At 42.2% G+C, this 243,263-nt stretch overlaps 4 protein-coding genes, 3 long non-coding RNA genes and 3 pseudogenes across 14 annotated transcripts; 5 read left to right on the forward strand and 5 right to left on the reverse strand.

Annotated features, from left to right (window-relative positions):
* Nucleotides 1–28,923: 28,923 nt before the first annotated feature.
* On the reverse strand, nt 28,924–45,542 carry LOC102557016 (uncharacterized). 2 transcript variants are annotated; one of them, XR_015649448.1, is made up of 4 exons: nt 45,199–45,381; nt 31,352–31,445; nt 30,628–30,683; nt 28,924–29,084 (listed from the first exon to the last, which is right to left on the reverse strand). It is a non-coding gene; the product is annotated as an uncharacterized LOC102557016 (long non-coding RNA). The 2 variants fall into 2 exon arrangements; XR_015649449.1 differs by lacking the exon at nt 30,628–30,683 and having other exon boundaries at nt 45,199–45,542.
* Nucleotides 45,543–50,937: 5,395 nt separating this feature from the next.
* On the reverse strand, nt 50,938–70,417 carry Psmb1 (proteasome 20S subunit beta 1). 2 transcript variants are annotated; one of them, XM_087596100.1, is made up of 6 exons: nt 70,334–70,417; nt 65,221–65,328; nt 64,374–64,455; nt 61,542–61,671; nt 52,320–52,426; nt 50,938–51,182 (listed from the first exon to the last, which is right to left on the reverse strand). In XM_087596100.1, exons 1-6 carry the CDS (start codon nt 70,390–70,392, stop codon nt 50,997–50,999), a joined length of 672 nt encoding a protein of 223 aa, XP_087452226.1. In that variant the 5' UTR covers nt 70,393–70,417; the 3' UTR covers nt 50,938–50,996.
* Nucleotides 70,394–98,899, forward strand: Tbp (TATA box binding protein). Of its 4 annotated transcripts, none has more exon segments than NM_001439800.1 (8): nt 70,394–70,501; nt 73,450–73,610; nt 74,725–75,101; nt 77,679–77,766; nt 83,812–83,903; nt 84,471–84,638; nt 85,771–85,865; nt 97,120–98,899. In NM_001439800.1, coding segments are annotated over 7 exon segments (1,200 nt in total). In that variant the 5' UTR covers nt 70,394–70,501; nt 73,450–73,556; the 3' UTR covers nt 97,446–98,899.
* Pdcd2 (programmed cell death 2) lies at nt 92,024–97,514 on the reverse strand. The gene is given in 6 exon segments (NM_031638.1): nt 92,024–92,234; nt 92,336–92,449; nt 93,249–93,352; nt 95,933–96,064; nt 96,565–96,804; nt 97,182–97,514. Coding segments are annotated over 6 exon segments (1,032 nt in total). The 5' UTR covers nt 97,465–97,514; the 3' UTR covers nt 92,024–92,075.
* Nucleotides 98,900–112,645: 13,746 nt separating the features above from the next.
* Nucleotides 112,646–132,919, reverse strand: Prdm9 (PR/SET domain 9). Its single transcript, NM_001108903.2, is given in 11 exon segments — nt 112,646–114,126; nt 124,868–125,061; nt 126,178–126,245; nt 126,608–126,879; nt 127,086–127,187; nt 128,226–128,382; nt 130,158–130,207; nt 130,985–131,092; nt 131,411–131,534; nt 131,831–131,941; nt 132,815–132,919. Coding segments are annotated over 10 exon segments (2,475 nt in total). The 5' UTR covers nt 131,912–131,941; nt 132,815–132,919; the 3' UTR covers nt 112,646–112,807.
* On the forward strand, nt 116,383–119,507 carry Bard1-ps1 (BRCA1 associated RING domain 1, pseudogene 1; annotated as a pseudogene).
* A 194-nt stretch (nt 132,920–133,113) lies between the features above and the next one.
* LOC102551889 (uncharacterized) lies at nt 133,114–150,002 on the forward strand. Of its 3 annotated transcripts, XR_015649451.1 has the most exons (4): nt 133,114–133,234; nt 137,764–137,915; nt 139,064–139,279; nt 142,731–143,091. It is a non-coding gene; the product is annotated as an uncharacterized LOC102551889 (long non-coding RNA). The 3 variants fall into 3 exon arrangements; XR_015649452.1 differs by lacking the exons at nt 139,064–139,279; nt 142,731–143,091 and adding an exon at nt 149,747–150,002; XR_015649450.1 differs by lacking the exon at nt 139,064–139,279.
* An 18,393-nt stretch (nt 150,003–168,395) lies between these two features.
* Nucleotides 168,396–168,824, forward strand: LOC108349835 (60S ribosomal protein L35a pseudogene; annotated as a pseudogene).
* An 11,899-nt stretch (nt 168,825–180,723) lies between these two features.
* Nucleotides 180,724–181,504, forward strand: LOC134484160 (UPF0488 protein C8orf33 homolog; annotated as a pseudogene).
* Nucleotides 181,505–212,090: 30,586 nt separating this feature from the next.
* LOC148007179 (uncharacterized) lies at nt 212,091–236,337 on the reverse strand. The gene is made up of 2 exons (XR_015649453.1): nt 236,211–236,337; nt 212,091–212,267 (listed from the first exon to the last, which is right to left on the reverse strand). It is a non-coding gene; the product is annotated as an uncharacterized LOC148007179 (long non-coding RNA).
* Nucleotides 236,338–243,263: the final 6,926 nt, after the last annotated feature.

The raw sequence follows: 243,263 nt of genomic DNA on the forward strand, positions 1-243,263 counted from the left end.
GTATTTTTGTAATCTTTGGCCAGAGGCCAATCAAATTCAAGGTACTCTTTTCTCGGCCTCCTAATAGGATTACAGGGCTGCAATACCATGTCCAGTAAAGTGAGTCCTTTCTTAGTAAAGATTAATTTATATTTGTGCTGTGCTTGTCTACGTCTGAACTGCTTGGATACCTGATCTGGGGGACAGAAGAGGGCATCAGCTCCCCTAGGACTGGAGGAAAAGACAGGGTTTTTTTCTGTTGTTTTTATTTATTCTGTATTTATTTATTTTATGTATGTGAATACACTGTCGCTGTCTTCAGACATACCAAAAGAGGGCATCCAATCCCATTATGGATGGTTGTGAGCCAACATGTGGTTGCTGGGAATCGAACTCAGGACCTCTAGAAGAGCAGTCAGTGCTCTTAACCACTGAGCCATCTCTCCAGCCTTAAAAGACAGTTCTAAACAGCCATGTGGGGGTTGGAAATTGAACCCATATATATGGTACAGGCCTGTAATTGTAATCAGTTAGAGGGCTGAAACAGAAGAATTACAAATTCAAGGTCTGCCTGGGCTCTAAAGGGAGTTCGAGACCAGCCTGGGGAACTTTTGAAACCATTTCTCAAACAGTAGACAGAGTGCTTGCTTAGCTTACACAAAGCTCTAAATTCAATCCCCAATACTGGCGATGGGGGAGGGGTGCAGGGAGGTGTATCTCGACTGACACAGAAAGTTTGTCCCTGCCTAGTAACTAAGTTTGTCCCTCTGACCCTTTCTCCACGTGATCTTCATAGAAAGAACTATCGAGTGTTCTCCTGTCTACCTCCTAATAACACCTTCGTGCAGGATTTTTCCACTGAGAAGCAGAAATCTGAAGGCATATTAACAGCTTATCAGGCCCTTCTTGAGCACCAGTCTAGCAGGCTGGAGAGATGGCTCATTGGTTAAGAGCACTGACTGCTCTTCCAGAGGTCATGAGTTCAATTCCCAGCAACCTCATGGTGGCTCACAACCATCTGTAATGGGATCTGATGCCCTCTTCTGGTGTGTCTGAAGACAGCTACTGTGTACAGTATACAGATAAATAAGTTTGTTTAAAAAAGAATCTTTAAAAAAAAAAAAAACAGCAGGAATCTACTGTTGACATTCCTACAGCGGGCAAGAGATAGTGGATATTACCTAAGGGGCCTGGCCAGTTTTTTCTGTTAACTTAACACAAGTTAGAGTCAACTGAGAGGAGGGAAGCTCAATTGAGAGAATACCTCTATAAGATCAGACTGCGGGCAAGCCTGTAATTAGCGATCAGTGTGGGCAGTGCCATCCTCAGGCTGACGGTCCTGGGTTCTATAAGAAAGCAGGCTGAACAAGCCAGGAGGAGCACCCCGGGAATAGCACTCCTCCCCAGCCTCTGCAGCAGCTCCGGCTTTCAAGTACCCACACAGTTTGCATTCTGCTTCGGCTTCCCTCAGTGGACTGTGAACTCGGGACATGTAAGCTGAATAAACCCTTTCCTCCCCAAGCTGCTTCTGATCATGAGGTTTCATCACAGCTATAGAAACCAAACTAATGTACCAAGGTCACTAGACAACAAACTATGCGGGTACTGGTTTCAAATGAGCAGGATATTCATGAATCCAGTCAATATTATAATAGACCTGAGAGTAGAGACCAGGGACAGAATGAAGTCGTAGGGACACTCTCCACTGAGCTTTGTTAGGTCTGAGGTCCAGCAGACACTGCAGTAATGAACCTGAGGAGAAACAGTGCCACCTTTAGTGGCTACTGGGCCTCATGTCCCATCCTTCACCTACCCTGGTGGATACATAGAGACTCTCGGCCCAGTGTCTATCAGGCCTGGGCCTTGGAGCTGGCTAGATGGTGCCGGTGGGAATCTACAAATAGATCCTTGTAGGCTTGGCGGAGCAGTCAGTATGAAATAGGCACACCATGGTACCTGTATTATTGATTCTTTCCTAAGCCCCCCTTGAACAAATCCCACACCCAAGATGACGGAGAGAAATATTTGACATCCCATTTGGCCATCGCAAAGGTCAGTCAAATACAGAGAGTACCTGAGCCACAGGAAGCTGAGGTCACTGTGTCATACTAGCCAGTATTCAACTATCACGAGAGCGTATTTCCAACTTCTCAGCTCTTGCCACCTCTCAGGACACCATGGATTCTCCCTTGATCTTATTCACAAAAGAAAAGTGTGATTTCGGCTGTAAACAGCCACATAAACTAGAAGCTGAAAATGCAGGCCGGCCAAGCGACAGCTGCTAAATGAGGCTGGGTGGCTGCCGCGGCTACTGATGTGGCCTCTGGTTAAGCAGGGCTGACGCTGCACTGCAGTGTTGGGAGCCGTACAGCAGCCCCCAGAACGCTAATTTCAGGCAGTGCCCTCTGACAATGCACCCCAATGAGAAGGGAGACAAGGAAATGTCAGGTTATGTCCCAGGCCCACCTCCTGCCCACCCTCCATCTGTGCCTGTGTCAGGGCTCACAGGAACATATGCTGCCTGTTGCTCACTGACCATCTGTTCACAGAGCTGTGAAGTGTGCCCGTTACCTTGGTGATGGGACCCTTGATTGGCGCAACACCACAAACATTTGCTACTCAGGTTCCACTTTTATCTGTGCTCTGGAATGGAGTTAGGGGAGGCAGAGGGGAAGGGGGCAAGCTGGAGGGAAGTGTGAGCTGAGAGGCCAGGCAAAGGGGAACAGCCTGGAGGAGGGGCGGGATCCACAGTGGCCTTCTTTCCTAGGCATTCCTGTTTGTTCTCCCTCTCACCCCACCCACTGTCCCCGGGCCCCACTCAGGCACAGCTGGGGGTGGGGCTGAGGAATCTGAAAGCAAGGTCTGCCTCTCTTTCCCAGGGCTCACTGGGCCTGACTCCAGCACTGGCCTATTTCTGTGGAGCCTCAGCCTTCCATCCCAGCTCTGCCCCATGATCGGACATCTGTCTTCCCCCACCCTGTTGGATCTGGCGTGAGGGGGGACAAACAAGCTGTCATTAACAACAGTCGGTCCTGGGAAACATCTCTTGCCTAGTTTGAGTGGTGGAGGGGAGCTCTGCTGTGGTCCTAGGAGTTCCAGGCCTCTGTCAAGGGTCAGGAAATTGGAACCACATCTTATAACAAGCCACCCCGTTCATGTTGCAGTCCTCCCAGCATAGGACGGTCACCTGAGCACAAGGTCAGGGTCAGAATGGGCTCTGTTCTTTTCATATTAGAAATTTGGGGATCAAGGGTCACAAAGTCCCGTCTACTTTCTTCTGCCAATGCACAGTCTGATAGCAAACTGATCCACATGGAGGGTACATTTAAGCACATAAAGGCCATTTGGAAGGGGAGTTATGACCCTGGGGACCACTTTGGTGTTTCATCTCAGTGGGCAAAGTGTGCTGGCGTCTCCAGCAGAACGAAAGGCTAGACAGCTGTGGTCTAGTTGCCCAGCTTCCCACACAACTGGGGCCAGATTGGACCAAGCTCTGCTTGGGGTCTCTGGAGCCTCTTTGTCCAGTGTCTTCCATATGTCCCCAGGAAGACAGCATCCCTGTAAGTATCTGTTTAGGATGGAGAGAAGCCATGTCTCAGAACGCCATCATTCCTTCCCTGCCCGAAGCCACACACCCTTGAGGTCCTTCCGATGTGCTTATTGTGATCACAACTTCCAGAATCTTCCTATGTCTATAAAAGCTTCTTTGTGGCATTAGAAAGTGCCCAGACCTCAATCAGGGCCTGGATCTCACAGGCCATATTACCAGCTTGTCCTTCCCAGTTTAGCAGGGGCCTGCTCTCTCTCCTACCTCCTGAGTCCTCCAAGGCCAAAGGACGTCTTCTGACCTTAGCACCACCCTCTGTGTCCTCAATACCCCCTCATCCACAGCCAGACATCTACTGAATGCCTAGCTATGCCTGTAAGAACCAGCTTCCTCAAAGACTGTGCATATCCAGTCAAGTCCCTATCACTGCAACTGTTGGGCCTAAATAGTATCATTTAAATAAAATTAAAATATGATCTTTAAACAACTTCCAAAAAGCAAATGTGTTGGGCACCAGATGGATGTGAGAAGTTAAGAATTTTTACCAACTCCTAGTTTACACATTATCACAACTAGACTGGGACAAATTTCTCCACGTCATTTACACTTTAATTTCTGTAGATGTTCACAAAAGACCCATCTCCAAGGCAGAGGTGGGAGAATAAGTAAAAGATCATTTTTGGCTATACAGTAAGGTGGAAGCCGGCTGAGGTGCCGGGGTGCCATGATACCCTGTGTTTTCAAACAAACAAACAATACTCACTCTCAGATCCTCAGTATAAGGAACGAGAATTCTCAGTTTTCGTGTTATCTCCTCGGAATCCACTCTTGGTGTTCCTGACACAGACAAAAACGTCTCAAGTTTCCTTACGGAGCTAGCATAGCATTTCTATCCAAGAGATGAGTTAGAGACAGCTTCTAAAAGCTGTTGTCTAAACAGCCATGTAAAATCCTGCACGAGGCCTGGGCAAACTGCATCTCTGAGAGCCCACTCAGCCTACAGGTAAAGGCTTGTAGACTCGCCATTTAATAGACCAAGCAAGAACAACAGCGTGATCGTTCAGAGTTAGACACTGACCGACAAGATGAAGTCAGGGTCTGCCCAGTCTCTCTTAGGCTGCTGCTGCTGAAGAGGAAGTGCTGTGGGACACTGGTGTACGCTCTCAGGTGAAGGGGACACTGGTGTGTGCTCTCGTTGAGGAAAAAACCCAAGTTACAGATGAAGAAAATGCAAAGGTGGAAAACGAGAAAAGTGAGGTTCTTTGAAGATTATTTTACTATACATCTGGATAATTCCAGGGAGGCAACTGTTAAAAAAATGAGAGAATTGGTCAGGTGTAAAATTAGAATAAAAAAGTCATGGGGTTGGGGATTTAGCTCAGTGGTAGAGCGCTTGCCTAGCAAGCGCAAGGCCCTGGGTTCGGTCCCCAGCTCCGAAAAAAAAAAAAGAAAAGAAAAGAAAAGTCAGGAGTCTCCTGGTTCCCGAATGGAATACCCACTGATCTTTAAAAGACAAGACTATGACTAAGAAGTGTTGGAGACCCACAAGACAGATTTGAAGTATTTCTAAGGGACACACACCGGATACATGACAACTTAGCCATTTTTGCAACATCCTTTAGCATATCTGGTGCAACCCCTGTTAAGGGATTATTTGGGTGTTTTTTTTTTTTCTTAAGCAGCCAGACTAAATCTAAGTGTCTGAGAAGAAATATCCAAGAAAAAAATATGACAACCCTATAAACAGGAGAGGAAGTAATAGACAAATTTGTTTCATCAGATATTAACTTTCTCTGATGTGCTCTTTAAAGCGATATGCTACTAGCAAAACGAGTAACTGGAAAATACAGAATTTTCAAAAAATGTGAGAAAGATATTTAAATTATCGCAGGATTTTTCCTTGCTGTAGTGTTGAGCTGATAATTTTCTAAAAAAAAAAATTAGGACAAAGCTTGTCTGAACTCAATAAGAATTGATTCTAGGAAGATCAGAGGTTTAAATTCTATGGGTACAGTGGAGATTCTGAGTTCAATTTCCAGCAACCACATGGTGGCTCAGAACCATCTGTAATGGGATCCGATACCCTCTGTAATGTGTCTGAAGACAGCAATAGTGTGTACTCACATACATAAAATAAATAAAATCTTTAAAAAAAAGAAAAAAGAAAAGAACATGGGGGAAGTTTTTGTTGTGCAGAATCATAGTGCCCTAAATATAATATGACTAGAACCTACATAATAATAAATAGTATTCTACATGTTGAAAACATTTGTACCTAGTGCAACTGTTAATGGAAGGCATTCAAGCTGCTCAGAACATGTGAAAAGCCCAATTGTCACACACAGCCACTGTTTGCCCCACACAGGTTACATTTGTGGAGCACTGATTCAAGCTGGTTCTCTCCAACACTTCCTTCCTTTCCAGAGGAATTGTTCGTATCCATCAGAATTAGAGAGACACACAGAATTTTCCCAGAGGTTCTATCTCTCTAAATTGATTCTGACAGAACCCTTGAACCTGTGAAAGAAAGTTTGTGTGTGGTTGTTCAGGAAGGCATTGCTATAAAAGTTTAGAAATAGAAACTCTGCCCCTAGTGGACCAGCCTAGCGTCCAGGCACAGGCACCTGTGGTCTTGCATACCACTGTTAACTGGGCACCACTCCTGGGGCATCTACCTACAGATGTTCCTGGTTGACAGGCACATGTACTGCCCTACTGAGCTTGGTCAGCTCTGACACTCAGATTCTGACTACAGGGTTTATTACTGTAAAGAGCTGATAGGCTGCTAGTCAGGGGGAAGCAGCGGGATAAATACAGAGAACATAGCCTCCAGAACCATCAATCAGCACTTGAGAACTCGGTATGAAGCCCCAGCCATAAGTCTTGGTGTTCTTACTCCCCTCCCAGAGAAAGGAGTTATTGGGAGAAATTCCAATTCTTGCTTCCAAGGCATCCTGACAGGTAGGAAGCCCCTGGGAGTACCTGACGCCACACTAAAGACTTGCATAAACGTGTGTCCCCCAATCTTTAGCATGGCTTAGTTGAAGGCAGGGTAGGGTTAGTACTAGGTCTGGGCCATAGAAGGAAAGCCCTGGACCCATTTAGTCTGGTATGAACTAGGTGATGTCACTGGACAGGCGGCCTTCAACTCTAAGGCTTTTCCTGAGGCTCATTGGACCCCCAGCTGTGTGCTTATGAACAGTTGACCTAATTACTAGAAATTCTGTGTACTTGACCCCTCCAAGCATCTGTGCTTCTCCATCAGAAATACATTATGCTTATGACTGTCACCTTGGATTTTCTGGACTCAAGGGGTTGTGGCCTGGAGATAAGAGAGTTCCCGTAAGATGAGGTTGGTACCAAGAACAGAAGCTGCCTCCTGAATCAAACAACTACTTCCACAGAGCCTGAGATAGTGAGGTACAAAAGGGAAGTGGGGAGCAAGTGCCAGTGTCACGAGGCTACACGTTGTAAGGCTGGAAAGATAGGCCAGCGGTTAATAGTGTTTCCTTCTCCTGGAGGACCCAAGTTCAGTTCCCAGCACCAGCATCAGGTGGCTCTCCATTGACTGTAATTTCAACTCTGGGAGATGTGATGCTCTCTTCTGACCTTCGCAGGCACATCTACACAGGTCACACACACACACACACACACACACACACACACACATGCACGTACACACACAAATCTTACTTCAAAAGGCTACATGTTGGAGTCTTTGAGTGCCATTAGGATACCCCAGGGGTGTTTTTTTATGCTGTAAGTGGCCTAATATGGCTAAATATGAGCCTATGGAATCCTCAAAGCTGGCCCAAGCGCAGGGTAAAAGACCAGCATTACTTGAAGCCAGTCACTGTGTGTCACTACGGGAAGTTTACTCAAGCCTCGATGAAGACTCTGAAGGATGGGATGCATAGAGCTCTAGGCCAGATCTACCTTCCTCTTCCAAACTGGCTGGAGACTGTGGTGGGGATACAAGTTTCGAGGCTCCAGGTGAGTGTCCACTCTGTACCCACCGCCTTGTGCTTCTTGAAAGGGTTAGACTGGGCCTCTGGGGTGGTAGCTACTGCTGTGCAGAAAAAGAAGAGACTCTTGGAAGGTCTTCGGGAGCCCATTAATAAAGAGGGTGGTGTGCCCAGTACCCAGGGGGGTGTGCTGTAACCAGAAGTGAAGCATAAAACAGCGGTGGTTGTTTTAATTCATCAAGGCTGTCTGTCTCCAGACACTGCCTTCCTGGTTCCATCATTTCTCATGGCCCCACCGGGTCCCAGCATACCCCTCTACCTCCTAGTGCTATTCCACCTGAATACATCTTTTCCCATAGCCATGGGTAAAAGCACACCTCTTGGTATTCCAGTGTCCAACACCTATTCCTGAGGTGATCCCAAGCTGGTCCAGTCCTACACTGGTGGGAAGCTATATTGTCCCCCAAGAACCTCCATTTGGATCCAGCCCTCTCCTGAGCACCTGACCAGGATGTTAGTCAGGGACTTCCACTGAGGAACATGTGTCCCAAGAGGCTTAACTGTGGCCTTGAGCTCTCTCCACTCCTCTGCCCCATACTCTAAGAAGGTTCACCTGTTGTGGCAAACTACATGCCTGTCAGGGTGGACTGTGGACTATGGCGGAAGCAGGCAAGTTGTAGACACCAAAGGAAGCCACATTTCTTTTGAGAAGTCACAATCTGGGATGAAGTTGCCCCTGTATTAGTCACTTGTAATTGTTCATTGCTGTGAGCAAATGCCTGAAGAGTCCACTTAAGGGGAAAAAGTTTTCTGGTCAGTTTGAGGGATACAGTCCACGGTCAGGAAGCTGAACGCTGGTGTTGAGCTTGTTTTCTGATTTTCTTCCCTTTCTTCAGTTCAGGCCATGAAATGGTGCTACCAATATTCAGGGTGTATCCTCCTTCATTAGTTAAAAGCTCTCTGTAAACACTGTCACAGACACACCCATCAGTGTCCCAGACTCAGTCACAAAGATGCCACTTTCTGCTGATAGCAGGGTCTGAATGACACATGGCCCTGGGACTTTTGCTAGCACCCATAGGACAGCTCCAGTCCCAGAGGATAGCTGATCTCCTTGGATACCAGCCATGCATGGTGAACATACATGGGCAGGAAAACACTCATACACAAAAAATACTCTTTTTTTGGGGGGGGTCTTTTTTTTTTTTTTTTGGAGCTGGGGACCGAACCCAGGGCCTTGTGCTTCCTAGGTAAGCGCTCTACCACTGAGCTAAATCCCCAGCCCACTTTTTTAAGAGCTAAAGAAACACGGATGCTACGTTCCTCTTTGATATTTAGAAATAACTTGCCTGGCTCCCCTGAAAGTGTTGTTGAAGGGCAAGCACAGCACAGTCTCCTGGGACCTAACCAGACCCATAGGGCTATATGACTCTAGATACTTCTCTGCCCCAACCCCGAGCAGCTTCCCTGTAGCAATAGCTGGCCTGGATGCCTTTTAGTAATCTGCTTCATATAGTCCAAGCCACTATTAAAGAACCAGGGTTAGGCAAGACAGAAGACCTGGAGGTCACCAACAAGACCCCAACATGGGAGGAGTTGAAAGACCCCGAACAAGAGTCACGGATCTAAAATTATGACCTGCAAGTCTGCAAGCTATATATGTTGTATGCTGGAGAGACAACATGCTCCTATTCCCATAGACTGCACAAGGCAGACAAGGTCCCAACCAGAAGCAGGGCTTCTCTCAAGGCACAGCCAGGGACTGATTCTGGTGAGAATTTGACTTGATGGATCAGAGTCAAGACATGGAGTTTACAATCACACTGGCAGATGTACAGAAATCCAATTCTACCTCCAAAGCCATGCACAAGTTTCAAAAATTAAGAAACAAAAGTTTTATAAATAGAGACAAGGTGTTGTCTAGAACATTTTCAACATGCCAGCAAGAAGCAGTGTGTGTGTGTGTGTGTGTGTGTGTGTGTGTGTGTGTGTGTGTGTGTGTGTGTGCTTATTAATAGAAGGAGTAATAGTAGCAGCAGCAGGGGAAGAGAGGGAGGGAGAGATGAAGGAAGGAAGGGAGGGAGGGAGTGAACAAGAAGAAAGAAGGAGGAGGAGGAGGAAGGAGAAGAAGAAGGAGAAGGAGAAGGAGACGAAGGAGAAAAAAAGAGAGGTCTGTCTCTTCCAACCCAAGCACATTATTGGAGGGGTGGAGATCAAGGATTTTGTCAAAGACAGATGCTGTAGCCCTTGCTGTCTGCAGCAGGCAGGCTCACATTAGACTCAGTTTATGAGCAAACAAGCCAGGCTAGGGTGCTAATTCTTGCTGGAGCTGGCCATAGCCACCCTTAACCTTTGGTACTCAGAAAAATCCAGCAAGGCTGTGAGGCCAGCCCAGTTTTAGTACTCAGAGATCAGCATTCTACATTAGCTACCTGTGATTATGATTTAAAAACATTTTACATTTTTTTCTTAGCTAAATGAAACAGTTGCTCCCTGGTCCATAGTAATAAATGGCCTGGTCTATAGCTGGGGTAGGAGGAGGGATGTCCATGGCTGTGTGTCCTTGGAAGGACTGCATTCTCTGGAACTTGAGAAGGTATGGCCTCAGCCGTGTCCAGTTCTCTGGTCCCTCTGTGTTCCCTCTCCTCACCAGTTCTAGCCTTTCTCATTTCCTTCCTATTCTTTGCCAAGATCAAGCCCCTAACCAGCCTTCCTGAAACCTGTGTTCTGCCCTCACTGTCCTGCTCTCTGGTGACTCACATCACAGGAGGAGTGCAAGCAGCGCTTACATAGCTCCTGTGCAGCAAGGGGACTCCCCCTTTACTCCCCAGCACCCAGTAGCTTCAATAGACTCTCAATAGCTTCACAGAGGCTTCTCTGAAGAGCCAAGATACATCTCCTGCCTGAATGTTAAACGCCATTTTCTCATCTATTCTGTTTCTTAACCTCTGTGTTAAGCGCTCATCACACAGTGTTCAAAGGTCCTCCCTGCTGTGCTCTGACATTCAAGAGAACAAACTGTGAGGTGGGAGCACCCCACCCCCGCCAAGGCTAACTTCAGCCAGCCCTTCATACTTCATACGTGAAAAGGGAAGCCATGTTATACAGATACATGAACAGCTATAAGCACACGTCACACATCTGTACCTCATGCCACGTGTCCACACGCCATGCATAAAAACATTTAATACATATGTATTCATGCTCGCCACATGGTCTACACACACATACCCCACATAGTTGACATGCAGTTGACACATGTTTTTCACACATGTCATACAGGCACAAATACACACTGATATCAGGTGCTTCAAGGAGCCTATCCTCCTCCACCTCCATTCCTTTGGTACCACCATGGGTTCCTAGTCAGTTGACTAACTCCTGCTGCTGCTTCTTCCCTCCCATCTCCTGACCTCATTTCTCCCCACCTCAGATCTAATATCCAAGCTTTAATGGGAGTTATGAGTCGTGATAGTAGACACTGATCTCCTACTCACCAACATAGACACAACCACCTGAAGGATCCCGGGATGAACACAGCATGACCAGTGCTCTGCTTACCCATTCTCCACCCGCTGGGAGTGGAATCAGGGGTCAGAGGCCAGTGGGTTCTTTCCACTGGACTTCTCCAGGCCCAAACCGCTGCTCTGCTCCTGTTGATTGCGCCTTTTGCACTGAATCCCACACATCTAAAGTCAGGACATCTACTGTGGCTGTGAGCCTGCTTCCTGTGGCAGAGGGACACAGGAATCCACACATATCAACGTAGAGGGCCCTCCTATACCTACCTGACAGTGCCTGATGCAAGGATAGCAGAGAAGGCTGCAGCTTCGGTGTAGTTCTGAGGAACTGCCTACAATCTGTCTTCTATACATGCTGCATGTGCAGCCCAGGCAACTTGTTGCATAATGAGGATCAAGACAGAATGGGGTATGCATGACACATGAAAGGATGCTGGCCTAATGGTTCATGCACATGAAAGGATGCTGGCCTAATGGCTCATGACTGAGTGCAGGCAGAGTGCTAATGAGCGGGGAGAGGTAGTTGATTGAATCTACTCAGACGACAGACAGCAGGCCACTTGACCTGTCCTTTGGCATCTCCTATGTGGAGTGTTGGGACAGGGACACATTTCTTCACCCTTGATTTTTCTACAAGCTCACATAGCTTTTATAGGTAAAAGACAAGCTTAGGTATAAGTTGAACAGAGAGGGACCATAGGTCCATTTCTCCCTAGTTTCACCTATGTTCTGGTCCCTATCCCTTGGCAAAAATACTGTTTCCCCATGAAAATTCCAAAGATTAAGAAGATGCTGAGAAAGGAGGGCGTCCTGGTTTTACAGAGGGCAGAGATTAGAGTGTCCTCTGGTGGGTGTTGCAGCCTGCCTTTGTGCAACAGAAACAACTCTAAGGCTCTGGAAGCAGTGGCCTTGTGGTGAAGGGGTGTGGGGGGAGGAAGTGCAAAGACTTGCAGTATCTTGGTGCTGCTGGTGGCTTTGAAGTGTATTTGCTCTTTCACAGCACCTCCACTGAGTTTTCTCACACTTAGCTCTGAGAAGCAGGGATCATCTCTTCCCTGACCTCATGTCCTCTGGCCATGTGCTTGATTCTCACAGGCTGGATGGTGCTACTCACTGAGCCCAAGTGACAGAATCTATACAAACAGCATAGACGCTGTGAAGGACCAGGGAGAGGACAGTTAAGATGGGCTGGTTATAAAAAGGAGAAATGGTTCAGCGGTTAAAAGCACTGGCTGCTCTTTCCGAGGTCCTGAGTTCAATTCCCAGCAACCATATGGTGGCCCACAACCATCTCTAATGGGATGCAATGCCCTCTTCTGGAGGGTCTGAAGGGAGCAATAGTGTACTCATATACATTAAGTAAATAAATCTTTAAAAAAAAAAAAAAAGGAGAAACCAGCCAGGTGGTAGTAGTGCATGCCTTTTAATCCCAGCACTTGGGAGGAAGAGGCAGGCAGATTCTTGAGTCTGAGGCCAGCCTGATCTACAGGGTGAGTTCTATGACAGCCAGAAATACACAGAGAAACCTTGTCTTAAAATAAAAAACAAAACAAACAAGCAAACAAAAAGGAGAAACCGCTCTAGAGAGAAGGCAGGATGTGCTTGGCTGGGATTCTCTGTATAAAGAACATCGACATTCTTTCTCCCTGCCTATGTGGCTCAGGATTTCAGATCCAAGCTAACACAGGTTTTCTGAGCCAAGACCCAAGCAGGGAGCAGGTAGAAGGCATCCAGTTTGTCAGGGATAGGGTAGTTTGGAGGCTTACTTAAGTTCTAAGAGTTCTCTTTAGTAACTTTCTAGGCTTCTCCAAGACTCGGTTTCCTTTGCCAACAGTGGATAACAAGAAATAACAATGGAATTGTGGTGGAGATCAACAAAATATGGAGAATATTCACATCATGCCTAGCATAAAACCCGCTCCTTTTTAATAGAACATCCATTGCCTCTTAAGCACAAGACCAGTAGGAGTCAGTGAGATTCACAGACACAGACACACAGACATGCACACATGCACACACAGTCACACACAGAGAGACACATAGTCACACAGTCTCTCTCTCTCTCTCTCTCTCTCTCTCTCTCTCTCTCTCTCTCTCTGTGTGTGTGTGTGTGTGTGTGTGTGTGTGTGTGAGAGAGAGAGAGAGAGAGAGAGAGAGAGAGAGAGAGAGAGAGAGAGCAAAACAAAATGTGTCAGCAGAGTATCTTGAAGTGCACCGATGAAGTGTGGGATTGACAGCTCCCAGTGCCTATCTGTCCAAGCCACTGTCCCCACCACTGAACAGTCAGGCCTGTAAAGAACCACAACCCCTACAATTTCCCTCCCTGAGGTTTGCTTAACAGATAACACAGTGATCATGACATTACATCATCTGGTCAGCTATGTGTTTGTGTATTAAAACCCTTGATAGCTGCTGTGGTGTAAAACCAGTCAGTATATGGTCCTCTTGCTCCCTCCCTTGGGAGATGTGAGATTTCTGCCACTAAGAGGCTCCCTCATCATCTTACAGAGATCTGTTCATGTCCAGCAGCAGCCAACAGACAGGTTCGTAGGCAGATGTTGGGAGTGCTCCTCTGGCCCCTGCATAACTACCAACGCCTGGGATGTCTTCTTCCAGCTCTGGGCAGAAGCTGGTAAGAACTTTCTAGAACACTTCTACTTCTGCCAAACTTGGATGTTTCCCCTAGGGAAGCCCTGGGTTCCCTCAGGAACCAAACGCCTAACTGTTCTGGTTGTGGATCTCTGTGACAGTTACTGGTCCTAGAGCTATCAACCCATAGTAGTCAGCAGCTCTTCCTGCACAGGGCAAAGGTCATGCATCTGTCCTTACCACATATGGATTCTGATGTCTAGCAGCAGCCACTGACCTGGTTTGCAGATGAAATGCTGCCCTGGTCAGCCTTACACAGCCCAAAGAGTCACCACTTGTACATGGGCCATCGAGCTTGACTGAAATAGCACAGGGTTTGCCTCAGCTCCATTGTGCTGACTACTATGACTGTGTAGGACTACCATGGGGAGTTTTGTTATAGACCTTCGTTGTGGGTTTTTTTTTTTTTTTGGTTCTTTTTTTTTTGGAGCTGGGGACCGAACCCAGGGCCTTGCGCTTCCTAGGTAAGCGCTCTACCACTGAGCTAAATCCCCAGCCCCTGGGTTTTTTTTTTAAAGCCAAAGGTGGGCTTTGTAGAGCCAGGTAGGGTGTGGTGGGTGGGGGTACCTCAGCAGGACCATGCTCAGGCATCCCTCCTCCCCAAGGTACCAGCTATGTGACAGGTTGAATATAAAATAGAGTTTATTTCAGGGCATGGGAAGGGGAGTTGAAAAGGGAGTAGAAGCAGAAAAAGAGAAGGGACAGAGAAGGACAGAGAGAGAGAGAAAGGGAAGAGGCTGGCCAAGAACATGTGGAGAGAGAGGGGGGAGAAGGAAGGGAAAAGAGGGGAAAGGGGGTCAGAGAAGGGAAGGGGGCAGAGCCAGAGAGAGCAAGAGGGAGAGGGAGAGGCCAACAGCCTCCTTTGGAACAAGCCAGGCCTGCCTGGCTTTTGCCAGGTAACTGGTGGGTGGAGCCTAGAAGAAGTGCTAACAATGACGCCCATATAAATCCCTAGCAGCGAGGCTACCAAGTGATGTGGGAGAGAGGGGGAAGGAGTGAGGATAGAAAGAGGGAAGGGGAGTCAGTGTATATGTGTGTGTGCACCCTGTGACGAGCCAAGGCTCAGTTAACAGAGAGACCCTCACTGTCCCACACATTGCTTCAGAGTGGAGCATGGCCACTTCAGCACTCCCTCTTCCGTGGCAGTTCGAGACCTGCCCAACATGCTTCAGCAAGCCTTGTTAGACCTGCGTTCTCTGCACCTCCACTGGCCTGTGGAGCTATCTGAAGACAGCTTTTGCATGAGAGACAGCAGGTCTCCATTCTAGATTTCTATGCAGTCTGAGCATTCTGTGGGCATCATTCCCTTTGAAATGTACAGTACAGAGAACTTCCCAGAACTCTCAGCTTCGTGAAAAATGACATAAAAATATTTGCTCGGGTTTCAGACCACAGCAAAAGGAGGGGACAAACAGCTCCTTTGCAGACACTGTGGGTGTACATTGTTCCTGAAGAGGCAGCGCTTGTGTCCCTCATAGATGAGAAAAGCATCAGGACACCGGCCACTCTGTCCAACCCCTACCCCCAGAAAAGCCACCAAGGGATGGAATATGTCTGGTTTGACTGCCTGTGGAGCTCTAACATCTATACACCACATTTTCTCTAAGCACAGAAACAGTTTTGTGTTCCCCAGATGCTAAAAGTCTGAAATGGATGTAACCTGGACCACACAGGCTCAAAGCTCCACTCTGGGCTGCCTCCAGGGTCATGCTGCCCTGTTATAAGTTTGCACAGCCCCTTTGGAGGGTCACCCAATAAACCAGTTTGCTCAGGGGCTTGGCATGTTGTGGACATGCACTGTCTGCCCACATTCTAAAGACCATCCTACCATTGTACTGCCTGTTCCCCGTATAATAGGACGGAACAGATCAATGTCTCCATGACATATTTCATATTAGTGCAGACCCGGCATCCATTGGGATCTCCATCTCTGAGTGTCACACTCTTTTGAGATGACACTGAGCCTTGTGTGTGTGCATGAATGAGAGTCAATTTTCACACAGGTAAAGACTCTGGCATCCATAACATATTTAGTGTCCAGATTCTTGGTCCTGTTTGAAGCAAAGCACTGAAATACAGAGGCCAAGATACCGTTCTGCCATGTGCAAAGTGCTCATTGGAGAATGAGGGTTGCAGGCTTCAGGAAGTCAGGCATGTCTGTCCTTAAATTCAGGCTATACCAGGGTTCACTCCTAACGTATCCTGTGCTCCTGGATTTTGGCTCGGGGCTAGGTGGAGAATAGCAGCTGCTGTCGAAGCCTGGTGATTACAAGTTAAGGGAAAAGCCCAGGAAAGGCCTCTATCTGCCCATCTGAGTGCCCGGGCATCAGTACAGTAGAAGGATCTGCTGTGATAAATACCGTCCCTGGTGAGCCTCCATGTAGTTGATAGCCCAGCTTTTCTGTGCAGCCCTCGGACAGAACAAAGATCAAGGAGAAATCTGTGTTTCCTGACATTTTTTCAGTTTTCCCATCTCTTGTTGCCTTGCTTGTTGCCAGGAACAGAAGAGGATTGGTTCCGTTGTGCTTGGGAACCGTCCTCCTCAGGTGGTAGAGGAAGGTAGATCAACCTGCTTCCTCCAAAACCCTGACTGCAGTTACAGGTCACCTCCAGGGGCTGCGGAGGTCAGAACTGCTGCACTGGCCACCCCTCCTGCCTGGCTCAGAGTCCGTCTCGGCATACACAGCTGTGCTGTTGCATTTCTGAACCATCCTTGTAGATCCTGAGCCCAGGGAGTCCTCCGTTCTGAAGGTCATGAGCCCCCTCAGAAGCAAAACTTGGAAATAATTGTCACTTCTAGACTCCACCCCACAGTTATCTGACAACAGCCAGGTATGCCTGACTCGATATAAAGGGGGCTGTCCGCCCCCTCCTCACTCTATTACTTTTTTACTCTCTTACTCTCTTCCCTCGCTGTCCCTTCTCTCCCCATTCTCCTACCCCCTCTCTCCCCAAATGTTCGTGGCAGGCCTCTCCTCTCTCCTCTCCCCTCCCCTCCCCTCCTCTCTTCTCTTCTCTTCTCTCTTTCTCTCTCTCTATCTCTATCTCTGATTTTCTCTGTCTCTACTCCCCCATCAACTCCCCTTCTCATGCCCTAAATAAACTCTATTTCATACTATATCTGTCTTATGGCTGGTACCACAGTGGGAAGGGACGCCCCAGCATGGGCCTGCAGAGGTATCCCCTTCCTTTCCCTCCCCCAACACCACATACATACCAAACATACTCCTGGTTCTTCCTTTTTTATAAAGCACAACAATGGGATCTCCCAAGAATACTGTGGAAAGCTTCTTCAAATGAGAGCCCCACACAGCATCCTGCAAACGTACAGGCTGCCACCCACCATACCCTGTCGAGGGTCACTGTGTAGTCTGGATCCTCACTGAGGTATAAGGAAGGCTGCTAGGAATTCAGCAGTGCAAACAAAAACAAAGAAGGGGGAGGTAGGATGTCTAGCAGTTAAGTTTTAAAATTCAGTTAAAGAAAAAAATTCATCTTCACTGTACATATCTGAATACAATATCTGAGACAGGCTTATCCTTAAAAAAAAAAATGGTTGCTCATCTAAAAGTCAAGCTTAGCAGGACACTGGGGTGTTTTACCTGGTCCTGCCCTTCCCAGAGCTTGTGGCTAGCCCTCCGGGATCAGAGATCCTCTCTAACCCAGACCACAGAGCTCTCGCTGTTTACCCCTTCCTCTCCCTCAGCCTTCTTACTCTACTGAAACTCTCATCATTTCACAGTAACCCACTAACTTCTCTTGTTCCTTCACACTGTATGGAGAGCTCTCATGATAGAATTTAAGGCAGGAGTCAGGGCTCAGATTGGGTATGCAGCTGGGTCTGCATAATAAAGGTATCTGGAACTTCTCAAGGCTTTTTCAGAAGAGAAGTGGGTTGAGGAAGGGTCTTCAGGGCCAGGAAGTAATGTTAGCCCATCAGCAGCTTTGAGTGGCCAAAAGCTCTGGCAGCGGTAAGCATACAGAGACAGACTAAAACCCTGCACAGCTGTGACATCGTCCCTTCCCGTCCATGCTCTGTCCTGGAGGTGAAGGCCACCAGGGAACACTTTTTGTTTCTTGAAGCAAGTGGCAATGGTAAGCATGAAGGCACAGCTCCATGATTGCCACAGCAGCCTGAGGTGTTCATGTGATCCTTTGGTGACTTTGACTCAGATGAAACCAGATCTGATGTTTCTCTTCAGGAAAGAATTTCAGACAAGCACCGCAAAGCAATAAGTTCTAATTATAGTGAACACAGTCATGCATATACTGTCTTACGTTTCATCCTTCATAATTTTTTTTGTAATTTCCTTAGATATTCTGTAACATGGCTTTGCTTTCTAGTTTTGCCCCCACATCTTTTTGTTTCCATTTTGAAACAATCTTTAGATGGCAAAATTGTCATCTAAAATCTTTTTAAATCTAAAAGCATTCTTTTTAACCTTCCTTACTAAAATAACTCGCTTTTGTAACTTTTAATATTTCTTTTTTCATATTTGATAGCTATCTTATAACATTTAAACATTTATTTTCTTTAATTATTTTATTACTTTTAAATTTTGCTGTGTGTGTTTGTGTGAGTGTGAATATTACTTGCCTGCCACCGTGTGCATGTGGAGATCGGAGGATGATTTTGGACGTTGGTTCTCTCCTTCCCTTGTGGATTCTGGGAATTGAACTTAAGTCATCAGGCTTGGTGTCATGTGTGATGTGTTTATAAAAAGATAAAGAGATGGGGATATGTTTGTTCTATGGAGGTGTGGTGAGGTATGGGGAAGGGGGTGCCTTGGTGGGCCCATGCTGAGGCAGCCCTTCCCCCTGAGGGACCAGCCACAGGAAGGTATGGCATAGAATAGAGTTTATTCAGGGCATGGGGAGGGGAGTTAAGGGGGTAATAGAGGGGGAGAAAGGCAGAGAGAGAGAGAGAGAGAGAGAGGAGCAAGAGAAAGAGAGGAGGGGGCAAGCAGCCCCTTCTACAGTGAGTCAGGCCTCTCGGGGCTTAGAATGCTAACAATGTGACTTATCTGTACTCAGCCCTCTTACTACCCAAAATAAATCCAATCATAATAAAAATGATATTGCACTAGATACAGAGGTTCTTCCTTTTGCCATAACTTAGACAAAAAATCCTAACCGAAATTCTTTGCTCAGGGTGTCTTTGCCACCGTCTGAGGTGTGGTCATCTGAGTTTCCTGTGATTTCTAACACTAAGGAACACTGGGCAATGAGACGCATGGCTGTTTAAGCTGTTACTTCCGGATCTTACCTACTCTAAAAGCCTCCTACCAATACTCCAGGATCCCCATGACCATCTGAAGCTCCTTTACATTTACAGGCATAGGGCCATTGTAGAATATTTTCAGTAACTTTGTAAGTTATCATACATGTCTTATCAGACCACAATACTTCCAAGAATTTTACAGCTCTGTTGGGCTCTTGAACCTTGTGTGGGTTGAACCCCCATCACTATTCCTTTAGGCATGTTGTATGTCTTTTACATGCTTTTCCACATGAGCGAAGGCATGCAGAAGTTAATATTATGTTACCCGTGTAATGAAACCTTCCCACAGAGGGTGGTCAGGATAGGAAGCAAGATCTCAGGCCACTGTACCATGGCAAATAGTGGGACTCTGAAGATCCACTGTTGACTATTTCAAGTGTCTGAAAATTGGTTGTGAGGTCCACCAGCCCAAGGAATACTAAAAAATGTCCTACCAGAGTCTAAGGGAGCATGGAAAGCCTTCCATTACTTGGATCTGTGGTTCAGTCAAAAGCACATCATTGGGCACAGCGGTATAAATGATAGATCGGCCTGAATGAGCTCTCTGTAATCCATGGTTGTTCTCCAAAAGCCACCTGGCTTCTTCACAAACCATACTGGGATTGAAAGGGACCTTTGGCTGGGTGAATAATCTCTACCTTTCCTAGCTCTTCTGTGGTTCCACCATAGCTTCTGTACGGTTTGATATTTCACCACCTACTCAGGCAATTTTACAGGCTGCCATTTTGTTCAACTATTACCTTTACAGTTCAAGCCCTCAGGGGGGAAAAAAGCCTCTCCTTCAGGTATAGTCTATCAATATATCCACTTCCAGAATGCGCTTTACAATAGAGAAATGTACACTGTGTGTTTTATGGTTGATATGTTTTGTAATGTGACGGCAAGAGGTGGCAGGAGGAGGTGCCTTAGCAGACCCATGCTGAGGCACACCCCCCCCCCAACCCCAGGTACCAACCATATGATAGGTCTAGTATAAAATGAAGTTTATTTTGGGACATGAGAAGGGTAGTTGAGAAGGGAGTAGGGGCAGAGAAAGAAAAGAGACAGAGAGGGACAGAAAGAGAGAAGATGGGGTTGGGGATTTAGCTCAGCGGTAGAGCGCTTGCCTAGGAAGCGCAAGGCCCTGGGTTCGGTCCCCAGCTCCGAAAAAAAAAAAAGAAAGAAAAGAAAGAGAGAAGACAGAGGAAGAGCGAACAGGAGAGAGAGAGAGAGAGAGAGAGAGAGAGAGAGAGAGAGGGAGGGAGAGAGAGAGGCCAAACTCCTTTTATAGCAAGCTAGGTAACTGTTGGGTGGAGCCTAGAAGAAATGCTAAGAATGGTAGAAGTGTCCTCCTATAAGACAAGCTTGGTCATTTTTGCCTTTACTGTTTATCCCCATATGCATCGCAGCTGCCCATTGTCCCAGGTACTCTCTGGGCTGCTTGCATTATGAAAAACTTGGCTCCAGTATCCACCAGACCCAAATAATTTGAACATAAATAGCAGACTAATGTTTTTATAATTTTAACTGAGGGTTGATGGGACAAGGAGAAGGAATCTGGCTCTACTAAGGGTCTTTAGCATTTTGTCTAGGCTCTGCCCCACAGTTACCTGGCAACAGCCAGGTGTGCCTGACTCACTATAAAAGGTGTGCCTCACTGCGGAGGAACCCCCTTCCCTAACACCTTACTCCACCTCCATAGAACATAATCCTTCTCTCCCTTACCTTTTTATAAAACACAACACTGTGGATTTGGGGAGTGGGAGGCACCTGGGACCCTTTTAAACAAGATTTTATGAAGGTGTGGGTCAGTCGTGATGCTTGGTCAGCAGCCCAAAGCCTAGGTATCTGCAAGGCAGGGTACGTGGGCAATTGAGTAGCCAACCAGGTCTAGAGGGCAGAGGCTTTTCCCCCATCATCTCATGCTGAAGTAAATTCTGGATCAGCTGAAACTTCCTTAAGCAGCCATGACTCTGGGTCATTTGTGGTGGCCTTTGGAGCCAAGGCTCCCTTTGAGATGGGATCATGTATATTTGAGAAAGAAATATATGCTGTAAATGGAAAGAGCTATGTGTGATCTATGTCCTAGATAAGCCTCATAGCCTACAGTCTAAACAGACAGCATCCACTGTCTAACCCTAGGGCCTCTTCTGAGACCTTGTAGTCTGGAGAAGGTCTTTCCTGACTCAGCCCAGCAGGCTGTGAAGGGCAGGGCTAGATGGCTGCACGTACTACCAAATCTACTCTTCAGACTAGAAAGTATGTTGCCCAGAGAGAGGCCTGTACTTGTAATGGGCAGACCTATTTGGAGTGTAAGTGTCGGGGAGTGGCATTAAGAGGAGCCCATGGAGCAAGTGCTTGGCCTGGAATATTCTGTGCAGACACTGTATTGATCTGGTAGAAGAGCACACTTCTCAATTCAGGAGGCAGGATACATTCTGCTCCTCCTGTCAGAACCAGTGTTGGGGTTTAAATCTCAGCCTGCTCCTGAACAGAACACACCAAACCAGGATGGTTCCACATGGAGAGATTTAATGAGAGAAGGAGAGGAGAGGAGAAGAAAGGCTGGCCATGAGCACGTGGAGGGGAGGAGGGGGTGTAGAGAGAAGGGACAGGGAAGAGGGGACAGCAAAGAAGAGAAGAACAAAGAGAAAGCAAGAGAGGGAGGAGTGGGCAAGCAGCCCCCTTTATAGTCAGGCATAGCTGGCTTTTGCTAGGCAACTGTGGGGCGGAGCATACCTGGCTGTTGCCAGGTAGCTGTGGGGTGGAGCTTAGACAGAATTCCAACACCCCCTTCCCAGGCTCCCCTGTACTTCAAACGTTGCCTGCAGAAGGACCAAAACCAGCAACTGCCACATGGGTTCTAAGAGGACTCCCTAACTTCCAGGATGCTCAGCCTCAGGGAAATGTCTAACAGCCCAATGCCTAGTTCGCATACTGCAAAGAAAGTCAGAAATCCATGTCTCCAGGCCTGTCAGATAGGATAGGAAGTCATAGTAAACACCGAAATTTCTTAGACATTCTGCATTCTTACATAAGCCTGTAAGGAGGAAGCCGTTCCTACAGGAAGCAGTTCATTTTTAACTCTTTCTCATGCCTATTCTCTCCTGGACAGAGCTGTTAGGTTTCCCTGCCCAATTCTTACTTCCAAGAACAGCCCCAGGGACCCACCTGAATTTCAAGCCCCTTTGTGAATTCAAGGGTCTGATAAAATTCAACCATTCACGCTTGCCCGAGAAATAGAGCTGCCTCACCTCCTTCCTTTTTCTCTGCTTCCAAACAGCCCTGTGGATGAGATCAAAAGCTAGCCCTATTCTCACAACAGCCCTAAGGAACTCACAACTGCCCAGGTGTGGAGGGCCGCATGGCTGAGGCAGCCCTGAAAGGCGGTGAGGAAGGGAGAGATGCTGGGTAGCCACCACTAGGCAGGGAGCACGATGAAAGAACTTCTCCCCTGCTTTAGATGATGGTTTGGGGAACACTGTCTTCCAGGAATCCTGTTGTCCTCACAGTGGCCCTTGTGGGGGGTGGGAGTCTTAGAGGTCCCGCAGTGCTCCCCACTTGACATTTTCCAGCCACAGCCCTCACAGACCTTGCTACTGGGACTGGTGTGCAGGACTGTCTTACTAGAAAAAGTCAGGACAATAAATAAATAAAAATAGAGGAGAATGTGGTGGGAAGTCTGTGTGTGAGAAACCTAAATCAGGAGCTGGGGTGGAAAACACGGAATTCCTCAGACAGCCAATCCCCCCGGTCTTTTCTCACAGAGTTGTCTCCGTTTTGGCAAGAGCTGGTAGAGCAGCTACTTGAACAACTAGCCAGCCATGAGGTACAAGTGTGATCACTCTGGTTAGTCTCTGAAATGGCCCAGAGGCCAGGGGGAGGTACCTGGCTCCCCAGCCTCTGCCTCTGCACCCTCTGATAACTTTTCTTACCGAGTAAATGACCCGATTCATGACAGACTGAATCCTGTGGCTTCTTTACTGACAACTAATAACTTACCTGAAACTTTTCAAATGATGCATTTTATTGCTCGCTACTTCTATTAATTTGTTATAGATACCAATTTAAAGTAGTAGTTCCAAGTAACTTAGCCTTTGTTGTGTCCACAACTCTTTGGCTTGGTTGGGGGAATTTCTGCTTTGGCTTCTAAATTGCTTTTCTTAAACAAGTAGCTTTCAGGTAATTTTAGGCTACAGAAGCCTGAAACCCACATCCAAAAAGCAATGTGGCTAAGAGTTAGATTTTCTGATAGTCAGACAGATAGGGAGAGGGACCACAACTAGATAACGAAGATGGTGCGTGTTCAAAATGGCAGCTGCTTCTTCACCCTCCTGACCTGAGAGCAAGCATGGAGAGTCCCCTGCCTGTGGCTTGTAGGAGGGAAAATGACCTCTTGGCATAAATATACACCAAGGGAACGTAAAAGCAACCTAAGCAGCTGAAAGAGATCTTCAGCCCCACTCAGGCTGACATGATGTCCTCATCTTAGACCTCCAGCCTCTGTGTCTGGGAGGGAATAAATTCCTGTGCTTTAAGCTGTCCAGATGTGTTAACTTGCTATGGCAGCTTCACGTCTCCTACTAGACCCCGAGACTCAGGGTAACTACGGAGATCCCATATAAAAGATGCTGTCTCTGAGTGAAGGCAAAACAGAGCCAATAGTGGTACATAATCCACCCATTGGTTCCCTCTCAGAGCTATACGGACAAGAAACATTCATATAATAGTACACAGCACAGACTCCCTGCAGTTGCTGCTGTCTCCTGGCTCACGGGTATGCGCTTCGGTGGCTTATTACTTCAGAGGTATGTAGACAGACCGAGGAACTCGAGCCTGACAGAATCTGCTCTGGTCTACTCTAGTCCAACCCTCTGGTGTTTAGAAAACAGGAGGCCTACTTGAGTCTGACCCAGGCTCCTACTTAGAATTGTCATCTGAGCTGCTATGGCTCTCAGCTGTCTTTGATGTCATTTGACTGCTGTTGATCATAGAGTGGGAGAACCCCCTCCTCAGGGATGCTTTTGTTGGGTCAAAGGTGAGGCAAGTGACCTCACTCATCCGTTCCAGACAAGACCCACTGTGTACCTGAATAGCCTTGATCTTGTTCTTTCTACCTATAGGGCCTGGGATTCTTGCTGGTGTGGGAGGCCACGCGTTCCTCCTGCTCAGAGCAGTTGTGTGTTCCACCGTGGACAGCAGCGAATGTCTAGTGCAGGAGTCTAAAAGCAAGATCTGAAAAAATGAGTTTCAGGCCCCTCTGACTTCATTTAAAGAGTCATAAATGACAAACTTACCTCAAAAGAGCGCTGTGAAATCTTTGTCAGAGATCGTGGGCACAGAGCAGACTTCCCAACATGTAATTCCACCATGTTGGGCCCAGGAGCACCACAGTCATGCGGTAGTCATCACTGTCCTCCAACAACAAAGAGATGCAGGTTCTGGAGAAAGTCTTGTGCTCCTTTCCTATTTTCTAAAGGAGACATAGGCTGCCCTTCAGCTTGGTGCTGTTGGAACCTCGCTTCAGCTGTGGTCTCTTCTTCCAATAGAATCATTACATCTACTGAGTGATCAATCAAAACCACCAAGTTCCTATCTCTGCTTTGCACTTGCAATGTCTGTCAGCTTCCTGACCCTTAGGATACTCCTTCCCTTTCCCCAAGCATCCTATAGAAAGTAGACTTCAACTGCCCACACATAAGGCCCATGCACTGTTGGAAGGTGTGGTGGTTTGAATAAGAATGACCCCCATAGGCTCATATGTTTGAATGCTTAGGTATAAGGGAGTTGCACCATTTTAAAGGATTAGGAGGCATGGCCTTGCTGAAGGAACTGTATCACTGGGGGCGGGTTTTAAGGTTTCAAAAGCTCAAACCAGGCCTACAGTCTATCTCTTCCTGCTATCTGCAGATCTGGATGTAGAACCCTCCGCTATTTCTACAGCACCAGGTCTGCCTGCATGTGGCCATGTTTCCTGACATGATAGTGATCTAAACCTCTGAAACTGTAATCCAGACACACACACACACACACACACACACACACACACACACAATTTTTTTAATATAAGAATTGCACATTGCAAGGGCAAAGTAGAGATAGGAGGTTTGTGGTTTTGATTGATCACTCAATAGATATGATTCTATTGGAAGAAGAGATCATAGCTTAAGCTAGGTTGGAACAGCACCAAGCTGAAGGGCAACCCATGTCTCCATCAGGAAAGAGGGAAGGGGCACAAGACTTTCTCCAGAACCTAGACTCCTTTGTTCTTATATTAAATGGTGTCTCTTCACAGGAATAGAACACTGACTAAGATAGAAGTTGGTACCTGAGAGCGGAGTGTTGCTGTGACAGGCCTGGAGAGGCTGCTTGTTGGCAGAATGTGGACTTTGGAATTTTGGGTTAGGAAAGGAGTTGAATGTTTATGGAGGGCTTAATGAGCCAGACTTGTAAGAAGACTGGAAGACAGTGGTACTGAGAGGAATGTAGATAAAAACATTGAGGTTTGAAACTTCAAAGCCCACCCTCAGTGACACACTTCCTCCTACAAGGCCACGCCTCCTAATCACTTTCAAGTAGAGCCACTCCTTAAGGACCAAGCCTTCAAATATTTGAATTAGTGAGGGCCATTCCTATTTGAACTACCACATTCTACCTCCTGGCCCCCCACGGACTTGGCATTATAATGAAAAAGTGCACTCAGACTGTCTTAGTTAGGGTTTTAGTGCTGTGAACAGACACCATGACCAAGGACAACATTTAATTGGGGCTGGCTTACCGGTTCAGAGGTTCAGTCCATTATCATCAAGGTGGATGCATGGCAGCGTTCAGGCAGGCATGGTGCAGGAGAAGCTGGGAGCTCTACATCTTCATCTGAAGACTGCTAGCAGAATATTGGCTTCCAGACAGCTAGGATGAAGTCTTAAAGCCCACACCCACAGTGATATACCTACTCCAACAGGGTCACACCTTCTAATAGTGCTATTCCCTGGACCAAGCATATACAAACCATCACACAGGCCAACTACAAAAGTCCTCTTAACAATCCCCTGCTCAAGAGCTTTCAGGGAAGAGGAATATTAGTAAGTGGTCTAGTGATCACTCTTGTTATAGTTTGGTGAAGAATCTACTTTCTGCCCTTGCCTCAAAAAAATCTGCCTGAGGCTATATTGAAGAGGTTGGCAGGGGAGATTTCTTTTTTTTTTTTTTTTTTTTTAAGATTTATTTATTTATTATATATAAGTACACTGTAGCTGTCTTCAGATACACCAGAAGAGGGCATCGGATCTCTTTACAGATGGTTGTGAGCCACCATGTGGTTGCTGGGAGTTGAACTCAGGACCTCTGGAAGAACAGTCGGGTGCTCTTAACCGCTGAGCCATCTCTCCAGCCCAGCAGGGGAGATTTCAAGACAGCCTAATGTTGACTCTGTCATGAGGTTTCTAGTGGTCACTCTTTTGCATGTCTATCTGAAAAGGGGGAAACTGAGTCAGAAAAAATTTAAAATGCACAGTTTGCAGAGAACAGGGGCACTAGGAAGTATAGTGGAGCTAAGTCCTGTATTCAAGAAGATAATCAGATTAAAGAAAAGCCTGACACTAAAGGCAATAAAAGAAGTGGTGACCTCGAGCCAAATCCCCACCTAGCTAAGATTCCAACTTGTGGAAAGGAATTAAAGAAAACTTTTAAGGAGTAAAGGAAACCATGAAAAACAGAAGGCTGGATAAGGGGTCCAAGATCCAACCCCACCAAGCAGAACTTGGCAGCTTTGTCCACGCGGTTCTTGCTTTAGAGTCAAGGATACAAGAAAGGGAATCCCTTGGCTAAGGAATGCCACTGCAGCTGGGCATGCATCAGGGGTATCCCTGAACGGAGGGGTCACTGTATGAAGCTATAAAGATGAAGCCTGGATTGTGTTGGAGCCCCCAAGATGTCGGAGATGTCAGGGCCATGGTATATCTGCAGAGGAAATCTGCTAATAGGATATAGAATCAGCCCAAGAGAAAGAATAGTATTTTAGTCAACAAACCTGAAGGGAATTGAGGATCTGAAAAGCTCAGACATGGAGATGCAGAATTTGGAGATTTCCCTACTGGTTTTTTGGTCTTGCTTTAGTCTAGTATTTCCTCATATGCTCTGTTTCCTCCATTTTAGAATGGTAAGGTATATTCTGTGCTATTGTGTGTTGAAAGTATGTGATTTGGTTTTGGGTTTTGTGTGTGTGTGTGCGTGTGTTTGTTTTTGTTTTTGTTTTCAGGGGATTATAGTTAAGAGACTGCCATAAGTCTCAGAAGAGACTTTAGACTTTTGTACAATGTTGGGATTGTTAAGAGGACTTTTGTAGTTGGCCTGTGTGATGGTTTGTATATGCTTGGTCCAGGGAATAGCACTATTAGAAGGTGTGACCCTGTTGGAGTAGGTATATCACTGTGGGTGTGGGCTTTAAGACTTCATCCTAGCTGTCTGGAAGCCAATATTCTGCTAGCAGCCTTCAGATGAAGATGTAGAGCTCCCAGCTTCTCCTGCACCATGCCTGCCTGAACGCTGCCATGCATCCACCTTGATGATAATGGACTGAACCTCTGAACCGGTAAGCCAGCCCCAATTAAATGTTGTCCTTGGTCATGGTGTCTGCTCACAGCACTAAAACCCTAACTAAGACAGTCTGAGTGCACTTTTTCATTATAATGCCAAGTCCGTGGGGGGCCAGGAGGTAGAATGTGGTAGTTCAAATAGGAATGGCCCTCACTAATTCAAATATTTGAAGGCTTGGTCCTTAAGGAGTGGCTCTACTTGAAAGTGATTAGGAGGCGTGGCCTTGTAGGAGGAAGTGTGTCACTGAGGGTGGGCTTTGAAGTTTCAAACCTCAAATCAGATCCAGTGTCCCTTCTTCCTGCCGCCTGCAGACCTGGAAGGAGAACTCTCAGCTTCTTCTCCAGTACCTGGTCTGCCTGTGTGTGGTCATGCTTCCTATCACAATGGTAGCGCACTAAGCTTCTGAAACTGTCAGCAAACCCCAATTAAATGGTTTCTTTCATGAGAGTTGCCTTGGTCATGGTGTCTCTGCAATAATGGAACACTGATTAGGACAGAGGTGCAGGCATAAATTTTTTGCAGCCTATTTTAATAAACATTCATCCTCTACTCTTGCCCACCACCCACCAGAGACAGTGTAAGAGAAAAGTTATTAGGATATGGGGGAAGTGGACCTGTTTATTAATAGTCCGTTGGGGACAAGCTCTCTCTTCTTTGTCAGCAGTTCAGTCCCATAGCGAACACCAAATATGAACCAGCAACTTCAACCTAGTTCTGAAGAAACCACAAGGCTCTCCAACCAGCTGAAAGTGAGGTCACAAGGCCATGGGGAGCAGCAAGAAGCCGCAGGAACTTCATGAGAAGTTCTCTGGCAAGGTTCTTTCAATGGTGGTGTTACCGCTAAGGGAGCTTAGCAATGTACAGCAAACCAATGACACATGTGTGCTGTTAGCAAAGAATAGTGAGGTGGAACAAACCAAACCAATGCTCCCTTCCCCCTGTCTATGGAGCCAGTTATACTGCATCATGAGCCTTTTCATGTGTTTGCTATAGCAAAACATCCTTTCACCTATGTCTGTTTCAGAAAAACATTCTTTTATGTGTCTGTTTTAGCAAGACATCCTTTCACCTGTGTGTCCCAGCCTAACCTCATTTAACATAACTGACTTTCCAAGCAAACCAAAAGGTTCCACTTCACAGAGTGGATAGCACAGGATAGGTTCCATGTTCCCATTCCAGATCTTTTCCTCTGCAGTCTCCCCCAGGGTCTTTTCTATTCATCTCTTCCTTGGAGTACACTTAGACCCATGCTTTAAATTCCATACCTACTATGGCTATTTTCCACCTATTAGTCTGCTAGTCATATCTTCATTCATTTATTAAATAAAAAACAGACATAAAGAGTTCCTTGCACACTGGGGAAGGAATCTTGTGGTGTATCCCAGAGAAGACCACTCAGACACAGTGTCAAGCCAATAGGAAGTCTTTATTAGCCCGTCAGCAACTACCCCGGATGTTCAGGGCCCAAATGCAGTCCTGAGCCTTTCTCACGGTGAGCTTTTAAGCACAAAAGTCACATCCCAGGTTGTCACATCTCAGTCAGCATAAACAGTTAGCCAGAAACGTAACTATGGGAGCCAAAAAAGCAAGTTATTGCATTTAGAGACTTTCCCAGAACTATGGACTTCGATGGATTAGGTCTAGGTCTTGTTCTAGTGTTTTAGCAGGTTTTGCTGCTTATGTGCTAGGTTCTAAGGTCTGGATGATACGTAAGTCACAGTGTCAGCTGTGCTAAGGTCTAGAAGCCTATAACATTTCCCACCAGATCTATAGGCATGAGTCAAATCATGGACTCATCTAAAGGCAAGAGGTTATATTATCTCATTAGCACTAGTAGTTGTACAGAATTTCTTCTTGGTTTTACATAGCTAAGTAGATAGTTGGAGCAAAAGAATCAGTAACCCAGCCATGACCACAAGTAGAGTAGTTAACTAGAGAGATTAGGAAGGAGAACAAAGATTTGTACCAGTTGTTAGATTCTTGATCTCTCTCTCTCTCTCTCTCTCTCTCTCTCTCTCTCTCTCTCTCTCTCTCTCTCTCTCTCTCTTTCTCGTTGTTTTTTCTTAACATGGCTAAACTTTTTTTTTTTAAAAAGGCCCTGGGTTCAGTCCTCAACTCAAAAAAAAAAAAAAAAAGACAAAATACATTACAAGATAATTTAAAAATAAAATTAACCCTGACTGACATAGAAGCAACAAGTTTTTCCTGACGCTGTACAAAGACTTCTTTCTCCCACAGAGGAGAATCCTCTTCAATCTGAAGAGCCACCTCGGCTAAGAGATCTAACTGCGCTTCCAGATGGGAAGCACGGTTTTCTAAGGGCCCCAGTCTGTGTCTACTAGAACACTGAGCTCACTAAAGTTTTTATTCCCCCACAGTGAAGTCTTCACTTTAAGTTCCAACTGCAGCACAACACCCCTAAACCTGCCCCCACCAATGGGGACAGAAAATGGAAGTGCTTGCAGCTCACACGGCAGCCCAGAATCTCAGTTCCGGTTGCCCCTGCTCTCTCCTTCATTATAGATGATGTAACATGCTCAAAGCCACAAAGGATCGGGTCCTCCTCCGGTGTACACAATTTTAGGATTATGAAAAGATCAGTGAGCTCCCCAAATCATATGGTATTCACCTGGCTTCTGGCAGCTTTGGGGACGGTCAACTAGGCAGATAGATCAGAACTCCCTTCCCTTCGCTAGTGGGTCTACAGCCCCAGGGGCGTGCTCCTCCTCAAGCAAACTATCTCCCAGAAGCCTCTGAATGTTTTACAGAAACCTACCTGGAAGGTGAGTTGGGTCACGATTGGCTTCAAGCTCCCCAGTTTCTATCTTTCTTTTTTTTCTTCTTCTTCTTTTTTCTTTTTTTCGGAGCTGGGGACCGAACCCAGGGCCTTGCGCTTGCTAGGCAAGCACTCTACCACTGAGCTAAATCCCCAACCCCTAGTTTCTATCTTTCTTAAATTTTATGCTCAAGGTCCTGGCTTATGGGGGTTTGGGGGCCTTTCCTATGGTGAAACAAAAAAGGCTAAATGGAGCAACCATAATTATAGAGCCCATGTCAGTTTTTCCCATGTCAGGGGATTAGAGGTGCTGATGACAACCCACTTGTCCTTACCTTTTGTAGTCTCTTTGTGTTGCTATTACACAGGATGACACTGACAACCTTCATGGCTGTAGGGGTAAGGACCACAAAGTGTGGGCCATGGTGCCTCTAGGCTCTGGGTTAGGGTCCTCTTTAACCATACAAGGTGGCTAGGCTGGAACTTGTGGGCAGGCTCAGACACAGGCCAGGGCATGGCCTCTCAAACCATCTGACGAATAGAGCTCTGGAACTGCTGCAGTAAGGACTTGAGGAGGGGGATTGGGGATTTAGCTCAGCGGTAGAGCGCTTGCCTAGCAAGCGCAAGGTCCTGGGTTCGGTCCCCAGCTCCAAAAAAAAAAAAAAAAAAAAAAAAAAAAAAGGACTCCAAGAGGGATACACCTGGCTCTTATGAGGATAAAAATTAGAAGGATGACCCAATTTTGCTAGCCTCAAGGACATATTTATTTTACCTGTCTTGAGCTTTGTGGCCTCTAGGCACAATGTAGTTTCTAATCAACATTTAGGATCTTTGTCAGGTTTAGGGAAACTTTAGCCGTGAAGCACAGGCCATTGTCAGACCTCATAAGAATCAACCCAAATCTAGGATTTTAAAAAAAAATCTGGACTATCAGAGCCTGAGTAACTCAGCAGTACTAGTTGCCTCCAGGTGGGGAACCTGGTGGAGTTTGGTTATCATTTGTCTTCCAATAATGACAGAGAGTAAGGGTCTCTTGTCCAGCAAGAACCACCCACTTGCCTCCTGTTTGGCACCTCCTCTTTTTGACAGCTTGGGTTCTTTGTGTATATGTTGGGCTCTGGCGCAGTTCAGGTTCAGGCAGGGTAACCGGGATCTGGAAAGGAAAGGCCCCATTGGTTCTAAGGCTTCTTTCTAGGTGGCCAAGCCTGTTGTCCTGTTCCCTTGGGCCTCTGAGGACTTCCTGTTTGATGCCTTTGCAACAGGCAATGGTTTCCTCTCTTGGCAGCCATAAGGGATACAATGGACAGGTGCTATGGCAAATGCACACTTCCATGTACACAGTGATGTCTTTGTCCTTCCCTCAGCAAAGTGCCTCAGTTAACCCCAGAAGTTCAACCCTTTGTGCTGAAGTCCCTTGGCTGAAGGACTGGGCCCACACCATCCTGTCCAAGCTGACAACTGTGGCCCCAGCATACCTAATGTGTACAAAGCCACTCTCCTACAGACCCTCTTCAAATCTGACAGACTGGACCATTTCAGTCACTTTCAGGAATTTTGGAGGCCAGAGGCTCTTGGCTCACCAGTCCCAGAGAGGAGTGGATGGTGTGGTAGCCACAGCAACAAGGGGAACAGCAAGAAGGGCTGGAGCCAGAGAGGCCCAGCCAAGACAGCATCTGGACCTGGACCAAATAAACCTTCATGGGGTCAGTACCAGGGGACCTTACCTGCATCCACTACAGCATCATGAACTCATACCCTGCCATGCTCCCATCTGGTCAGTGGAATCTGCTGACCCTAACTTGGCTGCTATCTTGGGAAAGCTCTACTAGGCTATCGTCTGGCAGAAGGTTGGTTAAACTGATGGCTAAATTTTTACAGAATTGGATATGGGGCTGGTCCAGAAGTATCTGATAAAGCATTATTTGGTGATTGTATGTCCACCCCTGGGGTCCACTGGAGAGAGGCATGTACAGATTAGGAACAGTTCCTCGCCCTTCTTTGTTAGATTTTCCACTGCTGTGATGAAATACTATGACCAAAGCAACTTGGGAGGAAAGGATTTATTTGGTTTACACTTCCATATCGCTGTTCATCATGGAAGGAAGTCAGGACAGGAACACAAACAGAGCAGGAACCTGGAAGCAGGAACCATAGGGGCCATAAACAGGTGCTGCTTACTGACTTGCTCAGCCTAGTTTTTTGTTGTTTTTTTTTTTTTTTTTTATAGAACCCAGTCCAGGCACTTGGCTGAGCCTTTCTCTATTGATCACTGATTAAGAAAATGCCTTATAGGCTTGTCTACAGCCCAGTCTTATGGAGGTATTTTCTTAACAGTTTTCCTTCAATGACTTCAGCCTGTGCAAATTGATATAAAACTTGCCAACACACTGTCTAAAGTCAGTTTGTTCAACTCAGCCCTGTAATATATTAAAAAGGCTTTTCCCACAAAGAAAGCACTCTTCAAGAATCAGACATTTTATAATGATCAGTCTTAGTTTGTCGTCCACAAATTTAAATTAATTAGTATTATTTTATTACTAATACAGCAGCTTGCAATAGCCCAGGCTGGCCTCAGATTCAAGGGGATACTTTTGCTTCAGTTTCCTGAGTACTGGGATTATGGGTATGAGCCATCATGTCCAACTTAATTAGTTAAAGAAATAATTAAGCCAAGAGAGTAGGCCTGGAGTTGACGCCAGGGCAAAGTGCTTGCAACCCTGGCATTCTAAGGACAGTATTATAGAGTAGACATGGAGTTTGGGGGTCAGCACAGAAGCAGAAGGAAGAGATGGGGAGATGTCAAGACTTCATAAAGAAGGGCTGGAGAGATGGCTCAGCGGTTAAGAGCACCCGACTGCTCTTCCAGAGGTTATGAGTTCAATTCCCAGCAACCACATGGTGGCTCACAACCATCTGTAAAGAGATCCGATGCCCTCTTCTGGTGTATCTGAAGACAGCTACAGTGTGTACTTATATATAATAAAAATAAATAAATCTTTAAAAAAAAAAAAGACTTCATAAAGAAGCACAGTGACACCAGTATTTGAAAGTGACTCTGAGTTCCAGGCAGATGGGACGTGGGCTGTAGTCTCTTCAGAGGACTGAAATAGTGCGTGAGACTTCATAGGAACAACTGATTCACACAAGAACTACTAAAACTTTGGCCCCAAGAAGATGTCTCCCAAAGACCCCTTTGGGTCCTTCACTGTTTATCGCACAGGCAGGTAGCTCAGGTAGGAGAAGATGAACACCCAGTTATGTGTGCGTTAGATTCTAGATCCTGCAGTCATACACTCTAAGTATATTTGGTCAGTGATAAGTAAGAAGAGGAGGAAAGTGACCAGTCCTGGGTCACATGATCCAAGTTTCACAGTATCCATGACCTGGAGAAACACAGTATTCTAACGGTCAGCAAAGGGGACATCAGGGCCACTTCTGCCCCTGGCCATGGTGATCCCAAGTCTAAAGAGAAGGTACTAGCCAAGACCACCAGCCACATGGCTGAATGTGCTTCCCTAGGTGTTGCCTTTCCTTGCTGTGTCCCAGCCTGATATCGACACCTGTGGCTCTTCCAGACTCCTAAGCCCACCTGGCTGTGTTTCCTTGGCTTCATGTTCCAGGACAAGCTGCTGGCTCCTGCTGCATGCTGACTCAGAGGGATATCTCTTCCGGGGACCTGAGCCACAGGCAGGGAGCTAGCCAGGCAAGTAGTGTGCAAGTCACCACCACACACAGCCTGAACCTTGAGTTCCTAAAAAGGAAGCTAGGCCACCTGAGCCTCGCAGAGATGATGCCCAAGACACTTTGACCCTGCTGCTGCCACTGTGTACCAGGGAAGACCGTGTGCATGGAGTGAACTTTGTGAACCTCAGCTGTGTGAGTTAAATCTAGCCTACAGCTGTTGTGGCTCAATCCAGAAATAGTCCACAGTAATAACGATAATGGCAGAGGTGGTAAAGAGACTGTGGGCAGGGCACATGACTGCTGTCCCTCAGAATAAAATGTGTGACTCAGAGCTCACCAGCAGAAAGCACAGAAAACAGAATGCTAGACTGGAAATGGAACCACAGCACTGAGGAAAGTTATTAGACCAAAGGGTCTAGCTTCGTTTCTGTTGCTGAGATAAAATGTTCTGACAAAAGGTAACTTACAAGAGAAAGGATTTATTTTGACTCACAGTTCTGGGGTATAGTCCATTATGGAAGAGAACCCAATGTGGCAGGACATTAAAGCAGATGGTTCTATCACTCCCATAGTCAAGAGCTGAGAGATAACTAAGCAGGGAAAAGCACTTGCTAACAGGTCGGACGATCCTAATTCCACCCCAGGACCCCACATGGTAGGAGAGAACCTATTCCTATTAAGTTCTCTGACTTCCACACAAGCCCCCAGACCCACAAAACAAACATATAAATCTAAAAAATAATTTTTAAAAAGAGCAGGGAGAAATGATTGCATCCCTGCAGAAGGTACAGCTAGTTTCCTCTGTACTTACACAGACCAAGCACCCCAAGCCAAGATATGGTGCCGCCTACACTCAAAATAGGTCTTCTCAGATCAACTGAGGAATCAAGACAGACCGAACTGAGCCACAATCCCTCATTAAGACGCTCTTCTCCAGGGGCTTCATCTTGCTTCAAGTCCACAAAAGTAACAACCATCATGACCATCAAGAAATGGATTAGTCAAAGATTAAAACAGAGGCAGAAGGAACACCCATTCAGAGCCTGCCTCCCATGTGGCCCATACATATACAGCCATCCACTTAGACAAGATGGATGAAGCAAAGAAGTGCAGGCTGACAGGAACTGGATGTAGATCTCTCCTGAGAGACACAGCCAGAATACAGCAAACACAGAGGCGAATGCCAGCAGCAAACCACTGAACTGAGAACGGGATCCCCGTTGAAGGAATCAGAGAAAGAACTGGAAGAGCTTGAAGGGACTCGAGACCCCATATGTACAACAATGCCAAGCAACCAGAGCTTCCAGGGACTAAGCCACTACCTAAAGACTATACATGGACTGACCCTGGGCTCCAACCTCATAGGTAGCAATGAATATCCTAGTAAGAGCACCAGTGGAAGGGGAAGCCCTGGGTCCTGCTAAGACTGAACCCCCAGTGAACGTGATTGTTGGGGGGAGGGTGGGGAGGGGAACACCCATAACGAAGGGGAGGGGGAGGGACTAGGGGGATGTTGGCCTGGAAACCGGGAAAGGGAATAACACTCGAAATGTAAATAAGAAATACTCAAGTTAATTAAAAAAAAAATTAAAAAAAAAAAGAAAAAGAAATGGCTTAGTCAAAAGGGCACAAACTTCTCTTGCAGAGTCTGTTCCCAGCACCTTTGTTCAGAAGTTGTCGACTGCCTATGGCTAAGTTCCAGGTAATCCAACACTCTTCTGGCATGCTTGGGCACATAAAAACATAACTAAAAAAAAAAAAAACAAAAAAGCAAAAATAGGGCTAATGGGATGGCTCAGTGGGCAAAACAGCTGTCTACAGGGAGCTTAAGAAATGGCTCAGTGGTTAAGAACTCCGACTGTTCTTCCAGAGGTCCTGAGTTCAATTCCCAGCAACCACATGGTGGCTCACAGCCATCTGTAATGAAATCTGATGCCCTCTTCTGATGTCTGAAGATAGCTACAGTGTACTCATATGAATAATATAAATAATCTTTAAAAAAAAAACCCAGCTGCCTACAAGCTTGACAACCTGAGTCTGATGGCCAGGACACACCTGATGCCCAAGACATACATGGTTCGAGAGAGGACCAGCTCCTACACGCTGTCTGCTGATCTCCACACGTGTGTTGTGTCACACTCACCCTTCATCAAAGAAATAAAAATATGAGCAAAAAAACCCTAAAATAACAAAAATAAATCTTTAAAAAATCCTAACTATCATAACCAATAAGTGTGGAAAACTTGTTACTAGAGAATATGAGCGATATTTATATTAACACAGACTGAGTTAAGATGCCAAGGTAGAAAAATAGGAGAAAAATGAATTTCCTTGTAGAAGCCGAGATGAGATAACATGACTCCCTGCAAACTATACCCAGTGCTGCCTGAGTGGGTGCAAGGGGCTCTCAAGCCAAAAGTGCTTCTTAGAGGTCGGGGGCTACTCTCCAGATGGGCAGGAAGACCCTGTGAGAGAACAGGCCAAGTGCTTAGAAACTGCAGTTTATGTCATATTTACCAAAACAAAACAAAATCATACTCTGATATTAAAAAAAGTCTGGTCTGGTAGTGGTAGTGGTGCACACCTTTAATCCTGGCAGAGGCAGAGGCAGAGGCAGAGGCAGAGGCAGAGGCAGAGGCAGAGGCAGAGGCAGAGGCAGAGGCAGAGGCAGAGGCAGAGGCAGAGGCAGAGGCAGAGGCAGAGGCAGAGAGGCAGAGGCAGAGGCAGAGACAGAGAGGCAGAGGCAGAGGCAGAGGCAGAGGCAGAGGCAGAGGCAGAGGCAGAGAGGCAGAGAGGCAGAGGCAGAGAGGCAGAGGCAGAGAGGCAGAGGCAGAGGCAGAGGCAGAGAGGCAGAGGCAGAGGCAGAGAAAGAGGCAGAGGCAGAGGCAGAGAGGAAGAGAGGCAGAGGCAGAGGCAGAGGCAGAGGCAGAGGCAGAGAGGCAGAGAGGCAGAGGCAGAGGCAGAGGCAGAGGCAGAGGCAGAGGCAGAGAGGCAGAGAGGCAGAGGCAGAGGCAGAGGCAGAGGCAGAGAGAGGCAGAGGCAGAGGCAGAGGCAGAGGCAGAGGCAGAGGCAGAGGCAGAGGCAGAGAGGCAGAGAGGCAGAGGCAGAGGCAGAGGCAGAGGCAGGGGCAGGAGCAGGGGCAGGGGCAGGGGCAGGGGCAGGGGCAGGGGCAGGGGCAGGGGCAGGGGCAGAGGCAGAGGCAGAGGCAGAGGCAGGCAGATCTCTGAGCGCCTGAGTTAAGTTCTTAGCACCCACTTAGTGGGACACAACCATACAACCATTTATGACTCCAGTTCCAGGGGGTCTGATGCCCTCTTCTGACTTCTGTGGGCAACAGGCACACATGTGGTACAAACGCATTTAGGCAAAAGCGCTCATACACATAGAATAGATAAATCTAATTTCATTTTTAAAGACTTCCACCCCATTACATTACTACTTAACTATAGAAATGAGTCTAAACTGCTTCTCTAAGCAGTAAGGCTTACATGAATTTAAATTGTTCAGTTGGTGAAAAGAAAAACCGAACAGATGTAATCAAGGCTCCAAGTCTACACATTTACATGAAAAGAGGAACAAAAACTACAAGAGTGAAAATGGGAACCTTGCAAGAAAACCACCCTGTTTCTTTAGTAGGTAAATTTCAAGTGAGTGAATGACTTGGGGGTTGGGAGGTAGGGGAATGACTTGGGGGGAGCTTCAGATCTGAACAAACTGTTACAAACACTTATGTCAAGGGAATTTTAACAGATGGGACATTAAATACTAAGGAATTATAGTTAGTTTTGGAGGTGTGTTTATGATACTGTGATGTTATTATAAAAACATAGTCATGATCTTTTGAAGCACTAAAATGCTTACACGATAAAATCGTAGGCATTCTGAGATTTGTTTCAAAATAATCTGGTTGGGGATGTAGTGGATAATGACCCAAGGTTAGCTATGAGTAGTCAATGACTTGTGAGAGGTACCTGGGGGGGGGTTGCTGTGCTGGTCTATGTCATTTGTATGTATCTTATATGTTTCACATAAAAGACAGAGGTAAGCACATAAGGATTTAGAGAAATTCAGAGGAAAAGTTGCTTGTGCTTAGTGATGATCTAAATCAAGTACACTGGCAGTTTAAAGACAGATGAGATAGTATCGCTCATTCTTAAGTGTCTCAGTTTAGGCCAGATATGGCCTATCTAATGAAGGTCATATACTGGCTATGTAAGTGGAATAGTTGCTCTCTGAGATGCATCTTCTGTTAATTCTGGCCAAGGGCCAGCTGTATTCTTCAGGCTGATTAATCGACAATAGCCACAATGATTGTAAATATTTTATAAAATTTGGTTGATTTTTTTGGAATCTTGTAAAGTTTGAACTTTTAAATATGGAATTCTAAACTTATGAACTTCCATACTAAAATTTAAAAATAAGTGACAAAGACCCATGATACAATGCCTATAAAATAGAATTCATCTAGGATTAGGGCACTCTGTGCATTTAGGTGGTCTTTTACCTGTACATTTACATCTGTATTGATGCGTCCATACACCTGTGAGCACTCTTTACAGTTTTGAATATCTTTTTTTCAGAGCTGAGGACCGAACCCAGGACCTTGTGCTTGCTAGGCAAGCGCTCTACCACTGAGCTAAATCCCCAGCCCCGGTTTTGAATATTTTTATTCCTCTTGTGCCTTAATATTCTGTCACGTTGCATTAAGGCCCTCAGAGCCTCTACCCCGAATGGCTGGCTGCACAATAGTCCGTGTAGTGAATATTAGTTACTCCACCATTTCTATGTTACTCTATTATTCAGAGTTCTCTAAGGGAACAGAACTGATAAAAAGAATGAATATATATATTAGTAAACATACTCTTACATTTACGAACTGTTCTAAAATTTAAAGACAAATGATACATGGATTATAAGATTGAAAATTTATCCAACATTTGTTCAGTCGATCGGGCCTGTGTGTGTGTGAGTGTGTGTGTGTGTGTGTGTGTGTGTGTGTGTGTAATCAGTTGTTGTTCTACATATCTTGGTAGTCCTAATCTGGTAGTTTTAACCTAGTCCCTGAGGATTCCAGGAGAGCTTCTGGTTTTCAGTCAACATTGGAATCAGGAAGAAGTAGGTCCTAACTCTAGTGAAGAAATGCCTGAGGATTGGCGGAGTTGACAGTGGGAGCAAGGGCAACCCTGGGAAAAGCCAAAGCTTTTGTCTTGAGCGGCCTTTCATGTGCACTGGCACCAGAAGGTATCGGCCGGATTTACGGTAGGTGTTCCCACCCCAAATGATCCAACCAAGAAAACCTCTCACGGGTGTGCCCGGGTGCTTGGGTTTTAGTTGATTTTAAATGCAGTTAGCAACCCAAGATCAGTGTACCCCTTGACACACAAATCACATATCCTTCTGTTACGCTTAATTTCCAAAAGAAAACAATAGTCAGGTCATAATTCTACCTAATATGATATAACTATCACAAACACAACTGAAAATGCATTAAGCATTTTGGAGAAAGGTGGTGATGCCCCTTGAGTAACACTTAAGTCTCTTGGTGACTCATAAGTTACATATGATAATTACCTTTGATACCATCTCAACTTATGTTACACTACATGATAAAGGAAGGAACAGAGGAACGAAAACACACATGTGCTCTGTGTACCAATGCACAGACACATCCATAACAGAACAAAACAGGAGCATCGTGTCTACAGCTTTGCTCTTCCCATGCTTTCCGCAACCACTGCTCAGAACCAGATCCAAGTCTCTTTCCAGATCACATGGGTTCCTTGAGAGTCTCTGTAAACAGAGCGTTCTTACTGAGAAGTTTTACAAAGAAAGTACAATTTCCAGGGAATGTTATACTAAGTCTAAAACGTTTGAGCGCCCCCCTCTGGAATCCAGGTGCGAAACGCGACGCAAGTCCTGCGTAGGCTTCGCTATGCTGGGAGAACACTTTAGATTACGAAAGCTTCGCTCCCAAGGGCAGAGACAGGCTGGTGGACATGCCACGTGGAGCTGCCCATGCTTGGGCTCTGTAGATGCATGTTCCTAATATTCTAAATGAGGTGAAAATTTGGTAAGACTACCACAGAGCATCGTTGTCCTTATCTTCTAGGCTTTACAACTGAATCTCAACCATCTAGTCTAAAAAGTGGGTACGAGACAATAGGAGGAGAATTGAGAAGGTAGAGAAAAGTCGGATCTGTCTATTGCCTTTGAAATAATAAAAATAAGTCACCAGGCATGATGATACATGTCTTTAATGCCAGAACTTGGGAAGCAGAGGCAGGAAGATCTCTCAGAACTTGAAATTGGCATATATAGACAGTTCTAGGTCAGTAGGGGCTCTACACATAGGGAGACCCATTTTAAAAAGAACACAGCTCCAGTGTTCTGATCTTTGTCTTTTTGTGTTCGTGTCAGTTCCCTTTCTCCTCCTCCTCCTGTCTTTTCTCTCCCCTCCAGATCAAACACACACATTCAGTATAGTTATGACTAGTCTGAGTTTATCTTCTTCTGTCCTTTGCATTTTAATAAGTACAGGAATTGAGATTATAAGTAGCCACAAAATGTCCTTTTGCCAAATTCAGAAAGAACAATATTCACTACTGGGCTCAAGTTCTATTTCCTGCCTACAGCAGAAACTAAACTCAATCCTAGGGAAATGCTTGCCGCTAAGTTGGGCCACCAGAGGTAAATCCACAGTGCCACCTGGTGGCCTCCAGGAGAGTGACACAGAGCCTGCCATTCATCCTTTGACAGCTTTCAGCCACCTTTGTAGCTTGTCTCAAAGCAGGGTCAGGTCATGGGTCTGCTTGAGGTCACAATGGAGCCCCCAGTTCAAAACAGTGGTGTTTGCCAGACACCCAGCCTTACGGACATCAGCCCACACTCCACGTCAAGTTCTAAATACTTCCCTGTTACGGAAGAAAAATTTTCTAAATATGATTCACAAGGTCTAGGGAGCCACCCAAGAGCAAATAGCAGTCCTGATAGGAAAGCATTTGTCTCTAAGTACCCGCATGTTTAAAAGCAAGAAAACAAAGAAAACTCAAATAACTTAATGATGCACCTTAAAGCCTTAGGAAAGTCAGAACAAACCAAACCCCAATAGGAGATGAGGAGAAATACTTAAGGGCAGAAATTCATGAAATAGAAACAGTGAATACAAAAAAGAATCAGTGAAATGAAGGTATTTCTTTCAAAAGACTGACAAACCCTTACCTAAATGAACTAAAAGAGAAGACCTAACCTTGGAAGACATTGCAATAGATTTCACCAAGATACAGAAAATCGTTAAGAACATACCTTCTAGTTTTAGTTGTGAGCCTAGCCTTTAACAGCTGAGCCATCTCTCCAGCCCAGGAACATACCTTATGAACCTATATTCCACTAAAATTTAAAAATCTAAAAGAAACAAATGAAATCGGTAGTCATATGACCTATCAAAATCAAATCAAGATTAAAAAAAAAAAACCAACTTAAATAGTCCTATATAGAGCAGCAAGACTGGCACAGTCATAAAAACCTCCCAAGTGAAGAAAAACCCCAGGTTCAGATGCATTTACTACACAGTTCTATCTATCCTTCACAGAAGAACTCAGACTAATATATTGCAAAACACCCTATAAAGTAGAAAAGGAAGGGAAACTTCCAAATCTTTTTTTTGGGGGGGGGTTCATGCTGATACCAAAATCAGGCTGAGACAACATTAAGAAAATTATAGACTGATCTCTCTGATCAACACAGATGCAAAAGTTCTCAATGGAATACTAGCAAACTAATTCAAGATCATATCAAAAAATACCATTCACTGCCATCAAATTGACTTCATTAAAGAGAAGATTCAACATGTAAGTGGACTCAAGGATACAGGCTAAATAGATTCAGGAAAGATCTTTGACTAAATCCAGTATCTCTTCATGAAATATTTGCTAGATGGATACAGGGGACATAATACACAACATAATAAAATCAACACACAACAAACCCACGAACAATGTTATTCTAAAGGTAGAAAAAGTTGAAGCATTTTTACTAAAATGAAAAACTTTCTCCATTCCTATTCAACATAGTGCTTGAAGTCTTAGAGCAGTAAGACAAGAGAAAAAAATAGGTATAAATAGGAAAGAAGTGAAAATATTCCTGTTTGCAGATGAAATGCTTTTAATATAAAAGATACTATCCACTCCAATAGAAAAACCCCTAGAACTTTCAAAGTGTTAGGTTACAAAATTAGCATGTGAAAAAGCAGAAGCTCTTACACACCAATGCCAAGCATGCTGAGAAGTCAATAACCTCATTCACAACAAACACACACTCACACATGCATTCACTCATTCATACTACCTTGGTTGGAATAAATTTAACCAAGTGTCTTAGGCTCTTATTGCTATGAGCAGACACCAAGACCAAGGCAACTCTTTTAAGGACAACATTTAATTGGGGCTGCCTTAATGCCTTAGTGGACAGAGGTTCAGTCCAGTATCATCGAGGGGAGAACGTGGCAGCATCCAGTCAGGCATGGTGCAGGAGGTGCTGAGAGAGTTCATCTGAAGGCTGCTAGCAGAATACTGACTTACAGGTTGCTAGGACTAGGATATTAGAGCCCACACCCAGTGACACACCTACTCCAACAAGGCACACTTTTTAATAGTACCACTTACTTGCCCAAGCATATTGGAACCATCACACCAAGTAAACAAAAAAACTTTCTACAAGAAAACCTTTAAATAAGGACACTGAAGAAAGAAACTAAGGAAGAAATGAGGAGATGGAAAGATGTTCTATGTGTATGTATTAGAATTTAATATTGTCCAAATGGCCATCTTACAAACAGCAACAGATGTTTGCTGGCTAGTCTTTATGTCAACGTGACACAGAAACTAGGGTTATCTGAAAGGAGGGAAACTTAGCTGAGGAAATGCTTCCATAAGATCCTGCTGTAAGACATTTATTTTCTTCTATTTTTAAAAAAAAAAAAACTTTTTTATTTATGTATGTGAGTACACTTACCTGTCTTCATGCACACCAGAAGAGGGCATCAGATCCTATACAAATGGTTGTGAGCCACCATGTGGTTGCTGGGAATTGAACTCAGGACCTCTGGAAGAATAGTCAGTGCTCTTAACCGCTGAGCCACCTCCCTAGCCCAGGCATTTTCTTAACTGGTGATTGATGTAGGAAAGCCCAACTCCTTGTGGGTGGTTCCATCCCTGGGTCAGTGGTCCTGGCTTCTATAAGAAAGCAGGCTAAACAAGTCTTTTTTTTTTTTTCCGGAGCTGAGGACCGAACCCAGGGCCTTGTGCTTGCTAGGCAAGCGCTCTACCACTAAGCAAGTCTTGAGAAGCAAGTCAGCACCAGCTCCTGCCTTTAGAACCTTGCCCTGTTTCAGTTCCTGTCCTGACTTCCTTCAATAGAGAACAGTTCTGTAGGAGTACAAACCAAATCAACTCTTTCCTCCCCAACTTCCTTTTTGGTCATGGTGTTTCAAGACAGTAATAAAAACTCTAACCTAGGGGTTGGGGATTTAGCTCAGTGTTAGAGCGATTGCTTAGGAAGCGCAAGGCCCTGGGTTCGGTCTCCAGCTCCGAAAAAAAGAACCAAAAAAAAAAAAAAAAAAAAAAAAAAAAAAAAAAAAAAAACTCTAACCTAAACTTAAAACACAGATGCAGTACAATTTCAGTGAAAATTCTAGAACCATTATTCAGAGATGAAGAGAACAACAACAAAATTCTTAAAACGAATCTGGAAGCACAAAAGATTTCCAAAACAACCCTGAACAGAAAGAACACTGTCAATGGCATCACTGTACCTGACTTCAAGTTATGCCATAGTAATAAAAACAGCATGATACAGGCTCAAAACCAGACATCTAGATGAATAGAATAGATCTAAGTCTATGCATCTTCAGCCACCTGGTTTCAACAATGTTGCCAAAAATATACATTAGAGAAAAGACAGCAGGTGCTGCTGGGAAAAGTATATAGAATGAAACGATTCTCTCTCATTCTGCACAAAAATTAACACCTCAACACAGAACCTGAAACATTTAGAGGAGAAAGTAGGGACTCTGGAGCTAGAGCAATGACTGCTCTCCCTGAAGCTCTGTGTTCGATTCCCAGTATCCAGAAAGTGTCTCCCAATCTGTTCTAGAGGGCCTGATGCCTTCTGGCTTCCATGGTGCACAGACATACATGCAGGCAAAATACCCATAAACATAAAATAAAGATAAACTTTTTTTTTGGTTCTTTTTTTCGGAGCTGGGGACCGAACCCAGGGCCTTGTGCTTCCTAGGCAAGCGCTCTACCGCTGAGCTAAATCCCCAACCCCAAGATAAACATTTTTAAAGAGTACATGTCACCACATAGGCATAGATAAGAACTTTATGAATAGGATTGCAGTTGCATGGGAAATTAACAATTAACAAATGAGAGCTTGAGAAAAATAAAGTTTCTGTACAATAAAGAAAAGTCAACCAAGAGAAGAGCAGCTCACAGAATAGAAGAAAATCTCTGACTGCTATGTGTTTGATAGAATATATATTGTCTAGAATATACAAAGAACTATGACAACAACAAAAACACACCAAGAAAACAATGGGTAAAAATGCTGACCATGGGGCTGGGGATTTAGCTCAGTGGTAGAGCGCTTACCTAGGAAGCGCAAGGCCCTGGGTTCGGTCCCCAGCTCCGAAAAAAAGAACCAAAAAAAAAAAAAAAAAAAAAAATGCTGACCACTGTATGTGGCAGACTTTCCCTAGGGAGGGGCAACATACTCACCCTCCAGAGGGAGCCCAGAATAGACTGATGTATGGACCCTACCAAAGTCCAACTTGGTGCACCAATGAGTTTTATTGAGGATATATACAACATGAGTGAGGAGTGACAGGAGGAGAAATGACCCAAAGATGGCTGCATAACCAAAGCCCACTCCAGTGCAGATGACAGCTCACAAAAGCTGGAAACTTGGATCACACGTTAGAGCCTGCAGGCAGCTCAACAGGTTGGAGTGTCCTATCTGGGTGCCTTGGTTGGTCTAAACCTCTTCCAGGAACATCTGCTGGTTTCTGCTTCCAGGTAACTGGTCTAGTCTCAAAGCCTTTGTAGCTTGGTTTGTCTGAGAGTAACTCTCAACGGTCTGTATTCTTTAATCCTGGAGGGAGGATTCTCATCAGGGACTCCCTTCAGGTAGTTTAAATTGTTTACCTTCTGTCTCAAAGCACTTACCTGTAGGGTGGAATGTTTCAATGTTGTGGTTTACCTTGGAGTTCTCTCTGAATTTGTAAAATAAAGGCAAGAGCGTGAGATTTGGGCAGAGGGAGGAGTTGGGAGCGAGAGGGGAGGATAGCAAAACTCAGGAGAGGTTCCTGAGAGGGGGATTAGAATCAGAGAATAGGGTTAGAGAAGACAGTTGGCGACAGTTGAGCCAGTAGAACCTGAGCAGGGAGGGAAAGCATTGAACAGTTGATATAGTTGGGAGAGTTAGTAATGAAAAAAGTGGGAAAGGGACTGTTTAAACACACGTTGGGGAACTGAGAGAGGAGGAGACAGGAGATGGAGAGAGGGGAGAAGCCATGGCAGGTGATGTTAAGATTCTGTTCTGTGTATTTATAGGTTGTTATTAATGTTCTCAAGGGATGGATGGTACCAAGCATTGTATGTTTAAGTGGGCAATTATATCTTACCAATTGGGTCAAAGGTTATTGTGTTGTGTGTTTTGTGAGGGTTTGAGTGTAGGAAAGTGTGCGGCTGGGATGTGTTTCCACCAAGATATCTAGCAGATATCTTGGGGCACTGTGGTGCAGGACCTAGCGGGTAAAAGACCAACATTACCGTTTTATTTTTATAATATTACAACAACATTTCAATACGGAAATTGCTACACAACACTACCCAAGTTCCGTCCCCAGGGTCCATATAGTAGGAGAATTGATATATTGTCCTCTGACCGCAACATTTGCACTATGGCTTGTGAGAATGTGAGAGAGAGAGAGAGAGAGAGAGAGAGAGAGAGAGAGAGAGAGAGTGTGTGTGTGTGTGTGTGTGTGTGTGTGTATACACAAACCCATTAATTTTAAAAATAACCCATTTTTTGTTTACTTTTATTTATGTGTACAGATGTTTTGCCCACGTATACCACATGCCTTCCTGTTGTCCACATTTCCTAAAAGAAGGTGGTAGATCCCCTGGGTCTGGAGTTAGAGATAGTCAAGAGTTGTCATGCGGGTGCTGAGAACTAAACTTTGGTCTTCTGAAAAAGCAGACAAGTGTTAACTATTGTTAAGTGTTCTTAACATCTCTCCAAGCCCCATATCCTAACTCTAAAACGTTGGTTATGGAACTGTTTTAGTTTCATTCTGTAGCTTTTATAAACACCATGACCAAAAGCTTGGAGGAAAGGATTTATTTGGCTTGTACTTCCAGGTCATCATCTCTTGGAAGAAGGTAGGGCAGGAACTCAAGGAAGGAGCCTGAAGGTAGGAATCATGGAGGGGTGCTGCTTACTATGTTCTATGCCATGTTCTGGGACTTGTAATCAGCTATTTCCCATATTGCTCAGGCCTACATACCAAGGGATACTGCTGCACGTAGTAAGCTGGGCCCTCACACTCAGTCTCTTACAGACATGGCCACAGCCCAGTCTGATCAAGGCAATTCTTCAGTAGTGATTCCCTCTTCCCAGATGACAGTCAGGACGCCTCACTCCTTGCCAACTTAGCACTGCAAACAAACCACTGTAAGCCATAACCTTTTACTTCTTGTTCGCCACCATTTTCTCATGTTAACATAATGTAAAATACAATTTTAAAAAAGCTGTCTTTAAAATGTTCAACTGTGATGCTTCAGCAGGTAAGAGCATTTCTAGAGGAACTGAGTTCAATCCCTAGCAACCATGTCAGATGTAACTCCAGATTCAGGGATATCAGATGACAGATACAGATGTTTTATAGATCCTCCGCTCTCCAAGATGCACACGCACACACACACACATACACCCTCTCCCTCTTAAAAATAAAACTAAAGTTTAAATATTCCAGTGCTTTAAAAGTACAATGAGTCAGGCTGGAGAGATGCTCAGCAGATGAGAGCACTGGCTACTCTTCAGAGGTCCTGAGTTTAATTCTCAGCAACCACATGGTGGCTCACAGCTATCTGTAGTGGGATCCGATGCCCTCTTCCAGTAAGCCAGTGACAATGTACTCATATACATTAAATAAACAACTCTTTTAAAAGCACAAGGTTTCTTTTAAAATCTAGTCTTGCTGGGCATGGTGACACATGCCTTTAATCTCAACACTCAAGAGGCAGAGGCAGTGGCAGTCGGATCTCTGTGAGTTTGAGTGTGAGTTTGTGGTCTACATAGTGAATTACAGGTCAACTGAGGCTTCATAGAGAGATCTTATCTCAAAAATTAATTAATTAATTAATTCATTCATAAACAAACCCAAAGACCCTTAAATATGGGCTCCTGTGGAAAGACAAATGATTTTCTTATTCCAAAAGGGAAGAAACAAGACATAAACAAACACACTTAAGCAAAACCAAAGTCTAGCTGTGTAGAACGTCCAACATCTGGTCCTCTTACACTATAGTCTGTGCTCTAATGGGCTCTCCAACTCTGCTATCCCCAGCATGCACAGGCCAGATTCAATCCACACTTGCCACTGTTCTTAGCAGATGCCTTAGCTTCTCCAATATCCCAGGTTTTCTGCTGTAAGTCATGTTTTGCTCTTGGGCCTCTGCAGGCACCCCAACCCTGCCACTGGGTGCCAGGCCTCATCTTCTTTTTATGATCCCTTCAATCAAGAGCTTTCCTGCCTTTAAAACCAGTAGCGGGTGGGTGACTCTTACACACTGCCAAATTCAGCTAACAGGTTGACATACAGATTTGACCCCATTAGACCAGTTTCTGTGTTTATCCCTAGTAAGTACTTTCCAGATTTTATTTCAATGATAACAATCTATTAATCACAGCTGATATTTTAGCCCCAGATGACCAGAATCCGTGTCCTGGTTATGGATGTTGTTATCTTGTTAATCATAGCTGATTCTTCAGCTCTAAAAAGCAACCACAGATTCTTAATCCAAATGGCCTGATAGTCTTTCTTCCTTCGAAGGCGCCACAATCCAGGTCTCCATAGACTCCATATTTTTTACAGCACTATCTTCCAACCTCCCACAGAACAATCCATTAAGTTCTGAGCACTCAATGGTTTTCCCAGCTCAAAGTCCCAAACACTTCCCCACTCCTTTTACAAATCAACACAGGTTCACTGAAACAACAACCCCACTCCTGGTACCAGTTTCTGTTCTACTTCACGATTACCAAAAGCATCACAGGAGAGCAAAGAGCCCTTTGGCTTACACTCCAAGGTTATAATGCCTCACCGAGGGAAGTTCAGGTGGCCACTCCGGGCAGGAAACTGGGATGAGAATCCTGGAAAAATCCCAGTTACTGTCTTGCTCACTGGCGCATGCTCAGCTAGCTTTCTTCTCCTTTCTTTGCTGCAAGCACGTTTCAAAACTATTTTTTTAAACTGTGTATGCATGTATGTCTGTGTGCCATGTGTGTGCAGATCCCCATGGAAGCCAGAAGAGTGTTGGATCCATTGGAACTGGAGTTATAGACTATTGTAAGTCACCTAATGCAGGTTCTGGAAATCAAATGTTAGTCCTCTAGAAACACTCTTAACTAGTCAAGACATTTCTCCAGCCCAAACTAGCTTTCTTATACAGAGCAAGCCCCACCTGCCTACGGACAGTGCTGCCCACTGGCTAGGTCCTCCTCTACCATCAATCAAGATTTCTTACAGCTCTGGCCATCCAGACACATCTGGTTGCAGACATCTGTGATAATGGTTTCTTCTTCCCGTGTTACTCCAGGTTGTCAATTTGACAATAATAAAAGAACAAACAAAACCAACCAGGACAGGAACAACGAGCAGAGTTTCTCAAAAGAAATATAAATAGCTAGTAAACACTTTAAAAACGATTTAGTATCCTTAGCTTCCAGATTAAAACCACTTTGAGATTCCACCTCCCACCAGTCAGAATGAACATCAAGAATATAAAAGGGCAGTGGTGGCTCAGGCCTCTAACCCCAGCACTCAGGAGGCAGAGGCAAGCAGATCTGAGTGTGAGGTTCAGTCTACTGAACAAAGTTCCAAGACAGTCAGAGGCTGTTACACAGAGGAATCCTGTCTCGAAAACCCAAACAAATGATCAAGAATACAAATGACAAGTACTGACATTGATTTGGGTAAAGGGGACCCTTCCACATTATGTTGGTGTGAGTGTAAACTAGTACGGCCACTATGAAGTCAGAATGGAAATTTATTAAAAAAAAAAAAAAAAAGCAAAAAAGCCAAAAACATCCTTTTTATAGGACCCAGCTATACCATTCCTAAAGAAATTTATATCCCAGTAGAGATACTTGCATGTCCACATTTATCCACAATTTTTGAGGAAATGATGTCAGGCAGATGTTCACCAATTGAAATTGATGATGAAAATATAGGACATGTACAAAGTAGAATTTTATTCAACTGTAAATAAAAATTAAATTGTGAAATTTGCAGGGCTTAAACATGGATAGGGACATAGTGACAAAGTAGTAGAAGGCTTGATTAAAACGGAGGGTATGGGGCTGGAGAGATGGCTCAGTGGTTAAGGGCACTGACTGCTCTTCCAGAGGTCCTGAGTTCAATTCCCAGCAACCACATGGTGGCTCACAACCATCTGTAATGGGATCTGATGCCCTCTTCTAGTGGGTTTGAGAACAGATACAGTGTACTCACATACATAAGATAAATACATCTTTATAAAACAAAACAAAACAACTGAATAAGCCATGTAGAATCCAACCACTTGATAAATAGAATTAAACAAAAGTTTGAATGGAGATACCCTGCATGGACGGAAAGATGATCCCAGAAGCCATGGGTTATTAAACAAAACAAATCCCAGGGTCCAGTATGGGATGCCTTCCTATGAGTTATTTAGGAAGGCCCCAGAGCACCCCTCTGCCCCCAAACAATACATGATGTTGCCATTGGTCTTAATGCTCCCAGAACCAAATGGTAAAACCCTGATGAAGACAAGCATACAGTTGCCTCACAACTGTCTATGACTCAATCTAGGAGCATGACACTGTGCTCTGGCTTCTGTGGGCACCTGTGTGCGTGCAAACAGGCAGACAGACAGGCAGACACACGCACACGTTAAAAAAGGAAAACAACGGGGCTGGGGATTTAGCTCAGTGGTAGAGCGCTTGCCTAGCAAGCACAAGGCCCTGGGTTCGGTCCCCAGCTCCGAAAAAAAGAAAAAAGAAAAAAAAAAAAAAAAAAGGAAAACAAGATGTGTGTATTATTAGCCCTAGAGCAAATTACATAATTCAGTTCTTTCCACCACACAGGTCCAAGGGATAGAACTCAGGTTGTCTGGCTTGGTGGCAAGTACCTTCACCCACTTAGTCCTACTTTCCTTATTCTTAAAATATAAAAATACAGAGCTGGAGAGACGGCTCAATAGTTAAGTGTGTGGCTCTTCTAGATGACCCATTTGACATCTCATAGCCACCTGTAATTCCAGCCCCAGGGGAACTGACGTCTGCTTCTGGCTTCCCTGGGCACCTGCATATATGTGGCACATGTTCACATAAACACACACATAATGAAAAGTTAATTTCAAAATAAATTAATATATCCAGACAAAGAAAGAGAAATTATTAATGGTTTTATTTTTCATTATACATATACTTGTATGTGGGCATGTGCACGTGCCTGTTGAGGCCAGAAGAGGACACTGTATCCCCTGGAACTCGGTTACAGGTGAGTGCTGGGAATCAAACTTAGATCCTCCACAAGAGCCGTACTTTCTTAATTGATGAGTTAACTCTCCAACCCCCAAGGGAGAAATTCTTCACAATCTGTCATGCTTAGAGAAGACACGGTGTAAGAAAACGAGTCCTTTACATTTCTTTTTAATAAAACAAACGTGCCACAGCTCCAAACCCTGGCCCCACATCAGTCTTTCCGAAGGGGAACAGTCTCCTCCCTGATGCCCTCTTTGGTCACGATGCAGATCCTGAGGGCGTCTCCAGTGTACACATCCCTCTCGGCTGCAGAAATGAAGACGTCTTTCACCAGCCTCATGGCTCTGTCCAGAGTCAGGGGGACATGCTCCACATTCTGCATATTTTTGAAGCCAACCTGGAGAGACAGAATCTCATATGAAGCATCATGTGACCCTACGACCTAAGAGGCCCCAACCTCCCACAGCATACATCTCCATATCCCAGGATTTGAACTGGATGTATCAGGATGTCTTCCAGATTCAGGATATTCTAGACCCAGCTCAAACACAACAGAAATGGGGCAAAGCTCCCAATTTCTCAAAAGCACAAAAACATGGAGGCAGATATACTGTAAAAAATAGCAAGGAGGGAAAGGGGGCCAAGACAACCCATTAGTACACAGCTGCATCAGAAAAATTTGGGCAGGGTTATGTAGGAAGAGGGGGCTTCAGCTAAGAAAATGTCTCCATCAATGTGGCCTGCAGGCAAGTCTATGGGATATTTTCCAGATTAATGTTTGATGCTGGAGGACCCAGCCCACTGTGGGCAGGTGGTCACAGCCTGTACAAGGAGCAGGTTGAGCCATCGACAGGTAACAAGCCAGTAAGCAGCATTCCATCCCTCCATGGTCTCTACTTCAGTTCCTGCCTCAACTTTCCTCCATCACAGAGTACAAGCTGTCAAACTGAAGTAAACCCTTTCCTCCCTAAGTTGCTTTTGGTCATGGTACTTTTATAACGGCAGTGAGAAGGCATGAAAGAGAAGAGCGCCAATGGTTCCTAATTAACGTGTGGGATCAGACAGGAGGAGACAGCATTTCGGGAAAAAGAAGAGGCCAAGTGTGCCAGGTGAGGAGAACACAGAGCAGCAGAAAGCAAGGCACAGGAGCCATGAGCAGCACCGAGTGTAACTGAGTGTGGAGGCCGAAAGCATTAGGAGAAAACCCAATAAATGCAGGACTGGATCAAAGTGGTAGCTAAAAAAAAAGGAGGGACAAATTAAAAGTTTGGGAAATCGACTATAACCCAGACACAGTAGGGGAAGGAAGGAGGCATTGTGTGATGGAAGGTAAAGATGGCAGGGGATAGATGAGCCGCGACCAATGGCTACAGACAGTCTACAAAGCCATGGGCACGTAGGTAAGCACTAAAGGGCACTGGCAGAAGAGAAAAAAGCAGTTTCAGAAGAGCCCAGCTGCGTGTCAGCAGAATGAGAACACGGGAGGTTCCCGTAGCTGCCCAGGCTGCCTCAGGCAGAGGCTCCAGCGCATTACCTGGTTGTCGAGCAGCGGCTGCAGCATGGCACTTGCTGAGCCTCCGGCTTTGAAAGAGTCTCTCTGGTAAGAGCCTACTGGGTCAAAGCTGTACACGGCTCCCTTTCCTTAAAGAAGAAAGAGTACATACAGCACTATGAAAGGCAAGTCAGAGTGATGCAGCGTGCTATCTACTTAGCGAAATTTCTGACAAAGGTCAGAACAGACTATTCTTTATGGAATGAGGTCGGAGACAAGAGGTTCACATCTTAGTGACCTAACACTGGTCAACTTGCCTAGAACTAATGTCATTGACAACTGTCTCATATCCATGGACAGGCAGGCCATTCAATCTTACTGGGTAATGATCACAGGCCTTACCTGAAATCCTAACCAAAACCTTCATGCTATTCCTAACAAGTAAGCTTGTAGAGTTTTAGCAGAGGACCGACAGTTTAAATTTTCCTTTTAAGTAATAATGCCAAAGAATTATTGTATGTATTTAGTATTAAATAAGCATACTCTTTACAATACATTGTAAAAAGCCAATGTATTAACTAGTTTTATGTCAACTTGACACAAGCTAGAGTCATCAGAGAGGAGAGAACCTCAACTGAAAGCTGCCTCCATAAGACTGGGCTGTAGGCAGATCTGCAGTGCATTTTCTTAGCGACTGATGCAGGAGGGCCCAGACACTGTGGGTGGTCTCTTTCTGGGCCAGTGACCCTGGGTCCTATCAGAAAGCAGGCTGAGGAGCAAGCCAGTAAGTAGCACCCTCCATGGCTTCTGTATCAGCTCCAGCTTCCAGGTTCCTGCCTTTGAGTTCCATCCTGACTTTGCTCAATGATGAACAACAATATGAAAATGTAAGTTAAATAAACTTTCTTCCCAACTTGCTTTTTGGTCATGGTTTCACTGGAGCAATAGAAACCCCAACTAAAAAACCATGTTTTAGGCTAAGGCAGGAGGATAGTAAATTCATGGCACTCAGGTACAGAATGAGAACCACCCCTGCCAAATACCACCAAACCCTATTTAATGGCAATATTTAATTATTGATTTAATGTTTAATAAAGGGTTTTAGCAAAAACACAAATGTGTACCATTAAAAGCTTTGTTTTGCCCAAAATGATGCAGTTTGCTTTGAAATATTGGAATAAGGAATAACTTAAAAAATAGAGAATGTGAATGTCTACATCATATGTATTAGTATCCATAGGGCCAGAAGAGTCCTTGGGACTGAGTCACAGGCAAGTCTAAGTTACCCACTGTGTGTGCTGGAATCCAAATGGTCCTCTGAGAGCACCAAACACTCTAAATGCTAACCCATCTCTCCAGCCCAAGAGTAACTTGTTTTTGGTAAGAGAAACACAACTCAATACAACAAACCAGTGGTCCCTGCAGACTCCACTGAAATCAAATTGCTTCTTTTGCAGAAGTCATTTGGCATCAGTAGCTGTTCAATGCAAACAGGCCCATACCCATAACACAACAATGATTGTACGTACAGAGCAGGATCTATCCTAAAAGGTAGTTGCATATATACATTTCTTACATATTTGTAAGAAAAAAGTAAACCAAAAGCAACTGGTAAGGAAATCATTTTCCTCACTCTTCACCTTCACAGCCATTGCCAACTATGCCAGTTAGTGATGCCGAGTTCTCACCAATGGGATCAGGCACCGCCACCAAGGATAAAAAAAAAACCAACCAAAACCAAAATAGGATAAAAACAACCCTGGTGTGCTGCCAGCCTGGCTTGGGTTCTGGCGCATCTTTTGCAAAGAGAACTGCCTTACTAAGCTACTTTGACTTTGTGTATTCTTTGTGAAACACTGAAATTACTGTGTGTTTCTAATAGAAGCAGATATTTCTGCAATATTAAAATAGCAAAAAAACCCCAGACATTTTAAAAGTTATTAGAAAGGTGGCACTCACTCATAAAAACATACCACTGCCTAAAAGCTAAAGAAAGCAAATCTTGGAGCCAAACTGCTCCATCCTGCTGTAACTTGTGGTTTCAGTTACTGATCAGGTCAGTACACTCAAGTTCCTCAGAGGTTAGAATGCGCTCAGAATGAGTCAGCATTGGTAAGACTGGGGCCAGGGCCAGAAGGATGGTAATGGCACTTGCTACAAAGCTGCTGACTTGAACTGGACCCCCAGAACCTACCTGGTGGCAGGCAAGAACCAGCTTTGGAAAGTTGTCCCCTGACTTTCACAAATCTGCACCATGGCAAACACACCCCACCCAAGGAGCTAACTTTAAAACAGAACTTTAAAATTTTCTACATTTGAGAAAAATTGGAATGTACCATAAGCTTATATATTGCTTCAACTATTATCAAAGAACACGTCACTACTTTATCTTAGATAACGTTTTTAAAAACTGTGTACGAATGTTTTGTTTGTATGCCTGTAAGCACACAGCATGTGTGTAGTGCCTGATGAGGCCAGAGGAAGTCGTGGGACTGATGCCCTTGGGACTTAGGTTACAAACCTTTGTGAGATGTCATATGGGTGCTGGAAACTGAACCCCTGGGTTCTTTGAAAGAGTAGCAAGTGCTAAGCCATCTCTCTAGCCTTTAAAGAGGTCTTTTAAAGACAACTATGGAGTCAAGTGTGGTGACTGCTGTCTGTCACCCCATCAGCTGAGAAGATGGGAGTTGGAGGACAACAACAAACTTAAGGTCAGCCTGGGCTACAGAGACCTTAAAAAAAAATTCTCAAACCCAAACCACAAGAAATCACAGACCATTTACAAGGTCTGACTTAGGAAATGGCAAGACTGCGGACTAAACCCCTGATGAAACAAGAGATGATCACAGAAGCAGGCCTCTAACTTCAACAGCCGCAGAGAACACCAAGAACAGACTGCAGGGAAAATGTGTCCCATTTTCCCTTCCAGCACACCAAGGGGATTTGAGAACTCTTCTTTCAATTCAGCTCTGATGTACCAGCAATTTATTTCGCAAATATCCCCTTTATCTCTTATTTTCTATTATTTAATTTCTATTCTTGCATATGTGTCATAATGGTTTTGCTTTTATTTGTATATAATGTGGGGTTTTTTGTTTGTTTGGGTATTTCAAGACAGGTTTTCTCAGTCTAGTCCTAGCAGTTCAGGAACTCCCTCTGTAGACCAGGCTGTCCCCAAAGACAGTATTTTATTCTTTAGCCATACCTCATACACCCTTCCACTTTAACTCCTACATCTTCCTGTCCTTGAGTTCCCCTCTTTTGACGTAATTCTCAATTTCCATAACTTAAACAATCTCTGAGATCTGCAGACCTCAACAGTTCCCTAGCTTTGCCTCCTGGCCACTTCATCCACCTTGAGAATGAATGACTTCAAGGTGACCTAATATTTAATCCTTATCTACCCCACTTCCCTCCCACTCCTAATCTTATTAACTAAAACCCAACAAATATGCTGGGTACTAACAACCCTTGTTTATTTACCTCCAACAGCTACTGACGTCTAAGAAGACACCATTATTAAGTGGCTAGCACAACTGCATAGCAGAAATATCAAACAGTTGTGGCTTCTCTCCCCACATAGTATCCTACTCGGAATAAGATGGAGCTTACATGAGGAACCCAGAGCTCCTGGTCTAAGGAACTGTCTTCTGAATTATGTATTCAAGGGCCACCAACACTCACATTCCGCCTGAATAAATAGTCAACTGAAAGAACAGAGCTGATAACAAAATCAGCAAAACATAGACATGGAAATCACAAAATAACCAAACCAGAAAAATGAACACAATTCCAAAAAATATTAACCCTGTAGCAGTCACATCTAATCAGAGTTAGATGAAATCCAGAAAATTCAAAATACGTTCAAAGGTCCAAACAGTTGAATAGAATCAGGAAAGGTTGGAGAGTTCAACACTTACTGCTCTAAGTTTGGTTTCCGACACCCACACGGTGGATCACAAATATAGTTCTGGGGATCTGATGGACTCTACAGCTACCAGACATACATGTGGTACATATGAATATATGTAGACAGTAACATACATAAAATAAATCTTAACAAAGAAATCAAGTAAGTAGTGATGGTTATAAGCAAAGAGGAAGTCAACAAGGGATAGAAATACTGAAGAAAAACTAATGTAAATGAAACACCAGAAACAAATCACAGTAAGTTAATTTAAAAACAACAACAACAACAATAACAACAACAACAACAAGACAAAACAAAAAACAAAAAACAAACCAGTGGAAAGCCTCAGCACAGAATGGATCACTGAAAGAACAGACCATCTGAGCTTGAAGACAAGGTAGAGAATTCGACAAAGATAAGATATAAGAAAGTACTGGGGGCATAATCTTATGCTTGTCTCCAGCATAACTGAGATAATAAGACCAAATCAACTGTTCAGGGTTGCACAGAAGAATTTGTTCTAGTGGCAAAGAAAACATTTTTTTTTTCTTTTTTTTTGGAGCTGGGAACCGAACCCAGGGCTTTGCGCTTGCTAGGCAAGCGCTCTACCACTGAGCTAAATCCCCAACCCCCAAAGAAAACATTCTTAAAAGAATTGTAACAGAAAAGTTCCTGGAGTTAAGAAGAAACAGTGGTGCATGCCTTCAATCCCAGAGCTTGGAAGGCAGAGGCAGGTGGATCTCTGAGTTTAAAGCCAGCCTGGTCTAAAGAGGGAGTGCCAAAATAGCCAGGGATATACAGAGAAACCCTATCTTAAGGGGGGGAAAAACAAAACAAAACCCACCTAGTATCTAGAACAAAGAGAGTATACGGAATGTGGTAAGAAAAAAACAGGTAAACCCATCAGACAAAAATCAGATTATTCAACTGAAATTTTGAAAGCTAAGAAGGCTTACTTCAAACTCTAAAAGGTAAGAAAACTATACCCAACCCCTGTCCTACTACCTAAAAGCCAGTTAAGTCGTTGGAGATTTTAGCAGACTTGGTGACCTAGGCTGAGTGGACAGGAAAGAACAGAAGCATGAATCAGAAACAGAAAACTGACCAACAAAAAGCTGCAGCTGTAAGCTTAGAAGACTAAAGATCACTCATCCTGAGGTATATGGAAACTGTAATGTATTATGTGTATGTATGAAATTATCACAGAACTAAGGTATTAAAAATTATAGTAGTAATAATAGCACACTAGAATATTGTTTAGGACTGCTGAAGGAAGAGCCCTAAATTAACACCCCATTAGAATTAAGAACACCAATATAAAATACAGAATACAAGAATTAAAAAAAAAGAAAGAAAAAGAAATGCAGAGAACATAGAACTCCTAATAAAGCAACAAAAGTAACAAAAACATAATTTTAAAAAACTTAAAGACACTAGAAATAAAAGTAACAATGGAATTTAAAAAATAAACGGGGGGGGGGGGACATTTTTCACCATCGCAGGCTATTTGATCACACTGTGCTGTTTACTGGAAACACCTGTTTCTAGTGTGGTGCCGCTCAGCCTCAGCACAAACCTTTAATCCCAAACAATAAAGGTAAAGTTAGTTTTAGAAGGAAGCACCCATGTCTGAAAATGATGTCAGTGAGTGGCAGAAAAGGAACGAATAAGATTTGACAGACTAGGATATGCCAACTCTCATGAGAACAGCAAGGAAATGAGAACAGAGGAGAGAGAGATGACTTAAGAGAGCAGTGCAGAAAGAGAAGACAGTTTTACTGGGACAGTTGTACAGAGACAGGTTGCAGAGAAGAGAACAAGGCAGAGACACAGGTGAGGACAGAACAAGCCAGAGAAGGAGGAGCCAGAAGATTAAAACATATTGCCAAAGTTACGATGAGGTCAAGCAGAGCACTCCAGTCAGAAGCTGAGAGAAGCCAGTTTGAATCAGCGTGGAGTGTTGAGCCAGCCAGAGTTCAGAAAGAATAGGAAGGGTGAGTTTATTCAGCAACAAGTCTCAGATGCTGAAAACATTCGAGGCCTAGGCTAGATGCTTCCAGGACTAAGACTAAGTTAGCAGACAGAGGTAGCAACCTTCTAACATCAAGAGAATAAAGTTACTTTTGTACCGGACAAAAAGATGGACTATCCACAAGCAACAAGTAAGAATGAGGAACAAATAAGCTCCAATTGTGGAGAAAATCAGGACAGACAGGAATGGATGACGAGGACAAGGAAACAGTGAAGAGGATCAATCTGAGGGTCACCGTGAAGTGTCAGAACCAAGCAAAAGGATCCAGCAGAGATCCAAAACAGCATTCCACCCCCCACCAGACCAGGGGAAAGGCATACACCGCCAAAGCAAACATAGAAAGAAAGCATGAAAAATGGACTCAAAACAAGGGACAAGGCAAAGGACTTCTTTGTGATGGTCAGAACAATCCAGGGAGGCACCATGTATCAGGCTCAGAGGAGCCATCCACCCTGGAAAGAGGAAAGGCAGGGGTAAAATGTATTAACCCTGAGCCAAAGTCTTCAGTTGCACCCACATTCCATCACCAGAGCCCCTTGCTGTGATTCAGGTAGGAAAAGACAGATCAGTCACATAGACTGATTTCTCTTTAGAGGTGCTATTAAAAAAAATTATTTAGATACTGGTCGTATAATTTTTATAATTTAAATTACTTGTTTGACAATTTTATACATAGATATAATGCACTGTTTTTACACCCCACCCCCCACCCCAAAGACTAACTTTTCTTAAGTCTTAGCTCCAAACTTAAAACAACGAATATCTGGACTGGAGAGATGGCTCAGTGGTTAAGACTGTGTACTTAGTGCTCTTCAGAAGACGGAAGTTAGGATTCCTAGCACCTGCTGGGTAGCTCACGGCAGTGTCTAATAAACAGCAGCTCTGACACATCCGGTCTCTGAAGGCACTGCACATGCATATCACACTCCCACACACAATGAAAAAGGCAAAGGGCTTCTTAAGATTGAGTTTTCATTATGTGTATTTATATGGGGGAAAAGATTGAGAGGTGGTGCTGACTACAAAGGAACTGTTTTCTGGACACTGAAGGGCATTTCCACACAGAAACTCACAGCAGTTGTCATTTGTATACAAGACCTGAGCAAGCTCAAGCCAAACAAACATCCCAGCATAGTGGACAAAAAGTACATAGTACATTGGTAGAGGGAGTCAGTTTTAAGGCTGTGTCCCCTAGCAAGCTAACCACATTCTAGTGGAGGCCAAACATCCAAGAGTATGAGGAACAAAGACTGTACTTGCTGGTTTAAAGATGAGAACAAAGAGGATAGGCAGTTGGGTGGTAAGGAAATTAGGGAGTGGTGTATCTGGAAGGAATAGAGGAGGTGGGTGAGTATGATCAAAATACACTGCACAAAATTCTCCAGGAACTAATAAAACATGAGACGGGGGAGCAAATACAGACACACAAAACCTTTCGTTGTTTTGTTTTTTGGGATTCCTCTACAGAGCCCTAGCTGTTCTGGAACCTGTAAACTAGGTTAGCCTCCTCTACATAGCCCTAGCTGCTCTGGAACCTGTAGACTAGGTTAGCCTCCTCTACAGAGCCCTAGCTGTTCTGGAACCTATAGACTAGGTTAGCCTCCTCTACATAGCCCTAGCTGCTCTGGAACCTGTAGACTAGGTTAGCCTCCTCTACATAGGCCTAGCTGTTCTGGAACCTATAGACTAGGTTAGCCTCCTCTACATAGCCCTAGCTGCTCTGGAACCTGTAGACTAGGTTAGCCTCCTCTACAGAGCCCTAGCTGTTCTGGAACCTGTAGACTAGGTTAGCCTCAGACTCAGAGTCTTCTGCCTTTAAGTGCTGTGATTCCATGTGCCACCAGATCCAGCCTAAGTCTTAAAAAAACATACCCTATCTTACTCTGACAGAATAAAACAAAAGATACATACCCTGAGAGCACTATAGGTACTAACTAACCCAAATCACCTTTGTTTTTGGAGTCAAGGTCTTTAATAGTCCATGAAAGATACAATCCTGTTTTAGCTGCCAAGTGCTGGGGTTATAGGCACATATTACCATACTACATTTTTAAAAAAACAAAAAACAAAAACAAATGAACAAAAAAACAGATTTATTTCTATTTTATGAGTCTACATCTTTTGCCTGAATGTATGAATGTGTTGTGTAGCAGTTTCCTTCCTGATTAAAACACTGCATCCTGCAGGGAAGCTAAGACAGAAGGTAAACAACTTATAACAGCTTCAGGAAGTCCCTGAAACAAATCAGATTTATAAGACCCCTCTCCCTCTCAAGAGTAAACAATAAACACTGCTGAGAGTCACTTAAAGCCAAGCTACAAAAAAGAAGCAGCAATTAGCTGAGCTGCCTGGAAATGTGTCACTCAACTCAACCATCTACCTACAAGGGACATTCTCCAACCTGTTGAACTATCTGCAGGCTTTAAGTGTGCTCCAGGTTTACAGCTTTGGTGATGTAGCTGCCTTTGAGCCATTTCTGTTCCCGTAAGTAACCCCTCACCCACAGTTCTGCAAGTAATCTCAATAAAACTCATTGGTTCACCACAATGGACTCGGCGATAACTATACTTTGGTCTGTTGTGGACTACCCATGTGGGTGAGTAGATGCTTGTGTTATCTTCCCAGGAAAATCTGTTACACATCAGTATGAGCACCACATGCACACCTAATATCCTCAGAGGTCAGATCAGATCCCCAGAAGGCATCAGACCCCCTGGGACTGGAGTGACAAATGGTTGTGAGACACCATGATGGTTCTGGGAACTAAATTCAGGTCTTGTGCAGAAGCGATAATTGCTCTTAACCATGAGTTCCTCCAGCCCCAGAAATTCCTTTTCAAGAACTTTTTGAGGGGACTGGAGAGACAGCTTGGCTGTTAAGAGCAGTGGCTACTCTTCTTCCAGAGGACTTGGGTACAATTCCCAGAACCCACATGGCAGCCCACAACTGCCTGTAACTCTTATCTCCAGGGGATCCCACACCCTCACAGACATACATGCAGGCAAAACACCAATGCACATAAAATATATTTTTTTTTAAAAAAAGAACTATTTGAATTAACTATGTTATGTAAACTGTAAGATGAATGATACTAACTTTCAACAAATCCCAGATCCTAAGATCCTAAACAGATAACTAACAGGTCACCAGGTACCATACACAGTACCTGCTGTGTGCCTCTGAATGGTATTTATCTCTTAGCTTCAGTTTGTTCTACTTTCATGATCAAAAGCAAAGCTGCTGGACTAGGTAGCTCAACTCCAGGCAGAAGCACACACTTATGAAATAACACTTTGACGTCTGCCAGAAAGCAAGATGTTACCTTCTTCATCAAGTCCTCCAATGATGTTGTAGACATAGTAAGGGAAGAAACGCCGTGAGTACAGGATGGTAGACAGCATTGCAGCAATCGCCCCTGTTGTCATGGCCTTGTTATTGGAATGCTTGTACATCTTCATGGTTTTTGAGTAGGTTTTAGGAGAAGGGCACAGGAGGGAGACATAACAAAGAAGCAACAGGGAGATTCAGTAGAGACAAAAATCTGTCAACCTTCAATAACAATCAGTACATACTACAGGTATTCCTTACTGAAACACAAAAGCTTATTTCTTTTATGGCCAAATAATACAATGTTACTAACATAAACTAATATTTTAATACATATATTTCAGGTGGTCAGTAGCACGTCTTTCAGATCAGAAACATTTCCTGGAAAAAAGGAACAAGGATGTGAATGAATCTGACCCATGCAAGGAAAGCTAAAACCAGTAAGATTCATGAGGGCCTTCGTCAAGGTTATACAAACAGTAAACAATTGCTGAGAAGAAAACTTATCACTCAGCTGCCTGTATGTTGATGGGAGGGATTTCAAGGGAAGCAGCCTTCCTGAAGTGTCATCTAGGCTGGATGAGCGTATGGTGATGCAGCTGCGCTCAGGTGCTTATGCTCCATTAAGAAAGGCCTCACCCACCAGCTCCTCTCTAAAAAACCAATGAACTCATTGTTTGTAGAGTTATTACTCTGGTCTGTAGTGCTTCTCTATCTTGAGCAAATAGACAGTTATCCCAGCATTAAAGAAATGAGTTTGTGGGGCTGGGGATTTAGCTCAGTGGTAGAGCGCTTACCTAGGAAGCGCAAGGCCCTGGGTTCGGTCCCCAGCTCCGGAAAAAAAAAGAACCAAAAAAAAAAAAAAAAAAAAAAAAAAAAAGAAATGAGTTTGTGACCAGCCTGGTCTACACATCAAACTCTAGGACAGCCATGACTACATACAAATCCTGTCTCAAAACAAATAGTTTTTAAGGGGAAGAATGTCAAGAAGGTTGGTTTAAAGAACCTCTTAACTTCATCTCTTCTTTCAGGTACTACTAATTCAACAATATAATATGCAGGGCATGTGAGGTAATATAAAGTGAGCCTGGGGAAGGTGTTCCAAATGGATCTCTTCCTGCACTATGCACCCCAATGATACCAGCACCAGGAGCCTGACCTGCTACATGCTACTACAAATAAAAATTTCCTCAGGTATAGCCAGGTTGTTTATGCTGCCTTCTCAATCCAACTTGGCAGCTGGACAGAAATGAAATGGCCCTTGAGTTTAAAATATTTATGACCTGGTTTCTTACAAACAGAAACCAGTTGACTACATCATTTGGGGTCCTGCTTTTTTTTACTCCTGGACAAACAAATCATTGAGGGGCAGCAGTTTTGTTTCTCAAATTGTCTACCAAGAAAACAGTATAAAACATGACCATAAGGACTGGAGAGATGGCTCAGCAGAGCACTTGACGCAAACCTAGGTTTGGTTCCTAGCACCTCCATGGCAGCTTACAACTGTTTACAGACTGTTCTAAGGGATCTGGCACCATTTTCTAACCTCTTTAAGTACCAGGCATGCCCATGGTGTACAAACATTTTTGTAGACCAAACCCCCATACACATAAGATAAATAAATGAAATGATTAGGCTAAAAGTTTCCACAAAAAATGTAAGCATAAAATGAATTAAGTTCACCATTTTTGTTGTTGCTTATTGAGACGGGGTTTCTCTGTGTAGTAGCCCCCATGGCTGCACTAGAGCTCACTCAGGTTGGGCTCAAACTCAGAGATCTGCCTGCCCATCTCTCGATTGGGATTAGAAGTGTGGGGGCTGGGGATTTAGCTCAGTGGTAGAGCGCTTACCTCGGAAGCGCAAGGCCCTGGGTTCGGTCCCCAGCTCCGAAAAAAAAAACCAAAAAAAAAACCAAAAAAAAAAAAAAAAGAAGTGTGTACCACCACACCTGGCTGAGTTGTTTGGTCCCATGGCAAGCATTTCTAAAACAAAGCCTAAGTACTGTAAGTCAAGGTCAGAGCATGGAACAATTACAAAAAGCTGTATGACTAGAGGCAGACAAACACAGAATAATTTCTAAGATAAGTAAAATATGAATTAGAAGGCATGATATATCTGCTAATAAATGTAATAATTTTCTGAAGCTTTCAATACTAAATGTTCTAAAATACTGTGAAATAATTTCTATACAGCCCCATAGCAAGTCCAAGTAAACATTTCATGACTATGTGATGTATCCCCTTAGGTTACCGAAGTGGCCACCCTCAGTCCCCAAAATGTCCCTATCACACCATCCCTACTACAGAAGCCTGTGTCACACCATCCCTACTACAGAAGCCTGCGTCACACCATCCCCACTACAGAAGCCTACATCACACCATCCCTACTACAGAAGCCTACATCACACCATCTCTACTACAGAAGCCTGCGTCACACCATCCCCACTACAGAAGCCTGCCAAATGATGGGCTGCCGCCCCGCATCGTATTCCAGAACAGTTTTTCCTCTCTGTGCTGTCTACTGGAGTGGAGAGCTGTGAAGCAGGAAAGGTCAGCAGACGTGCTCCATCCAGCAGGTGCCCAGGCTATCTTCTGCCATACAGATCTGACACACGTCAGAAGGCGATGCTTCACAAGAGCCCTGACAAGGCACAGGTTTAGCAGACTGAACGTGCTGCAGTTCCCTGCTACCTGAATGACCTCAATAGCCAGTGTTGGTCCTACTCTAGTTCTAGGATATGCTAACTCACCTGCTAACTTGCTCTCTCCCTCAATGCAGCTGTCCTGTGAACTGTTTCAACATGGCAGAAATGTTCAAGAGCACCTACCTTTAATCTTGCTTCAATAATCTTTGTCAAGGTGAGACAATCTCCATGAAAGCCACTGCAGCCAATTACTGTTTTGTCTGTTCTGTAAAAAGCCAATTTCAGGAAAATGAGTTGATAAAGCAAGGCTCACAAACTGACAACTAGTCAGTGCTTTTGAGGCATGGGAGCAGACATACCGACATCTCCTTATACCAAATTCATTTTTGGTGGGCCAAAGATAGACTATGACTAGGCTAAGGAAAATAGGGTGACTATTTTACAATCTGGGGCTGGAGAAGGGGAAGCATGGTGCAACCCAAGGGTCATATAGAAGCTTCATAAACTGACTGCTTCTACAGAAAATAAGAAGTTAAAGATATATGGACATATGACTAACAGTCTAATTCTAATTTCCTTATGAAAGAACAGTTAATAAGTTAGAAAAATTGGGTAGCTGGGAACAAGGAAGACAAGACTTCACTGCTTCTTTGGTAGACGTGGGCCATGCTTAGAACCCACACACAGCTAAGCTGTTCTCCTCGTTTTCTATTCCTTATCACTTGAAACCTCTATGGAGAAAACTCAAGCCTTGTGGTTGCATTTCCATGTCCATTCTAGAATAACAGTTTTGTGATTAGCCGCTGAAGAGATTGTCCCAGCTGCCACCAGAAAGGGAAGTGAGATGTCTTTATGAGTATTTCCTTATGAGCTGGAAAGATACTCAATGGGTAAGAGCACGGCTGTTCTTCCACAGGACCTAGGTGGGTTCAATTCCCAGTACCCACATTATATGCAAACATATGTACGAGCAAAACAAACATGTACTTAAAATAAATCTTATTAAAAAATGAAAGAGAGATTTACTTACAGTTTGTAACATTTGGGGCTATCTCGGGTATGAATTGAAAACCCTTCACTCAACCGAGTGTCTGAAGCAACGATGGAAAAATCTTCTCCAGCAATTGCCAATACAGTACTGATGGAGGGAGGGAGGAAGGGAAGGAGGGGTGGGGAGAGGGAGAGAGAGAGCGAACATTAATTCTTCAAGGTAGTAATTCTGTCCCTTCAAATAGTAGTCTTCACTTCAAAGAGTGTGTCCTACAGGCCCTATCTGGGTAAATTTACTAGACATAAAGGCCTAATTCAAACGAAAGACAAAAGATTGGAGGAAAGGATTCCTGACTACATGTCACCCTGAAAAATCCCTAACCCAGAATCTACTAGAGCCTTCCCCATTAAGCAGTTATAAGCCAGTAGGCAAATAAACTTCTGAAAGACCTCAATTTTCTGATATGTAACACAGAATGTAAAATGGGACATACTGTTCCAGTACCTCACTGAGATAATAGGAAAGATACCAATCATACCTTCATCACTAAAGAACAAAAATATTCATGTAAGCAAACACTGGTATTACCAAGCAAGCTGTATGTAGTCTTGAAGACCAGATATAAATAACAGTCCTATAAGCAAGTCAGTTCAGACCAGAAGGACTATCTCTATTTCCTCACATGAGAGGTGCAAGACAGCATTATTAAATGAATGGTGTCTAGAGCAGTCTCCTCTCAACCAAAATATCCCTTGTCGGGTAGGAGGCTCATGAAACTCCTAAGGTAAATACTTGAGGGAAACCAATTTATATCCAGGGGAAACTCATGAGATTTTTGGCGCACCCCCACCCCCATCCCCTCAGCCCCACCCCTGCCACACACACCTATGCACACCTTGAACTCTGGCATTTAAAGGGGAAAGGCAGTCTCTGTGAATTCTAGGCCAGCTGGGTTACATAATGAGATGCTGTCTTAACTGTTGGGGAGGAGATTCTGACCAGCCAAGATGTAAGAAGACATTTTTCCTACTTGTGGGCTACCTACAAGTTGTACAGAAATCCAGAGCCACAGCTTTTACAAGTTGTCAACTGTACTGGGGTAAACTTTTTTATGATACAGTTGATTCTGGGTCATCCTTGCTTCTCTAAATATCTCTTAACCCATGTTCCTATCATAGTAATCCCAATAAAAATCAATTAGTTCTCCAAATTAAACTTTAGCCAATCACAGAGCAGGTGTGTATGTGTCTTCCCAGGAAAAGTGGTCATACCATAGTCAAAAAACAAGATTTTTCTTTTTCTTCCTGTACAATTTCTGTTAACTTGCTGAAGAGCCCCAGAGAAAAAACACAAAAGTAGAACCTAGATATTAATGTTTTCCCAAGCAAATTACCTAACTTCTAAAAACTTCAATTTCCTTAAAATATATGAGATTACTTAACAGTAACCATCTCATGTTAGCGTGCTGACAGGATTAAAGGAGTTAACTATAAAGTGCACCTGACATTCGCCTGTTCTTCTAGGAAGTGAACAATAACCATGGTAAAATACAGTGGGACTGCACTATGTGATAACTAAGTACCTGGGCACTGAAATTACTCATGCCACTTATTACCTGTGTGACTTTTAAATCTTCATGTTCAAACTGATGGTAATCACGGTATTGTTGTGTTACACAGGGTGTGAGAATTAAACACACAAGTTACATAGAGTACCTAACATATTTCCTTCTTGGAAATAAACATCCAGAAAACATTACCTACTATTTTTACTGAGGCAAGTTTTGTACTAAAATTCCAAAGCAAAAAAGAATGGCATTCCAAATACCTATGAACAGCAACAGAAGGAAAAAAGAAGTATCACCACAGGCCACTCAGGCAACTTAATTAAGGTGGTCATTTTTGTGTAACCAGAGACATAATCCTCATGTGATGGACTGTGCCAAGCTAGAGTTTAGAATTTTAGCAAGGAGTCCTGAAGGTCACAAAGAACAAGAATGAGAATGCTCCATTTGCAAAGTGAGGTTTTAGGACAATTCTGACAATAGTAAAGCATGTGAAATGGGACATAAATACTGCTCCAATACAAGTGGTGAAACAGAAGGGAGAAAGGATGACAGAGGAAGAAGGACAAATTCAAATACAATACCACTGTGTGCAACCAAGGTTTTACTACTCCCTAAATGTGCTTAGTGAGGAAAACAACATACCCCACCCCTTTAAACTGACCCAAGCAGGGTGATGACATACATCATCACAAGGGGTCCGTTCAAGGAAGGAGTAGCAGTAACTACCTCGCTTATTTTGTTTACTAACTTGAGTTATGTTGAGAACTGAAAATGCAGTTAGAAATGGTTTTACAACGAGGCCAGAACTGAGGGGACTTTTGAGAAATAAAGTTACAGAAACAGACTTGGGAATTATGTTCCCAGGGATGAGGCAAGTAAAGGTCTAAAGTAACAAAACCTGGAAGCTACAAAGAGAAATTAATATACTGTAGAATCAGAAGCTGCATGAAGGGCTAGTTGCAATAAATGCTAAAAGGTATGAAAGAGAAAGGAGAAAGGTTATTTATCAGGCAGGTTTAAGTAACTATGAACAAAGTGACAGGTAAGAACTGAGAGTTAAAAAGTGAATCGTGAGTACTGCATTTGAAACACCTGGAAATTATTATATTAACACACCTTACGATGTAAGTACTTAGTGTTCACGTGCAGAGTTAAGCAACTGGAAAAGCAAACCGAAACTGGACAAGGCTGAGAACGCTATGAACTGAAAACCGGTTCTAATTCACACCAGCTCTATGACCTGGGCTGTTTAAAATGCCAAGAGCCAAGAACTAAGAGTATAAAATATTCACTTAACTGCTTGAAATTTACAAAAAAAGAGTAACCACTTTGAGTCTTCCTCAACCTATAAAGTAGCTCAAATAACTGAAAGGACCATCCCTTCGAATAAAACGGATGATTAAAATGCACAAGTAATTTGAGAGTAAAAATAAACACACACAAAGGGTCCGACTGTCTAAGGCTGGGGATGCAGCTCAGTAGAACTTGCCCAGCAGATTACGTCTCTCAAGAGTAGAACCACCTTAACTTTTCATCCCTGGAATTAGGTCTGGCTAATTATATTATTTTCCTTTTAATATAATAAATGATCAGACGACTCAGCGATAATAAACAGCTACTCGTCTAACAATCAAGACAATTCATAACTTCATGTTCACGCGCTGGCTTTAGAAACGTGTTCAAGCCCTACCAAACGATAGCCCATAGAGCTAAGAGTTAAAGTGGGACCCGCCCTGCTGAAGCAAACGGCACCAAGGGCGTTCATGCACAACTCTGGAGTGCCGGGCAGCAGGCTACATCTCCGCCATTCCCACACCCGCCCGCAACGACCCCAGGACTCAACCAAGATGAGCGCAGCACACCCAGGATTTTACCCTCCGTTGAAGGCATAAGGCGAGAAACGCATCTGCACAGGGCCGGCGGAGCCCTGAGGCCCCATTACCAGCTCTCGGTCCGGGTCCCGGTAAGCGGCAGTGGAAAGCATCGCGCCTAACTCCTGCTGTCTCACGGCAAAATGGCCGCTGGGACCGGTCCACTTCCGCCTCCCTCGCCCCGCCCCTTGGGCTCCTCTAGCCTGTACTCGTCGCTGCTCTTGGAGGTCCACGCCTGCATCCAACTACCGCACAACCTGGATCTGCCGATTCCGAGAGACCTGTTTTATAATCCCAAGAAAACATTTGGATTTACTCATGGCGGATAGAAAATTAAAAGTCCGACTATACCAACAAATTAACCCAATTACAGAGTAACGACAACTCGGATGTCACATTGGTGAAGTGGCATAGCGTTTGGGAAGGGTTAGTGGTTCCTGCTGCATTCAAGGCCTGAGAATCGGGATGCGTAGTCAACTGTGTGGTGTATGCAGCCATGAGACCCAGGAAGCAATACTAGGTTTCCAGTCAGAATCTGATGGTTAATATTGTTAACTTCACAGAATTTAGCATCACCTAGGTAAAACCCATGGGCATGTCTATGCGGGTGTTTCAAGAAGGTTTAATAGAAGAGGAAAGACCCAACCAAAATATAAGCAGTACCACCTCATTGCCTGGATTTCCGGACTAAATAAAGAAGCGAACTAATATTTATCTAATTTATGCTTCCGATTTGTGGATGCAGTCCAGGTGTCATGCTCCCCCCTGGATTGTAGCCCCTCAAGCACTAAGCCAAAATAAATCTGCTTCCCATAAATTGTCTCTTGTCAGGCCTTTGTTAAGTTTTCTTAATTCCCCAGTCTTCTGTGGTTTCCTGTACTTCCAAGAGAAAATGTTTCCTTTAGGAGAAAATAGATACACAATACTATTGTACTTATTAGAGTCTATGCATATGGCAACCTATTCAACAGCTATACACAACACACAGATTCTCTTCTCTCTCTCTCTCTCTCTCTCTTTCTCTTTCTCTCTATCACACACACACACACACACACACACACACACCGGGGGGGGGGGAGTAAGCACAACAACACATGTATATGCCTAGGTGAACCATGGAAGGAAAAAATTAAGGTATGTTGGAATCAAATCAAGCATTAAGAACCAGTCCAAGAAACAGCTGACGTTTTCTTGTGACAGCAAGGACGAGAGCTGGTAGTAGCAGAGTTAAAATAGAAATGAGTCTGTGACTACAAAGCCGCTTGTTTTGCTGTTCCTCTTTGGACGCAAGTTGACATTTACTGAGAACATAATAAGAAGCGTCTGCTTGCCATTCACGTTATCCATCTCACAAATCTCTAAGAGGCAACTACTACTATCATTCAACTCTACAGAGCAAAGTGGAGGACCCAGTGAGCTTGCCAAGCGATCTCTTGAGTTCAAGACCAGCCTGTTCTACAAGAGTGAGTCCCAAGACAGCCAGAGCGACAAGGAGAAACTCTCAAAAAAACAAAAACAACACGTGGAAGATCGAGGATGTATACAGTTCAGTGGTAGAACGCTTGCTTGAGCCTGATCCCCATAGCCACATCCCCAATACTGTTCCCGCTACACACTCTACATCTCTCTTTGACAGCTAGAAAGGGCGGTCAGAGGCCTGGTCCCGAAAATGCTGGGACACCAACCCAACCCCTTTCTTTCACGAGTGTCTCACAGTTTAAGCACAACAAGCCGGGCTCCAGTCGAGAGCGCAACTGGCGGAAGTGACGGCATCAGATGTGCGTCAGGCGTTCGGTGGGGTCGAGTCCGGTAGCGGTGGCGGGTATCTGCTGGCGGTTTGGCTAGGTTTCTGCGGTCGCGTCATTTTCTCCGCAGTGCCCAGGTAACGGTTCTTTCATCCTTTTCTCTGCTTGGAGGCCTTAACAAAAGCGACTTCTGCAGCGGGTCCCTGGAGTTTGCCGGAGGAGACGCGGAATGGGCGCGCGGCCGGGCGGGGAACGGTCCTCCGCGCGGGCTGCGGCGGCTCCGGGAGTACCAGTCTCTGGACCACCGCCTCGGCGGGGTCATGAAATCCAGTGCCAAGTGTGAGCCTCTCCAAGGGGCTGGCACCGGACAGCTCGGCGCACCGTACATCTCAGCTGCTTCCCCCGGTGGAAGACAGTTTTACCCAGGCCTGCGGCTGCTCGTTTTGTCCCCAGTAAGAATAATTCTATTAGGAAGCGGTTCTTGAGACGGAGCATCTCGTCAGAAGCTCGAGATTCAAGCTCAGTCGAGCTTAACATAAAAACGCACGCTTCTTTATTTACACGCTGTCAGTCTTTAGGTTCGAGTTAACGTGGTTTTCCAAAACTCCGGGTAGGCTTTTCTGGGAAAAGATGCCGGACTGGGTGAAGCAGACGCTTGAAGACTGCAGAATTGGTTTCCCAAATATTCAGTTTGATGGCTCAGTTTCCAAAAGTTGAAAACAACCTAAAAATAAGTTTGTGCAGCGATTATTGCGGTTTTAAGATGCAGATGAGAAAAGGTAGTTTAATATCGTCTGCAGGTGTGAGATGACCTCAGCGAAGGATACTACACATTCCCCAGTCTTATATAAGCGAGCGTTCAGTAAACTTTGTTTGCAGAAAGTGATCTGGATAAATCTCTGGTTATACTTTGGACATTAAATCCAGCCTTTTTTTTTTCCCCCAACCAAAACAGTGATCTCTGAAATTGAATTTTCAGTCTTCAGTTTTCTCAGATTTATCCGCTCTTGGACCAAGAAGATATTCAAACTGCACCTTAACATCCTTTAACTGTTCCCATTGTCTGTGTAGTGACATCTTATACCCTGAATTATGCAACCCTATCTACAGCTAGCTGCTTTGTCATCTTTTGTAGTGACTTTACATTCTAAGCCTGTCACATACTACATGCAAGGCTTTGTCCCCCTTTCATGTCTGTGACTTGTACTGCGATAGTGCTGATTTGTGTGGTTTTGTTCCTCTTGCTAGACCTGTGTTAGATTGTCCCTGCTTTGTGAGAGCTCAGACCTCTGGAAAGGGTACTTCAATTCCGTCTTAACTTTTAAAAGATTTACATATATGACTGTTTTGCTTATATGTCTTTATGTGTATCACGTGCATGCCCGGGCCCATAGAAGACAAAAGAGAGCTTTGGATTCCCTGGGACTGGAGTTATAGCTAGTTGTAAGTAGCTATGTGGGTACTAGGAATCAAAACTAGTCCTTCTGAAGAGCAGCAGTGCTCTTGACTGCAGAACATTCTGCCACCTCTTGACTCTAATCTGTACTCTTCCATAACATTCATTCACGGTCACAAATGCCGAGACCAGTCATAGGTAGGTGCAGGTGTCTTGAAGACACTAATGTTGGTTTCAGCTTTCCAATAGCTTGCCTTACTTCGTAAACGCCTGCAGTTTTAGTGTTTGCTAAGTATTTATAGTTGTCTCCGTATTGTTTTATACCGAACTGTTTGATAAGGACCGTATCCTCTTTATCTTTGTATCTGGAATGTTGATTCGTTCACTTCTTATGGCATCTCTGAGCAAGCCATTGGTCTATATGAACTGAGCTGATTTTTAAAAATAAAGTATCTTTAAGGAATTGAGGATGGGCGTTTGCCTGCCATTTAGGAGGCTCTGGATTCTATCACTACTGCCTTTACAAAGGAAAAGAGAGCACATTTCATAGTCTCCTAATCCATATTCATATTTCACATCCATGACCACTAAAGAGCTGATGATTTAAGAAACTCAGTTCCAGGCGTGGTTTGAATTAATGTGATCTAATGAGCTAATGTTTCATCTGTTGTTTAGTCTGCCTTTAATTAAAATTAGAACACACAAAAAATGATTACCTAAAGCATATTGTGTCCAGTTCAATATGATACTTTAAGCTTGAGGTATTGGGAATGGTATAAAACCAGAATTGACTTAATAGAGCTGTACAAACAGTGCCTAGTAAGTGTTCTTTTCTTACAGTACAGTTTGCTTACGAATTAGTTTTCCCTCGGCCTTTAGTTTGCCGAGGCCTTTGCTGGGGGTGGGGCATGAGGGTGAAGGTGGTACAAAGGGCTGGTCCCTGATGCTGGTTCTTAAAAGAGATGGCTCAGAGGTTACAAGCACTGCCTACTCCTCCAGAGAACCAGGTTGGAGCCATCTCTCACACCCTACAATTTGATCTTAATCTAAACATTTATTGTCTAAGTTCACAAAGAACACACAGGTTTCAAAGTTACAAATTGTATATCCAAAGACCCATGTTTATTTTAATATGATGCCATGGTGGCTCAGTTCCAGGGCATCTGACTCTCTCTTCTGGCCTCTGCAGACACCAAGGCATGAAAGTGATATACAGGCATACACGTAGGCAAAATACCCACACATATAAAATCAATTACCTTTATGTGAGGAATCAGCTTGTGAGAGCCTGTTCTCTCCTTTCACCATTTGGTTAAACTCAGATTATTAGGATCTGAGGATCTAGGCAGCACATGCCTTTACCTACTGAACCACTTCTTACCAACCCGTTCTCCAATAATTTTTACTATTGATCTCGATACCTTAATTTTCAGTACTATTAGAATATTTAGAATATTTAAGCACACAGCCACATAAGTTTTTGGTTTTGTTGGTGGTTTTACATGAGTCACAGGAAACATAGACTAGGCTTTGGGAGTAAAGGATACATATATTCGTGTGTGTGTGTGTGTGTGTGTGTGTGTGTGTATTTACACATTTACACACACACTCCAAAACAGTTCTATGTGTTTATTTTGTGTGAGCATGAAACCTGTGTCCATTAAACTTAAAACATATTTTTCCAAGCAGCATCACTGTTTCATGGTGCGTGACGATAACCCAGAAAGTCGAAGACGTTTCTAAGGAGATAAGAGGATGCTCTAGGAAAAATCTGAGTACCGAAGAAAGTGAGAGTCATGGACCAGAACAACAGCCTTCCACCTTATGCTCAGGGCTTGGCCTCCCCACAGGTAATAGAGCAGGAGGGAAGGGAAAGGAGGGCTGGCATTCCCTTTAAGAGAAAGCAAGAGAAAGTGACATGTAACCATGCAGTATTGAACATGGGTTTGTAAGTCTTGTTTTACTTTGTGAAAATTTCTGATTTAGGTAGATATGATGCTCTTTTGTTTGGGAAATTTATTTGGAACCTAATTTATTTAGAAGACTGTTCCAACTATATGAGCTGTAAAACTTTTATTTACTCCAGAAGGTTCCTTCTTGCTCCTATTGCAGTCACGTTCCTATTACAAGATTACTACCAAATCTGCTTTGAATTAAACATTAGTTTTGATGTTAAACGTGTGCATGTGTGTGTGTTTGCAATAGAATTACACCTAGATTATTACCAATTCAGTATAAACTTTACCATCTCTGTTGTTCTTCTACCTCCACATAATTAATTAAATCTACCTTATTTTTATAAATAAAATTTTCAATTAGAATTAAATCTATATTTGTAAAACATAGAAGCATTATAGAAAAGGCAGTTGACAGTATATTACAGACTTTGTTGACTTTTGTTTTTAGTAGAGTAAATTGCTTTTTAGAGTAGTATGATAGAGGCGTCCATGAGCCTGTCATCTCGAACCTCTAGGTGACCATGTGATCCATCATCCAGAATTGACACAGTCTTTGTTAGTGGATAATCTGCATATACTGAATAGTACTTTGGAGGGGAGGTGTTGGTGTTTTGAGACAGGGTTTCTCTGTGTCATAGCAGCTCTGAAACTTGTGTTATAAACCAGGTTAGCTTCGAACTCACAGAGATCCACCTGCCTCTGCCTCCAGAGCTAAGATGCCTGGATACTGAGTGGTACTTTAAATAGGGACATATGCTTTTTCTTTATGGTCTAGATATGCTTGAGAGGCTAAGCATCTTTCTTATATCATATCATAAGTAACAGCCAGATTTCAAATCCCAAGTGCTCGTCTACTGTGTTCAGTACTACAGAAGATAGTGGTGCATCTCAGGACACAGATTCTTCTCTACTACTGAATGACGTATACTGAAATACTTATCTACTAAGGAAAAGCTAAATGAGCCACCATCAGTCTCTTAGTCATTGCTCTCTTTGCTTTCTACAGGGTGCCATGACTCCTGGAATTCCCATCTTCAGTCCAATGATGCCTTACGGCACAGGGCTTACTCCACAGCCTGTTCAGAACACCAATAGTTTATCTATTTTGGAAGAGCAACAAAGACAGCAGCAGCAGCAGCAGCAGCAACAGCAGCAGCAACAGCAGGCAGTAGCAACTGCAGCAGCCTCAGTACAGCAATCAACATCTCAGCAGCCCACACAGGGTGCCTCAGGCCAGACCCCACAACTCTTCCATTCTCAAACTCTAACCACAGCACCATTGCCAGGCACCACCCCCTTGTATCCTTCACCAATGACTCCTATGACCCCTATCACTCCTGCCACACCAGCCTCTGAGAGCTCTGGGATTGTACCACAGCTCCAGTGAGTACCTCTCACTTGTGTACACACCGCCCCCAACCCCCTGTGTGTAACAGTGAGTGAGTGAGTGAGTGAGTGAGTGAGTGAGTGAGTGAGTGAGCGAGGTTTTTCTGTTTGTGTTTCCTGTCCTGTGTCCCCTGCCCTATGTCTCTGCACCAGAAGAGGTACTCGGTGCTATTACACTATTTGCTTTCTGACAGTGGATTTACTTAAGGAAGTGACCCAGTGGTAATTCGGTTATACTGTGACTTCATTTGTTCTTGACAAGGAATTAAAGCTACATAGTGGGTCAGTGCTCTCAGCAGAGACTTTCCCTTAGAAATGGAGTTGCTTGTGTTTATGTATTTTGGCCACTGGAATGCAAACTGACCTTCACTGATGCTGTGGACAATTCTTTATAGCTAAGTGGCAGAGTCACAGGCCAGTTGTATCACAGCCTCTGCCATAGTGTCAGCACAGGTCTTAGGGGTCCAGGTTTTTCTTCAGTTTTGGCTGTGAGGGCTGTATTTATATCTTTGGAGATCTTAGTCACTCTTAGAGTGAGGATAGCAGTTGTCTTGAGGAATTTTTTGCCTCAGAGAAGTATTTCTCACATGTAAAAAAGGTGGAAGGTTCGGGCTTTTTTCTTTCTGAAACAGCCCAGACTTTCCAAACACCACTTAGTAACAAGAATATATATATATAGCTTTATTTTAAGACAGCTTAGTGGCTGATTAAACGGTTCTTCACAGACAACACTATCGGTTTTTGTGTTTAATAACTCTTCCTTCCTACTTTCAACTCTGTTTCCCATTTCCACTTAGTTTTCTGCATAGATAGTGTCATTTGTAAGCCATGCCAGCTCCTTTTTTTTTTTTTTTTTTTTTTTTTTTTTTTTTTTTTTTTCCGGAGCTGGGGACCGAACCCAGGGCCTTGCGCTTCCTAGGTAAGCGCTCTACCACTGAGCTAAATCCCCAGCCCCAATCCCTTTTTTAAACTAAGTGGCATAACCTGACTATACCTTGCCTGTGTACAATTTTAAATTACTTTTGAGTTTAAAGGGATAAGTTCTGTAAGCACTCCTTTTGTCTGAACTGCTCTAAACTATTTCTCCGTGCCTGCTTGACGTCCACAGGCATCCAGGTTTATACTTCTGATTAAAATCACTTATGAGGGGTTGGGGATTTAGCTCAGTGGTAGAGCACTTGCCTAGCAAGTGCAAGGCCCTGGGTTCAGTCCCCAGCTCCGGAAAATCAATCAATCAATCAAATCACTTATGAGCTTAGGACATAACTTGTTTCAATATCCACAGAGCACGCAATTTACCCACATTACTGTTTCCATTATCTAATAGTATTTCTTATTAGGTGTCAGTTCAGTAGACTTATAAAGAATTCAGGTAAATATTTAACTTTCTTTTTTAAATTTATTATTTTATTACCTACATTCCAAATGTTGCCCCCTCACAATATTTAACTTTCTAAAATAGGAATACATTTATCATTTGACTGACTAAATTTGTGACAGGTACACCAAAGTGAACCTGAAAATTCAGTTCAGGTATGGGCATGCTGAGTCAAACTCGTTTTTAAGTAAAACAAGAATTTTTTTCTTAGTGTTACCTTGGTTAGGGGGAAATAGATATTAGAAAAGCAAAAACTGGCTACCTGGCTTTATGATTATGTTTAGAGAAAACTAGTCTAATAAAATTTAATTTTTAAATTCAATTTTGGGGGCTATTTTTGAGACTATCTGATTTGACAAACCTGGCTAGCATGGTGCTGTTTATACAATACAATTCTTAATTTTTTGAATTCTTGATAATTCTCCTACCTAAGCCTCCCACATGCTGGATTGCAGATTTGCACTAATAAGTTTTTATTAAAAGTTCTAGGCCAGGTGGTGGAAGCCCACACCTTTAGTCCCAGCACTGAGGAAGCAGGGGTAGGCAGACCTTTGTGTTTTCCAAGACAACCTAGTCTACAGAGCAAGCTCCAGGATAGCCAGGGCTACACCGAGAAACGGGTCTCAAGATGAAAAGAAAAGTATTTCCTAGAATACTGGAAGAATGGGATACAGTGGCATGAAGCAGTGCTTTAGGCCCAGGTGGATAATGGTAATTTTTGCACGTGTGTACATGCACTTCCCTCTGTATGTTGGAGAATCTGAAGTGTTGTTTCTCAGGACACTACCCACCCTGGTTTTGAAGATGGGATTTGTCACTAGCATGAAGTTTGCTGGTTTGCTAAGCTGGCTTGTCATATGCATCCCAAGCCAAAGACAGTCCATTCCCGAGAGGCCCAGTGGATTGTCTGATAAGGGTGTAATAGGTACCGCCTCACAGTACATTTTGAGTACTAAGTGAGGGTATCTGGTATGGGGCACCTTTTAGGGGCACATTTAAAGTCAGCAGGGTTTGGTTATGTTTTTTAAATTAAAGCTTGGTGAAAAACAATGAATTATCAATCTTAATCATGTTTTCTTTTCAAATTTCTTGTAGAAATATTGTATTCAAAGAAAAATCTTGGTTGCAAACTTTACCTAAAGACATTGTTTAAAAGTTATGTATTTTCACTTATCATATTTTCAAATTTCTTATAGAAATATTGTATCCACCGTGAATCTTGGCTGTAAACTTGACCTAAAGACCATTGCACTTCGTGCCAGAAATGCTGAATATAATCCCAAGGTCAGACCCATTTTCATGTATTTTATACTGTATGAGATAAACAGGAAATTCTTCCTAAATGTTGGTGAGAAAACTTGTATTGTGCTTGTTTCTTGATATCAGCCAAATGAGTATGTATCCTGCTTATCTTTAATGTTAAGTGCATAGGAAAAGGTCATTCTGGGATGTTTTCATTTGTTTGGGTTTCCTGTTTTTGCAGTATTGGAGTTTTAACCTCGGACCTTAATCACAATAGGGCTGTCCACTAAGTGTGTCCTCAGTTCTTTAACTTGTATTTTATTAAATACCTACTATACATGTGGCCTTCTAAATGTAGAAGTCCATACAATAAACTAAGTTTCTTTTTTTTTTTTTTTCCAGAGCTGGGGACCGAACCCAGGGCCTTGCACTTGCTAGGCAAGCGCTCTACCGCTGAGCTAAATCCCCAACTAAACTAAGTTTCTATACACTCACATTGTGCTGGGCACCACCCAGCATGAAGTTGGAAAACAGACTATTCCATTTAGATCCTGAAGCGTAGCTGGTGACATACTTGGAGTGTCTACTTTAGTAGTCCTGTGGAAGAGTTGGCCATAGGTTATGTGGGTGGTAAAAGATTGGTCAGTAATAATTGTTGGCTACAAGTACAAGAAGTTTATTACATGTTTCCCTACCTTTGTATAACTTGTAAGGTTTTTTTTTGATCGACAAGATTGTCTTAGTTAAGGTTTTGTTCCTCTGAACAGACACCATGATCAAGGCGAGTCTTATAAAGGACAACATTTATTTGTGGCAAGCTTACAGGTTCAGCGGTTCAGTCCACTGTCATCAAGGTGGGGATATGGCAGCATCCAGGCAGGCATGGTGCAGGCAGAGCTGAGAGTTCTACATCTTCATCTGAAGGCTGCTAGGAGGAGGGAGGGTCTTAAGCCTGCCCCCCACGGTGACATACCTACTCCAACAGAGCCTCACTTTCTAATAGTACCACTTCCTGGCCCAAGCATATACAAACCATCACATTCCATTCCCTGGCCCCCATAGGCTTGTCCAAACATATGAGTCTATGGGGTCCATACCTAAACATAGCATAATGTAAATACATTTAGTCCAACTTCAAAAGTCCCTTAGTCTATAGCAGTCTCAACAATGTTAAAGTCCAAAGTTCAAAGTCCCTTCTGAGATCCATCCAGTCACTTAACTGTAATCCCCAAAGCAAGATAGGAAACCAGCTGGGCAAACTTCAAACTCTTGCATCTCCATGTCTGATGACAAAGTGGTTTTGAGATCTTCAACTCCTTTTTCATCTTCGTTGACTCAACACACTTCTTTCATTTTTGGGCTGGTTTCACTCCCTATTAGCACTTTTCCTCAGCAGATAGGTCATGGCTCTGGAATCTTGATTATCTTGAGGTCTCCGAGGCAACTTCAGTGTTACGGCTTCTCGTTTCAATGTGCGTGATCCACACATAATCTTCTGGACTCCTCCAAAGTGCTGGCTTCACTTCTCCAGCTCTGCCCTCTAAAGCACTCTAAGCTCAGGTTGATCTATTCCACTGTTGCTGCTGTTCTTGGTGATCATCCCATGGTACTTGCATCTCTAATACACGGGGGTGGTCTTCTGCAGCTAGGCTTCACCAGTAACCTCTCATAGGCTCTCTTCATGGTGTTAAGCCTCAAATCCTTTGCATCACCCTTTCAGTCTCGGGCTGTCAGCTGCAACTGAGGCTGCACCTTCACCAGTGGCCTTCCATGGCCTCTCACAGTGCTCAGCCTCAGCTACTCTTCATGACCTCTTCATGACTTCAAAACCAGTACCACCTGGGCGACTCTTACACATTACCAAGTACAGCTGCAACATGAGGTACAACCTTGGCCATTTCTGGAACGCACGCAGCTTCTTTGTGCTCTTAGAAAACACATCCCAGGGGTTGGGGATTTAGCTCAGTGGTAGAGCGCTTGCCTAGGAAGCGCAAGGCCCTAGGTTCGGTCCCCAGCTCCGAAAAAAAGAAAACACATCCCAAAAGAGTTCACCTTAGTGATGCTGTTCTCTTCTTAATCACCACTATTTCTTAGCTCCAGCTAACCAGCACAATTGTCCCCATAGTCTCCTGTTGACAATAAAGTCAGAAGCTGCAGAGGTCTGCTGCTTGCAGGAGCTGGAACATACCTCCCAGTTTCATTACCACTAGCTTCCTCTTTTCCACTCCTTCACTGGGTAAACTTGGCTGTTCTGGATCTTGCTCTGTAGATTGACCTTGAATTTGGAGATCTGCATTCCTGTCTCCTGGGATTGAAGGTGTATACCACCATGCCTGGATTTAAGCTTTTCTTCACTTAGAACTTGCTCTGTCTCATGTTGGTTTTGAACTCTGCTTGGCTTTATCTCCTGGGATTAAAGGTGTGCCTGGATCTAAATTAGCTGGGAAGGATCTTGCCCCAAAGTCCCCCTCCCTTAATCTGCTATCTCCTAGAACACAGGATTCAGATCCTTTTCACTTCCTGGTGCCCCTTTAATACTCCAACCATATATTTTGTATTTTTCCTTTCTAAGCTTGCTGCACTTGTTCAGATAGGTCATGGCTCTGGAATCTTGATTATCTTGAGGTCTCCAAGGCAACTTCAGTGTTACGGCTTCTCGTTTCAATGTGCGTGATCCACACATAATCTTCTGGACTCCTCCAAAGTGCTGGCTTCACTTCTCCAGCTCTGCCCTCTTCAGGAGACTTAACCAGAAAACAAAGTCTCTGCTGGGCTTTTTTGAGACTTTCTTTTCAGTGCAGTTAACATAAATCTCTTCACCTTAGCCTCTGGTAGACTCTTAAGACAGAGGCAAAAGCAACTCCATTCTTCGCCAAAATACCACCAAAACCAGTCTCTATCCTACATTCTGAAATTCTTCTCTGACACCTCTTGAGCCAGGTCTACATATTTCAGATCACTCAACAGCAGCAAAGTCCTGCATATTCCTACTAGGATGGCCCATTAGCCCCATTTATACCATTCTACTGATTTCCAAATCCAAAGTCCCCAAGTCCACATTCTTCCAAACAAAAGCATGGTTGGGCCTATCACAGCAACACCCCAGTCCCTGGTACCAACTGCTGTGAACAGGCACCATGACCAATGCAAGTTTTATAAAGAACAACATTTAATTGGGACTGGTTTACAGGTTCAGCAGTTCAGTCCATTATCATCAAGGTGGGGACATGGCAGCATCCAGGCAGGCATGGTACAGGCAGAGCTGAGAGTTCTACATCTTCATCTGAAGGCTACTAGTGAAAGACTGACTTCCAGGCAGCTAGGATGAGGGTCTTAAACCCACACCCACAGTGACACACCTACTCCAACAAGGCCACACCTAATAGTGCCACTTCCTGAACCAAGCATATACAAACCACCACAACAGCCTACTGTGTGTACCTGCACCAGTAGGAAAGATTTTTTTTCTCTTTTTTTCCATAGGGAACATCTGCATGGCAGATGAGCAGATAGTTGTGAGGTCTAGATGGGGAGCTGCCTGGGTGCCTAGATGTTGAAGGAGAAAGCTAGGTTGAGAAAATTTGTAGAAGTTTCCTGAAATGAGAAGCATTCATCCAAGGACCATCTAGTACCTGTAAACCTATACTGTGGAAACCAATACCTCATAGATTCCCTTTAATAGAGGAAAACAAGGTGTGTGTGCGTACACAATCACACACATGCATGTACACATATATAAGTGTTATTAATGAAAAAGAAAAGGCAACAGAAAGAACTCAGAACAGCTACTGATAGCTGGTGGCCAGGAAGAGGCTAATCAGGCATTTTGTCCTTTTACAACTTGATAGGTCATTAAGGAACACACAGTTCTAGTTATTTGTAAATTCTTCAGACACCTGGAAATTTTCTATACTATAACCTGGCTGTTGGTCTCAGTACCCTAACCAGTTTTGCTGGGTTAGCCCCATTTCCTTCACCAGTGAATCTCAGTCCCCCACCCCACACCTTTCATATATTTTTAGTGGATATTGGCCATGAGAGCCTTTAGTTTCTTCTGTGGGGTGCCTTATGCATCCTCCTGTGAGCCTCTTGGCTTTTTATTCAAGGAATTAAAGGTCCACACAGATTTCCTTTATAGGCATTAGTTCAGGTCAAAAAGAAATAGACTGTTAGGAATGAGGGTGTGCTACATGAGCGAGAAAGGCCTCGAGGGCCTCAGATTCCTGGGATATAGAGAGCTACAGGAGAGAGGAGTTTGGTTATTAGGGGCTTGGCTTTCTACTTGACAAACAAGATCAGGTTATATAACGTGTCTATTGTGAAGTTGTGGTGCAGCTGAGTTTAGTGATGTGCATGCCTAGTTTGCATGGATATAAGATGGTAATAGGGGGTTCCCCATAAACATTCACTCAGAGGACACAGGCATCCAAAAGTATCAGGATTAATCAATCACCACCCACCCACCACACACACCTTGTACTTGGCCATAACTGAATATCTGTGTTTGACGATAATCAAAGGAAGGAGAAACTTATTCCACTGTTCTTAAGTGTCCTGTGTATGTATGTATATATGTACGTGTGTGTGTGTGTGTGTGTGTGTGTGTGTGTGTGTGTGTGTGTGTGTGTGAGAGAGAGAGAGAGAGAGAGAGAGAGAGAGAGAGAGAGAGAGAGAGAGAGATCTGTGTAGGCGTGGGTCCTGAGTTTCTGGGTTTGGAGAGGACTGTGTGTGGATTGTGCATGCAAGTAAGGGTCTCAGGCTGCCAGGTTCATTATTAGCAGAAGGGTGTGTTCATAGCCCAAACCAAGTGGAGTCCTAGGTTGTAAAGCTGTTCTGTATAAACACTACCTACCTTATGTTTCTTCTGTCTCTGCCTTCTGAATGCTGGAATTAAAAGTGTATGTCACTGTTCTTTGTATTATAATCTCATTAGCTGTGTGTCATCTTAAAACTGGCAGTGTAGCAGTATCTGGAGGTTGAAGGAAAGAATGGTCTTAAATACAGGAAATGTGGGGTCTATTTCATGTCCAGTTTTTTAGTTGAGTATAAGGCTAACTGGAAGATTAATGATAAAGAATCAATCGGTCACTGGTCAGTTTCAGCTAACCAAGTTTTTATTATTTTTAATATTTACAACTATTGTATCTACTTGGTGACCATTCACCCTTACAAAGATGTAGTAACCTCATCTCATTTTTGCTTGAAGCCCACGTTGTCAGATGAGTGTAGTTACCCTGCTTGCTTTGTGTTTCTATTTACTTTATTATTTTCCTTTGCATTTACTTTGAGTTTGCACAGATCTTTACTATTGAGGTGTGTTTCTTACAGTCAGCAAATGGTGGATTAGAGTAAACAATAGCCTCTGTCTTGTCATTAGATAGTTAAGACTATTTTCATTTAGAGCTGTTATTGGGAAACTATCTGATTCCTGAAACTTTGATTTATTTTTCTGGTTGGCTTTCTCTCCTATTCTCATTAGGAATTAGTTGCTTTTCTGAGTCTGACAGGGTTGATTCTTAGTTCTCATGTATTCATCTGTTCCTCATAAGATTGATTCTTACTCTTTCCTGAACTTTCATGTCTGACTTTTTTCCTTTGTGTGTAGCATTGCTTTAAGTATTTTCTGCAGTGAGATTTCAGTACTTGTGGGTTGCTTTAGTTGGACAAACTTGGGAAGTTCAAAAGAGAAGAAAGGAGAATTACAAAATGGTAGAAAGAAGATCAAGCATTTTAAAAATAAATGTAAAACTTTATAAAGAAATACAAAGAGGGGGCTGGGGATTTAGCTCAGTGGTAGAGCGCTTGCCTAGGAAGCGCAAGGCCCTGGGTTCGGTCCCCAGCTCCGAAAAAAAGAACCAAAAAAAAAAAAAAAAAAGAAATACAAAGAATAGATAAATGTAAGAAAACGTTAAAAAACGTTTGAAATGATCCTGTTTAAGTTCATTGATAGGAATGTCTGGTGTAGTGAAGATCGTGTGGCCTGGGGCCTGCAGCACTGCAGCTTCGCTCAGTCACACAGACTCTTAGTCAACAGAAGAAGGCACCCTCCATTCACACCTTGTTAATGCTTCTTTCTGACCATTTCAGCGGTTTGCTGCAGTCATCATGAGAATAAGAGAGCCACGAACAACTGCGTTGATCTTCAGTTCTGGGAAAATGGTGTGCACAGGAGCCAAGAGGTATCCTTAAGAAATGCTTTGTTTATGGTGGATGAATTGTGAAAGAAAAAAAGGCTCTACTGTCCTTGTGTTACCAGGCTAGCACTTTTCACATTACTTTTGAATACTTTGCTCTAGTTACTTTGCATAGCTTTGGTGCCCCACACTCCCATTTTTTCTCCTGATCTCCTGTGAGATTCTGCTGTTCACATAAACTCTGAGTTGGAAAATCACAGTTTTATCCCATAGTGGGATCCTAAAAATGGATAGAGATTTGATGTAAAGGAAGATAGAATTTGTCTTCCTCAATAATAAACTTTACTAATTTTTTTGGTAAAAATGAAGTTTTCATGTCAGTAGAAAATATAGGTCAGAATGTGATCATGCTAATTGAACCACAGGCTACATGGAGTCCTTTAAATCCTAGGGCTTGGCAGTAATGTGCCAGATAGAAGGCTGAGTTTTGGTAGATTTATGGTTTCTGTTAAGGACACAGGAATAGTTTACTTTCCTAATTTAGACTCTGTTATTCGTCTAAATTATTCCATTAAGCTTCCGTATATAACTCACTGATTTTCCTTTCTGTAGTGAAGAACAATCCAGACTAGCAGCAAGAAAATACGCTAGAGTTGTGCAGAAGCTGGGCTTCCCAGCTAAGTTCTTAGACTTCAAGATCCAGAACATGGTGGGGAGCTGTGATGTGAAGTTCCCCATAAGGCTGGAAGGCCTTGTGTTGACCCACCAGCAGTTCAGTAGGTAGGTCTAAGAAGTGTGGGGAGGAGTTTTCCAACAGTCCATTTATAATCTTCTCAGGTATCATTTAGGATGAATTACACGTAAGATGTGCAGTTTCTAAGCATGTATGATGTAGTTGAAGTTAAATATTTGTAAACACAAGGTATTGCTACACTTGTGCTACTGCTCTCTCTCTACTGTTCTTACAAGTCCCATTTCCTTGTTACATGACACCCTGACTCTCTCACTGGAATGACTTAGTTCACTTCTGCTCACCAGTTGGTTAGTCAATCACTAGATGTAAATACATGAATTGGTAGTTAATTCCATCACTTTTCTCCTGGTGACAACATAGCAGCACAGTGTACAGATGAGCTGCAGAGGTGGACTGCCCAGTTTCCTCCTGGCCTTTCTCAGCCTGGGTATTTGCTTAGCATCCCTACTCATATCTTTATCTTGGCATCTGTTTCCTAGTTGCAGCCACACGCTCACCAGTACCCTCACACTCACCAGATTCCTCTTGCTCCATGTCCTCTGCACATGATACTTTTAATCCTGCCATATTGGGTACAATTTTCAACATAGAAACTCCTGTTTGAGTTTCAGGAGTTCGCTCATGTTGCTCTTCCTCATATAGACCTGTCCTGAGTTTATCTCCAGATCACTCCCAAGAAAGGCAGAACAAAGAAATCTGAGATCACTCTGTTAGAGTACATTAACTAGTGTTAATTCAGGTAGATGGTTAATGTTAATTTCAGATGTTAGAAAAACAGCTCCAGCATAGTTCTATTCAGGAAGGCGAGATGATTACAAGGCTGACTGTCACTCTTAGCTTAGGAATGAATAGTGAGGTATTGATAAGCTGCTATACCTAGACTAACTCAAAAGTGACTCTAAATAGCGATCAGACTGAGCATACAAGTCTTGTTTTCATCACAGAAAATCTAGAATCTGTGAAGCTAGCATTAAGTGGTAGGAGAGAACCTGCAGTCAGTAATTAGTCCCCATGTCCATGATACGTGGCTCCTGACTGGCAGAGGTTTTCTTCCTACACCTGGACTGCTCACTCAGTCCTTTCTGGCACATAGCCTCTTTGTATCTAGAAACACAAAAAACTGTTAATTTCTAACCTGTATTCCCATTTTCTTTCTAGCTATGAGCCAGAATTATTTCCTGGATTAATCTACAGAATGATCAAACCCAGAATTGTTCTCCTTATTTTTGTTTCTGGAAAAGTTGTATTAACAGGTAAGTTGAAAGGGAAGTGGTGTACTGAAACTACAAAGGACGTTGGGATGGGATCTTCTGTGTTGGAACAGTTGTCTGCCCACTTGGAGGATGCTTTTGTTGAAGTTTTGCACCCCATCCTAACTTCATGAGAAGGGTGGAAGAGTGAGAAGAGCAGCTGCTATAGCTGTCAGCTACTTAAGCTCGATTGTGGCGGCAGGCAGGGAGGGAACACTGCCTGTTTTCAGTTGGCCCCTGCACTGAAATTATTAGAGTACAATTCTGAGATAACAAGATTGAAAAGAGTTCACTTGAACATCAACTGTTGGGAGAGTAAGGTTTCAGTCCTCAATGCTTCTCAGCTACTATGTCACTCAGGACCAAGTATGGGAAGGAACTAGACTAGGGAGTGGATATTGTCTTGCTGACTTGTGGACCCTGGCCTAGGACCAACTATATAGTGAGGAAATGATGGTCTAGGGTGTTTAAAGGTCACTAGATGTATCACTTTTTAAAATACTAAGAAAATACTGTTTTAAAAACATAGCTGAAGAGCTAGCTGGACATGACCCTTAATCCTCCTAGCAATTGGAAGGCAGAGACAGGCCAGCCTGGTCTATTCAAGTTTTCAAGTTCCAGGACAGCCAAAGCTACAAGAGAAACCCTGTCTCAAAAAAAAAAAAAAAAAAAAAAAGGAAGTGTGGTAGAGGGGTGCAGCAGCTAGGATTGTGATAAGAGGATCCCGCCACTTGTTTCAATGCCATTTTTTGTCTTAATTGGGTATGGAGAGAACTGTACTTATGTTTTAAGGTAATGATGTTACTTTCTATTTTAAGATATGTTACTTAACCATCTCGTTTCTGTTCCAATGTGTCTTTGTAGGTGCTAAAGTTAGAGCAGAGATTTATGAAGCATTTGAAAACATCTACCCCATCTTAAAGGGATTCAGGAAGACCACATAGTTGTCTGCCATGGACTCCTGTCTCCCCTACCCACGTGTTTTTTTTTTTAAAACCAGTCAGTTTTGGTACCACTGAAGGTACAGTTGTGAGGACACTCAGTTACAGGTGGCAGCATGAAGTGACACTGTGTGTCCTACTGCAGGATACTGGAAAGGTTCCCTCCTCTGCACTGAGATCACCCTGCAGCATCACTGTGAGTTGCTTGCTCTGTGCTGCTACTTGGGCGGCACTGCCCATTTATTTATATTTAGATTGTAAACACTGCTGCTGGTGATTGTTGGTTTAAGGGACAGAACTTTTAAGTGTTCAAGCCACCTGTACAATTGGACTTTTTATTTTAACCTTTCCCACACAAGCAAGTTTTTATATTTCTACCAGAAAAGTAAAAATCTTTTTTAAAAGTGTTGTTTTTCTAGTTTGTAACTCTTAGGAGTTCTTTTTGTGCCAGATACATTCCGCCTTCCCAGTATTGCAGGACTGAATAGTGGTATTCATCAAAACAAATGACTGTACATACTTTTCTTTCCTGAGTACTCTGCACAAAAGTGCAGCTGTAAATTGTTAGATTTTTGTTATAAATGATACCTTGTAAGTCATGTGATCATACTGTCAAAGAAATTTATTTTAGATATAATGCCTGAGACCATTGTTTTGTTTGCTTGTCTGATTTTTGTATTTTTTGTTAAACATTTATTGTCTGGAGCAATGAGAATGGACATGCCACTGATTTTATGATCCCCATTGAACACCCTTGTGTCCTAGATAGTCCACCTTGCTTGGGATCTTCACCAAATTAGTTGTTCTGTTCCTTTTCTGGCCTTTGACAAAGCCTTGCCCAAAGTCCCATATCTTTTAAGAGACATAGGAGGGCTCTGAGTAAGTAATTCAGGTATAGAAATTGGTGCCCTATCCCACAGATAGCTTCTTCTCTGGGATAATAATTTTTGTCATGGCTGTTTTCTCTTGAAATATCAGGTAGGCATTTATAAAGCCTTAGGTTATTTTGCCGGGCATTCTGTCCTTTTTAATTCTAAAAGTACATTTTGCAGTTCCAAGTATGTGTAATCAGAAGGAAGTCTTTGTCTTCCTGGCCTTTCCTATCTCCCCAGGGGGGTAACTTCCAGATTAGTGAGTGGGTGTCTTGTAACTCTTCATCTTCCACTATATTATGACTGAGTTCTCCAGTGTGCTGCAGGCAGGGAGGGAACACTAGTAAGTGACTGTCAGGTGGCTTGAGTGTCCTGGAACTTTGGGGTTACTAGAGTACTGTGAGACAAGACTGAGTAGAGCGCCATTGAATGCCAACAGCCAGGAGAATAAGGCTTTAGGCCTTCGTGCTCACCAGCTACCCTGTCCCTCAGGACCAAGTATGGGAAGGAACTATGGAGTGAGTGGGTGGGGTGGGTTTTGCCTTACTGTAAGTGTGGTATGGTGATGATGGACTAGAATGCTAAAGTTACCAGCTGTGTTGCTTTTATAATTTTTAATGTGCAAATCCGTCCTTTGGGGATGCTTTTCATCTCACTTTTGGAAAAATACTGAAGCATATGTTCTCTTGTGACTTTTGTGCAGTCAGTGTATCAGCTATACTTCCACAATGCAATGTTATATCTTCTTGGATACCTTGATTTGGACTATTCCCCTAGCGATGGTAGTACACAGTTACACAGCATTGAACCAGATATTCTTCTGTGTGTGGCTTGAATACATACATAGATTCCTATAGCATACTTTTACAAGAGGAATTGCTATATTATAGACAGCTTATGTGATTTAAATTTTGACAAATCAGTACTAGATTTCCACCCCCACAGAAGTGTACGAAGTACCCTTTCTTGCACTCCCAGGCATCACTGAGGTCAGTAAGGTATGGACTATTTGGAAAGACATTATTCAGGGTTGGGGATTTAGCTCAGTGGTAGACCGCTTGCCTAGCAAGCGCAAGGCCCTGGGTTCGGTCCCCAGCTCTGGAAAAAAAAAAAAGACATTATTCTAGTATTTCTCTAAGACCATTTCCCCACGGTTTTGTTTTGTTTTGTTTTTTTTTTTTTTTTTTTGTTCTTTTTTTCGGAGCTGGGGTCCCGTTTCTTTTAAAGTTTTATAATTCTTTTTATATAGGGCCTTTCCAATTCATAAAAGTTAATTATTTCATCATGATTTCCTGTTTTGTTTGTAACATGTTAAGGGAAAATGCTGATGCATATTTAACTTTTTCCAATCTATTTGTTGAAGGTTTTTTTTACTACTACTAAGAGTTGATTGCATTTGAACCCTAAGTTCTAGGCATATAATATTTGAGTAGTAGTAATTTTGTTTTTTCTTTCTGGTATTTCAACATTTCAATGGCTGGGACTTTAACATACCTTGTTTTTTGGTTTTTTTCGTTTGTTTGTTTGTTTGTTTGAGACAGGGTGTCATGGCTAGCGTTGTGTAACCCAGGTGGCCATGAACTCGGTGATTCTGCCTTATTTTTTCAAGTAACTGGGATTATAAGCCACTAAAGCTCACCAAGGTCTTCATTTAACTGGTTCTGTATTATGCATATCCTTTTATCCTTACTGAGGATAAGAACACAGGATCTCATGCTTGCAGGGAATGGCCTCTGTAACTGACCTGCATCCAGAGTAGAACCCTAAGCATGTACTCGAATAGAATGTTAAGTGTAGATACCTAAATGACACATGCAGCAGACTTTTTGAAACTGTGATTGTCTTAAAATAACATGACCAAAAGCAACTTTTGTGGAGGAAAGGGCTTATTTCAGTGTATAGTTGTAGTCTATGAAAGAATCCTCCTTGCTGGCTTGCTCAGCCTTCTCTTTTTTTTTTTTTTTAATGATACTTTTTTTTTTTTTAAGTTTTTTTATTTTATTTTATGTGAGTACACTGAAGCTGTCTTCACACCAGAAGAGGGCATTGAATCCATTACAGATGGCTGTGAGCCACCATGTGGTTGCTGGGATTTGAACTCAGGACCTGTGGAAGAGCAGTCAGTGCTCTTAACCACTGAGCCATCTCTCCAGCCCTCCGCCTTCTTTCTTATACAACCCAGGACTACCTGCGCAAGGGTGGCAGCACCCACACTGAGCTGGGCTTGCCCACATCAGTCAAGACAATACTCCCCAGACTTGCTTACAGGCTAGTCTTACAAAGCATTTTCTCAAGATTCCTTCTTTCCAGTTATGTCTAAATTTGTGTCAAGTTGACAAAAACCAATGAAGACAGTGGTTTTAGTGAGTAGGGATCTTGCTACCACTAGTCTAGGCTGATCAGGTACTCAGTTTGTGGTCCAGGGAAGCCTTCGATCTGTGGACTTCCAAGATTGACCTAGATGTACTCAAGTATGTGCCTTGATGGGTACATTCATGTCCACACTGCCTAGGGATATCCTCAAATAGCAGCCCTTGTCATTTATAAGTGCATTTACTTTTAAAAGCCCATAGCATTTAGAACTTCTGTAATACATTCTGAGCAGACAGCATTGCTGGTAATTTGGGATGTGAAGCCACACTCACATCTCTGTCCGAGTCTTTTCCTGAGTCATTGTTTCTACATGTTTGCCACTAACTGATGCAAATTCCTTCCACAGCTGTGGACTATACTACTAGTTCTATGTGGTTCTTATCAAGTTCCTCAAGTTAAAATGAACAGCATTCCCCACTTAAAAGTAGCTTGGTAATTACAAATGTTCCCCATAGAAATCTCTTAATGATCCCATTTGTCTTAATATACAAATAGGTGGTATGAACTCACAGGCCAGGACTCTGTATATGCTGTAGTCAGAAAGTCAGTGTTGTAGAGTATGATGTGACCTCTTAAAATTTTGAAGGCTGGCTGGAGAGATGGCTCAGTGGTTAAGAGCACTAACTGCTCTTCCATCAATTCCCAGCAACCACATGGTGGCTCACAACAATCTGTAATGGGATCGAAAGCTGTCTTCTGGTGTGTCTTAGTCTGGATCTCTGAGGTTGAGAATTCACTTTTGAGTGACAATGAGAAACATCATTAACATCTTAAGAACTGGCCAGTGCTTGGCAGTGTGTCATATGGAGTACCCCACACTTGAAAGATGGCCCAGGCCCTCTTTTTACTCAGGTTACTGCTTCCAGGGCCAGTTTCTTCTCTGTTCACTTTCCTCTGTCAACCTGTGAAGACAGTTTGTGCAAAGGGAAGACAAGGGTCTAGTTTGTCAATCTTCTATAAGCAGTTCCTTGGCTTTTCAAGGTTAGCTCTGAAGTAGGGTCTCAGATCCAGGCTCCCACCATCCCTTGTACTTCTAACTTTACTGGCTGCTTCTTTGTCCTACTTGGTCTGACAAACCTCAGTTTGTCTTTGCTCTGTACCAGACGGACTTTGTCTACTTCAGTCTTACCTACCTCTTTAACTGTGGAAATTTCCAGACGGACTTTGTCTACTTCAGTCTTACCTACCTCTTTAACTGTGGAAATTTAAAGGTGGGGAAATGCTGTGGGTGTGGTGGTTTATAGGAAATAGATGTGTAAAGCTTCCCTTTCCAGATACTCTTAAGACTTTATGTGTATGTTTTGTGTATCTGAGAGAGTTATGCCACATATGTATGCATGCCCACAGGGGCCAGAAAAGAGCATCAGATCCTCTGGAGCGGGTGTTACAGGTAGTCGTGTGCTTCCTGATGGAGCGCTATGAACTGAACTCAGGTCCTTTGGAAGAATAGCAAGCACTCTTAGTAACAGAGCTGGAGAGCGGACTGAGAGTTAACTGAGCCCTAGCTATTTTTGCAAAAGACCCAGATTTGACTCTTAGTCCTCACCCAGCTGCTCACAAGTGTCTTAATTCCAGCTCCACAGAACCCAATATCATCATTTGGCCTCTGAAGACAGAGACACTAGGTACTTTGTGGTGCATATGCACGCAGACAAACCATGAATGTACTTAAAATAACAATAGTAATAACAAACAGCTGAGCCATCTCTAGCAGATTTTCTTTACACACATGAATATTTCTATAAAATTAACATGCCATGAACATCAATGATATCCTGGTGTTAGTTATACCCCTCTTGATGTCTACATTTAGAGCGTTACTACTAGTGCCCTTTGCTGTGGATATAGCTCAAATTTAATTCCATATCATTGGACACTTGCTTTAGTAATGCATAGACAGTATAAATCAACATCTTCATACTTCTGTCTTTGGTAACTGTCTATTTAGGATAAAGTCCTGGAGATGGAGATGGAATTGTGAGGTAGTGAGGCATAAGGAACATTTATTTTTAAGAATTTAACACCTTTCATGGTGTCTCTGTCACATCCTGTTTCCACACAAATTCTTCTGTGTACCCGATGCCCAGGCTGCAGCTCTCAGCACAGGTGAAGACAGCCAAGATGCCCCAGTCCACACTTGTACCCAGTCTGTCTGCCTTTAGGTGGTTCAACAGCTGAGGCATGACCTGAGAAGAGGGCAACATAAGAATGTTTCAAGGAAGGCACTTTGGCATGCTGAGCCACCTAGAGCAAGTTTCCTAGAAATCCTAATTATTTAAGGTCATACCTGGAATTCAAATATTCTCTTGGCACCACATGAGCAATCTGGAATATCTTTTTCTTGAGGAATATTTTCACCAGAAATCCAGATGGGTTTAATACCTCTTCCATACCTGAGAATCTAAAAATCAACATATCTCATCTAAGAATTTCCAATGCAACCACAATCTAAGGATCGTTTGAAGAAGAGCCACGTGGGTTCCTATACGCTGCCAACACCCCTAAACCTCAAAACCCATTATTTCACCTGATTTTCTTAATGATATTCCTCCCTAAAATGTCAGAATCTTCTAAGACAGTTAAATGTTACTGTGTACATACATGCACATGGCAACACTCGAGTCAAAGTGTAAGTATGGAAGTCAGATGGTAACTTGTGGAAGTCAACTGCTTCCATTGTGTGGGCCCCAAGGATCAAACTCAGGTTATCAGTTCGGCCACAGGCACTGGAATGCTAGTTCTATCACTGGCCTAACTCAATACTAGAGTCTGCACACACGATGTGGCCCAAGGTAGCTAGTTAGCACTATCTTCATATAGTCAGGATCCTTAAATACTTAAAAAGGACATCAAGCATGGGGTTGGTTAAATTGTTTTAAAAAGTAAATTCACTATAATCAGCTTCAGAGTGTTTTTCCAAAAAAACCACCTTAAGTGTTAGAGTCAGATCAAAGCTTCTGTTGTCCTGGACACTTACTTGATCCAGTGTTTTAGGAAGCAGCCTTTAGTAATTTTTGTTTATGATAACGCAACTCAGTCGGGAAAACTTGACATCAATATATCATGTATTTTTTTTAATACTTGTGTAAATATATACATGTGTACAGTGTATAGGCATGTGAATCATATAGGTTTTATAAGCCAAAAGTAGATGTGGCCACCATTCTGAGAACACAAGGAAGTATAAACACCATTTTTACCTGCTCTGGTTCAAGGGCTATTTTGGATTTAAACTTTTGGAATATGTGATCTTCCTTGGATTCATGCTTTGCCATGGAATCTAGTTCTTCCTCAGGTACTCCCTCTGGGAAAAACAACACAAGAATTATGGAATGCTGGGATAATCCCACACTTTCACAGTTCAAATGTCTGGAGGGCCTAGTTCTAATTAGACAGCTTCTTCTACTCAAGTAACATTAGTGCTTATTTCTAGGTAACATTATGTAGTCATTATAAATCTAATCTTTAAGGTTTCAAATTAAAATGTGGATGCTGGTTCAGGACCACAGCAGTCCGTCTTTGGGGCGGGGCAGCGTTAACTAATGGCACTTACCTGTCATAAAGAGCCAGGATGCAGGGAAAATGGAAATCCCCTCAGAGTGGCTTTCTCTCAGGTGTAAGGCAAAACATGGATAATTTAGGGAACCCTAAAACTCCCAGAGGCAAACCTGTCTTCTCCCTCCCAGTCTTTCTCCTTGCAACCCAAACCAGTTCTCAGCTATGACACAGTAACTTCAGGGAAGCATTCTAAAAATTTCACCTTGTAAATATTGCACATACACTATAGTTAATTGTCAAGTACCAAGAATATGCTTCATATAAAATTTCAAGATCTCCAAATCACTTCATTTTATCTACAAATAATCTTTGATAATTAATGAGATTTTTGTTTTTTCAGAACCAGGAATTAAATCAAGCACCTGGTACACATTAGGCAAAATGCCCTATGCTGAGTTCAACCCCATGGCCTTTATTCTTCTAGATAGGGTCTCAGGAGTTTGTTCGGGCTTGCCTTGACCTCCTCTGGTAGTGACTTCAAACCTGCCTTAAGCCTCCCGAGCAGCTGGGATTACACATCTCTCACTAGACCCACTAATAACTGAATTCTCTTATTTTCTGAGAAAGGATTTCAATGTGTGTGTAGCCCTCCTAGAACCTACTCTGTGGACTTGCTGGCCTTGAACTGCAAGATCCTGCCTCTGCCTCCTTCATGCTGGGATTAAAAGCATGATAATTGAATTCTTTTTCTTTTTTAAGATTTATTTATGTATATGAGTGCACTGTCGTTCTCTTCAGACACAGCAGAAGAGGGCATCAGATCTCATTACAGATTGTTATGAGCCACCATGTGGTTGCTGGGAACTGAACTAGTTTGTAACTAGTAACTTCTTCAATTTCTTATAATAACCACTTTTTTCATAATGAGTATTTCCTCACTAGTTCTAGAATCAACCACCTCTCTAAATAGAACATTTTATAGATATGGAGTGCCAACTACAAGTAAGGTGACATTATTTCTAAACCTTTGTTGTAGATAAATGTAAAAAAGTTGCTGGCATCGTCCATTAAAAATTCAGACCTTCATCTTTTTGAAAATCTGTACTATTCTTTTCCCAGACCCAAGGCATAAATTTACTGAATAAAGTAACAGCAATCAACCTGTAATATTTGCTTTCTGGAGGTAGAAGCAGAAGTCAGTTCAAGGCCAGCTTGGCCTTCTTGAGAATGTCTCAAAAGAAAAAAAAAAATGTGCATTTAATTTTTCAAAATTTTTCCCTTCTTTGAGAATATTTTAGTTAGGAATTTACTGTCAAATCAGTGGCTTGAGTTAAGTGGTTATATAATTCAACTATTTACTTTTAGGGTTGCTTCTTATGTGATTACTTATATTAAGGATTGCCAGGTCCTACAGTCAACTCTTGTGTACACCAGCCCTCCCATTAACATCCTTTCTGAAGGAAAACATTTTCATGACTTGCCACTGAAAACATGAGTAATAATACATACACAAGTAGACACAGTGTAGGTACATCCAGGTAGTTCCTATAGCACATGTATTTTTATAGAATGTTTTGCCCATATGTATGTAGGTATGTATGTGCACATCAAGGCTGGAAGAGGGCCTTGAATCACCTGGAACTGGAGTTAGGGAACTGCCATGTAGGTTTTAGGGACCAAACCAGGGTCCTTTGCAAGACTAGCAGTTGCTCGTCACCTCTGAGCCATCTCTCCAGACCTTAATTTTATCAGTCAGAAGACATTTTACTTGGCTAAGCATTCTGTGGTTTCCCTCCTAAGAAGAGCCCCCTCACATTCACACACACACACATACACACACACTTCTTCTGATGTGTATTTCTGTTACCAAGCATGAGCAAATGAGCCAGTAAACTGAGATTCTAATTTAGTTCTATAAACCTGATTTTATGGTTTAAAAGTTCAGATTCTACCGTCACTAAGAGCTAGATTCAAACTATAAAAACTTAAGTTCTTTGTTCAAACACATGATACCTAGAACTTCAGTTTCTTCACTGGAAGCATGAGGCAAAATGTGTTGCTGGGTGTTTGAGCCCATGCATAAGCAACTTTGGGGCAGGGTGAATGCTGGATTGATGAGCAGCACTTGTGGGCACTTATAGGTCACTACTCAGGTCTGTTCAGTGGTCACCAAAGACAGTGCTAGAACACGGACTCTAGAGGAAGCTAGAAGACTACATTACAAAGGGCCTCTCTCGTCAGAGGTTCTGCAGTGACCTGGGGTCTACAATCTTCTACCACGACATTCTCTGCCTCACCAGACAAACACTGATGGTGCCTCCCTGCCATTTTGTTTTTCCTAAGGTACATTTGGTCCTGTAAAATCAAAGCATAGACTCCTCCTTACCCATGCTTCCTATAACTTCAGAGTAATCCTCCATTTCCACCACCTCAGGCCCAATCTCGTCTTCTGTTTCTGTTACAATTTCAAATTCTGGAAACAGGAAGTTATGGTCTGGAACCATATGGTCTAAATGGTCTACAAGAAAATTATTAGCATCATTAATAAACAGTTTTGAAAACCTAAAGTTTTCCCATTTCTAAAGCGTAAGTTCTGAAATCTGGGTTGAGTGAATTTATCACAGTTTGAACATCAGAATTGCTATGGTAGGACAATAAATACAACTGTTGTGATACATAACTTCCTGTACTAACACTGTTTACACCAACACAAGTATGAATAAAGTGAAGAGATACAGTCTATTAAAGTCATCAAACAGTTCATTATAACCTTATCAGATTAGGGATGCATGTGTGTGCAGTCAACCAAAAGATAGGGAAGCTTTTTGGATGACCACTGTTAACCACTGTTCCCCTGCTAATAAAGCTGGTTGTGTTTTAGATTAGTAAAGTGTTCACGTTACCAGTTCATAAAACTTTTCAAGTATGTTTTCAAATTTCAACTTTAACCAGAAACTGAAGTACCTCAGTTGACAGAGGCAGTGAAGCTTAAACTGAAAACAAGGATGCATTTCTTACCTGACTGTGTACAAGCCTGCTTGTGGCCGAGCTGCCAGTCTAATGTCTGATGTTCCTTGCTGCAGTAATGTGCCTGTTTGCACCTAGAGCATGTCATAGGGGCCAAGCAACCACAAACCCTGCAGAGATGAGCTCCAGACTTAAGTTGGAGGCACACACATTCTGTATCCGAAGCTCCCGTTTCAGAAGGGGGCTCATATGAGTAAAATGCATTTTTCCTTGGTAGCTGATTACGAAAAACTAAAATGAAGAGAAAAAGGTACGTGAGTATTTTTCAGTGAAACAAAATAACTCAAACATCTGAACCGTCTTCAGTGCTTCACCTCATAAAATGTCACTTAAGTAGGAAAACTAAGGTTTTCGCTTTCAGGGGGCAGTTTTTATATGAGAGGGAATAAAAATGAAAACTAAAGAGCTTTAAAACCGTGAGGAGCTCCGTCTGACAAGAGTATCTTGCTGGCTCTAAAGAGTCCGTGCCAAAGATAGAGAGAGGAGCACGATTCTAAGACCGGAATTAAGACCACAATTCTGACACCGGAATACAATCACCCGCAGGAACCAGTCGTCCTACGTCCGGGGTTCAGCCGCCGTGGCAGCCCTGCCCCGCGACCGCTCACCTCGCAGGCCGGCGCAACACAGCGGCTCTCGACAGCAGAAGAGAAAGAGGCTACGGTGGAAGGCGTCGTCCCGACCCGGAAGCGGTGCGTACACTTGCAGCAGGAAGGCGAGCGGGCGGCCGCAACGCGCGCACGCCAGCGCCCCAGGTCCGGGCAGCTCCGCCAGGGCCAACCACGCAGGCCGCCCGCCCACTTTGCTTGGAAACTGCTCGCTGCGCAGCCTCCAGGCCGGTGCCTCCTCAACGAAGCCCAACTCCACCGTAACTGGCACAACGGCAGCCATGCTCCCAGCAGGACTCTGCCCACCAGACCGGAAGAGTGTGGTCACGTGTTAGGCCGGAAGGCGGAAGGCGAGGTCCTGGAGCTGGGACCCGGATGATGGTGACTTACCAGGTGGTTAGCAAAAATGATTAAAGAATGCTGATGGGCCAGAAGGCCGGGCTGTCTTTCAGACCTCCGAGCTTAAGGTGTTGGTTCTAGGTTCTAAGGCTGGTGAGGGGAGTGGGGTCGTACTCAGCACTCGGAGACAAAAGAAAAACTAATTAGTTCGCAGCATTAGCCTCCTTTAGCTATTGGGTAAGAGACTCAGCCCGGATCAGAAACATTTCATGATTTTATACCGTTAGATATTGTCATAATCTTTGTGATTATTTTAGGGTGGCCGTTTTCAAAAGAGGAATTTCCCGGAGCTGAGCAGGTTTTACAGAAGCGAATTTTCAGATTTCTATTAGGACAATTTTATCTTTAGCAAATGGAACTTGCTAAGTGGATATTGGTGGTAGTCAGTTCTTAAGGGAGAACAGACGTATGCTCCCTTTGGAAGAGAAAGGGGCAAGTCGGCTTCCCAAAGCAGAAGTCAGCAGTTAACTCTGTTGTCTTAGATCAGAGACAGTTTCTTATTCTCTTATCTTTATGAAACTGAATACATGGTAATGTCGCTAATCACAATTAATGTTAAAGTTTGCTATTTTCCTCCTCTCTTTCAAAGGGAGAGTCTACCCTCCTGTGGAAGAATTGAGGTTGGGGGCAAACCGACACAGACCCTTGAAACCTGTCCCCATGCAGTTAAAGGATGTTCAAAAATGGGGTGGAAGATGAACAAATACAATTGAGGATGAGCATTAGAAACAAATGTAAATGAAAAAGATCTGCTTCACATAGTTGGGTGCTCCCATAGTCACGTCCCTGTGTGTTGTTGGATTTAGACAGGATCCCAGCAAAATGGAAAGACAAAAGTGTTATTGGCTAATGAAAACAAGAATTCCTAGAAAGAAGCTGTTTGCAAAGTCGGGTCAACTAATAAAACTTTTTTTACTTTGAAGAGTTTAGAATCTTTAAAAATGATACTCTTTCTCTTGGGTTGTCTTTAGCTCCTTAAAGAGCCCTTAGTAGCCACTTTTGTGTCAGACCTAACACCCTGATAAACAGATAAAGACTATTGGACAGTATTAACAAAATACTTTTCTCCACCAATCAAAAGGCTATCAGATGGCATCTGAGATCTTTATGTGAGATTCTTCTGAAACTGACTATTTAATGTTTCTACCAGTGCATTGTTAAAATACCTTCATTTCACATTTTCTTTGTTCTGTTACTGTAAAAACTCCATGACAGTGCTTCCACATTGGAACATTGTACTTGGGAAGACCTGAATATATGTTCCCGGGCCATGATCATTCGAATTCGGCTCCAAATAAAATTTAACTCCCTTTGAGGTGAGAGCTGTAGTTTTTTGCATCAACATTAGAAATGTAACTGAATGAAGTGGGTTCCCATCTTGGTGGGTGCAGAGCCAAATAAAGCACACCCAAGACTGAAGAGTGGAGAAAGACTAATTCCTTTGAGTGAGCAAGGAAAGCACAGGAGTAATACGCAAAGCAGTGGTCCCTCTGAACAACAGAATCAAGGAGATTTTATTCATGTGAAGTATGAGGCTTTATTCATGAGGAATTCAGAAGGGCTGGCCTATTTCTAAACATGTTCAGTTAAAGAGTACATTTGCGATCATTAAATCCTTCTCCTCCTTCTACCTTTTTCTTTCAGACATAGTGTTTTCATGGGTCGTATAAGTCAGACCTTGAAACCAAACCACACTTGGAGAGTTGGAGGATTTGTCTTTATTATGCTGTCAGGCCTACCTGGAAGACCCATAAAGCTAATGCTCTGAGGAACTCAGCCCCGATGCAGATTTTATATGTATTGTTAGCCCAGCATCATTTTCTACTTTTTCCAGTTATTGATTAGTTTAGCCTGTGACTAAAGGGAAAATGAATGTGAATTTTAGCCTACATGAGTAAGGCTCATGAGCAACCATATTTACAGAAGACGAAACTATGATGTTAGAACAATTATTTTGTAATTGTTTCTTGCCAAGAGGGGAGTGTTCCGCTGATAGATTATAGAAGCAAAACACAGGACATAAAGACATGGTCACTATTCCCTGCCTTAAGGTTATTTTCTTTCAAAAGAAAAGCTTGGAGCTGAAGAGATGGTTCAGCAGTTAAGAGCACTGGCTGTTCTTCTAGAGAACCTGGGCTCAATTCCCAGAACCTGCATGGTGGCTCAGAACCTCTAACTTGTTCCAGGAGATGCAACACTCTCTTCTGGCCTTCTTGGGCACCAGGCACAAAAGTAATATTCAAATATGAATGCAAACAAAACACCTATCCACATACAATTTTAAAAGAAAAGATAGACACATTTGGCCAGGGTGGGAGGTGGGGTACCAAGCTCAGTTCAAAGTCCTGGAGCACAGGTGTAAAGAAAAAGATAGGGGTGGGGTGGTGGCCCACATTTAATGCTGGCACTCAAGAGGCAGAGGGGATGGATCTCTGAGTTAAAGACAGCCTGTTCTTCAGACTGAGTTCCAGGACAGCCAGGCTACACAGAAAACCCTGTCTCAAAAACAAAAATGGGTGATGTCTTGGAATACTTCTGAAGGACTGCAAGTTAGATGGTGGGCAGAAAGAATTGGAGGGGTGCCATGGCTAGCCAATAAAGGTATCAAACTTCTAAGATTGCCAGCTTCACCCTCCTGACCTCAGTCAAAGTCTGGCAGCTTAAAGCAAAGTTGTGTTGTGTTTTGTTTTGTTTTGCTTTGTTTTGTTTTTTTCTCCTTAGCCGGCTCCCTGCGGATGGGCTGATTTAACAAGATTAGTCCCCACAACAATTGTTTGTGGGTGTCAGAAGCTCCAAAGAGCAGAGAGGGAGGGAGACAGAGACAGAGACAGGGACAGAGAGAGAGAGAGAGAGAGAGAGAGAGAGAGAGAGAGAGAGAGAGAACTTCAAAAAGAGACTGGGGGCTTGAGAGATGACTCGGGGGTTAAGAGCACTGCCTACTCTTCCAGAGGTCATGAGTTCAAGTCCATGCAACCACTTGGTGGCTCACAACCATCGGTAATGGTATCTGCTGCCCTCCTCTGATGTTTCTGACAACAGCTATAGTGTATTCACATACATAAAATAAATCTTTTTTTTTTAAGAGAGAGAAGAGAATGGATTTTTTTTTTTTTTTGGTTTCCTAAAGTCCCCCTCTCTGCTTTTTTAAGTCCTTTCTCTCTATACCTACTACATGTGTGTGTTTCCTCACCCATAATAAAAGCCTCTCTTCAACTGCTGATTCTTCTGTCTACTGTTTGTGGTGTTTGAGATTTCTGCCTGTTATTTATTACACTTGAGATTTTCCCTTTTAATTCTTTACTGGCAGAGAAAATAGACCTGATCAAGATCTCTAGACTATATAATTCCTGGTATGGTCAGCTTACACCTTAAAATTTTAGCTGAAGACAAAGGAGACTTTGTTTTATACATTGGGCACTCTCCCACTCTACCCTCAGCAGCTCAGTGCCAGCAGCTTACGTCATCAGCTGCGGCCAGGCTCAGCACATTTCCACTTACGTCATCAGCTGCGGCCAGGCTCAGCACATTTCCACTTATGTCAGCAGCTGCAGCAAGGCTCAGCACATTTCCACTGTTGCTAAGTTGCATATTTTCCTATGCAACATGTGCTTTTAAAAGGTCCCTCTTGACACCATGGCCCACCCAATATGCACCGTGACCATGGCACCTCTTACAAAGGAAAACATTTAATTGGGGCTGGCTTGCAGTTCAGAGGTGTAGTTCATTGACACCATAGCAGGAAGCATGGCGGCATTCCAGCAGACATGGTGCTAAAGCTAAGCAAGCGCTCTACCACTGAGCTAAATCCCCAACCCCAGCTTGGGCTTTATAAATCTCAAATTTCTCACAGTGACACACTTCCTCCAACAAGGCCACACCCACTCTAACAAGGCCACACCCACTCCGACAAGCCCAAACCTTCAATAATGCTGCTCCCTATGAGTATGTGGGGACCATTTTCTTTCAGACCACCTCACTACCCCTGAGACCAAAGGTGAGTGCCTTTGTCCCACTAAATAAAGTGTGTTGTATTGGCTTATGAATCCTTCCATTTTCAACCTCTCGGTTTTCAGTGACCCTGTTTCCATGGCTTCACAGTTTGGACCTCACAGAAGGAGAAAGAGAAAGAAAAAAATTTTTAAAGCTGTGCACAAGCTTTTGTGTCATAACCATCTGAAATCCTCTTGGGGAGGTGTTCAATTGTTGACTTTTTTTTTTCTTTTTCTTTTTTTCGGAGCTGGGGCCCGAACCCAGGACCTTGCGCTTGCTAGGCAAACACTCTACCACTGAGCTAAATCCCCAACCCCAATTGTTGACTTTTTATTAATTCATGCACAATTGTCTTTTGTAAAAGCAGTGAGACAACACTTGCCACAAACAATTTTATCAATTTTATCAAATTTTCACATTCATCTGAAGGGCATTCTCCATGAAGTTAATGAATTTTGCCACTTCATCCACCTCACAGTATTTCAATACAGCCATTTTAACTTCCTCGTAGTCTCCTTAGAAGTAGGATGCAACTGATTTCCCTACTCAGCACCACCATAAAGTCTCAACATAAGATGAAGGACGAGCTCCTTTTGAATGCTGTAGTAAGATAAAGTGTATCCATGTTCCAGTTACTTAACAGCAAAGATCAACTTTACTGAATAGAAACAACTCCTTCCTTATCCAGCACCTTGGCCCTTATATTTTCTATAGTGTTTGGAAGGTTCAATCCTAAGCATGATGAGCTTCTCTATACAAGTGTTTAATGCAACTGCCTTTTGGCAGCAGTTCTACTGCAGGTGGCAGACCAGAAGCAAAACAAAAGAACTTGAATCCCCTCCCCGCCAAACTTTAGAGACACGGTCTCACTTTGTAGCCCTGGCTGGCCTGGAATTCAATATAGCCCATACTACCTTCAACTTAGAGATCAGCCAGCCTCTGCCTTCTGAGTGCTAAGATCATGCATATATCATCACCACTCAGGGCCTCCACCTGAAATCTAAGTAACAGAACAGAAACATGATTTATTAGTTTGTGGTTCTTCAGGGTGGTGATTTGAGCTAGACTTAGCAGGGAATTCTTTTGGTCTGGGCTAACTTTGGCTCTCCAAGAGCCAAAGCTAATGACCACTGTGCTGTTAGTAACCCCAAAAATATGAAGGATCTGGAGACAAATCATTTTTTTTCTTTTCTTTTTTTCGGAGCTGGGGACCGAACCCAGGGCCTTGTGCTTGCTAGGCAAGCGCTCTACCACTGAGCTAAATCCCCAACCCCAACAAATCATTTTTTAACTCTTCTTCAAAGGTGTTCTTTCTTTGGTTGTAATGGTCCATGATTTGCCAGGAAATGATACCCTGGACTCAAATAGTATGTAAACACAAAGAATGTTTTATTCTGCAGAAGTTCAGCATGCTGGGGTCCCCCCATTACCAAGACAGAGAGATAATCAAGTGAGCTCTCAGGCCTGATTTAAAGCATAACAGGGAATTCTGGGGTAGGTGCCCTCTGTGTTAATCTGTTGGGTCCAACTCTATGAACATTCCATTACTGGAGTGTGGGGGGTGGAAATTTTCTGGGAAGGTCTGGAAACTGTTGGCTGAGGAAGTCTGGAAACTGCTGCTGACCCATTGTCCTTGCCTCAGACCAAGTGGTGGGGCAGCTTCTGAGGCCTGGACTTGCCTGGAATTCCCCAGTTCTTGGAAACAGAGATTTAGGCCTTGTCTCCTTAACTGACAATTTGAAACCTACCCTTCTCAGGTCACATATAAACGTTTAAGGAATATGATTGTTTACAGGAAGATTAAGGAGCCTCAGGTTGCTAGGAAACTGTAAGGCTAGGGGAGGGGTCTAGGGAAATGGGGTTAGTCTCCTGGAACTTTTAGAGTTTTCTTTCTACTGTAGTTGTCAGAGACTAATAAGGATGGCTGGAAGCAATCAGCAGGTCCCCACTATTGTTAAGTGACTGTGATGTGTGCTGATTGCCCCAGAAATTTTATTTCTCCTTGTCTTTACAACTTTGTCACAATTTGTATAGGCAGTCCTTTCTACCACATTTTCCTCTTGAACAGTGAGTATGTGATGGTTTGCATATGCTTAGCCCAGGGAGTGGCACTATTAGAAGGTGTGGCCTTGTTGGAGGAAGTGTGTTACTGTGGGAGCCGGCAATGAGACCCTCCTCCTAACTGCCTGAGGATACTCAGTCTGTACCTGACTTCCTTCAGATGAAGATGTAGAACTCTCAGATCCTCCTGCACCATGCCTGCCTGGATGCTGCCATGTTCCCACCTTGATGATAATGGACTGAACCTCTGAACCTGTAAGCCAGCCCCAACTAAATGTTGTCCTTTATAAAACTTGCATTGGTCATGGTGTCTGTTGAAAGCAATAAAACCCTAACTAAGACAGAGTATAACTGAACATGCCCATAAGCGTTTATCTTAAATTGAACATCTACAGCTATGCACACATCCCAAAATACCTTCCCAATCTTGTAGAAATTTATTTAACTCCCAGCCTGAGGTTTCTACCCCGCCTTTGCTATTTAAGTTCTTGGATGAAAGACACACATACACTTTATATTTACAGTAAGCCTTAAACAACACAAGAGCTGGGCAGACAGTACTCTCTGTTGTTAGAATCTACTTTCCTATAGATAACCCCTAGTTATTACTTACTATGTTTCACTTGGACTGTCCTTAACTCCAGTTGGGCAGCTCTCGGGGCCGTGTTCTCTTGACTCCTAATCCGTGGCAGCTTCTCCTTCCTCTTCCTGTACTCCCCTTCTCCTCATGGTTCTCTCTTTGATCCCTAAGCCAGGGAAACCTAAACCCACCTATGTCTCTTCTGCCTAGGTATTGGCTGTCGGCATCTTTATTTACCAATCAGAAATAACTTGGGGCCAAGGCGTATGCACAGACTCTCTAGTTTTGGAGACAACCAAGTCTTGGGGACACACACTCAGCATTACGATAGATAGCAGAAGACCAAACCTAAACATCTCCATATGAATATGTACAGGCTTCCCAACTAAATGTCTTGCCCTTTCTTTGTTCGGGGAGAGGATGCCATCTTTGAAAGCTATACACTCCTGCTTAGAGGCAATGCGAATCTTCACTCTTGCATGGACTATGATTTTTGTCTTTGCACTCAGCGAACTCAGATTGTAAACTCACTGTGCTTCATGATACAACTCCTGGCACAATTGTGATCACGACGTATCACTCTCAGGGTTATGTGGTCATGGCATGTCATACTTGGACTTGCTGGTCATGAAGTTTCAGTCCTGAGGCTAAATAGTTAGCTGCCTTTATAACTGTTGGGTTGTTGGTATGCATTAGGATGGGCAGTGAGTGGGCCATAGTTCTTCCATTGTCCATGTAGAAGCTTTTTCTAGTTGTGCCCCAATTGGCCAGTTGGTCCAATAAACACAGAATCTGCTCTTTGAGGAGTTTCAAGTTCTTGTTGCAAAGAGGTAAATGAATGGAGAAGGAGCTCTTGGTTATGTTTATGGTGTACTATAAGAGCACACGAGAAAGATGGCCACAGAACTTCAGTTTGATAAACTGGGGACAAGAGACACAAGGTGAGGGACAAGCATATAGGACTTCAGGCCTGTAGGGTCTATGTTCCTTGGCTATTCCCTATGGTCTTTGCAGTAACTGACTAGAATGAGAATTTTTTTGTTTCTTTAAAAACACAGAAATGTTGTGGGAATATGTTTTGTTTTGATCGCAGGTATGGGATATGGGGGCTGCTTCAGATTGTCCACAGTAACTATGACTTGTCCCGTGCCCTAGCAGGGGTGTGATTTTCATCAGCTGCAGATAGTTTCTGCTTGCGTATTACGTTTGAAGTTCTGGGGACTCTTGAGAGGGTATACAAAGGCTACAGCTAGTAGCCGCAGCAGCTGCTACTCCTGCTACTGCTGCTGTTACTCAGTTACCTACAGTTCTTTGTGCAGGGTTGAGGCCTCCTGAGCTTTTCTCTCTCCAGTCTCACATGTTCATTGATACTGTCTTCATTCAGCTCGCAAGTTGGGTGGTCATGCTCGAGAGACTTTATGACTGTAGGTTCAGATGTTACTGGGAAACAATCTCCCAGCAAACTTCCTGATCCTCTAGCTCTTACAACATTTCCACCCCGTCTTCTGCAACATATCCTAATCCTAGGTGTTGGAGTGTCTTGTAGCTGTATCCATTGGGACCGGGCTCAACACCTCTGCATTTTGATTGACAGAGGTTTTCTGCAGTGGTCTCCACCAGTCGCAAAAAGAAATTTCCTTGGTGAGTGGTGAAGACTACAGTTTCCGATGGATATAAGGACAAACGGTAATAGATTGTTCTCAGGAATTATATGGGTTTAGTACATTTGTAGTTGTAGATTCTCCTCCAGTAGCCATGACTTCACTAGCACTTAGTTTCCAGTACCAGACACGGTATTCCTCTTGTTGAGTGAGTCTTAAGTACAACCAAGTTATTTGTGCTACATTGTGCCATGCTGGGCATTGATGTTGGTTCATAAGCATCATGGTTGAATAGGACTGTGGTTGAATAGGGCCGTTAGTTGCCTCCCTCCTTCGAAGCTTGCATGATGCTCTCAGATACTATAAAAACCAGGCCTCTGGGATAAGATAGTCAATTTAGCTCCAGCTTAAGGGCCTCTGGGCCCTGTTACTAAAGTGCATGGTGTCTTGGAAATAAGAACTTGAAGTGGAAATTGTTTTTGTTGTTCTTTTGAGAACAGGTCCCAGGTCCAGTTTTCTGATTTTTTTTTTTTTGGCTCTTTGTTTTTTGAAATCTTTGCATATTCTGGATATTTAACATCTGTCTGATGTATAGCTAGAAAAAAAAAACATTTCTCCTATTCTGTGGGCTTTTGGTTTACCTGGTTGATTGTTTCTTTAGCTGTGCAGAAAATCTTAGTTTTATGAATTTACACATGCCAATTGTTGGCCTTAATTCTTGGACAAATTGAGTCCAATTCATGAAGTCCTTTCCTACACATACATCATGTAAAGAGAATACTGCTGTGGTGGTTTGAATATGCTTGTGTCAGGAATGCCACTATTAGGGGGCCTTGTTGGAGAAAGTGTGTCACTGTGGGGTTGGACAATGAGACCCTCTTCCTAACCACATAGGAATCAGTTTTCTCCTAGCAGCCTTCAGATGAAGATGTAGAACTCTCAGCTCCTACTGCACCATGTCTGCCTAGATGCTGCCATGTTCCCATCTTGATGATAATGGACTGAGTCTTTGAACCTGTAAGTCAGCCCCAATTAAATGTTGTTTTTATAAGAGTTGCCTTGGTTATGGTGTCTGTTCACAGCAATGCAAACAATAACTAAGATAACTGCGTATACTTTCTTCTAAGTTTCAATGTTTCAGGAGTTCATTTTGTGCAAAGATAGATACAGGTCTAATTTCATTCATCTGCATGTGGACATCTATTTTTTTCCAGCACAGTTTGTTGACGATACTTCCTTTTTGCAGCCTATAATTTTGGCATTTGTCAAGTGTTAAGAGGCTGAAGTTATGTGTGCTCGGGTTTTGGCCTTCAGTTTTGTTCCATTGGTAAACATGTCTCTTTTTATGCAATACCATATTATTTTTATCACTACAGCTCTGTGATATATCTTAAGATCTGGACTTGTAATTCCTCCAGCATTGTCCAACCCCACCTCTATCAGGATTGTTTTGTCTACCTGAAGCCTTTTTGTGGTTCCATATGAATTTTAGAATAGTTTTTTCTACTTAAGGGGAAAATGAGATGGAGATTTCATTGGCATTATATTGAATCTATAAATAGCTTTTGGTAAAATGGTCATTTCACAATGCTAACTCTACCAATCCATGGTGTCCTTCCATGTTCCAGTGTCTTTATCTCTCAGAGGTTTAAACTTTTCATTGTAGAGGTCCTCACTGCGTTGGTTAGATTTATTCCCAGATATTTTATTTTATTTAAGGTTATTGTGAATGGGACTGTGTCCATGATCTCCTTCTTTGTCTGTCTGACTTGTTTTATTTTTTTTTTCACTAAGACTTAAAGCTGACTTGTTGGTGTATATAGAAAATTTATTGATTATATAAGTTGATTCTGAATCATGCCACATTGCTAAATTTTATTTTTATAGATAAAGGATATCTGGTCAACTTTTGGGGATCTCTAATGTCTAGTATCATATCATTTCAAATAGGGATAGTTTGACTTCTTCACTCTCTACTTGTATCCCCCGTCTTTAAAAAAATTATTTATCTGTTTTTTATGTATGTTAGTACACTGTCAGACATACCAGAAGAAGGCATTGAATCCCATTGTAGATGGTTGCTGGGAATTAAACTCCGGACCTCTAGAAGACCAGTCAGTGCTCTTAACCACTGAGCCATCTCTCCAGCCCTACTTTCATCCTGCTAATTTCCTTCTCTTGCCTTATTGCCTCAATGAGTACTTTGAGCACAGTGTTGGAAAGGAGTATGGATAATGGACATCAATGGACATCCTTGTTTCATTTCTGACTGCAGTGTGCTTGCTTCAAGCTTTTCTCCATTTAGAATGGTGTTGGCTGTGTGTTGACTGTACATAGCTTTTATTATGTTGATGTGTGTTCCTTCTAACCCTAGGTCTCCTGAGACTTTTGTCATGAAGACATGTTGAATTTTGTCAAAGGCTTTTCCTGAATCTGTTCAGATAATTATATGATTTTCTTCATTAAGTTAATTTGTGTAGTTTATTACATTTATTAACTTGCATATCTTTCCATTTCAGGGATAAAGCCAACTTGGTCTCAGTGGGTACATTTTGATGTATATCTTTATTTGTTTGCAAGTACTTTATTGAGTATTTTTGAATCTATGTTCATCAGAGATATTTGCCTGTAGTTGTTGTTGTTATTGTTATTGTTGTTGTGTCTTTACATGATTTGGGTATTAGAGTGATATTGTCCTCATAGGAGTAATCTGGGAGGTGCTTCCTCTGTTTCTGTTTTTTAATGGTTTAAGAATGACTGGGTGTCAATTTCTTTTGATATCTGGTAAATTTTTTTATAAATTTGGGCCTAGGCTTTAAAAAAAAAACTATTTATTGATTCTTTGTGAATTTCACGTCAAGCTCCCTAGTCTCACTTATCTGCCCTCAGCTTAGCTCCTCAGTTACCTTTATTCCTAACTCAACACCTCTAAATCTGCCTGTGGAGAGCTTTTGGAGCCACTTCTAGAAACTTGGCAGAAATTTGACATTGGGCCAGAACAAGGAAGTAGGCTTCAGGCAAGAATTTGACTTTGGGTTAGAACAGGGAAGTAGGCTTTCTTCCCCAAACCCTCCAGAACTTGTTGACTGACTAAGCTGGCTTGGTCATCTGCCCTCAACTTAGTTGATCAGTTACCATCTCTGAAGCCTATGAGCCACTTTCCCTTTCTGCCTACATTTTGGTAGATCTCCCCCGAAGCTACAAGTCTGTTCCATTTCTCTCCCTCAAGTCTCTTGATTCTCTTTCTCTCTCCTAGCCTACAGGAACCTGGAAGCTCCACCTCTTTCTTACTACCCAGCCATTGGCCACTGGAATCTTTATTGATAGATCAAAAACCAATTGGGGGTGAGGACCTTCTATGTCAGTAACACAGATTCCCAGTCAAAGCATCAGACCTCCCCCAATTACAGAACAAACACTCTGCTGTTGCATAGTAGTTGAGTCTGGGGTGCCATTCTCAGCAAATCACAGACCCTTACACCCAGACCTAGTCCTACTACCTCCTCCTAAGCCAGAGTCAACCTCTATGCATCTTCTAGCCACCAGACACTGTGTACTGCCTCCACCATCCAACTCCCAAACTTCTCACATCTTCTTCCAGGGTGGTACATATCCCTGGCTATCTCATTCATAAAGAGCAATTGTTCTGCAGAGAATCTACATGCAGAGGTTACCATAGATTGAATGTAAGACAGAGATGTGGGTTTTTCAGGGTCAATTTAAAGCCTGTCCTAGGGTAGGAGTGGGTTACTTTTACCTTTCTTTCCTTTGATTGGTTGGTTCTATCTCAGGGGGGTATAGCTTTTTTTCTGGAATTGACTGTTTTAGACTTTCCAAGTTCTGTGAAACATAAACTTAGGCCTAGTCCCCTAAACTGGCAGTTTGCAGCCAGTCATGAAGTCAGCCAGGTTCTGGCTAACTCTGCCCTCTCATGGACACAGCATATGGGACATTGAGGAAGCCCAGTGGTCAGCTGCTTCAAGTGCTGGAGGCCAGCCTAGGCTGGAGCATTGGCTATGGGACCCAGACTACAACAAGTATAGGGTGGTAGTGGAAAGTCACCAGGTTGAACCCTGGAGGAGGATGTGGGAAGTCTAGGTATGGGTGGTGGAGGCAATAGTCTTGTTTGTTTGTTTGTTTGTTTGTTTTTCAAGACAGAGTTTCTCTGAGTCCTAGCTGTCCTGGAACTCTCTTTATAGACCAGACTGACCTCAAATTCACAGAGATCCACCTGCCGTTGTCTCCTGTATGCTGGGATTGAAGGCATATGCTACAATACCTGGCTTTAGTAGTCTTTTTTAAAGGTGGCATTTTTCTACATTAGTGTATGTAGTGGATTTCATTGTGACATTTTCCTTTCTTTTAATTTTTAAAATGCATTTATTATAAATAAGTACACCAGAAGAGGGCATCAGATCTCATTACAGATGGTTGTGAGCCACCATGTGGTTTCTGGGATTTGAACTCAGGACCTCTGGAAGAGCAGTCAGTGCTCTAACCACTGAGCCATCTCTCCAGCCTTCATTGTGACATTTTCACACCTGTATGTAAGGTATTTATCTTCCCTATTACCCACACTTGTTTCAGCTCACTAATTCCCTAATCTTATTCTGTAATAGATCCTCTTGTACTTGCATGTCTTTTGTTTGTTTAGATCTTCACACATGAGAGAAAAACCTATAATACTCGGGTTTCTGAGTTTGGCATATTTTGCTAAACATATCTAATTATATCAGCTTTCTTGGAAATGATTTTTATCTGATTTAATGACTAATTATCTACTATCTATCTCTCTAACTATCTATGTATGTATCTATGTATCTATTTATTCGTCTATCTATAGTCTACTTGTACACACACACACACACACACACACACACACACACACAAGAGGCTCTAAGGTTTACTCTAGAGAGATGGAATACATTATTTCTCTGATCAGTAGCCCCAAACAAATGCACCCACACATGCACAGACATAAAATGTACACATGTGTGTAGGTGTACCTACATAACCATCAGGCACACAATAATGCATATACCTAGGCCACATCCATAAACATTTTCATACATGCATGTAAGGTACATAAAACATAGCCACACATGTACTCATATGTGCACACACAACCCTGCTGAATTTCATCTCTGAGTCTTCAGAGGTTGGAAGACGACAAGAGCCAACAAGCCTGGCAGGAGAATAGAGAAAATAATAGTTAACTGTGAAATCTTCGTTCTTGATCCAGTGTGCTGGCTAGTTTTATGTCAAACTTATACAAGCTAGAATCCCTTTAGAAGAGGGTCTCTCAACTGAGAAAATGTCCCCACTAGACTTGCCTATGGTGATTTTCTCAAGTAAGGATTGATGTGGGAGGTTCCAGCTCATTGTGGGTATACCACATCTGGGCTGGTGATCTTGGTGCTATAAGAAAGCAGGCTGTGCAAGCCATGAGGAACAAATCAGTAAAGCAGTACTGCTCTATGGCCTCTGAATTACTTCATGCTCCCAAATTCCTGCCCCGCTTGAGTTTCTGCCATCATTTCCTTCAATGATAGACTATAACTTGGAAGTGTATGATAAAATAAACCCTTTTCTTGCCAAGTTGCTTTTTGTCATCTTATCACACAATAGAAACTATAACTAAAACACCCAATTATGCTTCAAATCTCAGATAGTTCTCAGTGGATCCCAGAATTGATTCTTTAATACTTTTTTTTTAAAAAAATAGGTTCTCTCTGTGTAGCTCTAGATGTCCTAGACATTCACTATGTAGTACAGGCTTACATTGAATTCACAGAAATCCACCTACTTCTGCCTCCCAATGGCTGCATTTAAAGGCATACATCACCATGCCTGGCTATGAGTCACTAATACTTTATTCACTATAGTGATCCCATACTTATACCTTTCCAGGGACCTTCCCCAGTGATTAATAGGGAATGAACTACTTGGGCTTCAGATTTGTATGGAGAAAAACTTAATCAGACTATGAGGCTAAATAAAAAAAATAAATAAAAACAAAAAACAGAGGGGATTTGTGGGAGAAAGAACTGAGAGACATCCTTGTGTATCCAAGGAACCTTCTTCTGTTCTGTTTATTTTTGTTTTGTTTGTTTCTTTGGGGGGATGTTTGTTTGTTTTGTTTTGCTTTCTAACTCATCTCACATGAAGATGATAATTTGTAATGGGGCCTTCAGCATACAACTTTACTCCTAGCAATAGGGAGGCAGAAGCTGAAGAGTTAAATTTCAAAAAGTTAGTCTCAAACAAAGTCCAGACATGCCTGAGAGAATTTGAGATAGGGCTCACTGGCCCGACTATCAGCTCCCAAGGACACTGGTCATCTGGAGCCACCCCCTCCCCTTCCTTCACTCTCTGAGGATGGGTCATCCCCCTGCTGCAGTGAGATGAGTTGCCCTGCCCACATTGCTGAGATGCTAGATTACACGTATGTTTTGTTGATGTAACACCATGCCAAAAGTAACTGTGCACCCTTTGTATTAGCCAATTATGTGTATCCACACGAAACCCCTGGTTTTCCCTATATAAGTTCCTGCCTAGAGAGGCTCGGGGCTTGACTCAATCTCCTGTGTGGGATATGTGTCAGCCCGAGATCTCGTAAATAAAACTGCCTCTTGCTGATTACATCAAGACCGGCTACTCGTGTTTCCTGGGGGTACCCCAACCCGTGACTGGAGCAAGAGTCTCCCCAAGTTTGGGGGTCTTTCAAAGCTAGCAAATCTGATTTTGAAGCCAGTCTGGTCTACAGAACAAGTTCCAGGACAGCCAGGCGGCACAGAGAAATCTGTCTTTAAAAAACGAAAAGGAAAAGAAAAGGGGATTTAATTTTCCTTTTTAATCATTTTATACTCTAGTTTTGAAAATCAGACTTCTCAGAAGTTTTAGTAGAACAGGTGGGAAGATGTTTAGTGGTCTTTCTGTAATTGTTGAGATGCGGTTTTATTGCTATTGGCTTTCTCATTCTTTTTGAAAAGATATTACTTCTCCACTGTGTGTGTCCTCTGGTGCTGGATGAGGCTTGACTTCCATGTAAAGCCCCGCCCACACTCCCTGCAAATGTAGGGCTTCTCCCCTGTGTGTGTCCTCTGGTGCTGGATGAGGCTTGACTTCCATGTAAAGCCCCGCCCACACTCCCTGCAAATGTAGGGCTTCTCCCCTGTGTGTGTCCTCTGGTGCTGGATGAGGCTTGACTTCCATGTAAAGCCCTGCCCACACTCCCTGCAAATGTAGGGCTTCTCCCCTGTGTGTGTCCTCTGGTGCTGGATGAGGCTTGACTTCCATGTAAAGCCCAGCCCACACTCCCTGCAAATGTAGGGTTTCTCCCCTGTGTGTGTCCTCTGGTGCTGGATGAGGTTTGACTTCCGTGTAAAGCCCAGCCCACACTCCCTGCAAATGTAGGGCTTCTCCCCTGTGTGTGTCCTCAGGTGCCGGATGAGGTTTGACTTCTGTGTAAAGCCCAGCCCACACTCCCTGCAAATGTAGGGTTTCTCCCCTGTGTGTGTCCTCTGGTGCTGGATGAGGTTTGACTTCCGTGTAAAGCCCAGCCCACACTCCCTGCAAATGTAGGGCTTCTCCTCTGTGTGTGTCCTCTGGTGCTTGATGAGGTCTGACTTCTGTGTAAAGCCCCGCCCACACTCCCTGCAAATGTAGGGCTTCTCCCCTGTGTGTGTCCTCTGGTGCTGGATGAGGCTTGACTTCTGTGTAAAGCCCCGCCCACACTCCCTGCAAATGTAGGGCTTCTCCTCTGTGTGTGTCCTCTGGTGCTTGATGAGGTCTGACTTCTGTGTAAAGCCCCGCCCACACTCCCTGCAAATGTAGGGCTTCTCCCCTGTGTGTGTCCTCTGGTGCTCACTGACATTTGACTTATCACTGAAACATTGCCCACATTGCCTTTCAATTCTTGAGGTTTCTGATGCAATAAATGATTTGGCTGTGTCCTCTATATTTGTTGTCTGGCCTGTTCTAAGCTCTTCTTCTACAGTTCTCTTACTTTCCTCAGATCTCATTTGTTCTTTGAGAGTACTGGAAAAGGCTGTTGAAATCCTCTGTCTTGTCCATTTATGCCTGGGTTTGGATTTTCTTTTGACTTCATTGCTGGCTTTGTCATTCTTGTTCTGTGAATCAAAATGTTCCTGAAGCTGATCTGGACAGGGATCTCCTGGCTTAGGATTTATCCTTGCAGATGCTCCTGGGAAGATTTCTGTGCGATGATTCCATTCTACATGTTGAGTGAGGAATTTCTGACTTGAGAAGGCCAAAGAGCACAAAAAACAAGGATGAATCTCTGTCCTTAGTTCTGTGGAAAGATGAAGTTTTTGGTGAGACTGAACATAATAAATTGCCTAGGCATCTGATTTTCTATGTGGTCAGGCCTACCCCGTTACTCAGTCTTCATGAGTCAACACACACTCAGATAGGTTTGATTGTTCATGTCTAATCACCGTTAGTTCAAGGACAAACTGGTCAATGAGGTAAGACTCTTGCCTCAAGACAAGCAATAGCCAACACAAGTTGTCTGTCTCCCATCAAGTGCAAACAGTGGGCACATTCCCTCATTTCTTTGGTATTTTTTTTTGTTATTGTTGTTATTTTTGTTTGTTTGGGGTTTTTTTGTTGTTGTCATTTTGGTTTGTTTTTTCAAGACAGTTTCTCTGTATATTCCGGGCTATCCTGGAACTCATTTTGTAGACAAGAGTGGCCTTGAAATCACAGAGATCCTCCTGCCTCTGCCTCCCGAAGAGAGCATCCCTTTACAGATGGTTGTGAGCCACCATGTGGTTGCTGGGAATTGAACTCAGGACCTCTGGAAGAGCAGTCAGTGCTCTTAACCGCAGAGCCATCTCTCCAGCCCTTATTCTATATTTATTTTGTTGTGGTTTGCCCTGAAGTTATCTGTATTTTGATGCTAATTCCACTGCCCCTAGGACAGCTGCCTAGTCACATACTCAGGAATCAGGTGACTTGATCAGAACCTTTTCCCCATTGAATTTGTAAAGTACAGGTGAGGGGCAGGTACAGGATAGAAGGAGGCCTGTCATTGGAGGAGAAGGAAGGATGGGTGGGAGAGAAGTTTGAAGGAAGGGAGGAGAGAGGAGGAGAGAGGAGAGGGAGAGAGGGGCTGAGAAGCCGTGGCAGGACAAGATGGCAGGTGATGTTAAGATTCTGCTCTGTGTATTTACAGGTTGTTATTAATGTTCTCAAGGGATGGATAGTACCGGGCTTTGTATGTTTAAGTGGGCAATTATATCTTACAAATTGGATCTAAGATTATTGTGTTGTGTGTTCTTTTATGTGAGGGTTTGAGTGTAGGAAAGTGTGCGGCTAGGCTGTCTTTCCGCCAAGATATCTAGGAGATATCTTGGGGCACCAAGGTGTAGACCCAGCGGGGTAAAAGACCAACCGATACTTTTTTTTATATTTTTACAACAACATTATTTAACTACATCTTTTACAGAAATCTATAAATGTTTACATTAGGGGCCTTCTACATAGCAGCCAGACTCTGGTCCTCCAAGTAGGACCAGGGCCACCTTATTCCTGGTGTAAACAATGCAACAGTGAGCATGCCCTACAAACTATAAGTTGTTCTTGGTTTTTATATCCTACCTTACCCAACAACTCTGCCTCACCCAGCTCCACTTACACAGATGCCTAATCACCTTTCGCTATACACTCTCTGCTCCTACATCATACTATTGAGACATTACAACACTTCCTTAGGTGGAATTTCCCTTCTGACTTTTCTTAAAAATAGGAAAGTTAAAGTAATTGGAGTCCATCCAGCTAGAAGATCAACAACTATGTGTACCTAGGTAGAGTTGTTGATAAAAGCAGCATATACGAGTTTGAAATTGTCTTCTTATTCTAAAAGACATATTCAGTTGGGGGTTCTCCTTTAGGTTAAAGAAGGCAAGATGTTCTGGGTCCTATTGACTAAACGTTGCTGGCTTCTGCTGCCACACCTTGGCTATGAAGTGTCTGTCTCAATGACCCACAAATTGTAAAATGAAAGTTAATTCCTTTCTCACACCAAGTATTCATGCTTATTTCATCTACTTTTAGCCCATTTCAAGTATAACAGAAAAATCCTGTTTCAAAACATATCTTTAGTCAGATGTCTTCTCTGTGACCACCTAGTCCATTCCATACAATCCTTTCCCCCTGGAAATTGAAGCAATCTCTAAGTTGATTGCACACTGCATTATATTTTTGAAAATTAGCCAAAGCATCATTTTAGAACACAGAACTGAACCTCCACAATTGCCTCCCTCTCCACTGTCCTGGGACCAGTCACAGGCTCTACATTAAAGAGCTCATGTGCACTTCTCTGGTGTCTGCCTTCTTCCACGAAATGACTTCGACCTGTCTTCAACAGTTACCTCCTCTATCTGAGACCTTTCAACTATCCGTTTGCCCCTACCAAATGTTACCTTCCTTCAGTGTCCTTTATGTTTACCCCTACTCTACGGGTCTCTAAACATTTTTCCTGGGTTAATTTATTTTTCCCTCTCCTGACACAGGGCTATAACATACCTGACAACTAACTGACACAATGCATGGTGATACATTTATATTATTTACAAGTATGAAGAAAATTAAGAAACCAAAAGGAAGGCCCAGGATAAACCAATTCAGCAAAAAAGTTAATGGGTACTTGAAAACTTGTTTCTTTTTTCTGGCCTCTAACCTTATAGCACTATATGTTGTTATAAATTTTGTTCATAATGTACTTGAAATAAATTTAGGCTAGAGAAATGGTTCGGATATTAAGAGTTCTTGCTGCTCTTACAGAAGATCTAGGTTTGATTTTGGTACCTACATGGTAGCTCACAACTATCTATAACTCCATTTCCGGGAGATCCATCACTTTTTCCTGGCTTCAGCAGGCACTGCGGGCACATATATGCATGCAAGCAAACACTCATACATATAAAATAAGTACAACAATCCTTTTTAAAATTAGAATATTTAAAAACATAAAAATGTTACAACACTTAAAAGTACACAAAATGATCTTTAATTTCAGAAGTTCTTGAAAATTTACTGTTTATATTTCATTTCATTTAGCTTAAGAATTGAAACACAGGGGGTTGGGGATTTAGCTCAGTGGTAGAGCGCTTGCCTAGGAAGCGCAAGGCCCTGGGTTCGGTCCCCAGCTCCGAAAAAAAAAAAAAAGAAAAAAAAAAAAAGAATTGAAACACAAGATGTCCTGAGGGCTCTGAAACTCCAAACAACAGTGTTCTGCAGTCTGAGTGCACCCATCCTCCAAGGGGATTCATAAAGCTCAGGAAGTCTGCTTCAGGAAAAAGCATTTTCCAGTTGCATGCAGTCATGAAGCTACCGAGAGGCCCTAGGTCCATATCCGTGCAGCACTTGTGCTCCTGTAGAAGCCAGTGCTCCCACTAAAAGAAGCCTGTGCATTTAGAAGGATGTGGGCAACCAAAAGAATGGGAAAAGATCTTTACCAATCCTACATCTGATAGAGAGTTAATATCTAGTATATACAAAGAACTCAAGAAGTTAGACTCCAGAGACTCAAATAATCCTATTAGAAATGGGGAACAGAGCTAAACAAAGAATTCTCAACTGAAGAATATTGAATGGACAAGAAGCACCTAAAGAAATGTTCAATATCCTTAGTCATCAGGGAAATGCAAATCAAAACAACTCTGAGATTTCCACCTCATACCAGTCAGAATGGCTAAGATCAAAAACTCAGGTGACAGCAGGTGCTGGTGAGGATGTGGACAAAGAGGAACACTCCTCCATTGTTGGTAGGATTGCAAGCTGATGCAACCACTTGGGAAATGAGTCTGGAGGTTCCTCAGAAAATTGGACATAGTGCTACCTGAGGACCCAGCTATACCACTCCTGGGCATATACCCAAAAGATGCTCCACATATAACAAGGGCACATACTTCACTATATTCATAGTGGCCTTATTTATAATAGCCAGAAGCTGAAAAGAACCCAGATGTCCCTCAACAGAGGAATGGATACAGAAAATGTGGTATATTTACACAATGGAGTACTACTCCACTATTAAAAACAATGACTACATGAAATTCTTAGGCAAATGTATGGAACTAGAAAATATCCTGAGTGAGGTAACAAAAAAATACACATGGTATGTATTCACTGATAAGTGGATATTAGCCCAAAGCTTGGAATACACAAGATACAATTCACAGACCATATGAAGCTCAAGAAGAAGGAAGACCAAACTGTGAATGCTTCAGTTCTTATAAGGGGGAACAAAATACTCCAGAGGAAATACAAGGGCAAAGAGTGGAGCAGGGACTGAAGGAAAGGCCATCCAGAGACTGCCCCATCTGGGGATCCACCCCATATGCAGCCACCAAACCCAGTCACTATTGCTGATGCCAAGAATTGCTTGCTGACAGAAGCCTGATATGGATGTCTCCTGAGAGGCTCTGCCAGAGACTTACTGATACAGATGAGGATGCTTGCAGCTAACCATCAGACTGAGCATGGGGACTCCAATGGCAGAGTTGGAGAAAGGACTGAAGGAGCTGAAGGGATTTGCAACCCCATAGGAAGAACAACAATATCAACTGACCAGGGCCCAGAGTACCCAGGGACTAAACCACCAACCAAAGAGTACACATGGAGGAACCTATGACTCCACCTGCATATGTAGCAGAGAATGGCATTATTTGGCATCAATAGGAGGAGAAGCCCTTGGTCCTGTGAAGGTTCATTTCTCCAGTGTAGGGAAATGCCAGGGTGTTGAGGAGGGAGAGCATCCTCATAGAAGCAGGAGGAGGGGGTATTGGAGAGGGAGGAACTGGGAAAGGGGATAACATTTGAAATGTAAATTCATAAAATATCCAATAAAAAAAGGGTGTGGGCATATCTTCTGTAATGATTGTACAAGTGACTATGTTGGAACAGGATGTCCAACATATTACATCCCAGCTTAGATCCAAGACTTCAAGATAAACAGGTAATTGGACAGTATGGTCCAGCTTTATAATAAGCTTCAAAACTTGCTACATGATAATAAAGTTTTAGATCCAAAAGATGACACCCCTGGGCAATTTTATTTGGTGATGAAGAAAGGAAGAATAATTCAATAGAAATGTGATTTAGCCCTCAAAGTAAGAAGATCTGATATGTTGTAAATAAATTGTATGAACACAGTACAGACCCAGCCATAAAAGACAAAAGGATGACAAACTCTGTCGTGCTTCAGTGTATATTAATTTGTTTCTACAAGTCCTCATGAACTTGCTTCTAACAGGGCTAAAGCAGCTTCTAAAAATATCTACAAAAAAGCAGTAGAAGGAATATTTATCTGAGATCAACCAGAAGTGATATATAAGGCCAGGGAAGAAAATAGTAGATTTTATACCAAAGAGGAATTAGAGAGCCTCCTTCTGCAGACAACCACCAGTAAATGGTGAAACAGACCATTTAGCCAGTGGCTCTGTTGTAGAATCTGAATTGTCTGAAAGCTTGACTGAAGTCTCCATTAACATTAGCTGAGCATATAGTGTCTCCAGACACTGTGAGCCAGAGTGAAGAGCATCCTGAGAGGAAAGTCTGTATAAAAGATTTCATTCAGTAGGACATAATGGAAACCCCAAACGTTACAGCAGGTCTCCCAATCCTACTTTTAAAAGATGTGGGAACCAACACTCCAACATTTGTTAGGCCAATATTAACTTGTAGAAAACATACTAGTGACTGTTCTTCACTTCCTGTTGTCAACTTCAAGTTTATGTAACACTCAAGAGAAATATTGGGGTTGGGGATTTAGCTCAGTGGGGTTGGGGATTTAGCTCAGTGGTAGAGCACTTGCCTAGCAAGCGCAAGGCCCTGGGTTCAGTCCCCAACTCCGAAAAAAAAAAAAAAAGGAAAAAAAATTCCATGCTTCCCTTTGGGCTGGAGAGATGGCTCAGCGGTTAAGAGCACCCGACTGCTCTTCCCGAGGTCCTGAGTTCAATTCCCAGCAACCACATGGTGGCTCACAACCTGTAAAGGGATCCGATGCCCTCTTCTGGTGTATCTGAAGACAGCTATAGTGTACTTATATATAATAAATGAATAAATCTTTTAAAAAAAAAGAGAGAAATATTAATGTATCAGTTGACTCCAATAGCCTTTCACCAGGCACACTTTCACCTCTCCTGAACAACTCAGCTCACACACAAATGATGTCAAACCCCTCCATAGTGAAGCTGTCACCCAACATTATGGAGAGAGGGGAAAACATCACAGAGGGGAGATTTTTGCTTCATATTGCTTCTATTAATGGCAGTGTACTCTCTATTGAATACTTTGCGCAAAATAGAAATGACTCAAATGTTCAAGACCATGCTGAATGGACACCATTGTGTGAAACCTGCAATCCTGGGCACCTGGATGAATGTGACCAGCATAATGCTTTGGTGAACACTATTAGAAAAACCCACAACCTCATCTTGCAAAACAAATGGGAACATGGATCTAGTAATGGTCGTATTGTCCAATGGTTTCTCCAGGAATGCTGTTAATATATTTGATGTGTGACCCATGGGTTATACAGACTGTCTTAGTGACTGTTCTGTTGTTGTGAAGAGACACCATTACCAAGGTAACTCTTGTAAAAGAAAGCATTTAATTAGAGGACTTGCTTACAGTTTTAGAGGTTAGTAAATTATCATCATGGCAAGAAGTATGGCAATAAGCATGGTACTGGAGAAGTAGTTGAGAGCTACACCCTGATTAGCAGGCAAAATAAGAGATACTGGGTCTCATATGGGCTTTTGAAACCTCAAGGCCCAAGCCCAGCAACACACTTTCTCTATCAAGGCCACACCTCCTAATCCTATCAAAGAGTTCCACTCCCTGACAACTAAGCATTCAAAGATGAGCTAAGGGATCATTCTTATTCAAAGCACCACACAGACAATGTGTGGTTATTATTGTTGCTACCAGAGAAGAATGGAACGTTTTCCACTAACAAGGGCTTAGTCATGAATGCTGGGCATTCTTCAGAGCAACAGAAACGTGCTCAGCAAACTTGAGATAGTTCTGAAGGTTTCAAAAGTGTGCTGAGTTTGACGGGACAGTGACTCATGTCAGTATCCCTGTTGATGAAGCTCAAAGTACTTGTATGCTTGGGATTCTCAAACGGGTGATGGCTCTTCAAGTTTGATCGGGTGAAAGCATAGCTGCAAAGCCAAAGTATACGAACAGGAAGGAAAGCACAAAGTTTCACGGAGGTCCTCTGAGGAGAAGGCTTAACAGAGAACAGCTGTTGCCAAAGCCTCTTGATGGATGTTACTTCTTTTGTGGGGAGAAACTTCAAACACTATCCAAAGGACCTTAAGCTCATTGCTGCAGCAGAGACAAGGGCCTTGTAGAAAGTCCAAGTCAGACTCACACCAAGGTCAACACAATTACGTGCTATTGGAGTATGCTGTGTGAAATCGTGTCTCTGTCCTTCCCCACCTACCTAAGGCATTCTCTGGCTTGGATTTCCTGGGAGGGAGAAAAAACTCTGGGAAGAAGGACAAAGACTTTTGCCAGGAGATATGAGAGGAGACAAACATGACTGTGGACCTGTAAGGTATAGCTGTAGCTAGCCAGGTGGCTGGATGAGGTTAACTTACATGAGCTAGGTGAGAGCCTGCCCAGCTAAGGCCTAAGGCTTTAAAATATTAATAGGTCTCTCTGTGGTTATTAGAGAAAAGCTGGTCAAGGACTGTTTGCTGATGTATTAATTTCCAGCATTAATATTTACAGAATATTATTAACCTTTTAATTTACCATGTCAAACCTAATTCTATGCACAATCCATCATCTATGAAGATCTGTTTCACTGTTATCCAGAAAAGGGTTCTGCAGGGCAAAGTCTGGATGGCTCCTTCGCCCTGGCTTATCAGCTGTGATATCAACTTTTGAATTGTTTCCTCTTAACAACTGAATATCCTGACAGATAAACATTTTAAGCTGAACAAGCATGGTTTGTGAGAACCCAGCCACTGGAGTATGTTTGATCTTTCACATTCTTATGGATACATAGAACCATTCACATTTCCCCCCTCTGGATTGCAAAATCAAGCAACTGATGCTAGATTAGGAATTCATCTGCGTTTAGGATTGGTCGCTGTTGTTCTCTAGAGGGAGGAAGGGGCTCAGTGGTACAGTCTTCAGTCTTCATGAACCATACCTGAGGCCCAGGGTTCCACATTGAGAACTACAAGGAAGTTTTCATTTTACAAGTCCTCTGTGGGTTTTGGTTGATCATGTGTCCTAGTTAAGGTTACCGTTGCTGTGATGAAACACTTCTCCACAACTTGGAGAGGAAACGGTTTATGTCAACGCATACTTCCAGGTAACAGTCCGTCACTGAGGGAAGTCAGAAACAGGAGCTGATGCAGAGGCCATCAGGAGTGTTGTTTATGGTGTGCTATCCCTGGCTTGCTCAAGCGGCTTCCCATCTCCAGTGTATTTGTACTTATTTGTGTGTGTTGCTGTAACTTAGTTTAGTATCACCATTCCTTAGAAGGTCTTATCAGTTTAGAAAATTTTCAAACATCAGTTCATTAGATTAGAATCAATATGTTTGTGGTAAATCTTTCTGAGCATTACTAAAATATGTAAGCATTGAATCCCCTCTCCATTTCCTTTTCCCTTTCTTCTTTCCCTCCCTTTCTCTTGTCTTCCCTTTAATTTGTGATTCTGGTTATGGGAGTCAGGGTCTTGTGCATGCTGGGCAGTTATCTACCACAGAACTATACCCCTGTCCCAGTTTTGATTATGTTTTTTCTTGGTGAGTGAGGGGGGGGGTTAGGGGAGCTTGTACATGCTGGGCAACTGAGCTGCACTCCTAACCCTGAATTTATTTTGAGTCAGTCTTGAATTCGCCCAGTTTTAATATCTTTATAAAGTTTTTATGTTGATGGGTAGGCAAAAGTTGGAGACTGCTTGACCCACCACATCCTACATAAGGACCGTCACACTAAATAGAGGTGTAATGGAGAAAGGTTTCCTCCTGATGCTGAGGTAGTCAAGGCAGAGTAGGGAGGGCACCACCCGAGTGTTAAACACACTGGCAACTTGCCCTGTCTGTCCTACGTGTTCTCACTGTGAATGGGCAGAGTCTCTGCTTTTAAATGGTTTTAAGGAAGAGGATTTTTCAGTGAATATTCCCAGAAGTGTTTGTAGCATTAAGATTTGTAGAAAGAGGTGCTCAGAGAACCACCAGTTTTGTTGTCAGGAACAAACCAGGACAGCTTGATAACCACTGGGTAGAATTGCCACAGGAGGAGGCTATGAAGTCTGAGATTCTGCTGATTATTTGAAAATATACCTTCCATAAGTCCTCCTTTGACATACTACTTTTCATGTCAAACATATATGAACAAAATAATATGTTCCTGACATGGGTTTTCCAGAGTAAAAGTCTATAGTTGTATTAGTCAGGGTTCTCTACACTCACAGAACTTATGGAATGAATTTCTCCCTCCCCCCCACCCCACCCCCTCTCTCTCTCTATATATATATATATATATACATATATACATATGTGTGTGTGTGTGTGTGTGTGTGTGTGTTTTTTACAGGCTGCAATTAAGCTAATCCAATAACGACTGGCTGTGAGTGGGAAGTTCAAGAGTCTAGTAGTTGTTCAGTCCCCACAAGCCTGGGTGTCTCAGTTGGTCTTCTGTATATGCTGGAATCCCAAAGAAGTTGGCTCCAATGCCAACAAGGGAATGGATGTTCTACCAAGGTGCGAGCCAGCAAGCAAAGAGCAAAAGCATCCTTCTCCTATGTCCTTACATAGACTTCCAGCAAAAAACACCATCTGTATTAAAGATGTCTTCCCTCTACAAGGCTTGGATTAAAGGCATGTCACATGTCTTTCTACCTCAACATCCAAATTAATGGCCTGTGTCTTCCAGCCTTAAGATCTGGATCAAAGGTTTGTGTCTTTCTAACTCAGACTTCTGCATTAGAAGTGAATTCACCCAGACTGGAGAGATGGCTCAGTGGTCTTCCAGAGGTCCTGAGTTCAAATCCCAGCAACCACCTGGTGGCTCACAACCATCCGTAATGTGATCTGATGCCCTCTTCTGGTGTGTCTGAAGACAGCTACAGTGTACTCATATATAATAAATAAATAAATAAATCTTTTTTTAAAAAAAGAAGTGAGGGGTTGGGGATTTGGCTCAGTGGTAGAGCGCTTGCCTAGCAAGCGCAAGGCCCTGGGTTCGATCCCCAGCTCCGAAAAAAAAAAAAAGAAAAGAAAAGAAAAAAGAAAAGAAAAAAAAAAGAAGTGAATTCACCCACTTCAAACCAAGCAGAAAATCTCACAAGTGTGCACTGGACTTCTAGATTATAGTTTGTTCCAGATACAGTCAAGTTGACAACTGAATAGCCACCACCACAGCTCTGGTCTGTGTTTGACCACACTTCATTCTGAATCTGGAGTGGGATGGGTGGGGCGATAGTATCTGTATTAAGCAATCTAGGGTTTTGAACTATATTTCTTATCTTTCATTTATCCCACTTATGAGCTGCTTTCTGTTGCATCCAGGGTCTCATTCCTGGCCAGTATTGTATCTGCTCCTTGTTGTGAAATCTTATCCCTAAAAATGCCTTTGAGGGTTCCTGTTCACGTTTCATTTTCTTGTTTTACCCCCCTCTCATTTTTCTTCCTTTTCCCTACTATATTATGATTTCTGGATGTTCTTTTTTTTTTTCTTCCTTTTTTTTTTTTTTGGAGCTGGGACCGAACCCAGGGCCTTGCGTTTGCTAGGCAAGCGCTCTACCGCTGAGCTAAATCCCCAACCCCGATTTCTGGATGTTCTAGATGCTGATTTTTATGCAGTTGGTTTATGGTGAGCTTTTAGCACTTGACACTATAAGTCCTATAGAACTGTTTGTCATTTTCATTTTCCCTAATGAATTTAAACATTTTCAATTTACCATAAATCATGTTTTAAAAAGTAGTTAGAAAATGAAAATTCTCAAGGAGAAATCCATCTTCTCTTTCTCTTTTAGGGAATCATAGTGGTACCCACCTCTTCCTGCTGTGAATCCTTTCTTCATCTTGCTTCCCCACTTGATGCCCAGCTCTTGACCATACTCATCCCCATACCAGACCAGAAGCTCGCGACCTGGCCTGATGACCCGGCAGGTCCGATAGAAGATTTTCCTGTGATATTGAAAGGCCACCAGGTTCTGCTCTTCGTCATCCCGGGCACAGTTCACATACCTGGAGTGGAATGGAAGGAAAAGGAAGAAAATAGCAGGTAGGCAGCTCCATGACTGCACTAGTCCCTTCTAGGTGTCCAGTGCCCCCATGCTATGATGTTTCCAATCTCCCTACCACATTCCAAAGAACCTTCTAGTCTCATCTATCCTTTGATGTTACAGGTATCCTAGCTCTAAGCCCTGTTCATCTGTCTCAAAGGCCTTTCTTTCCCCAAGAGCCCAGTTTCCAAAGCCCTACTTCAGTTTTCTATCTGTACTAGTGAGAAAGCAATGACTTCTTGCTTTCCTACACTCTAAGTCTTCCAGTGTATATGTTAGAGCTTGGCAGCAGTCATATATGCTGCTTCTAGGTCATTCTATTCCATCCTACACTCATCCCAACTTTGTTTGAAAGTTCTCCTCACTACCTGCCCAGGCTACCATAAAAGCATAAGAGATCCTTTAGCAAGACAACACAGAAAATAAGGCTGAAGATATAGTTCGGTTGGAAGAGCGCCTGCCTGCATACACAGAACCCTAGGCTCCATTCCCAGCACCACATAAAATAGGTATGGTGTATGCCTATAATCAAGAAATGAGATCAAGAGGATAAGAAATTTAAGTTCATCCTTATAGAAAAGAACTAGCGTGCACAGCATCCAAACCTACATCCTTCTAGAACCCAGTATGGCTCCTGATCTAAAGATCCTCTGTTATAGGTTGTTTCAGCACTGTGTACTTCTCATAAAATACGAGACCTATGGTCAAACTGTCTTTTAATAAAATATCTGGAATATGCCTCCTGTAAGGACTCAAGTTGTATGACCTGCTCAAGTAATGAAATCTATTTTCTGAACTAGGACTCAAAAAATAAATGTTTCCTAAATATTGAATAAATTGTAAGCCCAGTGTTTTCAGTGAATATAGGCTCCAGTATTCCAATTTTGCTGAGTAGATTTGTGCTTCGATAAAAGTTAATGATAATATTAATTTATTTTTCCTTACTTTCACAATATAAAAGAAGTACTGTGCAGAGAAAAAATGGGCAGAGCATATGGGAGAAGTCATGATGAGAAAGTAAGGAACAAGTCTTATGGGTGACAGTCTTTCTTGGAACTCAGAGACCTAATGGCCTTACCTCATCCAGTTGGCTTGGGACTCATCCTGCCCATCCACATACTCATAGCAGTTTCTTCCCTTGGTGATCTAAGTTTCAGAAAAAAATACATTAAGACTCTGGGAATGACAATAATGAAATCATGTCACTGCACACTCACCAGTGCTCCCTGAGTGTTGGACTCAGCCACTCACAGTGACCACACATGAGGCTTCTGAGTCATCATGTACACGTGTGCTTTCTTTGTCTCTGGACCACTACCGCTAGCCTGAAAGTGGCTAACCCTACTTACCTTCAGATCTTGAAGCGGGACTCCCACCCATGTTGTACAAAGACCATTCAGTACACACAATTAGTCATGTTGTCCCTGTCCATATCCTAGTTTGTCACACCAGAAGCACAAAAAGGAAGGGGGGAGACAGAGGATGAAGGGAAAGAAGGCATTTCTCACCAGCCAGGAGTATCCACTGTTGGCTGCCTCTTCATCCTCTGTAATCTGGCCCTTATAGGGACCAAAGTGCAGACCCACTGGTAGATCAGATGCTTCATTCCATACTCCAAGTCCAGCTTCAGGGATGCCTGATGGACCAATTCTCAGCCCAGGGGGCAGACTGAGGACTGAGTGGTTGGGATGCCCCCTGTCCACCACACTGTCTTTTACAAATACAGGAGGCCCATGGTTGGGACAACTGTCGATGAAGAAATTCTGGCACTTCTCACAATCTAAAATAAAAACAGCAAGGATTGGAGAAGGTGTGTGAACATCCCCAGATCTAAAGGTCTTCAGAAAGAACGCAGCACTCCTGTCACTTTCACAATCTGTACCCAAAGTCACTAGAGTAGACATGATCTGGATTCCACATGACCAGATGTATCACTAGACTAGGACATAACTGTCTCCTACATAAGATAGCCTGGTGGACACTTACAGAGGTAGTCATCATCCTGGGGCTCGCTGACCTCTTCATATGCAAGGTCCTTTCTCTCTCGCAGCCTGTACCTATTCACTTCAACATTCTTTCTCCTGAGTTCTGGATTGGAGAACAAAGGTGACTTGAAGTATGTGAATTTTGAGCATTTATCCCTGTTTCTTCATAAAATCTAAACTCTAGGCCTGGGGAACTAGTTCAACAGCTAAAGCACACGCTGTTCTTATAAAGGGCCTGGGTCTGGTTCCCAGCACTCACACCGTGGCCCACAACCATCTGTATCTCCAGTTCTAGGTAATCAAATACTCCCATCCCATCTCTGCAGGCATCAGGCTTGTACATAGTACACATATATGCGTGGAGGCAGACATCCACATGCGTGTGAAAATAAATCTTTATTATTTTTTTTTTGGTTCTTTTTTTCGGAGCTGGGGACCGAACCCAGGGCCTTGCGCTTCCTAGGTAAGCGCTCTACCACTGAGCTAAATCCCCAACCCCAAAATAAATCTTTAAAAATCTAAAATATATTTTAAAATGTTTAAAAAGAATGTGGAATTTACTGCCATATGCTCCCCCTTTAACTTTGTGTTTAAAGAAGCTAAAATCTCACATTTATCTGACAACAGATGTCTAATCGAATTTTAATTTCCGACTCTTCGGGTTTAATTTCTACTTACCCACATTTTCTATTTAAAAAGGTCCATTCACATGTTGATTCATTTGTAAAATATTTGTAAGGGCACACGGCAATTGGGCATTGAGCAAAGGCCTGGGCAAACAGCACTGAGAGTATTTGGCTCCTATTGCCGCAGAGATTTATTGGACCCGTTACTTTATGCTCCACTTGCTGTTTGAGAGCAACACAGAGCTACCATATCCTTATTTCCACATATTAACTTTCACAAGGTCACAGAGCTTGCCCAAGTCCCAGCACCTCCATGCAAATAACAACCCAAGTGCGTGCCTTTAAAGTCAGTGTTCCAACATACTACTTAGTAGCATGCCCACAACCAATGCCACAGCTTAGACAAGACCAAGTTTAGAACTCTTTAAAGTTACTACACTGACCATTCCAGACCATTCCCATTAACCTTCCTAGGTAATCTAGAGGATTTAAGTTCCCAAATTATTTATTCTTACTCAATTTTTTTCCAAAGTGCTGTCCGGAGGTATTCCCTTCTTCAGGGGAGCACACTGGTTTCTGGGCATGTTCTGAGCCACTTGTGTTCAGCAAATTTTCTATTCCAAATACTTCCTTCACACTAGATTTATCACTTAATGGCATTCTGGGTGTTTCCTTTAATTAGAGTCACATATAAAAACCACAATAGGCATTTCTGTAGTTCTTTAAAGCTTTTTATAAATTTTCACCTGTGACTTTAGTTAATGTGTGGAGTGTCTGAATAAGAAAGAGACGAGGAAGAACTTAAATGAATTCAGCGCACAAGGCCATATGCTAGGCTTTCTCCCTTCAGGCTTCTTTCAGGCTTGGGACAGGGATATTTGGGAAGAGTACCTGGAAGGGCAGCAAAGCTTGCCATGAAGAAGATAAAGCTTACAGAGAGAAAGAGACTATATTTACAAAGTAGGAAATAGTGATCAAATGAGAAATGTAGAAAACAAAGTTAAAGTTAAACACACATCTGTAAAAGGAAGTGAGAGCTTAGCAGTATCTCTGGGAAGAAAATGAAGAGATGGTGGTAGAAATGTACCGCTACAACTAACAAAGTGATGCTAAAATTGTAAATTGGCATGTTGGAAATAGTTGATTCTAGAATTAGGTTGCTTGTTTGAAACAGGGTCTCATTATGGAGGCTGACCTTAAACTCACAGGATTCCTCCTACCTTAGCCCTTCAAGTCCTTGAGTTACACAATACTTAGGATGACTCTGGAATTAGATTAACTAATTCTTGTACTAATTTTTCCAGAAAATTCACTAATTTTTCTTCATAAATATACATGCTAATTGTTTATTTTTAAAGATTTATTTTCTGGGCTGGAGAGATGGCTCAGCGGTTAAGAGCACTGACTGCTCTTCTAGAGGTCCTGAGTTCGATTCCCAGCAACCACATGGTGGCTCACAACCATCTGTAATGGGATCCGATGCCCTCTGTTGGTGTGTCTGAAGAGAGAGACAGTGTGTTCGCATACATAAAATAAATAAATCTTTTTTAGAAAAAGATTTATTTTCGTGTGTGTGTGTGTGTGTGTGTGTGTGTGTGTGTGTGTTGCACAGGTTCTGTCAGGGTCAGACAAGGACATTCAATCTCTTGGTGTTGGAGTTAAAGGCAGTTTAAAACTGTACAGCTAAAAACCAAACTCAGGACCTCTGGAAGAACAAGAAGTGCTATTAACCACTGAGCCCTCTCTCCAACCACCCACATATAATAATTCTTTTTGTGATTCTGACTAGAACATGTGCAATTGAATATATTATTAATGTGAGATTACTAGCTTCTTTTATAGTCTCTCCCACAGATGACATTTCCATGGAAATTATTTGCCTATCTGAAATCTTACATCCTTTTCTCTTCCCCATTCCAAAACTCACTATGATGCTGGATACCTGTGGCAGGCCTGGAACTCCTTAAGTAGACTAGGCTGGTCTCAAACTCACAGTATTTCTTGGGACTCTGATTCTATGTAATTACAGACAAGCACCACCATGCCTGATTAAGTCATTTTCTCATTTGTGAAGCCCTTGCTATCAAACTTGAATCTTCTTAGGGATGAGAGCTATTGTTTCTTATCAGAATGAGTCTTTATGAGGAAGAGGATCATATCTCCTTTATCCATGCCATCCAAAGTAAAAATCCTCTGTATATTCGTAAACTATCCTTAGAGTACATTAGTAAATTTCTCCCTTTGACATAGCAGAATAAAACCGAGGTAGGAACACTCAAGTGAGTGATGTTCTTATTAATTCAAATGACCGGGAGGAAGAGAGATAGTGTGTAGAAGAGACTGGGAAGGTAGCAATTCCCAGAGTACTCTAAGCTTTTTCCTTTTCTTACCTGTGCTTGGATCCATGAGGAAGGTTTTCTTGTCTGTAGGCTTTGGAAATCACTTACCTTCTGTTGTTTACTGTGCTTCACCCGGAAAGGCACCCAAGGAGAACTGACTGAAAAAAAAGGTATGGGAAATCAGGGTTTGGGTTGCTATATAGTTTTTACATTTGGGATTCTCACCAGGAATAGAGAATTCTGAATAACTGAGTGAAGACTTCAAGGATGACCCAAGGGTGATATGGAAATTATTTCTAAAATATTATCAACCCTATCATTCTGCTGGGGTCATTGGTGTTTTATTTAGGCTTATTCAATTAGACAGAACTTATCTTCTCTTTGTTAATGGCAAGGATGAGGAAAAACTGGAATGCTTGAATGATCACCTTTGGTGGAAATATAAAATGGTGCAGCTACCAGAAATACTAAGTCCCTCAAAAATGAAAATAGAATTACTTTACAATTCAGATTTCTTTATGTACATATAAAAAGTGAAAATAAGACCTTAGAGACAGACACATTTGCATGTATCATATTTACATTATTAATGATAAGCAAGCAGACTACAGACTAAGAAAAGCACTTATGCTAACTACTTTGGGTTTGATATTTCTTGTTCATGCCCAGATTTGTATATATTTTATAATTATTGTATTTATAAATAGTGTATAGTTTTAACATATTTTAAAATGTACAGGAATAGCTTCTTACTGTATTTTGCATTGCATCTTGTTTGTTTGCTGACCTTTGATTCTTAGGTGAAAAAAACCCCAATTTTCAGGAGTTAATTCTGAGACATTTTTGAAACCTAAATGTGGGTTGGTATCAGATGGGTACTTCTAAATCCTCCTGACTCCTCGCCTCCCTTCTAAACTCTCCTAGCCCCTTCTCACCTTGCTGCTTTGGTGTCCATTCCTCATCAGAATCCTCATTGTCATTTATCTGGGGCTTGATTGCCTGCCTTTGGTAACACATGAAAGCTGGTCTAGGGGCTCTGAGACCTGAAAAGAAGCAAGATGTTCCTCTTAAAAAATGAAGCAGGTCCTGGAGGATGGGACGAAAAGTATCACAAGGCCAGGTAGGCTCTTGGTGTGGAAATGAGATCTCTCTCTCTCTCTCTCTCTCTCTCTCTCTCTCTCTCTCACACACACACACACACACACACACACACACACACACACACACACACACACATTTCTTCTAAACTTGTCTCCATTGGGAACTGTACCACTCTAGATACCTGAGACAGCACTAACATAACAAGGGAATTGGAGACTTGTTTTTTATCTAGGTTGGTTCAACCCAAGACTTCTTGTTACCTATAGAAATCAGCATTTTATAGTTCCTTTTCACATTTCTATAGCGAATTTTCTCCCACTCTCCCATCTCTGCCCATTCTTCTTTGGAGAAGTATATGGAAATGTCTTTGAACTCATCTTTGACCTGGAGGAAAAAATAAAAACAAAAATGGGAACATGTTGGGCAGGATTTGGAACTGTGGACTGTGGTCTCAGTGATCAAGGTTTTCCTCCCATTCCCAGAAGCCCCTTTAAGCAAAAACTGGATGTTCATGCTGACAGAGCAGTTGCTAATGAGCCTTTCCTCTCTCACATATCCAGAACCACCATCTTGTCATAGGAAGATCAATATGGTAGTGTAGACCAAGAGTCTATGGTTCTCAAGGGTTTTGCCTCTGTCCACCCCATGATCTTACTGATTCTAGGATAACTTTGTTCTACCTTGGGTTTCCACTCGAGTTTCCCTGCATCTCCTTCAGTACTATTCTCTTCCGGCTTGTTGGTGTTCATGGTGCGGGACATTTCCCTGGAGAAGATCAGGGTCCTATGGTCCTATGGATGAAGAACTAACTAAGGGCGAGCAGGGATGCCCACCAGCACATGGGAAGGAGCTGGAGGCTGGGAATCCATGCAGCCATCACAGCGGCTTCTTCAGACTCCGATTCTGGACTGACCCCTAAACCTAGGCACCGACCCTACATCCGGGTCAGGGCCTGCAACAGCAAGTGAAGAAAGATTCTTCCCGCCAATTGGGGTCCACACCCCCCCCCCCCCCGCCACCACCTCCACTTCTCTTCATCTGGCCCAAGGAGTCAGTCAGGGCAGAGCACTTGGGTCTGAGAGATGTTTTCAGGTAGACGGATTCGGGAATCCTGAGTATACGGGATTGAAGTCCCTCTGGTGAAAATTTAGGGACCCTCTGGCTGAGATTTTAATTTAGGAAACCTCGGGCTGAGGATTGGGGTTCATCAGATTAAGGGAATTGGGTTTGTAGGCTAGGGGAGTCTTTCAGGCTGTGAAATAAGGTTTGGGGGCTTGCAAACTGACAAGATTTGACGATTATGTCAAGAAGATTTGGGGTTTGTCATGTTGAAGATAGTTAGGGTCCTGCTGGATGAGAGCATTTAGGACCTTGGAAGCCTATCTTAAGGAGTGACAGGTCCTCGAGTCTAAGGGCGTTTAGAGTCTCTGGGACTTAGGAGGGTCTCTACGCTAAGAGTCCAGGTTTCCTGTCTGGAAATTTAGTCTCTGAGGCGAGCTACCAGGTTCCTCAGGCAGAGGGTGGGTTGGTTCTGCACAGGTGCATTTGGGACCTAAGCCAAAGGGCACTTGGAGAAGCTGAGGTGACGGGGCGTGTGCGTGTGAGCGCGCACTTGTGTCACGCTGAGGGGGTCCGAATCTAATTTAGGGGATATGGGGTCTCACGGGCTGAGCCTAGAAAGTCTCGCTGGTCTTGAAGGTTTCGCCTGTACTCATGGTCCAGAATCCTGTGGCTCTGCAGCCACCGCCGCCGTTCGTCCTTCTGAGGAGTTCCGAGGCTGACAGGAGAATCCACCAATTGACAGACAGCTGGCCAAGGGGCGGGAACAGAAAGGCGGAGGGCGGAGCTCTGCCTGTCAGTCAGGGTACAATTCCTGCCCCTGGTTTCCTTCAGGCTGCCCCGCCCCTCGCTGGGATTGCCAGGCCCCTGCACGAATCAGGTGGTGTCCAGCGCGCAGGCGCATACTTATTCTCTGCGCGGCGTCCGTTTCTCCAGACTTTCCACTTTTGGCAAGCTATGTTCCCTGGCTTGTGTCCAGTCTACAAAAGGTCTTAAAACCACGGAGCAGGGCTTTAAGCGTTTAGGTATGTTCTAGAGTGGAGTTTCACTAATCTCCAGTTGGAGCTGGACACTGGGAAACCGCGGGGTGGGGGTGGGGGGGTGAGGGTAGAACCGGAAGTCCAGCTATCTGGAGTACCCTGAGCTCAAGTCTCGCTTGAGATAAGTAGCTAGATCAAATATATAGACAAAATCAGAGCAAATGTGGGTCTCCGGAAAAGAACCTAAAAGTCAAGCTGTGAAAGTTTTTTTTAATAATATTTAAAAAGCCTCTAATTTAACAATAACTTTAATAAATAAGCACATAGGTTTACTAAAATTTTCGTGACGTGCTAAAAGAGTGCCTTGGTTAATATAAATCGTTATTAATACAAATTAGTTTATAAGAGGGGTGGAGAGATGGCGCAGTGGCTAAGAGCACTTGCTGCTCTTGCAGAGTACACAGTCTCTTACAGCACCATCGTGGGGCAGCTCACAATCCTCAACCCATGCAACCAGTGCTCTTAAACCGCTGAGCCATCTCTCCAGCTCCCCTAATTTAAAATTTCTTTTTTTTTTTTTTTTTGGTTCTTTTTTTCGGAGCTGGGGACCGAACCCAGGGCCTTGCGCTTCCTAGGCAAGCGCTCTACCACTGAGCTAAATCCCCAACCCCTAATTTAAAATTTCTAGTGATAAGAATACGAACTACCCACTGCTAGAGCAAAATAAACAGGCACAAGTGCAACTCCCCAACTCTAGTTTGACTTTCCCTTCAATGTTCCTACCTAAGCAATATTAGGCTTTTAAAAATATAGTTTGCAAGATTTAAGGACTTTTGGGGGTGCTATGAGTGCACTGTTTATTGGCTGCCATGAGTTTGAAATAAGTAGACACAATCAGCTTAAATCTATTGACTGACTTCTTAGTTCGTCTCTCACCAATTGTTGGTCTAAAACTTGGCAGAGATTGCTTAGGGTAAATATTTAAAGAACTGTAATGGTAGGTGTAAAACCTAAACGAATTAGGAGCTTGATGGCTCCACATAAAGGTGGCGGGAGAAAGACTGCACAAAGTTGTCCTGTGACAACACACATTCTCTACTAAAACATAGCAGTTCAGTCCTTGAAATATTGACAAGCAATGAACTAAGAACGGCAATGGAAAGAAGTGGCTTAATAATTTATACATGCCTGTTGAGATATATAAGAAAAGAGCAGGGGTTGGGGATTTAGCTCAGTGGTAGAGCGCTTGCCTAGGAAGCGCAAGGCCCTGGGTTCAGTCCCCAGCTCCGAAAAAAAGAACCAAAAAAAAAAAAAAAGAAAAAAAAGAAAAGAGCAAGTACAGATACACAGGAATTAGGCTTTTCTAAACCTCAAATGCAGCTCCGCAAAAGACAGAAATCTGAGACTGATTGTTAATACAAGCAAAACTGAGGAACTCAATTTCCTACTGTTGGGCGACACACATATCTACAGATAGGGCTCTGAAGTTCATTTTAAGAATAGGCAAGGGGCTGGAGAGATGGCTGAGAGGTTAAAAGAACAGACTGCTCTTCCAGAGGTCCTGAGTTCAATTCCCAGCAAGCACATGGTGGCTCACAACCATCTAGATGAGATCTGGTGCCCTCTTCTGGTATGCAGGCAGAATACTGCATATATAGTAAATGAATCTTAATCTTAAAAACAGACACAAACAAAGAGAACCAGGCAAGTTCAGCTGGGACTGGTGGCATAAGTCCGTACTACTGGATTCTTGGGAGCTCACAGAAGGAGGAAAATACAAGGGCTTTGTGTACCACTTAGTGAGACTGTCTCAAAATGAAAGAAGAAAGCTGGGAGTGTAGCTCAGTGGTAAAGGGGTTGGTAGCATGCATGGAGCTCTACATTGAGTCCTAGTACCACACACACACAAAGCTAAATTCCAGTAAATTAGACTCTCAGCTGAAATAAGTCTACTATACTAAGGAAAGGTATACTAAGGTTCTGATTGGAAAGTAGAGTTAGCTGAAGTATTCACTGAGAACTCATCAGAGCAGTCCCATTTTTTCATGTTGATCCCCAGACTATTCCTTAATCAATGCCGTACGCATTAATCTTCCTCTCATAAAGACTCAACTATCAGCACATACTGATATAGAAGAAACTCAATGTAAGAATTGATTTAACCAAGCAATCGTTAATAGGAAGCATTAAATCAGAAAAAAGTAGAACTTAGCCAAGTGAGCACTAATAGAACACCACAAAGCTAAGGAACACTGCCCAGGTGTGTTAGAGATAAACAAAATTAACAATGCTAGAATGTGTGTTCACCAAGATCACCAGCTGTTAGGCCCATCCCCAAAGAACATGCTCTAACAGGCAGCCCGAGGTTCACAGCCATCATTATGTTCTCTATGATCTTATTTAAAAAAAAATCATAATTCTTCTATGTGGGCAAGGTGACCTGGGTAACAACTATCTGAAAAAGAACAATACCAATGTACTTAAGAAATAATCCTGACAATATCTTAGCCGTGTAAATTTTCCATCTGCCCAAGTGGCTGAACTTGAGTTCTCCTGTCTCCATTCAAATTGTTCACAATGTAACCTCGGTCTGAGATTTGAGGATGACAGCATAGGTAAAATGTAAATGCCTAAGGTATTTATATGTTTGTGAAATATTCTATTCAAGGCGGGAATCTTCCTAGAGCATTAGCCAACGGACCAACATCATTAAAGAGTTTTCCCTTCCTCTCTTCATGTCCAGAGTTGTTAGGATAGGCGAAGCCATTTTGTGTGACTTGGAATAATGTAATGCTTCTGAGATGTGTTAAGGAGCCCATCTCAAGGTAGCTCCTATATGAGGCAAGCTTAAGGCAGGCTGTGATATGTTGATGAATCAACCCTAAGCAGCGAGCCCTGATAAAGCAGTAGGAGTGCCCACTGGAACAGCACATAAACTCCAACTTTGGTGCTGGCCCCAGGATCTTACTACTGTGCCCTCAAAACATTTCATCTCAAATTCTTGGCTTATCTCCAATGACAAAGGAACTCTTGACACTGGCTGCTTTGTGACTCTGGCTCCGGTGACTGTTGAGTTTTTGGCACCGTAAAAGTGTGAGAGTCGCTGAAGGAGGAGCCCAGCTCAAGTTTGCAAAGGCAAAGAGGAAGAATACTATCTGTGCAGGTCAATTACTGTTACAAAATGGTGACCCCCAAGAGGAGCTAGCAAATTCCTTTTGTGCAGAGCTAGGGGAATTTTCTGGAAGAGTTAGGTAATCTCTAACATGATTGGCTAGGTAAGCACAGTTACATTAACACACTTCACATTGGTTGCTATCTAAGTTTTATATATTAGCTTTATCATTTTGTTGATGCCTTGAAGAAATTCCAGGACTTAGCTCTGGGCTTCTCCTCCCCTTTGGCCAAATGTCAGGGCCATCCTTTATTAAAGACTCATTGTCTGTGACGCTCCCATGGAGCCTTGCTTCTTCCCTGGGAAACTGAAATTTTTTCATCCCCAGGGTTTTAGAGGTCTCAGCACCACTGCCAAGTTTACACATGCCTGCTTTGTCAGAGCTCACATGAGACTCTCAAGGATCTTCTGGAACAGTACAGTCCTCCTAGCCTGCCACAGCAGAACGACTTCCCTGGGGATGCAGGTTAGGTCCTGAGGTACACTCAACAGAGAGGATTCCCAGTGGCAGCCTGTAGCATCCCCTACCAGACGTTTTCCCATTTGGTGAGAAGGCTGTTTACATGAGATTGCTGTAATGTTTTTAATAGCACAGCATTATAAGGACTGTTTGCGTGTGGCCTTGTTGTTGGAAGTGTGTCACTGTGGGTTGGGCTTTGAGGTCTTATATCCTCAAGCTACACCCAGTGCGTCACACAGTCTCCTTCGGCTGCCCAAAACCATGAACTCTCAGCTCCTGCTCTAGTACTATGTCTGCCGTGACAGTGCCATGATGGTAATGGACTAAACCTCCGAAACTGTAAGCAAGCCTCAATGAAATGTTTTCCTTTATAAGAGTTTACTTCATCATGGTGCGCTTCACAGCAATAAAACACTAAGACAGAATTGAAGTCCAGACTTCAAAACACAATTAACATCCAAGTTAATCTGTTGGTTGGTTTAGTATAAAAACCCTCTGACTCGAAGCTCTGTGGGAGAATGAATTATCTTTATCCATTCTTAACACCAGGAACATAATGGCACAGGTACTTTATCACTGGCTTTAGTTTATGTATGTGACTACACTCTTGCTATTCTTAGATACACCAGAAGAGGGCATCAGATCTCATTAGAGATGGTTGTCAGCCGCCATGTGGTTGCTGGGAATTGAGCTCAGGACCTCTGGAAGAGCAGTCAGCACTCTTAACCACTGAGCCATCTCTCCAGCCCCCTGAAGTTATTTTAAAGTTAAGGGTCTTGGTACAAAGAGGCATGTTTTGTAGTCTGCAGAAGTGTGCTTGCTCATCTCTGTGGTAAGAGATATGGAACAATTAATGGAAAAGATACAGAGTCAAAGAAAAGTAACCTGAGGATAAGAATTCTTTCTTAACCCATGTTTTTTTCCCCTGGTGACTTCTGGCAGGATCTCGCTTTTTGCAGGCTTTTGACAAGAAGGCTCAGATCTCCACTAACCAGTGGCCACATTTTACCATCATGATCATTGAGTAGCTCACAACCAAACCGTTTGCTTTATCACAGCAAGAAGAGTGAGGAGAGCCAAAAATGTCACAGAAGGTAAATATCACAGGTGGTTATGACAAAGCAATCTTAGCTCTTTTGTTGAATCTCATGCTCAAAGAAAAGCCAATAGATCTAGTACCCAAGTGTAGCATATAAAGGGGTGGAACCGGGAAGTGAGGATTATTGACAACTATTCCATAAATGGCATACCATAGGTAAATGCTGTGACAAAATTCTAAGTGTTTTTCTAAGTTGCAGTCTCCCTTCCCAAAGCTGGGTGTGACTTTAATTTGGAAGCAAGGTGATGCTGATGGAACTAACTCTGTTAAACCTAATTTTTATCAGAATGCTAAATGTTCTTACTCAAGTGTGGCTACCATGCATATAAGACTAGCATGTGGGATGGTACATGTTATCTAGCATGCACCTTCTGAGGCAGCTTAAAGAGATGGAAGACAGAAAAAGAGACAGCAGTATGATCTTCCATAGACAGGCCCATGTTTATTGGCATATATAGTGAGTGGTGGGTCTACTCAGAAGTGTGGGAGAGTGAGTACCTTCAGAAAAAGATGGCCGCTACCAATGATGGGGTGGGAATGATTGTAGCTCCTAGCTTACATGTCTTCCTGTAGTCCCTCTCTTCTGGAGCTGCCAGCCAAAGTTCAGACAGGCATTTCAGCAGATAATAAGACTATTTGTAATCTTGGAGGAACCCTGTTTTATAAGGGAGACACTGCATTATCTCAAACAAAGGGATATAAAAAACAGCAGGGGGTTGGGGGCAGGGCTGTAGAGGAGTGCCATTGCTGGAGTCGGGTAGTTCTGGCTCTGTGGAAGAGGGGTCCTCTGGCCACTTAGCAGGAGGAGAGCTTTAACCTGATTGGCTGTTATGGATCATATTGTCATTCTGCATTCCCCGGGGAGACAGAGATGGGGAAGAGTTGGATGGCTCATGACTCAGGGGTCACCAAACTACTTTCAGGACTTTGAGGGCACCAATCTCTGTTTAACTGTTTTGAGCTGACAAAGGATTGATGAGGGGACTATTATGGTAAATTAAAAAAAAAAAAAATCAGGCACCAACCCATGCTATTGCCGGCACCAGTGGGCCACATGGCATCTACGAGGTATTTTCATCTTAATCAGCAAACTGTTCAGTTAATCTCTTCCTGTTAAATTCTGACCATTTCTAAATTCCCCAGAAAGACAACTCAGAACAACCACCCTCAGCCTCCCAAGTCCAGGACACTGGGTCGACGACTCTTCACAACTTCTTCAGGCTGAATATGGATGTTGAGATATCTTGAAGGGGGCTAGGGAAAATGGCCTTAAGAAGGCCACCCAACAATTGATGCAGTCTCTGATGTTTGTCCTGACTGGATCTGGCCAAAAGCCCCTGAGATCAGGAGTTCAAGCAGGTCAGTTCAGCACGTCTGACTATGAGACTCACTAAAGTTGTACATGTTGTAATATATAAATCTCAAAACAAAAGTTTAGTACCGTCAAGATATCTGTGTGGATTGTATCAGTCTGTAGGGTGTACAGACTGGTTAGGATGAAATTCTGTTTCTTTTTTGTTTTATTCTCTCGAATCTAGTTCTTCCAGGAGTCTCCCTCTATCAAATCTGATCCATATAGCTCTGGAATGTGTCCAGAGCCTAATGGGAATTTGGAAATGGTCATAATTTAACAGGAAGAAATTAGCCAGAATTGATTGTGCAGCCATAATCTCATTTGGTAAAAATCCTTATATTTGTTACTAAATTAAAATTATAATCTCTTACGTTGGTACAGAATTTATTTGATACAAATTTAGGGTTTTCATTCATATGAATTTCGTATTGATATAAAATTGAGATTGATATTGTTACTTCATATAGGTATTGTGCATATACAACACATTTAAGAATACAAGGCTTAGACCCAGTCCTGTAACTGCTATTATAAACTGATCTGAGATGATTAAGCATGTGAGTTAAGGGCCAGATAACAAATTTATGTCCCTGAGATTACTGTTAGGGAAACTGATAATCTCTACCAAGTTAGAATAATTGGTCCTTCAAAATTCTGTGGTTGGGGATTTAGCTCAGTGGTAGAGCACTTGCCTAGCAAGTGCAAGGCCCTGGGTTCGGTCCCCAGCTCCAAAAAAAAAAAAGAAAAGAAAAAAAAAACTATCTTAAAAAAAAATTCTGTATTACAAAGGCCTGTCAGATGATCCTGGGCGGGAAGGCTGAAGACTGATGCTCTTATGTGTGGCTGATGGGGTACTGTATAGGTAGGCAGTTGACTCTACAGCTTGTCTCAGTTCTGCAAGCTGTGTTAGGCTTCCTGTATTTTCAGATAGTGTTGGTCGTTCTCAGATTTCTGATGGTGTTGAAGACTAATTATAGTCTCATAGCCTACCCAGGCTATTTAACATTGAGAATACATATTTAATTGGATAGCTTTCAGATAGTATACAAGCTAGCCAAGACATAACATATGAATTTTTAGCCTTTCTTAAGTTAGAACAGATAACAGAGTATTCTCTTTAATTGATGAAAATGATGGACTGGGTGTTAGGTATATCTTATACTTTATAAATTACAGAGTAGTAATAGTTGTGCTCAGCTTACATCTGAGAGAAAAGTTCCTTTTCTAATTAGACAGAGAGGGGGAAATGTGGATTGTTGTCTATATGCAAGTGAGGACAGGCACAAGGTAAGGCAAGGCCTGTGATCGGGCAGTGAAAAGGTAAGAAGAAGAGGAGATGGAGAAGAAGAATGATGACCCACCCCCGTGTGGCTTCAAATAGCCACAGGTAGATATGGATATCATATAAGGGATGCATTTTTAGAGGACAATTTGTCTTACCTAGCTGGGCAGTTTATATCAATATTAATTGGTTCAGTGTTTATTGTGTGCGCATTTTGTGGGGTGAGAATTTACGATATGAATCTGATGGATAAATTACAAGCTTATTGTGTTTTGATTTTAACGTGTTCCTGGGAGTTTTGACAATAACCACAGGAAGTGGATGCTGGGACTGTGAACAGAGTTCACAGCAGAGAGTCGAAAGAGTGGGGGCTGCTGATGGGGCCAGAGAGTAGCTGGCAACAGCATGGGATGGAAATTGAGAAACTTAGTGAGTCAGGTTGAGACAGTTTGCTGATTAAGATGAAAATACCCCACAGATGCCATGTTGCCCACCAGTGCCGGCAAGAGCATGGGTTGGTGCCTGATTTTTTTTTTTTTTTTTTTTTGTTTACCACAACAAGGGACAAGGAGCAGCAATTAGAGTGCCTCAGAAGAGGGTCCATCCCAAGGGCCATGGTAAACTGGCAAAGATACAGAACATAAGTCATGAAGTAATAGCTGTACAATTGTGTAGGGAACATCAAGAGGCAAAGTGAATGAAGATAATTTTTATGTCAAGATCAACAAAAGCTAATATAAGGTTAAATATAAACTTGTCACCAAGTTAAATGTAATTGTACAAATGGCTAGATCATGTACTGGCATTCTGCAGAGGGATACCTTAACTATAATAACTGTTAGTTTACATCAGACTCCTGCATGTAAGTACCTGGAAGTGGTGTAAAAGGAGGTCAGTTAAATTCAGCATCTAGTTGATAATTTAAAAGAGAAGGAGGATGCTACTTAAGCATTTTTATAGGACTGTCTGGCAAAGTTCCAAAGACACTACTTGGGTATCCTGAACAACTTTCCAAAATGGTGAGTTTGATGATTGTATCTGGCAGCCTCTTTTAGTCAGGGTATTGAGCCTAGAATTAGCTTTTGCTAAGGTGTGCCAGGGTAAAGGGAATGACCCATTGAACCAGCATGCAGGTCACATCCGAGTCAGGTGATGGACTTAGGTACAATGTGCCCCTGTTCACAGACAGCAGCCTCGTATGCCAGTACTGGAGACTGGAGGGCAGAGCACTTGCTATTTGTCCCTCTCTTGTTTTAGACATTTAGGATGTGGATATAGACTCTGAGGTCTTCCATTGGGCAAGAGAATCCATCTCCCTGTCATGTGAGACACGAGCAGCAATTCATCTTTTCTGTTGATAAGGAGAAGGTTTGCCTGGGTTGGCCAACACGACCAGAGCTGGTTAGGCCTACACAGCTGTGGGCAGAAATAGTAGGCTTCTGGCAGGTCTTCCCTCTCTGTGCATCCTGTCCTGGAATGCGACTTACTCTGGAGGGACTGTGCTTCAAGCAAGAGAGGGACTGGGGCCCAGGGACATCTTGCCATGCAAATGTATTATAAATTTAAACTGTTTTACTCATTCATCCAATTCTGGGGAGGGAGGGAAGAACCTGGGTAGGAAGGGACAGGGAGGGGAAGAGGGGAGCATGATCAGGTATTGGGTGGGGGAAAAGGACTGAAGCCCTGAGGGCCAGCAGAAAGAGTAGAAACAGGAGACCTTGGGAGGTAGAGGGTGGGGGGGGGGCGTCCAGAATGTACCAGACACCTGGGAGGTGAGAGACTCTGGGGACTCAAAGGGAGGAATCTTAGGTGAAATGCCCTACAGTGGGGAGAGGGAACCACCTCCAGCAGAAAGACAGGGCATCAAGTCAGGGATCGAGTTGCCATCCCACAGTCAAAACTCTGACCCATAATTGTTCCTGTCTGAAAGAACTGCTGGGATAAAAATGGAAAAGAGCCTGAGGAAAAGAAGGTCCAGTGTCAGGCCCAAAGTGGGATCCAGCTCAAGGGGAGGCCCCAAGGCCTGACACTATTACTGAGGCTATGGAATGCTTGCAAAAGGGGACATATCACGACTGCCCTCTGAAAGACCTAACAAGCAGCTGAAAGAGTCAGGTGCTGATATTTACACCCAAGCAATGGACAGAAGCTGCTGACCTCTGTGGTTGAATTAGGGAGAAGCTGGAGGAAACTGAGGAGGAGGGCAACCCTGTAGGAGGACCAGCAGTCTCAACCTGGACCCTGAGATCTCTCAGACACTGGACCACCAACCAGGCAGCATGCACCAGCTGATATGAGGCCCCCAGCACATATACAGCAGAGGACTGCCAGGTCTGCGTACAGTCAGAGAAGATGCACCTAACTCTCGAGACTGGAGGTCCCAGGAGAGGGGAGGTCTGATGGGGGAGCATCCTCGTGGAGACCGGAGGAGGTATGGGATGTGGAACAGTCAGAGAGTAGACCCAGAGGGGGATAAAATCTGGAGTGTAAAAAAAAAAAAAAAAAAAAAAAAAAGAAATAAAATTTAAAAGAATATTTGATTTTGAATGTTATTTGACCTTTAAGTTCACTTTAAATTTGTTTTGAGTTATTTGTTTTAGGCTTAATTTTAACATATGCAGAAGAGTGTATAATGGGAGATGTAAATTGGTCTTTCTCGCCAAGATTGTCTCTGTCAATGACTTGCCATGCTTATAAACATAGTTCTGAGTACATTAAAGAATTTGACCATTTATAAGGTGACTGACCATTAAGTTGTACATCTTAGTTATCTTTAACAGATTACAGTAGTGAGTAACTCCACCCAAGCCCCACAGTCAGGGTTTCTTGCCAGGGTCCTGCTCCTGGCTGTTTCAACAGTGCCCCCTACAGGAGATAAGGAGTCAGCCGGGGAGGAGTGAGTCAGGCACAGGTGATTTGGGGAATCTCCCAGCTCTGGCTGACAAGCAATCAGGAGCTTCTTTATTTATTCAGATTTCACAGAACAAGGACAGACTAATGGTTATTCATGAAGTACAGAGTATATGTTTGATTTTATATTGTATGTTCAGGGCTACAAGTTCAGTTACAATTAGAAAATACAAATAGAACAGATTTTATTTTTATTATCAGGCCTATAACTCCAACTTAAAGAACCTAAAGAATGTTTCCTCCAGAGCGAACACATGTATTATATGACAGCCTGCTTTTTTTTTAAAAGACGTATTATATGTAAGTACACTGTAGCTGCTCAGATACACCAGAAGAGGGCATCAGATCCCATTACAGATGGTTGTGAGCCACCATGTGGTTACTGGGATTTGAACTCAGGACCTCTGGAAGAGCAGTCAGTGCTCTTAACCACTGAGCCATCTCTCCAGCCCGACAGCCTGTCTTTTAGGCTGGCAGTGTTTGGGCTTTGAAATCACTCCAGACATACAGAAAGTATCTGAACGGGCCTTTTTACGAATAACAAATACTAATACCTAACTTCTTTTACTATACGTTTCATCATCTATGATATAAAGCAGGAAAAGTTTATTTTAGTCAGTCTATTATATTTACTGAGTTCTGTCCTTCCAGGGTTGTGCCCTGTATGGCTTCTGTCCCTCCAGGGCTGTACCCTGTATGGCCCCCTGTCTTTAATGGCCTCACCTAGCTCTGAACTTATCTGTGTTTAACATTCTCCACAGCATAAAGGAGACTCCAGGGGCTGGAGAGATGGCTCAGAGGTTAAGAGCACTGACTGCTCTTTCAGAGGTCCTGAGTTCAAATCCCAGCAACCACATGGTGGCTCACAACCATCTGTAATGAGACCCGATGCCCTTTTCTGGTGTATCTGAAGACAGCTACAGTGTGCTTAATAAATAAATAAATCTTTTTTTTAAAAGAGAGAGAGAGGGGCTGGGGATTTAGCTCAGTGGTAGAGCGCTTACCTAGGAAGCGCAAGGCCCTGGGTTCGGTCCCCAGCACCGAAAAAAAGAACCAAAAAAAAAAAAAAAAAGAGAGAGAGAGAGAGAGAGACTCCAGATAGGGCCAGATAAAGTTAATTTTAGGATTTTCCTAGAAAGACTCAGACATCATTTTCTTAGGAAAAGACATTAAAACTAATCATAATACAGAATGTCTGCGGGAGTGCAACACACAGAGAGCAAAACCCCAAAGTGAAAGACAGAAAGACAGTGATTGTAGCATTCAGCTCAGCTTGGCTGGAATTGTATCAAACAGTGGTGCTGGCTTCATGATTCCCCCTGATTCCAGTGGATATGACTGAACCACCTATTTCCTTTTGGGGGGCATGGGGGGAGTGGTGGTGGTTAAGACAGTGTTTTTCTATGTAGTCTTCACTGTCCTGGAACTCTGTAGACCAGGCTGGCCTAGAACTCAGAGATTCTCCTGCTTCTGCCTCCCAAGTACTGGGATTAAAGGCATAAGCCACCACCAATCAGCAAGTTAGTAACTTTTACAAGATTGGGATTTGATTTTGCTATAAGGAGTCTACCAGAGATGACCACTCAGAGTTTTTAGCCAGTTGTAAGTCTTCTTTCCAACTGACCGTAACTACACTCAGGTATTCAGGGACCTATATAGCCCAGAATGCCCAGAAAACCGGGGGTTTTAAAGGCAGAAACTATACCCTGGCATCCTGCTCTGCAGCTCTGGGGAAGGGTGAGCAAGCAATCTGACAGAAGTTAGTTAGGACATTCTGACCTTGGCTTCCTAGAATAGAGTTGGGTTCCTTTTTATGGGACTTTCTATCAGGGATATCAAATTCTAGTAAAACCTTAAATGGCCTCAGCAAAAATACAAGACTGAGGAACTTTTGCACTGTCTTACCCTGTTACAATTTTACCCCTCTTAAGTTTGAGGCTTAAAATTATAATTTTTGAATTAAAGATGCTTCAGTATAAAAATAAACTTTAAACTGTAAATACAGTCTATGGAGAGACTGAGAACTTCATTTTCCTGACCCTTTTATGGTGTCCTTTTACAAGATATCACAGTTTTTTTATGACTCATTTTCTCCAAATAGCGAAAGCTTAACAAAGTTAGCAGAGACATAAGTATTTAGATGGCCATCTTTAAGTCAGTTTCTGTTAGCCTGAATAGACCTTTAAAACCTTAGGAATTTATAAACCTTAATCATCAAACATATGTTGTCCATAAACCCTATTTTCCTTAAACCCTGTTCACGGTTTTGTTCTTAAATATTATTTTTGACTTTTTGGACAAATGTATCATACAAAAAAATCTGTTATTATTGAAAATATTTCAGAAGCTTGGTATTTTCTCCTAAGTCTAGGGAAAATAAAACAAACTATCTTGGAGGCCTTAGTCTAATTTAAGAAATGGGGGGTGAGGGAGAGGATTATAACCAGATGGATCAGTAGGACTAGGAAGTTTTATAGTTGCTACCATAAATTGGTTTATGCCATATGGTTGCATTAACTAAGACAGCAGTGAAGTCACATGACACTTAACCTTCTTTATAACATTAGCAAACACGGCAGTTAAGCACATGATTGCTTCCATTCTGATGGCAGCAACCAACATGGGAATTTGCTTAAAGTGAGCCTATCAGGCACACCCATTCCCTCCACCCCCTTTTAAAATACCGAATTTCCCCAAACAGTCATCTGTCTTAGGGTTTCTGTTCTTGTAATGAAACACCAGGACCAAAAGCAAGTTGAGGAAGAAAGGGTTTATTGAGCTTACACTTCCACATTGCTGTTCACAGGAACTCAAGCAGGGCAGGAACCTGGAGGCAGGAGCTGATACAGAGGCCATGAAGGGGTGGGTGCTGGCTATTGGCTTACTTCCCCTGGCTTTCTCATCTTGCTTTCTTATAGAACCCAGGACTACCAGCCCAGCGATGGCACACCCCGAAAGGGTTGTCCCTCCTCCCTCCCTCACTAATTGAGAATTCCTTACAGCTGGATCTCAAGGAGGCATTTCCTCCACTGATCCTTTCTCTGTGATGACTCGAGCTTGGGTCAAATTGACACACAACCAGTCAGTATAACTTTGCAGTATTAGCAATACCCAGAATACATTTGAATCTCTGTAAGACTAAATCCAGTGATCTCATATGTACAACCAATTTGTGCGTACGTGTAACCATTCACGCTTTTCTATGTCCGACCCAGTTCCCAAATAATGACACAGAGACTTATTTGTGAAGTAATTCCTAAGCCTTAAGTGAGGCTTGTTTCCCACTTACTATTCTGTGTCTGCCATGCAGCCAGTTACCTCTCCTCAGTTTCATGCACCGAACTTCCTCCACATCTCTCTCTTCCAGAGTTCCTAACTGTGTGTCTTCAGACAGGGGCAGACAACTTGAAAAGCTTAACAAGATTTTTTATTCCCCTCTTTTATAAAGATATGTCCTGGATATGTCTTGGTGGTACAGAAAAAAACAAAGGCATAAGTTAAGAGTCTTATGCTATCTTAGTTAACCATTGTAAAGAGACAAACTATTCAGGCTTAGCAGGCATTCAGTTCTAGGTGTGGCTGTAAACTGGAACTGGGATGTCATTGAGTCTCAAGACAAAGGGGGCTCCCATAAGCACGTGGCCAACGTAACAGAGGCACCTCTGGCTTAGGTTCCATGCTCACCTTGTCCCGGCGTTTTCGCTAGGTGGCATGTGTGGTCTGTGAGATGGAGTGTGGCCTCAGACTGTGACAGAGCTATACTGAGGTAAGTGAGAGATGGGAAAGAAATGGCCTCAGAGAAATGGTGGCCCTGTAGGCCCATTCGGCCCAGGATCCTTAAGCAAGTGAGAGCCAGGGAGCCTGTGGGTGATTAGTGGGTTCAAATTCCCTTCCTTGGACTTGGCACCATATGTTAGATTTTAAAGTTAATTTTAGGATTTTCCGAGAAAGACTCAGACATCATTTTCTTAGGAAAAGACATTAAAACTAATCATAATACAGAATGTCCCTCCAGGACTGTGCCCTGTACATTAGATTTGGCACCATAAGTTAGATTTCTAAGGCAGTTTAAAGAGACAGAAAACAGAAAAAAAGACAGCGGCCTGATCTTGGATGCTAGACCAGAATGAGTCTACGGACACACATGGCTGTTTGAGATTTCCTGTGGAAAGAAATGGCAGTGACCTTTGATAGGGGTAGGAGTAGCTACAGCATGCAGTATACATTTCCTCCCATAGTCCCTCCCTTCCGGAGTTGCCTGCCCATGGTGAGATAAGCTGTCTCAGCAAATAACCGAGCAAGATTGTCTGATATCTTAGAGGAAACCTGCTTAACAGGAGAGACACTACAAGTAAACACCTTTAATCCTAGTACTTGGAAGACAAAGACAGGTGGATATCTGGGAGTTGAAGTCCAGCCAGGGATACATAGTGAAATCCTGTCAGGGAACAAACAAACAAACAAACAAACAAAACAAAACGAAACAAAAAACAAACACAAAACCCTGAAAATAGCACTTACCAATCATAGAGGTAAGAATGGTGTGATGAATATGTTCCTTTTTCCATAATCTATTGCAACCTTGCATAACCAAAGCTTTGGGTTAAAAATACACTGACATGTTACTTACTACATTCTTGTTTGACTGGGTGGTTCTGTTCCAGGTACTGTTTTTTGTTTTGTTTTGTTTTGTTTTGTTTTTCCGGAGCTGGGGACCGAACTCAGGGCCTTGCGCTTGCTAGGCAAGTGCTCTACCACTGACGTAATCCCCAACCCCTGTTCCAGGTACTGTTAAGTGGGGTTGCTCACAAGGATACATTCAATAAGAAACTTGACTGGCGCACTTTGATCTAACACATGACCGCCCTCTCCACACAGCTTTCCACACCACGAGCTGTGCTACCTGATTTTGTTTTTTCTCAAGCAATAGGATCTAGAACTTTTTTGCAGTGTGATTTCTACATTGAAATCCGGGAGTTTTTCAAGACACATACTTTGGATGTATAAGCCCTTGACAAGCCTTACTTGCCACATGACCAGTACCATCATCGTAAAGAAATGAGTATTGGGAGCAGCAGAACGCATCTGCCCGCCACAGGTAATGATTCACAGCCATGTATAAACCTTCTTTAGAGCAAGTAAGATGCCAAAGAACTGGCTCAATCGAAAAAAACGAAAGCAGAGTGGAACCTGACTTGTTAGCCCTGCCAGTCCCACGCTGAGTCAGCCGTGCCTCGCCCTATCTAACAGTGAGAACACCCATTCAGAGCCTGCCCCACATGGGGCCCATACATAATCAGCCACCCAATTAGACGAGATGGATGAAGCAAAGAAGTGCGGGCCGACAGGAACCGGATGTAGATCTCTCCTGAGAGACACAGCCAGAATACAGCAAATACATAGACGAATGCCAGCAGCAAACCACTGAACTGAGAACGGGACCCCCATTGAAGGGATCAGAGAAAGAACTGGAAGAGCTTGAAGGGGCTCGAGACCCCATATGAACAACAATGCCAACCAACCAGAGTTTCCAGGGACTAAGCCACTACCCAAAGACTATACATGGACTGACCCTGGGCTCTAACCTCATAGGTAGCAATGAATAGCCTAGTAAGAGCACCAGTGGAAGGGGAAGCCCTTGGTCCTGCTAAGACTGAACCTTCAGTGAATGTGATTGTTGTGGGGAGGGCGGTAATGGGGGGAGGATGGGGAGGGGAACACCCATTTAGAAGGGGAGGGGGAGGGGTTAGGGGGATGTTGGCCCGGAAACTGGGAAAGGGAATAACAATCGAAATGTAAATAAGAAATAGTCAAGTTAATACAGAAAAAAATACCTTGGGGGGGGGGGGGGACAATAGCATTCATTTAAAAGAGCAAAGGAAGCACAAATAAACCCCAATCTCAGAAGTATCAATTTCAATCAACCTGGAAGCCCTAGGAAACAGTGTCGTTTAGGATGATCAGTCCTTTAACAACACACTGAGAACATCGTGAAATTACCCGTGAAATTGCCATTTGAAAGTCAATGGTAACTTTATTTTTGGACCAGTTCTAACTACGAATGACTCAACTCCGTGTATTTGTTTTCTGAAGCGCGTTCCTCTGACTATACAGTTTTTACTTTTTTAGTTTCAGGCAGGATCTCACCCTGTATCCCCAACTAGCCTGAAACTCAATATGTAGTCCAAATTGGCCTCAAACTCAGGAGATACCCTCTCGCTTCTGCCTCCTGGGTGCAGGGGTACACACCACTAAGTCCAGTTTCCATTTTTTTCTGTAGCTTTTACCTGCCCTTCTTGAGATGAAAAAGACGGTCATTTTGAAATGAACAGCTGTCACTATTGTATGACAACCCAAATACATGCAATGTTCAATCACACCACTCAGAAGTCTTTGCTGAAAGTCACGGACGGCTTACATGCTCACAATATAAATATTTACAGTTCATTTTGGAAATTTTTATAATCAGCTATATTAGTATGAAAATGCATTAACAAATTTATATTTGTAATAAAAATTACAAAGTAATTTTAAAAGGTTTATCTGTTTTTGTAAGTATGAATATTTTTCCTGCATGTAGATATGTGCACCAGTTGCATGCCCTGTGCCCTCAGAGGCTCCAAGAGGGTGCCAGACGCAGAGGAACTGCGCTTCTGGATGGTTGTAAGTTGCCGTGTGTATACTGGGATCGAACCTGAGTCCTCTGTAAGAGAACAAGTGTTGTAAACCATGGAGATGTCTTTCTAGTTCCCTACAACATAATTTTTAAGTGGGCAAAGGGAAGGATGTTGTATCGCAGTGGGAGCCAGGAGCTTACAGTGAGGGGGAATCTTAATTACCCAAGGCTTTGTCAGATTCATATGACAAAACAATTTTGTGCAATTGTGCAATTTTGTGCAATTAATCCAAAAAATTAATACATTTTATCTTAAAATCTCTTTCCATCCTAAATTTTCCTCTATCTGTATTGCATATCTTGTATAATGGTATTACTTGCATATCTCTTCCGGGAGAGCGACGTGGGAGTGGCTACGGCATTTTCAGCATCTGATAAGAAAGAGTTAACTCAAAGATAACATTTATTTTTGAGCTTTGTGTTTTGAGGGGGTGTTTGTGTGAGCTGCGGTCACCTCGGTATATTGAGGATATCGTCAACCATCCCAGTCGAAGAAAGACTTTCAGAAATGTATCTTCGAGCCATGTGTGGTTGTCTTTCCAGCACTCGGGAGGCTGAGGCAGGAGGGTCGCCAAGAGTTTGAGGTCAGATTACACTGAGCACCCTGAGTCTATATCGAAACCCAAACTGAATCTTACTGATATGGTGGTGTGCCCTTCGATGCCAGCACTCGGGAGGCTGAGGCAGGAGGATCTTAAGTTTAAATCCAACATAGTTGGCACAGCGAGGTCCCATCTCAAAACAACAACAACAACAACAGCTAATCACACTTAAAATACCTCAAAAGAAGCAATAAGCCTGGTTTATGTCGCCGAGGAGTTATTCATAGTTGGTGGTTTCTGGGGAAGGAAAGACGGTTTTCTTTAAAAGTGTGGCCCTGGTATGTCAACTTGCTCCAGTGGACGGCCCCACACCCTAGAATATCAGAAGTGGAACCCACGGGCTACTAAAAAGAAAACAACAGGACATATGGTGGGTAGAAGGCATGATAGATCAGGGCGTTTGAGTGAGGAGTAGAGGATGAATATAATAAAAAGTAATAAAAATACAGAGTGTGCACATATTAGATTCTCAAAAAACAATACAAATATTATTTTAAGACACACTACCTAGATTCCATGGCCAAACCAAGTTGAACATACAATTACCCATTGCCTTGATTAACACACATGTCGCATCCTAGCCATCTGTCGAAGATGAATCTTATGAGGCTTCATGCCGAAATTAATCAATAAAGAACCGGGAGATGAAGACACTTGATCAGGTGGGAGACGATTGAACCAGGGCTTGGTTCTAGACACAGAACATAAAGAGAATTTGCCGTTTCCCTTTCCCATGTAGGATTACCATGTGCTGACGTCACAGTTCCACAATGAGCAACACACGAAAACCTATAGCCCAGAAGGCCCCACCCTCTGTGTGTGCAAAGGGACCTGTGCTAGAAAATATGGGAATTGGGCTGAAGATATAACTGAGTGACAGAGTGCTTGCCTAGCGTGCATGAAGTCTTAGGTTTAATTCCAATTTTAGAGGAGGGGAGAGGAGGGGAGGGAAGGAGAGGGAAGGGGAGGGGAGGGGAAGAGAGGAAAGAAAATCGAAACCAAATAGTCAAATTCTGCCAGTGGGAATGTGTTGGGGTCCAGCTGATCAAGAATCCTGGGAAAATCCAGGCGTCTATATCTTATCTGCTTTTGGTTGTCAATGAAGCCAACGTGTCTCTTTCTCCTATGTAAATGTATACAAAAGCAAGGACAGTTGTAATCCTAATGCTAAATACATAGTGGTAATAAATTTCATATGCATGAAAAAGGGTAGTGAGATTTGGGGCTATTTAAAAAGCCCAATAGATTATTTTGAACCCCATTTTTCCAAGTCTTTAGAAAATGCCAGAAAAGCAGTTATTACAATCACTCTAGTCTGTTCCCTGAGCGTCCTATATTCCTTAGCCCCATTTTAAACCAGTAGGTGAGATTTAGAAAAAAGGTCCTGAGATAGGACTTTGATAAATATTAGTGGGTGATGAATTGTAATTGGCATCTCTGCAGAAGATATTGCAGCCATCACTCCAAATCCCAGTGCTGCTATTTTAATAACCACGAGCTTGTAGTTTGGGGTCCCTCTGACAAACTTTTCTCATGTGACTCGGGAGTGAGAGAGATTCTCTAGCCAGCATTGCCTCCTGCTAGACTTGATTCCCCCCCCCCCATTTAAGTGACTGTCTACACACCTTTTTCTCCTGTATTTTATTTGCTTTCCCATTTATGTCCTAATGACTAATTCCAAACCACAACTAATAACCTAATTCAAACGCCAGTTAATGTCCAATCCTTTGAGAATAAGAGTAACCACCAAAATTGTATGAAAACATTCCAATTGCGTGCCGGTGGTTTTCAAACCGTTATCCTTTAAATCATCCTTCTTAAGCTGATAAAGAGTGAAATTTGGCATTAGAACTGATTTTCCAGCCTATATATTTAGAAGTGTAATTACGTGGGCTGGTAACATGGCTCAGTGCATAAAAGTACTTGTTACTAAGTCTGACAACCCAAGTTCAACCCCCAGGACCTACCACAGACAGAAAGAACAAAATGGACTCCTGCAAGATGTCCACTATGGCATGGTGGACATCCAAACACACAATATACATACAAATTAACTAATTAATTGGAATATTTAGAAATTTAATACTAGAAAATATTTGCATATCCAGTACCCACTGGACGATAAAAATGAATATCAATAAATGAATATTAATTAAAACATTTAAACTTTAGCATAAGTTTTGGTGGGTACTAGCTGTCACTAAGTTTTAGACAAGCATTCTTGTCTGTTGAGAAGATAATAAACTAGTGCTTCAACACTGAAGGCAAAGAGCCTTTGGGCAAAAAAAGAAAGACCAAGACATCTTTTTCACTCAGTAAAAAAACTGTGTGTAAAAAGTAAAAGTCAAAACACAGATCAAATGTGCTTGTCCTATGATGACGTCCCCTTGTATGTCCTCCATCCTCCCGAGGAGACCTCCTGGAGCCTGAATTATTGGACTGAATTGTTGGAGTAACTTATTTCCCTTAATGTGAGGCTCCAGTTTGTTTTGAGGAAATAACACGAATGTATCAAAGTACAAAAGTGTCATATTCAAAGATGCATTCCTGGAGACTCAGTATCCTATTGCCAAAGCCAAGGGAAGCCAAGCTTTTCTCTTGTATTAATTTCTCCTACTCCACAATAAAAATATATCTCAGTTCCTCAGTTCTGTGGCTGAGCAAGAAGTGAATCACATTGGCACAGAACTCAAGTCATCCTGATTTTCCTAAACCCTAAGGAAGCAGACACAGCAAGCCTAAGCACTCATAGACTTATCCATCAGAGGGCGCTAGAAGCTAACTTTTTAAAATAACCATGCTTGGCGACTAAAGGAAAAGCAATAGGTGTAATCTGACTGTGCTTAATTGTGGTTCATGTCTAGGATGTTTACTCTGTAACAGCTGCGTCTGAACGAGAGAGGCCATTCTGTTTGAAATTGCCCTGGTGAATACTATGCTCTCTTTCTCTCACCACTTCTCCTTTTCTCTCTCCCATCTTCCCCTCCTCCTCCCCCCTCCTCCTCCTCCTTCTCCTCCTCCTCCTTCTCCTCCTCCTTCTCTCTCTCTGTCTGTCTCTGTCTCTCTGTCTCTGTCTCTGTCTCTCTCTGTCTCTCTCTGTCTCTCTCTCTCTCTCTCTCTCTCTCTCTCTCTCTCTCTCTCTCTCTCTCTCTCTCTCTCTCTCTCTCTCTCCAAGGTTTCTCTTTGTATCCCTGACTGTGCTAGAACTAACTCTGTAGACCAGTTTGCCCTTGAACTCAGAGGTGGGCCTATCTCTGCCTCCCAAGTGCTGGGATTAAAGGCCTGTGCTACCACTGCCCTGTGATGCTTTTGTTGTTGTTGTTGTTGTTGTTGTTGTTGTTGTTAATGAATTAATTTTAATAAACTTTTCTTCACTTGAAAAAGTCAGAAAAAAATCAGAAGAGCTTTCATTATTAGGATCATTGATATGTGTTGCTTTTTAAATTGCTTATAAACATTGTCTATAAAACTATGGTGTGCTAATCAGCTAAGCAATAATTTTAAGGATTTGTGTTTGAAATGAGCTGTAATGTGGAATACGAAGGAGGTCTTAGAACACTCTGTTATGAAAAGAAAGTTTTCTCAATGTGTATTTGTGTGTCTCTGTGTTGGGGGAGGGAGAAGACAGGGAGAGGAAGAGAGACAGAGGGGGGAGGGGGAGGGAGAGGGAGAGAGAGAGAGAGAGAGAGGCAGAAGGCAGAAGGAGAGGGAGAGAGTTGAAAGTTTCAGGCACACTTATGCCACAGCATACATTGTGGAGGTCAGATGACAACTCTCATGGTTAAGTCTCTCTGCCACCTAGGAGGATGGGCTTTCAAACTCTGCTTGTCGTGATTGCGCACAAGCACCTCTACCCACCAAGCCATCCCACCAGCCCTATGAACAGAGCTTTTTAAAAATTGCTTTTTAAGGGGAGGAGGCGGTGGTGGCAGAAATATGATGGCAAATTACAATATAATTGGGTTTAAATGAATTTCTTTAACAATAAAAGAAAATGCCAGTAGGATTGGGGAACTTTTCAGCAAGAAAACGCAGTCCTGGTGGTTACAGCAAATGGGTGGAGAACAATCTTCTTCAGAGTTTTCAGTCTCTGCTAACTGTATCTAGTTATGTGTGTATGTAAATGGGGCTGATGAGTTACAGTAGACCATTGTATCTTGCACTGTTCCTTTCTACACATAAAAATGTAACCAGAACACCACACCCCTTGTAATAGAGAGGTGAGGTAATAAAGTCCAGAGTCCTTACTGTGAAAAAGCCAAGCAGGTGCATGGAACTGAAAATATTGAACAAACTGCTCAGGGTAGAGCACGGTGTTTACTGCTGCTGCAGAATCCTCAGAACCTGGAAATCTTGAAGAGCCTCTTTTTAATTTCTTCGTCCATGTATTAATTTTCCACTGCTGTAATACATTACCTCAACACCTGGTGACTTAAAACAACAAAGATGAATTATCTCATAGTTTGCTTGGGGTCAGGTATTCAGGAGAATCTCAGTGGTGTCTGGCTTAAGGTCTCTTAAGACATTCAGTACCATTCAGACGCAGGCATCTGAAGGCTTGGCTGAGGCTAGGCAACACACCTTCAAGCTTTCCTGGAACACGGGTATCAGAAGGAGAGCTGAGCTCCTTGCTTCTTGACTTGTAGGGTAGTTTGAAGAGCCCAATACCATAGCAACAGGCTGCCCCAGGCATGAAGGACCAGGGGAGATAGGGCAGAAGCTGATATTGTATAACTCACCATTTTCACAATATCTGTCTGGCTACCCAGGGTAGCACTTTTTAGTGTTGGAGACTACGTAAGAAGTGTGAACCACTGAGGGACTCCCCCACTACAAAAAAAAAAAAACCCAAAAAACAAACAAACAAACAAAAAAACCCAAAAAACAAATGTGCCACATCTAACTTCTCCAACGTTCAAGATATTTATAGCAATTCCAAAGGGCCAACCTAAACACAGGAAGAAAAACCGTCCATCAGAAGCTCCCATATCTCCTTCCTCCCACAGCCTCTGCAGCCTTCTGTATATTCTCATCTTAGTTCTTGTATGTTGATGTGATGAGGTGCCCAATGGAGACAGACTATAGGAGGGAGGACTTAGCAATTTCAGAAGTCTACCATGTCTCCTGCGGGAGGACATGACTGAGCAGAACACCTCACCACCAATTTGAAGGAAATAAGAGAGGGTTACAAGGAGGAACCAGGGAAGGTTACAGCCCAGAGGAATACCAGGAACCTGCGTCTCCCATGGAACTCCCTCTTATATTTACTACCTCCCTATAATGCCCTGGTGATTTTGTTACCTACCCACATGCCTTAACACACACACACACACACACACACACACACACACACACACACACACACACACACAGAGAGAGAGAGAGAGAGAGAGAGAGAGAGAGAGAGAGAGAGAGAGAGAGAGAGAGAGAACTGGGCCATATCACCTGTGCTTCTCAGACCCATCAAGTTGTTATAATTTTACTACCACATCCCCTATTCTCCTCACCTTCCCACTCTTACTCTCTGCTTCCCCACATCCCAGAGCTACACGGAGCCAGAGATCTTTCAGTTGCTATGAGCAGAAGAAAAAAGAGGATAAATCCCTTCACTGATATCAATTTTGAATTCTCAGTGTTTTAATACCAAAATTAACATTTTTTTCACTTATCTCTGGTACATTATGATTGTAAAGAATTCTGATGTTGGGGCAGGAAGGTGGCTAGGAGGGTAAAGGGTGCTTGCTGCCAAGCCTGACAATCTGAGTTCTATCCCTGGGACACACATGGTGGAAGAAACAATTACTGAAAGTTGTCCTCTAACTCACACAAGTGTACACACACACACACACACACACACACACACACACACACACACACACATCAAAACTCACAACCAGCCCAAAAGCAGAGTATACAGGCCTGTGAAGTGCACAGTCACAAATGGGACACACCAACAGCAATAATTAATAGTAATAATAATAATAATAATAATAATAACAACAACAACAATAACAATTCCTATAGTTGAACTAGAAATGTAGCTCATTTGGCAGAGAACTTACCTAGTCTCCACGAATCTCTGAGTCCCATTACCAGGACAGAGTAAACTGGGCATGGAACACACACCTATTATCAAGCATGAGGAGGGCTGGGGCTGTCACTTAGTAGTGGAATATTTGCCTAGCATATGTAAAGCCCTAAATTAAGTCATTTAATACCCATAACCATAAAGCTTTGTTAGGTTAAAATTATGACTATTTATAGGTGAGGAAAATTCACTCTGCTAAAAAAAAAGTCCTGAAACATGTTGGTAGTGGGGAATCTAACCCTAGGTGCTATAGTTTGGTCTTGAGTCTTCTCTAAAGACCTGTGTGTTCAAGGCATGGCCCTAGCCCGTGGAATTCAACTATGAAGAAGTGAGACTTCGTGGAAAGAAGTCAGATCTTTGGGACTACTTCCTTGGTATTGGTACCCTATACAGCAGCTACCTAAACTATCTAATCTTAGAGTCCACAATGTCCTTTTCTGCCCTCTGTTTGCACACAGTACTTCTCACACGCCCCCACCACCCGGTCAGTGAAGAACAAAACACCCCAGCAGCCAGGAAGTGGAGGAGGATTTGAAATAAGATTAAAGAAAAGTTAACAACCCCAAGCAGCACACAGAATGAGCCCTATACGGTGGAACACACTCTACAAGGAACTGGAGTTTAAAAGGGAGTGGGGGGGTTAGGTTGAAGGAGACAGGATTGCACTATTGATTTACAATGAGCTGTTTACCCTTTACGTGCTTCATAATCATTTAAAATGCTAATACACGGTTGTGACAGGAAAGTCTAAAGACTGAGTGTAGGGCAAAGTAACAGAGAGGAGCAACTTTCTGATTACTGACTCTGAGTTTTGCTACAGTATCTATGTTTAGTAATTTGAAATTGACAAAGTTGTGCTTATCTCTCAGCTGTACAGACCAATAAGCTTAGCAAAGTGTAGTCAAGGTTAATTTTAGTTATAATTTTATCAAGAATAAAAGTCTGAAAGGAACATGGAAAGTAGTTTTTCCTTTACTGGTAACTATGAAGCAATGATATAGAATGGGTATGTGCACAATGTAACTGAAACATGAAGTAAAAGCGATTGCCTGGTATAGATGTTTTCAAAGAGTAACTGAAGTTCAGAGATGTCTCAACCCACAAGAATAAAGTAATTAAATGAGACATTTATTTGCTGAGTATTGGTTATTGTTTGCTTGCTTCTTAGCTTGTTTTTCCTTGAGACTGGCCTTGGTTTTAGGCTCTTCATTTTACCAACTCCCAAATGCTACAATTATAGGCATGTGACATATTGTTTCTTTATAATTCATAACTTCATAGCGTTGGAACGTCACGTTTTGTTTCTCATTGTATCCTGACTCAAAAACACAAGCATCACATATTCTCACTGATAGGCGGATCTTGGTACTGGATTTTTAGATGTATGTGTTTAATTTGGTGTATCCTTTGAACCCAGGAAGAGTTTAAAAAAAAAAAAAGGACCACTGATGGGAACAGGGATAGTGGGGGAATCCAGGGAAGGATTGCAGAAGGAGAAGGAAACAGGAAGAGAGGGTGGAAGAGGGGGTGGGAACAGGAGTGATTGACAATAATAATGTTTAAAAATACTATATGAAAACCTATTTTATAAATTTCCTGAGTATATATGTAATGAATAACATGAATAATAAAATATATATGTATAACATATTATTATTGTATATATTGTAATGTATGCATTATATATTTGAACTGCCCTATACAGGAGACAATGATACCCCTGGAAGCCATTATTACCTAAATAAAAAGTCCTATACCAAAAGGTAAAGGAGAATACTTACCCTCGTGGTGTTGGCTAGAGGTGAAACTAAAATAATACAGGTTACAGCCTATGTTCTTGGCTGTCCGCTAGAACTTGCTGTGAGACTGTTGCTGAAGAACCACATGTTCTGACCAATCAGCATATAGAAAGCAAGCTGGCACTGACCAAGACACTTTCTCCCCGATGCCTAGTTTTCATATGCCAGAAGGTACTATGCAGGAGGCTGGAGGTAGGGGCCACTAACAACAGTCTTACAGCTATGAACACTGAGAACGGTAATAAGAACCAACCTGGCAAAATATGCCAGTGAGGGTAAGAGTGATACATGTTATGGGATTAACTAATTGCTTTCTGCTTGAGTTTAAGGTCAGCTCCACAGGAGGAAACACATACCCGGTATTCTTTTTTTTTTAAATATTTTATTCATTTATTATATATAAGTACACTGTAGCAGTCTTCAGATACACCAGAAGAGGGCATCGGATCTCTTTACAGATGATTGTGAGCCACCATGTGGTTGCTGGGAATTGAACTCATGACCTCTGGAAGAGCAGTCGGGTGCTCTTAACCGCTGAGCCATCTCTCCAGCCCCATACCCGGTATTCTAAATCTGGCCAAGAACTCAATGGTTGGGAAAGTTATAGACCCCCACATGCGAACCTAATAGAATTATTCTGCTAAATGGATACAGTACCAAGTTACTCTGTAAATCTGTATCCCTATATCCATGTGCTCTTAAGACTCTTCAGAAAAATTTCCTTGTGCAGTGGACAGTGGTTACATAAGAAACTCACAACCGGCCCAAGTGCAGAGTACACAGGCCTGTGAAGTGCACAGCCACAAATGGGACATCTGTATCATTCCTCCCTCGAAGGCTCAAGAACGATTGGAGGTGGGGAGGGCAGGAGGACTGTAAGCCATAGAGATCAGGGAGGATGAGAGAAGAAGTAAATTCTCTGCACTTGTGGGCTCACAGCATCTATGGTTGCTGCAAAATGTCTATCCAGTCAACACTCTCCAGCAGGAAGTATTCACAAAACTCAACTCCTGGCTGAGGAGTATCGGCAGATGGTGGCTTCTGAGGGAAGAAGAGTCAGTTTTCTTTAAACGTGATCCTTGGTTGGTCAACAGTTCTCTCAAGGGTGGCTACACACTCAAACGTATGGCCAGAAGAAGACAAAAGATGAAGAAGAAGCAGGAGGAGGAAGAGGAGGAAACTGCTGTTAGAATAGTTCCCTTCTGGGGTTGGGGATTTAGCTCAGCGGTAGAGCGCTTGCCTAGCGAGCGCAAGGCCCTGGGTTCGGTCCCCAGCTCCGAAAAAGAGAAAAAAAAAAAAAAAAAAAAAGAATAGTTCCCTTCTGCACCTAATTTATCCTTAAAATGAATCAAAGTTTCCAAAGATAACTTCTGTGTCGCAGGTGGCACACTAAAATTTTCCCAACGGTCACTGAGATGGAAAAGAGTATCTCAAAAACATTGACACGATTCTGCACCAGATTACTCGCATACTGCTCATTATAGTGAACTGTGTGTGTGTGGGGGGGGACCTGTTCTTGGGACTTTTCTGATTGGGCAAATAGCATTCCTTAAAACATTTTACATTTAAAAGTAGTCTTCAAGAGGCTTGGTGAGGTGACTTAGCAGGTAAATATATTTGCCACTTCATGACGTAAGCAAACCTAGAGACCTAAGTTCACCCAGAACCCATATAAAGATGGAAACAGAGAACTGTCTTAGTCCTGCTTCATTGTTAAGATGAGCCTCCATGACCAATGCAACTCTCTTATAAAAGAAGAGATTTAAGTGAGAGCTTGCTTATAGTTTGGTCCTGGGATAGTAGCTGAGAACTTTACATTTTGACCCACAGGCAGGAGACAGACAGACAGACAGACAGACAGACAGACAGAGACTGAGCCTGACATAGGTTTTTGAAACCTGCCCCTAGTAACACACATCCTTCAACAAGGCCACACCCCTTAATCCTTCCCAAACAATCCCATTAACTGGGAACCAAGCATTCGAACATGAGCCTATGGAGACAATTCTCATTCAAACCATCACAGAAACCACTCTACAAAGTTTGTGTTTGACTCCACATGTGCAGTAGAGTGCTGTGCTTTCCACCTTAAAAATGATGATGATGATGATGATGATGATGATGATGATAATTTTCAAGTGATTTCCAAAAAGAAATTACCTAAATTATCTATAAAATCTTTTTAAGTTTGTCCAGCCCTAACAAAGAGATAATATTAAGGTGAAAAAGGAAAGTGTAGAGATGAACCCCTGGGAACTAGCCACCTCTAAGCTGGTTTATTGTGCTCACCGTGACACAATACTGCAGTTACCTCATTTCCCTCCCCTACCTATGTACTACCACTTCCAAAGTTTGTGTTTTTACAAAATAATGCTATCTCCAGCTCCTCTCGCTTACGCTTTGTTTGCCTTGTTTTGTTTGTCTTGTTTTGTTTGTCTTGTTTTGTTTGTCTTGTTTGTATGTCTTGTTTTCTGAGACAATGTCTTGCTATGAAGACAAGGCTAAATTCAAGCTTGGCTTCCTCCTCAATGGGCCTTCTGACATTGTGCTCAGCCACCAGACCCCAATTATTGGCCTGTAATGATTTCATTTATGCCATCAATACCATTACCTCAGATATAATAGATCATAATCTGGTATTGCTCCTTTTTTGTTTTTCAACACAGCAAATACTAATATTGATTATATTTAAAGTTTGAGACAGTTTTGTCATCTGAACTGACAAAAGCTAGAGTCATTTTTGAAGAAAATAAACCTCAAGAAGACAACTACAAGTTCTCATTTTTAAATGAAGACAAAAATTAAGGGAGACGATGCTAGATTTTTGATCCGATAGTAATAAATGCTTTGAAATTCTGACTCGTGGGGGTTGGGGATTTAGCTCAGTGGTAGAGCGCTTGCCTAGCAAGCGCAAGGCCCTGGGTTCGGTCCCCAGCTCCAGGAAAAAAAAAAGGAAATTCTGACTCGTTCATTTTAAATGAACGTAAATATCACTGTGTATATTTAATATACACAGTGTGTGTGTGTGTGTGTGTGTGTGTGTGCGCACGCGCGCACACGTGCGCAGGAATGTGGTGTGTTAGTGAGTTTTTGAGAAAAGTTCTCACCATATAGCCAAGACTTAAACATAAACTTGTTCTGTAGCCTAGGCTAACTTCAAACTTAAGACCTTCCTGTGTCAGATTCCCAAGAGCTAGAATTAATGATGCATACTGCCATGCCCTGGCTACTGTTATCTAAACTGTCTCTTCACAGTGAAAATCATGGCCCCCCACCCCTTTATATATGCAAGTGTGGCTCAATTCCTTTTCCAAAAGACCCTAATTGCCAAACCAAAGTGACTAGGCAGATGTATATCTCTCAAAAGACCTCCTGTTAAAATTCAGTCTTGCATAATTCAACATTCCTGCAATTTTACAACTCTACTGTTTCCTGGTCATTCCCGGTGCAATAAATAACTGTGGATCAAAATTTTTATAAGTGCTCCTAAAGGCTTTTGAAAATCATGAACAGTTCTTTTTTGTCCTATAAGGACAACATTTAATTGGGGCTGGCTTACAGGTTCAGAGGTTCAGTCCATTATCATCAAGACAGGAGCACGGCAGCATCCGGGTAAGCATGGTGCAGGTGGAACTGAGGGTTCAACATCTAAAGGCTGCTAGTGGAAGACTGGCTTCCAAGTTGCTAGGGCTACGGTGTAAAAGCCCATGCCCACAGTGACACACCTACTCCAACAAGGCCACACCTCCAAATAGTGCCACTCCCTGGACCAAGCATATTCAAACTATGACATTCCACTCCCTGGTTCCCATAGGCTTCTTCAAACACATGAGTCTGTGGGGGCCATATCTAGCCACAGCATAATAAAAACGTACATTTAGTTCAACTTCCAAAGTCCACATAGTCTACAGCTGTCTCAACAATGTTAAAAGTCCACAATTCAAAGTCTCTTCTGAAATCCATCCAGTCACTTAACTGCAGTCCCCAAATCAAGACAGGGAACCGGCTGGGCAAACTCCAAACCCTGCATCCCCATGTCCGATGTCAAAGCAGTTCGCATATCTCCACCTCCTTTTTCATCTTTGTTGACTGCAACAGACTTCTTTCCCCTGGGCTGGTTCCACTCCAGCACTCCTCATGAGATATCCTATGGCTCTGACACCTCAAAAATCTTGGGGTCTCCAAGGAAGCACCAATGTTACAGTTTCTTGTTTCAATGTCTGGGATCCAAACATGATCTTCTGGGCTCCTCCAAAGGACTAGCATCACTTCAGCTCTGCCTTCTGCAGAATTCTAGGCTCTGGTTGACTCCATTCTACTGCTGCTGCTGTTCTTGGTGATCATCCCACGGTACTGGCATCTCTAATACACTGGGGTCTTCTGCTGCAGCTAGGCTTCACCAACAGCCTCCCATAGGCTCTCTTCATGGTGTTAAGCCTCAACTCCTTTGCATGACCCCTTCAGTCCTGGGCCGTCAGCTGCAACTGAGGCTGCACCTTCACCAGTGGCCTTCCATGGCCTCTCACAGTGCTCAGCCTCAGCTGCTCTTCATGACCCCTTCATGACTTCCAAACCAGTACCACCTGGGCGACTCTTACACATTACCAAGTCCAGCTACAGCATGAGGTACAACCTTGCAACTCTAGAACACAACTTCTTTGTGCTCTCAGAAAACACTTTCCGGAAGATTTAACCTCAGTAATGTTGGTCTTTTCTTAATCACTTCTAATTTCTTAGCTCCAGCTAGCCAGCATCAATTGTCCCAGTAGTCCCTTCTATTTTTCACTCTAAAGCCAGAGTCACATGGACGAAGCTGCCATGTTCTGCTGCTTGCTAAGGCTGGAACATGCCCCATCCCCCCTACCCCCTAATTCTATTACCAGCTTTCTGTTTCCCAACTGCCTCTCTGCTTAAGCTTGGCTTTCCTGGAACTTGCTCTATACATTGACCTTGGACTCAGAGAACTGCATGCCTGTTTCCTAAACACTAGGATTAAAGGTATGTTCCACTAAGTCTGGATTTAAGTTTTTCTTCACTTAGAACTTGCTGAAGGCTGGCCTTCAACTCAGAGGTCTGCTTGACTTTGTCTTCTGCGATTAAGGGCTTATACTACCATACCTGAACCTAAACTTAGGTGGGTGGGATCTTGTCCCAAAGTCACTACTCCCTTACTTTAATTTATTATCCTTGAACACAAGATTAAACTTCATTTCACTTCCTCGTACCCCTTTAATGCTTGAACCATGTACTTTATATTTTCCCTTTCTCAGTTTGCTAAGCTTGTTTAAAATGCTCTTCATGAGACTTAACTGGAGAACAAAGTCTATGATGGGTGTTTCTGAGACTTCCTTTGTCAATGGAATTAATCTGAATCTCTTCACCTTAGCCTCAGGCAGACTCTTCAGACAAGAGCAAAAGTAGCTAAATTTTTCACGAAAATTTAGGCCACATACTGAATTTCTTCTCCACTGAAACCTCTTGGGTCAGGTCTGCACAGTTGAAATCACTCACAGCAACAAAGTCTTCCATATTCCTACCAAGATAGCTCATTAAGCCCCACTTAAAACATTCCATGGCGCTCCAAATTCAAAGTCCCAAAATCTCCATTCTTCTAAACAAAAACATGGTCAGGCCTATCACAGCAATACTCAAGTCCTGGTACCAACTTCTGTCTTAGGGTTTTACTGCTGTGAACAGATACCATGGAAAGCAACTTTATAAGGACAACATTTAATTGGGACTGGCTTACAGGTTCAGAGGATCAGTCCATTATCATCAAGACAGGAGTATGGCAGCATCCAGTCAGACATGGTGCAGGTGGAGCTGAGGGTTCATCTGAAGGCTCCTAGTGGAAGACTCCAGTTTTTGTTAATATTAAGAACATAGTAAGCATGTCCTAAAGCTAAAAATAAGGTATTATTTTTTTTTTCAGAGCTGGGGACCGAACCCAGGGCCTTGTGCTTGCTAGGCAAGCGCTCTACCACTGAGCTAAATCCCCAACCATAAGGTATTATTTTTACTCTGAGTGATTGCCAGTAAAAATGTATTCGCTATTCATTGATGTGGCACTTTTGTATTTAGAGGCATTCATATTTATAATTTATATCACTGTAGTTTGCTATTGCTTAAAATATCAGTTGTTGGTGCTTCCATTGCCTTACTTAATACAGTCCTGGCTTTTTCAGAGAGCTCAAAACCTGACATCATCAAGGACTCTGGATCTGTACAGCAAAGCCTATATTGTCACATTGCCACCTAAGCAGTTCCTAACTACTTCAACTGGATTCACACTCAGTAAGATCAGGAAACAATTTATTCTCTAATTACCTGTGACACATTCCACTGACTGATAAAAGCCGAGGAAGCCGTGGACCTGGGCAGAAAAGGGAATTTCTCAATTTTTAAATATGAAGGGGCTGTTTGAATCAGCCTTTTATGCAACTATGTTAAAGTTAACTATTCATACTAGTGCACGTTATTCCACAAAAACACGTATTAATCAGTGTTGATGTTATCATTTCTTCTTTATGTGTGGTTAAGAGGCAAAGCACCACATTTCTTTTGTCTGTTTGTTTGGTTTGGTTTGCTCTAGTATTGAAATCAAGTCTTGGACCTCAAAGACAAGCACTTTACCATTGAGTAACAACCCCTGCTCCCAGAACGTCCTTCTTTTATAGACCAGCAAGCTGAGGATCATAAACACTTAATGACTTTTTTCCCAGTGTCAAACAGTGAAATTATGGCAGAGGCAAGATGAGCTGCTTAAATTCCTAATTCTTACTTCGCCCCTGTATATCAAGTGCAGGGCTCTGACTCTGGGTAATTACCAAGTAATTCACATTTATTATTCTCCAGCCCTGTAACATCAGGTCCCACAGCGGTGCAAACAGTGCCAAGCATGACTTCCAGCCCTGTTGTATGTTGCTAAATTCTCTAAACCAGTCTCTATTAAATGTTCCTTTTTTGCCATTTTTTTAAAGTTATGTTTTTTCAATAACACTATGGCAGATAGAATCTGACACATTTTCAATCACAAGTAGAAATGTGAAGGATACCATGGAACTTGTGACCAATTTGCTTCAAAGGATAGAGTTAGAACAAAGAAAAAGAAAAGTAGGGGCAGGGCGGGGCGGGGCCAGAAACAGACTTTAGAAGTACTAAGAAAGACGTGAGTTAAATTGAGTATGCCTGACATTGACTGCGCTGACAAGGAACCATTGGCTGTCTCTTTGGGAAGTAATGACGGAGTGTCAACACGCTTTTTAAATAGTCCTCACATTTTGGAGATAAAATCAGCACGAGCATCCAGTTACTATCTAATATTTGTTGAATGTGTCATATATTCTAAAGACTATGCTAACTGTGCTACAGATATTTAAAACATATTACACTAAACGCTGTGTTTTGTTTTTAGGGATGAAAAACTGAAGGACAGTACCCAAAGTCACACAGCAAACAAATGTCTCAACTAATATTCGAGTCCAGATCGGACTCCTTACTTCGTCACTAAGGACGCGCCTGTGGATAATTGTGTCTGAGCTCCCGAAGAGCCGTAAACTAGATTTTAAAGGTCAAAGAGATAAGGCAAGTCTTGGATTGTCTTCTTGCCACTTTTACTTCATTTTCATACTATCTTTTCACTGGTGTAAGGAATTTGCCGAATGTCTTAGGGGGAAGCAGAGACATTGTTTTCCTGAACCCGCTGTATAAATTGCGCAAGTGAGTGAACGCTCTGGAGAGCAGGTGATATAGCCCGAAGAGTCGTTGTTTAAATTGCCTCAAATACAAAATGCTTTGTGCTGTCTAAAGCCTTCCAGACACTAAGCCAGCATCCAATGATGTCCCAGCCAGAACACTTTGAGGACTATTTCCCAGAACGCTTATAGGAAGCACTGCTTCATTAAACCGAACATACTTTCTCAATCGTTTACTTGAAGTCCAATGACCTAACATGTGTAGTCGCGCATGTAGTGAATCCTTTGCAAATCTTAGGGAATAAGTGGACCTGAAAAACCCGAGGGATAGAGACGTTGGGATTGGAGAGACGGTGGTACTCAGAGATGCAGGGACAGTGGTGTCGGTCAGGTGAACCTGTTTATCACAAGGAAGAGGGTTCACACCATTTTAAAAGTTCACACCATTTTAAAAGTAGAAGGCAAAACAACAACAACAACTCGTGCTATTCAGGTCACCATCCATTATGCCAAACTATGTGCTCTTCAGTGCAGACACCGCGTTTTAACAGTGTTATGTGAATCCTGTGGGTCTAGCTACTGGCAGTCATCTGTATGTCCAACAAAAGATGAATTTTCAGGTAAAAGGAGTTGCTTTGCCTCCTCGTGGCGTCTTCCAGTAATAGAATCTTAGAATCACAAGGCATGGTGGGACACAAGTGTAACCACAAATATCGTAGAAGTTGAGGTTGAAGAAGCTAGTTTCAGTCCGGTGTGAAGATCACCACGAGACTTTAATACTAGATTTATTATCAAAGATTCATAGAATTTCAGAAGTTGAAATGTTAGAGATGATCTAGTCAAATTATATAAATATGCAAAAATCTCGTTTTGTATGTAGAGAACCTCGTTCTGTGTCTAATCAATTGACTGTGACTATATTTTTACATTTCCATATTTCTTGCTGAAAACTTTGGGTAAATTATTTGTCAAATAATATGCCTAATAGTAGACCAGGGACAGGAAAAGCTAGGACTAGAAATGTCTTCATCACCCCTTCCCATATTTTCAGGGCTGTTGTAACAAGTTACCATCTGGTTACACTGTTGCAAGTTACCACCTGGTTACATAGGGAACTTAGGCTTAATTATCAGGGTAAACCACATGTCTTAGCTATATCTTGATTTATAGATCAAACAACACACTATCAGCTGAAAGACTCCAAAATTTCACTTATGAGATGGGAAAAACTCATTTTGGGAAAATATATTTTTTCTACATTTCAAAGGAAAATAATTGGAGACATTCAAGAAATATTTGGGAAGGACTATAAAGGAGTGATGACTTCTTTACAATTGGTATATAAGAGGAAGCATTTGGCATTATATGTACTTGAAATTATTCTTTCTGCAGGGCAATGCTCAGAGGACAGCCTGTAAGAGCATTTCTGAACAAAACCAGACTATTCACATAAAAGTTCCCATGGCATTTTGATTTTTTGAAACTTCTAGCTGGACTCACAATTTTGAAAGTTTATTAAACTCTACCCAATTTAAAACGCTTCAAGATATTGCCTCATAAGACAGTGAGCGCTAAAAATGTGGTACCATGAACATAAAATTTATACCAGGAAATAAAACCAATCTGAAACCTATTGCTTAAATCCTTGTATTAGTCTTTGAGTTTAGTAGAAAAAAAAAATCTTAACAAAAACAATATGCCAGGGTAGCACATGAGCTTTTAATCCCAGTGCTTTGGAAGAGAGGCAGGTGAAACTCTGAACTCAAGGCCAGCTAGACTGCATTGTTAGTTCCAGACCAGCCAGGGAAACAGGATGCACAATGCAATCCTGCCTCAAAAAAGAAAAGAAGGGCTGGAGAGATGGCTCAGTGGTTAAGAGCACCGACTGCTCTTCCCAAGGTCCTGAGTTCAAATCCCAGCAACCACATGATGGCTCACAACCATCTGAAATGAGTCTGATGCCCTCTTCTGGTGTGTCTGAAGATAGCGACAGTGTAATCATAATATATAATAAATAAATAAAATATTAAAAAAAAAAAAAAGAAAAGAAAAAGAAAGAAATCCACTTTTTCTTTCCGCCATCTTGGCGCCTTTGGAGGCCTGCTGGGAACAGGACTTCTAAAAAACAAGTATGTCTGGAAGGCTGTGGTGCAAGGCCATTTTTGCTGGCTACAAGCGAGGCCTCAGGAACCAAAGAGAGCACACGGCTCTTCTTAAAATTGAAGGTGTTTATGCCCGAGATGAAACTGAGTTCTACTTAGGCAAGCGGTGTGCTTATGTGTACAAAGCAAAAAACAATACAGTGACTCCTGGAGGCAAACCAAACAAAACCAGAGTGATCTGGGGAAAAGAAACTCGGGCCCATGGAAACAGTGGCATGGTTCGTGCCAAATTCCAAAGCAACCTTCCTGCAAAGGCCACTGGACACAGAATCTGTGTGATGCTGTACCCATCCCGGATTTAAACTAATGGAGAGTAAATAAATAAAAGTAGATTTGTGTTCTTGTAAAAAAAAAAAAAAAGAAAGAAATCCAATAAAGAAATACCTAATTAAATATAAGAAAGTTACCCTAAAGACACTTTAGGATAGCTCAATGACTCTGTGTTAGTAAAAATATGAAAATCTGTAAGAAATGAATACAGGAGAAAACAAAATGACAACATATCTGAATGATAAGAATGGAGTGGATCTGCTTAGCTGACCAGTGTGTTATATTTGGGAGATAAAATTTCTCAATGATATAGCCATCTTCTTTAGTTTTTAGTGAACATACCTGTTTAAATGTGTCTAGGTGAATCTAAGTCAAATCTTCTTATACTTGAATTAAAATGTAATGAATAATCTAGTCAAAAGCAAAAATAAAGGGCTAGTCTGAAGAGACTCCTTTTGATCAAAATTGGAATGTTTGCATCAAAATAATAAGAATGCTAATAACTTATAATTAATTGAACATTTTCATCATCTATGGTATTGATAATGAGAAAGAGAGACAGAGAGACAGAGAAAGAGGAGGAGATATGGTTACTCTGCCAACCTATTAACAATTTGTAAATCTACTCTACCAAGATTATCAGAAAAAATGTTTCACTCCACAAGTTTTTCTAGTTCTGGTTAAAGCAGCAAGAGTGACTGGTTATTTTAAAATCTCTTCAGTATTTAATTTATTTGTTATTTTTTATGTATATAGGGTTTTGCCTGCATGAATGTCTGTATATCATAGGAATGTAGTGTCCATAAAAGGCCAAAAGAGGGCACTGGATCCCATTGGGTTGGGTTTATAGACAGTTGTGGGCCATCATGTAGGTGCTGGGAATCCAACTTAGATTCTCTGAAAGAGCAGCCAGGGGCACTTGACCTCTAAGGTATATTTCTCCAGTTCTGTTTTTTTTTTTGGGGGGGTGGGGAGTGGGGGGAGTGGGGCGGAGGCTACTAGGGATAGAATCTTGGTAAATATTCTACCATGATATCTCTAGAATTTTCTAGAGAGAAAACAATCCAGGCAGGAGAGGAAGGTTTATCAGTTGACAGCTGAGTCCCCGTTGTGGAAATGAATAGACCAGGTACATTCCTCAATGCACCTGTCATATGAGTCTGCACATGGTTATTTGTCCTATAGATTCTTTGAGGGAAAGGAAGAATAGACCTTGTTGGGCAGCCAATATGCTCTATGTGGGTCATAATTTTTCTCGCCTTTGTAGTTTTAGTAGGTATTCATGGTTAAGTAAGTGTGTATAATCAGGCAAATGCGTTTCTTGGTTTTCAGAGATGCAAGCATGGACAACAAAACAAAGGCATGATGCATATCAGAAGGTCTCTGTCAGTTTGTGAACTTTAATTACTGCCAAATGTTTCTCTAAGCTTCTGACTCAGAAGTTTACTAGTAAACTATAAAACTGGTGTTAGAGCTGGAGAGATGGCTCAGTGGTTAAGAGCATGGACTGCTCTTCCAGAGGTCCTGAGTTCAATTCCCAGCAACCACATGGTAGCTCACAACCATGTGTAATGGAATCCGACGCCCTCTTCTGGTGTGTCTTAAGACGATGACAGCATACTTGCATATAAGTACAGTGTACTTGCATTAAAAAAAGGAAAAAAAAACAAATAAAAATATTTAAAAAAAAAAGGGGGGGGGGCTGGAGAGATGGCTCAGTGTCGCGCGCCCAATGTCCCGCCAGTAAGAACGACGCGCGGCAACAGGATTCTTCTGCGAGCAAGCCTTTACTGTGTTACAGCTCTTCTCAGTGTTACAGCTCTTCTCAGTGTTACAGCTCTTCTCAGTGTTACAGCTCTTCTCAGTGTTACAGCTCTTCTGAACAGGGACTCCGAGCAGCAAAATCGCTCGGCTTATATAGACAACAGTATGCTAATTATCTCTCAGGGATTGGTGGGGCTTGGATCACCCCACTACTTGTCCTCCAGGGATTGGCGGAGAATGAATCACCTCATTAGCATATTAACGGTCAACTAACACCTGGTGCATAAACCGCACATGTGCAGTACCGCTGTTCACCACTAGAGGGAGCCCTAGCAAGGGGACAAGCCTGCACATGCGCAGTAAGTCGTTTATATCCAGACAAGGCTGGATGTCGGCGCCATCTTTGTTTCGCCGCGCCGCTCTCTACAGCTCAGTGGTTAAGAGCACCGACTGCTCTTCCTGAGGTCCTGAGTTCAAATCCCAGCAACCACATGGTGGCTCACAACCATCTGTAATGAGATCTGATGCCCTCTTCTGGTGTGTCTGAAGGCACAGTGTACTCATACAATAAAATAAAATCTTAAAAAATAAATTTATAAAAAAAAATGGTGTTAGAGTGTTAAAAAACAAAATAAAACAAAACAAAACAACCCCACTATTTCCTCTTAGTGTTATAATTAAAAGGGAAAAGAATCTCAACACATTTTCTTATAGAAGAAAATGTAGGGGTTGGGGATTTAGCTCAGTGGTAGAGCGCTTGCCTAGAAAGCTCAAGGCCCTGGGTTCGGTCCCCAGCTCCGAAAAAAAAAAAAGTAAGAAAATGTAAACCCTGGTCAAAAGAGGATCTAGCAACAAGGACATTTTGCCAACACTCAACTGCGTGTTGTTTGCAACATCTCCATAGTTTTCATAGAAATGAGTGAGTTCAAGTTAATTTGTTTAACAAACGTTTGTCTACTGACTGTTACATGGGAAGCTTCACTCTGAGACTCAGTTCTAACCACTAACATGAAGGCCTTAGTACATTGTCCTTTGCTGATTTTGAGACTCTTGAACCTAAAGAACAAAGAAAATTTCTCTCACAGGGATCCTTATTTGACTATTTATTTTATTTATTATATATGAGTACACTGTAGCTGTCTTCAGATACACCAGAAGAGGGCATCAGATCTCTTTACAGATGGTTGTGAGCCACCATGTGGTTGCTGGGAATTGAACTCATGACCTCTGGAAGAGCAGTCGGGTGCTCTTAACCGCTGAGCCATCTCTCCAGCCCAGGGATCCTTATTTGAAAACACTTTGAAAACACTTTCCATCTTGTGTGTTTTGCTTCCCCAAGTAGAATATCAAAGTATTTCATTTTCTGGCACAACAGTAAGTGTTGAGCCTGGACACACCTTAGTTGGCAAATCTAGAAGTTGCCAGGCGGAAGCCATTTTTACAACTTATACTCTCTAGAGATAATTTCCTCCCACATGTGCTAGACCTTCAGTAGGTATCATATAAAGAGTATTGATCACATTGATTATTTCCGAAACCATCTACAAGTGTTGCCTGACCTAGCTGGATGCTCCAAGAGAGAGGTAGTGGTGTCAAAATGGGAAACCTTCCTAGAGGCTTACGCATAGGAATATAATGAACTTGTTACAGTCATCTCAACAGCGAATGTGTGAATGAAATTATCATGACAGGATAGGCAGTGTGGGACACTGTGAGAAGACCCTGACAGGACCAGATTTACAGTGAATGAGCCAAGTACATCCACAGCAGAAAAATAAGGAGCAGAAGATTGGTGGTTAATAGGGTATTTCTAGAAATTAAGGACTTTACGTAACAAGAAGCAAATAAATAGTCTCTGCACCCAAATCCCGTGGGATGGAGAGCTAAACCTTCAGAGAGGCAGACAAGTCTGGGAAACCAGAAGAGACTGCTCCCTGCACACACATCTCGGACGCCAGAGGAAAAAGCCAAAGACCATCTGGAACCCTGGTGCACTGAAGCTCCCGGAAGGGGCGGCACAGGTCTTCCTGGTTGCTGCCCCTGCAGAGAGCCCCTGGGCAGCACCCCACGAGCGAACCTGAGCCTCGGGACCACAGGTAAGACCAAATTTTCTGCTGCAAGAAAGCTGCCTGGTGAGCTTGGGACACACGGAAGCAGAATTTCTCTAGGACCGGGCACGTTCTGTGTTTACCGGAAGTCCCACACCCGCGGATCCCGGCCCGCAGCAGCTCTCTGCTCCCAGACCCGGTGAGAGAGAGACCCAACCGCCTGGTCAGGTGGGCACTCCTGAGGCTGCAGAGCGGAAGAGACCAACAACACTGCTCACCCCTGCCCACATCCCTGGCCCAAGAGGAAACTGTATAAGGCCTCTGGGCTCCCGTGGAGGAGGGCCCAGGAGCAGCAGGACACCTGCCTGAGACACCACCGGAACCGGAAAGAAACAGACCGGATAAACAGTTCTCTGCACCCAAATCCCGTGGGAGGGAGAGCTAAACCTTCAGAGAGGCAGACAAGTCTGGGAAACCAGAAGAGACTGCTCCCTGCACACACATCTCGGACGCCAGAGGAAAAAGCCAAAGACCATCTGGAACCCTGGTGCACTGAAGCTCCCGGAAGGGGCGGCACAGGTCTTCCTGGTTGCTGCCGCTGCAGAGAGCCCCTGGGCAGCACCCCACGAGCGAACCTGAGCCTCGGGACCACAGGTAAGACCAAATTTTCTGCTGCAAGAAAGCTGCCTGGTGAACTCAAGACACAGGCCCACAGGAACAGCTGAAGACCTGTAGAGAGGAAAAACTACATGCCCGAAAGCAGAACACTCTGTCCCCATAACTGACTGAAAGAGAGGAAAACAGGTCTACAGCACTCCTGACACACAGGCTTATAGGACAGTCTAGCCACTGTCAGAAATAGCAGAACAAAGTAACACTAGAGATAATCTGATGGCGAGAGGCAAGCGCAGGAACCCAAGCAACAGAAACCAAGACTACATGCCATCATCGGAGCCCAATTCGCCAACCAAAACAAACATGGAATATCCAAACACACCAGAAAAGCAAGATCTAGTTTCAAAATCATATTTGATCATGATGCTGGAGGACTTCAAGAAAGACATGAACACACTTAGGGAAACACAGGAAAACATTAATAAACAAGTAGAAGCCTACAGAGAGGAATCGCAAAAATCCGTGAAAGAATTCCAGGAAAACACAATCAAACAGTTGAAGGAATTAAAAATGGAAATAGAAGCAATCAAGAAAGAACACATGGAAACAACCCTGGATATAGAAAACCAAAAGAAGAGACAAGGAGCTGTAGATACAAGCTTCACCAACAGAATACAAGAGATGGAAGAGAGAATCTCAGGAGCAGAAGATTCCATAGAAATCATTGACTCAACTGTCAAAGATAATGTAAAGCGGAAAAAGCTACTGGTCCAAAACATACAGGAAATCCAGGACTCAATGAGAAGATCAAACCTAAGGATAATAGGTATAGAAGAGAGTGAAGACTCCCAGCTCAAAGGACCAGTAAATATCTTCAACAAAATCATAGAAGAAAACTTCCCTAACCTAAAAAAAGAGATACCCATAGACATACAAGAAGCCTACAGAACTCCAAATAGATTGGACCAGAAAAGAAACACCTCCCATCACATAATTGTCAAAACACCAAACGCACAAAATAAAGAAAGAATATTAAAAGCAGTAAGGGAAAAAGGTCAAGTAACATATAAAGGGAGACCTATCAGAATCACACCAGACTTCTCGCCAGAAACTATGAAGGCCAGAAGATCCTGGACTGATGTCATACAGACCCTAAGAGAACACAAATGCCAGCCCAGGTTACTGTATCCAGCAAAACTCTCAATTAACATTGATGGAGAAACCAAGATATTCCATGACAAACCAAATTTACACAATATCTTTCTACAAATCCAGCACTACAAAGGATAATAAATGGTAAAGCCCAACATAAGGAGGCAAGCTATACCCTAGAAGAAGCAAGAAACTAATCGTCTTGGCAACAAAACAAAGAGAATGAAAGCACACAAACATAACCTCACATCCAAATATGAATATAAAGGGAAACAATAATCACTATTCCTTAATATCTCTCAATATCAATGGCCTCAACTCCCCAATAAAAAGACATAGATTAACAAACTGGATACGCAACGAGGACCCTGCATTCTGCTGCCTACAGGAAACACACCTCAGAGACAAAGACAGACACTACCTCAGAGTGAAAAGCTGGAAAACAACTTTCCAAGCAAATGGTCAGAAGAAGCAAGCTGGAGTAGCCATTCTAATATCAAATAAAATCAATTTCCAACTAAAAGTCATCAAAAAAGATAAGAAAGGACACTTCATATTCATCAAAGGAAAAATCCACCAAGATGAACTCTCAATCCTAAATATCTATGCCCCAAATACAAGGGCACCTACATACGTAAAAGAAACCTTACTAAAGCTCAAAACACACATTGCACCTCACACAATAATAGTGGGAGATTTCAACACCCCACTCTCATCAATGGACAGATCATGGAAACAGAAATTAAACAGTGATGTCGACAGACTAAGAGAAGTCATGAGCCAAATGGACTTAACAGATATTTATAGAACATTCTATCCTAAAGCAAAAGGATATACCTTCTTCTCAGCTCCTCATGGCACTTTCTCCAAAATTGACCATATAATTGGTCAAAAAACGGGCCTCAACAGGTACAGAAAGATAGAAATAATCCCATGCGTGCTATCGGACCACCACGGCCTAAAACTGGTCTTCAATAACAATAAGGGAAGAATGCCCACATATACGTGGAAATTGAACAATGCTCTACTCAATGATAACCTGGTCAAGGAAGAAATAAAGAAAGAAATTAAAAACTTTTTAGAATTTAATGAAAATGAAGATACAACATACTCAAACTTATGGGACACAATGAAAGCTGTGCTAAGAGGAAAACTCATAGCGCTGAGTGCCTGCAGAAAGAAACAGGAAAGAGCATATGTCAGCAGCTTGACAGCACACCTAAAAGCTCTAGAACAAAAAGAAGCAAATACACCCAGGAGGAGTAGAAGGCAGGAAATAATCAAACTCAGAGCTGAAATCAACCAAGTAGAAACAAAAAGGACCATAGAAAGAATCAACAGAACCAAAAGTTGGTTCTTTGAGAAAATCAACAAGATAGATAAACCCTTAGCCAGACTAACGAGAGGACACAGAGAGTGCGTCCAAATTAACAAAATCAGAAATGAAAAGGGAGACATAACTACAGATTCGGAGGAAATTCAAAAAATCATCAGATCTTACTATAAAAACCTATATTCAACAAAATTTGAAAATCTTCAGGAAATGGACAATTTCCTAGACAGATACCAGGTATCGAAGTTAAATCAGGAACAGATAAACCAGTTAAACAACCCCATAACTCCTAAGGAAATAGAAGCAGTCATTAAAGGTCTCCCAACCAAAAAGAGCCCAGGTCCAGACGGGTTTAGTGCAGAATTCTATCAAACCTTCATAGAAGACCTCATACCAATATTATCCAAACTATTCCACAAAATTGAAACAGATGGAGCCCTACCGAATTCCTTCTACGAAGCCACAATTACTCTTATACCTAAACCACACAAAGACACAACAAAGAAAGAGAACTTCAGACCAATTTCCCTTATGAATATCGACGCAAAAATACTCAATAAAATTCTGGCAAACCGAATTCAAGAGCACATCAAAACAATCATCCACCATGATCAAGTAGGCTTCATCCCAGGCATGCAGGGATGGTTTAATATACGGAAAACCATCAACGTGATCCATTATATAAACAAACTGAAAGAACAGAACCTCATGATCATTTCATTAGATGCTGAGAAAGCATTTGACAAAATTCAACACCCCTTCATGATAAAAGTCCTGGAAAGAATAGGAATTCAAGGCCCATACCTAAACATAGTAAAAGCCATATACAGCAAACCAGTTGCTAACATTAAACTAAATGGAGAGAAACTTGAAGCAATCCCACTAAAATCAGGGACTAGACAAGGCTGCCCACTCTCTCCCTACTTATTCAATATAGTTCTTGAAGTTCTAGCCAGAGCAATCAGACAACAAAAGGAGATCAAGGGGATACAGATCGGAAAAGAAGAGGTCAAAATATCACTATTTGCAGATGACATGATAGTATATTTAAGTGATCCCAAAAGTTCCACCAGAGAACTACTAAAGCTGATAAACAACTTCAGCAAAGTGGCTGGGTATAAAATTAACTCAAATAAATCAGTTGCCTTCCTCTATACAAAAGAGAAACAAGCCGAGAAAGAAATTAGGGAAACGACACCCTTCATAATAGACCCAAATAATATAAAGTACCTCGGTGTGACTTTAACCAAGCAAGTAAAAGATCTGTACAATAAGAACTTCAAGACACTGAGGAAAGAAATTGAAGAAGACCTCAGAAGATGGAAAGATCTCCCATGCTCATGGATTGGCAGGATTAATATAGTAAAAATGGCCATTTTACCAAAAGCAATCTACAGATTCAATGCAATCCCCATCAAAATACCAATCCAATTCTTCAAAGAGTTAGACAGAACAATTTGCAAATTCATCTGGAATAACAAAAAACCCAGGATAGCTAAAGCTATCCTCAACAATAAAAGGACTTCAGGGGGAATCACTATCCCTGAACTCAAGCAGTATTACAGAGCAATAGTGATAAAAACTGCATGGTATTGGTACAGGGACAGACAGATAGACCAATGGAATAGAATTGAAGACCCAGAAATGAACCCACACACCTATGGTCACTTGATTTTTGACAAAGGAGCCAAAACCATCCAATGGAAAAAAGATAGCATTTTCAGCAAATGGTGCTGGTTCAACTGGAGGTCAACATGTAGAAGAATGCAGATCGATCCATGCTTATCACCCTGTACAAAGCTTAAGTCCAAGTGGATCAAGGACCTCCACATCAAACCAGACACACTCAAACTAATAGAAGAAAAACTAGGGAAACATCTGGAACACATGGGCACTGGAAAAAATTTCCTGAACAAAACACCAATGGCTTATGCTCTAAGATCAAGAATCGACAAATGGGATCTCATAAAACTGCAAAGCTTCTGTAAGGCAAAGGACACTGTGGTTAGGACAAAACGGCAACCAACAGATTGGGAAAAGATCTTTACCAATCCTACAACGGATAGAGGCCTTATATCCAAAATATACAAAGAACTCAAGAAGTTAGACCGCAGGGAAACAAATAATCCTATTAAAAAATGGGGTTCTGAGCTAAAGAAAGAATTCACAGCTGAGGAATGCCGAATGGCTGAGAAACACCTAAAGAAATGTTCAACATCTTTAGTCATAAGGGAAATGCAAATCAAAACAACCCTGAGATTTCACCTCACACCAGTGCGATTGGCTAAGATCAAAAACTCAGGTGACAGCAGATGCTGGCGAGGATGTGGAGAAAGAGGAACACTCCTCCATTGTTGGTGGGATTGCAGACTGGTAAAACCATTCTGGAAATCAGTCTGGAGGTTCCTCAGAAAATTGGACATTGAACTGCCTGAGGATCCAGCTATACCTCTCTTGGGCATATACCCAAAAGATGCCTCAACATATAAAAGAGACACGTGCTCCACTATGTTCATCGCAGCCTTATTTATAATAGCCAGAAAATGGAAAGAACCCAGATGCCCTTCAACAGAGGAATGGATACAGAAAATGTGGTACATCTACACAATGGAATATTACTCAGCTATCAAGAACAACGAGTTTATGAAATTCGTAGGCAAATGGTTGGAACTGGAAAATATCATCCTGAGTGAGCTAACCCAATCACAGAAAGACATACATGGTATGCACTCATTGATAAGTGGCTATTAGCCCAAATGCTTGAATTACCCTAGATCCCTAGAACAAACGAAACTCAAGACGGATGATCAAAATGTGAATGCTTCACTCCTTCTTTAAATGAGGAAAAAGAATACCCTTGGCAGGGAAGGGAGAGGCAAAGATTAAAACAGAGACTTAAGGAACACCCATTTAGAGCCTGCCCCACATGTGGCCCATACATATACAGCCACCCAATTAGACAAGATGGATGAAGCAAAGAAGTGCAGACCGACAGGAGCCGGATGTAGATCGCTCCTGAGAGACACAGCCAGAATACAGCAAATACAGAGGCGAATGCCAGCAGCAAACCACTGAACTGAGAATAGGTCCCCTATTGAAGGAATCAGAGAAAGAACTGGAAGAGCTTGAAGGGGCTCGAGACCCCAAAAGTACAACAATGCCAAGCAACCAGAGCTTCCAGGGACTAAGCCACTACCTAAAGACTATACATGGACTGACCCTGGACTCTGACCCCATAGGTAGCAATGAATATCCTAGTAAGAGCACCAGTGGAAGGGGAAGCCCTGGGTCCTGCTAAGACTGAACCCCCAGTGAACTAGTCTATGGGGGGAGGGCGGCAATGGGGGGAGGGTTGGGAGGGGAACACCCATAAGGAAGGGGAGGGGGGAGGGGGATGTTTGCCCGGATACCGGGAAAGGGAATAACACTCGAAATGTATATAAGAAATACTCAAGTTAATAAAAAAAAAAAAGAAGCAAATAAATAAATATTCGCAGATTGTCACGTCACCCAAGCACAAGGCAAGTCGCAAGGACAACAAAATGAAAATACAGCATAAAACAGTCACATTGATGGGTCAGTCAGAGTTCTGAAGACACAAGGTCAGAAGATTCCCTCCAAATTGTAGTCCCAAAGGAAAGAATATTTATTATAACTTTCAAAAACCATCAGTATCATTTAAGAGGAAACATTGGCCAACCCTAATGACCTGAGTTCAATTTCTGGGACACATATGGTGGAAAGAGAGACCCGACTCAAACACAAAATAAATGAGTAAAACAAAAATATTTTGTTTATCTTTAAAGTTGTTTTTGAGACTTATTTATTTTTCTTTATGTTTATGGGTGTTCAACCTGCATGTTGGTCTGTGCCTCATATGTGTGGTAGGCAGACAGGCCAAGAGACACCATCAGATTCCCTCGGAAGTGGAGTTAGCCAGTTGTCAGCCACCGTGAAGATGCTGGGAATTGAACTTGGATCCTCTTGCTCTTTATCTCTGAGGCCCACATTTTGTAAAGAAAACCATCTGCTTGTCAGAGGTGTGGCAGTTCCTGGAGAACTAAGAGATCATCCCAACTGTTTTGCCATCCTGGTTAAGATTATAGATGCAGCCAGTTGTTAACAATGGGTGTTTAAAAACCTTTAAACAATGACAACATTGCAGAGGTTATTTACAATAAAAGCAAAAAGGAATCAAACCACATCAGGCACTCAGCAGAGCACCAGGGTGCCAGCCTAGACAGTCACCAGGATGCCAGCCTAGACAGTCCGTGTGCTTAAAGTACAGAAGAGACTCAAGGGATTTAACAGGACGTTTACAGACTGTATTTTAATTTTTTAAATTCGAAATAGACTTCTTTCACATAATATATTTTGTTTTTTGGGGGTTTTTTTGTTTTTTGTTTTTTTTTCTGTGACTGGGGACCGACACATAATATATTCTGATTACATTTTCCCCTCCTCAAATTCTCTCCAGATCCCAGGAGTCTCAGATCACATCCTTGTGTATCCAGATCCACGCCCTTTTTTTCCTCTTGTAAAAGGACAAACAGACATCTTTAAAAAGTAGTAAAATAAAATGGAAACATAGGACAAAACAAAAAAGGGCAAGAGAGAGTAAGAGCAAGAGTGAGAGCGAGAGAGCGACAGAGCGACAGAGCGACAGAGAGAGAGAGAGAAAGAGAGAGAGAGAGAAAGAGAGAGAGAAAGAGAGAGAGCCAAAGAATAAAAACAAGAAACACCTGTAGGGTCTTGTATTTTGGTTTTGTTAGATCAAAAGGTGACATAATATGAGAACTTTAAATATGGGTTGGATATTTTTATATTAATAGATAATTTTGTTAGTTTTAACATTTTATTTTTGGCCAGGCATGGTAGCACATACCTTTAATCTTAGCCTTTAGAAGGCAGAGGCAGCCAAATTTCTGAATTTGAGGCGATCCTCGTCAACATAGAAAATTTCAGGCCAGCCTGGACTAAATAGTAAGACAGTGTCTCAAAAAATAAATAAATAAAATAAAAAGAGAACATGTCCCGTAGGGAACACAGTATCGATGAGGCAAAAGAAGAAGAAAACCCCGAACAGGGTCTCTGGGGCAAATGGAAATGAAAAGCCCTTTGAGAAACCTACCCCCAGATGAAGCTCCCCCTGGTGCTGAGGCCCAGGCTGGGCAGCTGGCTCCGGAGTTGGCCTAGTGTGTGGAACAGCTGGAGCTGGCCCTCAGGACGCAGAGACCCACCCCAAAGCACAAAGAGCAGACTGTTGGGCCAATCCGAACGTTGCGCAGTGAAAAAGGCCCCTTGCCCGGGAAGAGAAAGCTGATGCGCTCCTTGTTTGGGGACTACAGGGCTCAGATGGATGCAGAGCGGCGGAGGCTACGGGCTCTAAAGGCTGCTACCCATTGGGCCCAGGTGGGTGAGGCCGCCAGAAAGAAGAGTGGAAGTGTCTGCAGGTCTGGACCTGCAGGAAGAGGTGGAACCACGCCTGTCTTGACCAACTAAGAGTTTCGGTTCAATTTCTTTCAGAGTCTCCTACATGCTGGACTAGTCATCCTCCTCAAGGGTGGGAGGAGGCTTTGTCTTGAGTGCAGGGCCTTTCCAGGAATCCTCTCAGCAGAAGTGGGACTGGTTTGTTCCTCAGGACATGAAGTGGCTGGCTGGTGTGAAGCTATCACGTGGGCACTTTTGAAGGAAATGACCTTCCTGACAGAAGAGAGATGCGGAGTAGCTGCTGGTGATAAGGAACTGTGGAGAAGCTCTGGACACACTGGGCTCACTTTTGAAAGGGCGCCCTGGCCAGTTTTCAGTGCTTTATATATTGTCATATTGCCTTAATAAGTCTTTCTTAAGGAATAAATAAATAAATAAACAAATAAATAAATAAATAAAAGGATAAAAATAATCCTTTGACTACATAAGGCATATTAAAGCAACAATATCGTTACACTAGGGTGGTGTGTTGTACTGAGTTTACATCACTAGAGTCAATGTGATGCAGATTTAAAAAATTAGTGTTTATCATCACACTGTAGATAGAGCTAGCCTTTGGATGAGTATTCAGAAGCCTTCTAACAACAGAACAGCTTCCTCCAGCTCCAACGACCTCCCTTTAAGTCAGCAAAGCATTCATTCATCAATATAATAGGTATTATGAAATATTTTGTGTGAGCAAGATGACATGTTTATATTTGGTTGTGAGCCTAGCCTTTAACGGCTGAGCCATCTCTCCAGCCCAAGATGACATGTTTAATGAAGGCAAATTTGCTACAAATGCTTTTCAGTCTCTCTGCTGCTGAATTCTGTTGCTAGGATACCGGTCTGACGAGTGTGACCCTTCTACTCAAGTCAAACGACTTGGAAAGATAAACTTTGTTAAGAAAAGAGAGAAGGGGCAAAGCCCCCTGGTATTTCTGTGTTAATAAATGTCCCTTGCATGTCAGAATTCTGTCTGAGGTCTCCTTCATTTCCTTCTGTCATAAGAGATAGTCCATGCTTCAATTATAAGGAAAGAGACACAGTCTCCACCTGAATCCAATTATGTGAGGTTGGAAGCCACCTTACTACCACAGAAAACCCATTATGGAAAAGCTAATGGCAGTCTTCAAGAGGCTAATGGAATCCCACAGGCAGCAGTTTCAGGCCTGGACATGTATAAACACTCTATTGAATACAAGATTTTGGTGTTTGTCAGACAGAATTATCCTAAAGTTCACATTACATAAAGACAAAATCCAAGACCACAATATTTCTGTCTACCGCTACTTTAAAAGGTCTTTCAGAAAACAGTCCCTGCTGCCTTACTTAATCCTGTATACAAAAGCATATCTGAATATGTATTTTTTAAATAGTACATTAATTATTCTAATTCCTTAATTATTCTAATTCCTTCTACTTTTCATTTTTAAAATGACAAAACAAAACACTCTTTCTTTGGTTCTTTCCCCCCCCCCCCCCCCCCCCCCCCCCCCCCGGAGCTGGGGACCGAACCCAGGGCCTTGCGCTTCCTAGGCAAGCGCTCTACCACTGAGCTAAATCCCCAACCCCCAAAACACTCTTTCTAAAGGAGATCCTGGTATCTTTTTTTTGATTGTGGAAAGTGTATTTATATTTCTTTGAATCTAGGCATGAAGCGTACTATATGTGTACTTACCACCAAAGGGAAAAGAAAAGGGTTTTTTTTTTTAAGTATTTATTTATGTTATGTATGTGAGCACACTGTTGCTGTCTTCAGACACACCAGAAGAGGGCATCAGATCCCATTACAGATGGTTGTGAGCCACCATGTGGTTGCTGGGTCTTGAACTCAGGACCTCTGGAAGAACAGTCAGTGCTCCTAACCACTGAGCCATCTCTCCAGCCCCTGAAAAAGGTGTTTTTTAAGGCTTTGGTTTCCATACTAACTGGTTACAAACCACCGTTTGCCACTTACGGGCTAATGCTGAATGAGGCCAAAAGTCTCTGGTCCATTGTTCAAACTATTCCTGGTACTGAAGCTTGCCAGAGTAAGTTTCAGCTTTGTGGGAGTGTGGAAGGACCAAGACACTGCATGATATTAGATCCCCAGGCTGACACTCTCACAGAGGCAAGCAACATATTTTTAAAATCAGAGATCAAATGTCACAGTTTTCTGGCCAAGCAGTAATTTATTTTAAGATTTCTGGGCACTTCTCAACACTCTGCGGCTTCCAGTGTTTTCTGCTACCATACTTCTTGTATGGGGTGATTCGCACAGGTAAGCAGCTTACATTATAGCTTATTTTAACTTAGAGAGAATCGTGTACAATTTAAATAGAAATATAAACTTATTTTACGCATATTACTAAGAAAATTGATTATCAAATATTTTAACTTTACTGAGAGTTTTTACTTAATGTCATCCCAAGATGTACAATGAATAAATTGTAATATAAGAGGCAATGAGTCTTTTATACCAAATTATTGATGCCATAGGATATTAACTTTTAAACTAGTGTCAAGTACATCTAGAGTTTCTGAAGAAGGTACCAGCTGGGTGTGGTGGCTCATACCTTTAGTGGCAGCATGCCAGGGAGTGAGGCAGGAGGATTGTTTTGAGCTCCCAGACAACCTCCTTTATAGGGTAATCTTTGTCTCTGAAAACAAAAACCAATAAACAAACAAAAAAGTAACAAAAATATTACTATTCTAGCCTTTGTAGATGTTGCTAAAATTTGTAAACTGCTGTTTTATTTTCCTTATAGCCTTCGCAAAGATGTAGTTGATAAGACCAGCTAAAGGAAAGTTAACATATTTCCTTTAAGACACTTTTGAGGGGCTGGAGAATTGGCTCAGTGGTTAAGAGCACTGACTGCTCTTTCTGAGGTCCTGAGTTCAATTCCCAGCAACCACATGGTGGCTCACAACCATCTGTAATGTGATCTGATGCCCTCTTCTGGTGTGTCTGAAGACAGCTACAGTATACTTATATATAATAAATAAATAAATCTTTAAAGAGAAAGCAAAGGTGACTTCAGACCACACAAATATTCCTATTGTATTAAAAGTTTCTTTGCCTACAAAGTAAATTCTAAATATTATTATTTCAGCAGGGCATCTTGGTACATGTCAGCACTTGGGAAGCTGAGGCAGGGGTAAGAATTGAAGGCTAGCCTGGGGTAAATTGTGATGTCTAGGTAAGCCTGGGCTACAACACAGGGTCCCATCTGAAAAACAAACACCTTCAGGATTGAACCGTGACATTATTTGAAGTAACACAGAAGAGTGGATGTCTCATCTGTTCGTGCCACTATACAAAATGTCATGAATTATGAGGCATAAACAACGTACATTTGTTTATTGAGGTCCCAGAGTCTGGGCAGGAGCAGGTCTTGGCTCTTGTGAAGGTCATCTTCATTCATGGAAACATCACCAATTATCTGTGGCAGACTGGGCATGACATCTTCTCCGTGGTGCCTTTCATGAAGGCTCATCCCTCATGGACCAATAAAGACCTAAAAGTCCCATTTCTTCATAGCGTCTCTGGGAGTTAGGATTTCAACACAAATCTTGGGGCCACAGAGTCACTTGACTGTAACAGTAGGTAAACTTTTCCAGTATCACCGGGCTTAAGTTAGGTAACAGTTTGAATCCTTGTATTTTTAAAAACTCTTTCTGTTTTAATCAACTTCAGAAGACTGCTTCCTTTTGGCTACTAATGGTGTCAACTGAAGTCTTACTAAATTACTGTCAACACAGATACCTTGTATTTAACTAGCTTATAATTCTCAGGAATGCCAAGTCCCTGCCCAGTATTTCCATCAAGAAAACAATTCAAACAGGGTATAGTGCAGTTTGGACTACAGAGTGAGTTCAAGGACAGCCAAAAGTACAAAGAGAAATCCTGTCTGGAAAAGCCATAAAAAGAAAAACAAACAAAACCCCCAAATCATCCTGGAGAGCACTTCTGTCTTCCTGGCATAGTCCTGTGCTCTACAACTACAAAGAATTGTGTATCTGGCTGAAAACCTTCCAGTCATATTTATTCTTTTGTTGTAACTAGTCGTGTTATCTTTGGCAATGTTGGGGTCCAGAAGTCACCTCACAAACCACACAAACACTCCTCTCAGTCAGACAGGGATAGTTCACTGAGTACATACTGATAAGTTGGGGCCAGGATTTAGGATCAGGAGTTGAACTGTGATATTGAGTTAAGATCCTAAAGGGTTTTTAAGCATAAAATCCACAAATATCTGTGCCAAGTTTTTCCACCAATCAGGATTTAGGAGATTTCCTTAAGGACTTGTCTTTGTGGTACACTTATCTTGCTCCCATAGGTTGGTATATTCAATTGTTGCAGGGGACTTGCCCTGCCTAACATTCATGTCTTAATTTGCCAACCCAGAGGTCAATTATGTACCTGGTTCTTTCTGCCAAGTAGGATGTCAGTTTCCAGGGATATCTTGGGAACGTAAACTTTATTCAACTCCTACTCAAAATGAAAGTCTTATTCTACATAGTTTCTTATATTGGTGTAAGTGTCTCTCTTATATTGAGGTCCATGCAAAGGGGCAGTTTATAAAAGCAAATGCCATTAAAGCTTATACTCAGGTTCAGGAAGTGCTGTTGGGTGGTTGGTTCAGGTCTAAGCTTATTGTGGGTAACTATGCAAAACAGTTCTACTGACTTCTATTGTGATTGGTTTCCAAGGGCACAGAACCTAACAGAATATGTAATCAATTCTTGGGCATGGGAAGGTTTCCTAGTAGCAGCAGAAACAACATAGGAGAAAGTTTCCTTATAATATTAGTAACAGAACAAAATGGCAGGCTAGCCAGGTACTGGTTACATTTTACCTAGACCTCATCAGGCAACAGTTACATACGGACTTTACTTCTGAGCCTTCCTGGTCAGGTTATACTTCGCTTTCACTACACTGCTTTTGCCATTCTATAGAGAAACTAGAGTTTAAAGGAGCAAAGTTCATCTTTTACTTGTTGTATGTGTACACATGAATGCCAGTACATGTGTGCAGGTGACACCCTCATCCAAGACCAAGGAAGAGACTTTTAATACACTTTATATTGTATGTTTTAATTTATATGTTTATTTCACATGCACTGGTGCTTTGCCTGCATGTATGTCTAAGTGAGGGTGCTGGATCCCCTACAGCTGGAATCACAGGCAGTTGTGAGCTGCCTGGAGTGTGGGTGCTGGGGATCGCACCGGAGTCCTTCGGAACACCAACCAACGCTCTTAATGACTAAGTCATTTTCCAAGCCGTTTGGACCACAGTTTTAATTTACATTTATTTATTTACCTTGTATGTATATATGAAAAAGAGAAGGCATGCTTGCATGTGGTATGAGATCACATGAATTCTGGAGGCCAATGTCAAGTAGTCAGACGTGATAGCAATCCCCTTTACCTGATGAGCCATTTTACCAGCCCCTAGCACAGTATTTCTGATTATAAGATTCATATATCTGAAGAAAAGCAGAAAAAGACCCACACGTACTTCTCTAATCCAAAGAGGAACAAGATTATGTTATGCATCATCTGAATTTCTAATATTTACTAAAAATCATAATCTGGGTACAAGGTCACATATGGCTGTGTCCCAGCACAGACCGAAGGCAGAGGGAGGGTCAGGGCAGAGGAGGTTAAGCCCGGTCATTTGTAAAACCCTGTATCAGCAAAAGAAAATGCCCACAAACAAACAACTCTATTTTTAAAAAAAGTCAAGCAGCCTTCTCTGTTTCTTGAGTGTGGATGAAGTGTGACCAACTGCCACCCCTTCTTGCCCTGATAGACTGTATCCCTAGAGCTAGAAGCCAAAATTCAACCTTGTTTCCTTTCAAAGAAAAAAAACAGTATATTATATATTTTTCCTAGGTCTATTTTCCACCCACCAACATATTGTATCCTCTCTCCCTCTCTCCCTCTCTCCCTGTTCTCACCCCCCATCCTCCAATCCTTCCCCTCCCTCCTCTTTCCTTCTCTCTCTCTCTCTCTCTCTCTCTCCCTCTCTCTCTCTCTCTCTCTCTCTCTCTCTCTCTCTCTCTCTCTCTCTCTCTCTCGGTATGGCGTTGCATCTCTGTAACCTCAGCAGTCAGAAATCAAGGGAAATTTCTATATGAAAGGTATGTAGGATTCAAGCCATAGGCTACATAGAAAGTTCCAGCCACTCTAAAACAAACAACAATTTTTTCCATGATCTGAATTTAAATGAATCTTAGTAATTAGGGGTGTGTGTGTGTGTGTGTGTGTGTGTGTGTGTGTGTGTGTGTGTGTGTGTGTATGTGTGTGTGTGGTTCTACAGTTTTCATTTTGTGCCTCTCTTTAGAGGTAAGGCAACAGAGAGAATTTCTGAACAACAAGGGAATTTCAAGTTTGTCTCTGTGGTTTTTTTTTTATACATCAAAGCAATTTTTGTCAAATGCCCATTTGCCTCTGATGTTGTACCAAGGCAAAAATAGATAATGGGGTGTTTGGTGCCACTGTAAAAGGTAAATCAGTTAAAGGATGCTTTCTATAAACTGGATTATGACAGGGCTAGGTGCTTTACAAGTACAGAAAGGACTTCTAAGAATGATAGTCACCTCTTGAGCAACACTACAATTCTGGAGGGCAAGTGGGAAAGGTAATGAAATCTAACTGAAGATTGCCTAGAGCTAGCCCAGCTCTATTGCAGAAATCATCCAGGTCATAGAACTCAGTAGAGATAAGAAATCCCCGGAAATTCCAAATGCATAAATTAAGGGCCAGGCCACGTGTCTGCCTGTTTGATAATCTCCAAAATGCTCACATTTGGGTAACGTTGCATACCAGTTCTGATCTCTCCAAAGGGAACATCCTTGTTTCACAGCACCCAGACTGTCAGTAAGATTTGGTCAAAGATAGAAGGTCTACAGTAAGCCCCGAGGTTATTCTGACAAGACCAGATACTATCTGAGCTTGTAGACCTGGTTGCCTGTGAGAGGAGCCCTGTTGCTAAGAATATAATCAATGCTACACAGACTAAAGCAGGAAGGTCAAGGGCCAGACTTAGCCTCACAGGAAATTCTTTCTTGTGCAACCTGCTCGGCACAGTGAAACTTCTCCAAACACCAAAGGGGAAAGAGGGGAACAGGAAAGCTAGTTTGAGGAGATTAATGTTGGGAGTTTAGGTAAGCAATTAAGAAAGTCTAAATGGAGGGGGGAAAATCTTAAGGCAAGACCCCGAATTTGAGGCCAGACTGGGCAATTCAGTGAGGCTCTGCTTAAGATTTAAAAGTCCTCAGGATGGGGCCAACAAGATGGCTCAGCTGATAAAAGAGCTTGCTGCAAAAGAGCTTGCTGCCGAGCCTGACCACCCAAGTTTGATTCCAAGAACCCATGTGGTGGGAGGAGAAAATTTACCACTTACTTTCACAAATGTGCCAAAACGCATGTGGGCACTCGCACACACGCAAATAAATACGTTCAATCAAATCTAGTGCCCCGAAGTGTGGGGCAACTGGGGGGGAATATAAACACAGGAGAGCAAGACTTATCTGGAAAACAGTCATTGCAAGGGGCAGCGACTGGATAGATTTTCTGGATAAGTGTGAACAATCCAGGAAGATGTTCAGAGAAGTGGATTGGGTGACTAAGAGACAGGGCATTTGTTAAGATGCATTTAAGCAGGTGAGCAGGGCATGGAAAAAGGAGGAGGTTCACTTTAATAAACACCGAGTTTATTGAATTGCTCAAGTGTAAAATTCTACCTAAGGCTCAGAAGAAGGATCGTCAGACAGTGTAACTTGGGATGTAACAGTGACAGAAATCGAAGCCATGCATCTCAGAAGAAACTCAGGGTCCCAAGAAAGCCGACATTGTTCAAACACACCTCGACTCTCAGCACTGGGTAGAAGGCAGGAGGAGCATCAGGAGTTCATGGTCAACCTCAGCTATATGGTGGGCTCTAAGCTATCCTGGCTACAAGAGAACAACAGCAGCAGCAACAACAACAAGTCAGACAAAATAAAAGATAGAAGGTGTGTGTGTGTGTGTGTGTGTGTGTGTGTGTGTGTGTGTGTGTGTGTGTGGTTGACTGAGAAAAACAGGAAATGAAACTCGAACTTATCTATAGGCTGAGAAAGTAGCCTTGAGTTAGTAACCCCTTTCACCAGGAAGCACAAGCGCCAGTAATAATAAAGAAAAAAGGAGGACTGGGTGTGGTTTATCTCCATGCCCTTGGCTTCTCAAGTCAAATGGGCAGACCAGTTCTTGGTTGAGAGCAAGAAGAGTTCATAAGGGACAGAAGCTTTGAGAACAGAGGAAAGGGTTTTGAGTGTCCGCTATCAGTTGAGAAGCACCCACAGGTTGTAACCAAGAACCTAGGCTGTACAGAAAGCAACCGTTTAGCTGGATCTTTCGCATGGCTGTGTAATGGTTCTTCAGGAACTCTGAGCTGTTCAGCTGCAAGGGGCCAGGACAGTTCCACGAAGAGTTGAAAGTAGTGTTAAAAACGTAAGTAGAGGACACCCGCGTCTGGAGTCGCACAGGATAAAGTGGCATAAAGAAAGGGACTTACTGGTTTAGAGAGCATGGGGGATTCAGAACTTCTGGGTCATGGAGTCTTAAGTAAAAGCATAGCTCAAGTAAGGACAGGAAGGTCACTAGAGTCAAGTATGGAGAAAAACAGTTGTGCTGCTTACACTTCTGAATCTCTGGAGGTGGAGGATGCTCTAATCTCCGTCATCCTTCTCTTCTCCAGTCTGTCAATCTTTCTTAGGGTCTTAGAAATGATTTTCTGTGACTTTTCTCCCCAAGCCGATAACCACTTGGTGGCGCTCTTTCAGAAAGAATGCAGTGTGGCTTAAATTTAAAAAAAAGGCCCCTGCAAAGCACATGCTGGAAATTCGTGTTTATTTTAGCCTATTCCAATAGGTAGAGGACTTACTGGATGTGATTTCTCCCCCCCCCCCTTTTTTTTTATGAGCTACATGTTCCTTATTGCTTCCAATAGAACAACAGCTGAATGAATACTGGGGCTGGGAACAACCATGAGTTTGGAAGTTTCGTCCACCTGAACACAATGACCTCTCTCACCAATCCCCCCCAAATTGTTTCTTGCTAATTCTCCACTAGCCATAGAAATATCTTTAAGAGAGGATCCCCAGAAGAGATCAAAATTAAATCATTGCTCCTTGAAGTTTAGCCTATGACTATTTCCTTTATTCTATCTTTCCTCACAAGTTTAAAAAACAGTAAGTCTACTGCCCAGGTCTATTCCTTTCCGGTCCTGACTATGAAGTAGTGCTTAAATTGCCAAGTAGATTTTACTCTGTAGCAGCCAGGTATTAAAACTGTAAAGCTAGTGATTACCAGTGCTGTAACTTCTGGCTCAGCTCAAGCTGCTCCATTTATTAGGATAACATTTCTTGTTCATGTGTCCTAAGGTACTTATTCGCTTATCCTTGGCAGTACCTTTTAAATAAGTCTCGATCACTAAAGAAACAAGTGTGCCTAACCTGCATTGTGTTCTTCTCTACAACTCACTGAAGAACTCGAACCACAAGGTCTCTTTGGAAATTTCACAATGGTTTCTGACCAGCCACACATTCAAATGTGGTGTGAGGAAAACAAGAAGACCTACTTAATTACTTTGCAGAGAAACAGTATCATTTGTGTGTTTTTTTTTAAACTTCACATGTCCTTTGCATATATATGATAGATTCCAATTTCATGTTTTTTAGGGGATTCTTGTGGTACAAACATTTGTGTTCCTGCATCTACATGATTACCTTATGCTGTTACCTTGGCTCTTTTTCTTCTGATAGTTTGTTTATGTCATAACATAAGGAAAATTGCTCTGTAATTGTTTCTAAGTTGAGGCTTTATGTGGTTTGGGTTTCACGGGAACTATGGCCTCATAAAATGAATTTGGTAGTGTTCCTTCTGTTTCTACTTTGCTGGATAATTTGAGGAGTATTGGCATTAACTCTTCTTCGAAAGTCTGGCAGAATTCTGTGCTAAAACTATCTGGCTCTGGGCTTGTTGTTGTTGTAAGGCTTACTTACTGATGCTATTTGACTGGTAGTTATAGGTCTGCTTAAATTGCTTATCTAATCTTGATTTAACTTTGTTAAGCAATATATATCCAGAAAATTATTCACTTCTTTTAGATTTTCCAATTTGGTGGAATAAATGTTTTTAAAATATGTCCTCACTCATGGTTCTGTGGCTCTCTTCACTGTCTTGTTATATTGTCCTTTTTATTTTTATTTTTATTTATTTATTTTTTTTACGGAGCTGGGGACCGAACCCAGGGCCTTGCACTTGCTAGGCAAGCGCTCTACCACTGAGCAAAATCCCCAACCCGTCCTTTTTGTTAGTTTGGATCTTTTCTCTCTGCCTTTTAGTTACCTTGCCTATGGATTTGTCAATAGTATTGATTTTTTATCAAGAACAACACTTTGTTTTATTGGTTGTTTGTATTTTTTATTGTTTCTAGTTTATTGATATCGTCCCTGAGTTTGATTATTCCTTGCTATCTATATTCCTTTTTGTTGTTTTTTCCTTTTTGTTCTAGTGCTTTCAAGTGTGATAGTGTTACTAATATGAGATTACTCTGTTTTTTTTAATGTAGACAATTAGTCCTATGAACTAGCATCTAAAAACCACCATTCTGTCCCATAAGTTTGGATATGTTACATTTTCATGTTCATTCGATTCTAGAAAGTTTTAAATTTCTTTTAAACTTTTGTCCTGACCCGTTTTCATTCAGTAGAGAATTGCTCAGTTTCCATAAGTTTGTAATATTTCTGGTGTTTCTCTTGTTATCAATAACCAGCTTTTAACCCATGCTGTTCTGATAGGTAGTACAGGCTATTTCTCTGCCAGCCCCAAGTTCCTGAAATAATGACTCTGAAACTCAAATATATTTACAAATTTCTAGGCCATAAGCTTTGGCTGTTTCCCAATAAGATCATAACTGAATATCCAATTTATTCTAATCTAAGTTCTGCACATGGCTGGTTACCTGTGCTCAGACACCACACATCTGTCCTCACATCTTCCCCAGTGACTCTTCCCACACTGGGCTCTATTTCAGAATCTTTTCTATCTCCCAGATGTCCCTCCTTCTATTCTACCCTTTCCTATAGACCACAGTTTTTTGTTTTTTTGTTTTTTTGTTTTTTGTTTTTTAGTGGATAGGTAATGCATCCATACAATACACAGGATATCCTCTCTATAATTCCCCATGTTAGGCAAATAAAAAGCTCTTTTTCATGCAAAAACAAACAATATACAATAATAACAATTATGAAAACTCTTAGGTAAGGTTTACATTCACAATGTCCAGTCTGTCTGTATTTGGCAACTTTGGATAAAGTACTCTATTATCTATCCTATCTTGGTGAGTTTAGACTTCTATACTTTCTTAGACTTAAAAACATCTTTCTAAATCCTAAGCAACTTAAGTTTAATTGTGAAACTATAACTATCTAGTCTTCAATCCCATCAAAGCTTTGAGAAGGAATAAATATTATGTGAGTATGCAGGAACTGCAGACAAGCAGCTTCTAAAATGGCAGAGGACCTGGCTACCTGGACAATACCCCAGAATTGTCTCTATAATGTTGGAGCACCTGTCTTCAGCCCTCTGGCCCATAATATCTGACAGACTTGTTTGTGGGACAGGAATTATGAAGAACTAGTCTACTTTGTCCTTGCAAAGCTTGGCAGCCGACTTCATTATGTTTAAGTTTGTTCAATTTGGACACTTTATCTGAAGTTGAAGCAAGGGCAGTTTGTTGCCCAGTGACAGGCTGCCACATTTGGAGCAAACTCCAAAAGGAGGTTGTCTGATGTTCATCATCTTCTTTGAAGAGGTATGGGAGTACTTCTAGGAGCAAACCTGTCTTACTGCCCAAAAAGTCTTAAATTAATAAAATATCTTTAAATGCCTTAGTTTGTAAGTCTCCGAGGTTTTTTAAAGACCATCTATCTATCCACAGCATATCTTATATTTTTGGTTGTGAGCCTAGCCTTTAACGGCTGAACCATCTCTCCAGCCCTATCCACAGCATATCTTAATAGTCAAAGTTTGCTTTTTCTTACTTATTATTATCTGATTGACCTTAGAAACATCTACAAGAGACTAAATAAAATTTATTTTGTAAATAACCAAACTGGAACCTACAAGACCATACCTGTGATTGACTATTAACTTGTATTACTTAATTATCCTAAACATTTGTAAAAGCAGCTTTTAAAACAACTAGAACTTTACATGTACATTATTAAAAATCATCTAGGTATAATACTTCAAATAGGAGTTGAAAACATATATACATATTATGTTACAACAAAAATAACCTTAATATTTGTATCACTATCCAATGTAAGATTATTGGTTATAAAATGTTATTTGGTTTAAGAGAAGATTCAATAATCTACCTCATTTCCCTATAGTATTTCGATAGCCCCTTTCTTTTCTTTTCAATCCCTCTACTCCTACATAAGAGAGAAAGAAGGATAGAGAAAAGAAAAGAAAAGAAAAGAGAAATTCCTGAGTCTAAATTCCCATACCTTGTTTTCTCCCTGATCAAGATCATTTAATAACTTGTAACCAACCCCTTTAATGATAACACTCACAACTCATCAATGACAAAAAAACATCCATCTTGCCTTTTGGGAATGGGGCACTGTTCTCTGAAAACCATTTCCTGTTGATTTTGATTTAGAGTTTTAAATTTTTGATTGTTTTGTTTTGTTTTGTTTTTTGAGGGGTAGGGAAAAAAAATTGGGAAATGGTCAAGTCTTAAGAAATCCAGCTTAAGCATTTGTTGTCCAGTCTGTGTATGTTGAAAAAAATTTAGAGTTTAACTGAAGCCCTGACTAGAACAGTCTGTGATACCAGACCAACTGCTTTGAGGTTGTCCTGGAGGCAAGCCTTTTGAGAAAATCATATTGAGGAAGTCTGAGGTAGGATTAGTCAGAAGCCTAGAACAATATCCCTCAATGGTTCAGCATTTCTAAGGGTGAATCTTGTCAGGGCTGTTATTGTCTGTGAATATATATGTGCTCACGAGGAAGATACAGTTCTGCATTAAGTTATGGAATGTACAAGGTACACAGATCAGTTAACAACGATTCTTTGCTCTTTGAGCAGGTGAAAGATATGTCTTTCTTAAGCTAGTTTACATCGTAAGCAAGCTGCAATATACATTTTTATTTGTGCCTTTTAAAAGAACATGATAGTTCCTGAAGACTTTGTAGCCAATAAGATTACACATAGATATTTAAGTTTCAGCTGGGCTTAGAGCTGTTCCCAAGCAGAGGAATCAGCAAACCATGTTTCCTGTCCTGTTTGTTCTTCATCTCTTTCTTTTGTGTATAGCTGAGATCTTCGGGAGATCTCTGATTTTTATCAATTTAGATGGAATCCATAGTTTCTGGCTAGCTTGTATACTATCTGATAAAATGTGTACTTTCAATATTAAACAGTCTGATAGGCTATGAGACTATAATCAGTCTTCAACCCCATCAGAAATATGAGAATGACCAATTAGCTATAAACATAGGAAACCTAACATGGCTTCCAGAACTGAGAGGTTGTAGAGACAAAACTCCACTAGCACAGTCGTCTGTTAGCAACCTGTGAGTGCAAATCTTCAGCCTTCTGGCCCAAAACCAACTGGCAGACTCTTGAAATGCAGAAACCTTGAAGGCCTGATAATTCTGGCTCGGCACAGATTATCAGTTGACTATTCTGCATAAAATGTCCCTTTTTGTACAGTATTCGTCTGTAGATGAAATGGGCAGTTTCTGCCCAGTGGCTGTCTAGCCACAAAGTATTTGCCCCACCTGGAGGTAGAGATGTTCAATTTCTTCATTAAATCCACCGAAGGGGAACTTTTAAGAACAGATATGTCTCAACAAAAGATAAATAACTTTTTTTTTCCTTTTCTTTTTTTCGGAGCTGGGGGCCGAACCCAGGGCCTTGCGGTTGCTAGGCAAGCGCTCTACCTCTGAGCCAAATCCCCAACCCCAATAACTTTAAATCTCATATTTTGTGGATTTCTGACGTTTTTGAGAACCATCTATCTATATAAGGTAATCTGGACTGTCGTCCGTTAACTTATTATATTATCTTGAAAGCATGCTAACAAACTCAGAGCCATGAATTTGCTATTTGGCCCTTAACTCACAGGTGTGATCAACTCAGAAGTTTGTAATGGCATCAATAGAAGGACTGGCTCTGAACCTTGTACTTTTAAAACTTTTTAACAAATAAATTCTATACTGAAGTAAAGATACGATTTTAGCTTAGTTACCAAATGAGATTATGGCTAATCAATCTAGCTAATTCCTCCCTGTTAAATTATGACCAATTCTAAATTCCTCATAAAAACATCCTTAGAGTAACCACTTTCAGCCCTCCAAAAGTTCAGGGAATTGGGATGACAACTCTTCCATAACTTCTTCAAGCTGTATGTGGGCATTGAGATATCCTTGGGGGTTGGGGGGAGGGAAAATGGAGCAAATGTTGTAGCCTGATGTTCCTGTCTTGACTGAACCCAACTGGAAGTCCTTGAGATCAGAAATTCAAGTAGGTACATTCTGCAAAATATAATTCTCAAGAAAAAAGTTTAGAATAGAGATATCTTTTTGTTTGATTCTCTTGAATCTAGTTTTTCAGGTGGTCTCCCTCTACCAAATATGATCAGTATGACTCTGTGAAATTTCCAGAGTCTAATCATCTTTTTAAAAAACACAAAGACAAAATCTTTCTCCCAAAATACTGTGTTTCTTAGTCTGTAACCAGAAAAACTTGTATCTTGCACTCTCTCCCAGAGTAATAATATAACCATAAAACTCAAAGTCATACCCATTATGAAGATTAAACAACTTTAAAAAAGGAAGTAATCTATGCAATAGTGTATGAGTCTGTCAGGCTTTTTAAATCTGTCATATCAGGAAATTAACCCAAATTTCCCGTGGAGCCTACAGTAAGAGAACTTGAGCTTCCTGTTGTGGTAAATATCAAAAAGAACCACAAACCCTTGCTAGCCGGCAAAAACAAGCCATATGGCCTTTAGCAGGGTAATTCATAAAACAAACTAAACACTTTCTATCAATTCCAATATCAATAAGCAACTTATCAAACCAGGACTTTAGCCCAAAATTTGTCAAGCTCTCTACCTGGAGCCTCAAATTTTTATTTAACCTCATAGCTTGTAAATATCATAATTCTCTACTTGGAGTCAGTGACTAATTCCCTTTCTAAGTTCCAAACCATGAGTGAAAATCTCCACATGATTCAGGTAATCTCTGTACTCTCTTCTTCTTAAAAACAAACTTAATCACCTTCTAATAATACCTGTCATTAAGAAGTAGCTTGTCTAACTAGGATTTTATCACAAAATTACCATGGAGCCCATTTAGAAGGAATATGAGTGTCCTGAAAGACTTTCTAAACAACTTTCTTTAAAAAGCAGCTTTTAATCTCTAACTCTCTGAACTGCCACTACTTACCACACAGCAGGGGACCAAGAGTCTGCCAGCCTAGGCAGCTTCCCTTTTTTTAAGGTTCCCGAGCTTGAAACATCACGTGACTCAACATGGCACTGGCCCCCTCTTAGAAAATAAAACTTTCTCTCAACTCTTAGGATTACTAGTGGATTCTTGCTCACCATGTTGGTTCACAACTTGTTGCTGTAAAATTATAAAAAATATAATGCTGTCTTTTACCCCGCACTAGGCCTGGCACCGTAATGCCCTGAGATATCCGGTAGATATCTTCACCTCAGTCAGCAAAGCCTCTCACCCACTTTGCTCTATCCCATATCCTACTGCCCATGGCTACTCTCTGAGCCTGGCAACAATTTCTCTACCCGTCTAGCTCCCAAGGCAGGCTGCCACCGTGCCAGAAACACACATCCCAATTCCGTGGCAGCCCAGTGTCTCCAGACACCACATACTCTCTTGAACTTAAATCGCCACATGAAAGAACACACAACACAATAACCTCTGATCCAACTGATAAGATATAATTGCCCACCTAGACATACACATCCATCCCTTAAGAATATTCATAACAACCTGTAAATGTGCAGAGAGGAATCTTAACATCCGCCTACATGTTCTCTCAGCTGCCTCTCTCCTTCCCCTCGCTCCAGTCTCCTCCTCCCTTTAAAACTTTTTCCCCACCCATTCTGCCTTCTTGTCCAATGACAGGCCTTGTTCTATCTTGTACTTACCTGCATGATGACATCATCCTACAGCTTCTTCTGTCCGTTTGCTTGGAATATCTTTTTCTATCCTCTTAGCTTGAATGATGTCTCTTTCTGATGTTAAAGTATGGTTTTTGGTATGCAGCAGCAGAAGGTTGAACCCTGTTTTTAAATTCAGTCTGTTAGTCTGTGCCTTCTCTGCTAGGAATCAAGACCATTGATGTTAAGATTTATCAGTATCTTGATTCCTCTTATTTTCTTGTTGTGGAGTGGGCTTATTTCCTGACTGTTGGTTTTCTGGTCTGATATGATTTATTTTCTGTGCTTTCTTGGGCATAGTTAACTTCTTCAGGTTGAAATTTTTCTTCTAGCATCTTCTCTACAGCTAGGTTTATGGATAAATACTGTTTAAATTTGGTTTTATCACAGAGTGTCTTTCTCCATATACTACAGTAGTACCATAATTTGCTGGCAATGGTAGTTTGGACTAGTATCTGTGGTCTCTTAGAATCTGTAGCTTTTAGAGTTTCCACTGGGAAAAAAAATCAAGTTTTATTTCAATAGGCCTTTTATATGTCACTTGGTCTTATTCCCTTGTAGCTTTTAATATTTTTCTTCTTTCTGTATGTTTAGTGTTTTGATTATTATATGTCACAGGGAATTTCTTTTCTTGCCCAATCTATTTGGTATTCTGTATGCTTCTTATCCCTTGATAGGCATTTCCTTCTATAGGTTAGGAAAGTTCTCTTCTATGATTTTGTTGAAAATATTTTCTGTGCCTTTGACCTAGGTTTCTTCTTTCTCTATTCATACTATTTATAGATTTAATCTTTTCATAGTGTCCAGATTTTCTGGAAGTTTTGTGCCTGGGGTTTTTTTTTTAAATATATTTCATATTTTTTAAGCAAGGTATCCAGTTCTTTTATCTTATCTTCAATGCCTGAGAGTCTCTTTTTTATGTCTTGTACTTTATTGGTGAGGCTTGCCTTTGAGGTTTCTGTTTAAGTTCCTAAGTTTTCCCTCGGTTTGGGTTTTCTTTATTCCATTTCACTTGTATTTCTTGAACAGTTTTCTTCATTTCATTTCACTGTTTGTGACTCACAGATTTCATTATTGAATTAGTTCATATCGTTTTAAAGATCCTAAACATATTTACAAAGGTTATTTTGAGGTTGAGAAAATGAGGTCTTATGTACAAAGTGGGGTTGAAGGTTTAAAATAACATATGCTTCTGTATTGTGGTTAGAAATAACAGTCTGACGTTGAAGATGGCTTAATAGATGGGTGTCAGATCATCCAAGCAGAGCCTGATGTATCCAGAGAGACAGGAATGTGTGGGATAACTTCAAAGCACTTTAGGTTGTTTTCAGCTCCTAACTTCTTATCCCAAGTAAGTTCAGCTTTCTTGAGAACCTCTGTGCAGCATTGGGGTAACTAAGCAATGAATAAAATCATTGCTGTACAAACATGAGGACTTGAGTTTGGATCACTGGCACCCACATAAAAATCTATAGCAAACATGCATCTATAAGTCCAGTATTAGGATAGAGAGAGAGGAAGATCCACAAAACTCATTGGCCAGGCAGGTTAGCCGAATCTGTTAGCTCGGTGTTTAATGAGAAACATCTCAAAAGCTAAAGTAGATTGAGTGTGATAGTAATTCCTTTGATCCTAGTACTTGAGAGGTCCAGGGTAGCCAGAGCAATGTAGAGGTTCTCTCTTTTTAAAAAAAAAAAAAAAAAGGTAAAGTGGAGGCTCAGTATGGTGGTGCCTACCTTTAATCCCAGTACTCCAGATGTAGAGATAGGCAGACCTCTGAGTTTGAGGCCAGCTTTATCTACATAGCAAATTCCAGGCCAGACATGCAGGTACATAATGAGACTCTGTTTCAAGTACCAAAACACAAACCAAAAAGGTAAAACGCAATGTTAAGGTGGAGAGCAAGAGAAATATGAAGATTGTGGACATTGAACACTGGCCTCTGCACATAAGTTCACACAAGAGCACACACGCAGTTGCTCCTCCCCGTCTTTATTCACTCATACTTACATTTTCATTCTTTTAAATGTTGTTACTTACTGAACATTCCTCTATCCCCCGTCCCCACAAATGTTCCATGTAACCTCTCCCAGTGGCTCCACTGGTTCCCGATTCATCTGGGGGTGGGAAGGAGGGGGTTTACAAGAAGTAGAGAAACTCCTGCTACAAGGGACCTTCATCCTTTCCCCTCAGGCCAGATACAGTTCTATACAGTAGTCCTTTATTTTTTCTTATTCGCTTTCTTTGATACTCTGTAGCCCCCGGACTGCTTCTGCGAGCTCATTTAGTGCTGGGCTCCTGGCTGTTGGAACAGCCACTCACACTGAATTAACACTATACCCACCTGTCACCAATTACTTCTATCTCTCCTGCCTCTGCTTCCCCCCTCTCCCTCCACCAAATCATCTGCTTACAGATTTGTAACAGTTGTTTTTCAAAAGTCTCTCCAGGAATGCAGGATGGCAGGGTCCATTCCAGCAGATGAACTTAAACCTCTCCTGCTAAATTACCAGAGGACCTCCTCTTCAATGAACCCGGAACTACCCCTGTGTGAAAACAACCCTTCTTTTCACCTTATGCGTCATTTGACTGTAATGAGGTAAAAAAGACAGCAAGAGAAAGCTCTTGAAATATTGAATACCCAGATACCATCCTGAGAGAGCTTCAAGAAGTCTCTGGAGGTGGCTTTGCTAACAGGCCAGTTTTAGCTGCTATTGTTTTTCTCTCTTGGGAAGCAAAGCTTTAATGAACAGCATTCAACCTGAACAGTCCCACAGTACCACAACCCTGGGGACTCTGGGAGCACTTCCTGTCCCAGGCTCTTGGCCAAAGCTTGCTCAGCTCTCTCACTCTCTGCAACAGACAGATTCTCCTGTAGCCAACGCTCACTCGAGCTTTTGTCTTTTGACCTCACTATATTAAGTTCTACTAAAATTAAAACGTATTTTAATTTTAATACTTTTAATTGCAGTGTTACTGTCTATTGTATACTGTGATGTGATCTAAACAATTTTGATAGTCATATGACAATCTAAGTAAGGCTTTGAGAATGGGCCGTCATGATCTTTTTTAGAATAAATTAGATTAGTTCTCATTTGCTGTGTTGCAAATTCAAGATTAAATACTATTTTAAAGGCAGGTTTTTTTTCAAAAACTATATTTATTTAATTTTTATCTTTTATGTGTGCAAGTGTATGGGTTGTACAACACTGTGTGTGTGTGTGTGTGTGTGTGTGTGTGTGTGTGTGTGTGTGTGTGTAGCTCAGAAGACAAGCTGTGGGAGTCAATTCTCTCCTGCTGTGGTCTGTGTGTCTGGAGGGTGGAACTGAGTTGTTAGAATGATTCTACTGCTTTTACCTCCAAGTGCTAGGGCTACATGTACAGACTCTCCATGCACAGGTTTATTAGAGGTACTCCTGATACCTGCGTTTGACGGAATACAAACTTGAATCTAAGTAAGGAATTGGACTCTTTCTTCTTTTCTTTCTTTCTTTGTTGTTGTTGTTGTTTTTTTTTTTCTGCTATGCCCTTTTCAGTTTCTCTAGAATATACTGTCCACATTAGTTTGCTTCACTTTGGTAAGTGAAAATCTGCTTAAACTGCCTATATCTTCCAGATAATTTTTTTTTTCCTCCAAAAAGACAAGAAACAAGGAAAACTTTCAATTGGTAATGTACATGAGGATCTTGATAAGTCTTGGTGAGCTCAACCCCTGAACGCTATCTCCAGCCTATGCCTGCTTTTCTTTCTAAAATAGTTTTTTTGTTGTCTTGCTTTTAAGTGTTTTCTTTTCCTCTTTCCCTTTTTCTTTACTTTCTTTTTTGTTTTGCTCTGTTTGAGGCAGGATCTCATGAAGCCTTAGCTGGCTTCAGTTCAGCCAAGGATGACCTCAGATGACTTCATCTAATTCCCAAATGCTGGGGCTGCAGGCGTGTATGCTATACCCAGCATACCTTGCTATTTGTAATAAAACTTGCCATATTAATACACATATACACATTCTAGTGGTACTTAGCATTCTACTGTATTAATACAAACTCAGACATTTAATCAGCTCCCTTTTATTAGACTTTCCAACTGTTCACAGTACTTTTTAATCTGAAAGTTGGGTATCTAGTACTTTTGTATGTATTATGTAAATGTGAAGTATCTATTAGATAAATTTATAGAACTATAATTACAGAGAATTGTAGTTCACACAATTCAGAGAATATGTGCACTTATACACACCTGATTCTGACAGGTGTTCTCAGTGTGCTCTCCACACACAGTGTGGCTAACAATATGAAGTCTACTTCACCACATAATTTGGCCTTAACCAGTCTGTAGATGAAACATAGATGTGTTTCTAAGGTTTGGAGTATTTTTTGTTTACTTTGGTTTAGCTATAGCGTGTTCTTTATTGTTGTTGTTTGTTTGCTTATTTGCTTGGAGACAAGGTTTCCCTTCGAGGTAGACCAGATGGCCTTAAATTCAGGTTACTCTTGCCTCATCCTCTCAAGTTCTGGAATTATAGGCATGCACTACCACATCAGCTGGCAAGATAGCTCAGCTGGTCAAGGTGCTAGCTGCCAAAACCAAGAACCTCCACTTGATCCTTGGGACCCACCTGATGGAAAGCATTCACCAACTTCTACAGGTTGTTGTCTGATGGCCATACGTGTGGAGGTCTTGACATTTGCATACTTGAACATACACACACACTAAATAAATATATAAATGCAATAACAATTTAAATTTAAAAAAATAGTTAAAACTATTCAAGGTCCATTATATTACCTCAGATAGGAAATTTTTAACTTCTTTTAAAAATGTCTATTTTTATGTGTGTATGAATATATGCCAAGTTTGTGCATGTCTTTAAAGGGCAAAAAAGATGTTGAATCTCCTGCAACTGGAGTTATAAGCAGTTGCTGTGAGTTAAAGGAAGTCTGAGTTACAAGAAGTAAGTGGTAGACAATTGTGACTCAGACATGTGTCTTCTGAAGATCAGTGAGCACTCTCAACTGTAGAGCCATCTCTTCAGTCCCAAGCTTATAAACGTCTTCATGGAACTGAAATCAAACCTAGAACTTTGCAGATTCTGTGCTTTTATTTTCAAATCTAGGGAATCTTCTGGAAGAGATTTTTTTTCCCCTGAAAAATTTGAAATCTATCACTTCTGGGCCTACTCTGACAAGTGATTAGCAACGGAATAGTGATCACTCTGTATAGACCAGGCGTGTAGTGAGTTTAATAGCTGTGGAAGGAATCTTATACAGTGTATGGAAGTTTCACCTGTCAATAAAAAGCCTATGGCCAATGAGCTGAGGCAGAATTAGAAGGATTAGTGGGACATCTGGCAGGCACACACACACACACACACACACACAAACACACACACACACACACACACACACACACACACAGAGAGAGAGAGAGAGAGAGAGAGAGAGAGAGAGAGAGAGAGAGAGGAGTAGAGGAGTCTGGGAGAGATACAGTATACAGTCTTCGGAAGAGAGATTCACCAAGAACACTGATGGAGACAGCAGCAATAGCCATGTTCATGGCAGAACTTAGAATAGAATAACAGGATGATTAAATTATGGGCTATCAGGGAACAAGGCTTTTGGCCTAGGCAATTATTTCTAATAATTCAATCTCAGAGTTTTTATTTCTGGCAGTTTGGGCATGGGTGGAGAGCCCAAGGTTATAAATAGCTAGTCACCATTTATCATCTCCTGGCACAGTCCCATGCATTAATCTATGGCTAGAGAGAAAGCGTCAAAATATCAAACAAGTAAATAAATGTGAAAATTTTATTGATTATCTGTATATCCCAATTTTTGTCTCATTTTTCTTTTTCCTTCTTTCCTACCTTCCTCCCTTCACCCTCCTCCCTTCCTTCCCTCCCTCTTCCTTCCCTCCCTTCCTTTTGTCCCTCCCTCCCTCATTTCCTCCCTCCTTTCTCTCTTCCCCCCCTCCCTCCCTTCTTCCTTCTTTCTTACTTTCACTTAGAGCTGAAGGTTTACATACAAGGCCTTATGTGCACTAATCTTATGCTGTCCCTGAACTGCAGACCCCATCCCCTTTGTGACATTTATAATGAATACTACACAACTTTTAAAACTAAAAGGGAAGTTACTTTTTCTAATACCTAAAATATTTGCAATATCACATTTAAACCAGTTTGAGTTATAAAATTAGTTGAATTTTCAAAGTCCAATAGTAGTTGTTGCCTCCAAGGTAAGTATGAGGAACAGAAATTCTGTCTACACCCAGTAGGGAAGAACAGTTAATCCTTTATAAAGCTCTACTTTGCTCCTTGACCTCTCCAGCTCCAGTTGCATCTGGATCTCAAACTTCTATAACACAACCAATTTTATCTGCACAGATAATCTTTAAGAAGACATTTGGTATTACCATAGGAGACATCTGCACTGAAAAATGACCACAAATCATTCTAGAGTGGAGATTTCCAAAAACAAAACCATTCTTAAAGAGAATGATGTCATAATGAGGCCATAGATCAAGGATGATTGCCCAATATGTGGCCTGTGACTATTAAGCTCATTACAGGTTTTATGTGACTCAATGTGGTTCCAGTTGCTGGACAGTGTCTCAAGTGCATATTTGAATTGACTTTGCAGTACATAGAACATTCTGGCACCTTCTGTTCATAAACCAGGGCAGATTTCCCCATGTTTCACTCTGTTTTGCATTGAGGTATCCCAGAGCTTCTTCAGAATTCCCCTGGGGATAGCAGAGCTGCCCTCAGCACCACACCCAACTGTTTCTGATGTCGGTTTCTGCTATCCTCTGGTCCTCACATCTCATCTGTTAAAACTGCAGGTGGCTGTATTGTGAAAATCACCAAACAAAAGCAAAACTGAAGCGTTCTGGCTGTGTCACTGAAGTCTTAACAGGAGAGTGAGACCCAGCCTATGTTCTGTTCTGTTTCATGTCTGTCTTCAAGGTTCTCCTCACCCTACTTAAAAATATTCATTTCCTTAGTCTTGAATTCAGAGTTCTTTATCCACTGTCCTAATCCCCTCAAGATTTGCTCATGATTTTTCTAAATTACTATTCCATAAAATTGATGTTATGAGTTCAAAAGATTTGAAGACCTAAACCCCAGTTCTTCAGGATTAGTCTATATTTAGAAAAAGTTTTTGTTTTCTTTCTTGAAATAATTAGGAATGAGATCATTAGAGTGGGCCCCAATCCAATATGGACAGTGTCTTTTACTATACAAGGGAGAAACTTGGACACAAAGACAGCAAGAACAGAGGGAGGTTATATGATGCTAGAGAGAGCAAAGAAAGGTTTCCCTGTGATCTCCATGTCTTTCGTTGCTAGCCACCTCACTTCTTTAATGGCTTTAGGTTATCCAGTTTGGGGCACATTTTAATGTTGTTACCATCACCCAAGGAATACAACCACCACGTAAAATCAAGCTCCTGTCAGTTTCTTCTACCTCCATTTATCTCCCTTCATTTTTCCTCTTAAATTCTACCACATTTTTTGGTTTGTTTGTGAGTGGTTTCTTGTAGCCTTTGCTGCCTTCAAACTCTCAATCTCTCTGCCTTCCCCACCAAGTGTTAGAATTACAGATGTCAGCCACCAAATCAAGAAGGGATGCTTGTTTTTGTAAGGGACAGTGAGAAGGAAAGTAAGATATGACTAAGTTTCTAAAATGTGGTGGTGGTGGTGGTGGTGGTGGTGGTGGTGGTGGTGGTGGTGGTGGTAGGGACACAGCCATGTTATAGACAGAAGCATCACAAATTCAAGGTCCTTCCCAGCCACATAGATCAGGGCTAGCCTGAGCTATGTGAGACCCTACTAAACCCATCCTCCAGAGCACTCCTCAACCCCTGAGATCCCATTGATAGTTAGTGTTCTTGATACTTGAGAACAATTATGGTCTGTGGGCACTGAGATTGTATGTATGTTCTTGAAACTACATCCTAAATAGATGTCATGAGTGTTGTCTCTCCTTAGGTGAACAATGAACTCTGCATAGGAATTCAATGAGAATTTAAAAAAAAAATCAGTAACTCACTGCACAGTCTTTTTTTTTTACATTTATTTATTTATTATTTATTTATTTTGTGTATGTCTGTCTATGCAGCATGTGTATGCCTGTGCCTGAGAGGGTCAGAACATGGCACCTAGTGTTCTGGAACTGGAATTATAAGTGGTTCTGAGCCAACACGTGGTTGCTGGGAACTATACCCAGCTTCCCTGCAAGAGCATCAGTGCTCTTCCTCACCGAGCCGTCTCTCCAGCCCTTCCATTCTTACATGGCATCTAAAAACAAAATTGCCAGACATGGTGGTAATGCCTGTAACCTCAGCAAGTGGTCTGCTGCAGTAGTTAAAGGCTAGCCTGGGCTACATAACAAGACCCCGTCTCAAAAATAATAAACAAACAAACAAACAGGGTGCTGGAAGATAGCTTAGTCAGTAAACTGCTTGCTGCCCAATCGTGACATGGCGCACTAAATTGGATCTCCAGAACCCATGCAAAATTATCCATAGAATAGTGACGATGGTTTGTAATGCTGGCACTGGGACGGTAGAGATGGCCAGATCCCTGGACGCACTGGCCAAACAGCCTATTTGGTCAATCTCAGGCCAGCGAGATATCCTATCTCAAAACAAACAAAACAAAACAGAAAAACAATAAAACAACAACAACAAACCCTGCGTGGATGGTGTCTGAGAAATGACACTCAGTGCTATCCTCTGACCTACATACTTATAATTACACATGAGTTCCTACACAGGCACGCACACATCACACACACACACACACACACACACACACACACACACACACACACTCGGAAAAATAATGAACTAAAGAAAGAAGGAAATAAAATTGGAATCAGAATATGAAACCAATATTTACCTCACTTTTAAAATTGCTATATGCTGAATAATTTCTATATTTAAATAACTGTTTCAAGCGTTTTTACTGGCTATATATATCATTCGTGTGATTATACTATAATTTATTCAATGATTTTTGTTATGTTTTGCTTGTAAACCGGTATGCTAGAATTAACATTTTAGGTTTTTTTTTTTTAAAGATTTATTCATTTATTATATATAAGTACACTGTAGCTGTCTTCAGATACACCAGAAGAGGGCATCGGATCTCTTTACAGATGGTTGTGAGCCACCATGTGGTTGCTGGGAATTGAACTAATGACCTCTGGAAGAACAGTCGGGTGCTCTTAACCACTGAGCCATCTCTCCAGCCCCATTTTAGGTTTTTTTAAGGTTTATTTTGTGTTCCTGTGAACGTGCATACTACGTGCGTACGTCAGAGGACAACTTGTAGGAGTCGGTTTATTTCATCCCATCGTATAAGCTCCAGGGATCTAACTCAGATCGTGGCAGAAACCTCTACCCACTAAACATCTGACTAGCCCTGACACAGCCACTGAGGTGGTGGTACTCCAATCAATGGTTACACTGAGTAGAAACACTTGTCCAGTGAGTCTTTAAAGAAAGTGGTAGTTAGCACTAGTCTATCATTTCAGGAAGAGTGTCTGTCGAGTAACCTTCAGAGATCTACGATTATTTTGTTGAGTACACTGAAAAGGGATGAGTATGTTAAATGGACGTGTTTGTGTTCTTTACACAGGGAGCTGATTTTTTTTTTCCCGTTAACTGGCTATCTTGATTTAAAGTCCCATGGTCAGCAAATGAAAAGTTCCTATCCTATCACATGCTTTAAACATTTCAGAGAGTTTAACTGTTATGATAGCCAATTGTAGTTGACTATTATATTTGTTATAAATTGTTATGATAATCTACCAAAAGTGTCTTCATTCTTTTAAAGATTGATTTATTTAATTTCATGTGTATGGGTGCTGGTGTCTGTAAGCACATTCCTGGAGCCTGCTATAAGTTACTTAGCCTGTTATACCAGTACCAAACTCCCATAACTCTTGATTACACAGCATGCGCTCCTAAGTGCTGAGCCACCTCTTCAGCTCTGCTTGTCCATCAATTCTTAAACATCTAAGGTGAAATGTGTATATTAGTGGTTTATATTTCATGAAAGCCTTGCTTAAGTTCTTTGTCCATTTTCCCATTATAATATCAGCTTTATTTTCATAGAGAAGGATGCTAATATGTGGTCTTTTCTTCTTTCTTAGATTTAGGTCCAGGTTTTTGTTTCTTTTTGTTTTTAATTTTTATTTATTTATTTAATGTATGTGAGTACACTGTAGCTGTCTTCAGACACACTAGAAGAGGGCAGTGGATCCCCATTATAGATGGGTGTAAGTCACCATGTGGTTACTGGGAACTGAACTCAGGACCTCTGGAAGAGCAGTCAGTGCTCTTAACCACTAAGCTATCTCTCCAGACCTAGATCCAGGTTTTAAATGGAAGTTTCCAATGACCTCTCCTGGCCTCTCTCCAGGGATTCCAACCCTGACACATAGTATCAAGTCTCAGTTTTTCTCCATGATGTCTTTATGTTTTCAAACCCAGGACCATATAGGAGACTCTTACATGTTTCCAAGTTTAGCTACCAACTCAAGATACCCATATCCCTCCTGGACCAAAATTTCTGTTTGCTGACCATGAAGAAACACTTCCCAGAAGGTTTCACCTCAATGATGCTGGTGTTTCCTATTCAGGGATGATCCTAGTTCTAGGATTACACATGTGCACCACTATCTGCTTCCTCCTTCCTTTTCTTAGTGGTTGATTGATGGTTTCCTATGAGAAGAATCTACTTCTTCCTCATTTATTTACACACATGTACCTGTCTGTGTTTAATTCCTCTGTTTTTTAAAAAAATGTTTACATAATCATTACAAAAGAGCAAATAAAGTAATCAAAAACCAACAGCAAAAACATTAATTAGGGTCCGACACAGAGCTAGGTGTAGTAGTGTATGCCTGCTTGTAATGCCAGCACCTGGGAAGGTGAGACAGGAAGATCTTTAGTCTAAACAGCAATTCAAGACCAGTCTGGTTTACAATGTAAGACCTCTCAAAACAGACAGGGCAGGGTCTGGGCAGAGAGAATCCCTTGGCCAGGGTGGGCTTGAACTTTTTACTTTAAAGTATTTTGGGTTTGTTCTCTTTTTTAGAATGTCATACATGACTACTGTGTTTACATCATTTCCACCCCTCTCTCTGCTCTTCTAACCCCTTCCAAGCTCCCTCAAATGTATGACCTTGTCTATATGTGTGTGTGTGTGCATGTATGTATATGTGTGTATGTATATATATTTATATATGTATGTAATGTATATTTATGTAATGTAATATATATTACATACACACATATGTCGTATAAATACACACTGCCATGTTTATTTAGGGTTGCCTACATGTATGTGAGCTTAGGGCTGATGACTTGGTAGTGGATAATATGTCAGGCTTAATATATTAAGCCTGGAGAAAATCTATTCTCCTTCCTCTCTGAAGCCACTAATTACTCACAATAATTCATGTAGGATAAGGCCTTGCAAGAGTCTCCCTAGGCTCATAGGCACATCGACTGGTGTTGTCATTGTGGAGGTATTGTTCAGGTGGCCACAGCTAATGGTTTATTTTGATTTGAGACTTTTTCTCTCCATCTAAAACATTTACTGTTTTTTTTTTTTTTGAAGAATAATGCAGTAAGTAAATTGCTGGGTTGAGAACTAACTGATGCTGTCAAACGTTTCTACCTTAAGAAAGACTAACTCTGTACTTACTTTGACAAAATATGTTGCAAAGTAAGATGCCTCAGTGATAAAATTACGTACGTTGGGAATGAAAAAAAAGAACAGCTTATGTGTAGAAGATAAAAGTATTGACTGTGGAAGTGAGCCAAGATTTCTGGATGGCTTAAGAATAAATCACCAAACTTGCCTAGACATGATCTTCTACCTCTGAAGTGACAACGGTTTTTAACCCACCTCATTAAGAGATGCCAGACATTAATTAATGTTCGTAATGGGCTTGAGATCTGTGATTAAATGGTTTTATCCTTGATTGAAAACAACTACTAAGGAATAATAACCGAATGAAGGAAGATGTGTAATCCAAGGAGAGAGATGATGAATTCACACACAGCACAGGTCTGGGAAGAATTCTGTGTCGTGTGCCAGGCTGGGTGCAATTTTCTTCATAGAATTCAGTAATACATCTCAATTTATCACCAACGAGCTATTCTTCCCCTCACTGAAAAAAATTTTTTTATTAACTTGAGTATTTCTTATTTACATTTCGATTGTTATTCCCTTTCCCGGTTTCCGGGCCAACATCCCCCTAACCCCTCCCCCTTCTATATGGGTGTTTCCCTCCCAACCCTCCCCCCATTGCCGCCCTCCCCCCAACAATCACGTTCACTGGGGATTCAGTCTTAGCAGGACCAAGGGCTTCCCCTTCCACTGGTGCTCTTACTAGGCTGTTCATTGCTACCTATGAGATTGGAGCCCAGGGTCAGTCCATGTATAGTCTTTGGGTAATGGCTTAGTCCCTGGAAGCTCTGGTTGCTTGGCATTGTTGTTCATATGGGGTCTCGAGCCCCTTCAAGCTCTTCCTGTCCTTTCTCTGATTCCTTCAACGGGGGTCCCGTTCTCAGTTCAGTGGTTTGTTGCTGGCATTCGCCTCTGTATTTGCTGTATTCTGGCTGTGTCTCTCAGGAGAGATCTCCATCCGGTTCCTGTCTGCCTGCACTTCTTTGCTTCATCCATCTTGTCTAATTGGGTGGCTGAATATGCATGGGCCACATGTGGGGCAGGCTCTGAATGGGTGTTCCTTCTGCCTCTGTTTTAATCTTTGCCTCCCTATTCCCTGCCAAGGGTATTCTTGTTCCCCTTTAATTCTTGTTCCCCTTTTAAAGAAGGAGTGAAGCATTCACATTTTGATCATCCGTCTTGAGTTTCATTTGTTCTAGGCATCTAAGGTAATTCAAGCATTTGGGCTAATAGCCACTTCTCAATGAGTGCATACCATGTGTGTTTTTCTGTGATTGGGTTACCTCACTCAGGATGATATTTTCCAGTTCCGACCATTTGCCTATGAATTTCATAAAGTCATTGTTTTTGATAGCTGAGTAATATTCCATTGTGTAGATGTACCACATTTTCTGTATCCATTCCTCTGTTGAAGGGCATCTGGGTTCTTTCCAGCTTCTGGCTATTATAAATAAGGTTGTTATGAACATAGTGGAGCACGTGTCTTTTTTATATGTTGGGGCATCTTTTGGGTATATGCCCAAGAGAGGTATAGCTGGGTCCTCAGGTAGTTCAATGTCCAATTTTCTGAGGAACCTCCAGACTGATTTCCAGAATGGTTGTACCAGTCTGCAATCCCACCAACAATGGAGGAGTGTTCCTCTTTCTCCACATCCTCGCCAGCATCTGTTGTCCCCTGAGTTTTTGAACTTAGCCATTCTCACTGGTGCCCCTCACTGAAATTTTTTACTTTCTCTGGACCACACACATTTGGAACATTGAAATGAGCCCTACATATTTCTTCTAGCATTGTTTTAATTTATTCGCTTAATGTTACAATTATTTACTAGCTTACTGATTTGGTAACTGTTCAATTGCTGTGATGAAACACTGTAACCATAGCAACTTATAGAAGGAAGCATTTCATTGGGATCCTGCTTCACTTATAGAGGGTTAGCCTGTGGTCATCCTGGTGGGGAGTGTGACACCTGGCAGGGAGGCAGGGAAGTATGGCTAAGACCTTACATCCTGATCATAAGGAGGAGGTAGAAAGAGACAGAGAGGGGGACGGGGGAGGGGAAGAGGGAAAGAAGGAGAGAGAGAGAGAGAGAGAGAGAGAGAGAGAGAGAGAGAGAGAGAGAGAGAGAGGAGGGACTGGGGTTTTTAAAAACTTTAAAGCCCACCCCCAGGGACACATTTTCTACAACAAGACCACACCTCCTAATTCTTCCCAAACAGTTCCACTAACTGGGGACCAAATAGATGAGCCTATGAGGGCCATTCTCATTCAAACCACCACATTTACTTTTGCGGGACTTCTAATCATGTATCATATTGCCCAAAACTCTCTATGTAGCTGAGGATGACTTTGAACTGCTGATCCTACATCTCCAGAGAGCTGGGGTTACAAGCTCTCATGTAACATTATATCAGGATAAAAATTGTCCTGAAAATATATAAAATAGTGAAAGAGAGAATTTTATCAAATATAGTTAACAAAACAGTTTTGTATTGAGTTATAGAGTAATATGCTATTAAATTAAATATAATTTAACATGTCTAATAACTGCTATAATTTCAAAGGAGTGATAGTTGTAAATATGATTCTATGATATTTTCAACAACTTCATGTGATTTGAGCATATGTTTTTCTCTTGGAGATAAAAGAAATGTTTTTATTACAGTGATTTGCTTTGTTATCAATTTTTATTTTCAACATTGTTTTAGTTAGAATTTACTGACAATAACGGTATATTGCCCCTCAAGTTTTTAAACTTCTTTGTACTTAGATGAAGGGTTAAGGACCTTGTAATGGCTGGACATGGTGGTGCGTACCTTTAGTTCCAGCACTCAGGAGGCAGAGAGAGATGGACCTCTCTGAGTTCGAGGCCAGCCTCATCTACAAAGTGACTTCCAGGACAGCCAGGGATACACGGAGAAACCTTGTCTCAAAAGCTAAACCAAACCAAACCAACAAACGCAATCAATAAAAAAAGAAGCCCTCTATTTTTCCTGCCTGAAATCATTGAAGTAGAAGAAGGATGGTCAGGTAACATGGGTCTTTATTAAAATGTGAATCTTGGAACAGCAACATTGCTTGGAGGATAAATGTGCCTTCCACCAAGGTTGATGAGCTGAGTTCAGTCTCCTGAGCCCATGTTGTAGAGCAAGAGAATCCTCTCCAACAAGTTATCCACCGACATCCATTTTCACACAGTGGTACTGTAAACAAACACATTTGACAACAATGTTTATGACGTAAATCTTGGAGGCGAGGTTGTAGCATGGTGGCAGAGAACAAATATAGCATAGGCAAATTCAACGTTCATCCTTAGACTTAAACAAAAACCAAATCCCAGCTGATCAGGTTGGTTTTTGCTTGTAATTCCAGTACTTCAAAAATTGAGGCAGAGGATTACCATGAGTTCAAGACCAGCCTTAGCTGTATAATAAAATGAAGTTTGTTTCAAAAGCTAGACTTTTTTTTTTCCAATTTTTAAAAAATTGACTACAAAGAAAAGCAAGTCCAGTGTTTTCTGGATTTGATAAATCAAAGTTAGGGTTGGAAAATGTCTGTGAGTCTGTACCTGGATTGTTGACAAATACACTTACTTGGTGTTATGGTTTGTATATGCTCAGCCCAGGTTGTTGCCTTGGACATGGTGCCTGTTCGTAGCAGTAAAACCCTAACTAAGACAGAAGTTGGTACCAGGGACTGGGGTGTTGCTGTGATAGGCCTGACCATGCTTTTGTTTAGAAGAATGTGGATTGGGGGACTTTGGATTTGGAAAGCCGTGGAATGTTTTAAGTGGGACTTAATGGGCCATCCTAGTAGGAATATGGAAGACTTTGTTACTGAGAGTGATTTGAACTGTGTGGACCTGGCCCAAGAGGTTTCAGTAGAGAATTTCAATATGTGGCCTAGAGACTTTTTAAGATATTTTGGTGAGGGGGCTGGGGATTTAGCTCAGTGGTAGAGCGCTTACCTAGGAAGCGCAAGGCCCTGGGTTCGGTCCCCAGCTCCGAAAAAAAAAGAACCAAAAAAAAAAAAAAAAGATATTTTGGTGAAGAACGTGGCTACAATTTGTACTTCTTTGAATAGTATGCCTGAGGCTAAGGTGAAGAGACTCAGATTAATTGCATTGATAAAGGAAATCTCAGAAATGCCCACCGTAGAGTTTATTCTCTGGTTAAGTCTTATGAAGAGCATTTTAAACAAGCATAGCAAGCTGAGAAAGGAAAAATATAAAATAAATGGTTTGAGTGTTAGGGCAACAGGAAGCAAAATAGAATCCAATCCTGTGTTCTAGGAGATAGCAGATTAAGGGAGTGGGACTTTGGGGTAAGAACCTACTTAGCTAAATTTAGATTCAGGCATGGTGGTATAGACCTTTACTCCTGGGAGATAAAGCCATGCAGATCTCTGTCAGACTGGGACAGAGCAAGTTCTAAGTGAAGCAAAGCTTAAGTCCAGTCATGGTGGTACAAACTTTTAATCCTAGGAGATAGGCATGCAGATCTCTTGATTTCAAGATCAATCTACATTGCAAGACCCAGGACAGCCAAGCTTAGGCAGTGAAGGGGTTGGAAAACAAAAGCTGGTAATAATGTAACAGAACATGGAAGGCCATGTTCCAGCTCCTGTAAGTGGCAGAACTTGGCAGTTCTGGCCATATGGCTCTGGCTTTAGAGTGAAAAATAGAAGGGACCACTGGGACAATTGATGCTGGCTAGTTGGAGCTAAGAAATTAGCAGTTATTAAGAAGAGACCAGTATCACTAAGGTGAAATCTTCTGGGAAGTGTTTTCTGCGAACACAAAGAAGCCGTGTTCCAGAGAGAGCCCCATGCTAAAAATGTACTTGGTAATGTGTAAGAGTCACCCAGGTGGTACTGGTTTTGAAGGCAATGAAGGGGTCATGAAGAGTAGTTGAGGCTGGGCACCGTGATAGGCCATGGAAGGCCACTGGTGAAGGTGCAGCCTCAGCTGCAGTTGATGGCCCAGGACTGAGGGGGTCATGCAAAGGAGTTGCGGCTTGGCACCATGAAGAAAGCTATGAGAGGCTATTGGTGAAGCCTAGCTGCAGCAGAAGACCCCAGTGTATTGGAGATGCCAGTACCATGGGATGACCACCAAGAACAGCGGCAGCAGTGGAGTGGATCAACCTGAGCTTAGAGTGCTCCAGAGGGCAGAGCTGGAGAAGTGATGCCAGCCCTCTGGAAGAGCCCAGATCATGTGTGGATTGCAGACATTGAAACAAGAAGCTATAACATAGAGGTTGCCTTAGAAACCCCAAGATGTTTAAGATGCCACAGCTGTAGGCTATCTGCTGAGGAAAGTTGCTGACAGGGAGTGGAACCAGCCCAGGAGAAAGAAGTTTGCTGCGGTCAACCAAGATGAAAAAGGAGGTGGAGGTCTGAAGACCGCTTTGACACCAGACATGGGGATGCAGGGTTTGGAGTTTGTCCAGCTGGTTTCCTGTCTTATTTGGGAGTTACCGTTAAGTGATTGAATAAATCTCAGAAGAGACTTTGAACTTTGGACGTTTTTTTTTTCTTTTCTTTTCTTTTGTTCAGAGCTGAGGACCGAACCCAGGGCCTTGTACTTGCTAAGCAAGCGCTCTACCACTGAGCTAAATCCCCAACCCCGAACTTTGGACTTTTAATATTGTTGAGACTGCTATAGACTTTAGAAGTTGGATTAAATGTATTTTGCATTATGCTATGTTTAGGGATGGCCCCCATAGACTCCTAGGTTTGAACAAGCCCATGAGGACCAGGGAGTGGAATGTTGTGATTTGTATATACTCAGCCCAGAAAGTGGCACTATTACAAGGTGTGGCCTTGTTGGAATAGGCATGTCATTGTGGGCATGGGCTTAGGACCCTCACTCTAACTGCCTGGAAGGCAGTCTTCCACTAGCAGCCTTCAGATGATGATTTAGGACTCTTGGCTCTGCCTGCGCCATGCCTGCCTAGATGTTGCCCTGCTCCCACCTTGATGATAATGGACTGAACCTCTGAACCTGTAAGCCAGCCCAATAAAATGTTGTCCTTTATAAGACTTGCCTTGGTTATGGTGTCTGTTCACAGCAGTAAAACCCTACCTTTGGTCATCTCCGGTGGAATCAGTTTGAAGACTAAGTTCTCATGTATTAGTTAGAGACGCTATGGCAGTTATGGAAATGACTGAGAATTGCTTTAAGTGTATTCTGGGATAGGGAGAAGGCTCATGGTAAAGCACAACCCTGGAGATCCGAATTCAGATCCCCAGGAACTAAGTTTTGGGTGCGTCTGGGCTCCCTATGTAATTCCAGTCTTGGAAGGTGGAGACAAGGAATCCTTAGAAGAACCTGGCTAGAAAGACTAGCTATATGGCTATATGGGTGATCTTTGGGTTTGAGTGAAAGATCTTCCCTCAGTGAGTGAGTTGGAATTCATTAAAGAATGATTCCTTGTATCAGTTCCTTGAACCCACATATGTATACCTGTTAAACCACGCGCACACACGCACACACACACACACACACACACACACACACACACACAAATGGGGTAGCAAAAGTAAAAGAAAAAAAAAGAGTTCTCATGTGACATCTTTGTTCTCAAAGTTTTGTTTGTTTTGTTTTTTATGACAGAGTTTCTCTGTGTAGTCCTGGAACTTGCTCTATAGGACAGGCTGGCCCCAGTCTCAGTGATCTGCCTGCTCTGCCTTTGGAGCGGTGGGATTAAATGCTTGCACTACCATGCCTGGATAAGTATTCTTAAACGTTGTTTAATACATTTATTTATTTATTTATTTATTTATTTATTTATTTATTTATTTATTTATTTATTTAATGTGTCTGGGGGGGTACATGGATCCTACACACATTTGAAGAAATCATTAATCTAGCATTTATCTAGAGTGTGTGTGTGTGTGTGTGTGTGTGTGTGCATATGTGTGTATGAACGTGTGTGCCACCAGCACATGCATGGAGATCAGAGGACAACTTGTGGCAGTCAGTTCTCCCTTTTCACTATGTGGACCCTAGGGGTTGGATTCAGACCGTAAAGTTTTGCCGGAAAGCACCTTCATATGCTGAGACATCTTGGTGACCTATTTAGTTTCAACAGTCATTGCAAATATTATGAATACCTTCTTAAGTCTATGGTAGAAAGTTTTCTAAGAATAAAATCTGGTCAGTGTGAAAAGAGCTTCGGAGGACCCTCATCTCAAATCTCCTAAGCATGTCTACTCTCTGTTCTTCATCAGTTAACAGTCCTTGAAGGAAATATCGGTAGAGAATACAAACCAATGTACTTTATCACAGGAGATACAAAAAAAAAAAAAAAAAGAGTAACAATTCCATTTTTAACAGCATGCTTCACATCGGTGGCAAAAAATTAAATTTGTCATTAACCAAAAAAGGAATAATTATAAAGCAAGGGTTGCTGAATATCTAAAATTATGAGCTTTCCTGTACAGCCTTTTGTGCTTCTGCCTGACAAGCCTTTATCCTCAAGCCAGAACACTGTAATTTGAGCTCCGGACCAATATAATCCAACCGCCTATTAGACATCTATTCCTGGATCTTACAGACAACTCGAGCAGCTATAACATTCCTCCACAAAATGGTTTTCTTCTATTGTTTGCCTCTGATATCGATACTACAATCTAGCAAGATATTCAGAAGTTATTTTAAACTTTTCATCACTGACATTTTTATTTGTTAGGGGCTGACACTTCCTAAGTGTTGGCCAGCCTTACAGCTCTGATGTCAGCTTAGTGTTCGAGTGTGGAGAACTAGGCTGTGATGTGGCCAGTGCTATAACGGACACTGTGCTTGGAAGCTTCCTTCTGATGCGGCTTCCATGCCCGCAGACAAAGACCAGCAATGTCACTGCAGCACAGAGGACACAGGAGATTGCTTTACAGGAGCTCAGCTTTACAGGAGCTCAGCTTCTGACCTCTGGAAGAAATTCCTATTCCTCCCATGATTCACTGTTCTTACATTCTGCTTCTTAGTGGATGAGATGCTGAACATTGAGCAGAAGTAACAATGTCTTAGTGACATTGTAACCCTAAGCCTCCTCCTGTCCCCTTTCTTTCTTTCTTTCTTTTTTTTTCTTTTTTCTTTTTTTCGGAGCTGGGGACCAAACCCAGGGCCTTGCATTTGCTAGGCAAGCGCTCTACCACTGAGCTAAATCCCCAACCCCTCTTGTCCCCTTTCTTACACCGGAAAATCAGCTGTGCTTTCTTCGGTTGGTGGCTGGAGACAGCGGTATATGTGGTGGTATGCGTTTTTGTCACCCATGTGGTTACTGACCCCTTCAAAGGTGGGTTGTCTGTAAGTGTGAAATACCATTTTAGCCTCAAAGACTCACTACAAATAATACAAAAATAACTCATTAACTTAACGGTAATGAAATATTGAAATTGTATTTCCTTGGAATATATTGTTTAAGCAAACTATATTACTATTAATTTAATCTGTTTTTAAATGTAAGGCTACAAAATTCTAAACGATTTACATGATTTGTCTTATTTCTGTCTGGTATCACTGGTCTAAATCATGAGTAGAATGATTATGGGCACTGTTCTCTTAGGTTTCTGTGCTAAATATATTTTTTAATTTGAACTTGAACCTATGGTTGGTTCCAAAATGTGCTTTTAAATTACCCGGGACAAAGCAAACTGCTGTTCTTGTGTCCTGATTCCCAAACACGCTCCAGAAAGAGTCTAACTCTTGTATTCAGCAGGATCTTTTCATTTTCAGCTTGTTCCCTAGGAGATTTTCATATGGCTGGTCTTCTGAACATTGAAAATAAACAAAGGTTACATGAGGAAAGAGATCGTGAGGATTATAGGCTGAGGCATGGGACTCCTTGCAAGTTCTAGGCCATTTTGGTCAACTTAGCCAGATTTTATTTCAAAAAAAGAAACAGCCAAAAAGTCAAAGCCAAACCAAACCAAAACAACAAAAAACACTCAGATGTAATCGAAGGCAGAACTTAGCATGTACAAAGCTTTTAATCCTGACTTGGGGAAGGGATTGTTTGAATTGACTGTTCTTGGCACTGAAAAAAATAGATCACAGTTTCTTGGAGTCAGTCTTTTTCAGTCTCTTCCGAAGCCAAATTAGTGTATGAGTTTATATGCGAAAGGTCAAGGATAACTAACAGGTGGCATTAGGGAAGCAAGCATCCCTACCCAACTATGCCATTATTTATTTAATATTTATTAATATACTAATAGAAAACTGGAAAGATTAGTTGCCCTAGAGATAGAAATCTATATCTATCTTTCTGTCTGACTTCCTTCCTTCCTTTCTTTCTGTCTGTCTTAGTTTCGGTTTTATTGCTGTGAAGAGACACCATGACCAAGGCAACTCTTATAAAGGCAAATATGTAGTTGGAGCTGGCTCACAATTTCAGAGGTTCAGCCCATTATTATCATGGTGGGAAACATGGCAGCTTGCAGGCAGACTTGGTGCTGGAGGAACCAAGAGTCCTGCATCTTGATTGGAAGGCAGCTAGGACAAGACTGCCTTCCAGGCAATCAGGAAGATTGTCTCTGCTGCACTGGGCACAGTGGAGCAAAGGACCTCAAAGTCCACTCCCGCAGTGACACACTTCCTCCAACAAGTGCCACTTCCCACAGGGCAAGCATATTCAAACCATCACAGTATATATGACCCCAAAAGTATTCTCTGAAAGTAGTCACTGTGGTTGTTGTGTCAGTGGACATTTACCTAGCTCCTCCCTCTGCAAGCTGATACTCATGTTTGATGACTCATGTGATAGGCAGTCTCTTTCTAGAGCTTCCTCATATTCTGCTTTCCTCAGAGGAAAGCTCTCTAAGAACTGTAAATGTGTTCCTTAGTGTGTTTGACTAAGCCACATATGATTACCATATTATTATGTGTCTTATGTAGTCCCTGTCTGACCTCCAACTCACTACATAGCCAAAGGTTACTGTATCCTTATATTACTTTATAAATGTCACTAAGTTCCACCCCAGTGTGCGTGAGTGTGAGTGTGTGTGAGTGTGTGTGTGAGTGTGTGTATGTGAGTGTGTATGTGTGTGTGTGAGTGTGTGTGTATGTGAGTGTGTATGTGTGTGTGTGAGTGTGTGTGTATGTGAGTGTGTGAGTATGTGTGTGAGTGTGTGTGAGTGTGTGTGAGTGTGTGTGAGTGTGTGTGTGAGTGTGTGAGTATGTGTGTGTGAGTCTGTGTGAGTGTGTGTGAGTGTATGTGAGTGTGTGTGAGTGTGTGTGTGAGTGTGTGTGTATGTGAGTGTGTGAGTATGTGTGTGTGAGTGTGTGTGTGAGTGTGTGTGTGTGAGTGTGTGAGTGTGTGAGTGTGAGTCTGTGTGTGAGTGTGTGTGAGTGTGTGAGTGTGTGTATGTGAGTGTATGTGAGTGTGTGTGTATGTGAGTGTGTGTGTGAGTCTGTGTGTGAATGTGTGAGCGTGTGTATGTGTGTGTATGTGACTGTGTGTGTGTATGTGACTGTGAGTGTGTGAGTGTGTGAGTGTGTGTATAGGGATCTGCCAAAGTTCAAGTGTGGAGATCAGAAGGCAGCTTTCAGAAGTCAATTCTCTCTTCTTCAACTATAGGTTCTGGTGGTCAAACTTGTCTGTTTGGTATGGCAAATGCTTTTTACCACTGAGTACCTTGCCCACTGGGTGTGGTGGTGTACGCCTAATTCCATTACTTAGGAGGTCGAAGGAAAACGATCAAAAGTAAATATATAAATAATTACAAATTCATGTAATTTCTTAAAGATTATATATATATATATGTATATATATATATATATGTATATATATATATATATATATATATATATATATATATATATATATATATATACTGTTGCCATCTTCAGACACACCAGAAGATGGTGTGAGCCACCATGTGGTTGCTGGGAACTGAACTCAGGACCTCTGGAAGAGCAGCCGGTGCTCTTAACCTCTGAGCCATCTCTCCAGCCCTGTAGGCTCCCTTTCTTATATCACATGTAATCACACACACACATACTCACACACACATGCACTCTATCTCAATGGTATCCTGAGGGAAACCTTAACTTTTTGTTTATGTAACTTCTAATGAGGGGGGAGAAGAGGTATAAATAAAGTCCTCTCATAATTCACCTCTGTCCTATTAAAAACACCTTTAAAAAATCTTTTTAAACATATTTTTGTCAGAATAACTGATTAAAACTTTAAATAAAACTATGTAACCTCTTATTAGAGAATTTGACGTGATAAATTATGTCTTAAAATTATATTATTATTATCATTTCTATTGGAAATCCCTATGGATATAAAATGCATTATGAGGCTGGTGATTATTATGCCACTTAATCTGATTTTGTTAACAGTCCAGGACAAGCCCTTTTGAAATGTGAGTTATTTTGCATTATCTCGACAGAAATCTTTATTTCTTCATTAAAGAATATACTTGTTAGTTAAGTGTAGAGGCCTGTGCCTTTTATTTTCACTTTCAGGAGGCTAAGGGAGCTGGACTGCCATAAACTTGAGGCCAGCCTGAGCTACAGAGTAAGACATTGTTTAAAAAACAAGACGGAACCTAGAGAGTGGGCTCACAGCCCAAAGACCGTATTACTCTTGCAGGTGGCCAGGGTTTGGTCTCCAGCATCCACATGGAGGTTCACATTGACCCTTAATAAGCTCTCTCTGACCTCCGCATGCTTCAGGCACACATGTGTTGCACATATACACACATACATGGAGGCAAAACAGTGATACACATGAAAAATAGAATAAATCTAAAACCAAAACAAAACTACTATATAATGGTAATTAAGCCTCTTTGAATACTCCGACTTTTACTGTAGTCAAAATAATTTTTTTTTAACACTGGAGGCAGGCAGTATTGAAGTTATGAAATAGAAAGTAGGTCCTACAGCTTGAAGAACTATGGAAGAAAATGAGATAGAGGAGGAAGGTGGGAAGAGCATAGAGGACAACTGAGATTGTACATAGGAAGGGTGAGATAGGCTCCCTGTTGGTATTAATGGGGGTTAATGGGGGTTAGAGGCAAAGACCTTGGTTTGTACTGTAAGGGAGAATGGAGGACTTTTGGAAGTTTGGGCAGGAGAAGTAGTCTGCTCTGATTTACGGTCTGAAATGATGCCTTGCTGCTGTGTTGAACATAATCGGGAGAAGGGGAAAGATTCAGGAGATAAGGGGAGAGATATCTAGATAAAAAAAATTAAGACAGCTACAAGTGGTGAAAGTTTTTTGGACTTGGTCTTTTTTTGAAGAGAGATTCTGAAAAAATTAATAATATATTGAATATGAGACAATGAAAGAGGAAGAGGGGGAGGAGAAGGAAGAGGAGGAAGAGGAGGAAGAGGAGGGTGAGGAGGGTGAGGAGGAAGAGGAGGAGGAAGTCAGCACCTCTTCCATATTGTAAACTTACTGTCCTGGGGCTATACAGCCAAAAGCATTTGTTGCTTGCCCCTCCCCCCTTCCTCTTGCCGTTCAATCTCCTTTCCTCTTTTCTTCTTTTAGAATCAGGCTTGCACTGCATTGTGACCACCCTCTTTTGAGGCTGGTAATGTAGCACAGTTTGTAAGCTTTTGATTGGTGTGCGAAAAATCTCGGAAAGAAACCTGATGTGGTGGTGTGCACCTGTAATTCCAGCACTCAGAAGGTGGAGGTAGGAGAACAGGAGTTCAAGACCACTATCAGCTACACAGTAACTTTAAGGTCAGCCTGGACTACGGAACCTGTTTTAAAAAATAAAAATAACATACATACATATATACATACATACATACATACACACATACATAAATACATACATACCACATACATATATACCACATACATACACACAACATACACACATGCATACAACATAAATACACATAACATGCACACTACATACATACTACATACATACTATGCACACACTACATATACACAAATTGCATAACACATACTACATAACACACACTACATAGTATGTACATACTACATACATGCATACTACATACATACATGCTACATAGATACATACTACATACACATCACCATAACCATGAAGTAGGAGAGTATAAGTTATTTTATCAAAACCAAAAAGATAAACCTGAGGCGAGTTCCTTCTTTCCTTCCTTCTTCCCTCCTTTCCTCATTTCTTTCCCCCTCCCTTTCTTTTTTTCTTTCTTTTTCAAATTTCACTGCAAGTCCAGGTTTATGAGTCTGGCTTCCACAGATAGGTGCTCAGACTGCTTTAATGTGGTAAACTGCTTATGTAAACTGGGTATCTCCTCTGAGAATAGTACAGGAGGAGAGATCGGAAGAAATCAACATGTGTCACCTCTGTCCACCCTTCACCCATCAAGCACAAACCACAGCAAGAGGGCGAAGAACACCGTCCACCATGCAGAAGAAAAGACAACAATGCCACAGAAAGCGACAGTATTTTCATCTTCAGCGTAGTATTAACTTCACTCAGCGTTAACTAGCATTTCTGTGTGGCAGGCTGCGAGAGTTCAGAGACACATCTGTCTTTTACTCCATTCTTACCAAATCCTTGTCCAGTCAGCATTGTTAAGGTTTTTTTTTTTTTAAAGATTTATTTGGGGTTGGGGATTTAGCTCAGTGGTAGAGCGCTTGCCTAGGAAGCGCAAGGCCCTGGGTTCGGTCCCCAGCTCCGAAAAAAAAAAAAAAAGAACAAAAAAAAAATTTATTCATTTATTATATATAAGTACACTGTAGCTGTCTTCAGATACATCAGAAGAGGGCATCGGATCCCTTTACAGATGGTTGTGAGCCACCATGTGGTTGCTGGGAATTGAACTCAGGACCTCTGGAAGAGCAGTCGGGTGCTCTTAACCGCTGAGCCATCTCTCCAGCCCCATTGTTAAGGTTTTATTCCTTGATGTTTCTCCTCTTTTCCTTTTTATGAGACAGTCTTATGTTTCCCACGTGTCAAAGTCACTGTGTATGTGACACCGATTATGATTCCTGATTCTCCAGCCTCTACCACAGGCTTGCCCCACTACAGGACATTTTATACAGGACAGATTGGCACAGGCTAAACAAGTGTGTTACCAACTGACCCATAGCACCAGTCCTATCTTCTCATATTTTCAAATCAAAATAAAAACAAAATATTATTCGGTAGCACTGCTAATTTTGTTTTCTTAATAAAGTGATCCAGAGCGGTCAGTACCTCTATGCCCCCGATGGATAAGTTTTTATTCTTAGGCAGGCTTCCTCTAAATTGTCCACAGGTGAAGGAGGCGAGCATGTTGCTGGGAGATTCTAGCGTACATTTGCTATGTTAGCTTGGGGTACCACCAGTGCCTTGGTAGGCATTTTCTCAGACTGCACAGCACCCCAAGATGTTTGTGCTGGCTGGTTTGGGGTGTCAACTTGACACAAGCTAGAGTCATCACAGAGACAGGAGCTGCAGGAGAGGAAATGCCTCCATGAGATCCAGCTGTAAGGCATTTCCTCAATTAGTGATCAAAGAGCGAGGGCCCAGCCCATGGTGGGTGGTGCCATCCCTGGGTTGGTAGTCATGGATTCTATAACAAGGCAGGCTGAGCCAGCCACAGGAAGCAAGCCAGTAAGCAGCACCCCTTCATGGCCTCTGTCAGTTCCTGCCTCCAGGTTCCAACCCTGCTTGAGTTCCAGTGGTAGACTGATCTGGAAGTGTGAGCTAAATTAACCCTTTCCTCTCCAACTTGCTTTTTGGTCATGGTGTTTCCTTGCAGTCATAGAAACCCTAAGACAATGCTTTCAGCAGGGCTCCCTTCTTCCTCCCACCTTGCCTGCCTTCCTTATTTTATTCTGTTACCCCCTTCACTGTCAGGCTTACATTGTAGTCTGTTTTCCCAGTTCCCCATTTTCCTCCAGCTGTCTATCTGATACCTTCCCATATGTAACCCCCATCTTGATGTTTGTTCCTTTAAGGACAAACACCAACATAGGGCTTAAAGGACACACACCAACATAGGGCTTATCTATTTTCTAGTGGTCATATTATAGTTTATGATTTTTATAGTTGCAGACTTTAATTAGATTTGATTCTTAGACAATTCGTGCACATAATTAAACTGTTAAATGGGGTCAGGGAAGATGATCCATTGGGTCAAGTCCTGGCTGTACAACCACGAGGACCTGAGTTCAGATCTTCAGTGCCTATGTAAAAGACAGGTGCTGTGGTACTTACTGCCCATAACTCTAGCACCGAGGTGGGAGAGTCAAGACAGATGCCCCAGGAACTCACTGGCCAACTACTGTAGCCAAAACTATGGGCTCCAGAATCAGAGGGAAACCCCATATCAAAACATAAGGTAGAATGGTCTGAAGAAATGGCTCAATGGTTAAGACTCCTTGCTGCTCTTGCAAAGGACCAGAGTTCAGTTCCTAGCACCAGTGTGGTGGATCACAGCTCTGTAACTGAAGGTCAGGCAGACATGGTGCACACATATACTTGCAGGCAAAACACTCAAACACATGCATAAAATACAAGTAAATATTTTTTTATTTAAAATAGTAAAGCAGAGACAACCAGAAGGCCAGGGGAGCAGACAAGGCCCTCCTTTCCACACCCGGGTGCTGCTGATGCCACTAGGATAAAGTGATGGGCTTTAGCAACCCAGAAGTTAGACAGGTAAAGCAGCCCATCAGACAGCAAGTCAGAGAGACACTGGGGTACTCTGTGATGGGAAAGAAAACCAAGAACCAGTAAAGTCCTCGGGCTATTGAGATGGTTGAGAGTGACTGGGAAATCACAGATTTTTTTTTTTTTAAGGAGTGGGAAGCACTTGGCTGTGAATTATGCCTCCAAGGGTAGCAGAGTCATGAAGAGAATAAAACACAGCCAATGTCTATCAGAGGGGCAGAAAGCTGATGAGCTATAACAGGGTTTGCTCTGGTCTATCTATGGGTCCAACCAAGTATTGTCCTATGGAGAAACCCTACACAGCATCCTAGAGTTTGAGGACAGTGACCTCCAGGTCTTCTCGGATACAACATTGCTAACTTCCCCCATCTCCCATACATCTATCCCCCCTGTATCAGTCATAAGACTATAGTATTTCCATGCAGTGACCCTATAACTGGTGATCCTTGTGGAGGATAGTTTGTACTAAGTATGAACCTTTTAGCATGAGCCCTCACGGCCAGTTCCACGCCGCTTCCTGCCACTGTCTCAGGACCCCTGTGCCTTGAGAGGAGTCTGTGGTGTAGACATCTCATTTAGGGCTGAGAAACTCACAGTCTTTTGTTCTGTGGATATTGTGTCTCTTTAATAATCTCCATGTATAGCAAGAAAGAACTTCTCTGGTGAGAGTTGAGATGCACTTATCTATGGGTATAAAGATAAACCACTAGGAGTCGGTGCTCCTTCCAGAACTATGAAAGCTAGTCAATAGGGATGAAGTTTCTGGATCAATACCAACATGATTTCTCCATGTTCTTCATGTGTCTTCAGCAAATAGGTCTCGCCATTAAGTTCTGGGAGATAAAGGAGCACAATGGCAATATCTTGTAATTTGGGGCACTTATTGGACTCCCACTGACTAGCAACTAGAAAAGAGGGGAGATGGCTCAGCCACTAAGAGCACTGGCTATTCCTCCAGAGATCCTGAGTTCAATTCTTAGCCCTCATGGAGGTTTATAACCATCTATAATAGGATCTGATCCCCTCTTCTGGCATGCAGGTGTACACAATACAGGAAGATACTCACATACATAAATAAATAAGTCTTTAAAAATCTTTATAAGTGGAGAAAGCAGACATCCTTGTTTTATTTTTGATTTTAGTAGAAGTGCTATGAGATTTCCTGTTTAGCATGATTAGCTGGGAGTATGTTTTATATTACTACTATTATGTTGGTAATATGTTGGTAATATTATGTTGGTAATATTATGGGGATATGTGCCCCATATCCCCAGATTCTTCAAGACTCATATCATGAAGCGATATTGGATCTTGTCAAAGGCTTTTTCTGAATCTAATGACATGATTACATCATTCCTGTCTTTGAGTCTATTTATTTGGTGAAGTACATTTATTGATTTACAAAACTTGAGCAATCCCTGTATCTTGGAGTTGACGCTAGCTTGAACCTTGGGAATGATCTTTCCCCTTTACTCTTGAATTCAGTTTGCAATAATTTGTTTTACTTGCATGTGTGCTTGTGTGCTCTTGAGTGTGTGTGTACAGATGTGTGTGTGTGTGTGTGTGTGTGTGTGCGCATGGGTGTGCATGAGCACATGTGTGTATGTTCATGTGCCTGTATGTGTATGCTCTTAACCACTGGTATCTCTCCAGCCCATCAAACTTAAAAAAATAGTTTAAGTGTATTTGTTCTATTTATGTATATGAATAATGAATATTTGGCCTGCATATTTTAGGTTCTCTCTGTGTGTGCAGTGCCTTAGGAAGTCAGAAGAGAACATTGGATCTCCTGGAACTGGAGTTTTGAGTGGTAGTAAACCACCATGTTCACTCTGAAGCAGAGTCCAGTGCAAGAACAATTACTCTTTTTTTTTAAATTTTTTTAAAGATTTATTTATTATATATAAGTACACTGTAGCTGTCTTCAGACACACCAGAAGAGGACATTGGATCTCATTACAGATGGTTGTGAGCCACCATGTGGTTGCTGGGATTTGAACTCAGGACCTCTGGAAGAGCAAACAGTGCTCTTAACCACTGAGCCATCTCTCCAGCCCAAGAACAGCTACTCTTAACTACTCACCCATCTCTCTGGCCCCTGCATCGAGTTTCTTTATGCAGTCACTTAGTTCTGTAAACTTTCTTCTTAGGGTGTCTTGATTGTGTTCCACAGATTTGGGTATGTTGTGTTTTTATTTTCATTTGATTAAATTAAAATTTAAATTTCCTTCTTGATTTCTTCCTTCACCCAATTATTTTGTGTTGCTGGGAGCTTGTGTACGTTCTGCTGTTTCTACTGCTGTTGCTATCCAGTTTTATTCCATGGGGTCAGAGAGAATGAAGGAGGTTATCTAAACTTTCCATTCTTTGAGACTTGCTTAGTATCCACATATGTGACCCATTTTGGAGGCAGTAGAGGAGTAGATCAGCAAGGGGCATACTGACCCTTAGAAACTATCTGTTCAGATAGGCAAACAGTAGCAGAACCTAAAAACACTAGGGTTAGAACCTGTTACTCTCAATATAAATTTTAGTTGATTTATATTGAGTATGCACCAGTCAGCCCAAGGTTGGAGATAGCAGATGTTGGGAAGCTGAGTGTGTGGTCAAGAAGCCAATGAGAAATAGCCAGTGGTCCTCAGGTGAACACACTCATGTCTGATGGTATGACTATGATTGTGGGAGATTGAAAGCTCTATAGTAGTTCTCGGGTGGCAGTAGCTGAGGTCAGCAGATGGATGGGCTACCTTAAAGTCCATGATTTCATTTGGTCCTCTAGTTGAGAGCTGGGGCTGAGGCTAGGCAGTTCAACCTGAATGAGGTCATATATAGAAAGATCATGAATTTGAAAGGAAGCTGAGGTACGTGGGAGGAATTGAAAGAGGAGGAGAAATAGAAATAATATAAACAAAGTACTCATGTATGAGACTCAAAAATATATAAAAAAACTCATTAAAAAAGAACTGCAAAATTAAAAACTTTTTAAAAACATTTAAAAAAGAAGAGACCTCTTAATAGTTTAAAAGGTTTTCCCCTTGTTTCTAGCATTTTGAAATTTCATAGCAGAGTGCTCTCTTGTTCTGTGGAGACTTTAAACATGTAAACTCATGTTTCTGCATTCTGGGAAACAGCTTTTAAACTTTGTCTTCTGCAATTTCCTACTCTCTGGTTGATTAGGGTTTTTGGAATCTTATTAGTGAGAGGTCAGACTTCATTTGTTGCTGTTTACTTTTTGTTTGTTATTGTTTACTTTTTGTTTGTTGCTATTTACTTTTTGTTTGTTGCTATTTACTTTTTGTTTGTTGCTATTTACTTTTTGTTTGTTGCTATTTACTTTTTGTTTGTTGATGTTTACTTTTTGTTCGTTGTTGTTTACTTTTTTGTAACTTTTATTTGTCATTATTTTTAGTGGGATCATTTTCAGGAGAAGGGTTTTGAAATTATTATTTTAGAAAATAAACTTCTTATTTCCACAAGGTAGCACTGTTTCATTTCAATAACAAAACAACTTCTTTGATTTCCTAAGGATATTAATTATTGATTTTAAGAATTTTTTTCCTTTGCATTTTCTCTATAGCCCCTGGGTTTTTTTTTGTTTTGTTTTGTTTTGTTTTGTTTTGTTTTCTGTCTTAGGCTGATTAAACTTGTGTCACTCACATCAAAGTGTCATTTTCAAGTTTCTGTGAAGGCATAGCTAACCATTTATTTTCAGCTTAAAGCAGTATAAAATTTACTGGCTAATCCATTCTAGATTGTCCAAGTAAGAAGACTTTTTGGCTGAAAGATCCAAAAGCTACTTATTTTTCCATGGAAAAGATAACTTGGTCTTCTGTTTAGCAGGGTACATGCCTGACCACTGGCATTTTAGAAAAAGGACAAATGAGTTAAGGGACTCTATCTCTGGAATCTGAACTTAACCTCTCTCAGAACCTGTAGGCTTATATTTTTAAAAACCTACTTTTAATAAGGGTACTTAACTGTTTTAACCTCCCTTTTAGCCCACCACCCACCAGAGGTAATTGAAATAAAAAGTTAATAGGGAAAAGGAAGATGTGGACCTGTTTAGAAATAGTTTTTTTGGAGCAAATCTAATCTGCGTTGTCAGGATATCAGCAGTTTAGTTTACATGGATCAGCAGCCACAGCTCAATCAAACACCATTTATGAATCAGCAACAGCAGTTTGATCCAGAAGAAACCCCAAGGCTCTGCCAATCAGCCCCAGTCAATGGTGGAAATGGCAAGAAGCTGCTGGAACACCACCAGAAATTCTTTGGTGCATTTTTCTCTATGAAGTCATGACAAACAATGACCAGCCATGGATGGAAAGGCGAACAAATACCACAGCGCATCCTCAGCAAAGACCAGCATCAGCAAAGCCCAATGGTGACCAGCAAAGAATGGTAAGACATACCAATACCACACAGTATTGGTCATTGTCTGTTGGGTCATGCGTATATCCTTTTTAAACACCACATGTTCTCTCAATCATCCACTCTAGCAAAACATCACATGCCCTTTTCCCAGGCAGCATTCTGAGAAAACACCATGTGTCTGTTCTCAGCAAAACATCCTCCCATGTGCCTGCCTCATTGAAACCCCCTCTCATAAGACAGTTTCCAAAACATCACATGACACAACCGAGTTGCCAAAGAAACCAGAAATTCCCACTTGATACTTTTCAGCTAGAAGATCCAAAAGGGAAAAATAACTTGGTTTTGTGTTTAGCAGGGCACATGCTGACCACTGGCATTTTGAACAAAGAACAAATGAGCTAAGGGTCACTACCTTTGGAATCTGAACTTAACCTATTTCCTAACTTTCTGCTGGCCTGGTGTCCCTAATTCCAGAGCCATCTAATCAGTTTATATCCATAGAGTTAGGCTGCAGTCCTGGTTAGGGATAAAGAGAGGCTGGAGGAAGTTGAACTACTCCATGTACGGTTTTGGACCCTTGGTTCAGTACCTTCCTTACCTTGCTGCCAAATCCTGAAAAACTCCATTTATTTTTTCTGTAGTATTCCCTTCTTCAGACATCTTAGTTGCACTGCACCTAGCCCTGCTGAGTCAGTTACTGGGTTAAGCATGGGATGAAGTTTCTTGGATAAGTTAGTGCTATGCTTTCCAGTCTTTCATCAAGTCTGTCATTTTTTCAGTTTCTTATGGGGATAAATTAGTCATCCTTCCAACAGTAGTATGATTACTGCAGTTTTATGCAGAATTTCCCACAACGTTCTATTTTACTGACATCGCTTATGAGGAAAGAAAATCATAGAACAATTTTAAGATGGCTTTTTAAAATTAATAATTTGGGGTTGTGGATTTAGCTCAGTGGTAGAGTGCTTGCCTAGCAAGTGCAAGGCCCTGGGTTCGGTCCCCAGCTCCGAGAAAAAGAAAAAAAAATAAAATTAATAATTGGTCATGTGATCCCAGGGATATAAATAAGACACTTGAGAACTCTTCTTCCTTTCTTTTCTCTTTTTTATTTTTCTATCTTTTTGTTGTGGTGGGAGGTTGAAGGCAAGACAGTTGCTCTACTATTGAACTACAACCTTATCCCTAGTCTTTTAATGATTCTAAACAGTGACTGCGGTTTACCCATCCATCCATCCATCCATCCACCCATCCATCCATCCATTCATCCATCCAACTATCCTTCTATCAATCCATCCATCTACTTATAAACAAATATTTACTGTTGCCTTGTCATTGGGCATATGAGACCATCTGTCCTGTAACCCCATGACTTTAAAGAAAGACATCTTAGAAACAATCTGTATATACTGTATATAGTAAGATCACTTTTTAAATGGTTTGGTCATGCGCTTAAAGAGAAAAGGAGGAAGGGTTATGCCTTGTGTGAGATATGTAGAGATTTCCTGAGGTGACTTTTAAGAAGTGGACAGAGCAAACACCTTCTGAGCAAAGAGTATTGATGAACAAAAAAAGCAACAGCCATCAGAAATTGTCAGAGGAATGCTCACCATCACTGTTGCTATTTTTTAAAAAAAATTATATATGTGGGTAAATATATGTCATGGGGGGGCACAGGGGCCATAACATAGTGCCATATTCCTTGGAGCTGTAGTTACTAGAAAATGTGAGCCATCAAAGTGGGTGCTGGGAACTTGACTTGGGCCCTCTGGCAAAGAATGTGTGCTATGTTGGAGGAGCAATCATTCTACCTCTTATATTTAGTTGTTTTTATTTAAAACAGTCTACATATTAAAATGAATATAAATAGATGTTTAAAAATCAACTTGGGAACTCATATGAGAATCTTTTAAATGACAGAAATGTGTTACTATTGGGGAAACACTTCTATTAAAGCTGAGAGAAGCTGGTATGATAATTTATGAGAGGGAATTCTATTCGCTGTTTGTAGGAGCTGCCACTATGAAGATCAGTCTGAAGATTTCTCAAAAAGCCAAAAATAGAACTATCAGATCACCCAGCTATGCTTCTGCTGAGAATAAACCAAAGGACACCATACGCTACTACAGAGAAATGTGTAGAGCCACGTGTTCCTGTTCTAGTCATAATAGCTAAGGAATCAAATCAGCCTAAATATTCATCAACGAATGGCTAGACAATAAGAAATATCCTATTGATTTACACAATAGAGTTCCACTTGTCACCGAATAAGAACAAAAACTTCAGGTGACTTGAAAAATATTATATTACGGAGGTAACCCAAGCACAGGTAAGATAAACTTCCTGTTCTTTTCTCATATAATTACAGCATCAAGTTTTAAAATGTCTGTGTTTTGGAGTTGTATATAGAGACAGAAGTAAGAAAGAAGACATAGGAGGTATTTGGGAGTTGGAGTAGGGTCTTAAAAGAAAGGGATAGTAAATATGTGTAGCACAGTGGGGGAAAAACACCAGAGCATGTGTCTAAGTAAATTTAAATTGCTATGACAAAATACTATGGCAAAGGCAATTAGAAGAACACATTTAATTAGGCTTATGGTTTTAGAAAATTAGAGCCCAGGATAGTGAAGCAACAGCTTGGGAGTTAGGAAAGGTGACATTTCACATCTTGCTATGGAAGCAGCAGTCAGACAGAGAAAGGCAAAATAGGAGTAACATGAGTCTTTGAAAGCTCAAAACTTGCCCGTAGTGAATGACACACCTCCTCCAACAGGGCCACACATCCTAATAGTGCCACTTCCCATGAACCAAGCCTACTCAAACCATCACATTCCATTCCCTGGCCCCCATAGGCTTGTTCAAACATATGAGTCTATGGGAGTCATACCGAAACACAGTGTAATGCAAACTATATTTAGTCCATGACGGTTTCAGCAATGTTTAAAAGTCTAAAGTTCAAAGTCTTTTCTGATATTCATACAGACTTTAACTGTAATCCCCTATAAAATCAAAATCATGTACTTCCAATATCACAGGATATACATTAACATTCCAAAACATCATAGTAAGGAAGAACTAGACCAAAATAAGACAGGAAACAGCTGGGCAAACCCCAAACTCTGCATCTCCATGTCTGACGTAAAGCACTCTTCAGACCTCCTTTCATTCTTGTCGACTGCAACAAACTTCTTTCTCCTGGGCTGGTTGCACTCACTCCCTGTTAGCAGTTTTCTTCAGCAGATATCCCACATCTCTGCCATTAAGATCTCAGGGTTTCCAAGTCAACTTTAACTTCCCAGCTTCTTATTCCAATGTCTGGATCCATACATGATCTTCTGGGCTCCTCCAAAGGGCTTGGGTCCCTTCTCCAGCTCTGCCCTATGCAGCACTCTAGGTGCTGGTTCACTCCGTTCCACTGCTGCTGCTGCTCCTGCTCTTGGTGACCATCCCATATTACTGGCATCTCCAATTTATGGAGTCTTCTACTGCAACTATAGCCTTTCATTTCACCAATACCCTCCCATCGTCTCCCTCCATGGTGCCAAGCCTTAACTTCTTGGCATGACCCTTCAATCTTGGCTGCAACTGAGCTGTACCTTCACCAATGACCTTCCTTGGCCTTTCACGGTGACAAGCCTCAGCTGTTCTCCAAAATCCCTTTATGCCTTCACAACCTGTACTACCTGGGTGACTCTTACACATTACCAAGTACATCTGCAGCACGCGGTACAACCTTGGCCATCTCTGGAACACAGCTTCTTTGTGCTCTCAGAAAACACATCCCAGAAGAACTCACCTCAGTGATGCTGGTCTTTATATCTCAATCACTGCTAATTTCTTAGCTCCAGTTAACCAGCATCAATTGCCCCAGTAACCCCTTCTATTCTTTACGCTAGAGCCACATGGCTAGAACTGCTGAGTTCTGCTGCTTGTTGGGGTGAGACCGTCGCCCACTTGTTCTAGTACATCCTTCACTGCCTGGACACTGATTTTGAACTCAGAGATCTACATGCCTCTGTCTCCTGAGTTCTGGGATTTAAGGCATGTATACTACCGTGCCTGGACCTAAGCTTTTCTTTACTCGGAACTTGCTCTGTACCAGACTGGCCTTGAAGTCAGAGATCTGCTTCTCTGTTTCCTAAGAACTATGTCTCGAGATCTGCATCCAAAGTCCATATGTCTTCCAGCCTCAATATCGGTATCACAGGTGTGCCCTCCATCTCTAGATTGTAGTTCATTCCTGATTAAAGGTCCAAATGAAAAAAAAGAATAACCAGGCCATAATAATGCCCGACATAATATGACTATCCCTTGTTCCACTGCAGAAGCATAAACAAGTTCAGCTGGGTGGAATCTTGCCCTGAGGTCACCACTCCCTTAGTTACACTTAATATCTTTTAATATGGGATTTAGCTCCATTCCACTTCCTGACGTCCCTTTAATAATTGAACCACACATTTTGTATTTTTCTTTTCTAAGTTTGCTATGCTTGATCAAAACACTCTTCACGAGAAGACAACGTCTCTGCTGGGCTTCTCTGAGGCTCCTCTTGTCAATACGATTAATCCACATCTCTTCACTTTAGCCTCAAGCAGACTCTTGGGACCAGGGCAAAAAAGCAGCCACATTCTTCACCAAAATATTACAGGAACAATCTCTAAGCCACATACTAAAATTCTCCTCTGAAACCTCTTGAGCCAGGTCCCTGCAGTTCAAATTACCCACCAGCACGCCTGACTTCCATACTCCTGCTTGGCCCACCAAACTCCACGAAAAGCATCCCATTGGTTTAAAAAATCCCCAAATCCACATTGCTTGGGGAAAAAAAGCATGGTGAGGCCTATCACACCAATAACCTTCTCCTGGTACCAACCTCCGTCTTACTTTGGGTTTTATTACTGACTCTCTTAGAAACCCTAAAGAATGAAGGAAGTCTAAGCCAGGCTTGTTGGGTGTGTACCTGAGATGTGGGTATTCAGGGGGCTGAAGGAAGAATATGGTAAGTCAGAGGCCATGCTGGGCTACCTTGTCTCAAAAAATAAAACTTTTAAATCACTTAATTTGATCTACGTGTTATTATTAAAGACCAAACTTAATAAAAATTCTCCACAACAACCCATATGGTATGGTCACTAGCTTCCTGATTGCCACCCCACACTTTTTTTTCTGCAGTTCCCAGGCGTGTTTGGGGACATTCTTCCCATGTGTAATATTTCATTGATCAGAATTTGTATTTGTTCATAGGGCTTTCCAAATGGCAGTGGAAACTCACAAGACAGCTCACATCGGACTATAAATAGCAAATGTCCTAGGAGCTAATATTACTGCCAAACGAAGTTACATAGTAAACGTTTTTGTAAACGTAAAAACAAATTCCGATCATCTTCTTCCCAACGAACAGTTTCCAAGATCTTGAAACTGAAAACATCTGTTCCTGTTAAATAATCGTTATAATGTCCCTGATTTATCTCAAGTTGCTTTCTTTTCCCTAATGGCATTTTCCCAACTGCCAGTACATTGTTAATTCATTCACAAACTCACTCCTGCATCTGCCCCTGGTGAAATGCTAGACAGCCAGTTCCAGTAACTGTTAAGCCTCAATTCTTGCAAAAGCATTTTTCTGAGCCCTGGCTTGATGCCTGTTCGTCATTCCAATAAATCCCATAAAACACACACACACACACACACACACACACACACACACACACACCCCGTTATTCGTATTTCTCTCACTTTATAACTGCTCTGGCTAAACTGGAACTTACTAAACAGACCAGAGTGGCCTCTAACAGAGATTCCTGTGCCTCTCAAGCCAGCACTTACCCTTGTACTGATTCACATTACCTTTCTAATGGCCGGGTAGTGTTAACTCCTTATAGTTTTAATCTTTCCTTGTTGACTAAGGCTATTGAGTTCCTTTCCATATGTGAATTGATCAATTGATATTTTATGAGATCCCCTCCTTCCTCAGACTTGTCAATGTTTCTGTTATGACCAATCATTACTAATTTATAAGGCTTCTTGGAAGTGTGCTTCGCTTTTAAATGACTTTCCTTATACATTACTTTCTACTCTTTTAACAATATCTTTGGGTGAACAGAAGTATTCATTTTAATATCATTCGTATTGGCAATATTTGCTAATCTTCATTAAATGCATTCGTCATCATGATGATGAGAAAGTCTTTGCTTGAAGAAGACGGTAAGTCAGAGGAATCTCCAAGAATTTGGATTCAAATATAGGAAGAAGCCAAGCACAGAGAGGACACAGGCGGGGCTATATTGGGCACCATTGGGCTCTCTCTGTGTACTAGATGACTTAAAGGTATAGATATGAGACAGACAAATAGCATAATGAATTAGGTGTCTCCTGCCAGTCTGGGCTCTGCCTCTTTCTATGAAAGATCTAAGGAATAAATGACACACACTCAGTGACAGCTTTTGCATCAGAGGCTGAGTTGCGCCATCCCGGTGTACCAGAAACTGTTTTTACTGTACACTGAAGCTGTAGGCCCTAGATATAGAACAAGGCATCAGCTTGATATAGAGAAAGGAAGGACAGCACAAACGAACAGGGATAATATAGAAAGATGCTCAACGTTTGTTTCATCCAATGAAATTCCCTACAGAATCTTATGGGATAGCTTCACATTTCTCCCAGGTCAGATAACTCCAAAGTGTATGGACTACATCTGTTTCCCATGTAGTCCATAAGCCATCCTGTTTGACAGAGCCTTCTCTGTATTTTACATTAATCTTAACATACTGGGGGAGTTATTCCAGTTTTAAGCATTCATTCTCTTGACACAAACCATCACTGAAAAAAAAATATCAAGTCTCCTCTCCTTGTTCCCTGACTCCCTGTCTTGCTGTAAGACAAGGATTACAGGATTCTTAAGAATCCTCCCTCTCCCAGGATTCTCACTACTGTTCTGCTCTTTGCCACAAGGGAGGTTTCACCAAAACCAACCAGAAGTAGGTCTGTAAATTTTGCCTTTATCCTCCTGTTTTAATTGTTGTCTTGAACTTACACTGCCTCTGTGTGCTATCCAGGACCTAGTACCGGAAGCTCTAACCTCTGTACAATCTTATCTAGGCCTAGAATGTTCTCGACCTCTGAGACTTACTGCTGAATAAGCTTACCCTTTTTAGTTCTTTCTGAGCTCCGGCTGGCTGATCTGGCTCTGTAAGCTGACTGATTCAAACTGACTTCTCTTAGCCTTTGACTTTGCTCTGATTGGCCTCAAATGAATTTTGGCAATCTGTTCAAATCTTCTGATTCTGATTCTGATTCTGATTCTGATTCTGATTCTGATTCTGATTCTCATTCTCATTCTCATTCTCATTCTCATTCTCATTCTCATTCTCTGTTTTCACCTTTCCCTACCTTGTTTTCTATTCAACATATCTCTGTAAAACCCTCCTGGTAAACCCGCCCTCCTCTTTTCTTTTTTTCTCTCTGCATTGCCCCTTAAGTAGCTTAGTCTGTGACATCTTTCTCTGATTCATTACTTTGTCTGCCACTCCATTAGATATCACTTTCCCTGCCTTGGTTATTTCGAATGGTACTGGAGTGAACAGAGGAACAGTTAAATTATGTCCATTCTTCTGGATAAATATCCAGAAGTGATATTGTAGGGTCATAGAGTAATTCTAACCTTTACATTTTTCTGAAGAGCCCCTATGTGGCTGAAGCATAGCAAGTATTCACCCATAGCAGTAGCTTTGGGGGCATAGAAGTGAAAGATACCCATCCCTCTGGAGTTGGGATGAGGCATATCTACAGCCTGTCACCTTGCATGGAATGCTATAGGGTTTAATAATCCTGTTTTCCCAGTGACTTCTCTCTGTGGGCGCTGTGCAGAGCTTAGCCAAGATGATGGCTGCTCCGATGGCTACAGCTACCTCCTTCCAGTACTAAGTGGTACCCAGACTAGCATGACCACAATCTCCAATGACAACAGATGCCTTGACTCAGGTCCACTGGTTGGTGTGTCTGCTTCTACACCATCTTTAAAACCTCATTCCGAGGTTTGATCCCAGGAAGAAAACTCTATCATCTCAGACTCCTAAATGGGCAGGGAGGAGAGCAAATGCCCACCAAGGACAGCACTCCACTTTCTGTCTTTGGATTCTCTTCTGTGTGTACCATAAACAATCATTTTCCCTAGCGACTGCGGCAGTCATTCCTTGTAGGTCTTTGCTAAAACCCAGGCCATCTAGACACACCAGTACCAATGGTTGACGTTTTCCAGAGGAAGAAGGGGTTGTATATTCTTTTGCCATTGATTACAGAAATTCTTAATGTATTTCAGAGCTAACTCTACCAAATACATAGCTTCTATAATTCTGTAAGTTGCTTTTTCATGATATTTGTGGTTTCCTTGGATGTGTAAGTGACTAGCAAGAAACTAAAAATGTCGCCATCTTCATACATTTATGTGCTCAATCAATTTATCAATCATATATTAGGTGTCAGGACACTTTAAAAGCTCTATTTATTTTTAATTTTATCTGTTTGAGTGTTTGCTTACATGTATGTACCTCAGTCATCTGAGTGCCTGGAGGCCAGAAGAAGATGTTGGATTCCCTGGAACAGGAGTTACAGACGCTTGTGAGTGGTTAGAGAATGGAACCCAGGTCCTCTAAAAGACCAGCAAGTGCTCTTAACTGCCAAGCCATCTCTCCAGCTAGGTCCCTGCCAGGACCTTTAAAAGATGCTGTCGCTAAGATTAGAGATGGTAAGAAAAAAAATCTCTGCTGTTGTCGAACTCCAATTTTAGTAAGGAAAGGTAGACACTAAGAAAATAAACAAACCAAACCCCCAGCATGAAAGGTGGTCCCCAACACCTGGGATTTACTTTAAAAATTACTCTAAAGCAAACCAGAAAAGCGGCAGCAAGATGGGTTAACGGGAATGGAAAACGTTACTGGTAACAGACACGCGAGACTTCATTACGCCACTATCTCCCACATGCCGGTTTGTGATCCACTAAAGCACGTGTAGCGTGTTTAGGGAAGGCCTGCTGAGAAAGCTGGAGAAACACAGGAGACAGACCACACGGTTACTCATCTACTCAAACGTACAGTGACACTGATGTGTCTTCATCCCCAAATGCAGACACTTTTACAACAGCCGTACATTGACTGTTTTGTACGTATGCATCTTCCTTGAGCCGCATCCCAGCAGCCTTCACTTCTACGGTTCGTTGCTATCGTCTTTTTCTCTCGGTGATAACACCCGGCCTCCAGATTGCTCCAGCACTGGTTATCAGTGCCTTCATTTGTGTTTCCCGAGCTTCTTATATCAGTATCAGGAGGAAGCATTTCATGGCTTCGGCCATCAGCTTATTGCTGAAAGTTACAACCGTTTTGGTCTCCCACTGTTGGCGTGGCTACTTTGTGCTTATGATTCATCACAACACAAACATTCTGTGACCAACCCATTCCCATCTGTCACAGAGTGCCTTGGTGACTTTACTCTTTCCTCCTAATTCAGTCACTTCCCCCTTCAGCTTTTTTTTTTTTTTTTTTTTTTAACATTAATACACAAGTCTAAGGGGGTTGGGGATTTAGTTCAGTGGTAGAGCGCTTGCCTAGCAAGCGCAAGGCCCTGGGTTCAGTCCCCAGCTCTGGGGGGGGGGGGGGGGGGGGGGGGGAGGAGAAAGAAAGAAAAAAAAATACACAAATCTATTTTTCAGTGTAAGATATTTCACCCTCTGATCAATTCTACTCCATATTTGAGCACCTCCAACTCCTTGATATTCTTGCTAAGCCCCACCCTCCCCCTCCCCATTTCCCTCAAGCAGTGGAATTAACTTCTTTTGCCTCGTTGAATTCTGTCTTTTGAAAAGCACCAGGCTTTAAACACACACACACACACACACACACACACACACACACACACACACACACACACACACACAGAGAGAGAGAGAGAGAGAGAGAGAGAGCTCAGTATACCACCAATAGTATATTTACAACAAATGATAAAAATATGCCAAAAACGCCTTTCAAATAGTGAAAGCATTCTTTGTGTGTGAAACTTCAGTTTCAGCTTATAACCTGCTTAGAGTGTAGAGTGACTGTGGGGAATTCGTGTGAACTGGGTGTTGGTGTGAAAGTTCAGCCCTAGCTTTTGATATGTTAAATGCAAGCAGAAAGACTCGGGTGAAACCTTTTCACTCTCCAGGTTTGCAAGACAATTCTCTTCCTACAGGGGTCAAGAAAGTCAGCTTGGAGGCTCAAAGATAATCACTGTCCTTTTTGGTGTAATTTCTTTTGTGTAGTAATCCTCTGCTGGCTTTTTGTTCATTAAACCTCAAGCCTGGGGGTAGGAAGGCTGCAAAGAGGAATTAAAGCTGTCAGTCTAAATTGTGGAATATCCTATTAGCCAAGTTTGAGTTGCAGCTTCCACACAGATTTTCAGTTGTTTAAGCAGAGAAGGCAGCTTTTCTTACCGGCCCCAGTCATTGCTGACAGAGACAAACAGACCACTAAGGAAGAGATGTGGGGATGGGCAGGAAGGCAGTTTCTCTGTTAAAGTTCTTTAGCAAACTGGGTCAGCCAGGTGGGTATGGGTAAACATTGTGGTTAGCACCCCGTTCCTTAGAGAGTTAAACAGATGCACTTCAACCAGCAGGGCAGAGGTTTCTACCAACTCTCGAGTCCTTACTACTCCGACTATCTTTAAAACCAAAACCAACTAACGGAACAAACAAAGCAAACTGTTGCGTTTTTAAACATATCTAAGCAAATCTCTTTAACAACTGTCTAATTTTAGGACCAACAGCAACAAAATATCCTTTGTCTCCTCATAGGGATTAAGTGTTAGAAAAAGAAGAGAAAGAAAGAAAAGAGCGTAAGGAACTTGAATAACACGGAGGGTGGCAGCTTTAAGAAGCATTCTGATTACATATTAGAGGAGGTAGAGCTGGGCAGGTTGATAAGGCCCTTAGGCCGGGTACTTGGGAGGCAGAGGCAGGAGGATCTCTGAGTTGAAGGCCAGCCTGGTCACTTAGTGAGTTCCAGAACAGCCAGGACTACATAGTGAGATCCTGCCTCAGAGAAGAGTGACAAATTATTAGACACAGGGTGACAACACTGGTTACAATAACCCGCTTTGTATGATTCTGATTCTGGCTTACAGCTGTTTTTTTAAAAAGGTGGAGACTATATGGGGAGTGGTTTTGAGAGAAGGTCATGAGCTTATTTTTAAACACAATAAATCTAATGTGCAGAAAATTCAAGTGGAAAGCTCAAAATAGTGTCTGGAAAATCTCATTTGGACCTCAGAAAAAAGTGAGTGGAGTCAGGGATTTCAGAGTTTGTGTAAGGCGGTCAGTTGTTTTTTTTTTTTTTTTTCGGAGCTGGGGACCGAACCCAGGGCCTTGCCCTTGCTAGGCAAGCGCTCTACCACTGAGCTAAATCCCCAACTAAGGCAGTCAGTTTTACACTGAGTTGCTACAAAGTCATGAATATGGCTGAGTGAAGGATACAGGAATCTGAAATGTAGAGGAAATACAAAGATCATAAAATAAAATAGGAAAGTCACTTGTTATCTCTGCCTTACGTTTGTTCTTTCTTCCGAGATTGCACAGACAGCGTAGATGACCCCTTCACATTTCTGCCTTTCTCTCCCGTATTTCCATTCACAGAGATGTGTTGCTGGTTGGCACAGAGGGGACACTGACATTCTGAGATCTGCACCCAGGAGGTTGGTGCCAAAAAGAGAGCTGAGGCTTCAGAAACTCATTACTTTCCTAAGAGCCACAAACCAGCAAACATGTTTTTCCTGCTTCTAGTTTTCACATTCCTTACTTTACAACTTTAGAGTTGGAATCACATTGTATTATTCAGAATATTTAAATAATGCCAAACACATTTTCGGAGGGGCAGGGGAAGAAATTTCCAAGTTCATTGCTATCAGTGTATACACCTACCTGTGTGCTTGTTTTTCCTTTTTTTAATTTTTTTTTTTTTTTTTTTTTTTTTGGAGCTGGGGACCGAACCCAGGGCCTTGTGCTTGCTAGGCAAGTGCTCTACCACTGAGCTAAATCCCCAACCCCTAAGTTTTTTTTATTACTGTTATTATGGTTGCTTTAGTCTATCAGAAATCTGAATTTTAAAATTGCAGCATATGGACTGGAGAGATGGCTCAGCGGTTAAAGACTAGGCTCACAACCAAAAATAAAATTGCAACATAAACTCACTTCCATCCCAAAATTCGATTGCTTTATTAATTAATTCATTCATTTGTTTAACAACTTTTAAAAATTAAATTACAATTCAAATATAATAAGGTCATTACTTCAGAGGCTGGTTTTAATCACCCTGTGCCAGATTTCTGCTCGAGTCATATACCACAGTTCAGACTTTGAAAATCAGACTGCCAGTGTCAGAGTTTTCAAAGGAAACTATGCATGTTTCATTATTTACTCCAGATAGGCAAGACAAGGTTGAGGTCACCCGTGTTCCTGGCCAAAGATTAATGTAACAATGGGAACAAATGAGATATGCTTGCCAAGCCAAAGACCAGAGAGGAGCGCTGAGTCAGCTAATATCTCCTCCTTGGCACAGCATTGTCAACTTGTGAACTTAGACCTTTCTCTCTGGCACATTTGGGCAGGTAAGAGAAAGCCTTAACACCAGATAGATCCTGAAACCACCATTTCTAAGGCTGTGAGGGACTCAATAACCTGTATCTTCCACCTCCACTTTACAGAGCTGGAAACCCAAGAGCAGAGAGACTCAATGATCAGCTCAAAGGGAAATTCAGAACAAAGCCTTCACCTTCTTACCCGATGCTTTCTTCATTATGGAGAGCAAGTCTCCTTAGAACTCAAGATTTCTTTTATTTTCTTTTGTGTTTGTGAGACAGGGCTTCTCGGTATAGCCCTGATTATCCTGCCTGTAGATCAGTCTGACCTTGAACTCAGAGCTCTGCCTGCCTCTACTTCCTGAATGCCAGGATTAAAGGTGTGCACTTCCACTGCCCAGCGGGACTCAGGATGCTTGTAGGAACTTGCAAGACTTCTAAAACAATGGCTGTTCTCTCATGGTAGGTGGCACACTGGGAAAAACCGAGAGGAACACTGCAAGACTGTGGAGAGTTATCCCAGTCCCTCATTCTCTCTTTGACAACTTATTCCCTTCCGTAGGATTCTTCCCTTATGATTTAATCACCTTCGTATATGATCTGTATCTGTAACTGTATCTCAACATATGAATTTGGGGGTACATTCGCACCACAGCAACATGGAAAATCACAGGCTACATCCTATGGGATCATTCCATCCTTATAAGGTGTAAGTCAGTTCCAGGCCAGGTGTGTCTTTTCCTTGTTAACCAAATGTCCTACCTCAAACCACAGGAAACTTTAAAAAACAAAGCTCATACTAGACGAGGACTAGTAGATTCACAGTACTTGCCTCTTCTCAAGGACAAGCTAAATAAATATTTTTAAAAGTCCTAAACAAAAGGGAACTTGGAATGCCTCCCCCTTGACTAAGAAATTCATAGAAAGTTGTCATCAATATACCTTAAACTTATTATCTTGCTCTTCCAAGGTAGCAATGAGGCCACATCAGGTGCAGAAAATGTTCTGTCATTTTCTTTATTTCCCAGGGAAGCTGGTCTTTAAGGTATACTTAAATCTTGCTTTGCACTCAAGAGTACCTAATAGTGTTAACGATATGCAACGAGGCTGGGCGGTGGTAGTGTAGACACTCAGTAGATCACACGTCTTTCCTGGATAACTTCTGGAGAAATTTTGACCTCCTTGGGACACTAACAGTACTCATCTACTATGACTGCCCTGACAGAGTATCACAGATTGGCTCATTACAGAACTGAAATGTATCCCTCTCATTTCTGGAGTCTAGAAGTCCAATATCAAGGATGTCATTAGGGTAGGGCTCACTTTAGGCTTTGTCCTTGGCCATTGACCTGGGTCATCCTGGAGTCTTTCCTCTACACCAGTGTCCAGGGTTCAACTCCCAAAAGGACAACAACAGCTCATACTAACTATATTAGGATCTACCCTAAGGACGTCATTTAAACTTAATTACCTTTTCAAGGGCTCTTATTCCGCAGAGAGTCACATTGTGAGGCAGAAGGGATTAGGATTTCCATACACACATTTGTGTAAAAGGTCCTAATCCATACACACTTTGCAGTGATGCACTCTGTGGGGTA

Source organism: Rattus norvegicus, chromosome 1 (genome assembly GCF_021556685.1).
Source record: "Rattus norvegicus strain SHRSP/BbbUtx chromosome 1, alternate assembly SHRSP_T2T, whole genome shotgun sequence".
Lineage (NCBI taxonomy): Eukaryota > Metazoa > Chordata > Mammalia > Rodentia > Muridae > Rattus > Rattus norvegicus.

Bases quoted from the DNA above. Each gene is read 5' to 3' on its own strand.
- Psmb1 (XM_087596100.1), bottom strand. From the start codon at position 70,392: ATGCCGTCACTTCCGCCAGTTGCGCTCTCGACTGGAGCCCGGCTTGTT. The intron at 65,329-70,333 runs GTGAGACACTCG...TCCCTCCATCAG, and splicing joins CGGCTTGTTGTGCTTAAACT to TACTGTATTGGCAATTGCTG. The intron at 52,427-61,541 runs GTAACATCTTGC...TTCTTCTTTAAG, and splicing joins TGGAGGACTTGATGAAGAAG to GAAAGGGAGCCGTGTACAGC.